General features: G+C 40.1%; 1 protein-coding gene across 3 annotated transcripts; it reads right to left on the minus strand.

Moving 5' to 3' along the window:
• Positions 1 to 90,297: 90,297 nt before the first annotated feature.
• Positions 90,298 to 211,577, minus strand: LOC136882012 (zinc finger protein 84-like). 3 transcript variants are annotated; one of them, XM_067154502.2, is made up of 6 exons: positions 211,123 to 211,577; positions 208,709 to 208,804; positions 197,164 to 197,246; positions 113,091 to 113,220; positions 109,550 to 109,645; positions 90,298 to 90,417 (listed from the first exon to the last, which is right to left on the minus strand). In XM_067154502.2, the coding sequence occupies exons 1-4, from the start codon at positions 211,186 to 211,188 to the stop codon at positions 113,178 to 113,180; spliced, it is 288 nt and encodes a 95-aa protein (XP_067010603.2). In that variant the 5' UTR covers positions 211,189 to 211,577; the 3' UTR covers positions 90,298 to 90,417; positions 109,550 to 109,645; positions 113,091 to 113,177. The 3 variants fall into 3 exon arrangements, 2 of the variants coding, with proteins under 2 accessions (XP_067010603.2, XP_067010602.2); XR_010861065.2 differs by lacking the exons at positions 90,298 to 90,417; positions 197,164 to 197,246; positions 208,709 to 208,804; positions 211,123 to 211,577 and adding exons at positions 123,008 to 123,206; positions 123,344 to 123,433; XM_067154501.2 differs by lacking the exons at positions 90,298 to 90,417; positions 109,550 to 109,645; positions 113,091 to 113,220 and adding an exon at positions 187,473 to 190,618.
• Positions 211,578 to 288,358: the final 76,781 nt, after the last annotated feature.

Genomic DNA, 288,358 nt, shown 5'->3' on the forward strand with positions numbered 1-288,358 from the left:
AGGGACATATCTGAAGTAAAATTATAGTAATACTAAATTAGATACATCATATACCTAACCAGCAGATTTAGAAGCATGAATTTAATAATAATTTTCCCTGCACATACATTTGGTTACGCTATGGTATTACGTTTGTATAATATTTCAGAAAGAGAGTACAACTCTATTCCTGTATATAAGTCTTGCTAGAAACAAAACCTCGGTTTATTATTAATATTAGTGGTTATTTCATTCAAGCATCATGTACAAATTGCTTTACTAACTAGCTGCAGTGCCAGATATATGAACATCAATATATATTACGTCAGGACATAATAAGTGGACGGTTAGGTTATAACCTTGTTCTACGCACCTCATGTGGTGGAGTTTTTGCAGCTATCTGAATTCTCCTTTTAGATATATTTTGCTTTCCAGCATCCCTGACCCTTTTACGTTTGACATCACGCCAGTTACTCATGTTTTGTTTCCCTTTTTTGGTCCTATCCATATGGTCTTGAGCACTACCAGTAAGAGATATCGGTGATACATCCGCCATCTTCTTTCCAGATACAACCTTGTTCTGCGCAGCGCTAACTTTGGGCCAGCTGATCACCACCACTAAAGCCATCTGTTGTCATTCCAATAAGTCTGCCATGTCCCCCGTGCCGTTTACAACCTATTTCCATATAAAAGTCAGTTTTGCAAAAAGTGAGGGTTACAACCTTGTTCTGGGTGGGTATTCAATAATATTTACAATAATTTTCTCAAACTAATAACAATAATAACAATAATAATCGATTCCATCACATTAGTCTGTTGAAGAAAGGGGAGAGTCGATTTTAATCTATCTCAGCAGTATAACTAAGATACCTAGCATTAGAGGTTGCTTCAAGACATTTTCTGCCAAGCTAGTTAATGATAAAATTCATATCAAATGTCTGACTTTCTAGTTATTCTATCCAACAATATGCAGAATGAATTCAGTCCATTGAAAAACTTCATGCAATTACATTTAAAACGAATACAAATCTCAAATAAGGAAATCCGATGCAGGCAAGTATCTACTCAATACTTACACAAACAAAATCTGGTAACTCAGTTGGGCAAAATTCCTCAGGTAAAGAATTTCAAATACTTGGGGAAATCATCCAAACATCTGCAATACATCATGAAGCAAAGGGAGATTTCTATTTTTCAACTAGATCATGGAAACACATGGAAAAGGTACAACAAAAATCAATATCCCGGAATGCTAAATTAAATCATTATAACACCATAATTAAGCCTGAAGCATTACGCATGTCAGAAAGCTTGATCCTCGGAGAAATATCACAATCTAAAATTGTTGAAAAACAAGAATGAGAAGTCCTCATGGAAAGTATGCATTGAAGGAGTGTGGATGAATAGGTCTCCGGAATTATACCAACATACTGAGAAAATATCAGATACAATAGGAAAAAAGCGATTGAAGTTTAATGGCTATATTCAAAGAATGGATGAAGAAAGACTCACTAAAATATATTTAAGTATGCCTCCTCTCTAAAAGTGAAGAATAATTGGAATCGAAATTGAAAAAGACCTCAAGAAATCAGCATACCAGATGAAATTATATGGGATACGCCTACCTTTCGAACGTTGGTGAACAAACATAATTTTGCTAAAAACCCAATATGAGAACACAACTGCATGGGCGGAAGAATGGATGAAAAACACAGCGAGGGAAGAAGAGAATCTGGGAGGAGAGGAAAGCACACTCATTTGCAAAATAAGTACAATTGTGCTCCTTAGTTGGGCAAAACATTTTGAAATAATAAGTAATGGAATGAGTAATAGTTACTATCCATGTCGTATGCCTTGTTCTGTGAAAGGTCAGTCTGCGATAAATTTGACAGGAGGTGATAGCACGGGGTTCGTTCTAATGAGGTTTGGGTTCGATGTTGAAGTCAGTGTCATATGATTCTGAAGTTTTGTATTTGAAGTGAAGTGGGAATCTTCGTAACTGTCCATAACTGTCGGTTGTAGATATGTTCTATTTGTCCATGTAGCTATGAAACCATTTGATTCAGTTATTCAGACATGCTCCTAGTAGATATTCCAGAGTTAATAGTGTAGATAATGCCGAAGTTTCTTTTTAAAAAGGCCCGAGGGGAAATCGTCAGGACAGAATACTTTTAAGTATGGTAAGGTCCATGGTTTGAACTTTGAACAGGATTCTATGTGCAGAGGGTTCCATTGTTGATCTAATACCTCCATTAATACCAGTGAAACGGATATCATATTCCACAGATCCGATTAAACTTCAGACCATTCGTGATGGCAATAATATTTACCAATAAATTGTTTGGTAATACAAGGATTGGGATGTAGATTTGTGCTGTAATAAAAGGCCGTACTTGGCAGGTATAAATCTGTTTGACGAGATAACAGGTGTTCACATTTATATGAGGTGGACCCTGTCCGGAAACTGAAGGGCGTGTCACAACATTATTGATGTTAAAATTAATGGGGAGTTATTTGAATTTCGATACTATTGCATAGGCAAATGATAGAATAGAATACAGTAACATTTCCAAACATTTGACTTTGTATTCCAGTTTCGATATTTCCATAACACAGTCAGAGTTCATATTCCCACTGGGAATTTAAATAATTATTTTGGTATAAGAAGGATGTCCTTAGATATTTAGGATTTCCATTTCTTGATATGTTTGTAGTGCAGGTAGATGTTAAGGATTATCGATGGCGCGTCCTCTATTGGAAATGTAGAATGCTGGTTGAAGTGCACGGAAGGGATTCTTGGGATTGCTCAGCCATGCTAGGACCATGAAATGATGTAGCCAGCCAACTGCTCCTAGATGAGACGTGATTATTCTAGTATGACACAAGGAGTTGGTACCACATGGTATTCCATAAGATGTAGTAGCACTCTGCCATTATTCCATGGCACACCCATGATTTATGGCTATGTCTTTCATAAAGGAGTTGTAATATTTTGCGTGTTTATGTTTTAAGAGGACTATTTTTTTGCTATGGGCTTTACGTCGCACCGACACAGATAGGTCTTATGGCGACGATGGGATAGGAAAGGCCTAGGAGTTGGAAGGAAGCGGCCGTGGCCTTAATTAAGGTACAGCCCCAGCATTTGCCCGGTGTGAAAATGGGTTAAGAGGACTATATAAGTGGATGTTGTAGAACTCCGTGACCAATAATATTAAAGGGTTACCCATGAGTTGAGTTTATTTCGGGATTTTATTGAACGTTATAATATGATTTACTTTCACAGGTTTTTATGGATTTATTCCAATCACCGACTTGAACGTTGTTTTGGTTCGTGAAATAACCTTATTCATTTAATACAAATAGTAGTGTTTTATGTTGTGTAATATTATGCCATTAATTCGCTGGCACTCGATCTCCTCTTGTCTTGGATGGTCACTTTGGTCATCAGGCACGTTTTCGTAACCATAAATATTAATTTTATTGGATGACCATGATAGCTTAGCAATGTGAATTCGAGGTTACACAGATTCAGGTGAGGGCCCTGGTAACTCGGCCTAGGCTGATGGTCAGTTAGTGGAAGGCCTAAATAAAAAAGGTCCTGAGATCACTTCCTGATATTTAGCCGATCGAGAAATCGGAAGCATAATGCACAGTTGTTTATGGAGCCGAGCAGATTGAATCTCGTGTTGTTTTCTAGTTAACCAAAAAGTGGTTTCCTGTAAATATCCTTTCAGGGTTTCTTTTGTGGTGGATATTAATTTCATCCGCAAATCGTCCAGCCGCAGGGTTATATTAATATCATTGACCGCAGGCCACTGTTTTTAACCCGCCCAACATCATATTCAATTGTTTTTGATTGAATGAACATAGATTTTGTAAGGTTTTACTTTAAGTATGTAGGCCTTCCCCGGTACCCGATAGTCATGTCTGGAAGTGACGAAGAGCCATTAACACCCCCTGAGACACAAGAGTTAACAATCATGCTGAACACCTGGAACAGGCAAACATGAGTTTGACACGAGGAAAAGGGTTCAGTACTCATGTATCTTCAACACTTGCAACGTTGCGATGTAAGAGATTTTAGTGACTTTCTCATGGTTTCGTTAACGAAAAGCGACCGGCCAATTATCTGCCACCAGGTAAGCAAAGATGGAGAAATATAACTGCGACTATACCGCAGCTGTCGACATACGAGTCCTTACTTAAAGACGCCCCTCGAGAACTATGTGATCTTCAGGAATAGCTACGGGCACCGAAGTTGAACTTTCAATTTGCATTCAGAACAGGTTGATAGACATAATATTATCGTACAAGAGCCGGGGTAGCGAGTACAGTTTTGATCTACTCGTCTACTCATAAAGGAACAAACGACATGTGAGAAGGGGGAGCACAGGTGTGCTTAGTCTTCAGCAACATTTCTTTAATTGCATACCCTACTATGACTTCCTGGGCTTCTAATCTTTTATCACTTGTCTTTGTCGTATGATTCTTCTGTGGATATCCGGATTACTTCCTATCCTCGCATCTAGACGGCTCCACGATGAGTGTTAGTGAACACACTTCTACTAATGTTCGAAAACAGAAAAGGAGTCGTCCATGGCTGAGAACAAGCGGGTGTCATATATCTGTGACTGATGAGGAGGGTAACTCATGAAATGTCCCTTGCTCCTTTCGAACACTGACCTGGCATTATATTACATGAAGATTCCATCACAGACAAAATGGCACCAAGGGATAGACCACACTCCGGTGCACATCATGAGGTGTGCCAAAAAAGGTGCCGTTCTGGCTGAAGAACTTATAACTTCTCTGCTGTGTGCGGTCGCATATACCTGGCTGCATCTCCAGAATTGGAGGTCTTGTGGAACTCCGAAATCTCGTGCAGTAGTTAGTGGGGCATGAAACAAAATACAATTCTTATCAACAGAAGAGTGACTTCAATCCAGCGTGACGTGACGCTCGTGGGCAGTCCCGCTGTTTGTGGTGCTGCGTGAGAACGGTTTGCTACAAAACACTGAGCAGTGCTGCACCTCTCCAGTGTGGTTCAAATGTGCAAGGTTAAGCTACATGATTCCCTAAACATTTTATCGCGTTTCTGAGCCCTCCTGTGCCTTCACACCATTTTGTCTTCGCATCTGACGTGTTAGATTGACTTCGGGGCTGAAAATATGAAACAGACATTTCAACAGTATGACGTCTCGCCTGTGTGGACCCACATATGATGTGTTAGACCGACATTCTGGCCGAACGATTTGCCACAGAAATTGCATTAGTCTTACTTGCGCTCGTGTGAGACTACATGACGGGCTAGGTTGGATTTCATGCCGAATGACTTGCTACAGACATTGCAGGTGAACGGCTTTACGCCAGTGTGAGCCCGCATATGACAAGCTATGTAGGACTTCGAGCTGAAGGATTTGCCACAGGCATTGCAGCAGTATGTCTTCTGACATATATGAGTCTGCATGTGTACTCGTAAATCGCCTTTCCAGATGAATGATTTACCACAGACACTGCATGAGTGTGGCTTGTCCCTCATGTGGGTCTTCACGTGAGATGATAGGTGTATTTTGTAGTTGAATGACTTGCCACACATATCGCAATAGTATAATTTCCCGCTCGTGTACTTCGGCGTATGTTTCCGCATGTGTTTCGAGAGCGCACTTCCATCGGTGAAAAGCTCCGTACAGATAGTGCAACAGTATGGTTTGTCACCCGTGTGCGTACGTATGTGACATACTAGATTGGAAGTCCTTCTGAAGTATTTGCCACAGATATTGCAACAGTGTGGCTTCTCTCCTGTATGAGTACGCCTGTGAATTGTTAAGTCACCTTTCTGGATGAATGATTTGCCACAGACATTGCACCAATGCGGCTTCTCGCCCGTGTGAGACCTTATGTGACGAGCCAGATTGGATTTCGTTCTGAAGGATTTGCTACAGACATTGCAGCAGAGTGGCTTCTCACCTGTGTGAATCCACATGTGGATCGTTAAGTGCCCCGATTTCCTGAAAGTTTTATGGCATACTGAGCAGGCATTTGCTTTACTACTTGTATGCAACCTCAGGTGCTCTGTCAGCATTTTCCTCGTTGTAAAGCATTTATAGCAAAATCTGCACACTAGGAGCGAGTGGATCCTAAGGTGTGCCCACAAGCTGCTTCCGCTACCGAAGAGCTTTCCGCAGTGATCACACTTGAAGGGACGGGATGGAGGTTCATGATCTGCATTGCTCACCTCAGGTCTCGATCTACAGTGACAAATTGAAACCATGTGACCAATTGAAAAACTGCCAACTCCACTACAAATCTCACACAAAGGAATTGCTACTGAATATTCCACTCACTGATATCCCATGCAGAGAGCTCGTTAGTCATGAACATCACATTCCTGATGGTAAATGTCATATGAGAGCAAATTCAGAGTGTAATCTTATATTTCAAAAGCTCTCACTTGTTACGACCATATGGTGCGTCTTTTCTCTTGAATCACGATATCACGCTCAAGAAACTTCTGACGATTTAGGAATATACAACTCATAGACAAACTCATTTAGAGGATGCATGAGAAGAAGTGCTTCAGCCTAAAAGGAGAAGTACAAGCTCTTTAATCCGGTACACATTTATGTATTGAAATCCGAATATGTCTGTTCTCTACAAAAAGGACGGCATATGCTTCGGAATTTTGATCTTGTTCAACCACTCTGCGCTTTGTGGCCGGCAAGTAATAATTTTTGTGAAAGCCCTTCTTGTTGAGGATGTTTGAAAGAATCTCAGTGTTGTAGATATTGATAAAGTTGTTTGCCGAATGTCAGCAAGATCTGCTGAACCATGGCTAATCTTTTTTGAATGATATTTAATGTCACGCAAACATTCATATTGTATTAGTACAACGTCATCATATCAGTGTAGCATTCTATTACGTCACAGTGGGGTTATTTCTAATTACATAGCATTGATGTGCAATGAAACAGAGCTGTCCTACATGTAGGATGGTAGATTTATCCAAGGAAATTCAAACTTACTACCATGTATTACTTCAGTCTGCGTCTTAATTGCTGTCTTCGATAGAGGCCTATGCAACATGGAAACCACTAATCCTGATGAAATCCTGGTAAAGCTGAAATAGTACAAGCAGATAACGGCTCTTTGCCTAACACAGATGCTTTCTTTTCTCCTACAGATACTGCTGTCATAGACATTATGAAGGCGACAAAGAATAAGACTTTGGTAGTAGTGTTTTATTACAATGTTCTAATATTCTGAATTTGAACCCAAATGCAAGCTAACATGTCCTTGTATATTCTTGCAAGTGTTCCTTTAACACTACAACTAGAAAGACCATGAAAATCAAGGCTTGATGAAAAATTCGGAATGACAGTACATTGATTTGCACCGTAGTGGATATTGCTGCTATGTGAAGGAAGGAATGGGATTCTTTTTATTTCAAATGAACATGGACAGAGTGATTATTATTAGTGAAATTATAACATTGTTGGATAGCGTCATAGTTTGTGCCTGTCTCCTCAATGCAGAGTCGTTCTACAGTTTCTAGGAAAGAAGAGTGAGAAATACAAATTTATTCGTTAAATGTGAGTTCAGCTTACAACATGCACATGGGAAAAGTCGATCACGCAGGCCAAAATACATCATAAAATGAAGCGGCACTTCGCAATTCATGCTTTATGCACTGATTTCACATGGCCCACTCGAATGCATGACTTCCTCACAAGCAAAGCAGCGGGAGGCTCGACCACGTGTTGTTCCTGTACTCTTAGGAGAAAATAATTGGAAAAATAAAAGGGGGATTGATTCCCGATACGACAGGCTAGACCACTTGATCATCACACAAGATATTGATGTTGACTCACTAGACAACAGGGGGCAGAAAATACAACACTGGATTGTATGTCATACATTTTGTGGCATATCACGCCAAGCAAAATATGCAAAAGTCTGTGGCTATTCTTCTTTAAGTGATTACGTGATTTTTGTGACAAGTGATTTATCAGGTTCACAATTAGTTTTTCAGTACAATGGTGTTTCATTTTGCATTGATAAATACTCTTCACGAACCACCTACATTGCAGTAACACGTGGCCCGTCCCAGGTGACGGATACGGGTTCCCCACTGGCCTGCCAACAGCGAAATATAATACCTCTCGCGGACCAAACACGCACAAAGTCTTTAACGAAAACTTTGGTTGAGATGGAGACGTTCGGTATGGAGCAGTTAGCAGAAGAGATACGATAACTTTCTGGAAGTTAATGCAGAAAGGAACGTAGCATTTCTTCTCTAGAGGAGCGGCTGCAAAAGGCGTCTGTTCCCCATGTTCGGAGCGGCGTAAGTACCTGCTGTCATGAGCTCTAAAATGCTTGCAGACAAGCAGGCCTTAAATAACACCGTCACATGATAACGGAAATATGTCTCATTGAATCGGTACCTATGTCCCTCTTGAAGGGACGAGCGTTCGCAGCGTCGAGTCAGCATGAATAGTATGCAAGAATTACCGACGCACGGGCTGTGACGGCTAAGCAAGCATCACTTAACTATGTCTGGATGAAGTAGCAAATTAGCCACAGCACCTGAGAGATGGCATATAGCATCTGTGAGGTGCAGGAAAAAAGACGGAGTGCAGAAAAGTCATGCGAAGTGGCGTGCGGTTACTGACGGACGTACAACGGAAGCCGAAGAAAAACTAATGGTGTTGGCATTGTTATATCAGGAAAATTTGACGCTTCAGTTTCCGAGGTGCAAAAGTATGACATCGCTTGATGTAACTCGTCGACATTGGGAACAGAAGGAAATTCTAATATTTCAGTGGAACGCTCAACAAACTGGCCTGGGCACGGAAAACAAACTGCCTGACAAAAGGTCCACAAACAATCTTATCATTGCCGGTGATCTGATTGGACGTGTAGGACGGAAGAGAGAACGCTCAGCCCATAGCGGACATGGATATGCACAGAAGAACGACGATGGCCAACAAATTTCCGATTATGCAGAAATTCATCATCGCGAACACACGGTTCTAAAAGCGTGATATTCATCTAGTCACGTAATCCAGTGGCACCCATCCAACTCACATTGACTACATCCTTGTGAGATGAAGGAATGTCAAAGATGTTCTGGAGACAACAGTTGTTCCTTACGAAACCCTTGCGATGCAACAACGACCAGGCACCTTTAAGATGCGGATAATGTCACTAAGAGCTCAATACTTCGCAGGAAATGGACCAAATGGGATCAAATGGTGGCGCCAGAAAAAGGAGTCCAACGTTGTTTCAAAAGGTACAGAGCCACAAATCACCATAGTTGAAGTGAGAAGGACAAAACTGAAAGACGCCACACGCGATGACAACGAAAGATTAACTATGAGACGTGGCTTCGGAATGACGATGTTAAGTGTGCAGTACGGTTGAAGAGACAGCTGTACCACGAGTTTCTTGCTCGTTGGAATGCATACAAAGCAGCCACTAGTAAAGTGAAGAAGGTCATTGCTGTCACAAATGCAAATCGGTAAGCAGATTTATATGTGAAAGTTGACACACGCGAAAACGAGCGGAATATTTCATGCCTGGTCAAATCAAGGCATCGCAAAACGGAAGAAGTCCACCGTTATTATGGCATCAATGTAGAAACAGATTATTTCGGCATCAATGTGGAAACAGATTATTTGATACTCCAATGGCGGGAAGCGCGAGTACACTGGTGGAACTACTTTGACAAAATTTCAATTTGGAATTTCCGTATCTACCAATCCCAATCGCCTCGGCTGTTGAAGGCCCAAGGTAGCAAAATGACGTTTCCGAAGTCCAGGCAATGGTGAAGGAAATTAAACCAGGGAATGCCATCTGTCCCGCTTATCTTCCGGCAGAGTTTTGTTTCTCTAAATGGGGGGATGCAGCAGTGGCTAAAGCAAACTTTTGAACCAGATCATCAAAGAAGTTCAAAAACCAACATATTGGCGATGGAGTATCCATTCAAATATAAGGGAAGCCCTGCCGATTTTTATAATTACCGCCCGATCATACTTCTGAGCCACGTAATGAAAGATTTCGAACAAATCGTCGACAAAAGGATTAGTGATTTAGCCAAACATACAACAAGCCAAGCTCGATTTGTGTAAAACTGAGGCGCAGCAGGAGCAATCCAAGCTGCAGGGCTGTTACTTGAGAGACACTGTGTAAAGAATAAGAGGTTTCATCACCACTTCCCGGAAGCTAAGGCCTTCAATCGGGTACCTCATAACCTAATCAGTCAGCGATAAAACAAAATGGCATTCGATAGCAACTTGTTGAATGGGTATATTTGATCTACAAAGAAATAAGGAGTTATGTTAAAGCTGCCGCAGGAGCGTCTGATAAATTCCGCATAACTGTAGGAGTCCACCAAGGCGCTGCCTAATCACCACCGCTGTTCATTCAATGATAGACACCATTATATCAGACCTGCATAGTCTAATACCCTGGGCACTTCTCTATACAAATGATGTCATTTTGGCTGCAGAGAATAAGCTTGATCCCCAGCATCAAACAGAAGACTGTAACAATCGATTAGAGCAATATGTCCTGCGCCCCAACAAAAAGAAGACAGAATACATGACATTACATTGTTGAGAAGTTGGAAACGTGCATGTTGGCGGTCAATACATAGCACGAGCAGAGAAATTTAAGTATCTTGGCTCCAGGATCTCTTATGACGGCCAACTTACTGATGATGTCAACTTAAGGATATACAAAGCCTGACTGACGTGGAGAATGACAACGGGCGCCCTTGCGACGGTCGGATGAAGAACCATCTGAAACCTAAGATCTATGGAACTGTTATCCGTCCTGCCATATTCTACGGCAACGAATGCTGGCAAGCTAAAGAGGTATAACGCCAACTAAGCATCATGGATACGAAATGCTTAGGTGGAAGGCTGGCATAACTAGATTGGATCACATTTTAAGTGATGTTAATAAAAAAACATTTTGGCACTGCACCAATCCAGAAGAAAATTGAGAAAAGGCATGTGCGCTGGTTTTGGCATGTATTGCGTGCAGAGTACGATATATTGGGAAATTCAGCGTCTACACAGAAAGTCGGTGAAAAAAGGCGCAAGCTACGAAGAAGACAGCAACGGACAGATAAAGTGCACAACGAACTGAAAGCTGTGAGACTACATACTGTACCCGTCTAAATGGTGCCTCAGTTAATTTGGGAAAGATGGAAAAAATTTATTACGGAATATTGGTTTTTTGCTAGGGGCTTTACGTCGCACCGACACAGATAAGTCTTATGGCGACGATGGGATAGGAAAGGCCTAGGAGCTGGAAGGAAGCGGCCGTGGCCTTAATTAAGGTACAGCCCCAGCATTTGCCTGGTGCGAAAATGGGAAACCACGGAAAACCATCTTCAGGGCTGCCGATAGTGGGATTCGAACCTACTACCTCCCGGATGCAAGCTCACTGCCACGCGCCTCTACGCGCACGGCCAACTCGCCCGGTGAATATTGGTTTACGAGAGCGCGTGTATCAGCTGTTACCGAGCCGTGCCGTGCCGTTGGGAGCCAGCCGAAATTAGGTCAACAGCTGTTGAAGGCCGCCAGCGCACGCAGTTACGTCACCTGACACACCGGCAGACGAGAGGGGAATATTATTCTCGAAGAATACACTCGCAGCTGTGAAAGACGAATCACGGCGCATGACGGCCAACAGCCAATGGAAATAGAGGAAGGTGCTAGAAAATCTTAGGATTTTTCTAGAACAAAGTCGAGGAAGAGTCTCTTGTGAAACACCGAACAGTACAGAAGAGTACCTTACGAAACGACGAACAGAACAATTTTGAAGAACGTCGTACAGTCGTATTCTTACGGAGAAGATGAACGGAAAAGAAGAGTATTTGCAGACGACGTTAATACCTGTATAATTCTCGTATGGCACAACCATTGCTTTATCTGAGTGCCCGTGCAACTTGTCGTTAGCTCCATGCAGTATTCAGCGGGTTTATTACAGCCGCATATTTTCCCGTGTGGAACTTGCTGAACCGCAGACAGTTCGTGTGTTTATTGAAGCCAAGTCTTATAATAGAAACTCATGGAATGTTCCACTGGACATTATAAAGGAAAGGCACGATCTTAAGGGAATATTCGAGAAGTAATCTGGCTTTCAAACATCGTAGTAACCAGTAATATTATTTGTCAGCTTTAAGACGTATCGTAACTAGGTGAACGTGTTTGGAAGTCGAAGCTGGTAGTAAACCTGGACCTGAAAATACATCGTTGCACCAGTTAAGTGTTGTGAATAATTTAGTGAGTTACAACTAGTGTGGATCCTATTGTTAATGCAGAATTTCAGTTTCAGCTATCTCCGTGAAACCTAGCAGTCAAGATGCAACGAACACGAGGAAAGGATTGGAATTTTCCGGAACTTTGCTGGAGTAATACGCCGATGCTGGACGTAGCCATAGTCATGATGGATTAGACTCCAGTGCGCACGCCAACACGATGACCTTGTACACCTGTAAACCATCATAGCTGAAGAAGAGGACGCCGACGCCCATAGCAGCATCCCGACGCCACGAATTCTCATCGGAACTATAAGTACCGCTGTAAAATTTCTTCTCTTTTAGTAGATGCCTAGTAGATTGTATTCTTGCTTAGAGGAATGTAGTTTCTTTAGTAATGTTGTACTTAATGGTGATGGTAGAGTATTCATTCCTTCGTTGATTTGTGATTTCAATATTGTCCTATCTTTGCATTTTCTTGGAATAATGGTTTCTTTTCTTTCGAATTCGGTGATGAGTAATCCCTGTTGCCAGTGAGTTGACAAGGTCATAGGTAATTACGATCTTCAAAAGGACATTATAAGGGATTAAGACCTAATAATAATGAGAATAATAATAAAAATAAAAAAGGTTATAATAATCATGACGAAGAGGATTGATTAAAAATAGGATTAAATTATGATTAAATCGTAATCTTAAAAAGCTGTTAGGCATGTATGATGATTGATACTAGAAGGGAAAGTAATCGACGAGTAATAGGAACAGTTCATCGAGAGAACGTTCTAGGAGCCATTGTAGGAAATAAAAATAATTTTAATTATAATAATTGTACCGGGCGGTACACCTCTACACCGTTTATTTAAAAGTTGCGCCTGTTGAAACTCCTCTTCTGGAGGAAGGTTGAACTTGGAAAATTTTGAGTTTTTGAACTGTGTCACTTTTGATGTGTTTTTGTTTCGCTTGAAGTAAGAAGTGTGAACTTTCTCTTCTAGAGGACACTACTGAAGATCAACAATAGCGCACCCTAGTGCGGAGTCAAAGAACTATTTTGTCGGAGAAATTTTTATTTCAAAAGTTTGTTTCTTGTTAAATTTCTTTCTGTTATTGTTTAAGTTGGCTGTATACCCCTCTTTTTCCCCTTGTTTTAGATTTATCCAATCCCGAATTTCTTTTAGTAATTTCTGACCAATCTGGTGTATCTTCCCCCAACTTGTATCTGTTGCGGGGTCCTATCCAATAAAAACATTGTGGGCGGGTGTTTTCATTCCCCTAACGCCTAGAAACTTCCGCGAGAGTATTTAAACTGCTGATTTTAGGGTCTCCGGGCCACTTCTGTTCCATCTTTCAGTGTATTAAGTACATAGCAGGAGGCGGGAAGCGCCTCTTTCTTCTTCAGCCGTTCAACACCAGGTAATGGCCTATTAATAACTTCTTTTCTTGCTAGGTCGGCAGTTTAACACTCGCGGCGGGTTCGAAGCATTTCCATCATGTAACCTTTTCCTAAAATGTAATTACTCTTTTCATCTTTTTCTTGTAAAGCTACATATTGGGATAGAGAGTGCTAACCCTCTCGAGCTCCCACTCACATTTGTTTTGAGGTGAACTTATTTTCTCAAACTATTCTTCGTTTATGTAATGTAAAGTGTTCTTCTCTAAGTCACCTCTGTAGTATGGGATTAGCCCTTGCGTTAGTGGCCCAGAGCCAGATTAGGTTTTAAAAACAAAGTGTATTAGGAGTGCAAGTTCGCCTCCTCTCAAATTGTTATTTTAGAGGTCATGTAATCAACCTTCTTTTCATGTAATAGACCTCCGTAGGTTGGGTATTTTACCCCTGTGAATACGTCCTTAGAGGACAGCTTGAAGGTAGAGTTTGGTGTGGCCTTGTGATAGGCTTACAATTTTGAGAGCGGATCGCTCTTTGAAATTTGTTTCTGTATGCCTCGTGCAGGCTTTATGTGTAATGTTTGGAGCCAGTGCTCCTGGGCATGAATGGGGTTTTCTGCCCCTTGGCTAAAATTTTTTTTGGAGTAAGGCGGGGCTGATTGCCCAAGAGTTATGAAGTAAGGGCACTGAGCCCGAATCCAGTAATATTGTACCTACATTTTTGCTACTCTGTACCTGTTATGATTGTTATCTCTTGTTTTTGAAAAGAAAATATAACCTAGTTAAATTTTAAATTAATTTTACATTGCACGTTAATTTCGTAGCTTGAAACCCATTCACACCCGCACCTTCTTTCACCTCTACCTACCACGGATATCTCCGTAACAAGTGGTAGCAGAGCGTGGTTGAATGGGTCTCAATTTAGCCCCTTTTGACGGCTAAACATTGCTTTAATTCGAACTCTAACAATTTTCTCAGTTGCTGGAATTTTTTGAGTTTTTTTAAAAAATTGTTCTGTCATCATGTCCGGCCCTCGCGATGTTCTCCTCCTTAACTATTTGCGCAAAAAGGAGTTGATATACGAGTTAACTATCAGAAACGTTCAATCTGGAGGCACGGTTGCAATAGACACTAACAAGCTTAGAGAGTCCCTTGATTTGCCCATTTCCATCCCCAATTTGGGAGAGAAAGAAATTGACGACTCTCTTTCCACGATCACGGAGAATATTACTGGGCTAGCTTCCGTAGTTAGTTTTTTTGATGAAAATGATCCGTCTCCTAACCAAATTAAGCGTGTGCAAGGCAGATTATATCACTTTTCAAATAGAGTTAATGATCTGTTGTCTCTGAAGGTGAATGACGTTCAGAGGAAGCAAGCTAATACGCTCCTTGAAACTATCTCTGAATTGTCTAGTAAAGTCACTCAATTGTTAACTGGGGAAGTTCCTCCCAAATCTGATCAGCCCACCATAGTGAATGTAAGTAGTGAGGAAGAACCTGCTAAGGGAGAAGGCAATAGGATAACCGTTGCTGCTCAAACTATCTCTGCCCCATTGGACAACGAGTCTGAACGCCGCACATCGTTGAACAATGTACGTGCTGAATTAACTTCCCTGCCATTGAAACCTTTACCTACTATGTCGCCCGGGTTTAGCAGCTTGCCTCATCCATTGGCAATGTTGCTCAGAGGTATATCCAAGTTTTCCGTTAATACCACCAGTGACGTAATTTCATTTTTAAGATTTCTAGTGGAATTTCAGGATCATGCCCTTGTGTTTTCTCTTTCCCCATGTCAAATTTTGCAAATTATCTATCCTTATGCTATTGGGGTTCTCTCAGATAAAATAGTAAGAGCCATAGCTGAACAGTCATCTATCGAAGATTTCCATGCACATCTGCTTGCAAATTTTATTCCTGCCCGCGCGAGGTCATCTCTTATTCAGAAATACTATTATCGGGTACAGCGCTTGGATGAAAACCTGGCAGACTTCATCCAAGATATTAAGTTTTATACTAGGGTGTTTGCTCTCCACTTCCCTGAGGATCAGATCGTGCAAGCTATTATCGAAGGGATTTCACCACCCTACTGGTCATATTTGTGTTTCGCGGCGTGCCCGCAAACCTTCTCTGAACTGGAAGCATTAGCCGTCTCTGCGGAAGGAGTTAGGTATGCCGATTCCTTGCGTGTGGCAAAAGAACCCCCGCCTTCTTTTAGTAATACTCGGCTTCCACCTCGCCGACCAGTCAATCCCCGTAAATGTTATGCTTGCGGGTCGCCTGACCATCTGCGCAATAAGTGTCCTCTGATCAAGTCTAGTAGGGCAAATAATGGAGCTGGTTCATCACAAGGCTGTTTTAAGTGTGGGGCCTTCTCACATATCGCCAAAAATTGCCCAAACTCAAATAGCACCCCCTCCTGCTCAACTTCTGGTGCAAATTCCACCTATGCCAATAATAAAAAGTGACTAGTGGCATCGGCTGAGTCGACTAATCCATCTTCCCGAGACTCAGCCCCTAGTAAACAGGTTGTAAATGCAGAGAACAATCAGCCTTCAAATTCATCTTTTGAATGCCCTAAAGAATGTCTTAGGATTGCGGCGGATACCCCCGCACCTGTTCCTTTTCTTAAGATTGAGTTAAATAACGAGCCTATAACAGCTCTCTTAGATTCAGGCAGTGTTTGTTCGATTATTTCGGCTGAATGGTATTCTAAATTGAAATCTGTTTGTAAACTACCTGACCATGTCTCAGCTCTTATTCAATATGTTTCGGCTAATTCATCGCCATTAGAAATTCTAGGTTCCGTACTGGTCAAAATTCGTATTTTTAAATTTACATGGAAAATCAAACTGTTTGTGGCTAAGCACTTGTCTTGCCCCATCATATTGGGAGCGGACTTCATTTCTCACACTGGTCTTGTGCTCGATCTCCAGAGTAGGTCGTGCACATTCAAATTTGCGTCCAATTGTAGAATTCCCTTGTTAAAGTGTAATTCTGTATCATGTTCATCTATTTCGCCTACCCAGGATGAGATGTTGTTAGACCTTAGACATCTACCTGAGGAGCAGGCTGATAGTATTCGGAAACTGTGTCAGTCGTTTCCCGAGGTGTTCTCTGATACTCTTGGTGTTACTGACCTTATTGAATACAAAATTGAGGTCACGGATTCGATTCCTGCCCGTTTTCCACCGTATAGGCTATCTCCACCTAAAATGAAGGCTCTGAAAGAAATCATCGATCAGATGTTGAAGGATGGTATTATTAGGCCCTCTAAGTCAGCGTATTCTTCGCCTATTTTTCTAGTCCCGAAACCCCAAGGAGGCTTCAGGCCTGTCATTGATTACAGGGCTCTCAATCGGAAGGTGGTGTTGCAATCTGTGCCCCTTCCCGACCTTCATTCTTGCTTTTCATGGTTTCGTAAGGCCAAGTTCTTCACCATCTTGGACTTGAATCAGGCCTATAATCAAATTCCCCTTGCCGAAGAGTCTAAACATCTTACAGCGTTTGCCACGGACTGAAACTTATACGAATACAACCGCGTGCCTTTCGGGCTCCCCACGGGGGCAGCTGTGCTCACTAGGCTACTAGATAGGGTCTTTTCCGACATCAAATTTGAGTACTTATATCACTACTTGGATGATGTCGTCGTATTTTCCGAGACTTTTGAAGAACATCTAGATCATCTGCGAGAAGTTCTGAATCGCCTTCGTAAGGCTGGGTTAACTGTCAAGTTGTCCAAGGTTGCCTTTGCTAAGCCCTCTATGTCATTCCTAGGGCATATTGTGTCACCCGATGGGGTAGCTGTCGATCATTCTAGAACACAGGCCATCCGTGATTTTAAACCTCCTAAGGACATCAAAGGTATCGCTAGATTCATTGGTATGGTGAATTTCTTCAGGAAGTTTATTCCTAACTTCGCTAATAGAGCGGCGCCCTTAAACCTTCTTCGTAGGAAAGGCATCAAATTCGAGTGGGGACCTTCTCAACAAGCCGCTTTCGAAGATCTTAAATTAGCTCTCTGTAATGCCCCTGTACTTGCTATGCCTGATTTCTCGAAGAAATTCATCGTCCAAACGGACGCGTCGTCGTCAGCTGTAGCTGCAGTCCTTCTTCAAGAGACTGAACTAGGGAGGCGTCCCATCGCCTATGCATCTAGGACTCTATCGGCTCAAGAAGCCAAGTATTCCATCTATGAGCTCGAAGGGTTGGCAGTCTTATTCGCCTTAGAAAAGTTCCGTCTCTATCTGGAACATGTCAAATTCGACCTGGAGACAGATAACCAAGCCTTAAGCTGGGTCTTAGGTAGACCGCGTCGTACTGGTCGTATAGCCCGTTGGGCCATCCGTATTTCCGCCTTCCAATTTGATGTCAGGCATATCAGAGGTACCGAAAATGTTGTGGCTGATGGACTCAGCCGTATGTTTTCAAACGAGGTCGAGACCCATGAACCGGTCGACAGTTCATCACCTTCCGAGTCCATACTATCCGAGGTTAATGCCATCCTAACCGATGCTCCCATGCTCTTTAGGGATATCGAGAAATACCAACGTGAAGATCCTACGCTGGCTCCGATAATGGAAACCCTTTCTTCTGGGGAACATGCTGTCCCTTATGTTCTGAGGAATGGTGTTCTATGTTGCCCTTCGAGGCATGATAAGTTGATGAAAGTTGTTGTTCCAGCGGTTCTTGTACCTATGATCTTCAAATACTATCATGAGACCCCATTGGGGGGGCATCTTGGAATCTTTAAAACTCGTGAAAAGATTCGTGAAATGTTCATATGGAAAGGTATGGACGGTGAAATTCGGGAACTCGTAAAAGCTTGTAAATCTTGTTTGATCAGTAAACCCACCATGTCCACTAAAGTAGGCCTTTTGTCTTCTCATCAAGCGTCGCGCCCCATGGAACGCCTGTATATTGATTATGTGGGACCCTTCCCCCAGTCAAAGGGCAATGCCAACAAGTTCATCTTTGTGTGTGTAGATGGTTTTACAAGATTTTCCTGGTTATTTCCGACTAAGCTGGCTACCGCTCAGTCAACCATTACTTGCTTAAATTCTATTTTTGCTTCTTTTGGTCCGTGTCAATATATTGTATCTGATAATGCTAAGGCGTTCACATCAAATTTATTTCGTAAATTCTGTTTTGACTTGTCCATCTCTCATGTAACTACTTCTGCTTATTACCCTCAACCATCTCTGGCTGAACGGGTTAACCGTAATCTCAGGTCCGCACTCATTGCCTATCATCATGAAGATCCTTCCAGGTGGGATACGTCCCTGCATTGGACAGCTTTTGCTTTGAATTCGGCGGTTCATGAATCTCACAAGTTTACTCCAGCTTCTTTGATGTTCAAGTTTGTTCCCAACTCGCCGCTCTCTAACCTCTGGTCTTTGAATGACATTCTACCCGAGACAATAGATCCGGATAACATTAAAGATCTTTGGAAGAAGGCTAAAGCCAATCTTAAAGTGTCTCATGAAAAGGTTAGGGAAAGGTATGATCGTGGACGGAGACCCACCACTTTGAAGGTAGGTGACCAGGTTATGGTCAAAAATTTTGTTCCCGCGGGCAAGCTTGCCCCCAGATTTCATGGGCCTTGTATCATTCTCGATTTTCTTACGCCGGTTACCTTATTGCTAAGTAATCCAGCCACCGAGAGGATATTTAGAGTTCACCTGTCCCAGGTGAAACCGGTGTAATTTCTGTGTTAACTTGCTTCATATTATTTTGAAAGGATATGAAGGTTATATTTTTTTTTGAGTTTCACTTTTAAGGCATTCTGCCCCTTCTGTAATATTTTGGTTTTAGATGTAAGCCTTGTGTAAAACCTGCCCCGACCCGTTAAACTGCCATCCTGTTCTTGCCTCGGCCATTACCACGCTCCCGTCTCCTGCTCCACCTTACACTGTGGCTTCATAATAGTAAATGCCATGGATATCTACACGCCGCTGGCCCCTCAACCTCTCCACAAGCCTGTACCCTCAAAGAAGATGATAGTCCAACACAATTCTGCCGCCTAGCTTTAATGTTTCAGCGCCCCCGCAGCCGCGCAGCGCCGTGCAGCGACTGGGGAGGGGGATGGGCCCCCTCCTCTCCAGCGAGGACGACATGTGCACGGCGAGCCGGAGCTCTCCTCCCGGCCAAGGCTGATGTGCGGCGCACGACCTGCTACATGCCCGCAGCCTGTATCTGTTCACCGCGGGCGCGGCGTACTTCAACACCTCTGCTCCCCTCATAGTGCGGGCGAGCGGTATCTCAGGGTACTTGAGGGGTCCGAGCGGCCTCCGTTGGACGCAAGCTGCAACGGCCGGTCTGGCCATCCGACTCAATCTACATCAACTACATGGACAGTCACCATAAGCAATAACTACACTTGGGAATTCAACAACAATATTTGGTGGACATTGCAAAATGTTTCTTCACCTTTAAGTATTAAAAGTTTATCTTCAGAAATTCAAATTCTACAAACATAAAGACTTTCATTCACCTTGCAACAACAACATTTTGAAACTGAATTAAGAAATCTTGTAAATGCTTCTGCTATCTATCTTCGTATCAACATCATTACTTGGACTTTGTTTCAAACTGATTTCATGTGTCACCCCTGGAGGAACTTTTGGGGGGGGAGGTCTGTACCGGGCGGTACACCTCTACACCGTTTATTTAAAAGTTGCGCCTGTTGAAACTCCTCTTCTGGAGGAAGGTTGAACTTGGAAAATTTTGAGTTTTTGAACTGTGTCACTTTTGATGTGTTTTTGTTTCGCTTGAAGTAAGAAGTGTGAACTTTCTCTTCTAGAGGACACTACTGAAGATCAACAATAGCGCACCCTAGTGCGGAGTCAAAGAACTATTTTGTCGGAGAAATTTTTATTTCAAAAGTTTGTTTCTTGTTAAATTTCTTTCTGTTATTGTTTAAGTTGGCTGTATACCCCTCTTTTTCCCCTTGTTTTAGATTTATCCAATCCCGAATTTCTTTTAGTAATTTCTGACCAATCTGGTGTATCTTCCCCCAACTTGTATCTGTTGCGGGGTCCTATCCAATAAAAACATTGTGGGCGGGTGTTTTCATTCCCCTAACGCCTAGAAACTTCCGCGAGAGTATTTAAACTGCTGATTTTAGGGTCTCCGGGCCACTTCTGTTCCATCTTTCAGTGTATTAAGTACATAGCAGGAGGCGGGAAGCGCCTCTTTCTTCTTCAGCCGTTCAACACCAGGTAATGGCCTATTAATAACTTCTTTTCTTGCTAGGTCGGCAGTTTAACACTCGCGGCGGGTTCGAAGCATTTCCATCATGTAACCTTTTCCTAAAATGTAATTACTCTTTTCATCTTTTTCTTGTAAAGCTACATATTGGGATAGAGAGTGCTAACCCTCTCGAGCTCCCACTCACATTTGTTTTGAGGTGAACTTATTTTCTCAAACTATTCTTCGTTTATGTAATGTAAAGTGTTCTTCTCTAAGTCACCTCTGTAGTATGGGATTAGCCCTTGCGTTAGTGGCCCAGAGCCAGATTAGGTTTTAAAAACAAAGTGTATTAGGAGTGCAAGTTCGCCTCCTCTCAAATTGTTATTTTAGAGGTCATGTAATCAACCTTCTTTTCATGTAATAGACCTCCGTAGGTTGGGTATTTTACCCCTGTGAATACGTCCTTAGAGGACAGCTTGAAGGTAGAGTTTGGTGTGGCCTTGTGATAGGCTTACAATTTTGAGAGCGGATCGCTCTTTGAAATTTGTTTCTGTATGCCTCGTGCAGGCTTTATGTGTAATGTTTGGAGCCAGTGCTCCTGGGCATGAATGGGGTTTTCTGCCCCTTGGCTAAAATTTTTTTTGGAGTAAGGCGGGGCTGATTGCCCAAGAGTTATGAAGTAAGGGCACTGAGCCCGAATCCAGTAATATTGTACCTACATTTTTGCTACTCTGTACCTGTTATGATTGTTATCTCTTGTTTTTGAAAAGAAAATATAACCTAGTTAAATTTTAAATTAATTTTACATTGCACGTTAATTTCGTAGCTTGAAACCCATTCACACCCGCACCTTCTTTCACCTCTACCTACCACGGATATCTCCGTAACAAGTGGTAGCAGAGCGTGGTTGAATGGGTCTCAATTTAGCCCCTTTTGACGGCTAAACATTGCTTTAATTCGAACTCTAACAATTTTCTCAGTTGCTGGAATTTTTTGAGTTTTTTTAAAAAATTGTTCTGTCATCATGTCCGGCCCTCGCGATGTTCTCCTCCTTAACTATTTGCGCAAAAAGGAGTTGATATACGAGTTAACTATCAGAAACGTTCAATCTGGAGGCACGGTTGCAATAGACACTAACAAGCTTAGAGAGTCCCTTGATTTGCCCATTTCCATCCCCAATTTGGGAGAGAAAGAAATTGACGACTCTCTTTCCACGATCACGGAGAATATTACTGGGCTAGCTTCCGTAGTTAGTTTTTTTGATGAAAATGATCCGTCTCCTAACCAAATTAAGCGTGTGCAAGGCAGATTATATCACTTTTCAAATAGAGTTAATGATCTGTTGTCTCTGAAGGTGAATGACGTTCAGAGGAAGCAAGCTAATACGCTCCTTGAAACTATCTCTGAATTGTCTAGTAAAGTCACTCAATTGTTAACTGGGGAAGTTCCTCCCAAATCTGATCAGCCCACCATAGTGAATGTAAGTAGTGAGGAAGAACCTGCTAAGGGAGAAGGCAATAGGATAACCGTTGCTGCTCAAACTATCTCTGCCCCATTGGACAACGAGTCTGAACGCCGCACATCGTTGAACAATGTACGTGCTGAATTAACTTCCCTGCCATTGAAACCTTTACCTACTATGTCGCCCGGGTTTAGCAGCTTGCCTCATCCATTGGCAATGTTGCTCAGAGGTATATCCAAGTTTTCCGTTAATACCACCAGTGACGTAATTTCATTTTTAAGATTTCTAGTGGAATTTCAGGATCATGCCCTTGTGTTTTCTCTTTCCCCATGTCAAATTTTGCAAATTATCTATCCTTATGCTATTGGGGTTCTCTCAGATAAAATAGTAAGAGCCATAGCTGAACAGTCATCTATCGAAGATTTCCATGCACATCTGCTTGCAAATTTTATTCCTGCCCGCGCGAGGTCATCTCTTATTCAGAAATACTATTATCGGGTACAGCGCTTGGATGAAAACCTGGCAGACTTCATCCAAGATATTAAGTTTTATACTAGGGTGTTTGCTCTCCACTTCCCTGAGGATCAGATCGTGCAAGCTATTATCGAAGGGATTTCACCACCCTACTGGTCATATTTGTGTTTCGCGGCGTGCCCGCAAACCTTCTCTGAACTGGAAGCATTAGCCGTCTCTGCGGAAGGAGTTAGGTATGCCGATTCCTTGCGTGTGGCAAAAGAACCCCCGCCTTCTTTTAGTAATACTCGGCTTCCACCTCGCCGACCAGTCAATCCCCGTAAATGTTATGCTTGCGGGTCGCCTGACCATCTGCGCAATAAGTGTCCTCTGATCAAGTCTAGTAGGGCAAATAATGGAGCTGGTTCATCACAAGGCTGTTTTAAGTGTGGGGCCTTCTCACATATCGCCAAAAATTGCCCAAACTCAAATAGCACCCCCTCCTGCTCAACTTCTGGTGCAAATTCCACCTATGCCAATAATAAAAAGTGACTAGTGGCATCGGCTGAGTCGACTAATCCATCTTCCCGAGACTCAGCCCCTAGTAAACAGGTTGTAAATGCAGAGAACAATCAGCCTTCAAATTCATCTTTTGAATGCCCTAAAGAATGTCTTAGGATTGCGGCGGATACCCCCGCACCTGTTCCTTTTCTTAAGATTGAGTTAAATAACGAGCCTATAACAGCTCTCTTAGATTCAGGCAGTGTTTGTTCGATTATTTCGGCTGAATGGTATTCTAAATTGAAATCTGTTTGTAAACTACCTGACCATGTCTCAGCTCTTATTCAATATGTTTCGGCTAATTCATCGCCATTAGAAATTCTAGGTTCCGTACTGGTCAAAATTCGTATTTTTAAATTTACATGGAAAATCAAACTGTTTGTGGCTAAGCACTTGTCTTGCCCCATCATATTGGGAGCGGACTTCATTTCTCACACTGGTCTTGTGCTCGATCTCCAGAGTAGGTCGTGCACATTCAAATTTGCGTCCAATTGTAGAATTCCCTTGTTAAAGTGTAATTCTGTATCATGTTCATCTATTTCGCCTACCCAGGATGAGATGTTGTTAGACCTTAGACATCTACCTGAGGAGCAGGCTGATAGTATTCGGAAACTGTGTCAGTCGTTTCCCGAGGTGTTCTCTGATACTCTTGGTGTTACTGACCTTATTGAATACAAAATTGAGGTCACGGATTCGATTCCTGCCCGTTTTCCACCGTATAGGCTATCTCCACCTAAAATGAAGGCTCTGAAAGAAATCATCGATCAGATGTTGAAGGACGGTATTATTAGGCCCTCTAAGTCAGCGTATTCTTCGCCTATTTTTCTAGTCCCGAAACCCCAAGGAGGCTTCAGGCCTGTCATTGATTACAGGGCTCTCAATCGGAAGGTGGTGTTGCAATCTGTGCCCCTTCCCGACCTTCATTCTTGCTTTTCATGGTTTCGTAAGGCCAAGTTCTTCACCATCTTGGACTTGAATCAGGCCTATAATCAAATTCCCCTTGCCGAAGAGTCTAAACATCTTACAGCGTTTGCCACGGACTGAAACTTATACGAATACAACCGCGTGCCTTTCGGGCTCCCCACGGGGGCAGCTGTGCTCACTAGGCTACTAGATAGGGTCTTTTCCGACATCAAATTTGAGTACTTATATCACTACTTGGATGATGTCGTCGTATTTTCCGAGACTTTTGAAGAACATCTAGATCATCTGCGAGAAGTTCTGAATCGCCTTCGTAAGGCTGGGTTAACTGTCAAGTTGTCCAAGGTTGCCTTTGCTAAGCCCTCTATGTCATTCCTAGGGCATATTGTGTCACCCGATGGGGTAGCTGTCGATCATTCTAGAACACAGGCCATCCGTGATTTTAAACCTCCTAAGGACATCAAAGGTATCGCTAGATTCATTGGTATGGTGAATTTCTTCAGGAAGTTTATTCCTAACTTCGCTAATAGAGCGGCGCCCTTAAACCTTCTTCGTAGGAAAGGCATCAAATTCGAGTGGGGACCTTCTCAACAAGCCGCTTTCGAAGATCTTAAATTAGCTCTCTGTAATGCCCCTGTACTTGCTATGCCTGATTTCTCGAAGAAATTCATCGTCCAAACGGACGCGTCGTCGTCAGCTGTAGCTGCAGTCCTTCTTCAAGAGACTGAACTAGGGAGGCGTCCCATCGCCTATGCATCTAGGACTCTATCGGCTCAAGAAGCCAAGTATTCCATCTATGAGCTCGAAGGGTTGGCAGTCTTATTCGCCTTAGAAAAGTTCCGTCTCTATCTGGAACATGTCAAATTCGACCTGGAGACAGATAACCAAGCCTTAAGCTGGGTCTTAGGTAGACCGCGTCGTACTGGTCGTATAGCCCGTTGGGCCATCCGTATTTCCGCCTTCCAATTTGATGTCAGGCATATCAGAGGTACCGAAAATGTTGTGGCTGATGGACTCAGCCGTATGTTTTCAAACGAGGTCGAGACCCATGAACCGGTCGACAGTTCATCACCTTCCGAGTCCATACTATCCGAGGTTAATGCCATCCTAACCGATGCTCCCATGCTCTTTAGGGATATCGAGAAATACCAACGTGAAGATCCTACGCTGGCTCCGATAATGGAAACCCTTTCTTCTGGGGAACATGCTGTCCCTTATGTTCTGAGGAATGGTGTTCTATGTTGCCCTTCGAGGCATGATAAGTTGATGAAAGTTGTTGTTCCAGCGGTTCTTGTACCTATGATCTTCAAATACTATCATGAGACCCCATTGGGGGGCATCTTGGAATCTTTAAAACTCGTGAAAAGATTCGTGAAATGTTCATATGGAAAGGTATGGACGGTGAAATTCGGGAACTCGTAAAAGCTTGTAAATCTTGTTTGATCAGTAAACCCACCATGTCCACTAAAGTAGGCCTTTTGTCTTCTCATCAAGCGTCGCGCCCCATGGAACGCCTGTATATTGATTATGTGGGACCCTTCCCCCAGTCAAAGGGCAATGCCAACAAGTTCATCTTTGTGTGTGTAGATGGTTTTACAAGATTTTCCTGGTTATTTCCGACTAAGCTGGCTACCGCTCAGTCAACCATTACTTGCTTAAATTCTATTTTTGCTTCTTTTGGTCCGTGTCAATATATTGTATCTGATAATGCTAAGGCGTTCACATCAAATTTATTTCGTAAATTCTGTTTTGACTTGTCCATCTCTCATGTAACTACTTCTGCTTATTACCCTCAACCATCTCTGGCTGAACGGGTTAACCGTAATCTCAGGTCCGCACTCATTGCCTATCATCATGAAGATCCTTCCAGGTGGGATACGTCCCTGCATTGGACAGCTTTTGCTTTGAATTCGGCGGTTCATGAATCTCACAAGTTTACTCCAGCTTCTTTGATGTTCAAGTTTGTTCCCAACTCGCCGCTCTCTAACCTCTGGTCTTTGAATGACATTCTACCCGAGACAATAGATCCGGATAACATTAAAGATCTTTGGAAGAAGGCTAAAGCCAATCTTAAAGTGTCTCATGAAAAGGTTAGGGAAAGGTATGATCGTGGACGGAGACCCACCACTTTGAAGGTAGGTGACCAGGTTATGGTCAAAAATTTTGTTCCCGCGGGCAAGCTTGCCCCCAGATTTCATGGGCCTTGTATCATTCTCGATTTTCTTACGCCGGTTACCTTATTGCTAAGTAATCCAGCCACCGAGAGGATATTTAGAGTTCACCTGTCCCAGGTGAAACCGGTGTAATTTCTGTGTTAACTTGCTTCATATTATTTTGAAAGGATATGAAGGTTATATTTTTTTTTGAGTTTCACTTTTAAGGCATTCTGCCCCTTCTGTAATATTTTGGTTTTAGATGTAAGCCTTGTGTAAAACCTGCCCCGACCCGTTAAACTGCCATCCTGTTCTTGCCTCGGCCATTACCACGCTCCCGTCTCCTGCTCCACCTTACACTGTGGCTTCATAATAGTAAATGCCATGGATATCTACACGCCGCTGGCCCCTCAACCTCTCCACAAGCCTGTACCCTCAAAGAAGATGATAGTCCAACACAATTCTGCCGCCTAGCTTTAATGTTTCAGCGCCCCCGCAGCCGCGCAGCGCCGTGCAGCGACTGGGGAGGGGGATGGGCCCCCTCCTCTCCAGCGAGGACGACATGTGCACGGCGAGCCGGAGCTCTCCTCCCGGCCAAGGCTGATGTGCGGCGCACGACCTGCTACATGCCCGCAGCCTGTATCTGTTCACCGCGGGCGCGGCGTACTTCAACACCTCTGCTCCCCTCATAGTGCGGGCGAGCGGTATCTCAGGGTACTTGAGGGGTCCGAGCGGCCTCCGTTGGACGCAAGCTGCAACGGCCGGTCTGGCCATCCGACTCAATCTACATCAACTACATGGACAGTCACCATAAGCAATAACTACACTTGGGAATTCAACAACAATATTTGGTGGACATTGCAAAATGTTTCTTCACCTTTAAGTATTAAAAGTTTATCTTCAGAAATTCAAATTCTACAAACATAAAGACTTTCATTCACCTTGCAACAACAACATTTTGAAACTGAATTAAGAAATCTTGTAAATGCTTCTGCTATCTATCTTCGTATCAACATCATTACTTGGACTTTGTTTCAAACTGATTTCATGTGTCACCCCTGGAGGAACTTTTGGGGGGGGGAGGTCTGTACCGGGCGGTACACCTCTACACCGTTTATTTAAAAGTTGCGCCTGTTGAAACTCCTCTTCTGGAGGAAGGTTGAACTTGGAAAATTTTGAGTTTTTGAACTGTGTCACTTTTGATGTGTTTTTGTTTCGCTTGAAGTAAGAAGTGTGAACTTTCTCTTCTAGAGGACACTACTGAAGATCAACAATAGCGCACCCTAGTGCGGAGTCAAAGAACTATTTTGTCGGAGAAATTTTTATTTCAAAAGTTTGTTTCTTGTTAAATTTCTTTCTGTTATTGTTTAAGTTGGCTGTATACCCCTCTTTTTCCCCTTGTTTTAGATTTATCCAATCCCGAATTTCTTTTAGTAATTTCTGACCAATCTGGTGTATCTTCCCCCAACTTGTATCTGTTGCGGGGTCCTATCCAATAAAAACATTGTGGGCGGGTGTTTTCATTCCCCTAACGCCTAGAAACTTCCGCGAGAGTATTTAAACTGCTGATTTTAGGGTCTCCGGGCCACTTCTGTTCCATCTTTCAGTGTATTAAGTACATAGCAGGAGGCGGGAAGCGCCTCTTTCTTCTTCAGCCGTTCAACACCAGGTAATGGCCTATTAATAACTTCTTTTCTTGCTAGGTCGGCAGTTTAACACTCGCGGCGGGTTCGAAGCATTTCCATCATGTAACCTTTTCCTAAAATGTAATTACTCTTTTCATCTTTTTCTTGTAAAGCTACATATTGGGATAGAGAGTGCTAACCCTCTCGAGCTCCCACTCACATTTGTTTTGAGGTGAACTTATTTTCTCAAACTATTCTTCGTTTATGTAATGTAAATTGTTCTTCTCTAAGTCACCTCTGTAGTATGGGATTAGCCCTTGCGTTAGTGGCCCAGAGCCAGATTAGGTTTTAAAAACAAAGTGTATTAGGAGTGCAAGTTCGCCTCCTCTCAAATTGTTATTTTAGAGGTCATGTAATCAACCTTCTTTTCATGTAATAGACCTCCGTAGGTTGGGTATTTTACCCCTGTGAATACGTCCTTAGAGGACAGCTTGAAGGTAGAGTTTGGTGTGGCCTTGTGATAGGCTTACAATTTTGAGAGCGGATCGCTCTTTGAAATTTGTTTCTGTATGCCTCGTGCAGGCTTTATGTGTAATGTTTGGAGCCAGTGCTCCTGGGCATGAATGGGGTTTTCTGCCCCTTGGCTAAAATTTTTTTGGAGTAAGGCGGGGCTGATTGCCCAAGAGTTATGAAGTAAGGGCACTGAGCCCGAATCCAGTAATATTGTACCTACATTTTTCCTACTCTGTACCTGTTATGATTGTTATCTCTTGTTTTTGAAAAGAAAATATAACCTAGTTAAATTTTAAATTAATTTTACATTGCACGTTAATTTCGTAGCTTGAAACCCATTCACACCCGCACCTTCTTTCACCTCTACCTACCACGGATATCTCCGTAACAATAATAATTGAAGGTAGGAAATTTTTACGAGTTGTTGAGAAAAATTGAGCGAGCATTGTGATAGTAAATTTTGATGAATTGACGATATGGGACCACTAGGGTGCATATCAGTCAGGATTTAGGGACTAATAACAGTTCTTGTTCTTCGCTCAACAACTGATATGAATAATGCACGACTTAATCATTATTTGATTTTCTCGAGGCTCTTAAACGCATATTTCTAATAGTGGTGATGATTATTCATCGAGATAAAAATTTTGTGATCCTATTTCATCTTATAACTACAGTCATGAGGAGTTCTCATTATGGTAAGGTAATGTTGTAAGGATCTTCAACTGAATTCAACAGGAAGAGAAGGTAAAAATAATAATAATAATAATAATAATAATAATAATAATAATAATAATAATAATAATAATATAGTTCTATTGAGTGATAAATCTACTCATAAACAGTTGTTTGAATTATGTTATTTCGTGACATTTACCCACATCATTCCAGGAATGCTTATCTTTTGTGTTTTTGATGTGAATGATGATGCAATTATATTGTTGTTGTTGTTTCCACATAGTGCTGCGTGATACTCTATCCATCCATACAATACTAGTTAGTTAGGAAATGTTATTAAGAATTCTAAAGGAATACAGTCGAGCGAAGTCTACGAGAGAGGGGGAGTTCGCCAAAGGATTTTTCAAAATTTTCAAACATTGTAAAGAAGTTTCTCGAAGTGGTAAAGAGTTTTTCAAATTTATAACGACGATCCCAAACATTGTAAGGAGTTTACCAAAAGTGATTTGTACAGAACTCATTAAGAATAAGCTAAAGAATTTCCTGCTTGTGATAAACGATTTAGAAAGGATTTTTCGCAAGTGTGGTAAAGTAAATCTTTAACAATTTTTTTAAATAAGTAAATGCAATTTCGATAGTGAAGTTTCTCAAAGAGGTATTAAAGTAATTTACCTGAGAATTTTCTAAACCTGTGTTGCAATTGAAAATGATAGCATTGCTAATCACATGATTAATTCAATGTTGCAGAGTAAAATGTTGGAGGAGTTTCATTGAAGAAGTATGGAATAAAATGAAACCGAGAAGCATGCAAGGACTCGCAGTCGTTTTATTTGTTCACAAGCAATAATGAATTGAATTATTTGGTGAAATATTGTATTAGATTTTTTTGCATTTGTCCAGACTGAGTTTTCATTATTTTAATAAACGTTGTTGTTATTTTGTCCTGATTTTCATTCAACAATATGTCTGCTATCCAGTCACCAATGGCCCTGTAAAAATAAATGTTCTGTCGGTCGGTCCCGTAAAAGCAAGTTGGCCCTGCGAACAGTCCACCCTTTGGGACTCTCGCTCCGCCGACTGAGCGACCCCGGAGAAGGGGACATTACGACCGCGGTGGCGCCCAACGTGGGGCCATACCAAAAACCTCACTGCTCAGACATTGATCTTTTTGGTAAGTTATTTTCAGGGCAATTTTTTTGGTTATATTTACGATCTTGTTGCTTAGGCGATCACTATCGTGGCGCAAAAGTAAGAAGATGGTAATTTGTACTTGGTTTACTGGTGACAATTGAATGGATAGAGATACCAAGGTTGGTAATGACATAATGCAGCTGGACATTGCTTTGCTATAGGTCTACTTGCTGTAGTATGAAGGGCATGCTTGTTGTTTTCATACTTTTTATTTTGACAAATTCTTTGGCAATTTCCGATGAACTTCAGGCAAATGGGGCAAAGATGTACAGGTTCATCGTTGTTGGCAAGCACAATGTATATGAATTAGAATGGATTTGAGTACTTTAGCTCGGATGATAACAGAGATGAGAGCGGAAAATAAAGCCAGTATTGAATCTATGAGAACCGAGTGTAAGGCCAGTGCCGAATCTATGAAAGCCGAGTGTAGGGCCAGTGCCGAATCTATGAAAGCCGAAACTAAAGCTAGTATTGAATCTATGGGAACCGAGTGTAAGGCCAGTGCTGATTCTATGAAAGCCGAAACTAAAGCTAGTATTGAAAGATTTGAACTTAGTCAATCGCAGATGAAGACGGAAATTAAGGCTCATATGGATTCAAATAAAGCGACTATTGATTCCATGAGAACCGAATTTAAAGACAACTAGACTAGGTTAGCTCAGGAAATTAAGGTGATGTCTCGTGATTTTAAGGAGAGTCAGGCAAAATTAAAACAAGAAATCGAAAGGACAGTTACTAATTCAGTAGCTAGTATAGCTCAAGAATTTAATGAGAGACTAGGCACACTCAAGAAAACGATGGTCGACAATATGAGCAAACATAAGACTGAGGTAGAAGCGAAAATTACTGAGCTTAGTGCCCAAATAAAAACCCACAACGAAAACACGACCGACGCTCAACTTAGATGGACTAAACGATTTAAGGAAATGTGCGATAGCATAATTCAGGTCGATAAAGGAGTTCGACAGGAAATTAAAATGAGCCAAGAAACCATTACAAGCGAAGTAGATGGGCTGAAAACAGTTGTAAATGACAACAAGAAAGCTATCGAAGAAATAGTGTCCAAAGTGGACCACGAACTTCTTACATCTCGTGGAAAAGTAGGACAAATAGAAGACAAGATAAAGGAAATGTCTGACGAAATGTCGAGCATGTCAACCGAAATACAAACGTTACGGATGCATAGTGAAGGCACACGAGTTGTGACTGCTTCTGTGATAGAGAAGCAATCAAAGATGGAACAACAATTTAAGACAGGATTTGTTTGTTCTACTCCTAACGTGGTACAGGAGGTGAAAGCACAAGGTCAAGCCGGAAGCAATACCGCATCTCCAATTCAAGCGGATAACCGGGGAAACAGGCCGCAGATAGTGAACCAACCTCGGAAGTTCAATAATCAGAATGGGCCAACACCGAAAACCTTTATTAAGGACTTGCGAGAATATTTCCGAGATAATGACATACCTCCGGAAAGACAATTACGAGTCACGGAGAAATACTTAGATTCTTCGGCTCATACTTGGTTTATGGCATTCCGGTACAGTTTTGATGACTTCGACGGGTTTAAAGCCGCATTTTTAGATAAATTTTGGAATTCAGACATTGAACACAATTTGAAGACGGAATGGTATGCCCGTAAATATGCTTTGTCACTTCCCACGAAGTTTTCTGAATTTTGCTCAAATCAGATTAGAAGAATTCGGGAACTAGATGATCCACTACCAGAGGAGGAACTATGACGCGTTATTATCCGACAACTACCTCCAGATATCCAGAAGGTATTAATAGCATCGAACATTCGAACGGCGATTGAACTCGAAAGAGTATTGAGACCGCTGGGTATGCCATCTAAGGATCATGCCCGAAATACTCGTGCCCTAATTCATGAAATCCATATGACTTATGCTGAGAAAGAAAGGACAGGCATTCCACAGAAAAACAAAGAGATACAGACCCAAGAAAGACCCGAGAGAAGTGAAACCAGAGAAGAACAAAGAGCACAGAGGAACTTCCGTGGATACCAGCCCTATTCGAGGAGAACAAGAGGAAGAGATCGTTATTTTGACCGAAGTTCTCGAGGAGCAAGATATTCCACCGAAAGGGGAAGGAATTATTACCGGTTTCATCAACCAAGGGGGACAAACGAAGAAAACAAAGAATATGTCGAGGAGCTGAAGAGAAAAGCGGAAGACGGCGAAAAATGGAGAAGAGCTATTTTAAGTCAAAACACTTATTTATTTATTCGTATCAGAAGCAGACATTTTACATAGCATAATGGTACTTAATAACATATATATCAAATAGTGTCTGCCCAGAATTTTGCCAAATCACGGGCATTAGGTGTTGCAGCCATCAAGTCCTCTACTGTGCAACTTAAAGGACACTTACTACAGTTCATGAAATGGGCTGTGGTTTGGTCTTCACCACATTCGCATTGCCTGGATGTGCCAGGAAAGCCTCACTTTACCATACTGGTTCTCGATCTACCAACCCCAGTGCGAAGCCTGTTCAACGATTTCCACGTAGACCAATGTTCCTCGTGTCCTGGGGGGAGATGTTCAATTGGTAGCATCCAATCAGCAAGTTGAGGATTTCTAGTTCTCCATAATCTCAACCTCGTGGATTGAGCAGATTCGTTTAAATCTTCGGTTGTATTCAGAAAACTCCTCCTAGACCTCAATCTTCGGTGGGCAGGTTCATATCCATTCAATGGGTGTGCACATGAGGCAAGTGCTTTAGTTCTCTCATTCATGGATGCAACTTCTCTTCTTATATCTGGTGGGGCGATTCCAGCCAAACAGTAGATTCCATCTCGTGGAGTTGGTCTCAAGCAGCCAGTAATGTGTCGACATGTTTCATTTAGAGAAATGTAAACTTGTTTAGCATGACTTGATCTGTACCAAACAGGGCAAGCCTACTCTGCAGCGGAGTAACACAGAGCCAGGGCTGTAGTTCTCAACATCTTTGGATGTGTACCCCAATTGGTTCAAGACAACTCGCGAAGGATGTTGTTTCTAGCCGACACTTTCTGCTTGATGTTCATGGAGTGTTGTTTGTAGGTGAGAGCACGATCCAATGTTACACCTAGATATTTAGGTGTTGGGCAGTGATCTAGTTGAGTATCTTCCCATACTACCTGCAATTTCCTTGACACCTGTCTGTTCTTTAAATGGAAGGCACATACCTGAGTTTTAGATTGGTTAGGCTTCAATTGATTTCCTCTGTAGTAGTAGGGTAGTTCAGAATGAGCCTCTGATAACTTTTCTTCTACAACCTCAAAGCAGTTTGCTTGAGTAGCAATAGCTCGATCATCCGCATATATGAAGCTTCTGGTGCCAACTGGAAGAGGTTGGTCATTCGTATAGATATTAAAGAGCATAGGGGCGAGAACACTGCCTTGTGGCAGACCATTCTTTTGTTTCCTCCATCGACTTTTCTGATCCTGAAATTCAACGAAGAACCTACGATTTTGGAGAAGATTGCAAATTACTTGAGTCATCTTGTAATCTTTTATCATGTTGTATAATTTGCGCAACAGTATACGATGATTAACTGTATCATATGCAACAGATAAGTCGATAAAAGCCACCCCTGTGATTTTATGATTTTCATATCCATCTTCGATATACTGTGTCAGATGGAGGACCTGTGAAGTACAACTTTTTCCTTTACGGAATCCTGCTTGCTCTGGAATAAGAAGTAAGTAAGTCTTTCCAGGATCATCCGTTCTAAGATCTTGTACAGATGACACAACAGGGAGATAGGTCTGTAATTTTTTGGATAATTTGGGTCTTTTCCTGGTTTGAGAATTGCGATTACTCTGGATTTCCTCCACACACGTGGTAATTTGCAGGTGTTTATACAATTGTTGTACAGTTCTAGTAACCATTGTTTAGCAACAGGTACAAATTGCTTAATTTGCTCAACACATATTTCATCTAGGCGGGCAGCCTTACCATTCTTACACTGATTTATTGCTCTGTTCAGCTCAGATAAAGTAAAAGGTTTAGTGAGTGTATCTGTCTCTTGCTCATAATCCCTCTCAATTCCTTTATTCTGAAGCCGACATGGATTTGATAGTTGTCCATTTCGTAGAAGTTGATGTGCTATTTTGTTTGCTGTGACAATGAAATGTGTTGAAGTTTTATTAGGATCACTACTGAGTCATCTAAGTAATTGCCAAGATTTTTGACTACTTCTACCCATGACAATCTCTTCCATCAACCATAACCACTGTGCCCGTTTTACTTCAGAAATAGAAGAGATTACTTGTTGTCCCATTGTGATGGTGTCATTGCTGAAAGGGTTTTCTTCGAAGAGTTTATGATACTCTGTTAAGAGGGCAGAGGTTTCTTGAGTTAGACCTTGTACGTAGTTTGTTCTACATCCTCTAGGGACTGTAGCTCTAGAACACTCCCTGATGATATTATTAAACTGTTCATATGCTTCTGGAATTGGATTGAGTGGTTTGATCTTCTCGTCCAGTAAGTTGGTGAATCTTTCCCAGTTAGCTTTCTTAAAATTATATCTCCTTTTAAAGTAGATGTGACATGCGCAGAATTTATTGTCAGAACAGGCATGACTTGTGGATCAACGTCTTGCCAATAATGATGGAAGTGATAAATAACACGGTGCATGAGGCTACGAAATTAATTCCATCAGTTGTCAACTTCAATAAATATCCAGACCGAACTTGGGGTGGTTTAATCCCGCACCTGGATCAAATACGTCCCACACATGCCGAGATCATTCTCTAGGCGAGAGAAAAACTTGTGGATCATGCCAGACGAAGACAGAGGAGAATCCGGAAGAAGAGATTTCATCGTCCCTTAAATGTTGGCGAATATGTATTACTCCGGAAACCAGCTATTTCAAGTCCAGTTGAAAAATTCTACGCGAAGATCGCGCCTTTATATATTGGGCCTTATAGAATAATTAAAAATTTGGGTAACAATGCATATAAAGTGGAGAGCCTTGACGGACAGTTTAGAGCTACTTATAATGCTCGGAATTTACGTGTCTATCACCAGTCCAGGAGAAATCCTAGGAATTGATCCTGAGAAGGAGCTGGAATGGCATGCACATTTTACGTGTACATGTGATAAAGTGAACTGAGCTGTTATGATTTAATCTGCTAATTAAATCCTAAATCAACCAAGGGGGTTTTATGTACCCGTCTAAATGGTGCCTCAGTTAATTTGGGAAAGATGGAAAAATTTTATTATAGAATATTGGTTTACGAGAGCGCGTGTATCAGCTGTTACCGTGCCGTGCCGTACCCTTGGGAGCCAGCCGAAATTAGGTCAACAGCTGTTGAAGGCCGCCAGCGCACGCAGTTACGTCACCTGACACACCGGCAGACGAGAGGGGAATATTATTCTCGAAGAATACACTCGCAGCTGTGAAAGACCAATCACGGCGCATGAGGGCCAACAGCCAATGGAAATAGAAGAAGGTGCTAGAAAATCTTAGGATTTTTCTAGAACAAAGTCGAGGAAGAGTCTCTTGTGAAACACCGAACAGTACAGAAGAGTACCTTACGAAACGACGAACAGAACAATTTTGAAGAACGTCGTACAGTCGTATTCTTACGGAGAAGATGAACAGTGCATTCTCTACGGAAAAGAAGAGTATTTGCAGACGACGTTAATACCTGTATAATTCTCGTATGGCACAACCATTGCTTTATCTGAGTGCCCGTGCAACTTGTCGTTAGCTCCATGCAGTATTCAGCGGGTTTATTACAGCCGCACATTTTCCCGTGTGGAACTTGCTGAACCGCAGACAGTTCGTGTGTTTATTGAAGCCAAGTCTTATAACAGAAACTCATGGAATGTTCCATTGGACATTATAAAGGAAAGGCACGATCTTAAGGGAATATTCGAGATGTAATCTGGCTTTCAAACATCGTAGTAACCAGTAATATTATTTGTCAGCTTTAAGGTGAATGTGTTTGGAAGTCGAAGCTGGTAGTAAACCTGGACCTGAAAATACATCGTTGTACCAGTTAAGTGTTGTGAATAATTTAGTGAGTTACAACTAGTGTGGATCCTATTGTTAATGCAGAATTTCAGTTTCAGCTATCTCCGTGAAACCTAGCAGTCAAGATGCAACGAACACGAGGAAAGGATTGGAATTTTCCGGAACTTTGCTGGAGTAATACGACGATGCTGGACGTAGCCATAGTCATGATGGATTAGACTCCAGTGCGCACGCCAACACGATGACCTTGTACACCTGTAAACCATCATAGCTGAAGAAGAGGACGCCGACGCCCATAGCAGCATCCCGACGCCACGAATTCTCATCGGAACTATAAGTACCGCTGTAAAATTTCTTCTCTTTTAGTAGATGCCTAGTAGATTGTATTCTTGCTTAGAGGAATGTAGTTTCTTTAGTAATGTTGTACTTAATGGTGATGGTAGAGTATTCATTCCTTCGTTGATTTGTGATTTCAATACTGTCCTATCTTTGCATTTTCTTGGAATAATGGTTTCTTTTCTTTCGAATTCGGTGATGAGTAATCCCTGTTGCCAGTGAGTTGACAAGGTCATAGGTAATTACGATCTTCAAAAGGACATTATAAGGGATTAAGACCTAATAATAATGAGAATAATAATAAAAATAAAAAAGGTTATAATAATCATGGCGAAGAGGATTGATTAAAAATAGGATTAAATTAGGATTAAATCGTAATCTTAAAAAGCTGTTAGGCATGTATGATGATTGATACTAGAAGGGAAAGTAATCGACGAGTAATAGGAACAGTTCATCGAGAGAACGTTCTAGGAGCCATTGTAGGAAATAAAAATAATTTTAATTATAATAATAATTGAAGGTAGGAAATTTTAACGAGTTGTTGAGAAAAATTGAGCGAGCATTGTGATAGTAAATTTTGATGAATTGACGATATGGGACCACTAGGGTGCATATCAGTCAGGATTTAGGGACTAATAACAGTTCTTGTTCTTCGCTCAACAACTGATATGAATAATGCACGACTTAATCATTATTTGATTTTCTCGAGGCTCTTAAACGCATATTTCTAATAGTGGTGATGATTATTCATCGAGATAAAAATTTTGTGATCCTATTTCATCTTATAACTACAGTCATGAGGAGTTCTCATTATGGTAAGGTAATGTTGTAAGGATCTTCAACTGAATTCAACAGGAAGAGAAGGTGAAAATAATAATAATAATAATAATAATAATAATAATAATAATAATAATAATAATAATAATAATAATATAGTTCTATTGAGTGATAAATCTACTTATAAACAGTTGTTAGAATGTTATTTCGTGACATTTACCCACATCATTCCAGGAATGCTTATCTTTTGTGTATTTGATGTGAATGAGGATGCAATGATATTGTTGTTGTTGATTCCACATAGTGTTGCGTGATACTCTATCCATCCATACAATACTAGTTAGTTAGGAAATGTTATTAAGAATTCTAAAGGAATACAGTCGAGCGAAGTCTACGAGAGAGGGGAAGTTCGCCAAAGGATTTTTCAAAATTTTCAAACATTGTAAAGAAGTTTCTCGAAGTGGTAAAGAGTTTTTCAAATTTATAACGACGATCCCAAACATTGTAAGGAGTTTTCCAAAAGTGATTTGTACAGAACTCAATAAGGATAAGCTAAAGAATTTCCTGATGGTGATAAACGATTTAGAAAGGATTTTTCACAAGTGCGGTAAAGTAAAACTTAACAAATTTTTTTAAATAAGTAAATGCAATTTCGATAGTGAAGTTTCTCAAAGAGGTATTAAAGTAATTTACCTGAGAATTTTCTAAACCTGTGTTGCAATTGAAAATGATAGCACTGCTAATCACATGATTAATTCAATGTTGCAGAGTAAAATGTTGGAGGGAGTTTCATTGAAGAAGTATGGAATAAAATGAAACCGAGAAGCATGCAAGGACTCACAGTCGTTTTATTTGTTCACAAGCAATAATGAATTGAATTATTTGGTGAAATATGGTATTAGATTTCTTTTTTGCATTTGTCCAGACTGAGTTTTCATTATTTTAATAAACATTGTTGTTATTTTGTCCTGATTTTCATTCAACATTATGTCTCCTATGCAGTCACCAATGGCCCTGTAAAAATAAATGTTCTGTCGGTCAGTCCCGTAAAAGCAATTTGGCCCTGCGAACAGTCCACCCTTTGGGACTCTCGCTCTGCCGACTGAGCGACCCCGGAGAAGGGGACATTACAGACATGGCCGAGACCGGACTAACTGGATGTTTACGTGACTCCTATAAATGCACTTTGAATATCCGGTGAAATTCTATGAGTACCATCTGGGGTATAAGGCCCGAAGAGTTGTTTTTTTATTTTAATGATTTGTTATTCTCCGACCTTGTGTGTATACTTCAAACCGCTTTACTACTGGGTTAACCTAGCCAACGAAATCTACGATTTCATGCTGTTAAGAGACATGGAGACTATTCGGCTTTACTATGCGTAAGAAATTCTGCATCCAATCTTTCGGAAATTTGAAATTAGAAAATATTTGAGAAACATGTCGTCATCGTAACTATGTAATGTTCAACCAGCTTGGGGATTCAATTTTAATTTATAATGATGTAATTAATTTAACCTTCTCGATATAGTAATTTAAAGTTTCATGAACGTAAAAGAATGAATTTATGTTGAGGAGCTCCTAACAAAAGTAATCATGTATGTAGAGCCTGTATAACCTATACGGTGGGCTAATTTCATTTTTGGTTTATCATAATAATCATATTTATTATTTGAAGACTTTCAAACCACCATTTGAGTAAGTAAAATATTTATAAGAAAGCTTTTCTAATGAACTACTCGGTACCTTCGAGTAGCCATTTTGATCATGGTGGTAGTCAAGTGTTCACAGCCGTGTAATAGGATGTAAACGGTTGGGGGGCTTTGCTCTGTTGTGTCTGACATGTGAGTATCAGTTTATTATTGATAACACTTGACATTCATTTGATGTGGGTATGATTTTTTCGTGCGTGCTGATGACTTTTCTGCAGTCTTGAGATACTCACTTAATTAAAGTAACGGTTGGATGTATGATATTTGTTTATTTGACTTTCTTGTGGGTTCATTCGCATGTTTATTTCGTTCATAACCGAGATAGTGTATTAGAAAGGTTTTCAGGTGGTATCCTGTGTTTTGCGTTGAATTCTATAATAGTTGGTGTTAAGACTTTTAATTTTGAATTAATTTTCAATTTATTAATATCTTAAAAATTTTAGCCTTTGTAGTTTTGGACAAGGTCGAGAGTCTATTTTAAATAATTTTGCTTTCATTAAAGTTTTCTTTCAAAAATTTAATGGAGGATTTATTATTTCAGCCAATTAGTAATTAAACATAGTTTCAATTGATTCACTTGGCCTCTTGTGCCCTTGCTTCTACAAATCGCGACGACCTTTTCATTGACATTTCGGGATATGTATTCTGGTTATTTATTATTTCTTATTTGCTTGTTATTATCCCAGGTCGTGCTAAACACTCTTACTTATTGAGTTCACTGTGTCATGAGAGTGTGTTTGGTAGCAGAGCGTGGTTGACTGAACAACTGCTTTCCGGTATCTTGTGGGGGCATATTTTCCTTTAATGTTTCTTGTGGCTCTATAGGCTATTTTTGCTATTTTTATCACATTGGCTGAATTAATAAGTGGTTTGAGACTAGAAATTTTAAAGTTGTGAAGAGAAAGGCAGGCTTCTGTTGGGTGGTGACTTCTGTGTTTTCTGTGGCATATTAATATGGATGCCCGGTCTGTGTTGTTGCCAAGAATGTTGCGGAAAGGTGAGCCGCTATACGAAGTCCAGGTCCGTGGACGGGTGTCCACCGGATCTACGGAGGGTGACGTTGCCTTACTGCTGGCTTCTCTTGATTCTCCAGTTAAACCAGGTGACATGAACATCGAATTGGGTGAGTCAGTGAATTCTGTATCAATTTCAGTTAAAGAATTATTAGTTTTCATTAAGGAGTTTAGGCCATCTGATTATCAGATGAGGAGATTAAAGGCTAGAACTAATCACTTTATGAACAGGATTCAGGATTTAAATTCTCTTGGTCCTGAAGGAGAGTTGATGTCTCAGTGCACTTCATTGTTAACTTCTGTCATTAATGTTTCTGTTGAACTTGATCTCATGATTAGTGCGAAAAAAAGTTGGTCAACTGTCATTGAGTGATGAGACTGAAATTAACGAACGTAATTGCCTAGGGGAAGCTAATGAACCTATCCTCAAACTGTTACCAACCCGTGATCTCATTGCTGAGGGTTTAGTCCTGTGTTAGAGAATTTATTAATCAGGTCATGTTTTACTCCCAATTCAATTACGGATCTCTTAAGAAATGTAAGAGTCTTCCCTGTGGATTCTATTGATGAAACGATCAGATTCATGCGCTTTCTGGTAGGGTTAACGTAGTCGTCTAATGTATATTGCGTGGATGCAATTGGGATTTTAAGGGTATTACTTCCCAACTGTGAAGGAGTTCTAAAAAGAGAAATTTCAAAGGCTATAAGTAATAATTTAAGTGTAACCGAATTTCATGAATTGATCCTGGCAAGGTTTATCCCGTCGCTTGCATTATAAAGTCTGGTTCCAAAACATTGTTTTAGGACACAGTTTTTTCATGAAAGTCTGTTGGCCTATGTCCTGGATTTAAGGTCTTACTGTGAAGTATTTAAAATCATGGTACAAGAAGGAGAGATGGTAGCTAGAATCCTTAAAGGTATTACACCTGAATATAGATCCTTTTCATCATTGACTAAGTGCCCTAGTAATTTCGCTGAACTTGAGGAAGCTTGTACCTTTTCCGAGGACGTAAAACATGGAGATGAGTCTAGGCACACTAGGTATCCACCTCCCTGTGTTTCTTATAAGCCTAATAATACCTCCACTCATCCTGTCATCCCTTCTTCATCCGAGAAATGCTACGCTTGAGGATCTAGGGATCACCTAAGGAATAATTGTCCTTCCGAGAGAAAAAGAGGTACATTGAGTCAAGGACAAAATGGTAGTTGCTATGTTTGCGGATCTAAATCGCATATGAAGAGACAGTTCCCTAAACTGAGGAATGGTAATTCTCAATGACCCATTGATGTACCCAGTGCAGTTAAAGAAAACTTGTTGGTGGAATGTCATGTGAATAATAAGGTTCCTTTTCCTCAAATGCTAGGTATTTCTAGTAATGTCGTTCCGAAAACTTCGACCATTTGCCTTGAACATTTATAGTTAAAAATTTCATTGTTCCGTATTGAAGAATATTACAGTTAAAATTGAAATAATTGATAAAGAGATTCAACCTGTTCAATACAAAAGATTAAGAAATGTAGTGAATTACATTCCCATTTAATAATAAGTAGAAATGGTACCGGTTTGAACCCTAGTCCAGGTGATCATCAGCCGATTAAAACATGAAAAACAATGCATAGGAAAAGGAAATAAAAGATCAAATACACTCCGGATCAGTAGAAGAGGCGATATAAAAATGAAAGCGGGTAGACACTGTAAACCTCAGAAGAAGTAAAATGCAAGTCACTCAAAAGAAAAGAGTTGCGCAATTCTCTGAGCGGCAGCATGGCACACGCAGCGCTAGGTAAAGTCCCACAATATTTACGAATAGCGGAGAATGGTTAAATGAGCCAGTTTTTAAACAATGTCAGGCACAAAGTCACATCACAGGCGAACACATACGAAGATCCCTAATCGTGTAGAAGTTGAAGACGAGTAGATCCATTGAAGCAACTTGTAATTAATTATCCCGATGACTTGGTCGTGTATTCAGCAAATTTTGAAGATCATCTCAAGCATGTAGAGGAGGTGGTTGAAAGATTGAAGAAAGCAGGTTTAACAGTCAAGCTTTCCAAAACCAACTTTGCCAAATCTCAGATCTCCTTCCTGGGACATATATTATCGTCACAGGGTGTTTCAATTGAACATGCCCGTACTCAAGCTATTCATGATTTCAAACCTCCTAAAGATGTAAAAGGGATTGCCAGATTTATTGGCATGACCAATTTCTTCAGAAAGTTCGTTCCTAATTATGCAGAAATTGCTGCTCCTTTGAATTCCTTACGTAGAAAAGATGTCAAATTTGTGTGGGAAAATCCTCAACAAAGAGCCTTTGAGGCTTTGAAGAAAACTCTAAGTAATGCTCCAATACTTGCTATTCCTGATTTCAATAAACGGTTCATTATCCAAACTGATGCCTCAGGGAAGGCTATTGCGGGAGTCATATTGCAAGAGTCCGAAATGGGTAGACGACCTATGCCTCTAGATCCCTCTCTTCTCTGGAAAGGAAGTATTCTATCTATTAAGTGGAGTGTTTAGTGGTACTATTTTCATTGGAGAAATTCCGTGTTTATGTGGAGCATGTTAATTTTGATTTAGAGACCGATAATGAAGCTCTTTCCTGGGTTCTGAAAAGACCCAAAAGAACTGGAAGACTAACGAGGTGGGCGCTGAGAATTTCTGCCTTCAATTTTAATGTTCGGCACATTTGTGGAACTGAAAATGTAATCGCTGACGGGCTTAGTCGCATGTTTGATGGAGAGGAGGTTGGTGAAAACTTGGAAGTGAAGTGTATATCTCAAGTTGGTTTGGTTTCTGTGAATCCTATCTTGACTAATTTTCCCATGTTGTATCAAGATATTGGTCTGCACCAAAATGATGATCCCCAGTTGAAAGAAATTCTGGAAAGAATTAAATCTGGTGAAATTATCAAACCCTATTCCTTAGTAAAAGGCGTACTCTGTTGTCAATCTCGTCATTATAAAAAGATAAAGATTGTTGTGCCCAAGGTTCTGATTCCTGCCATATTTCAATATTATCATGATAGTCCCATTGGTGGACACCTGGGTAACTTCATAACTAGGTCGAAAATAGGGAGTTCTTTACTTGTAAAAAGATGGATCGGGACATCACGTCCATGGTTAAGTCTTGGAAGAGTTGCGCCATTAGTAAACCTATCCTAAACAAACGTGTAGGGTTGTTGTCATCGACTCAAGCTTCCAGAGCTATGGAGCGATTGTTTGTAGATCATGTGGGACCTTTCCCACCTTCTAGTCGAGGAAATACTCATGCATTGGTATGCGTTGATGCTTTTATCAGTTTTTGTTGGATCTTCCCAACTAGGTCGACTAATTCGCAGTCCATTATTTCCTGTTTAAATTCTATTTTCGCCTCTTTTGGAACACCTAAGTTTTTAGTTTCTGACAATGCTGCTGGGTTTACTAGTCACTTGTTCAGGAAGTATTTGTTTGACTTGTGTATCTCCCATTTGACCACTACTCCGTATTATTCCAATCCGTCATATTCCGAGAGAATGAATAGGAATTTAAAGTCTGCTCTCATAGCCTACCACCACTCGAATCATACCAAGTGGGACAACTGTCTTCATTGGTTGTCCTATGCCTTCAATACTGCTACCCATGAGTCTCATGGTAAAACCCCCATGGAATTGATGTTTAGTTTTGTTCCAGTTTCTCCTCTATCAAATCTTCTTCGAATTGAGGAACTGCTACCTGAAGTATCTACTCCTCGTGATGTGCGGAAAGTGTGGGATGAGGCCAAAGCAAGGTTGGCTGTGTCATATGAAAAGGTACGAAAAAACTATGCCAAGGGCCGAAAATCCACTAAGTTAAGTGTTGGAGACCAAGTCTTCGTAAAATGTTATCCTGTCAGTAAGGCTTAAATAATTTTTCTTCAAAATAAGCTCCAATATTTCTGGGACCTTGTACGATATTACAGTTTTTGAGCCCTGTATCTATGCTTGTCAGCGATCCTATTGCTAAAAGAATTCGGAGGGTATATTTTTCCCAAGTGAAAGCGGCTTGATGTGTTGTGTGTCTTTGGGTTGAGTTCAAAAATCTTACCGGAAGTTTGGTGGTAATTAGTCTGTTAATTGTTTGCTCGAACTAGGTGACTGAAGTGCGGAACTTGTCCTGTCTGTGTGAATATTTTTAAAGAAACCTGTGTATTGGTGTAACTATATCTTGATAGTTTTCATCTCCGGTGAGGTTTGGATCTTATTGAAGTGGCGAAGCATAAGGAAGGCTGCGTTAAATGGTTTCATCCTGTTAAAATATTGTATATCAGTGGAATTAACATTTCGGTGATCAATTGCTGGAAGGTTAACTTATTATTATTATTGTTAATTATGGGTTGGTGTGAATTTAATTGGGGACCTGTTATGGTAGAAGATTGAATTTTGAGGACTGATATGGTTATCTGTTTGGTAATGTGATTTTGGTATTATGATTCAGCGGTGCGCATGTTGGATGTCTGTAAGAGAACCTTGATGTGATTTAAAAATATTTTGTGTTATTGGTATTGATATAGTAAGTGTCCAAGAAAACTTGGTGATATTATTTACCTATTTGCAATTATCGGTTATAAAGAAGTATGGTCATGGTGGAATATGTAGACGATACCTAATTTTCTGACTCTGGGTGCGTTCGGTAACGTAGTACTGTAAAATGTTGGATGTATCTTAGAAATCAGATGTGATTTTTCTTCTGTGTGGGTACTTATTTGCTGTGACAACCTTATTATATATCTTGCCTCATGTACTTCTCTGAAACTGTGGCCCTTGAATGGTATTGTCCATGGAAACTCTTGGTTGTAAGTGTTGATATTGGGGCATACTCTGCTTTAATCCGAGTGGAGTTAATTGTTAAGGAATACTGTCGCCCGGAGCTGGGGAAGAGAGTTACTGCTTGCTGTGTGCATGAACCTTGTGTTCTTACTGTATCCTAATTCTTGGTTGCTGGGGGATGGACTTTTCAATTTAGATGGACTTCATGTTTTCTCTTAGGGGTCATTTGATTCTCAGATTGCATTGTGTTCTCTTCATGGGTCACTTGTTGCCTTACACTATTTTATGTTTGGTGTGTTGATTAGAAAGCTAAGTTGTCTGTTAGATTTTGGTACATTATTTCTGTACTCCATACAAGTTTTGTAATGGTGTGGACTTCGTGTTTGAAAAGTTGTCAAGTATTCTGCCCGTACATCGCTGTTATCATTTTTCGCTGCAGTTTTTGGGTCAAAATTAAAATCTATTTTCCTGTGTATTGTTTGATGTAGAGTTGTAGAATCGTGTAATGTACATGGGATTTGTTGGTTTCGTGTGTTATTGTGAGGTTAAGATTGAGATATTGAAGGATTCATGACCTGAGGAGCGTAGGCGTCCTTTCACTTTATGGTATGGTTTCTGATCCTTGTCTAAGGGTGTGAATTTTGGTATTATGGGATTGATTTTTGGAATTATGTTGGGGTGGCATTATGGTTTCATTATGAGGTGACTGCGTTCTTCTGAAGCCATGATGGTGGTTATTTTGATGATGATATTGGAAAGGCACTCTGCGATTTGTTGGGATGTTGTCGAGGATTGTGTATGTCCTTTAACCCTTTGAGGCTGACGCATCTGCTCTTGTGGTCATTAGAGCGGTGTTGGATTGTTGTGGTGGAAATCTAGTTTGTGGGTAGTTGTGGTGTGGACATCAAGAGGAGGTTGTACATGGCCTTTAATATGTTTTCTTGTTGTCAAGTTGGATTTGGGGAAAACTCATCTAATGTATCTACAACTCCTTTTGGGAAAGATTCTTGGCTAATATGTTTATTTTCGTGTCTGTCGTCTTGGTCTTGGTTCAACTTCTTATGTTCTCTGCCATAACCTGTTCATCTCAGGTCATCTTGTTTAATTTCTAGTATCTTCATTTTCATTTCGATTAACCTGCCTGACTATGGCTTTTTAGCAAGGGAGCTTCTTCTGGGTTAGAGTTGTTGGTATAATAACTTACCGTTCTGTGATGTAGAATAAGTATGGGATTATTCAGCTCATTCGGTCGGTACTGGAGTCATGGATCCTCTATCTGGATATGGGGCCTTGCAAAGGCGTTCCCCTTTTTCATGGTTGTATTGAGCATTGATCATCCATCTGACTCGCTACCCGTTTCTATGTATTTCGTAGGGTACCTGTTGCCGGGGAGCTACGGTGTGGGTCTGCCGTCTTCACTTATGATTAGACCGTTTATTTTTTTGGCCGAGATCCCTTTGGAATAACCGGTAGTGAATCGTGTCAGGTGTCAGCTCCTTATTCTTCATATTGGTCACTTAATTGAGGTGTATTGCCTTAATTCTTCATGGAGTGATGTTTTTAAAAGGTGGCATTTGATGAATGATTCAGTGAAAACTATGGGGACTGTGATTTCAGAATGGTTTTGTCTCCCGTGTTTCTTCTTGCCATTTTCTGTTCCGGTACTCCTTGGGTGTTGATGTAGGTGTTGATACTGAGTGTTATTTGCCTGGTAATTGCTGATAGTTCGGTTGTTGATGACTCACCTTAACGCGTACCCTTCATCTGATTAAGTGCATATGTCTCCAACTGTAGCTAGCTTGTTGCCGTTGCTCTGAACATCGATAACTCCTACTCTAGGTTAATTCCCTGTACTAAGCATGTTTGTTCCGTGTCTTTTCGATTTATTACTGTTACTAGTCGTTACCTTTCTCCTTTCGAATGAAATTTTGCGTAGTGGGATATGGAAGTTGAAGCTGTAAGTGGAATAATTAATTTTGACCAGAAAATGATTGTAAATTTTCAAAGAATGTATTTTAACTGTTGATTGTTGGGTTGTGATTTCATGGATGAGTGTTTAAAATTTAACTAGAATTAATATATTGTTTCATTCCTTATACTTACTCTTGGCATAATATTTGATTGTGCGTTTTCTAGCCGTTCAGGTTATGTTGCCTACTGCGGTATTCTGATCTGTATGGTAAAGAAACTGATGATAAAGCGATTAGTGTGGTAACGTCACTTAACGATTAATGTGGAATTCGATGCACTGACTTATTTCTTGAAGATGCTTATATTTATTATTTTCTTATTTTTCTCTTTTCTTTTCTTTCTCTCTGTGTTTTCTAAGTAAAGAATGTGGTGTAAGACGGTTATCATTCAAGAAGTCATGCCTTCCTCTGTAATTGAAGCCACTGAATTAAGTTTAAGAGAGAATTAGTACTATGTTTTAAGTATTGTAAGACCTGTCTTCTTCGTGTAGGATGTATCTGTGAAATTGTATTATGTTTGAACGAGCTCCAATTACTTATGCGCTACTCGTGCTGCGTTAACTGTTTTGGTGTTATGAGAACATTTCAAGCAAGACAGGCGTCCTGGTTTTATGGTGTGTGGAACCATGGACTTAAATGAAGCTTAACGAACTGAGAGTGATCAGTATCACTTCATTATGCATGACCCTAAGTATACCTCAACTAACTTCGAGGCATGTTAATGTTGATTACGGGAAGAAGGAACAATTTCATATATATATTTTGAGACAAACTGATTATTTTCATCAGGCTTGCTTGTTATGCCCCACCCCATGTTGATCCTTTCGAGGGGGAGGTTGTAATGGATTTTGAATTACTCCTCGCCATGGTACGATATATTTTGGAACTCATTCGTGCCCTCATATAATTGTCAGCGTTACGGTGAGTACGAACATCTAGGTTGTATTGCCTTTTCCTCCGATTTGGTGATGGTACGCCTTGTAGCGGTCGGCTTGGTACTAGATTTACGAGGAGGCTAGTAGGTGCTGCAATAAGCCGCGAGAAGATTAGCTGGCTATGCGATGAACTGTAACACGACAATGTAGGAGGTGGCAGTTGTTTCTTCTTCTAATGATTACATCGAAGCAGAGACATTGCAAACTATGCTCTGGTTGTGCATTAAAGGATAAAATTAATCACTCAAGGACGTGAAGATGGTATTGGGACTTGATCCTGGATGATGGATTATCCATCTGGGACACAAGGCCCGAAGAGTTGGTTTTTTTTTAGTTTAATGATTTGTTATTCTCCGACCTTGTGAGTATACTTCAAACCGCTTTACTACTGGGTTAACCTAGCCAACGAAATCTACGATTTCATGCTGTTAAGAGACATGGAGACTATTCAGCGTTACTATATGTAAGAAATTCTGCATCCAATCTTTCGGAAATTAGAAATTAGAAAATATTTGAGAAACAGGTCGTCATCGTAACTATGTAATGTTCAACCAGCTTGGGGTTTCAGTTTTAATTTAAAATGATGTAATTAATTTAACCTTCTCGATATAGTAATTTAAAGTTTCATGAACGTAAAAGAATAAATTTATGTTGAGGAACTCCTAACAAAAGTAATCATGTATGTAGAGTCTGTATAACCTATACGGTGGTCTAATTTCATTTTTGGTTTATCCTAATAATCATATTTATTACTTGAAGACTTTCAAACCACCATTTGAGTAAGTAAAATATTTCTAAGAAAGCTTTTCTAATGAACTACTCGGTACATTCGAATAGCCATTTTGATCATGGTGGTAGTCATGTGTTCACAGCCGTGTAATAGAATGCAAACGGTTAGGGGGGGGGGGCGTTGCTCTGTTGTGTCTGGCATGTGAGTATCATTTAAAGTTAAAAACTTCATGATCGTTCCGTATTGAAGATCTTTATATCTTGCCCTACTTTACTATTTGGCTGATGATGACACTTATAATGTGTCGAAACCGGTCCCAATAAACAAGTTGTGACTTCCTTTTAGTTCAACTTACAACGAAGTATTGAAAGGTGGATCCTTCTAATATTGTACATCTTCTTATGTGAGTATCAGTTTATTATTGATGACACTTGACATTCATCTGATGTGGATATGATTTTTTCATGCATGCAGATGACTTTTCTGCAGTCTTGAGATACTCACTTAATTAAAGTAAAAGTTGGATGTATGATATTTGTTTATTTGACCTTCTTGTGGGTTCATTTGCATATTTATTGATTTACTTCTCCCAGTTAATTGAAGTTGGGGAAGTTGGTGGCTTATGGCAGTTTTTATGTATCATTCATAACCGAGATAGTGTATTAGAAAGGTTTTCAGGTGGTATCCTGTGTTTTGCGTTGAATTCTGTAATAGTTGGTGTTAAGACTTTTAATTTTGAATTCATATCTCAAAAATTTTAGTCTTGTAGTTTTGGACAAGGTCGGAAGTCTATTTTAAATAATTTTGCTTTTATTAAAGTTTTCTTTCAAAAATTTAATTGAGGATTTATTATTTCAGCCAATTAGTAATTAAACTTAGTTTTAATTGATTCACTTGGCCTCTTGTGCCCTTGCTTCTACAAATCGCTACGGCCTTTTCATTGGGATTTCGGAGTATGTATTCTGGTTATTTATTATTTCTTATTTGCTTGTTATTATCCTGGGTCGTGCTAAACACTCTTATTACTGATTTCACTGTGTCGTGAGAGCCTCATTACTAATTATTTAGCTCAGGTCGATGTGTCTCTCCACAAATGGAGGGCAATCTCATCACTAATAGGTAAGCTCAGAAATATGTGTCTTTCCACAAGCCAGCGATTAGGAAATTTTATTTATCTTAAAACCTGTTCTCCTAAAATTCAGTACCAAATTGACATGGAAAATCTTTTAGAGACTTTAAAAGAAGTCATTAAGTTGCTTAATTACACTTGTAGACTGCTGAAATGAGAGACAGGATAACATAGCAACTGAGGTGAGACATACAATAAAATGGGAAACAGTAGATTATATCCAGCCGACTGAATCCTTCAGAAGCATCTAGAATCTATGATACACCATGGACTAAGCTACATAGACAATGGACTCTCTGCTGCCATATATACCAAGGAAAAAGAAAGACACTCAAAAGGGTTGTCGCTTTGCTGGTACAAGAGCGCCCCTGCACAAGATATGTTTAGGAAGAAGGAAGGTAATTTAAACTCCATCCAAAAATAGAAATATCCTTTATGTGTGTGAAAAGTGCTCATAAGCAACATTTTTATTGGTAGTCATAATACGAGATTGTTCTCTAATATAGCCTATTGTGTCCTGTTACAAAAGAATTACAAAGAAACACCAGAATTTGAACCTCGAAGAGTTCACGTACTTGGGCGATCTTCAGTTGTGTGCATGGTTCTAATCTGACCAATGAGAGAGTGTAAGCTGGTACTGGGCAGTTCTGAGGAGTGAAATGAATATTTCGCGCCACTAATTATAAATATATACAGTAGAAGCAAGTCAGTGCGTCACATAACAGTCGAGAAGACTCTAACCACTGTCAAAATCGAATAAACCTTCCATAATTCGTAGTTTCCATCACTAATCTGGTTTGAAGTCAAACCTTAGCCTGACTAGCCAATGCAAGGGCTCCGTTAAGAGAACCAATCCGAGGTTATGCAATCATTTCCCAAGGATAATCAAAGATCATTTCACACAGTAACCAACAAATGTGTGAGAGCAAAAAATTAATTGGCAAATCCAAAAAACACGACTGCATTAAATGTTTGGAAAGTCAGTGACCAAAATTAGAAATTTGAAATAATATTATATCATTACATTATTATTTACCTACTTTTACGAGATAATACATTAACTTACTTGAATAATTCTGAACATTTGTAGGCAATCTGCACACATTTAAAACTTCACTTGTAGCTTTCCACTTTATTAGTTTATACTAATTGTGTAAATGTGTTTGCAATCAACATACTACAAGCAGTTGACTGACAGTGAGCACTAAAATGAAAAGTGGGAATTGGCGACAAACACCAAGTGTGACCACACCACTGGAATAAACATAAATTCAATACCACGGTATTGTTTTAACCTTACAACAATGTGGAAGTTTCATTTGAAAACTATGATATCTAAGATATAGCACTACTGATCTGAACATTTCATTTCTAAAACACATTCTCTGCTTTGGTGCCCACAAATGGAGGAATTTGACTTAACACACAAGGCAACAGAAAATATCGTAAAAAATTAATTTTACCAAATAAATGATTTAAAAATAACATTTTCTGAGTTATCGCACTATTGAAGTCACCCATCCTTATATTGATTAATGAATCTAATTATGTTACTTTGAATTAATATATATTGTTTACAATGTACACAAAACATAACAATTTTGAATTTGTAAATTTAATTTTTAATCTAAAAACATGGTTTTCTGTGTGTCACTGTTGATACAAATGTACAAAATGACTGAGAATATTTGGAGGTAATAGCTGCAGATGGCATTTCAGATGATAAGAATGTGATGAAGAAATGATGCATTGACAGTGAAAGAAAGAACATATTTTTCATGGTTGCTTAAAGGTATTGTAAACAAATACACTTCAAAAATATCCAGCTTTAGCAGAGATTCTTTTCGTAGATATACATTCAATAAAACTGAAAATTTTAGATAATTTTAACCAACAGAATTTTAAGATATTAGTATTTAAATGTAACCTTGTAAAGAAAGGATTAAACAGATGAAAATGGCCAGTATTTGGAGATAAGCCAACCACTACTGAACACAACTGTGAATAGGTACAACATATTCCATATTGTACTGTACGTACTTTGTTTCTTCTTTGACGTACGGCAACAGCTGACCATCAGTATGTTCTTCTATGAATATTTCGTCCTTAATATCTTTGGAAGGCTATAAGTACGAAATAAGAAAAGTAGAATAAAGTAGTAAGGGAATAAAAATATATAGGTCTAACAAGAAACAGCTGAGATAATAAATTTCACAGTGGCACAAGAAGAGTATAATTAAATTAAATCCCATTTTAAAAATATAGGAATAGAAAAAATACATTATCAAGAACTAAATATTAAATGAACATAGGAGAAGACAATTCCCTAATATACAGTATTATAACATTTACACTAACTTTTTCTATTAAACCCAGAACTCATCCTCAATAAATTTATATTATTTACAAAATTCTACTCATATCTTCTGTATTTACAAATCTGATCAACTCATATACAATATGTGGAATTACTTCAAATAATACTATACAACTGCTATTAGATTAAAATTTACATTGCATTTACTTATTTTATTTTTTACACTATTTGGAACCCAACTTGCATGATGAACTGCTGCATCTAAACCTGAGTCCCTCCTGCCACTGGTTTTCGGACAACTAATAAGAGAGATGAAAATATGAAAAAGAACACACTCTAGGATAGAGTAGACAAGGTAGCAACAGAAAACGAGGAGCATTCGTAAATATGAAAATTTAAAATTGCCTATATATTTGTGAATATTCAGCAGAGTACCTGTACAAATGAATGTGAGGAAGAAGGCACTTCCGTGTATGTGTTCATGTCCAATCTAAGGAAAATAAATAATAATAATAAAAATCATAATATTAATTTATTTATATTGTGTCAGAAACATACATAAGTTTAACATTAAAGATAAGGAAAAAACATAAAATATAATATAAATGCGTCAATGGCTAAGAGCCACATTAAACTATGTGAGCCCAAAACCTTGCAACATCAAGTGCATTTGGCTTCGCTTTAACCAGGTCTTCTGTTGTGCAGCTGAATGGGCATGAACTGCATTGCAGCAAATGGGCTGTGGTCTGCTCTTCTCCACATACACACAAGGTACTGTCCACTTTGAAACCCCATTTCTTCTGGTTTACCCTGCACCGCGTAACATCAGAGCGCAGTCTATTCAGTGCTCTCCAATTCACCCAATCTGTGATATGGCCAGGAGGGAGTTCCTCTTTTAGGGTTATCCATTGACTGATCCTCGTATGTTGACTCCTGACGCGTCCATTCTTGAATTCTTGCTTGCTGCGCTGTTCCTGCAAGTGTTTCGGTTACTCTCAAGAAGCTTTTCCTAGACTTAAGCCGCTGGCGTGGTGGCTCATATCCAAACAAAGGGTGGGCATCCGATGTCAACATCTTTCTCCTTTCTTTCCTGCCTGCCACTTCACGGCGAATATCGGGAGCTGCTATCCCTGCAAGACAATACACTTTTTCCGAAGGTGTAGGTCTCAAACATCCAGTAATAATGCGGCAGATTTCGTTGAGTGCTACATCAACTGCTTTGGCATGGCAAGATTTGTACCACACCGGGCATGCGTATTCAGCTGCGGAATAGCAGAGCGAAAGGGCAGATGTCCTCACTGTGTCTGGTTGTGCTCCCCAAGATGTTCCAGTTAGCTTCCGCACAATATTGTTTCTAGCAGCCACTTTCTGCTTGATGTTCAAACAATGTTTTCTGTAGGTTAAGGCACGATCCAGAGTGACTCCGAGGTACTTCGGGGTAGGATTGTGTTGTAATGTTATGCCTTGTCAAGTAACCTTCAGAGTTCGGAAGCTTCTCTGTTGTTTAGATGGAAAACACAGGTTTGCGTTTGGTGTTAGTTGATTATTCTTGTAATAGCCAGCAAGAGTGTCTAGAGCTTTGGACAATGTTTGTTCAATCGCCTCGAAGTTATCCCCCTGAGAAGTGATGACACAATCATAAGCATAGATGAAACTATTCGTCCCGGTAGGAAGAAGCTGATCATTTGTGTAAATATTGAAAAGCATTGGTGCCAACACGCTTCCCTGAGGTAGTCCGTTCTTCTGTATCCTCCACCTGCTTCTTTTTCCCTGGAACTCAACGAAGAAACTTCGATTTTGAAGTAGGTTTCTAATGTCACAAGTCAGATGGAAGTCCTTTGTTATGCCGTATACCTTTCCTAGGAGAATTCGGTGATTAACAGTATCATATGCTGCCGAGAGATCTATAAATGCAGCTCCTGTGATTTTCCGGCTTTCAAAACCATCTTCTATGTGCTGACTTAATTTCAACACCTGCGATGTGCAGCTTTTCCCTCTCCTGAAACCAGCTTGCTGTGGAATCAGAAGTGGCTCGATTTATCAGTCAACCTATTGAGGATTAGTCTCTCCAGAATCTTTAAAAGATGGCATAATAAGGAGATTGGTCTGTAGCTCCTAGGGTCATTTTTATCTTTGCCAGGTTTTAGAATGGCTATGACCCTAGCCTTTCTCCATATTTTAGGTATCATGGAAGACTGAAAATAAATAAAGTTGTAGGGGGTCCGCTGTCTGTAATTTCTTTTGTTTTGCCAATTTTTCGGATATGTATGCGTTTTAGGTCAACTCAAGACCGAATCGGTGGTTTTTTCTTTTCGTGTCTGTTTATCTGTTCCACCATCACGTCGAAACGGCTGGATAGATCTCAACCAAACTTCATATTCAGAGTATACTCATCCCGGGGAAGGTTTCGATATGCATATCATTTCAAAGTCTTTGATTAGAGGGGGTTTATAGGAAAACCAGAACGGTTCTCCTCCATTTTCTCTCCTACTATTGATTTTCTCTAAACTCCGTGGACGTACGTGAAACGTCTCTTCATTATAAACAACTTTCGTCATGTTCATAATTTACCTTACACTTCACATGACGGAGAAATTTACTATTTTCTGCGGGTATCATACCCTGCATTGAGTGACCGACAGACCGACAACGAACCTAAGGTTACCATGGCAACGTCTCTGACTGTTTGCCAGCAGCGAAGTAACATATTGCCATTTTCCTCATCATGCTTTTAAATTCGCGGCATATCGTTGGAGATTATAACCGCCCTCGAATAGATTATGTAATAACACCATTAGTCATCTTATCTGTTTTAGGGTTGGTAACTGTGTCCCTGTTTCTGCACACTGTGCCGGGGAACAGTTGTGTTCCGCTGTCCGGAACACCGAGTGTGAATTGTTCCGAAATATTCTCAAGCGAGACCGAGATAGTAACTCGCTATCCCGTCGGCAGCGCCACTATGCACTACCCTTCGCCTACTAGCTGACTGTCGATACCGGCTGTGTGCCCCCATGTGCTGAAGTGTTCCGTGTTCCGTCTTCTGTCATATCCTCTTTGTTCTGTGAGTTTCGCTGCACAGGGAACTGGCCTTCGGTACATGCGACTATCGTAATGTGTTCCGTTTTGTTTTCAACTGTTTTGTAAGAGCGTTTTCATTGAAGCATAGTAATATAACCGTACGAAAGACGGTAAACTTAGTATAATGTCGCACCGGAGTGCTGTTTAGGACTTTCTTACTAGAATAAAACCGGAGAGAGTGAAATGCAACTTATGTTCTTTTATTTTGTCTGCAAAGGGATCTCAACCGGCACAATGACAAGACATTTCAAACTTAAACATCCCACAATTTTTATTTCCGTCTTCTGTTGGCAAAGTTTTATTTTTAGTCTCCTGTTCCGCTTGTATAGGCTAGTGTTTAATTTTTATCTTCGTGTTTTGTTTGTACGGGTTAATTTTTATTTTCGTGTTACGCTTGTATATTCTGTACGTAAATAGAGTACTGACGAATGTTTCTTCAACTGTGCGAGTATATTTTTAATTAGTGAAAATAACATTGTGGCATTTGTAAACACATCCACTGCCAGTGTAATTGTGACAGTGTATTTCAGAATGAATGAAAATATTCCTAACCTACGAACAACATTTAGACACGACTTTTTGGGTGAGTTTTCCAGAGTTCGAAATACTTTTCCAGGTGCCGTGAAGTTTTACCCTGGCCCTAATTACTCACAATATAGGCCGATACATTCAACTGGTGAAAATATCCTTGGATGAGTTACTTTTAAACACCTGTACTGCCACTGTAACCTGTTACGTGTATTTCAGTAGTATATTTGGACAGTTCGGCGGCCACCACCTCCTCCGGCTCCCAGAGGCCACCTCCACCACCACCACAGCCAGAGGCCTCCCAGATGCCACCTCCAACACCACCACAGCCAGAGGCCTCCTAGAGGCCTCCTCCACCACCACCACAGCCAGAGGCCTCCCAGAGGTCTCCTCCACCACCCGCGGGAAATTTGAATTTGTAAACAAAGCCACGTGCTTTTTGACAGCTGTCATCGACAACAACGCATCGCTAACCTCACTGCTGCCATCTTGACGGGCCTAAACCTCAGTGGTACCAACTTAACCTAACTAGCGCGAGGTAAACAAAGCCACGTGTTTTTTGACAGCCACGTGCTTTTTGACAGACAACAACGCATCGCTAACCTCAGTATTGCCATCTTGACGGGCCTAAACCTCAGTAGTACCAACTTAACCTAACTAGCGCGTGGTAAACAAAGCCACGTGCATTTTGACAGCCACGTGCTTTTTTGACAGCTGTCATCCGCCATCTTTAAACCACAGAGCACTGTGCTGCCCTTTTTATCGTAGTAGATGTAAATTCGTCACCTGTCATCGGCAGTGCTGCCATATTGGCGGGCCTAAACCTTAGTGCTACCGACTTAACCTCACTAGCGTGAGATAAACAAAGCCACGTGAATTTTTTGACAGCTGTCACCCACCATCTTTAATCCATACAGCACCGTGCTGCCCTCTTTAGCTACTTACCTTTGAAATGTGGTACGTCACAGCTGTCATCCGCCATCTTGCATCGCAAACCTCAGTGCTGCACTCTTTAGCTAGATACCTTTGAAATGTAGTGGCGGTAATTTGAGAAATTCTTTATGCTCTTGTTTGTAAACAAATCTACGTGCAGCTGCCATCCGCCATCTTTAATCCATAGAGCACCGTGCTGCCCTCTTTAGCTACTTACCTTTGAAATGTGGTACGTCACAGCTGTCATCCGCCATCTTGCATCACAAACCTCAGTGCTGCACTCTTTAGCTAGATACCTTTGAAATGTAGTGGCGGCAATTTGAGAAATTCTTTATGCTCTTGTATGGAAACAAAGCCACGTGCTATTTTTGACTGCTGTCATCCGCCATCTTTAATCCAGAGAGCACCGTGCTGCCTTCTTTAGCTACTTACCTTTGAAATGTGGTACGTCACAGCTGTCATCCGCCATCTTGCATCGCAAACCTCAGTGCTGCACTCTTTAGCTAGATACCTTTGAAATGTAGTGGCGGCAATTTGAAAAATTCTTTATGCTCTTGTTTGGAAACAAACCTATGCGCTTTTTTTGACGGCTATCATCCGCCATCTTTAATCCAGAGAGCACCGTGCTGCCCTCTATGTGGTGGTGGTAAATTCTACACGCTCTTGTTTTGGAAACAAACCCATGTGCTTTTCTGACAGCTGTCAACCGCCAGAGAGCACCGTGCTGCCCTCTTTGTGCCGGTGACAAATTCCACGTGCTTTTTTGACAGCTGTCATCCGTCATCTTGCATCACAAACCTCAGTGCTGCACTCTTTAGCTAGATACCTTTGAAATGTGGTGGCGGCAAATTCCACGTGCTCTTGTTTGGTAAACAAAGCCAAGTGCTTTTTTGACAGCTATCATCCGCCATCTTTAATCAATAGAGCACTGTGCTGCTATCATGCGGGTAATTTCGTCAGCTGTCATCCACCATCTTTAATCTACAGAGCACCGTGCTGCTCTCTGTAGTAGCGGGCAATTTGAAAAGTTCTGTTAGCTGTCATCCGCCATCTTTAATCAAGAGAGCACCGTGCTGCCATCTTTAGCTAGATACCTTTGAACTGTGGTGGCGGCAAATTCCACGTGCTCTTGTTTAGTAAACAAACTCACACGCTTTTTGTCAGCTGTCATCCGCCATCTTACATCGCAAACCTCAGTGCTACACTCTTTAGTTGAAAAATGGTGGCGGATAATTTAAAAAGAAAAATTCTACAGCAGCCATCTCTCGACGCTAATTGCACAAGATGGTGGCTATACATGACTCCTTAAAGGTGCTTATGCAAGATGATCGCTATACATAGTTTCTTATGAGACGCCCTTGGGATGCTTGCGCAAGATGACGGTTATACAAGGCTCCTTATGAGACACCCTAGGGATGCTTGCGCAAGATGGTGGTTGCTCTCATGAAGCGGCTTAAGGATCCTTGCACAAGATGGCTAGAGACGCCCCCGTAAGGATGCTTGTGCAAGATGGCGACTATACATAGCTCCTTATGAGACTGCCTAGGGGGTTGCTCGCACAAGATGGCGGCCACTCTTATGAAGAAAGCTACCTTAGAGGCTACTGCGCAAGATAACGGTTGCTGTTATGCATGCGGTGGAGAGCAAATTGAAATTCTATGTGCTTAATCAACAGAGCACCCTGGTACCCTCTTTAGCTGAAATGTGGTGGTGGATAATTTGAAAAATTATTTTAACAGGTGTCATCTTTAAACAATGCCGACTATACATAGGCTGTTAAGACCTTATCATTCTCCTCCTCCTCCTTCTCTACCTCCGCCTCTTATGTCAAGGCATAGCTTTATATCGAACAAGTCTAAACCTGCATCGCGAAGGAAAGCGTGTGCAGCGATAACATTATTGTACATGTTTAGACTTGCGAAACATAAGAAGAGTAGAATCAAACGCTGTACTCGATACAACATGTCATCAGAACATTGATTGATGTGTTCAGAACATGAAATAAGTGATCAAGACTAGAATCGAACACTGTACTCGATGTCGTTAACTTCAACATGTGATTAAAACATTGCTTGGTGTGTTCAAAACACTACATAAGTAGAATCGAACGCTGTACTTAATACAACATGTTAGGGGATACCTTTGTTCTAAGAAGATCAGATTGAAACATAACAAGACTAGAACTGAACACTGCACTCGATGTCGTTAACCTTAACATGTGATCAGAACATTGATTGATGTGTTCAGATCACTAAACAAGTAGAACCGAACACTGTACTCGATACAACATGTTAGGGGATACCTTTGTTCTAAGGAAATTAGATTGAAACATAACAAGACTAGAATCGAACACTGCACTCGATGTCGTTAACCTTCACATGTGATCAGAACATTGATTGATGTGTTCAGATCACTAAACAAGTAGAACCGAACACTGTACAACATGTTAGGGGATACCTTTGTTCTAAGAAAATTAGATTGAAACATAACAAGCCTAGAATCGAACACTGCACTCGATGTCGTTAACCTTAACATGTGATCCGATACAACATGTCAGGGGATATCTTTGTTCTAAGAAAATTAGATTGAAACATAGCAAGACTAGAATCGAACACTCTAAGAACATTGTTTGATGTGTTCAGAGCAAAAGTACAACTTCAATGATTTACCTAGTGTAAAAATCAAAAACACGCACTGTGCAAAAATCGCATAGCTATTTCGCCTATCACTTGCCTAGTATGAAAATCAAAAACAAACTGTGCACATATCGCATAGCTAACTCGGCAACACTTCGTACGAAAATAAAAAATAAAAATCTATACCGCGTAGCTAACTCGTTCATCGCACTGCTAAGACACTTAGTAATTGCGAATACACTGATATATGTCATACGAAAATCAAGAAAGCACACTGCGTAGCCAACTCGCTCAGTCACTCGCTTAGTAATTGCAACACGACTAGAACACTGATACACGTTACTCTTTTTTTTCTCGAAACACACACACACGGATAAGAATGTTGCGAGATACTACATACTTACATGTTTTTTTAAAAAAAATAGGGGGATGAAAGATCATAAATAATTATATGTACACACGTTGTCTCCTCCAAGTTGTAAGACGAAATAGACGCAGTACTGCGAGTTTCCGGTATAGCTGGCGAACGGAAGTAGCATGATATCTCAGCAAAAAAATACGCGTGAGCTTGCATACACGCAAGTCAGACACAATGATGGATACCACGATTCAAATCCTGGCAAATTATGCCGTCAGGAAGGGCATCCGGCGAGCATCTAGCTGTAAATCCCCGCTTCTCATGTTAGAAAGGGCAACTTGTTGTAAAACATTCTTTACCCCAGTTCTTTGACGTCAGGAAGGGCAACCGGTCGAAAACAATAGTGTATGATGTAAGAGGCTAGATACTGCCAGTTTTGCGTCAGGAAGGGCAACTAGTCTTAAAACAAATTCTTGCGATTTAAAATCTTAGTTTTGCGTCAGGAAGGGCATACGGCTGTAAAACAATAGTTCACGATACAGCGATTTAAAATCTAAGAAGAGCATCTAGCTGTAAAACCCCGATTCTCGTGTTAGAAGTTGTAAAAGAGATTCTTAATCCCGGTTCTTTGACGTCAGGAAGGGCAACCGGTCGAAAACAATAGTGTATGATGTAAGAGGCTAGATACTGCCAGTTTTGCGTCAGGAAGGGCAACTAGTCTTAAAACAAATTCTTCTGATTTAAAATCTTAGTTTTGCGTCAGGAAGGGTATCCGGCTGTAAAACAATAGTTCATGATACAGCGATTTAAAATGTAAGAAGAGCATCTAGCTGTAAATCCCCGATTCTCGTGTTAGAAAGGGCAAGTAGTTGTAAAGCAGATTCTTAATCCGAGTTCTTTGACGTCAGGAAGGGCAACCGGTCGAAAACAATAGTGCATGATGTAAGGGGCTAGATACTGCCAGTTTTGCGTCAGGAAGGGCAACTAGTCTTAGAACAAATTCTTGCGATTTAAAATCTTAGTTTTGCGTCAGCAAGGGCATCCGGCTGTAAAACAATAGTTCGTGATACAGCGATTTAAAATCTAAGAAGTGCATCTAGCTGTAAAACCCCGATTCTCGTGTTAAAAAGAGCATCTAGTTGCAAAGCAGATTCTTAATCCCAGTTCATTGACGTCAGGATGGGCAACCAGTCGAAAACAATAGTGTACGATGTAAGAGGTTAGATACTGCCAGTTTTGCGTCTGGAAGGGCAACTAGTCTTAAAACAAATTCTTCTAATTTAAAATCTTAGTTTTGCGTCAGGAAGGGCATCCGGCTGTAAAACAATAGTTCATGATACATCGATTTAAAATCCAAGAAGAGCATCTAGCTGTAAATCCCCGATTATCGTGTTAGAAAGGGCAAGTAGTTGTAAAGCAGGTTCTTAATCCGAGTTCTTTGACGTCAGGGAGGGCAACAGGTCGAAAACAATAGTGTATGCTGTAAGGGGCTAGATACTGCCAGTTTTGCGTCAGGAAGGGCAACTAGTCTTAAAACAAATTCTTGCGATTTAAAATCTTAGTTTTGCGTCAGGAAGGGCATCCGGCTGTAAAACAATAGTTCGTGATACAGCGATTTAAAATCTAAGAAGTGCATCTAGCTGTAAAACCCCGATTCTCGTGTTAAAAAGAGCATCTAGTGGTAAAACAGATTGTTAATCCCAATTCTTTGACGTCAGGAAGGGCAACCGGTCGAAAACAATAGTGTACGATGTAAGAGGTTAGATACTGCCAGTTTTGCGTCTGGAAGGGCAACTAGTCTTAAAACAACTTCTTCTAATTTAAAATCTTAGTTTTGCGTCAGGAAGGGCATCCGGCTGTAAAACAATAGTTCATGATACAGCGATTTAAAAACTTAGTTACTGCACTAAGAAAAGCATCTAGCTTCAAATCCTCGATTCTCGTGTTAGAAAGGGCAAGTAGCTGTAAAACAGATCCTTAATCCGAGTTCTTTGACGTCAGGAAGGGCAACCGGTCGAAAACAATAGTGTATGATGTAAGAGGCTAGATACTGCCAGTTTTGCGTCAGGAAGGGCAACTAGTCTTAAAACAAATTCTTGCGATTTAAAATCTTAGTTTTGCGTCAGAAAGGGCATCCGGCTGTAAAACAATAGTTCGTGATACTGCGATTTAAAATCTAAGAAGTGCATCTAGCTGTAAAACCCCGATTTTCGTGTTAAAAAGAGCATCTAGTTGTAAAACAGATTCTTAATCCCAGTTCATTGACGTCAGGAAGGGCAACCGGTCGAAAACAATAGTGTATGATGTAAGAGGTTACATACTGCCAGTTTTGCGTCAGGAAGGGCAACTAGTCTTAAAACAAATTCTTGCGATTTAAAACCTTAGTTTTGCGTCAGGAAGGGCATCCGGCTTTAAAACAATAGTTCGTGATACAGCGATTTAAAATCTTAGTTCCTGCACTAAGAAGAGCATCTAGCTGTAAATCCCCGTTACTCGTGTTAGAAAGGGTAACTAGTTGTAAAACAGATTCCTAATCCTAGTTCTTTGACGTCAGGATGGGCAACCGGTCGAAAACAATAGTGTATGATGTAGGAGACTAGATACTGCCAGTTTTGCGTCAGGAAGGGCAACTAGTCTTAAAACAAATTCTTGGGATTTAAAATCTTAGTTTTGCGTCAGGAAGGGCATCCGGCTGTAAAACAATAGTTCGTGATACAGCGATTTAAAATCTAAGAAGTGCATCTAGCTGTAAAACCCCGATTCTCGTGTTAAAATGAGCATCTAGTTGCAAAACAGATTCTTAATCCCAGTTCTTTGACGTCAGGGAGGGCAACCGGTCGAAAACAATAGTGTATAATGTAAGTGGTTAGATACTGCTAGTTTTGCGTCAGGAAGGGCAACTAGTCTTAAAACAAATTCTTGCGATTTCAAATCTTAGTTTTGCGTCAGGAAGGGCATCCGGCTGTAAAACAATAGTTCGTGATACAGCTATTTAAAATCGTAGTTCCTGCACTAAGAAGAGCATCTAGCTGTAAATCCCCGATTCTCGTGTTAGAAAGGGCAACTAGTTGTAAAACAGATTCTTAATTCGAGTTCTTTGACGTCAGGAAGGGCAACCGGTCGAAAACAATAGTGTATGATGTAAGAGGCTAGATACTGCCAGTTTTGCGTCAGGAAGGGCAACTAGTCTTAAAACAAATTCTTGAGATTTAAAATCTTAGTTTTGCGTCAGGAAGGGCATCCGGCTGTAAAACAATAGTTCGTGATACAGCGATTTAAAATCTTAGTTCCTGCACTAAGAAGAGCGTCTAGCTGTAAAACCCCGATTCTCGTGTTAGAAAGGGCAGCTAGTTGTAAAACAGATTCTTAATCCCAGTTCTTTGACGTTAGGAAGGGCAACCGGTCGAAAACAATAGTGTAAGATGTAAGAGGCTAGATACTGCTAGTTTTGTGTCAGGAAGGGCAACCAGTCGTAAAACAGATTCTTGTGATTTAAAATCTCGCGCCAGGAAGGGCAACCGGCCGTACTGTAAAACAACAGTGTATGATGTAAGAGGCTAGATAAGGCTTTTTAAAATCCTAGAAGGACATCCAGTTGTAAGACAGATTCTTGTGATTTAAAATCTCGCGTCAGGAAGGGCAATCGGCTGTAAAACAGATTCTTGTGATTTAAAATCATGCGTCAGGAGGGGCCAATCGGCTGTAAAACATATTTTTAATTCCAAGAGAATTGAACCCGAGACTGCCGGGTGAGAGGCAAGCACACTAAACCAAACTGTAGGCTGTAAGTTACATTTTTTTTTGTTCCACAGTCTTTGAAGTTGTATCGGCGCAGTCATTCAGAGCGAGGTGCGGAATGCATGTGTTGGCTGAAATTGTACACGCATCTTCCGGCTGCACTAACCTTGAACGGGGACAATGCGTGCTGATAAGTCACTTGTAACTCACGGAACGTCTTCTTAGCTGTGTGTAGCATTCAGCTGGTGTAAGCTCCTAACATAAAATATTATGGTTGTACGGAGAGGTTAAAACACAGTACCAGCATATAGCCTGTACAAGGTTTAACACCCGCCATCAACAGCCCTTACTTAATGCTTGCTTTTTTGCACACCCTCGAAACTACCTAAGAATGTAATATACTACCGTAGGGAGAGGGTAAAACCCAGTGCCGGCACATAGCCTACTCCTACCGAAGAAGCCTGCACAAGGCTTAACGCCTCCATCCGACAGATGAGTCACCCTCAACATCTTGTACTCACAATCAGTTTCGGGGAAGCCTGCACAAGGTTTAACACCCCCATCAACAGCCCTTAATGCTGGCTTTTTGCACGCCCTCAGCCTGCACACAGCTTATCGCCTCCATCCGACAGGTGAATCACTATCAAGATCTTGTACTCACAATCATTTTCGAACGAGTCTGCACAAGGTTTAACTTCCCCATCAACAGCCCTTACTTAATGCTGGCTCTTTGCACGCCCTCGAAACTACCTGAGAATGTAATATGCAACAGTAGGATCACCCCCATCCGACAAATGAATCACCCTCAACACTCTTGTACCGCAATCATTCTCGCTACTTCGGGAGATAGCAGGTTCGAACTCCTACTGTCGGAAGCCGTAAAAAATAGCGAATGCTAGGCGAGGGAACTGCGCGAGCGACATAACATGATCTAGCCGCATGCCCTTCCTGACGGCATAAGTTGCCAGGATTTGAATCGCGGTATCCATCATTGTGTCTGACTTGCGTGTATGCAAGCTCACACGTATTTTTGCTGAGATATCATGCTACTTCCGTTCGCCAGCTATAGCGGAAACTCGCAGTACTGCGTCTATTTCGTCCTACAACTTGGAGGAGACATGCGTACATATAATATATGATCTTTCATCCCCCTATTTTTTTAAAAAAACATGTAAGTATGTAGTATCTCGCAACATTCTTATCCGTGTGTGTGTGTTTCGAGAAAAAAAGATTAACGTGTATCAGTGTTCTAGTCGTGTTGCAATTACTAAGCGAGTGACCGAGCGATTTGTCTACGCAGTGTGCTTTCTTGATTTTCGTATGACATATATCAGTGTATTCGCAATTACTAAGCGTCTTAGCAGTGCGATGAACGAGTTAGCTACGCGGTATAAATTTTTATTTTTTATTTTCGTACTAACCAAATCATTTGAAGTGTTGCCGAGTTAGCTATGCCATATGTGCACAGTGTGTTTTTGATTTTCATACTAGGCAAGTGATAGGCGAGATAGCTATGCGATTTGTGCACAGTGTGTGTTTTTGATTTTTACACTAGGTAAATCACTGAAGTTGTACTATTGCTCTGAACACATCAAACAATGTTCTTACAGTGTTCGATTCTAGTCTTGCTATGTTTCAATCTAATTTTCTTAGAACAAAGGTATCCCCTAACATGTTGTATCGGATCACATGTTAAGGTTAACGACATCGAGTGCAGTGTTCGATTCTAGTCTTGTTATGTTTCAATCTAATTTTCTTAGAACAAAGGTATCCCCTGACATGTTGTACAGTGTTCGGTTCTACTTGTTTAGTGATCTGAACACATCAATCAATGTTCTGATCACATGTTAAGGTTAACGCCATCGAGTGCAGTGTTCGATTCTAGTCTTGTTATGTTTCAATCTAATTTTCTTAGAACAAAGGTATCCCCTAACATGTTGTATCGAGTACAGTGTTCGGTTCTACTTGTTTAGTGATCTGAACACATCAATCAATGTTCTGATCACATGTTAAGGTTAACGACATCGAGTGCAGTGTTCAATTCTAGTCTTGTTATGTTTCAATCTGATCTTCTTAGAACAAAGGTATCCCCTAACATGTTGTATTAAGTACAGCGTTCGATTCTACTTATGTAGTGTTCTGAACACACCAAACAATGTTTTAATCATATGTTGAAGTTAACGACATCGAGTACAGTGTTCGATTCTAGTCTTGATCACTTATTTCATGTTCTGAACACATCAATCAATGTTCTGATCACATGTTGTATCGAGTACAGCGTTTGATTCTACTCTTCTTATGTTTCGCAAGTCTAAACATGTACAATAATGTTATCGCTGCACACACTTGCCTTCGCGATGCAGGTTTAAACTTGTTCGATATAAAGCTATGCCTTGACATAAGAGGCGGAGGTAGAGAAGGAGGAGGAGGAGAATGATAAGGTCTTAACAGCCTATGTATAGTCGTGATTGTTTAAAGATAACACCTGTCAAAAGAATTTTTCAAATTATCCACCACCACATTTCAGCTAAAGAGGGTAGCAGGGTGCTCTGTTGATTAAGCACATAGAATTTCAATTTGCTCTCCACCGCATGCATAACAGCAACCGTTATCTTGCGCAGTAGCCTCTAAGCTAGCTTTCTTCATAAGAGTAGCCGCCATCTTGTGCGAGCACCCCCCTAGGCAGTCTCATAAGGAGCTATGTATAGCCGCCATCTTGCACAAGCATCGTTAGGGGGGCGTCTCTAGCCATCTTGTGCAAGGATCCTTAAGCCGCCTCATAAGAGCAACCACCATCTTGCGCAAGCATCCCTAGGGTGTCTCATAAGGAGCCTTATATAACCGTCATCTTGCGCAAGCATCCCAAGGGCGTCTCATAAGAAACTATGTATAGCGATCATCTTGCATAAGCACCTTTAAGGAGTCATATATAGCCACCATCTTGTGCAATTAGCGTCGAGAGATGGCTGCTGTAGAATTTTTCTTTTTAAATTATCCGCCACCATTTTTCAACTAAAGAGTGTAGCACTGAGGTTTGCGATGTAAGATGGCGGATGACAGCTGACAAAAAGCGTGTGAGTTTGTTTACTAAACAAGAGCACGTGGAATTTGGCGCCACCACAGTTCAAAGATATCTAGCTAAAGATGGCAGCACGGTGCTCTCTTGATTAAAGATGGCGGATGACAGCTAACAGAACTTTTCAAATTGCCCGCTACTACAGAGAGCAGCACGGCGCTCTGTAGATTAAAGATGGTGGATGACAGCTGATGCAATTACCCGCATGATAGCAGCACAGTGCTCTATTGATTAAAAATGGCGGATGATAGCTGTCAAAAAAGCACTTGGCTTTGTTTACCAAACAAGAGCACGTGGAATTTGCCGCCACCACATTTCAAAGGTATCTAGCTAAAGGGTGCAGCACTGAGGTTTGTGATGCAAGATGACGGATGACAGCTGTCAGAAAAGCGCATGGGTTTGTTTCCAAAACAAGAGCGTGCAGAATTTACCACCACCACATAGAGGGCAGCACGGTGCTCTCTGGATTAAAGATGGCGGATGATAGCCGTCAAAAAAAAGCGCATAGGTTTGTTTCCAAACAAGAGCATAAAGAATTTTTCAAATTGCCGCCACTACATTTCAAAGGTATCTAGCTAAAGAGTGCAGCACTGAGGTTTGCGATGCAAGATGGCGGATGACAGCTGTGACGTACCACATTTCAAAGGTAAGTAGCTAAAGAAGGCAGCACGGTGCTCTCTGGATTAAAGATGGCGGATGACAGCTGTCGAAAATAGCACGTGGCTTTGTTTCCATACAAGAGCATAAAGAATTTCTCAAATTGCCGCCACTACATTTCAAAGGTATCTAGCTAAAGAGTGCAGCACTGAGGTTTGCGATGCAAGATGGCGGATGACAGCTGTGACGTACCACATTTCAAAGGTAAGTAGCTAAAGAGGTCAGCACGGTGCTCTATGGATTAAAGATGGCGGATGGCAGCTGCACGTAGATTTGTTTACAAACAAGAGCATAAAGAATTTCTCAAATTACCGCCACTACATTTCAAAGGTATCTAGCTAAAGAGTGCAGCACTGAGGTTTGCGATGCAAGATGGAGGATGGCAGCTGTGACGTACCACATTTCAAAGGTAAGTAGCTAGAGAGGGCAGCACGGTGCTCTATGGATTAAAGATGGCGGGTGACAGCTGTCAAAAAATTCACGTGGCTTTGTTTATCTCACGCTAGTAAGGTTAAGTCGGTAGCACTAAGGTTTACGCCCGCCAATATGGCAGCACTGCCGATGACAGGTGACGAATTTACATCTACTACGATAAAGAGGGCAGCACAGTGCTCTGTGGTGTAAAGATGGCGGATGACAGGTGTCAAAAAAGCACGTGGCTGTCAAAAACCACGTGGCTTTGTTTACCACGCGCTAGTTAGGTTAAGTTGGTACTACTGAAGTTTAGGCCCGTCAAGATGGCAGTACTGAGGTTAGCGATGCGTTGTTGTCTGTCAAAAAGCACGTGGCTGTCAAAAAACACGTGGCTTTGTTTACCTCACGCTAGTTAGGTTAAGTTGGTACCACTGAGGTTTAGGCCCGTCAAGATGGCAGCAGTGAGGTTAGCGATGCGTTGTTGTCGATGACAGCTGTCAAAAAGCACGTGGCTTTGTTTACAAATTCAAATTTCCCGCGGGTGGTGGAGGAGACCTCTGGGAGGCCTCTGGCTGTGGTGGTGGTGGAGGAGGCCTCTAGGAGGCCTCTGGCTGTGGTGGTGGTGGTGGAGGTGGCATCTGGGAGGCCTCTGGCTGTGGTGGTGGTGGAGGTGGCCTCTGGGAGCCTGAGGAGGTGGTGGCCGCCGAACTGTCCAATTATACTACTTATTTCATATTGACCGAAAAATCTTAACCTAAAAGCAGCCTTTAAACGTGATTATTGGGCGCGAATTTTAGTGTTCCGAACGTTCCCTCACGTTCCGTGCAGGTTTATGCCGGCCGTAACTGCAAAAACCATGTCCGGTACAGCAGCACTTTCCCTCTGACGCGGAGCATGTCATGTTGCCTCACGAAGTTCTCTCTACTGCGCAGTTACAGTCCCGTGTGCCGGGACACTGTACCGAAACACTCCAACTCAAGCTCCTAATTTTCCGAAACAAATACCAGTACAGTGCTGCCCAACCCTAATGTGTTTACCTAAGAACCACTGCGCCTAAATTTCTCCTCTGTTACCGCTTTATTATAACCATAACCCAAACCAGCATAATTTACTGAGGGGCATTTGATTCTCCAATACATTCACTTGGCATTTACATATTTGTCGTTATCCAGCTGTCCTCAGTTTCTATAATTTCAACTTTCTTAACTGTATTATTTTCTCCCTTAATTACTCCGTATGTACGCGAGTGCTAGAATCTACTGCATATATTTCCACCAAACTTCATATTTAGAATCCACCTGTCCTTGGGTAGGTTTTAGGGCAAATATTGTTTCTAAATCCCTCAAGTAACTGGGGGGTTTATACGAAACCAAAACCGTGATTTTGCACTCCCACAAAATATACACAATCAAACTTAATGGGAATCTACCTGCCTTAATGGAAATTAATATCTAAACCTTTTTTTTCTCATGTGCATCATTTCGATACGAGGATTAATAAGAGAGATATCGTTAACGGACCGTTTTTCGGTACAAATCCCATCGGACTTAACTCAAGAGCGTATTTCTTACAACTTGAAAACTACTGAAGATATTCGAACCAAACTTTATATTTAGCAGCCACCTGTCCAAAGGTAGGTTTTAAAAGTTACCCGGAATGGACTGGTGGTTTATAGGGAACCTAAACGGTGATTTTACTGTTCCACAATATATACAGTACAAGACCAACCTGACTGCAAATCGACCAAACATGATGGAATTCCATATCTAAAACTTGTTTACATGTGCATTTTTTCGTCAGGAGGATTAATAAGGGAGATATCATGAATGGTCAGTTTTGCAGCTGAAGTCCAGCGGACATAGCCCAAAAGGTGTTGTATGTGGAGCAGATTCCTTATCTATCAATATAAATAAAATCGTAACGACTGTGTGCCTCTACATTGACTAGTTTGGCGGAATTTTCGCACAGCTACCCGTTTAAGGGGTAATAATGACCATCTGCATATTGTTTTGGTTTAGTTTCCTGAAAGTCCTAATTTTTACCCTCCTCGCCCAAAATCCAGATTGCAGCATAATCTGCCAGACGAAAAAGAAAATTGAAATTTGACAGAATTAACGTTTCAGCCTGTAACGGACGGAAACCTTCCACGATCTTTAAATTTTTCACTTTTTATCCCCGAAGAATATCGAAATATGGAGGCAATTTTAATGATGGTGCAGACCTTCTGGAAGTCCTATCACATAACGGATTGCACAATCTCCGTTCAATTTGGAATGATCTACAACCTTAGTCTTATGACTTTTTGTCGTATCTGTATCGTTTTTACGTTAGATTTTTCTATATTCATCGATGTTAAGTAAATTTGGAATTTTCACATGCATAATTCATACTTTCAATCATAAATAGGAAATATAGAATCATCAAAATCTTCACGAATATTTGCCCACCCAGTAGCCAAATGTGAGCCAAATATTATGTATATAGCTGTCACATAATTATCCGAAAAGTAATGCAATATGAGATAATCTTACTCCCTGTTCAACATTTCTAACTCAATCTGACCCAAGAATAGATACCGCAGGACAAGCCACTTACGCCACTAAATCGGGCGTCTTATGGTACAATCCTTTATCGATATGACGTACGTTTAGCAGAAGTTAATCTGTAAATGAAGGTCTGCAATATTGTAAACACGATTGTACTTTCGTATGTCGATCTACATATATTCATTGATGTCGATTTGTAACGATCGAGAAAGGGTGTGTCTGCTATTGTAATCAGTACTTCCCACACCTACTTTGACTGGCAGTAGCAATGGGGTCCTTCTCCAACTCCTGTGTAACTGGCAGCAGTAAGGAGGGCCTACCATTGTAATGAATAGTTCACTTCTCGATTTGACTTGTAGAAGGCAAGGGAGCATGCAGTTTTGTTTAAAACTCCCCTACCCGACTGTGTTTGGCTGTAGGCCAGGGTGCCCGCCATTATAAACAGATGTACCCATCTAAAATGTGACTGGCATTAGGCGTAGTGGCCTGCTATTTTGATGGAAACTCACCAACTTGGTGTGACGGGCAGTAAGCTGGCTAGCAGTAGGAAAAGGGGCCTGACATTATAATGATAACTGCACAACTCAATTTCGACTGATAGTACGGTAGTTGCCTGCCATTATAATAGAAACTTCTCAACTGTTATCTGTCTGGAAGTAGGAAAGGGGGCTGCCACTGTAACGAAAACTCCCCAAATCGATTGTGACCGCGCAGTAGGCAATGGGGCAGCAATTATAAACTTCCCAACTCGATTGTGAATGGCAGTAGGCAACTGAGCCTGCCGTTGCCATCATAAATACGTAACAAACACTTTACATTGGAAACAACGTATGGGGACCTCCCCATGCTCTTTCTCAGATAACGCTAAGGGACATGCAATTTTAAAACAATCTTAATTACTGCATGCACAGTATTTACTTCGAATACAATGTAGAATACCGTAGCGAGCACGGGTACATTTGCTAGTCATAATAATAATAACAGTAAAACTTGCTTCTCCTTCTCTCCTGTTGAGCCCATTTAGACAATTACTAGCTATTTTCTTTATCCTCTTATATTCACATTCCCCTGTTCCCATCTTTCTATACACGACTTGACTTGTAACCTCTTTGTTCATATCCATGTTCCTATACACTTTCTTTCCAAAACATTTCACAGTAATATCAAATAATCCCACATTATTCCCACCAGTTTCCCAACAAGTGGACAATGCTTAAATCATTACAATAGAAATATCCATCATCCCACTCTGTACATCACATTAGGACCAAAAAAATCAATCAATCTAGAACAATAGCATTTAGAGCCGTTTGTTGTTAATGTAGAAAAAGATTGTGGAAATGTACGAAACAACTCCCTTGGTAAATTATTTCAATCACTAAATCACCTTCCTATATGAGGACATTTGCCAAAATATTTCCCCTTGAATTCGAATTTATCTTCAAGTTGTGACCTTTCAAACACTTAAAGAACACGACTTAAATTTATTCATCGAGTAATGTCATTCCAAGCCATCTCTCCAATCACATCTCAGAATATACTGCTTAAACAAACAGCTTGTCTCTTTTCTCCAAGTCTTCCCAGCTGAAAACTTTTGTCAGAAATCACACACAAGAAATAGAGCTGCTTCTGTGGATTATTTCCTGCTCTCTACTCAAGTAACACTGGTGACAGTCTCATACTCCCATTGTGGCCTTGTTGGAGATTAATATGCCCTCTCCTTTAAAACCCCTAAATAACATTAAGAGATCTATACATTTTATTTTCAATCCTAATTATGTGATTACCACAATGAAGATCTATACTTATTATGAATACCTAGGTACTAACAGAGTTCTCCATGAGGAACTTTCACCCCATCAACACAATAATTAAGCCAGAGAGGACTCTTCCTATTTTTGTATCAAACAACCTGACTTTTCACCTCATTTACCAACATAACATTGCCGGATGACAATCTTACAATATTGTCAAAGTCTTTTTGCAGTTACTGACAATCCTGAAACTTATTTATTACAAAGAGACTTACCCCTTACTTCAGTTTATTATTCATATAGTTTATATATCAGAAAATAAAGGTCTCATAATACTGCCCTGTGGGACCCAATCCCATAAATGTTACAGGGTCAATAAAGAGCTTCACCTAGTGTAATGCTCCGATCCCCATTTTCTAGAAATAAACCGCATGTGGCCAAATTATTAGGTTAAAATATATATTTTTATACTTATGTAAACTATCGTCTTTTATAGCCTAATCTTTGCACTAGTTTGGTGGAAAAGTTACCCCTTGGGATATCATTGTCCTCACTAATGTATTTTTCCATACAGTGGCTACAGTAAGAACCACAATGTAATTTCACTATTCACATGGTTTTGTATCACTTTTGTTAGTGCTCATGTTCTGTTCTTTATCGTCTATATCTGCAATATTATTACTGTATGGAAGTAAATAATGTGACCTATTGTTAATACTGTGCATTCTGTAAGTTACAAGCATTATTTACACTATTCACGAATTCAGTTGATATTTTTTAAAGAGTGGTTTAGAGAACTGTCAAACTTTGAGGTAATGCGGAGAAGAAAGGAAGAGATTTGTACCTGTTAAGAAGGGTAAAATGACCTCAGACCCTGTTTATTATACAAGGGAAATAAAAAAATTGAAAAGAAAATGTAGAATAGTAAACAGGAAAATGAAAGAAGGTATGGAGAGTAGAGAAACTAGAAAACAGCTAATGAGGGAACTGAATTGAGTGAAAACGGAAACAAAAGAGAATTATATGAATGGCATATTTCAAGAGGGTAATGTCCACAAAGGGAAATGGCAAAAGCTGTATTCATATATCAGGAATCAAAAAAGAAAAGGGATCCAAATTCCTACCATGGTGGGAGAAGGGGGTGAACACTATTTAACAGATACTGATAAAGTAAATCTGTTCAGTAGGGAATTCAGAGATTCAGTAGAAGATTGTCAGGAGTTGGAAATTGAAACAAAAATAGAGAGGGAGGGACACATAGGGAAACAAGAAGCTTCTCATTCACAAATGAAGGTGTTTTCAGAGAAATCCAGCTGCTTCAGCAAGGAAAAGCAGCAGGAAGTGATCAAATTAATGGGGAGGTATTAAAGACAATGGGGTGGTACATAGAGCCTTATTTAAAATTTCTCTTTGACTATGTCATAAATAATAGTGTAATACCAAAGGAATTGAAGGAATCTAAAATAATACCCATTTATAAAGGAAAGGGTGATAAAAGGAAACCAGGGAACTACAGACCAATCAGCCTGACCATTATAGTTTGTAAAATACTGGAGAGTTTAATATCAAAGTACATCAGAGGGATATGTGATGATAAAAACTGGTTCATGACGAGCCAGTATGGACTTAGAAAGAAATTCTCTTGTGAGGCACAACTGGTGGGATTTCAGCAGGACATATCAGATCAGTTGGATTCAGGAGGCCAGTTAGATTGCATAGCCATAGATCTTTCCAAAGCCTTTGATAGAGTGGAACATGTAATATTATTATTTAAATTGGAGGGAATAGAATAGACGTAAGGGCTACACATTGGATAAAAACATTTCTAAATTCAAGGGTTCAGAAAGTCAAAGTAGGAAATAATGTATCGCAGGAAGAGCAAGTTTGGAAAGGAATTGCACAGGATAGTATAATTGGTCCATTACTTTTCTTAATATATGCAAATGATTTAGCGAAAAATATAACATCAAAAAATTAGATTTTATGCAGATGACATAATTGTTTATAGGGAAATAAATAATATTGAGGATTGTTCAGAATTACAAAGGGACCTTGAGATTATCAAACAATGGGTTCAAGAAAATAATATGAAGGTTAATGGAGGCAAATCAACTGTTACAACATTCACAAACAAGAGTTTTAAAACTGAATTTGAATATACTTTGGATGAGGTAATTATCCCAAAAGATGGCAAGTGCAAATACTTAGGTGTGTGATTGGAAAGTAATTTGCACTGGAAGGGTCATGTGGATGACATTGTTGGGAAACCATACAGATTGTTACATGTCATAATGAGGCTACTTAAAGGATGCAACAAACAATTAAAAGAGAAAAGTTACTTAAGTATTGTTTGTCCATTATTGGAATATGCAAACAGTGTTTGGGATCCTCACCAAGATTACCTAATAAAAGAAATAGCGTGCAGAGGAAAGCAGCAAGATTTGTAACAGGGGATTTCAGGAGGAAGAGTAGCATATCAGAAATGTTAAAGGAACTTGTGTGGGAAACTTTAAGTAAGAGAAGGGAGAAAACTAGACTTATAGGACTATGTAGAGCCTATACAGGAGAAGAAGCATGGGGAGATATCCGTGAGAGGCTTCAGATGGAAAATAATTATATAGGCAGGACTCACCACAAGTATAAATTTAGAAGAAATTTTAGCAGAAGCGATTGGGGTAAATTTTCATTCATCGTGAAGGGCGTGAAGGAGTGGAATAGTTTACCAGAGGTACTGTTTGATCCTTTTCCAAAATCTGTACAGATATTCAAGAAGAGAATAAACAGCATCAGAGAAAATAAATGAAATGTTAGAGGGCATTCGACCAGTGCAGGTTACTGTAAATAAAAAGATGTGTGTGAATAAATTAATTCCATCCCCTGGTCTAAGGAGTTTGGACAGCCAAAGTAGGGGACTGCCTGTAGGGGTGAAGTACATTGGGGACTTCGAGGGCCCTGGGACCGCTACGGTAGCTGTGAAGGCCCTTCAGGAAATCTGAAAAGTGGTGGCAAAAGGGGCTCTGGTTAAGACGCAGCAGGTCGTTATGCTACTTAGGTTCCGAAATGGGTAGAAATTAAAAAAGTAAATAAAAGCAATGTAAATTTTAATCTTGTACCAGTTGTATAGTATTATTTGAAGTAATTCCACATACTGTATATGATCTGACTATATTTGTAAGTACAGGAGATATTGTAAGTAGAATTGTGTATACAATATACATTTATTAAGGATGAGCTGTGTGTTTAATAGAAAAAAATTGTTAGCATAAATTTTATAATATTGTATTCTAGGAAAATTTTCTTCTCTTGTTAACAGTAATCGAAAATGTAGTGCTTGACAATAATGTATTTTAGTACACCATTTGCCACCGAGGAAGATACCTCATTTGCAAATAAAGAGATTTTGATTTGAAGGACCTTTTGCCAAGAAAGGCATTGTCAGAGAGCTACTAGTTGAGAAACTTTATTCACAACAAGAGACAGCTTCTAGATTGCAAATATCACAGAAATCCGTAAGTAGAATTTTAAAATGTGAATACAAGGGTAAGACAAAATGTTAACAACGTGTTGGAAACTGTGAGCGAAAGAAGAAACTAACCTCAAGGAGTAAGACAAACTGATTAATTAGTCAGTAAACAATCGCAATGTTACTAGTTTGGATTTATGTAAGAAATTAGAAGAGTATAGGTCATTGGTACCAATAAGGACTGCGAGGCGGGAGCTGTTTAATGCTGGAATGAGAGCAAGACGACCCCAAAGAAGAGTGAAGATTACTCCTGCTATGCCTGCAGAAACGTTCCACTGGGCCAAGACTCTCTGGAACTGGTCATCTGATGACTGCAAGAAGGCAAGTCCATAATAATTACTCTAATTCCTAAATTATCATTCATCATTCCCTTTTAAAACCAATCTAACTGATGTAACCATACAGTACAACACAAGTACGAAATTTTTCTTTGAAACTGTACAGCTGTCTATTCTGTTTGTCTGTCGTGTCTGTTGTGTCTGTTTGTCTGTCCATTCTGTGTGTTTTTATGTTAATGTATAGTGCTTGTACATTATATCTGCTTTTATGTTTACACTTTATATCCCTAATATATTTGTTAAAATAAAAAATATATATAAAATTAAATTAACACAACTAAATTTAACAAAATAAAATATAAAAATATAAAAGAATTAACACAACTAAATTTAAACAAAAATAATACAAAAACAAATCTGCTTTAAATCCAGTCTTGTCTATAATTACTTCCAATTTTTTAAATATCTTCCTCTATATCTTCTTTTCCAATTCTTACAGGTTCCTCGTTTGTGTTTTCGTAATAATCTTCTGTATTATCTGTCTCGCTTTCCTCGCTAGTATCATCCGAATCATTTTCTTCCTTGTTACATTTTGTAAGCGCTTAAAGCATTCTATTTATGTACCTTGTTCTTGCTCGTTTATTAAGATCGTTTAGAAGTACAAACTGATCTTTTTCTTTGTTATAAACTAATTTTTGCACAACCATTTTTAAGTAGAATTATGTCTAAACATTCTACTTGGTACTCTCCATCCAGTAATCTATTTAATTTTTCTCGTGTTTCTTGGTAATGCATCTTATTTCCATAATATATGTCTATAATTTTAGAATTAAACTCTTTGGACTCCATTTAAAAAGGATAAAATTAATATAAACCTGTCCTTATTTATCTTTCTCCAGTTATTTTTATTAGAATTTCTTGTTTATTTTCATCTCCCCGAATTCGTGGAGATGAAAAAGTATAAAAATATACATTATAATATATTTACCTTTTAACTCTAGTTCTAACGGTAGAAACGAATATAAGTGTTACAAAACCGATTCGTGGATAAATATAGTTCTCTTTCCATTATATGTTAGACCGCTATTCGGTAAGGGTCAAAATTTCCTTGTTATATTTAATTTTTTACTATTTAAAATTTATTTTTACTATTTAAATGTATAAGTTAATTGTTCCTAAAGATATAGCTCCATGGCATTGCGATGTAGATGTTTATGTAACAAAAGGTAGAAAAGAAAGCGAAGATTATGATTTCCTGTATAATTTTTTAGATATTTATAATGTTTACCATAAATATGGAACAGAAGATAAATACCAGATGTAAAATGTGGAAGACTTTATTATTTTGGAAGTACTACCATAGAGAATGTTATTAGAAGTATATGTGGATTAACATATAAAGATTATCCTAAATATACGATGGATTACTTTAAAAGGAATAATATAATAATACCAGAAAATTTCGATTTTGTTACTGTAAATGCTTAAATTTATGTTTAATATATATTTAACTGTAACAATCCGTTATTCTAAATCTTTTAAAAAGTAAATAGTATAATTTTTATTTTATTTTAACTTCTAAATATGTAATTAATTCTTTTGATTTTTCATTTTTTTCTATTCTCTAAAAATCATTCCACCTTCTTCGGTAAAGCTTAGTTGCGTTAAAATATCCTAGTTAACTATTTAAGAGATCCAACCATCTGTCCTAATGTAGACGCATTTTTTCACCGTTTTAGGTATTTAAACATCTTTTTTCGTCTGGGCCCAGTTAGGACAAATAGGAAGAAATTTTGTGTTGTGAATCGGCATGCACGTGAATCAATAGGAAAAAATTATGTGTCAGGACAAATAGGAAAAAATTATGGGTATTTTATATTTTTTCCGAGGGCGAACTTAGGTTAAATTATAGGTATTTAAACAGTTTTTTCGTCAGGACCCAGTTAGGATAATAGGAAAAATAATAAAAATAGTGTTAAATAACTGTTATTTATATTTTTGTGGGGCCCATTGAGGACAATAGGAAAAAAATATGTGTTGTAAATCGGCATGCCGGTGAATGACGGAATGTCCTGGATGGGCCCATACACTACTTCTAATCCTGGCTGATTTTCCTGGCTGTGGCGGGGATGTTATTCTTTATTAGGTGACTCTGATAAGACGATAACTCCTGCTGGACTAACTTCCAGCACCAGATAACTTTTCCTTATTGGGTATGCATGTACAGTGTTCACTACGAAGGTGGGTTGGATCCTGCAAATTATTATCATTATTACTATCATTATTAGTGTATCAGCCTCTGCAGAGTAACGGTTAGTGTTATTACCTGCAGTTCTCGTACGCCCAGGTTCAATTCCCGGTACTGTCAGATATTTCAGAATGGAAGGAGGTCTGTTATGTGGTTAAAATGGTGCATGCAGCTCACCTCCATTGGAGGAGTTTACTTATCCTCAGGATAAGGACACGAGTTTACTTATTATTAGTGTGTGTTTTCAGCACTTGATAGTCGAACTGTCGGGCTGAGTAGCTTAGACGGTTAAGGCGTCTGCCTTCTAACACCAACTTGGCCGGCTCGATTCTGGTTCAGTCCGATGGTATTTGAAAGTTCTCAATTACGTCAGCCTAGTGTCGGTAGATTTACTGGCACGTAAAAGGAAACTTGCAGGACTAAATTCTGGCAAGTCAGCGTCTTCGAAAACTGTTTGAAGCGGGGATTGCAATTTCAGCACTTAGCAAATTAATTGCCAAGCTGAGTAGCTCAGACGGTTAAAGTGCTGCCCATTTCTTTCTTAGTGTGCATGTATGTTGATTACTCGGCATGAAAGCAGCCTGGATCTTCAAAATTACAATGATTATTATTATCTGCGAACTTTTCAAACGTTGAAGTGTAGTTATAAGGCGCAAAAGTGAATATTATTATTGTCCCCACCTCCAAAGGTGTCGAACGTGAACTCATTTAGTTAGCATACATGTTTGCTTCCCAAGTAAAGGTCCCACTGTTCGATTCCTAGTTGGGTCAGTGACGTACTTAATTTCTTGTATCTCGAAGGTTGGGTGTCTGAATTGAATGCACAATCGTTTATTTACTATGATAGTCAGCGGTCCAAGAGAAAGAGTGCCGAATTCGATTCCCATTTGGGGAGGGGTTATTTAAATTCTCACAGCTCAAATATCATGCGTTTTGAATTAAGTGGATGCTTTCAATGCGCAGTCATTTCCTTAGCACAATACTCAGCTGTGAAATAGGGAATAGCCCTGGGTTCCATTCCAAGTCATTTGCAGCGAACATTTTTTCGATTCCGAACACAAAGTTTTATTCCCTAAGTGATGTCAAAAATAGTGTAAGCTATAATAAGTCACTTAGTGTTCAAATTTATAAGCTCGAAATGTTACAATAAAAATTCAGAGTTCCAAACACTAAAAACCAAACAGCGTGTTACGCTTCTGCTTACATGCCTGCATATTTGACTTTGCAGCCGCTCGGCTTCAAGACCTTGTAGTAGCTTTACATACGTATGCCCCTATGAATAATGCATATATATTAAACCCTTCACCATCTCCCTAGTCCCATACACCATCTTGTTCCAAGTCAGTTCTGAGCCCTACACCATAGCCCTTCTGCCCTTCAGCCATTCAGCACTTTTCATTTTTGTCCTTTAGCCATTTAGCCCGTTTGTATTACAGCTATTTAACCCATTGGCCCTTTTTCAGTTTCTCAGCTCCATGACCTAAGGCCACCTTTCAATGTTATGGCCCTATGAATAAAGCATATATATTAAGCCTTATGCCATTTCCCTAGCCTAATAAAACAATGTGTGTAGCCGCCATCTTGTTCTGAGAACAGATACAAAAGCCACTGGACCTTGTCCTAACTTGTCTGGATAGGTTAAGCCTCGGATTGAAACTAAAAGTCGAGTCTGCAATGTCCTTGTAAGGTTAAGGTGGGCATCAAATTCCTGCCTGTTATCTTAAACTAGCACTCATAACCCTAATCACATTGGCAGTTGTGTTTAGCTAGCACTCTTGGACATCAAACATGAGTCTGTAAAGCTGACACCATTGTAAGGTTAAGTCTACGGTTGAATCCATGGCATGTGAAGTTAGGCATAAATTTGAATCTGTCCCTGTTAGGTTAAGTAGCACTCTTAAGACAGCACATTCTGTGTAGCGGAGGCGTATCGCAAGGGCGTATGGTGGCAGTGGCTGGCAAACCTGTGAATAGTATCTACTAATATCTTCTTCCTTCAGTGTTACTTAAACCATGTTCCATACCTTCCAAGGACAGTGAAAACTATCTTCAAAGTATTATATACTTCTACTAGCAAATGTACCCGTGTTTCGCTACGGTTTTCTACATTGTATACGGATATCGAAGTAAATTACTGTACATGAAGTGTATAATTTTTTTTAAACTGCATGTCTCTTGATGTTATCCGAGAAACAGCATAGGAAGGTACGCAGACGTTGTTTCCAATGTAAAGTGCGAGTTGAGGAGTTGTGACGATAATGACAGGTCCACTTGTCTACCGCAATTCACTATGCGTAACATCAGTCACATTTTGATGGGTAAATTTTATTATAATCGGTGGCACCCTTGCAAGGGGGCACCTATTCCTAACGATAAAGAGAATCAGCTAAAAGAGTTTTGTCTGCTAGTCAAATCGAGAAGGGAATTATACATTACAACTGTACACAGTCGTTGGAGGAGGTCCCCATTCCTCCTGTCAGTTAAAGTCGATGTGGGGAGTACTGATTACAACAGCAGACGCCCTCCAGCTGACATTCACTATTGATTTGTAAAGTATTAATTACAATGTCAGACACACCCTCTTCTACATCGCTACCAATCGACTTCAATGAATAAACGTAGATCGACATATGGAACCGTATGCATGTTCACCTACATTTACAGAATATCTGCTGCTAAACGGTGCATGATATCGAAGAGCGGATTGTACGGTAAGACACCTCTGGCCTCGTATTTCCTCGTATCTCATCTATTTAAAGGTATGATTGAGCAGAAACGTTGAATAGGGTGAAATTTGTGTAAGATTTTCACACAGTGAATTACTTTTCATACAGCTTCAAACATAGAATTTGGCTCACATATGGCTACTGGGTGGGCCAATATTCGTGTAGAAGTTGATGATCCCGTCTTTCCTATAAGTGAATCAAACCATCAATTATACGTGTACAAAGTGGAAAATTTAGGTAAATCCAGAAATACAGCCAAATTTAACATACAAAAAAGCTATAATTTTGCCAAATTTCAATTTTCTAACTTGTCTGGGAGATTGTGCCGCCATCTTCATATGGAGGTTAAAAATGTGGACTTTCAGGAAACTTTTAAGGCCATGAAACCTATAAGTTATCGTTCTGGATAAATATCACCGACTGTGTTCTTAAGCAGATTTGAAACTCCTAGCGTGTCCCCCTCAGAGAATTATGAGCATTTTAGATTTTTCTCTTTTTTTTTTGCTAGTTGCTTTACGTCGCATCGACACAGGTAGGTTTTATGGCGACGATGGGACAGGGAAGGGCTAGGAGTGGGAAGGAAGCGGCCGTGGCCTTAATTAAGGTACAGCCCCAGCATTTGCCTGGTGTGAAAGTGGGAAACCACGGAAAACCATTTTCAGGGCTGCCGACAGTGGGGTTCGAACCTACTATCTCCCGAATACTGGATACTGGCCGCTCTTAAGTGACTGCAGCTATCGAGCTCAGTTTAGATTTTTCTAGGGATCCCGAAGTCCTCAGCTTGTCTGGTACCAAGTTTTAAGTTTCTAAGATGCCTAGAATGGTCTCATTAAATCACGTCTGTTTTCATTTTAATGCCTTAATATATATATATGTAGTACAGTATATACAGATTGCTCCAAACTGACTTCCATTCATTAATACAGATTATATTTCACCCGCTTCCCTAGTGGTTCTAGGGGCGTCTTACTCCCAAAGTATGTTTTCCAGGTTTTAAGTCATACTTGAAAGTCACACTGGAACATACGCACGTCCACTATCTCGGTCATTTTTGACAATTTATTTTCTAACCTTCTCACCTCCTATGCCGAAGGTGGCCAAGTTGGACTTTAAGAATCCGGAATGTTACTATTCATCTCAACGATCCGGAAAACTATGGACTCGGCAGTATATTCGATTATTTTTATATCTCATCCCCCCTCTCCCCCACCCCAAATGGGGCTAAACATTGATTTTTAAAAATTGGGTCTGTTAGTATTCATCTCAGCGACACTATTTTCGATTATTTTTAAGTTCAATCCCCTCGCCCCCACCACAAAGGGGGATGAACTTGGACTTATAAAATATCCGGAGTCTTACTATTCATCTCAGCGACCCCGACAACTATGGAGTCGACACTATTTTTGATTATTTTTATATACCACTCTCCCATCGTCCCCCCATCACGAAGGGGACTGAACACGAAAAAAATTCCGGAGTATCATTATTCATCTTAGCGACCACGAAAAGTATGGATTCGACACTACTTTCGATTTTTATATCTCAGAACCTTCGTACCCCGCCTCTAAGAGTTCCTGGGGTGTTCTACACCCACGTGGTTTGTCTCCTGATACTAAAAATTCGAAGTGTACAATTCTCCCCGGCGACCCAGAATACTATGTCTTCGACACTATTTCCCCAAAGGGGGATGAACTTGGACTTATAAAATATCCGGAGTCTCACTATTCATCTCAGCGGCCCCGACAACTATGGATTCGACACTATTTTTGATTATTTGTATATATATATATCACTCTCCCATCGCCCCCACCACGAAGGGGGATGAACTCGGACTTTAAAAAATTCCGGAGTGCCGCTATTCGTCTAAGCGACCCCGGAAAGTATGCATTCGACACTACTTTCGAAGATTTTTACAGTATATCCCCTAGACTCCCGCCCTTAAGCGTTCCTGGAGTGTCCTACCCCCAAGTGGTTTGTCTCCTCATACTAAAAACCCGAAGTGTACAATTCACCTCGGCGATTCCTAAAACTATGTATTCGACACTATTTGTCGATTAATTTTTATATCACTCCCCCCTCGCCCTCCAGCCCAAAGGGGGATGAACTTGGACTTATAAAATATCCGGTTTTTCAATATTCATCTCAGCGACGCCGACAACTATGGATCACTCCCCCACCAAGAAGGGGCTGACCTGAAATTTCAAAAAATTCCGGAGTGTCACTATTCATCTCAGCGACCCCGAAAAGTATAGATTCGACACTACTTTCGATGAATTTTATATCTCAGCCTCCTCGCCCCGCCTGACCCTAAGAGTTCCTGGGGGTGTATTACACCCACGTGGTTTGTCTCCTGATACTAAAAATCTGTTGTGTCACTATTCATCGCAGCGACCCAGAAAACTACGGACTCGACACCATTTTCTATAATTTTTATATATTACCCCCATCGCCCCCACCCCGAAGAGGGCTGAACTTGGATGTTAAAAAATTTCGGAGTGTCACTATTCATTTCAGCGAGCCCGAAAAGCATGGATTCAACACTACTTTCGATGATTTTTATATATCAGCCTCCTCGCCCCCTGACTCTTACGGGTTCCTGGGGTGTATTACCCCAACGTTGTTTGTCTCCTGATACTAAAAATCCGGAGTGTACAATTCATCTCGGCGACCCCGAAAACTATGTATTCGGCACTATTTTCGTTTAATTTTATGTATCACTCCCCCCTCGCCCCACCCCAAAGGGGGGTAAACATGGCCTTTAACAATTCCGGAGTGTATCACTCCCCCCTCGCCCCACCCCAAAGGGGGCTAAACATGGCCTTTAACAATTCCGGAGTGTCACTATTCATCTTAGCGACCCCGAAAATTATGGATTTGACACTATTTTCGTTAATTTGTATATCTGACCCCCTCGCCCCCCATCCGTAAGGGTTCCTGGGCTGTCTTACCCCCACGTGGTTTGTCTCCTGATACTAACAATTCGGAGTGTACAATTCAACCTCGGCGACCCCGAAAACTATGTATTCGACACTATTTTCGTTTAATTTTATATATCACTCCCCCCTCACCCCCCACCCCAGAAGGGGATGAACATGGACTTTAAAAAAATCCGGAGTGTCACTATTCATCTCAGCGACCCCGAAAAGTATGGATTCGGCACTATATTCGTTAATTTGTATATTTGACCCCCTCGCCCCCCAACGTAACGGTTCCTGGGCTCTCTTACCCCCACGTGGTTTGTCTCCTGATACTAACAAGGTACAACTCCCGTAAAGGTTGACCAGCGCAGAATCGCTGTTTAATGTTCATTTGTCATTGCGGATGTAGGTCAGTTCAATTAGTTCGAGGTACCAACTTGAATTAGCTTCTAGTATGACGTACCAACAACTAAACTTAGTTCCTAATACTACGTAGCATGAAGTACCAATTTGGCCGGGCGATAAAGGGGAGGGCACTGATTCGATGTTTAATTACTCTTTTCCTTTCTTCTTCTTGGGCACTCATTGCGCGCGAGGTTTAATTATACTTTTTCGTTGCTATGGTAATCAACAACTTACTATTTAAATGGATGTCGCTGGTTGTGGACACTGCTGTGTGAGAATTTCTTCCTGGCAGCTGCTGATCTCTACCCTCCTCTCCATTAAGGTACGTTCAATGTCACCATAAATGTTTCTTTTTTTCTATATCCTTCTTTATGTGTGTGTATTTTTTCCCTGGACCACAGTGTACCGCTATCTCTGAAGCATTTCAATATGCCATTATTTGTGTTTCTTTTTGGTAATAAATCATGAGTTCCACTATTGTAATCAGTAAGAACAGTCCAATCTATGCTTTAAAGTGTGCAATTCCGTAATAACTGTCTCCCTACATTGCTCTTGACACGTTAGGTCCGGCTAGTGACTAAATCATTGCTCTAACCTCCATTTCTTCTTCTTATTATTATTACTAAATCATATGGCTATGTTAGCTCCCGGTAGTGACAAAATCATTGGTCTGTGAACAAGCAAACGTTAGAAGTCGCGAAGCGGCTTTAGGCCTCTATTTCTTATTAATATTAAATCGTAAGTGGCGCTGTCTATGTCTAGTGTTCGGAATCGTAATTACTGCTTACCTACAAAAATCATTGGTCTGTCAACAACTAAACATTAGAAGCCGCTTTCCATTTCTTCTTCTTCTTATTATTATTACTAAATCGTCTGGCTATGGGTCTGTGATTAGAAACGTTAGAAGCCGCGGAGCGCCTTTAAGCCTTTATTTCTTATTAATATTAAATCGTAAGTGGTGCTGTCTATGATTTCTAGTGTTCGGAATCGTAATTACTGCTTATCTACAAAAATCATTCGTCTGTCAACAACCAAACATTAGAAGCCGCTTTTCTTCTTAGTATTATTACGCGGCTTTAGGCCTCCATTTCTTATTAATGTTAAATCGTAAGTGGCGCTGTCTATGATTTCTAGTGTTCCGAATCGTAATTAAGTATTTCAACATAATGTTATAAAAATCTTCTGTGTTTCTATATAATCATGGCTGGCGGTGGCACGAATAGACTCTGCCATTTCCTGAAGATTTGCCCCATGAAACGTCACTCCCATAATTCAAGACAGCGACATATTGTTATGTTTATTTATTTCATTTCGTTACTCTTTGCCATTTCCTCAATATCTTAGGTCTTTTCATCGCGTGTAAGTTGGCTATAACTTCTCGCTGTCTTGAATTATGGGAACGACATTTCATTGCTCTAATCTTCAGCCAATGGCAGAGTCCATTCGCCCACCGTCAGCCACGATTACTATGTTACTTATCCTGGGGTGCCTTATCGGGAGTTATACCACTAACAATTCGGAGTGTACAATTCAACCTCGGTGACCCCGAAAACTATGTATTCGACACTATTTTCGTTTATTTTATATATCACTCCCCCCTCACTCCCCACCCCAGAGGGGGATGAACATGGACTTTAAAAAAATCCGGAGTGTCACTATTCATCTCAGCGACCCCGAAAAGTATGGATTCGACACTATTTTCGTTAATTTGTATATCTGACCCCCTCGCCACCCCCCACCGTAAGGGTTCCTGGGATGTCTTACCCCCACGTGCTTTGTCTCCTGATACAAAAAATTCGGAGTGTACAATTCAACCTCGGCGACCCCGAAAACTATGTATTCGATACTATTTTCGTTTAATTTTATATATCACTCCCCCTCGCCACCTACCCAAAAGGGAGCTGAACTTTGACTTTAAAAGAATCGAGAATGTCACTATTTATCTCAATGACCCCGAAAACTGTGGATTCGACACCTTTTCCAATTTTTTATACGTTGCCCCCCTGACCTCCCCCCCCCACTCCTAAGGGAGCTACGGATGGCTTACCCCCCCCCCCCCCCCCCAGTGCTCGTCTCCGGATAGTAAATCGTAAGTGTACCAAGTTTGATTGAAATTGCTCGAGTGGTTTAGAAGGAGATGTGTCATTTACACACATACATCCATTTTTATATATAGTAAGATAAGATTGTAAAAATTTGTGTGTGTGTTGGTTTTCAATTCAAAAAGACTTTAATATTGAACAACATCAAGAAGACTTAATTTTTGTAATTCTTATGATTTTTGAGCAGTTACATTTTTAAAATAAATGTAGTCTCCTGTTGTACTTTGCTTCATTAACCAGACGTGTTCCCATTTCCCCCAAACTACTCTGCACCCAATTGGTGAACACAGGGAATCCAGAGGTGGACCGTTTGTAATTAGCACATCATTGATATTCCAGGTTACAGTTAAAAGTCACTACTTTTAAGAACATGCAGGATTACTGTCTTCAGTGATAATCCTAACAGTTTCCATTGCATTCAGTCTGGTCCAACCGAAGCAGTTCCTTGTCAGAAGACCACATGGATAGGGACGTCCTCGTATGTACCGATTAGTACAAGAAATTTTTTATAGTGAAGATAACTCCCTCAATTCATAACGGATAAGCATGAAAGAACAACTCATACAAAATCCACACTACTGTCCTAGCAACAAACTACTGCTTGAAATGGGCAATTTCTAAAATATACCACAAGTAGGAATGATACCAGCTGCCATAAATTATGATATTGCAAAAAATCTTGGAACAGTATCAGCTGCTGCATGGCCTTGGAACAAAGCCAGATGTCACACAGCACCTAACAGTGCATTACAGTACTCTGTAGAAGACTTAGGAACTACATGAAAAAATGAGGATATTCATATAAAAACTACGTTTGTAAGGAACTTCAGACTAAATGGTTAAAAATAAGGAGTGTAGTAGTAGAGATGAATGATTTCTAAGGAGAAGTACAACTAATAACCATCCTCTAAAAGAAGGGGTGTCTCAATGACTTTGACTATATTAAAAATGCTTTGAAGAATTTTAAGACTTACTGGAGTCAAAAATGGTAACCTCCATATATACAGTACCTAATAATGATGGAACTGAAGCAAAGTATTATTTAAATCAACAGAATTGGACAATATGAGAAAGGTCTGGCTTCCAAAAATGAAATTACCAAGTTTCAATGGAGACATAATGTTGTGACTATACGAAGGATATGCTGAAAATTTTTAGCAGCGCGTAAACCGTAATTCTGAGGACAATGGGATTATTTTCTTTTGAAAGAGTGATATTTTTCGACCTTTGAACATGCACGCGCAACCCCTAGTAGCGGTAGTTCCTCCACAGCGAGGGAAGAAAGCACACGCAGTGCTGAGTCAGACACGGTGTAAGATGGATCTGTCGTGCCGCGATTTTCGAGCAATGACATTTTATGATTATAAAAAGAAATTAAGTGCCGAAGAATGCCATTCTTCTTTGATGTGCGTTTTTGGTGAGGCTGCCCCTTCTAGAGCCACAGTTGGAAATTGGATTCGCGAGTTTTCAAGGGGTCGGCAGTCAGTTGAAGATGAACCTCGTCCCGGTCGCCCAGCAACAGCTGTGACTCAAGAAAACATTGATGCTGTGAGGGAAATGATCAAAGCAGATCCACATCTTACATTTTGTGACACTGAAGGGACCTTAGGTATTGGGTCAAGAGCAGCGCAGACCATCGTTCACGTTTATTTAGGCCTTAACAAGAGATGTGCCCGTTGGGTGCAACATTCCCTGACAGAAAGCCAAAAGGAGGAGAGAGTGGACTGATGTCATTTCATGCTAGAAAAATTCAATGGACGGCAGTCCGAAGACACCTACAATATCGTCATAGGTGATGAAACATGGGTCTACCATTATGACCCTGAAACGAAGAGACAGTCTTCTATTTGGTGCTTTCCAGGGGAGGAACCACCCACAAAAGTTCGACGAAGTCAGAGCTCCGGAAAGAAGATGGTGGCAACGTTTTTTTACGAAAATGGGGCATCTCACCTCTGTGACCTTGGACACACGTCGTACAGTTAATGCTGAATGGTATGTGAATGACAGTCTTCCCAAAGTCCTCGCCACTTGGAAGTCACAGCACCCAAAGTCCAAGAGTGGGCACCTTCTGCTTCATGACGACAACGCATCTGCACACAGGGCTGCCAGATCAATGGACTTTTTGGAAAGGGAAAACGTGCGAGTGTTACCTCATCCCCCTTATTCACCTGACCTGGCCCCATGAGACTTCATTCTGTTCCCAAAGACCAAGGGAAAGATACGTGGGCAGCGGTTTTCGTCAGATGAAGAGGCCAATGCAGCGTACGAGAGTGCACTAAGTGACATCCCGAAAGAAGCTTGGACTGAAACGTTTTCTAAGTGGATTCAGAGAATGGAAAAATGTATACGTGCTAATGGAGAGTATTTTGAAAAGTTGTAACTGTTGTTTCGCAAATAACATTTTTTTCTCACATTCTGCTAAAAACTTTCAGCATAGCCCTCGTATTTCAAGGGCACTTTTGAAAATAGGATCACTAAAACTTAAGGCTTAATCTGAATCAAGAAGTTTCAATATATCACATTTTTCCTGAAAGTTTAGAGAAGTCAAACCATAAAAACACATTGCCATGATCGAGCCCAATGTCACCATACTACACAACTTCATTCTTAACCGCTACCAGTGCCCTAAGCTGATTGCATCAGAGTATGTTAAGCGCATACTCGAATCCATGAATGAGTTGTGCTCTACCTGTAGCATTATAATGAAGTCAGAAAATATTATCTTCATCTGGGCATGTTCATTAAGACTCTTCTCTACCCTGCTACCCCTTTTACTCTGAATGGGTCGAACTGAGCCAGATTTAATTTCCAATTGCTTGTAATTGATAAAATATGGACTGTATATGCCCGAAATGTTGTTTATTCATTCATCTCATTTAGCAGTCACTGACAAGATTTAAAAATATTTTTTGCTTGCTGACTATCTGTTCAATAAATTACATATATGATGAATGTGTCGAATCGACCCATCCATTAATTTAAATGCTGCCCTACCTACGGGTCACCACAGAAACAATGTTCGACTATCTGCATGACTAGGGAGTGCTGCAGTAAGGAATGTAATAATCTGTTCATTGTTTCCATGTTTCCATGTTCAATAAGCAGTTATGTGAGCAATCTATATGAAATATATTGTATGAAATTAGTGAGAGCGAACATATAGAGGAAACTGATGACACACTGGCTGATCCTGATTTTGTGTTTCTCAAAAAAACTGATGATGAGGATCACGTTTCTCTCGAGGGAGTAGAAAATGAGAAGCTCCAAGTATCTGATAATGAACTACAAGATGAGTTTGACACTGTACAACAAGAAGTGTACATATCTTGAAATGGGATGGAATGGAGTAAACAACCCTACTGACAATCACGTGTAAGGTACATTCAACATATACAGTATAACCCCTATTTAACATTAATACAGGAATCTTTTTTTAACCTTATATGAGGGTTTGCCTGAAATTGATGTCTAAGTAGGAAGCACAAATTTGTAGAGATCTTTGCCTGTATTAACATAAAATGTACCACCATACATTACTTATGCAACGACAGCCATAAAAAAGGAGATAACTACCCTACACACTGTACTGTAGTTACAGTTTGTTCTTCATTTTGACAAATTTTTGTCAGTGAATGCAAATTGCTTCATTTAAAGTTTTTCTTATATTGTTATACATGATTTTCCTTAAAAGTCAGGAAAGATAACGAACATGCACAAAAACATATTAAAAGTGACATGAAACGGCAATTCGTTTGTTTAAACATTTTCCGTATATTTTCCAAAAAAAAAGCAGCTTGCTCATTAACAGGTATTTTCTAATTCCAATAGTCTAAAGACACATATTCCATTTCATTCTGAAGAACTGTAATAGCATCAATGCAGAGGATTGTGGCAAATATTTCCATTTTCTTATTTAAAATAGCGTCTCCTAACCTAGCTTTACCGTGCACATATTACGAAAACATATTTCAAGTTCCCTAGAGGATAATGTTAATTTTACTATAAATTTACATGGGAAGAGCATTCCTGGAATTCAACAAGACACGAAAGTACATAACCTAAACTCTCTAATTAGTTATACGAGTACACACCGCTGTATCTTGGGAAGGAGAAGTATCACATTCTTATTTTATTTCTGTTCATAGTATTCACATTAAGCAATCATTTACTTCAGCTTTTACTTCTAAGGAGTCAACAACTGCTGTCAATGCACTAATTACAGAAACATGTATTCCGATGTTCAGTACACCAGTTGGAGTTTTGAGAAGACCTCAGGCTTGATTAACATCATTTCGCTCCTGCGTAGCAAGGAATCGATACCTAAGACGATCGATCCCATTCAATACAAACCTTGAAGCAGTGTATGAATGCTAATAATGGATTAAAAACTCTCATGCCCAAATTTGTCCGTGATAATGCATGAATCAGTAAGAGTCCTCACTGTAACCAAAGGATATTGCACAGATTAATATAGGAATTTTTGAAGGTTATAATAACATATTTATTAAAACGGGGGCTCTCAGAGTATATATGTACTGACGAGTTTTTAATTGTTAGTGAGGTATGAGTGAGTTATCTAAAAATGTGGAAATCAAATGTATTGTTAACACAGGTTACTGTGATGTCTAAAAAGTTAATGTGTCCATTGACCTTGTCCTCCTTGGTGAACTTTATATTCTGGTTGACGTTGTTCAAAAAATTTTAAAATTTCATTGCTATTATAAAGACTATTATCGATTACTGCAAAAGTATCTTCTGCGTACCTAAGCTACACGCTGAGTGCCTTTAATTTTGACGTTATTTTATGGTGTTATAATGAATCCATGTATATATCAGCCAAGATGCCTGACAATAGATTACCCATTGCTATGCCATCCTGGTGAAAATCTTTGCTGTTGAAAGTAAAATGAATATTCTTTAATACAAAGTTCAGAATTTTAGTGAACTCATCAGTAGTATAATAGGCGGATTCGGCCGCCACCACCACCACCGGGCTCTCAGAGGCCTCCTCCACCACAGCCAGAGGCCTCTTCCAGTGCTGCCAACTTAACCTAACTAGCGGGAAATTTGAATTTGTAAACAAAGCCACGTGCATTTTTGACAGCCACGTGCTCTTTGACAGACAACAACGCATCGCTAACCTCAGTACTGCCATCTTGACGGACCTAAACCTCAGTAGTACCAACTTAACCTAACTAGCGCGAGATTTGAATTTGTAAACAAATCCACGTGTTTTTGACAGCCACGTGCTTTTTGACAGACAACAACGCATCGCTAACCTCAGTACTGCCATCTTGATGCACCTAAACCTCAGTAGTACCAACTTAACCTAACTAGCGTGAGATAAACAAATCCACGTGCTTTTTTGACAGCTGTCATCCGCCATCTGAGAGCACCGTGCTGCCCTCTTTATCGCAGTAGCTGCAAATTCATCACCTGTCATCGGCAGTGCTGCCATCTTGGCGGGCCTAAACCTTAGTGCTACCAACTTAACCTCACTAGCGTGAGATAAACAAATCCACGTGCAGCTGTCATCCGCCATCTTTAATCTATAGAGCACAGTGCTGCCCTCTTTAGCTACTTACCTTTGAAATGTGGTGGCGGATAATTTGAAAAATGCTTTTTGATAGCAGCCATCTTTAATCGACAGAGCACCGTGCTGCACTCTGGTGACAGACAATTCCACGTGACAACAGCTATCTTTAATCAGGAGAGCACAGGGCTGCACTCTATGTGGTGGCGGCAAATTTCACATGCTCTTGTTTGGAAACAAAGCCACGTGCTTTTTTTGACAGCTACCATCCGCCATCTTTAATCAAGAGAGCATCGTGCTGCACTCTCTAGTTGAAATGTGGTGGAGGCAAATTCTACATTCTCTTGTTTGGAAACAAACCTATGCGCTTTTTTGACAGCTATCATCCGCCATCTTTAATCCAGAGAGCACCGTGCTGCAGCTACCATCCGCCATCTTTAATCCAGAGAGCACCGTGCTGCACTCTCTAGTTGAAATGTGGTGGCGGCAAATTCTACATTCTCTTGTTTGGAAGCAAACCTATGCGCTTTTTTGACAGCTATCATCCGCCATCTTTAATCCAGAGAGCACCGTGCTGCAGCTACCATCCGCCATCTTTAATCCAGAGAGCACCGTGCTGCACTCTCTAGTTGAAATGTGGTGGCGGCAAATTCTACATTCTCTTGTTTGGAAGCAAACCTATGCGCTTTTTTGACAGCTATCATCCGCCATCTTTAATCCAGAGAGAACAGTGCTGCACTCTTTAGTTGAAATGTGGTGGTGGCAAATTCTACGCTCTCTACAAACTCATGTGCTTTTCTGACAGCTGTCATCCGCCATCTTTAATCCAGAGAGAACAGTGCTGCACTCTATGTGGTGGCTGCAAATTCCACGTGCTCTTGTTTGGAAACAAATTCTACGTGCTCTACAGCTGTCATCCACCATCTTTAATCAAGAGAGCACCGTGCTGCCCTCTTTGTGGTGACGGATAATTTGAAAAATTCTTTTTTGACAAGCAGCCATCTTTAATCCAGAGAGAACAGTGCTGCCCTCTTTAGCTACTTACCTTTGAGGCGGTTAATTTGAAAAATTCTATTTGACAAGCTGCCATCTTTAATGAAAAGAGCATCGTGCTGCTATCTTGCGGGTAATTTTTACGTCACAGCTGTCATCCACCATCTTACATTGCTAACCTTAGTGCTGCCCTCTTTAGCTACTTACCTTTGAAAAAATCTATTTGACAAGCTGTCACCCGCCATCTTGCATCGCAAACCTCAGTGCTGCACTCTTTAGTTGAAATGTGGTGGCGGATAATTTGAAAAATCTTTATGACAAGCAGCCATCTTTAATCCAGAGAGAACAGTGCTGCCGTCTTTAGCTACTGCCATCTTACATCTCTTACCTCGGTGCTGCACTCTTTAGTTGAAATGTGGTGGCGGTAAATTCGAACAAGTTTAATCATACATCGGGAAAGCTAGAGTAAGCACGTGCTGCAGTGATGACGTCATCATGCACGTTTAGACTTGTCCGTTTTCTTAAGAGTAAGTCGGTGTAAAGGAATGTGGTGGCGGTAAATTCGAACAAGTTTAATCATACATCGGGAGAGCTAGAGTAAGCACGTGCTGCAGTGATGACGTCATCTAGCATATTTAGACTTGTCCGTTTTCTTAAGAGTAAGTCCGTGTAAAGGAATGCAATAAGTACAACTTTTTGAATGCGATCAAATATTTATTTACAAATGTACCACAACAGTGTTCGTTTTTGCTGCTGACAAGGTTGGTGTGCTTCTTAACAACGTATGCTTCTGAAATGCCTCCTGCAACATTCAAATTAAACAAAACATTTAGAAATATATTATACTAAGTATGTCATGCTTTACAGAGAAGATCATATACTTCTTACCTTGTTGTTATTCCTTTTCGGAATCATCATCATCATCATGAGGTACTAGAGAAAGTTCATTCATACACTGTACAGTGTTCAATCCTCGGATTTGGTCCATCCCAATCATCATCACCATTTTCTCCTCGATGCTTGTAATGTCGTTCACAAGTTCTGCATAAAGCTACTTCGATCGACATCTTACTGTGTAGAGGAAGGATGTCCCAAAAATTATGTACGTAAGAGGCAGCGTACGTATATAAAAATCCTGGTGGTAAGTATTGAATAAGATGTTTCGGCATCGACGATCTATGTTTATATAACATCTCAATAGCCTCACTCACTCGTGTAAGATAAATAAGATGTTGCGTATGAGCATGCAAACAGCATGCACATTTACAGTTTTGTTCCATAGCGTACGATGTCGAAGCACACACTATGAAAATGATAAAGATCTATTCTTATTTATAGTCTCGTAACAATATTCGTTAGCGGATGGTAAGTAACATCACTCATATGAATAATAAGACAATAGGCTGCTGTGTTAGCAGGAATGTTTTCAGACGTTTCAAATTCTAAACGAATATCAACCGGAGATTCTTTTATAGATTCTTCATGATAAGACCAGTCTATAACTACTATCGGTGCTTTATTTTTAAATTATTGAGGTGTAAATAGCGGACGATTTTCTTTCTGGTAATACGATGATTGAAATTTACAATACATGTCATAGAGCATCCCAAACTTATTTTTCTCAAAGTTAATGTCTATGTTTCCGTAGGGATACGTAATTCCGTTGAGATATAGTCTAACGTGTCTTAATTTACAGTGATCAAACAGTGAGCTATCTTTTTCGTGATTGAATTTACGATTAGTTTGAAATCCAAAAATAATGTACAAGGGCTTCTCAGTAAAACGTGATGTTTTAACAGCCCAGCTATGCTTGTTTGTAGGTGGTAACACAGGATATTCATGCAGCTCCCAACTTCTAAAACGTATAGGTAATGGTGTATCATTTTCTACAATCTTGAGCAATCGAAGTTTTTCACGATCAGATAAGGTTACATGTGGAATCCGCCACAGTATACGATGCAGTGTTATTTTCGATTCTACTGGTGTTTGTACTGCTTTAAGAGAATTGTAATCACTTCGATCACGGATTAGAATAAGCTCTTGTTTTGCGTTGATTATAATACGTGTAAAGTCTTCTGCGAATCCAAAAATATGTTTCAGTGATAACATACCCGTAAAAGTTCCATCCTCATTAATCATCCAGTTGTTAGTAGCTTTTGGACACCATCCAGCCATCCGCAAAAGATTACTTTCTTCATCACAGAAAGAAGGGTAGAGTTTCATTGCACTTGTAATACCAACATTCTTTGTTCGATCTATTTCAACATTATTTACTTCATATCGCGCTTCAGAAAAGAGAAAAGCTAGAGCATGGTTGTTTAGTTGTGAAGTGCTTGGTCCACTTCCATCAGACTTTTCTAGTCGTCCTTCAATATAGAGGTAGCTTTCGTGTGGTAAGGTGTATACATCTTGCTGATTAATAATAAAATGAATTTCATCATTGTTATTTAATCCAAACGTAAAAGGTTGATAGGAATGAAGCTCACTTCGTACTACACCTTCACGACTTTCTACTGTATTCGTAATGTCTAGCATTTCTTCCATTCTGTTGTAGTAGTGTATATCCTAAATCTTGGAGTATCTGCTTATGGGTATCTGTTAACTCGATGAGCCTCTGCACATATGTAGTATGTCTTCGGAATGTACACCGTGTTTTATAGATGGTTTGCATACTGGTTTAAGATGTAGTTTGTAAGCTACGTACGCGTGCTGATCTAAATGAATAAGCTGATTATGTTTATTTACAAGTCTAAGAGTAATGTTGCTAATGTGTTTTACATACACAGGATGATAAAGAACAACTGCTGGTTTCTCACAAATAGTATATCCACGTTCCTCTGTAACAATAAAGTCGTGCAGGACGTGCGAAGGTTGTAGATTACTATTCAAGTCTGTAATAATATTACAAGTAATGTTCACATTATAATCATCGAAGAGTTTTATAGGTTGATCAGACTCGTAACGTACGTACGGTAGGAGCTCCCTCGATGAAAATCCAAGCAGTGGTCCAATCGAATCAAGTTGTGATTTGAAGTCAATCTTAAATGATGATTCAATAACACATTTATGTGTAATGTTGCTTATAGTGATTGAGAACTTGTAATTATGATTACTAAAACTATCTTCCCCAAACTGATCAATTAACGTACTTTCAATATAGTCGTGAATATCGTCTACTGTATAACTACCTGAGGGTAGTGTTAGCACATACTCATCGTAATAGAACTTGTTTAAACCATCACGCACATTATAGATTTTATTGTAGCTTTCAAACGATACTAGTCCAAGACTATGCGGCTGATAACCAAGTTCGATTGGTGGATTAAAACAGACGGTTGTTTCAGGTCCTTCTCCACGTACAGCAAACGTTCTTTCACTGTCCGTCATCACGTAGACACTAATGCACTTTCTCTACTGTCTGGGTTTGATATAAGAACATAAGACATAATCGTCCGCACATGCGTGTATTAAAGTTTTGCACACGGTTTTTATTGTAAACAATGTCTGCACTGCTTCCGAAATAACGTATGAGCTCAAAAGGAGGAGGTAAGTCTCCATAGCTATCAAAATACCATACTTTAGATTTACGTTTTACATAAGCAACGTAATGAGTTCCAGGTCCACGACTGTCGTCCAAGTTAATTACGGCACTTTCACGTTCACGTGGGCACGCTGGTAGTTGATCGCGCATATACACTCCTCGAAAATAATGAATTCCTAGTTGTTTAGCAAACGTAAAAACTTCATCATGCGTTAGAGCTCGATATGGCAGTGCATTCAGTAGACGTTTTTTAGAGAAATGTAGATACCAAGCCCTTTATTGTATGGCGCTAGCTTCATGTTCATACCTTTGCCTCGTAACGCAATTGCCTCCATCGTCTTGTTATGACGTTCACTCTCCTTCAACTGTTGTTTCGCTTCTTCTACAGCTTTGACAGTTCTCGCTACAGCACTAGCACCACCTAGCAATGACCCTAAAGCTGCTAAGCCAGCAAACAGCGCGGGAAGAAATCCTCCTCGTTTTGGTACAGGAATAATTCGTGCACGTTTACTAAATATTGCTCTGCACTTTGGAGAAATTCTCACTCTTGCTGCGCGTAACGCCTTAGTAATAGCTACACGAGGATTGTATTCCCCTCGAATAGCTTTTTGCGCATACTTTATAACATCTTTCCATCCAACAGTTTTTACTTTCTTCTTCTTCTTCATGTCGTTTGGATATCGTTGTTTCACCATGCTGGACACGACTTTACTAGTCAAGAGCAAATCATAAACTAACCGTTACCTCTTGTTTCGTTTAATATATATATTACTATTACGTACTGTATGATTCAGTTATCATGAAGATTATAAAGCAGCAAGACACGCTACCTGTTACCGACATTGTACCACATCTCTTACCTAGTTCTAGTACAACTACAGGAAAACGTCATGGAACGTTGTTTCCTTTTACTGTTCGATGTATTATATCAGGCCCGTCGGGATGCGGGAAAACAAATCTTTTACTCACACTTATTACTTCTGTAAATGGTGTACGCTTCGAGAATATATACGTTTTCGCAAAGTCACTCTATCAGCCGCTATATACTATTCTACAAACTGTAATGCACGATCTAGTTATAGATGGAATCAGATATTTTAAATTTAATTCGCATGAGCAAGTACCATCACCAGACGATGTGCTTCCTAATTCTCTAATGATCTTTGATGATGTCGCAACAGAACAGCAAAACGTTATTCGTGCATTCTTTAGTATGGGTCGGCATAAATATGTTGATTGCATCTATTTGTGCCAAACCTATTCTTGTGTGCCTAAGCAGTTGATACGCGACAACGCAAATGTTATTGTGCTTTTTCGGCAAGATGAGCGCAACATGCGACATGTGTATAACGATCATGTTAACACTGATATGACATTCGATGACTTTAAACGTATGTGTGCTAAATGTTGGTCATTACACCGTTACAGCTTTTTAGTTATTGATAAAGAAAGTGATGTACAGCATGGACGATATCGCATGGGTTTCGATCATTTTATATGCAATAACACAGAATTACAGTAACTACTTGATTAAAAACCATCATCATGTTAACATCTAGCAAGGAGATCACAAAACATATCATCCAAGCTCGAAACAATATTCGACGGAAATTTAAGGAGCTTAAACGTATTCAAGCAGACACGGATTTATTTTTAAAAACACAACTAAGTACACCACTCAAAGAAATTTTCAATTCTACTTCATTACCGCAGTCTACTTCAAGTTTTGCTTCTATGCAAACATCATATCATAAAGAGAAGCATGAAGAAGAAAAAGAAAAGCATGAACAAGATAAGGAAGAGAAGAAGCAGGATGTAGATCAAGAAGAGGAAGAGGAAGCTAAGGAAGAAGAAAAAGAAGAACTTAATGATACATCACCATCTAAGCGTGTTGAGTTTTTAACTACAGATGTTATTGCTGAAACACCTACTACATCGACGCAAAATCTACCATCTTTGTCTGAGGTTATGATTACACCAGAGTATCGCAATCCGTTTAGAACTTTTATTCAAGATACCTATGGATCTCTCTTTGCACCTTATATAGAAAAACTTTTTACAGGACAAACTGACACTACCTACGGTATTCGCTACGAAGATGACTGTTTCCGGATAGGAAATTCAAATGTTAAAATTAATAACAACAAACTCATTGTAAAAGGTGTTACCTATAAACCTACGAAAGGACTCTTAGAACTTCTTTTTTCACGAATACCTGACAAGGATATAATTTTACAAGATGATCTTAAAAAATATAAAGCAATACTTTTTGCTACTGATGCAACACGACGTAATTACAAGAGAACAGAAGCTGTAAATGCGAATAAGAGTTACAAGTATCGTGAGTTTATTTCTAAGCTGTTTCCGACTGCACGTAGTCTTGAAGTTAACTACAAGCCTTTGTTGCCGTATGTGGATGTAAGATACTGGAATGACCCAAACTTACTCGTTGAACGATTACAACTTTTAAGAGCATCGCAAGAGGCTGGTCACGCTGGTCACGGATCAGAAATTCTAGAAATAGAAAGAGAACTACGTTATGCTGGTATTATTTTGTAATGGCTCGTCAAGAGAAGATCTCACCTGTAAAGGTAAACATCGCACATGAGTTACATAAACCAGCACGTCGCACCTACTGTCGCAGACGCGTTATTACACGAGGAAAAGATGATCTCTGGCAAGCAGACTTAGTAGAAATGATTCCATATGCCTCTAGTAATAAGGGGTATAAGTATCTACTTACTGTTATCGATGTGTACTCGAAGTTTGCTTTTGCACAACCCGTGCGTTCTAAAACAGCAGCTCAAGTTAAAGAAGCATTTAAACATATTGTTGAAGAATCGAAACGCTCCCCAAGGCTTCTTCAAACTGATCAAGGTAAAGAGTTTTACAACTAGGATTTTTCTTCTTACCTCAAGTTACTTGGCATTCAACACTACTCTGCGTTCAGCAATCTCAAGGCAAGTGTTGTAGAACGCTTTAATCGTACACTCAAAACAATGATGTGGCGAGAATTTACAGCGCAAGGTTCATATCGTTGGACTGATGTGCTACCTAGACTTTTATCTACCTACAACGATACACCTCATCGCACTATCGGAACAAAGCTACGTCTTGTTACGAAAAATACACCTCGTATAAATGCTATTCATCTTGTAATTAAAACAGCTGATCCACGTCGCCATCGCTTTAAAGAAGGTGATTTTGTTCGCATCAGCAAACACAAGTCTATCTTTGCAAAAGGATACACACCTAACTGGAGCACTGAAATTTTTCAAATCAGAAGTGTTAAGCTTACTAATCCAGTTACGTATTTACTTCGCGATCTCAGAGGACAGCCTATTGAAGGAGGATTCTACATCGAAGAACTGCAGAAAACAAAATATCCTGATCACTATTTAGTTGAACGTGTTATTCGACGTCGTGGCAATAAACTGTATGTTAAATGGCTTGGTTTTAATAACAGCTTTCATTCATGGATTAATAAAGAGGATGTACTTTAAATCGTATGTGTGTTTTCTTTTAATCCTCTACGTTTACTTCCTTCTAAGTCACTAGGACATGCTGTAGGATTAAACAACACCTGTAATATGTTTTGACAATTGATATTTATTTTAGAATATATATATATACATTTTTATCCTTTGTTTATTTTACGGTCTTTGTCACTCAGTTTTCGTTTTATTACGCCAACAACAAGTGCTGCTATATTCTTCTGAGCAGCTAAAGCACTAGATAATAACATACACACACACACGGCATAACTTTACGAAGCAGATTTTAACAGCTACACGACATACTCTATGCAGGCAGCATGTAACTACGTGTCAGGCGAACGTGTTCTAGGGGCGCAGGGGAGATGAAGCACGAAGAAAAGAAGATCAATCACTCTATTGATGAGTCCACGCCCAACATGCTTCCTCATCTTTCTCCCAGCACGTTTCTTCACCTTTTCCTTGTTTACTCTCTCCACAGCCATGATAAGTGTTTATAAGCGAAGACAACTCGTTAGTTTTAGGTCCGTGATACAGTTTAATTAGTTGACATGTACGGCACTGTCTCACAGAAGGTCTTCTACCTAAACTCACGTGTTCATGATGTAAACTACACGTTTGAAGCTCTGACAAAACAGGATCTTGAGTCCACTCACGAGGCACCTTATCCCAAATCTTATTTACAGCATTCGCAGCTACATTAACCAAAAATGCCTTTGGTAATGCATTTAACTCTTCTTCAGTAAAAGTGTTTAGTTTCTTTTTGCATGCATAAAACTTTACGACCGCCTTTTCAACTGCGTTACACTTAGTATCTGTTAGAAATGACATGATGTCTTTACTCTACAAATGTTTCTTTTACACTAAGGGTATTTCGACACTGCAGTTTACATATGTTGTTCACTTCCCGGCATGCACTGCAACACAACCAATCAAAGAGCATGCATACATGTTGTAAAGACTGTTTACTTGTTTCTCTACTATGCTCTTTCGGAAGAGTTTTAAATGATGGACACCCCAATTCATGCATGTCGATAATATCACACGATGATGGTAGAAAATCACGCAACCATTCTTTCTTTTCACAACCCTTTAAAAGAACAAGATCTGCTCTTGACAAATGTGCATTCATCATTAAAGGTAGAAAACGATAAGGTATTCCTTTTTCTTCCCACTTCAAACCTAAATTGTTTTCAATCCACTGAGTCTGCTTTTTATCTTCATCTGTTTGCAAACAGTAAGGGAACGGTGGACTAAATACTAAACTAACAAGTTTTGGTGCCCACAACACACTGCAATCTAACACAGCCACCTCTTTAAACACAAACTTGTTTCCGTTTACTTTAAAGCCTTGCATATCAACTATTAATGTTTTCGTCATGTTTGCACTCCACTCTCTATCACTGTTTCTCGAAGACTTAACCTTTTAGTCAACGAACGGGTTTAAACATGCACAATAACGTCATCACTGCAGCACATGCAAACTCTTGTTTTTATGATGCATACTTATTGCATTCTTTTACACCGACTTACTCTTAAGAAAACGGACAAGTCTAAATATGCATGCCGACGTCATCATTGCAGCACGAGCTTACTCTAGCTCCCCCGATGTATGATTCAACTTGTTCGAATTTACCGCCACCACATTCCTTTACACCGACTTACTCTTAAGAAAACGGACAAGTCTAAACATGCATGATGACGTCATCACTGCACCACGTGCTTACTCTAGCTTTCCCGATGCGTGATTAAACTTGTTCGAATTTACCGCCACCACATTTCAACTAAAGAGTGCAGCACCGAGGTAAGCGATGTAAGATGGCAGTAGCTAAAGATGGCAGCACTGTTCTCTCTAGATTAAAGAGGGCTGCTTGTCATAAAGATTTTTTCAAATTATCCGCCACCACATTTCAACTAAAGAGTGCAGCACTGAGGTTTGCGATGCAAGATGGCGGGTGACAGCTTGTCAAATAGATTTTTTTCAAAGGTAAGTAGCTAAAGAGGGCAGCACTAAGGTTAGCAATGCAAGATGGTGGATGACAGCTGTGACGTAAAAATTACCCGCAAGATAGCAGCACGATGCTCTTTTCATTAAAGATGGCAGCTTGTCAAATAGAATTTTTCAAATTAACCGCCTCAAAGGTAAGTAGCTAAAGAGGGCAGCACTGTTCTCTCTGGATTAAAGATGGCTGCTTGTCAAAAAAGAATTTTTCAAATTATCCGCCACCACAAAGAGGGCAGCACGGTGCTCCCTTGATTAAATATAGTGGATGACAGCTGAAGAACACGTAGAATTTGTTTCCAAACAAGAGCACGTGGAATATGCCGCCACCACATAGAGTGCAGCACTGTTCTCTCTGGATTAAAGATGGCGGATGACAGCTGTCAGAAAAGCACATGAGTTTGTAGAGCGCGTAGAATTTGCCACCACCACATTTCAACTAAAGAGTGCAGCACTGTTCTCTCTGGATTAAAGATGGCGGATGATAGCTGTCAAAAAAGCGCATAGGTTTGTTTCCAAACAAGAGAATGTAGAATTTGCCGCCACCACATTTCAACTAGAGAGTGCAGCACGGTGCTCTCTGGCTTAAAGATGGCGGATGATAGCTGTCAAAAAAAGCGCATAGGTTTGTTTCCAAACAAGAGAATGTAGAATTTGCCGCCACCACATTTCAACTAGAGAGTGCAGCACGATGCTCTCTTGATTAAAGATGGCGGATGGTAGCTGTCAAAAAAAGCACGTGGCTTTGTTTCCAAACAGGAGCATGTGAAATTTGCCGCCACCACATAGTGTGCTGCCCTGTGCTCTCTTGATTAAAGATGGCTTTTGTCACGTGGAATTGTCTGTCACCAGAGTGCAGCACGATGCTCTGTCGATTAAAGATGGCTGCTATCAAAAAGCATTTTTCAAATTATCCGCCACCACATTTCAAAGGTAAGTAGCTAAAGAGGGCAGCACTGTGCTCTATAGATTAAAGATGGCGGATGACAGCTGCACGTGGATTTGTTTATCTCACGCTAGTGAGGTTAAGTTGGTAGCACTAAGGTTTAGGCCCGCCAAGATGGCAGCACTGCCGATGACAGGTGACGAATTTGCAGCTACTGCGATAAAGAGGGCAGCACGGTGGTCTCAGATGGCGGATGACAGCTGTCAAAAAAGCACGTGGATTTGTTTATCTCACGCTAGTTAGGTTAAGTTAGTACTACTGAGGTTTAGGCGCGTCAAGATGGCAGTACTGAGGTTAGCGATGCGTTGTCGTCTGTCAAAAAGCACGTGGCTGTCAAAAAACACGTGGATTTGTTTACAAATTCAAACCTCGCGCTAGTTAGGTTAAGTTGGTACTACTGAGGTTTAGGCCCGTCAAGATGGCAGTACTGAAGTTAGCGATGCGTTGTTGTCTGTCATAAAGCACGTGGCTGTCAAATAAATGCACGTGGCTTTGTTTACAAATTCAAATTTCCCGCTAGTTAGGTTAAGTTGGCAGCACTGGAAGAGGCCTCTGGCTGTGGTGGAGGAGGCCTCTGGGAGCCCAGTGGTGGTGGTGGCGGCCGAATCCGCCTATTATACTACTCTCATCTATTTCAAACATGCTAAGATTAAATGTTTGGAAAGGTTGTCCTTGATATGTTTACAGTTCCTTTTGTCAGCAGATTAGAATACATGTTTGTAATGTCAAAGGTGAACATATTGTAGTTGGGTAGTAAGGTAAATTTATTTAAGATATCACTAAAGTCAATTGAGATTTTTAATGGGGATATGTTATTAAATATATAATGTCTTTTGAGAAAATAGTGAAGGTACTTGGAAGTCTTAAATTTCAGGTTATTTCTGCAGTTGATGATGGGACGCATGGGTGTGTCTTTCTTGTTTAAGTTAGGTAAGACTCTGGCCGTGGGGTAATAAGGTTCATGTGGGTGAGTTTTTGCTGCTCTTGCTCATTGAATAAGAAAGTTGAATTCTTGATTAGCGTTTTAAAATTTTGTTGAATTCTGGTTGTGTGTTCCTTCTTGACTCTTGAAAATGTTGCATCTGCAAAAAAGCTTTCCGTTTTTGTCACATATTCGTTGCTGTCTAATAAAACTGTGGTCCCTCCTTTGTCCGCTTTAGTTACTATGATATTATTGTCATTAAATTTGCATTTTAATTCTTGAATTAGATTTGTGTGGTTGGAATCAGAAGTTTTATTTAATTCCTCGGTGACTGTCAGAAATTCCTTTATTTCTTTTTTTTCTAGTTGCTTTACATCGCACCGACACAGATAGGTCAATGTCAATTTCTTTTTTGGAGAAGTTTGTGTTTGTCACATTAACTATGGCTGGTGAGTTGTTAAAAGGTGGGATGCGTTTTATTTTTTCTACGTTCTCTTTGGGTAACTGCAACTGAGATTCTTTTAAGTAAGCAAGTTTATAATCTAAAGTCATTTGTTTCCTGCTTAAGGTAATAATTAATTGTAATCTACATTCAGCTGAAATGAACTCCATTCTATTAGGGTTATGTGTTGTGTGTTGAGATACTGCTAAGTGTATCTTGTATAACTGTAAATTTAATTGCTACTTCTTTCCATAGATTGTTTTGATTTCGTACTTGCACAAGATTTCATTCCTTCAATTTTGGGTTTTAGTTAAATTGGAAGCAGGTAAGCCTTTCTTCGGAACATGCCTCAAAAATCTAGGTACCAATTTTAGTTGTAGACTATCTCTTAAATAAGCTATGTCTTTAGTTATTATACAGATCTTTATCGTTAGGTTGAGGTACTTGTTTTACTTATAGGGAACCTGGTTGGCTCTGACATTACATGTTACAACTCTCATGACTGGTCAGTACTGAAATGTACATTAATTCACAAATGTTACAAAAGTTTATAGATATCCACCTATTGAATACACATTGGGTTCTTAAAATTAGGATTTACATATTCTCATACCAATTTAATGGGAAATTTTTCGCACATTGCATGGGCATCATCACCTGTGACCTCATGCCTAAAGGGTAAAAATCAGGATCCTGTTTACTCTAGTGAAAGTGTTACACAGAGTAGCATGTGTGTTATAAAAATGAGGAAATTTGTTGTAAGTTCAAAAAGACAACTTACACAATCAAAACACATCTAAAAAATATGCATGAGAGTAATAATGGTTAAGGTTGGTACAGTCTTATATTGAAATCTTTAAAACATTTTTTAAAATAGAAAATCTGTCTATATTTACATGAAGGAAAAGAATGAGTATGGCTAAAATTATGGCCTCAAGTTACAAGTTTAGTGTATGAATGGGATGTGGTTTAAGGCAACTCAATTTGAAGTCACAGAAAGGTTACTCTGAACTTTAAGTAGTTTAATCATTGAAAGATGACACTTAATATTCTTGTAGGAAGCTTGTATTGTTATCACACAGTGTACAGCTGTGTGAGCAATGGAGTTGTTATTGTTATTAAATACACCTGGTGGGTGGGCCCTTGCAGTTTGTGATGTGAAGTGTTGATGGATGGCCATAACTGAGAGACATATTATGAAAGAGGAGCATCAGAGTACACGTGGTGAATGGGACCTTGCATGCTGAGTTGTGAAGCACTGATGGATGACCATAACTGAGAGACATATTATCAAAGAGGAGAATTAGAGTACACATGGTGGATGGGACACTGCAGGCTGTGATGTGAATTATTGATGGATGACCATGACTGAGAGATATATTGTCAAAGAAGAGCATGAAAGTACACATGTGGATAAGACTTTGCAGGCTGTGATAATAATAATAATAATAATAATCATATGGCCTCAGCTACCGTGTGCAGACATTTCAATTTGATGCCATCTGGCTGTCTGCTTGTCAATTTCGACGTTCCGTTTTACTCTAGGCCCCCACTAGATGGCAGACCGAGTAAACCGAAACTCTCTTGGGCGTCTATGGCTGAGATTTAATGAATTTTGTCGGGTAAACACCAAATGTGTCACCAGATATCTTTTACATGCCGACATCGTACGACATGGAGTGTCGAATGGACTTTTTTCCGCCCTTCAAAAATCCGACTACCTCTGCCGGGTTTGAATCCGCTATCTTGGGATCCGGAGGCCGACACTCTACCGCTGATCCACAGAGGCAGCTGCAGGCTGTGATGTGAAGTATTGATGGATGGCCATAACTGAGAGACATATTATCAAAGAGGAGAATTAGAGTTCACATGGTGGATGGGACATTGCAGGCTGTGATGTGATATATGGATGGATGGCAATGACTGGGAGAGATATTATCAAAGAGGAGAATTAGAGAGCACATGTTGGATGGGACATTGCAGAGTGTGATGTGAAGTATTGATTGATGGCCACAGCTAGGAGACATGTTATCAAAGAGGAGCATTAAGGTGCACATGTTGGATGGGACCTTGCAGGGTATGATGTGAAGTGCTCATGGATGGCCATGGCTCGCACATGTATTAACAAATAGGAGCATTAGAATACACAAGGTTGATGGGACCTTGCACACTGTGTTGTGAAGCATTGATGGATGGCCATAACTAAGAGACATATTATCAAAGGGGATCATTAATGGACACGTGGTGGATGTGATTGCAGGCTGTGATGTGAAGTATTGATGGATGGCCATGACTGGCAGTTATATTATCAAAGAAGAGCATTAGAGTACACATGTGGTTCGGACATTGCCGGCTGTGATGTGAGGTATTGATGGATGGCCATGACTGAGGGACATATTATCAAAGAGGAGCATTAGTGTACACATGGTGGATGGGACCATGCAGGCTGTGATGAGAAGTAATGATGTATGGCCATGACTGGGAGACATATTACCGACGAGGAGCATTAGGGTGCACATGGTGGATATTTACATTGCAGGTTGTGATGTGAAGTACTGATCAATGGCCATGGCTGGGAGACATGTTATAAAAGAGGAGTATTTGAGTACACATTGTGGATGAGACCTTGCAGGCTGTGATTTGTACGGTGCGTCCACAGTCTCCTTATTTTTGACGAAGAAGTGAAAAAAGGTTCACAACTGTGTGTTGCCGTGTCTTTACTAGCTGATGTGATAGCCTCCTCTTGTACTATCAGTCAAATTGGGATGCTCGTGCTTGAATTTGGCTAAAGCTTGAATGTTAAAATCGTGAGGGATGTGTGGTGAAGAATCTGTAATGAGAGGAGGGTAGAAAGATTTTTAAGATTAGAGGAAAAAAGGGATAAATTTGTCAAAAAACACTGTGTATTAATTTACTTACTCCCTCGACATTTCAGGTGTGAACTAGCTGCGTGCGCAGCATTAGAAAGAATGACAACTGCACTTCTTGTAATGTACATGTTGTGTAATTGAGGGAACAGGGTGTGGCGGAGGAGAGGAGATGGGCGGAGCATTGGTCTTACGCACTGTTGGTTGTAGGCTGAACATTTACAGCGATAACAGCACAAACTTTTTGGAGCAGCTAAAGAAATCAAGGACTTTCTGCAAAACAACCTTCAGAAAACAAACTCTTCACACAACTGCAGGCACGGGACAGACATAGCATTTCATCCCTCCTGCAGCACCACACTTTGGTGGAATTTGGGATGCAGCAGTCAGGAGTCTGATATATCACCTCTGAAATGATGGATTCTTATCTCTTCACCAACAAAGAATGGTCAACTCTTAAAACGCATACTCATATCCTATCACCAAATAATTTTTAGAGATGTTTTAATTGTGTAAATTGTTGTTTGTGAACTTACAACAAATTTCCTCATTTTTGTAACCCACATGTTACTCTATGTAACACTTTGGCTAGACAGGATCCAGATTTTTATCCTCTAGGAATGAGATCATGGCTGAAGATGCTCATGCAATGGGCGAAACATGCCCTGTTAAATTAGTATGACAAGATATAAATCTTAATTTTAAGAACCCAATGTGTATTGAATAGGTGGATCTCAATAAACTTTTGTAAAATTGTTCAATTAATGTACATTTCAATACAGACCAGTCATGAGATCTGTACCATGTAATTATCAGAGATTGTCATAAACACCCACGAAGTGAAATTAAAGATCACTGTTCATATTGGAGTTGAACCCTGTACACAAGTGATAGATCAATGTTGTGTAGGAAACTATCAACTCATATTAAGACTATAAATCCAATCATAGATCAAGAAGGCCATCTTCATGTCAGCAGAAGACTGCACAATGCTCCAATACTATTGAAGTGGAAACATTAGAAATTCTGTATCATATAATCTCATAAATATAATTATGATGGCAGAACACCTCGACTACATCATCCTGGCACTCAACTCTCTGAAAGACAAGTTCAGTATCTCATCAGCAAAGGGGACGGAAAGAAGCCACACTCATGCACATCTCAAGTGTTCTAAGTTGAACGCAGATACCTTAGAACAATTAATGCGAAATACACAAAAGGTGCATGTAACCTCAACGTACCCATTCCTAAAAAATAGCATAGATTATCCTGGCCAAATTCTCATAAAAAATGGTGTGAGATTGAACAAGACCAGACTACCTAGCTATCAAGGCTGTCTACATAGACATTATATCTGACCTCACCACAAAAACATATCTCTCCGCACTGTTTCTACTTAGTTCTTGTAGAGGTACAGCGACAAAGGCACAAACTTCTTTGGAGCAGCTAAAGAAATCACGGCCTTTCTGCAAAACAACCCTCAGAAAACCAACTCTTCACACAACTGCAGGCATGGGACAGACATGGCATTTCATCCCTCCTGCAGCAACACACTTCTGTGTAATCTGGGAGGCAGCTGTCAAGAGTCTGGTATATCACCTCAGATGAGTGATGGATTCTTATCACTTCAACAACAAAGGATTGACCACTCTTACAACACATACCCACAAACTCTCACCAAACCTAAATGATGACCCTTTTGAAAATTCTTACCCAACTACATCCTATTTCCTTATAGGAGAGCCAATTACTAGACTTCCTGATCTTGACTATACTTCTCTCCAATCACAACCTTGCCGGCATGACTATATATTCAGCAGCTAACCCAGAACTCCTGGAAGAGATGGTCAAATGAATATCTCAACAAATGGGTAATGAAATACCTCATAGCAACATAGTCATACTGAAAGAAGAGGACACACACGCTATGAAGTGGACGATAACAGTGATCAAATGTGTATCCTGATAGCGACAAATGTTCAGGTAAGTAACGGTGAACTTACAAGGCCTATTCACAAACACTATCCCTTATGAAGTATGAAGCAGAAATGCACGATAACATCTTAGGGCACAATTTTAATTTCTTTGTTGCTTTCTCCTAGAAAACTCTAATGCATTGTTTAATTTCTCTGTTGTATCCTGATGAAGAAAGGCTCCTTTGGAAATGCGTAGTGAGTTTATAATTAATTACAAGGCATAAGCCCAAAATATACTTCATGAATAACTCTTGAATGGCTTATTTATTCATTGCATGTTTCAGTAATATTCTAAGTCACAATGGACTAGTAACACCACAGAACACATTAGCAAGAATAAGAATGTTTCTCACTTGCCATGAGATGGCTACAATGTGTGTAGTATATAAGTGAATGCTCACAATAAACAGGCATATCACCTGCAACTTGTATCTACAAATAATTGTATTATCTAGAAATCAATAATTAATATAATCAATGAGCTTACAAAGGTGTTTCACTTGGAAGCAACTAGTAAAATACCCTGCAAAAGTAACAAAAGAATGTATCTTATTGCTACATTGCATTGGAAAATATTTACAAAGTCAGAAGTATTAATAGGAATGATAAGAGCTCCCAAATGAGGTGTGTGGAGCAATCCTAACTGCTGCACAATTCATATCGCAAGATCGTAGAAAAACTTGATGGAAAAATGAAAATTAGATAAATAAACAGTCAATATCTGAAAAAGTATATTTTTTGTAGGACTATCAATAGTGTGCACTGAAATGAAGGGTCAAACACTGATATCTGTTGAGCCCTTTTCTAGCCATTTTTATTACTTGACGATGGCTTATCAAATTATGTACATTACCTCAGGAGAGTTTTCCTGCGTTGACCTTGGCTCTGTTAACTCTGATTTAATTTCCTCTTTCAGAGTTATCACTTCTGACACATTTTCAATATTTTCCTGTAGAAAATAAGATATATTAGGTATGCTCATGACACATATCCACATATACTGTCAAGAAAAAACGAGCATGTTAATGCATTAATTGCCAGTATTACAGTTACTTTCAAAATTTCACTAATAGTAAAGGAAGATTACTACCATCAGAGGATTGTTATAACATAACAAAAGGCTGTACTGAGAATGTTACTATTCTTCCTCACTCCTTATGTGAGATAAAGAATGAAGACTGAGAACAAAATAAAAAAATGAGAAACAATTCCTAGCCATACCAGAATATATACTAACAGGGATGGAATTGGCACCATCTCGCACAGAATTTGGAAGGAAGCAGCCATAAACACTAAATTATATGAATTGTTTTCATATGTAAAATCATATCAATCAAATTTTAAAAGTTATTTGAACTAACTACAAGTGCTACAACTGCTCTAAATCTTTTTGTTCTCAGCTTAGAGTTTGTTTACAGACAGATTAAAATACCTTTAAATATTGGAATCACACTCTCTACTCTGGTTTTGCTGAGCTCACAGGTTCTACATAAAGCATTAAGACAGTTCTGTTTCAAACAGCATATTTCAGTGCTTCCAAGTGTAAAATAAAAAAATAAACATGAAAGAAGCAGGCTTATCACAGTCATATACCAGCAAAAGATGTGATGTTGCCCAAATTCAAAGTAACCACAAATGAAATATTTTACTACTACAGTCATGTTATGTAGTGTTCTGTGAACAACTGTGGGGATGAGGACACTGTCAGTGGAGAGTCTGCAGTGTTGGAGAGTACATCTGCAGTTTCAGAAGATCTTTTACGATCTACTACGAGACCTTTAAATTTCTCACTTGGATTCAAAAAACTTTGTCGGCTCTAAAGGAGGGAGGGACTGTGATCAAAAGCTTATGTTCTAGTATAAATTAACCTACTAATAAAAGTGAGTTAATGTATAAAGTTCTGGATTATACTGACTTAACCCATTCAATATAGAACCAACTTAACCATTCAAAATAGAAGAGAACAGTAGTTGAACTAAGGAATGGATGAAAAGGATGCACAAGTAGGAGAGGGAAATTATGACAAACAGGAGAGAAATTTTTTTGTTTAATGTGCCTTAGGTCCTCAAAGTGTTAGAGCCAACTAAGGAGAGGCTTAGTTAGAAAATTATCTCAGAAATCATGTATTCTAGAGCCCTTAGACATGATTCTCCATAAAACATAGAGTTTGACCTTTATTTGAGGAATAAAATGAGCTAATCAATATTCTCCTTTTCTAAATGGATTCAATATCTGAACAAATAAATTATTTTGAGAGAATGTACATTCAGATTTTGAGCTATTTCATCTCTCGTATGCCATAGGCAAATCTGCACTTTCCTTAACACACATACCTTCCAGCACATTGTGGATGTGAGGGTAACCCAGAGTAATCACACAGTGTTGATATTTTGTTTAGCAGACTGGTCTCATAACAACTGATGAAAGATTTCTAAAATAACTTCTTCTACACTAATTACGACAGGAGTAATAATTTTTAACATGTAGTTCTAAAGGTGGTGCAGTAGTGTTTGAAGATATTAGTTTAAAAAGAAGTACAATGGGCCAACCATCCCCTAGTATAATCAGAGGGGGAAAATAGAAGAGGTGCAACCCCTAAACCAAAGTAATTTTGATACTGACAGTAAAAAGTACAGACTAATCGAACCCCAACCTTAACATACACGCTAACAGTTTCCGACATTGGCACACGTTTCTTTAACATAATTCTCATATCTGTACAAGTTTGAAGCAGTAGCATTATAAGAAATATTAAACCTAGAATTTTTAATCAGGAGTGTGCTCATATGCCAGGTTCAAGTCTGACATAACAAGAAATACGAAAGGTAGAGATCTTGAACAGCAGTACACTCACATCTTGAATATGTTCAGACACCATTCTCTTCTGTAGAGCCTGTAACTCAGAACTCAAAAAGCACACATTTATTCTGAGAATGACATTCATCAACTGAAGAATTTTAGCTTTAAGCAACTATTGGGCAATATCTCATCTGTGTTTGCAAAAGGTTATTACTGTCAGGCCACAGTTATTCATTGAACATCTCTTTTCAAACTGTCAAGGTTATCAAAGACTCTGAGGTGCCACAATAATTTGCAGGAATACACTTTCATGCCAGTAAAACTACAGACATATGCTGGGATAATTCAACTTGTTCAAATACCTCTAGACTGAACCCAAATCACACTCGCTCACATGAAACTAGCATGTCATCAGTTTACCCCCTGAGTTATAAGATGAAAAGCCATTGAACTGAAAACTACACACACAGAAGATTGCAATGGACTGTGATCAGAGTAGTAAAAGACAAAGCAAGGAAAGATGTTGAAAATAACTTGCATCCTTTCCAAAATTTTCCACTGCATTTCCGCATCCATCAGGGTGTTTGCTTTAGATGAACTATAATCACAGTAAATTTCCAAGGAAGAATTTTACTATGTGCTCACCCAACATCCGTGTCATTGTAAAGTTTAAATGATGCAAATCTGACTTGAAATTTCTTTTGGAGGAAAAATGTTCTCCGTGAGAGCCAGGGACCTATTGGCCATAACCTAATTCAATCTAGCACCCACCATTTTCCAGCACCTCAGCAATAACTAGCACTGCAATTGACTGATATTATAGGAAGTGACATCAATACTACAAAGATTCCATTACCAAACCATGCAGGATAAATAAATGATCACACACCATCCAGAAATCCATTTCAATAACCAACAGAGGTAATCAATTAACAACAGGCAGTCAGTCAATGGGTATTTAACACATGAAATGCCCTGAAGCCTCAATCTTGAGACACCGCTAATCACAACTTTGTCACTAGCTGCACCTAACCAAGACTGCTACTACATCAAGCCTACACCTTTGATTCAACTTTATTACACTATAAAACATAAAATGCATTTGTAAATCTATGTGTTTAAAATCTTAACCATTCACCTAAGCCACTATAACAGCTGAGGATGTTCCTAAATAAGGAACGAAACATGTACCGTACTGTTGACATATAAATAAAAAAATAGTGAGGCTGATTACTTGCAAAACATAGAATGCATTGCCGTCTCCCCAGTAAATCCTAGTGGCCAACTATTCACACGGCGGCCCTTATCTGGTGGCTTATACCACCAGAACCCCTTTCCTTGTACCATGAATAATATATTTGTCACTAGTTTGACCCATAGATGTACATCAATAGTGTGGTTTTTAGTTCCTAAGGGTTGGCAGCTATGCACAGCGGGCTGTAGGGTACTCCCAGAAAAAGAAACAAAACAGAGTCATACTATGCTCATGCAGCAAATGGTGACTGCTGGTGTTAATATTGAGAAAGCACATAGATAATTATGACCCTGCAAAACTTATTCAGGTACTCTATAAAGTTATCTGGAATGAGACTTACAAGTGATGCACTCGTTGTTCCTTCAAGCCAGGCTGGTTCCTCTTTTATCTTTAATTCCAGGTCCATTTCACACTGCAACTGAGGTAGTTACAAGGTATTAGGATCGTTGATTACTTCCAATGACCTTACACTGAAACATAAGCCAGAAAAATATATTACCTTATTGGTGTCATTGCTACTTATGTTATTTGTGAACAGACTACGCAACAAGCTTGTAATTTTACATGACTGTCAATACTAAGTTCATACCGGTACCGAAAAACTCGAAATTTTACATGACTTCTAATACAGTGATCATTTCCATAGGAAATGTAATTTAACATATCTGTCGATATCAAGGTCCCCTAATTTTACATGGCACAGTAAGTCATATTAATAGCTATATAACATACAGTTTTATACGGAAATGAAAGCGCAAAAAGAAGACATTTCATATTAAGAATCCAACGTACATCGCTTGTGATCGAAAAGCACAAAACTTCTTGAAAGTTCAGTGACTATTCCATTTGCTGATTCACTATCTCTTTATTTGAGACATGTTCTATCCATCTGATCTTCAACAACTTCTGATAAGACGGCATTTCAAAGGCTTGAACTCTGTTTTTCTCGGCACTAGTTATTATCTATCTTTTATTTCCATATGATGTCGTATTCCATACTCAGTGTAGACATAACTTTTAAGTTTTTCAATCTGTTGAACCTAAAGAACATGATGGAGAACGGATGGGAGTTTAGGCAGGATTTAGTGATGATATATATCGATATCGATATTGAGAAGGCATATGCCAGTGTACCACACCAAGTAGTCTTGGATGTTTGATAAAAGAAAAGGCAGGGAGAGGAGAAGAGCCAGTTATAAAAGCCATAAACTAAAAGTGAGTAAGTAGTATGAATGCTACGATAGGACGAACAAACTCCTTCAAAGTAGAGACATGACTTCAACAATTATGTGTATTATCCCCTCCAATCTTCATTACATTCATGGATTAAATCCACAAGAGTATCCAACAAACAAAGGGAACCAAGGAGGCAAAGGCCTTACTCTTTGCAGATGACACAGTAATATGGGGAGAAGCTGAAATGGAAGTACAAGAACAAGATACTGTATGGAATCACGAGATAGAGGAATATGGAATGAAAATAAGTGTGGAAAAGTGTACGACAGTAGTGGTGATGAGAGGTATTAGAGAAGGAAGTGGGAATATTGAAGGAAATGGAAGACCATTAGAAGTTGTAGAAAGCTTCAAGTATTCGGGGAGAATAATTGCAGAAGATGAGGACATAAACTAAGAAAATAGAAAGAGAATTGAACAAGCCAAATGGGTTTTACCAATATGTGAGAAGTATAGTCTGTAACTGGGACGTCCCAAAAGAATGGAAGAAAATTTTGCATCCAATATATTACACACCAGTTTTGACATATGCTTCAGGCATATGGACAACAACAAAACATGATGAAAGCAGAATGCAAGAAGCCAAGATGAAATTCCTTAGAGAAGTAATAGGGAGGACATGAAGGGATAAAATCAGAAACATAGAAATCCGGGAGTGAATTGGATTCCCTGAACTGAAAGGCAATATAGAGACCAGTAAGCTGAAATGGTATGGACACATGATAAGGATGGAAGAGGATAGACTTACATAGTAAGTATTTACAGAGAGTCATAGGAGAAAGACATCGGGGAACGCCCACAAAGGGGTGAATGGATATGGTGAAAGAGAGTACAGAGAAGAGTGGAGTAAAAGTAGAAAAAATATTCGAGGAAGGGAGTGGTGGAGAGAGAAAAGCTGAGGAGCATTCCTGCCAACCTTCAAAAAGAAAAATCCGGAAGATTCTTAAGCGGAAAATCTTTAACACGCGCATGCATAACAGTCTTGAGACAATGAAAAAGGACGGCAGAGAGGGGGGATAGATTATAAACAATACTAATACAAGCCAAATACAATCGAACCTCGATGCATCGTTCCCGGAACTGTCGTTTTCCCGTATTCATCGCTGAATTTATTCGGTTCTAAAAATGTTCCATATAAACCAATATTAAATTTCCCCGCACCCATCGTTTCTCGAACTATCATTTTATTGCATTGTTCGTCGAAAAATATTTGTCCTCGGTCAAAATTTTCCCGCATTGATTGATCACACGTAAGAAAAATATACGCAAAAGTCTTTTTTGAATTTAAGGGGACTGCTCAATACTCTTAGCATATAATAGCAGCAACCTGTTACGCGAGAATGTACGTGCGATTCAGAGTTGGTAGTCTTGAACAAGGGTATTGTAGGCTGGATTGCGGTGCGCAGGTCATTCACGCGTAACCTCACTATGAGCCTCCTGGTGCCAACGCTTCTCCTCGGCCCACTGACCGACCCATATAAGTATTCTGGTTTACAAGAATTAAAACGTAGACAACGTAAAACTTAAATTTTTCACTATTTTCTCTGTTGGTATTGGCTGGCTAGGGCGGCCAACGTCGTCTAAGAAAAGAGAAAACCACGCAGTGCGACAGATACGTTTTAATTAGTCACAGAGTTATTAATCGCCTCGTACCTTGTGGAGTATGTGGAATTCTAGAGGCCTGTTGACCGCTATGTTGCCCTCTGCCCAACCAAGCCGGACCAATAATCTTTTCTCATAGCCTAGTCTTGTAACTAGTTCCTAAGTTGGCGCCTTCGCACAAGCCGCTGTGACATCATTCGAGACGCGCCACGTTGAATTTCTAACCTCTGTGCAATCGTCTGAGCTGAGCTGCGGGAGCTGCGCCGTGTTGGGTATCCAACCTATCGTTCGCAAAGGGTCTACGGAATCTATTCCTTAATGTAGGTTATCGCCGCAATAACCACGCATATCTTTAATTTGCAATAAGAGAACTGAATTTAAAGATTTTCCATTATTACGAAATGTGTAAAGAAATGTGAAACAAAACGGCGCTAAAGTCACGCTTTTTATTTTCATCTCGCAGGCTTATATCTTGGTTGCGGTATGAGCTAAATGGTTAGCACGTGTTGGTCTTTGGTTGAAGGGTCTGGATTGGGTCGAGGATTTTAACTTTCCTCGGTTAGTTCCAACGGTTCAGAGGCTGTCTGTTTGCCGAATTAAACATTAGAATTCATCTTAGGTAGGGCCGCATTTTCATATGCGCGTAGATCGCCTGCACCCGGCTCCGGAGGCCACGCGCCTTTATTGTTGTTGTTTTTATAATAATAATAATAATAATAATAATAATAATAATAATAATAATAATAATAATAATAATAATAATAATATATTTATGTAGCGAAAAATGTCCCAATAAAGTACCCGTATTTTATTACTTTGCTTTCCCCCTATTATTTATGTTGCCCGCATTTACAGTTTTCCCGCATCCGTCGTCATTTTCCTCCTGCCCCCTCAAAAACGTAGCATCGAAGTTTTACTGCTTATGTTATAATCACCCCTGAAATTAAATACTGGCACATAGTTACATCTTGATGAGAACTCATCTCTTTTCACAGGGAACAATTTCCGTGATCGAATAAAACAAGGATATTAAGCAGAATATGCCTCCCGAAAAGAGTGATAATATCGTTTCTTAGTTGAACTCATTACGAACATTACTACCTGGCTTAGAAATTCGTCACACAATTCCACGAGTTTCGGAACTTTTGCAAATGTACGCACACCAACAAAGCCTTTCAGCTGCTACGAAGCACGACGCAGTTACTAACATTGTTTTTTATAAATTCACTGCCTGCTACTTTTCACGGAATTCTTTTTTTCAAAATAGTAGCCTGCTACTTGATTGAGAACATCTCATTGAATGAAGTAGCAGTTGAGTTCGAACAGGTGACAAAAGCAAATACAGTAGAGACAACACGCGGCACTTCCGGATTTAGCCTTGTTAAAATGGGAGACAAGTCGCAAGTGGCGTGACCCGAAAAGTCGCGCTAAATTCAAATATCAATTGAAACGTATATACAGAAATGGATAAATAAATTACATCTAGAAAGAAATTGTTAATAAGATATTAACTTCAAAGTTGCTAAAGCAATTCTGGATAAATGAAGAATTATTTAACAGGTTATTATTTAAAGAATGAAATTAGACATATAATCAAGATGTGAAATGGATTGCAATACTTATGCAATACTTTTTTTAGCTTTAGCATTCCTGCCTGAACCTTTACTGCTAGATTTGTCTTCTTTCTCATTTAAAAGCATTGTATCATCAAATTAAAACACTTTTCAAGAAAAAAATCGGCACATTCCTTACACACATGATTTAATGAATTTACATTTCAGAGCTGGACAATTTTCCTTGTAACCTGAAGCCTATTAACAGAAAGAAACTCTATAAATTTAGCTTCCAAAACATTACTTGCCATAATGCCATTACATTAGGGTAAAGCACATTTGCATCATCATATTGTTTGAACAAAATATGCACATTTCTTAAATCACCCATATTTTCCTCAGAGCTTGACAACGCATTACGGCATTCCAAATGGTGTAACTTGGAACACAACCAGCCACACACATATGCATATGTATTTTCCTGAATTAAATCAAACCCACAGATCACACGTACAACAGCACGTCGGTATTGAAGGTTAACTGCCGCACTATACAATAAAATAAGCTTATTATATTATAAGCCAGTTAAAATGTGGGTCGCGCAGGTCAGAAGTTTGGGAAGTACTATAAAAATCTCTTTGTAACTGAAGGAATATATACATATACAAACACAATATTTACTTACATTTTCTTTTCACGAGGGAAGCGGAAGAAAGACCGCGAATCCTTCTGCACTACATAGTATTGCAGCCAAACACAGCACGTATCTTCCCACTCATATTGAGAGGAGAAATAAAGGAGTGACACACGCTACAATTTACTTATGCCAACTTAATGAAAACGCATAAATAACGCCAAAAACTTCACAAACAAATACACGAGCTCTTATGACATAATCAGCAACCCTCAGGTCACTCCGCTAGATAGAGCTCTAATGGTTGTCCCTCGATATCTCGCGGAATGTCGCGTATTGTCTCTACTGTATTTAGTTGCTGAACCTCTCTCTCGACCAACTGACACCGAGCTGCCTGTGACCCGGCCTTTTATAGGCAATCGGGTTCTCGCGTGTACGAGAAGGCAGCACGGGCGTTAGCCGCGAGAGAGGCAGCGAGGGAGTCCCAGAAGGGTGCCCTCCCTCCGTGCTACTTTATTATTGAATATGTTACAAACATGGTGACGTAGACAGGCGAGCCTGTTCAAATTAACAAAGAGAAACAGTACAATATGAAACAATACAACAGAGTACAATAAGAACTTGTAATAATAATACACTGTAACACATCACAAGTTGAATGTCTCCGGGAGGCCAGTCAGGGACCTCGTGAGAGTGGGAAGAGTTGTCTGTCGCAAGGGCCGCCGGGGCGAGGTCCGACGCCCTGCGGACAGCGGCGGCACTACGTCTTGGTTGCTGCTTTTCCCATCGCCCCGCGACGTCCGCGTCCTCGTCCTTGCCGAGTAGTGGTGGCTCCGCGGATGACCGCGGGCTGGCGATGAGTTGGTGTGTAGGTAAATCCTTCTGGTAGAACGGCGACCTGATCGCCGGTTGCCCGGTCTACCTGGACGGCCACGTCCCACCCCTGGGCCAGAGCCAGGTATAACAGATTGGCCCTGTTGAAGAAGTACTTCTTCTGTGCTGGATCTAGGCGTGGCCAAGCAGAGAGTGCCCAGAGGGTGGTTGCCGCGTCGTGGTGATCGCGTCCTGTAGGGATGATGGCGAGTTGTTCCTTTAGTGCTGTTGCGATCTGGTAGACTTTGGGGTCTGGTGGAGTTGGGAGGCCCTTGTCGTAGGTCGCCGGTTGTAGTTGCCGCCAGGGAATGGCGGCGGGTGGAGGTACTGGGTCCGGGTCTTCCGTGCCTCCGTCGACGTTGAGCTGCTCCTCTTCTAAAAAATTATCCATACGAGCCTCCATGTCCTTGAAGCGTTCGGCCATGGCTTGAATGGCTGCAGTGAGCGTCTGAATATTTTCCTGAGACATATCTTGATCTGGATCTACTTCCTGTAGGATGGCGGTGATAGTGTCGGTCGAGGTAGTGCTGGTGGCACGAGACTGGTGACTGATAGGAGTTACACTTGTAGACTTGTGATGTACGTTCCGACGTGGCGTACTCTTGGTCTGCCGGTATGCTGCGTCAAGGCGCGTTTGTGGCATACTCCGATGAGCCCGGTGTGGTAACAGGGGTACGTTCCCAAGAGCTGTTACCGAAGGTTAGTTGCTGAACCTCTCTCTCGACCAGCTGAACCTCTCTCTCGACCAACTGACCCCGAGCTGCCTGTGACCCGGCCTTTTATAGGCAATCGGGTTCTCGCGTGTACGAGAAGGCAGCACGGGCGTTAGCCGCGAGAGAGGCAGCGAGGGAGTCCCAGAAGGGTGCCCTCCCTCCGTGCTACTTTATTATTGAATATGTTACAAACATGGTGACGTAGACAGGCGAGCCTGTTCAAATTAACAAAGAGAAACAGTACAATATGAAACAATACAACAGAGTACAATAAGAACTTGTAATAATAATACACTGTAACACATCACAAGTTGAATGTCTCAGGGAGGCCAGTCAGGGACCTCGTGAGAGTGGGAAGAGTTGTCTGTCGCAAGGGCCGCCGGGGCGAGGTCCGACGCCCTGCGGACAGCGGCGGCACTACGTCTTGGTTGCTGCTTTTCCCATCGCCCCGCGACGTCCGCGTCCTCGTCCTTGCCGAGTAGTGGTGGCTCCGCGGATGACCGCGGGCTGGCGATGAGTTGGTGTGTAGGTAAATCCTTCTGGTAGAACGGCGACCTGATCGCCGGTTGCCCGGTCTACCTGGACGGCCACGTCCCACCCCTGGGCCAGAGCCAGGTATAACAGATTGGCCCTGTTGAAGAAGTACTTCTTCTGTGCTGGATCTAGGCGTGGCCAAGCAGAGAGTGCCCAGAGGGTGGTTGCCGCGTCGTGGTGATCGCGTCCTGTAGGGATGATGGCGAGTTGTTCCTTTAGTGCTGTTGCGATCTGGTAGACTTTGGGTTCTGGTAGAGTTGGGAGGCCCTTGTCGTAGGTCGCCGGTTGTAGTTGCCGCCAGGGAATGGCGGCGGGTGGAGGTACTGGGTCCGGGTCTTCCGTGCCTCCGTCGACGTTGAGCTGCTCCTCTTCTAAAAAATTATCCATACGAGCCTCCATGTCCTTGAAGCGTTCGGCCATGGCTTGAATGGCTGCAGTGAGCGTCTGAATATTTTCCTGAGACATATCTTCATCTGGATCTACTTCCTGTAGGATGGCGGTGATAGTGTCGGTCGAGGTAGTGCTGGTGGCACGAGACTGGTGACTGATAGGAGTTACACTTGTAGACTTGTGATGTACGTTCCGACGTGGCGTACTCTTGGTCTGCCGGTATGCTGCGTCAAGGCGCGTTTGTGGCATACTCCGATGAGCCCGGTGTGGTAACAGGGGTACGTTCCCAAGAGCTGTTACCGAAGGTTAGTTGCTGAACCTCTCTCTCGACCAGCTGAACCTCTCTCTCGACCAACTGACCCCGAGCTGCCTGTGACCAGGCCTTTTATAGGCAATCGGGTTCTCGCGTGTACGAGAAGGCAGCACGGGCGTTAGCCGCGAGAGAGGCAGCGAGGGAGTCCCAGAAGGGTGCCCTCCCTCCGTGCTACTTTATTATTGAATATGTTACAAACATGGTGACGTAGGCAGGCGAGCCTGTTCAAATTAACAAAGAGAAACAGTACAATATGAAACAATACAACAGAGTACAATAAGAACTTGTAATAATAATATACTGTAACACATCACAAGTTGAATGTCTCAGGGAGGCCAGTCAGGGACCTCGTGAGAGTGGGAAGAGTTGTCTGTCGCAAGGGCCGCCGGGGCGAGGTCCGACGCCCTGCGGACAGCGGCGGCACTACGTCTTGGTTGCTGCTTTTCCCATCGCACCGCGACGTCCGCGTCCTCGTCCTTGCCGAGTAGTGGTGGCTCCGCGGGTGACCGCGGGATTATCGATACATATACCAGTCGAATTTCAAACATGGCATCTCGTATTACAAACTACTATCGAAAGTCAAACAAATCCGATTTGACCGCAGAAAGCGAAACCAAGCGCGGATATTCAAAATCCGTACAATAACGTTGTTCATCGGTACAACCGTAAAACACACACATAACCCGTATTTTTTACGAAAAAGCCGGAATACATGGCAGGTATTGAGGGGGTTCTTGATTCACATTTCAACCCAGAAGACTGGAAATGGAAAATGAAGAATAATCTCTTGAACTGAAGACAAAAATTTATACAATGCTGCTATCAGCTCATTTTATCGAACAACGCCACCAACCTTTACTTCAGTGTCCTTTTTTTTTCTGTTCATGTCATGTCTACTGACACAACCGAGTGGTGTTTACCAGAGCGTCCCTTGGAGGGAGTTCTGTGTCAAACAACTGGTTTAAATGTTTAGCAGTTTTTATTGTTCCCCAGGTGGTACAAAAACTGTCTGTGTTGAATACCTCGAGTAGTATGTCATAGAAAGAAAGAGATCCACCTTATCAATACTAAATTTATTAATGTTTTTAAAACAGGACCGCTTTCGACTCTTCACAAGTCATCCTCAGCTGTTATATACATACACATTAGAATACATGTTTTAACAGTTGTATCTTACAAATAAGCATGTCATATTTGATAGACACTAGGTGGTATGTCTAGAAGTGAAATTCTGCTTCTTATGTCTAAGTTTAGAGGATCAAGAATATATTAAAAAGATATCTATCTTTAACACATTAAAAGAATTACAACACATGATAAAATTTGTTGTTTACACCTCACTTTGAATATAGCATTAACGTTCAAGTTTTACCAGTAAACGTTCTTTAAAAAGACTTTCATATTGCGTTGTTTTTAGTCGACTAAATATGCTTAAATGTAGCTGCATGTGCTTATACAGTATACTTTTGTTAGGCTTAAACTTTGTCGAAATGAGTAATGTGAATCTGAATTTGAAATTACGATAACAAGATAATGAAGATACCTCGAGTAGTGTCGCAGTAAATTCATTTCAGCCAATAGCAGTGTTCGTTAGTCACCTTGCGATATTTTATTGTAAATATAAACATAGGGCACTAACAATGAATACTACAATTTCTCCTACAGGTATAGCTTTATTCCTGTGGCTAATTGAGTCGAGTCGTATGCATTGCCAGGGAACAGATTTCTATGTAAACACATTTCTATTCAGGAAACTATGATCAATTGTATTTTGTATATTTCAACGTAGGGGATAATACCGAAGTGTGCCGTGTTTACTTGTTCTGGCCATCACAGGTTATTCTATTAATATATTATTGGTTTTGCTTTTAAGTAACTACCTTTTACAGTTTCCACAACCAGAATTTATTCCTGAAGATTGTTCATCCATTCCTGCTAACAGTTTAATTTTGCACTAGGCCTAACAAGTCCAAGGGAAAGGGAAGATTAGGTATGCAGCGACATTAATTAAGGTTAATTAATGATAAAATGCGGAAACCACGGAAATGTTTTTCAGGGCTGCCGATCCTCACTAACTCACCGCTACTCGCCCCTGAAGATCTTTTACACACAAATAAATCGGAGAGTTACCAAAATCATCACGAATAAATACCGGATATAGCTGCTGTAGGATTATGAAGTGATACAGAAGAATCTCCATAACAACACTGATATAGCAAGATACCGATATCCTAAATGGAAACCTCTCAAGATTTCAAACCCTACTACCATAAGTCGCAGCATACAGTATAAAGAACAAACTCAACATTTACAGTGTCACTAACAAATTGAACACAGAGGTAAATAACACAGCAAAACAATAATTACAATTATATACCGGTACTACATATTGTAATTTCTTTCTGAAATTACCATAAGCATTTTTTCATCTGCGAAGCTCTTCAGGAAAAATCCTCATTCCACTAAATTTAGATACGGTACCGGTGTACGATATATTGTTACTATCATACACACGACTTGCCAGCACTTGCAATGCAAAGGTGGGGAGTTTTCAAAAAGCAAGCTAGTTGTATGCGTATACATTTTTTATGCTTCATTAAAACGAAAATTTCTGAAATTTAACACATTAAATATTAAAAATAAGTAGAATGCTGAAACTGAGAAGGATTAGTAAGCTATTAACTTTTTACCGTTCTCAACTGAGATCTGTAAATTTCGCAACAGTAATTTATTGAACTGGAAAATTACCGACAATATGGTAGAGGTTGTGGACACACTGTAAAATGATAGAAATAACAAATCCTCAATGAAGAAAATCCTAACTCACTTAACGGAACAAGCTACACAACTGGCTATTACGCTCCTTGTATAACAACATACCAGCCACTTCGAAGCAAAACCGTATATTTGAAAGTTGTGTAATCACTTAAACGAACACTTGAGGAACAAATTTGATTTGTAACAGTCAGTAGAACAGGCTGAATTTAGAAAAGGATGTATTACTAGTGACAACTACAGAGTATACGACACTTACTGAAAAGAGCTCTGGGTGCAATGTCCCGCTATGTCTGGCTCAAAGGATTTATAAGCGACAAGGAACTTCTCCGGGAGAGGAAAAAAAAAAAAAAAAAAAAAAGATACGAAAGCAGGTCCATAAGTCTTAACGTACGTGGACAGCCATGGAAGGAGGGATCAACTCACTGAACTTTACGATCCAGTTCTTCGTATACTAACGGAAATAAAATCGTAGGTACGGTTTTTTATACATACAGTGCATAACAGTCTTGTTTGTACACCAGTTTATTGCAACGAAATAACGGGTAAACTTTTGTATACAATTATTGTGATGTATTTTATTACCCATATCGTAATAGATACATTAATAAACAATTTAAATAATAAAGAAACAGATACGTGACCTTACAATTTAACACAAATACAAGCAATGTACCATAACCGGGCGTTTCATCGTGCAACAATCTTGTTTGTACACTTGCAGAAGAAAATGAAAATTTCACTCAAAACACTTGTTTCCTTGGATTTAATACCCCGATGAGTGTCCTCTGGCCTTGAAAACTGCCTTGCACCTTCGCTGTATGGAATGAACCAGTTTGTTACATCTTTCTGGATCGGTTTTACCCCTTCTTCGTCAAATGCACTTCTTAACTGCTCAAATGATTGACGTTTCCTTTCATGAACCCGTATTTTTAGATCGACCAACAAAATTTCTGTGGGTTTCAAGTCAGAGGATTGGGCAGGAGTTCGCAGTTGCGTTGGTAAGTTCTATATCAGCCACTGTTTGCAAATATTAGCTGTGTGCTTGGGGTCATTGTCTTGCTGAAAGATGTAGCGAGACTCCAACCCCATTTTTACTGCACTCTGTTTGACATTGGTCTTTAAAATGTTTAAATAACCTCATCTGTCTATGATGCCATTGATGATTCCGATATTTTCCACTCCACAAGACGACATGCACCCCCAAATCAGAATTGATCCACCTCCATGTTTTGCGGTGGCTAGGGTATTTGCAGATTTATTGGCTGTATTTACTTGTCTTCATACAGAACTGTTTCCTTTCGAACCGTATAGAGATATTTTTGTCTTATCTGACCAAATAACTTTGTTCCAGAACGTACAATCCTTGTTTTCACACTCTCTGCAAAAAATACATTCTGGCTTTAAGATTGTTTTAGTAACAAACGGCCTTTTCCGTGGCCGTCTACTGTGATAATCATATTTCCATAATATGCTACGAATTGTCTGACTTGATATTTTCTTCTTCGTACTTCCTTCCAGCATTACGCGGATCTTATGTGCACTTAATTGTGGATTCTGTTTTACTTGTTTCACAATATAACGTTCGTCTCTCCTGTTCAGTATATTTTCTTTTGCTTTTCTTGGCAAATTATTTGTGCTTCCTCTATATCTGAATTTGTCCAACACATAGTGTATTGTGGAATGCGGTTTATTTACTTTGCGTCCAATTTCAGGCAAATAATACCCTTGCAATCCAAGAGATAAAATTACATGTTTTAGTTCGTCACTTAACTCTGTTATTTTACCTATTATGTAACTCACGGCCTGGTGCACAAACTGCGAAAATATACACACTAGCACAGCACAGATACACACCAGCTAACTAGGAGTGTTCCCGAGCAAATACGAGGTAGTGAACGTGTACAAACAAGACTGTTGCAAGCAAATAGGCCACTACACAACATATTTCACTCCCATTCTTTAAAAATGATGACTGAGACTTTTGATCGCTAACATCAAGTTCTCAACACCTTGTGCAATAACTTATCCAAGTCTCGTGCATTGGTTATGTACTATTTAGAAATTATAAAGACATTATATCTGTTAAATGGGGTGTACAAACAAGACTGTTATGCACTGTATACAGGCTACGGTACATGCATTATCATATAGTCCGTTATGCCTTTCAGCGTTCAGTCTACAAGCCTCTGTGAATTTCCTATACCAGCACGTTGCCAAGATCCCCTCTATTTGCAACAGGTTCTGTGGCCTCATTTTGTTCTATACCTCTTATCCTTAAATCGTTAGAAACTGAGTCTCGCCATCGTCGTCATGGTCTCCCTCAACTCCTCTTACCCTCCATAACAGAGTCCATTATTCTCTTAGGTAACCTGTCCTCCTCCATTCGTCTCATATGACCCCACCACCCAACGAGCTGCCACCACCGAAGCCGGTTTATACGTACAACTTCAATCAATGAGTTAATTCCATCGAAATTTAGCCTTTATTTCCTCATTCCAAGTACCCTCCTGCCATTGTTCCCACATGTTTGTACCAGCAATCATTCTCGCTACTTTCATGTCTGTCACTTCTAAGATATCCTGAGTGCACGCAGCTTTCGCTCCCGTAAAACAAAGTTGGTCTGAAAACAGACCGATGTAAAGATAGGTTCGTCTCGGAGCTTACTTCCTTCTTACTGAATACTGTTGATCGCAAATGCGAGCTCACTGCATTAGCTTTACGACACCTCGATTCAATCTCACTTACTATATTACCACCCTGGGAGAACACACAACCTAAATACTTAAAATTATCTACTTGTTCCATCTTTGTATAACCAATCTGACATTCAATTCTGTTGAATTTCTTACCTGCTAACATCAATTTAGTCTTCGAGAGGCTAATTTTCATAACATACAGATTGCACCTATTTTCAAGTTCCAAGATACTACAGTAGGCTGCAGGTTTTCGGCACAATCTGCCATTAAGACGAAGTCGTCAGCATGGGCCAGACTGCGTACTACATTTCCACCTAACTGAATCCCTCCCTGCCACTTTATACCATTCAGCACATGACCCATGTAAACTACGATCAGCAAAGGTGAAAGATTACAGCCCTTTCTAACCCCTGTAAGTACCCCGAACCAAGAACTCATTCGAGCATCAATTCTCTCCGCAGCACAATTGCCAACATAAATGCCTCTGATTGATTTTAATAACCTACACTTAATACACCATAGCTTCCCAGTATGGCGAACATCTTTTCCCTGGGTACCCCTGTCATATGCTTTCTCTAGATCTACGAATCATGAACACAATCTATTCATCTCGTAACATTTTTCCATTTACTGGTGCATATTGAAAATCGGATCCTGACAGCCCCTCTGTGGTCTGTAACCACACTGGTTTTTATCCAACTTCCTCTCAACGACTGATCGCACCCTCCCTTCCAAGATGCCAGTGAATACTTTGCGCGGTATACTAATGAATGAGATACCTCGATAGTTGTTGCAATCCTTCCGGTTCCCTTGCTTATGGATAGGTGCGATTACTGCTTTTGTCCGATCTGAAGGTACCTTACCAACACTCCATTCTAATACTACTCTATGAAGCCATTCCATCCCTACCTTCCCACTATACTTCACCGTTTCAGGTCTAATTTCGTCTGTGCCTGCTGCCTTATGTATGACAATGGAGTTTATTTACCGTCCTTTCCAATTCCTGGAGCGTAATTTCACCAACATCACTTTCTTCCTGCCCATGAGCTTGATGTTCGCGACACCACCAGGAAGATTTCCTTTTACATTGAGAAGATTTTCAAAATATTCCCTTCACCTGCCCAGTGATTCCCTAGGATCTATAACGAGTTCACCTGAATTACCGGTACCCAAAAAACTGTTCATTTCCATTTTCCTTTACTTCCTAAAATACTCTGTTACTGCCAGAAAGGTTTCGTTGCTGCGTGACTTAGCCTTTCCAGGTTATTAGCAGTGGCGGTTCGTGACATTTTACTCTGGCAGGGCTGTGCCGTCCTCTCCCCCCCCCCCCCCTCCAACGGCCCAGTTTTCACTGGCCAGCACCACGATAATTGTAGATGAAATATAATAATGATAGTATTAACAGTAATAATAATAATAATAATAATAATAATAATAATAATAATATTAATAATAATCCGATGACACTGGCTAAATACTGTAGGTATCTTCTTCTGAGGCAGAACGATCACGTAGCGAAAATCAGATAACATCGCAAATTCGAAAAAAGTAGAAACTTAAAGCATCGCAATTTCGGAAGCATTACAATCTACATACCCTTAAAACATCGACAATAAACATATACTTATGTTCACAAAACCACTACATTCATGACTCGATATACTTTTCAGGTTGAGGTTCAAAAAACATAGGCTAATATATTACAACACATGTAGGGAAGTGAAGTGAATTGTGAAGACAGCAGAGCGAACACCACTAGCAAGAAAACTCAACAACTGAACCCGAAGAACAATTCTAGTAGATTACGAAATGTCAGTCAATTGTTATTATAAGTATAAAGTTTGTACTTCGATGATGATGATGATGATGACGGGATGAAGATACACATGAAAACAATACAAGAAAGTAGGTAACGATACCTTAGCTGACTTGCTTGTATACAAAATCCATTCTCCTTTCCTTCTGCTCTGCGAAGTGGTTGATACCACGTTCGTTGAAGTTAGGAACTGCCAACAGCTGTTTCTCGATGGAGCACATAGCAAGCGCGTTAAGTCGGTCTTCCTCCATGGTATTCCTAGTGAACGACTTAATCCTTTTCAGCGTAGAGAAGCACCTTTCATTTTCTGACGTCATCGGAATTGTACAAACATTAGCTGGCTAACAGCTACTGCAATCACGGCTACTATGGCACTCAACTGTTTCACTGATCACAAACGACAATGACATTCACCAGAACAAACAAACAATGCACGCCCGAGTTCCTTTCGGCTTCTTCAGATCTCAAAGCAATGTGACCAACGTACAAATAGTGCCGTCACCTTATGATTAGATTTTAAATCTTTATTTTAGCTTATTTTTAGAACGGAATTGTTTAAATAGTCAGTCTTATGGAAACCATTGTTTTGTAAACAGTTTTGGATTTAACCTCTAACAACAGTTAACGTAAGACGTGTGGGAAAAGGCCTAGGTACATTGTAAAGTAGTTGGCGACGTTGCTTCGGGCTCTGCCGGACAGACCATATACCCTTCAAGTATTAAATGCTCTAAGCATACACCCCGCCTGCACTCTTCCTTCCCCTGACAAGCCAACATCGTCTTCCAAGGCTCCTCCCGCACCCCTCGCTCTTGTTAAAATCTAGGAACTTACTGGGGGCTCTCCTGTCAGCACCCGACCGCCTAATGTCTAAAGAGAAAACATTGTGCTGGACTAAGGAGAAAACATCGTGCTTGCTGAACGGATGCCACGGTCAGACAGCCTTTGCCATGTCTTTGAAAATAAGAAAGCGAAACGTTTAGAGCCAAAACAATAAACATAACTTTAAATGACTGAATAACACACTACCATAAGTTAGACTTTGCTACATTTGTCCATCTCTTTATATAATCAGCTACGGAGTGAAATTATGTTACGAGTTTTAGTAAAGGCGGCGGGGCGGCGCCCAAAAGCCCTTCATGCACGAACCGCCACTGGTTATTACCAAAATCTTCCCACGGCTTCTTTTTGGACTCAAAAACTATTTGTTTCGCTTTGTTTCATTCATTTACGTACAATTCCCTGTCTGCATCAGCCCTTGTTAGGAACTATTTCAGATAAGCCTTCTTTTTACGTTTCCAAGCTGCTGTCATCTCATCATTCCAACAAGATATTCGCTTTTCCCCCACCTTTACACACAGTCGTTCCTAGCCATTCCCTTACTGTTTCTATTACAGCATCCCTGTAGGCCACCTATTCTCTTTCTGTATCCTAAACCTGCTTACTCTCCACTGTTCGAAACTTCTCACTAATCATATCCATGTACTTCTGTCTAATTTCCTCTTCCTGGAGATTTTCTATTCTTATTCGTCAGCAGAAATATTTCACTTTCTCTATCCTAGTCCTAGAGATGCTTAGTTCACTATAGGTCAGATAGTTGTCTGCATCACCGAGAAATCTCTGAGAAACGAATATATTTCTAACAGACTTCGTGGCTTCTAGACTTCCTGTTAAGATATCACCTATTTTATGGATCTGGTACCCCTAGCCCCAAATGTGAATAGCCTTATGCTTGAAGAATGTATTCGTAACTGCTAAACACAAACTAGCACAGAAGTCTAGCAAACGCATCCCATTCCCTTTAGCTTCCATGTCTTCCCCACATTTACCAATCACCCTTTGGAATATTTCAGTTATATTTGAAACTCTCGCATTCCTGATTAAGAGTCTTACCTTATACTCTGCCCTTCCCTTTTTAACACCCGTCAAGTACCGTCTTTGCTGAACCAGCCAGTTTTACTTTATTTCTTCCAAAAGCCCAATTGATATTGATAGCTCCCCATCGAATTCCATTTCGTTCGTCAAGTTGTTTCCAGGAGTCCCTCGCCTATCAAATGAGAGTGGGACTCCATTACTGTCATAGGTCCGAGGCTTGTTTAAAACGTTCTGAACTCGGTAAATTCATGAAGCAGGATGCTACTCTACTTACACATATTCCAAGTGAGGATCTCTCCTCTAATGGGTGAGAGACTAATGGTGGATTGTGTAGTCCTGGCCGTCAGAGCACAAGAAGGGCATTAAACAGAACATGTCCGAGAACCCATTCCCGTTCCATAGCAACTGGTATCCCGACCATCAGGAGCACTTAATAGGCCACTCAGCCATTGCCCATTGTTCACGAACTAGAACGTGACTACAGTAACCCACACCATGAACCATCAGTTATTATTATTATTATTATTATTATTATTATTATTATTATTATTATTATTATTATTATTATTATTATTATTCCGGAAATATCGTGGACCACAGAGGTGTAAGGAGGTGCTGGGCTGAATGGATGGACAAGGATTTGACAACAGCATGAATGCTCTAAATTTTTAAAATGTTTCCTTTCTTCTTGTTTCTCTTCTTTAAAATTTGTTAAACAGAAGATCTGAATAAACAATAACAATATAATAATGAACTCGTTAGCTCCAACAACAACGACATAAAGTCCAAAATTAGGGACAATTGTAGAGAGAATTATCAGCATGATGTTATACGAGGGATGAGCATTTTTAGCTCTGAAACAGACACACAATTTTATAAGAGCAAGTTTGCTCCGTTACCTTCCATAGCCTAAGTGTCTGAGCTTCAAACTCTAATACAGTCCAGTTTCTCAGAGGCATACATTACTTATAGCGCACAATGTTATACAATGGCAATCTCCAAATGAGGTATTTACAGTCACTTCTGCTCAAATATTTTCATACTCTTTTCCGGAAACATAAAGAGGGGCAATGAGTGCCCATACTAAATGGCCATAATATATGAAGGGAAAGCTTAATAATGATCGGCCAAAAACAAAATGCAGGGAGGCGAAAAACCTGCACTCCTTCTAGAAAACTCTTAAAACCATACGTGGGCTCATACCACCAAGATACATAGGTTAAGGCTATTCTGCGCCAGGGCGACTAAATGATTAACATTAAATACCAAAACCTGTTAGTAATTTTGGAGGATATGAAACTATAGTCACCCTTACCGATTTGAATGGTAGTCCGTTCATGTCGACCCCGCCAATGACCAACAACATTGCCATCACTGATGCAGCCATCAAAATTGAAATCAGACTCACCTGCTGTCCGGCTCTGCAACACATGTTGCGCCTCGTGGGCCTGCCTCTACCGTGCCAACGACCTATCGGCGCCCGGTACAATTCTATTGAAATCCCCATGTCAGCACTCACGTAACAACCTCCCTCTTCGCTTGCACGATGACAACTGATGTAACTTAAATACATACAATATTTCACAACCCACAGGGGCAGAATGCCTCTTTATTCTAACTTGCTTATATAAAAGTTTATCTAATAAGTTGCTAAGGAAAGAAATTTAATTAAGCCACCTACATCATCACTTGGTGGCTTATGATGAAAAAGCAAAAGCCTTAACTCTGGTTTTGCTTGGCATAGATAGACCCCTAAAATCCTTCCTTTTCTCGGGTTACTCAATAAAAGGGTGACAGGAGAAAGGAAATTAAGTATAATACAAGGTCCATGAAATCTGGGGCAAGATTGCCCGCGGAACAAAATATTTTACTATAACCTGATATCCAATTATTTTTTAAATAAGTGGGTCTTTGTCCAATGTCATTCCCCATTTTTACTCTGATGAGAGTCCTTAAGGTTATTTCTAGCTTTATCCACAAATACCGGATATTCTCTGATCTATTGTCTCTCGCAAAAGCTTGTTGATCGACTGAAAATTTGACAAAAGCTTGTTTGTGGAAACTTAAAAGTAAGAAAAATTGGTGAAATTTTTTGGGACTCATGAACGGCCGAGTTAAAGGCTAACGATAAACAGTGTAAGAAAGTGTCCCAACGAGAATGATCTCCTTGATGTATATCAATAAGGGCAGTTCGAGGATTATGATTAACCCGCTCAGCTAGAGATGGTTGTGAGTGGTACGCAGATGTCGTGACATTTGAGACAGAGCGATCAAATCAGAACTTACGAAATAAATTAGAGTGGAACGCTTTAGCGTTAATAGAAACAATATATTGACGGGATCCAAGAGATGGAGGAATAGTCTTAATACAATAAATAGCGACCTGAGCAGTGGAAATCCTAGTCGGACACAGCCAGGGAACCGTGTAAAACCATCCACACGCACACAAAAATAAATTTATTCCCATTCCGTTTAGATGGAGAGAAGGGTCCTACATAATCGATGCACAATGTCTAATCAATCAAGACTTACATGCTTTAACAAGTTCCCTAATCTGACTGTCCATACCCTTCCAGATAAACATTTCCCATTTCTTCTCTCCAGTTTTGAAGATGCCTGGGTGTCCCCCTAATAGGGTCTCATGGTAATACTTGAAAATCATAGGCACTAGAACATCTGGAACCACAATTTCCATCTTCTGATCGTGCCACGAAGGGCAACACAGAATCCCATTCATGGAAATATAAGCGACAAAATGTTCCCCAGAAGAAAGGGTTTCCATAATAGGAACCAACGCCGGATCTTCACGTTGGTATTTCGCTATATCGTGAAATAACTAAGGGGCTTCAGTTAAAATAGCGCTTATGGTAGGAGGTGTGGAAATAGGCGGCAAAGGGCTTTCCTTCGAGTCAACAACATCAGAATCGCCGGAAAACATTCGGCTTAATCCATCTGCGAACACATTTTCAGATCAGCGGATGCCACACGTCAAACTGAAACGCTCAAATCCGAATCGCCCGATGGGCGATTCGCCCATTACGACGGGGACTAGCCAAAACACAGCTCAGATCCTGATTGTCAGTCTCTAATTGAAATTTAACACGCTCAAGGTAAAGATGGAATGATTCTAATTGGAACAGGACGGCCAGTCCTCTTAACTCAAACGTAGTGTACTTGGCCTCTTGAGGTGACAAGGTTCTAGACGCAAGAGCGATTGGCCGCCATCCTAGTTCAGATTCCTGAAGAAGAACCGCAGCGACCGCGTATGGAGAGGCATCTGTGTGTAGAATTAACTTCTTTGTGAAATCTGGCGTAGGCGAGTCCGGGGTGTTACACAGAACCAATTCCTAATCCTCTAACGCTGCTTGCTGCGACGGCCCCTATCCAAACTTCAAAGCTTTCCTGAGGAGAAGGTTTTGGGGTGCCGCCCTATTCACGAAGTTTGAGATGAATTTGCTAAAGAAATCTAGCAACCCCTATAACATCCCTAGAAGGCCTGAATTTACGGTCTGCATGCGTTCCGGAATGATCGACTGAAACTCCATCAGGTGGCACAATATGCCCCAACTAGGACATAGATGGCTTAACAAAAGCTTTTTACAACTTGGCTGTCAATCCAGCTTTACGAAGGCGTTTTGAGCATCCTCTGGATAAGCTAAGTGTTCCTGAAAGGTCTCAGAGAAAATAACTACATCATCCAGATAATGGTACGGATATTAAAATTTAATATCGCAGAAAACCCTATCTAGCAGCCTAGTAAGAACCGCCAGTGGGGAGCACGAAAGTCACGCGGTCGTATTCATACAGATTCCAGTCGGTAGCGAAGGCAGTCTGATATTTTGATTCTCCCACCAGTCGTATCTGATTATAAGCTTGGTTGAGATCTAAGATGGTGAAGGTCTTAGACGTCCGAAACCAAAAATCTTTAATGCAGGTCGGGAAGGGGTACTGATTGTAGAACAATCTTACTATTTAACGCCCCGTAATCAATCACTGGCCTGAAGCCACTTTAAGGTATCGACACCTGAAAATGGGTGAAGAATACGCCGACTTGGAGGGTCGAATTATACCATCCCTCAGCATTTGGTCGATGATTTGCTTGAGGGCCTTAATTTTCGGCGGAGATAACTTGTAACGGGGAAATCTTATGGGGATCGAATCCGTAACATCAATCTTGTATTCGGTTAAGTGAGTCACATCTAGATTTTCCGAAAACACGTCGGGAAATGACTGACATAATTTACGAATGCAACTAGCCTGAACCTCAGGTAGATGCCAAAAGTCAAACGACATCTCACTCTGCAGAGGCGAAATAATAGAAGATGCTACAGAATTACACTTCAAAAGAGGTACCGCATGTTAAAAATACTCCTAAAATTGAATGTGCAGGCTTTACTTTGAAGATCGAGCACGATAGAGTAATGTGAGAGGAAATCTGCTTTTAATATCACAGGGGATGGCAATTTTTTTGCAAAAAATAACTTAGATTTCCAAGTAAATTTTGAAATCCGAATTTTGGCATAGATAAATCCAAAACAAAATGGGGAGATGAATTAGCCGAAACACACTATATTGTACCGGCAACAGCGGTACGAAACTAAGTCCCCGCAATTAAAGTTAAAACTTCGCGTTACGCGCCGGCCCAGGAGCGGAGGACAGACTGGAACAGCAAGCAGCAGCTGTGTGTGACGTAGAGCGGAGTGACGTCACAGCCTGCCTCCCCGTAACACCGAGAGAGCCGAGATCAGTATGGAATGTTCCTTGAGATTCTTCCGTTAATAACTTACCCCACGATAATGACTAGACAAAATCAACCACTTCGTCGTATAGCCCGATATCTTATCTCCATTCCTGCAAGTTTTAATAAAAATCCGACATGGGACGATGAAACTGTGGAGCGCGATGTGAAGGCATGTTTTGGCGTGGATCGGGTATAAATGGAGAGCTGCTTACCTTAGCAGACCAGTGTGTGTATCGCAGTGGAGTTCGTGCGGTAGCAGCGAGCGATCGGCTCATGAGGTCTGCGATACGACGTGAAGTGATTGTCATATTTCGTTGAGTCCTGGATTTTAACTCCGCAGCGTCGAGTGTGTACTTACACAATTTCCTTGAACTCGTGAATGATAGAATTTTGCTACAACGGAGAGCGACATAAATTCTGCTTCATCAAACTCTTAATATTTTCTCAAGTGATTCTTTATTCTGAATGAATATCTAAGACTTGCAATTATTTTTCCAAGTGCTCATAATTCAAAGTTAATGCTGTGGACAATGATAGGAGTAGTATAATTGGACAGTTCGGCCGCCTCCTCCCGCGGGAAATTTGAATTCTGGCGGGAAATTTGAATTTTGGCGGGAAATTTGAATTTGTAAACAAAGCCACGTGCTTTTTGACAGCTGTCATCGACAACAACGCATCGCTAACCTCACTGCTGCCATCTTGACGGGCCTAAACCTCAGTAGTGCCAACTTAACCTAACTAGCGTGAGGTAAACAAAGCCACGTGTTTTTTGACAGCTGTCATCCGCCATCTTTAAACCACAGAGCACTGCGCTGCCCTCTTTATCGTAGTAGATGTAAAATTCGTCACCTCTCATCGGCAGTGCTGCCATCCTGGCGGGCCTAAACCTTAGTGCTACCAACTTAACCTCACTAGCGTGAGATAAACAAATCCACGTGCAGCTGTCATCCGCCATCTTTAATCCATAGAGCACAGTGCTGCCCTCTTTAGCTACTTACCTTTGAAATGTGCTACGTCAGAGCTGTCATCCGCCATCTTGCATCCGAAACCTCAGTGCTGCACTCTTTAGCCAGATACCTTTGAAATGTAGTGGTGGCAAATTCTATATGCTCTTGTTAAGAAACAAAGCCACGTGCAGCTGTCATACGCCATCTTTCATCTAGAGAGCACAGTGCTGCCCTCTTTAGCTACTTACCTTTGAAATGTGGTACGTCACAGCTGTCATCCTCCATCTTGCATCGCAAACCTCAGTGCTGCACTCTTTAGTTTGAAATGTGGTGGCGGCAAATTCCACGTGCTCTTGTTTGGAAACAAAGCCATGTGCAGCTGTCATCCGCCATCTTTAATCCATAGAGCACCGTGCTGCCCTCTTTAGCTACTTACCTTTGAAATGTGGTACGTCACAGCTGTCATCCGCCATCTTGCATCGCAAACCTAAGTGCTGCACCCTTTAGTTTGAAATGTAGTAACGGCAAATTCCACGTGCTCTTGTTTGGAAACAAAGCCACGTGCAGCTCTCAACCACCATCTTTAATCCAGGGAGCACCGTGCTGCCCTCTTTAGCTACTTACCTTTGAAATGTGGTACGTCACAGCTGTCATCCGCCATCTTACATCGCAAACCTCAGTGCTGCACTCTTTAGCTAGATACCTTTGAAATGTAGTGGCGGCAAATTCTTTATGCTCCTGTTAGGAAACAAACCTATGCGCTTTTTTGTCAGCTATCATCCGCCATCTTTAATCTAGAGAGCACCGTGCTGCCCTCTATGTGGTGGTGGTAAATTCTACGCGCTTTACAAACCCATGTGCTTTTCTGACAGCTGTCAACTGGTAGAGAGCACCGTGCTGCCCTCTTTATGCCGGTGGCAAATTCTACGTGCTTTTTGACAGCTGTCATCCGCAAGAGAGCACCGTGCTGCCATCTTTAGCTAGATACCTTTGAAATGTGGTGGCGGCAAATTCCACGTGCTCTTGTTTAGTAAACAAACTCACGCGCTTTTTGTCAGCTGTCATCCGCCTTCTTACATCGTAAACCTCAGTGCTACACTCTTTAGTTGAAAAATGGTGGCGGATAATTTAAAAAGAAAAATTCTACAGCAGCCATCTCTCGACGCTAATTGCACAAGATGGTGGCTATACATGACTCCTTAAAGGTGCTTATGCGAGATGATCGCTATTCATAGTTTCTTATGAGACGCGCTTGGGATGCTTGCGCAAGATGGCGGTTATACAAGGCTTCTTATGAGACACAATAGGGATGCTTGCGCAAGATGGTGGTTGCTCTTATGAGGCGGCTTAAGGATCCTTGCACAAGATGGCTAGAGACGCCCCCCCACCCCTAAGGATGCTTGCGCAAGATGGCGGACGCAAGATGGCGGTTATACATAGCTCCTTATGAGACAGCCAGTACTCGATAAAACATGTGATCAGAACATTGATTGATGTGTTCAGAACATGAAATAAGTGATAAAGACTAGAATCGAACACTGTAATCGATGTCGTTAACTTCAACATGTGATTAAAACATTGTTTGGTGTGTTCAGAACACTACATAAGTAGAATCGAACGCTGTACAACATGTTAGGGGATACCTTTGTTCTAAGAAGATCAGATTGAAACATAACAAGACTAGAATTGAACACTGCACTCGATGTCGTTAACCTTAACATGTGAACAGAACACTGATTGATGTGTTCAGATCACTAAACAAGTAGAACCGAACACTGTACAACATGTTAGGGGATACCTTTGTTCTAAGAAAATTAGATTGAAACATAACAAGACTAGAATCGAACACTGTACTCGATGTCGCTAACCTTAACATGTGATCAGAACATTGATTGATGTGTTCAGATCACTAAACAAGTAGAACCGAACACTGTACAACATGTTAGGGGATACCTTTGTTCTAAGAAGATCAGATTGAAACATAACAAGACTAGAATTGAACACTGCACTCGATACAACATGTGATCAGAACATTGACTGATGTGTTCAGATCACTAAACAAGTAGAACCGAACACTGTACAACAAGTTAGGGGATACCTTTGTTCTAAGAAAATTAGATTGAAACATAACAAGACTAGAATCGAACACTGCACTCGATGTCGTTAACCTTAACATGTGATCCGATACAACATGTTAGGGGATACCTTTGTTCTAAGAAAATAAGACTGAAGCATAGCAAGACTAGAACCGAACACTGTAAGAACATTGTTTGATGTGTTCAGAGCAAAAGTACAACTTCAATTATTTACTTAGTGTAAAACACACACTGTGCACATATCGCATAGCTATCTCGCCTATCACTTGCCTAGTATGAAAGTCAAAAACACACTGTGCACATATCGCATAGCTAACTCGGCAACACTTCAAATGATTTGCTTAGTACGAAAATCAAAAATCTATACCGCGTAGCTAACTCGTTCATCGCACTGCTAAGACGCTTAGTAATTGCAAATACAATGATATATGTCATACGAAAATCAAGAAAGCACACTGCGTAGCCAACTCGCTCGGGTCACTCGCTTAGTAATTGCAACACGACTAGAACACTGATACACACACGGATAAGAATGTTGCGAGATACTACATACTTACATGTTAAAAAAATATTGGGGGTGAAAGATCATAAATTATATGTACACATGTTGTCTCCTCCAAGTTGTAAGACGAAATAGACGCAGTACTGCGAGTTTCCGCTCTAGCTGGCGAACGGAAGTAGCATGATATCTCAGCAAAAAAAAATAAAGAATACGCATGAGCTTGCATACATGCAAGTCAGACACAATGATGGATACCGCGATTCAAATCCTGGCAACTTATGCCGTCAGGAAGGGCAACCGGCTGTAAAACAATAGTTCATGATACAGCGATTTAAAATCTAAGAAGAGCATCTAGCTGTAAATCCCCGATTCTCGTGTTAGAACTTGTAAAACAGATTCTTAATCAGAGTCCTCTGACGTCAGGAAGGGCAACCGGTCGAAAACAATAGTGTAAGATGTAAGAGGCTAGATACTGCTAGTTTTGCGTCAGGAAGGGCAAGTAGTCTTAAAACAAATTCTTGCGATTTAAAATCTTAGTTTTGCGTCAGGAAGGGCATCCGGCTGTAAAACAATAGTTCATGATACAGCGATTTAAAATCTAAGAAAAGCATCTAGCTGTAAATCCCCGACTCTCGTGTTAGAAGTTGTAAAACAAATTGTTAATCCGAGTTCTTTGACGTCAGGAAGGGCAACCGGTCGAAAACAATAGTGTATGATGTAAGAGGCTAGGTACTGCCAGTTTTGCGTCAGGAAGGGCAACTAGTCTTAAAACAAGTTCTTGCGATTTAAAATCTTAGTCTTGCGTCAGGAAGGGCATCCGGCTGTAAAACAATAGTTCGTGATACAGCGATTTAAAATCTACGAAGAGCATCTAGCTGTAAATCCCCGATTCTTGTGTTAGAAGTTGTAAAACAGATTCTTAATCCGAGTTCTTTGACGTCAGGAAGGGCAACCTGTCGAAAACAATAGTGTATGATGTAAGAGGCTAGGTACTTCTAGTTTTGCGTCAGGAAGGGCAACTAGTCTTAAAACAAATTCTTGCGATTTAAAATCTTAGTTTTGCGTCAGGAAGGGCATCCGGCTGTAAAACAATAGTTCGTGATACAGCGATTTAAAATCTAAGAAGAGCATCTAGCTGTAAATCCCCGATTCTCGTGTTAGAAGTTGTAAAACAGATTCTTAATCTGAGTTCTTTCACGTCAGGAAGGGCAACCGGTCGAAAACAATAGTGTATGATGTAAGAGACTGGATACTGCCAGTTTTGTGTCAGGAAGGGCAACTAGTCTTAAAACACATTCCTGCGATTTAAAATCTTAGTTTTGCGTCAGGAAGGGCATCCGGCTGTAAAACAATAGTTCGTGATACAGCGATTTAAAATCTAAGAAGTGCATCTAGCTGTAAAACCCCGATTCTCGTGTTAGAAGTTGTAAAACAGATTCTTAATCCAAGTTCTTTGACGTCAGGAAGGGCAACCGGTCGAAAACAATAGTGTATGATGTAAGAGGCTAGATACTGCCAGTTTTGCGTCAGGAAGGGCAACTAGTCTTAAAACAAATTCTTGCGATTTAAAATCTTAGTTTTGCGTCAGGAAGGGCATACGGCTGTAAAACAATAGTTCACGATACAGCGATTTAAAATCTAAGAAGAGCATCTAGCTGTAAAACCCCGATTCTCGTGTTAGAAGTTGTAAAAGAGATTCTTAATCCCGGTTCTAGTTTTTTTATTTTCGTACTAAGCAAATCATTTGAAGTGTTGCCGAGTTAGCTATGCGATATGTGCACAGTGTGTTTCTGATTTTCATACTAGGCAAGTGATAGGCGAGATAGCTATGCGATATGTGCACAGTGTGTGTTTTACACTAGGTAAATCATTGAAGTTGTACTTTTGCTCTGAACACATCAAACAATGTTCTTACAGTGTTCGATTCTAGTCTTGCTATGCTTCAATCTAATTTTCTTAGAACAAAGAAATCCCCTAACATGTTGTATCGGATCACATGTTAAGGTTAACGACATCGAGTGCAGTGTTCGATTCTAGTCTTGTTATGTTTCAATCTAATTTTCTTAGAACAAAAGTATCCCCTAACATGTTGTACAGTGTTCCGTTCTACTTGTTTAGTGATCTGAACACATCAATCAATGTTCTGATCACATGTTGTATCGAGTGCAGTGTTCAATTCTAGTCTTGTTATGTTTCAATCTGATCTTCTTAGAACAAAGGTATCCCCTAACATGTTGTACAGTGTTCGGTTCTACTTGTTAAGTGATCTGAACACATCAATCAATGTTCTGATCACATGTTAAGGTTAACGACATCGAGTGCAGTGTTCAATTCTAGTCTTGTTATGTTTCAATCTGATCTTCTTAGAACAAAGGTATCCCCTAAAATGTTGTACAACGTTCGATTATACTTATGTAGTGTTCTCAACACACCAAACAATGTTTTAATCACATGTTGAAGTTAACGACATCGAGTACAGTGTTCGATTCTAGTCTTTATCACTTATTTTGTGTTCTGAACACATCAATCAATGTTCTGATCACATGTTGTATCGAGTACTGGCTGTCTCATAAGGAGCTATGTATAACCGCCATCTTGCGTCCGCCATCTTGCGCGCGCATCCTTAGGGGTGGGGGGCGTCTCTAGCCATCTTGTGCAAGGATCCTTAAGCCGCCTCATAAGAGCAACCACCATCTTGCGCAAGCATCCCTAGGGTGTCTCATAAGGAGCCTTGTATAACCGCCATCTCGCGCAAGCATCCCAAGGGAGTCTCATAAGAAACTATGAATAGCGATCATCTCGCATAAGCACCTTTAAGGAGTCATGTATAGCCACCATCTTGTGCAATTAGCGTCGAGAGATGGCTGCTGTAGAATTTTTCTTTTTAAATTATCCGCCACCATTTTTCAACTAAAGAGTGTAGCACTGAGGTTTACGATGTAAGAAGGCGGATGACAGCTGACAAAAAGCGCGTGAGTTTGTTTACTAAACAAGAGCTCGTGGAATTTGCCGCCACCACATTTCAAAGGTATCTAGCTAAAGGTGGCAGCACGGTGCTCTCTTGCGGATGACAGCTGTCAAAAAGCACGTAGAATTTGCCACCGGCATAAAGAGGGCAGCACGGTGCTCTCTACCAGTTGACAGCTGTCAGAAAAGCACATGGGTTTGTAAGGCGCGTAGAATTTACCACCACCACATAGAGGGCAGCACGGTGCTCTCTAGATTAAAGATGGCGAATGATAGCTGACAAAAAAGCGCATAGGTTTGTTTCCAAACAGGAGCATAAAGAATTTGCCGCCACTACATTTCAAAGGTATCTAGCTAAAGAGTGCAGCACTGAGGTTTGCGATGTAAGATGGCGGATGACAGCTGTGACGTACCACATTTCAAAGGTAAGTAGCTAAAGAGGGCAGCACGGTGCTCCCTGGATTAAAGATGGTGGTTGACAGCTGCACGTGGCTTTGTTTCCAAACAAGAGCACGTGGAATTTGCCGTCACTACATTTCAAACTAAAGAGTGCAGCACTGAGGTTTGCGATGCAAGATGGCGGATGACAGCTGTTGCGTACCGCATTTCAAAGGTAAGTAGCTAAAGAGGGCAGCACGGTGCTCCCTGGATTAAAGATGGTGGTTGACAGCTGCACATGGCTTTGTTTCCAAACAAGAGCACGTGGAATTTGCCGCCACCACATTTCAAACTAAAGAGTGCAGCACTGAGGTTTGCGATGCAAGATGGAGGATGACAGCTGTGACGTACCACATTTCAAAGGTAAGTAGCTAAAGAGGGCAGCACGGTGCTCTATGGATTAAAGATGGCGGATGACAGCTGCACATGGTTTTGTTTCCAAACAAGAGCACGTGGAATTTACCGCCACCACATTTCAAACTAAAGAGTGCAGCACTGATGTTTGCGATGCAAGATGGAGGATGACAGCTGTGACGTACCACATTTCAAAGGTAAGTAGCTAAAGAGGGCAGCACTGTGCTCTCTAGATTAAAGATGGCGGATGACAGCTGCACGTGGCTTTGTTTCCAAACAAGAGCATAAAGAATTTGCCACCACTACATTTCAAAGGTATCTGGCTAAAGAGTGCAGCACTGAGGTTTCGGATGCAAGATGGCGGATGACAGCTGTGACGTACCACATTTCAAAGGTAAGTAGCTAAAGAGGGCAGCACTGTGCTCTATGGATTAAAGATGGCGGATGGCAGCTGCACGTGGATTTGTTTATCTCACGCTAGTGAGGTTAAGTTGGTAGCACTAAGGTTTAGGCCCGCCAAGATGGCAGCACTGCCGATGAGAGGTGACGAATTTTACATCTACTACGATAAAGAGGACAGCACAGTGCTCTGTGGTTTAAGGATGGCGGATTACAGCTGTCAAAAAGAACGTGGCCTTGTTTACCACGCGCTAGTTAGGTTAAGTTGGTACTACTGAGGTTTAGGCCCGTCGAGATGGCAGTACTGAGGTTGGCGATGCGTTGTTGTCTGTCAAAAAGCACGTGGCTTTGTTTACCACACGCTAGTTAGGTTAAGTTGGTACCACTAAGGTTTAGGCCCGTCAAGATGGCAGTACTGAGGTTAGCGATGCGTTGTTGTCTGTCAAAAAGCACGTGGCTGTCAAAAACACGTGGCTTTGTTTACCACACGCTAGTTAGGTTAAGTTGGCACTACTGAGGTTTAGGCCCGTCAAGATGGCAGCAGTGAGGTTAGCGTTGCGTTGTTGTCGATGACAGCTGTCAAAAAGCACGTGGCTTTGTTTACAAATTCAAATCTCCCGCCAAAATTCAAATCTCCCGCCAAAATTCAAATTTCCCGCCATTATTCGAATTTCCCGCCAGAATTCAAATTTCCCGCGGGAGGAGGCGGCCGAACTGTCCAATTATACTACTGATAGGATTTGAAACACTCTTTGCTCCTTACAAAGTGATTGAATATTTCTGGAAATCTCATTGACGTGACTGTGCTTTAGCTTAGAATTCCTCAAGTGGCAAACATTAACAAGTGATTGAGTACAGAATTAACTTGAACTTAGTAACTACGTCACTAACTTACAATTTCGTGTGAAGATAATTCTCTAAACTGTGTAAAAATTTTGTAGATGATGGACTGTAGACTGTGTATTTGAACTGTGCATTTTTAATTCTACGAACATTCGAACTATGAACTGTGTGTTTCCAATTCTACGAGTATTCGAACCAAGGACTGTTGGTGAATGACCATTTTCACTATATTTTTTTCATTAACATGCGTGAACAAGATTAACTTCACGAGTGAAAGATTCTTATTTCATTTCAATCTTATTGATTTCACTGAACAGTGTTCAGACTAAGAAATATGTCGTATGGAATAAGATCAGATTATGCTAAGTATCACAAATTTTAGGTACTTATTTATTAGGCTGATTTTATTGACATTCGACAACAAGTTTCAAGTGGCTATTCACTTTATGAGTTTAATTTCCGAGTGTTAAACTTATGTGTTTATTCGAGCTTAGTAACATTTTGCCGAATAGAATTCATTTCAAATGATTAGTGGCATAACACGGGATAGATTTCAGTGACGTTCTACCGTGTGATAATTCTTCAATTATACAGTTCCTATGTGTTATAAACCTTGTCCAAACCATTGCTATATATTTTTCATCTGTGCAGAAGCCGCTTGTCGTATTAACACGCCCAAGGCTTAAAGGTGTACGTTCAGGTTATCATTTACGTGGTCTATCTGGACGCCCTTACTTCTAAACCGCATGGATCTTCTAGACATCGCATGGATCTTCTAGAAATTCGAGATCTTCAAGAACTTCCATCGAGGGAGGAACGGCGGTTCAATGGTGCAGAGAGGAGCGGAGCAGCCGGAATTCTGGGACATCGCCAACCCTAGGACGGGGATAGAACACTTCCCACTGTTTCTTGTATACAGAGGTGATATGATTTTGAACTTATTAATAAACTCAAGAAGAAACTCGATTAAAAAAAAAGAAAAACCCTCTCCCTCTGTAAGCATTTCAAGCAGAACGGTACACGCCCTGCGTTTCTCATGCTCATCCAAGTACCTTATTTACAGTTACAATATAGAGGAATCATATTCAGGAAATTTACAACAGTACTTCAGCTTCAAGTGCCATTCTATCGAAATGATGAATACAATACTTCCTGAAACTAAAAGGGCCCTGAACAGTTCGTTATCTCAATTTTGAAAAAGAGCACGAAGCCTGGAGTATTGGGGTCAATTTTGAGGCATTCTTTAGGAGTTTCGATGATGGTCTTCATTCTTAATTATGTGACATAGTACCCTTAGATTATATTGGATTGAGCCTTCAGATGCAAATAAGGGTGAGGACTCAGCCAGGCACCCTAGTTATAGTAATCGCCACGTAAGGCCATACACTAAAAGGTAAATATCGCCGCTCGATCCTCTTTGTTAAGGCTGATCACTGCTACCAACATGACTAGTTATATATTAAAATCACCAGACATAACCACAACAAACTAACCTCAATGTAAGCATCGATGATGAACGTTCTATTGCCGCCGTAAAAGATAAAAGTTAGGATAAAATAAATCAAGATATTCATAATTAATCCGGTTCCCACGCTCAGTGAGGAATTATGGATATAAACAGACTTTCTCACTCTCACTCAAATTAACGTTACATATTTCTGCCCTTATTAAACGATGGAATTTGTTTAATAAATCTTTGAAGTGTGCTTTACGAAAGTTCCAGAAATTACGTAGTACCTTTCCTTTCTTTTGCGCGAACGTCAATCAATCAATCAATCAATCAATCAATCAATCAATCAATCAATGCTGATCTGCATTTAGGGCAGTCGCCCAGGTGGCAAATTCCTTATCTGTTTTTTGCTAGCCTTTTTTAAAATTATTACAAAGAAATTGGAGATATATTCAACATCTAACGAAAATTTGCCCCAATTTGTCCTCTTGAATTCCAACTTTATCTTCGAAATGCGATCTTTCCTACGTTTAAAGACACCACTGAAACTTATTCGTCTACTGATGTCATTCCACTCCATCTCTCCACTGACAGCTCCGAACATACCACTTATTCGAGCAGCTCGTCTCCTTTCTCCCGAGTATTCCCAGCCCTAACTTTGCAACATTTTTGTAACACTATTCTTTTGTCGGATATCACCCAGAACAAATCAAGCTGCTTCTCCTTCTACTATTCTCTTTTTCTTTCTGTCTTCAATAACCAGTAAAAGAGATTTTGGGCATATTTTTTATTTTGCAGGCTGGTTATGCATTGAATCTTATCCAGGAAACATATAGGAGAACTAATGTGCTAAGCTATGTGAACGGAAATTAGGTCAGCTTTCAAGCTCAATGCTGAATTCAGAATAATAATGTTATTAGTTCTACTTACCACACCTATGGTATCCGCAAACGCTAAGGTGCCAGAATTTCGTCATGCAGAAGTCCTTTTACGTACCGGTAAGTCCAATCACATGAGACTGGAGTATTTGAGCACCTACGAATACCGCCGGATTCGAAGCCACAAACCTGAGCATGTCATACATTCTCTCCTTCAACCGCTTAAATTAAACTAAATTTAAAAATTTCCTGCCTTTATTTTGATGTACGCATTACTATATCCGTGTTCCTAAAGGGGGGGGGGGGTAGGGAGAGAGAAAGAGAGAGATCTAGATTGTACATTTTACTGCAATTTTTAAAGGTTCAAGGACTTACCACGCCCTTCCCTTTGCTTGGATATTGTTTTATTCGTTTTCTTTCTTCAATAAGCAATAGGGGATGGGCCCATTTTACACATATTTTTAGCTTTAAAGTTGGTGTATCTCAAGCTTACCACATTAGGGCAACACAGGAAATCTACAGGGGCACTAACGAGTCAAGGAAAATTACCAGATTTGTATATACAGGATGAAGAAAAAATGCCGCACTTTTAGGTCGGCATGCGATTCCTCATCCCATTGCAAGACAAAAGTTTCTATTGCCAAATCGGATCTGATGCTGTTGGAAATGAAGTCGAAAACGAGAAGCTGGCAACACTGTCACATACTGCAGCGCATCGGAATGTAATAGAGAAACGTGCACCATCCCGCTCTACCGTACCCACCGTCGTAGCTCACTGAGTAGACTGCTGGGTTATCAAACCCACATGCACCATGGATCTACGGCCCGAATCTAAGTCAGGTTTTTTTTTCTTTTTTGTGTGTGATGTCAGGTCCCTAGTTCCCGTCGTGTAACTGCGTTTTTAAGCATGACATCCTGTTGTCACATGACAATATCGAACACATGACAGTGTGATCCATTCAACTGAATCCACGAGTCGACTAACCACTAACTATAAATGGTCCTGTCAAGTGCATGTAGGACGACATCCTGATGGAATACACAAACGGCGAATACGTCGATATGATTTTAGTGTTGGGTGCATCCGATAACCAAGCTTCTGCTGCTGTTCGTGAGTATGCACCATTGTACCCTCAAAGGCGCCCTCTCGATAAGAATATTTTCGTCGCCTTGATCAACGCCTGCGAGAAACCGGTAATCTTCGTCCACAAGTAGTGGACAGAGGTCGTCCAAGGACTAGACGTACTCCACAAACATAGGACGAAATTCTTGAAGCCGTTCACCAATAACCTCGGCAAAGTACCCTGATATTGCAAAGCCGTTCCAGGTATCTTAAATTCTGGTTGTTGACGTGTTCTGTGACGAAAAACTGCATCCATATCATTACACGTTAACCCAACACCAGCGGCCAGAAGACCGCATTCAACGAGTACAGTTCTGTGAATGGCTTTTGACAAGTTGAATATAACTAACATTTTATAAAGAATATAATATGGAGTGACGAATGTAGCTTCACTCGGGAAGGTATTTTCAACCATCACAACAGCCATTATTGGTCTGCTCACAACCCACATGTCACCCGTGAACGTAGCTTTCAGGCACGCTTTGGCATAAACCTGCGGGCTGGAATCGTAGGAGTGCTTTTAGGCCCTTGCCTAATGCCGGACAAGTTGAATACTCCCCGCTATCGTACGTTTCTGGTAACTGGTTAAATGAAGCGCTTCCAGTGAAATGGATTGGTCATGGAAGTCCAATGTTCTGGCCTCGAATTTCCTCAGACCTTAATCCACTAAATGTTTATTTGTGGGGCACTTAAAGGAATATGTTTATAGTACTCTACCCATAGATGTACAAAACCTTATAGCTCGCGTGCATTCTGCATCGCCAATGGTGGATGCAAGTGTGTTCCGTAGGGTCCGGCAAAGTACGCTCCAGCGAGTGGTGAAGTGTTTGCAAATGTAAGGTCGTCGCTTTGAACATCTGCTGTGAAGTGAGCGTTGCTCGTAAATGTACGTACCGGCTCTGTGAAGATACGACTACACGTCATACGAACACTATGAAATTATTGTGCGTAGCATAATGGTTAATCTAGTGTAGCCTACCTACTGCACTGCATTGTGTTTCCTTGTACCAAATTCGATAGAGACGATGTTACTGTATCCAATATTATGTTCTACGTATTCGCTTTATTTGTGCCATGGACGATACAAAGTGGTCTTTTACGTCTGTAAGAAGTTCATGTTTTGTTTGAATGTTTAAATAAAGGCAACTGTAAAATTAAGACAGAACATAGTGTATTGCGTAGTGGAGGCGTACATTGGATATAATTTGATACATTAACTGAAAACAATTGGCGCGAACGCGACTCGAACATCGGCGCGTCCGCACAATCGGCAGTATATGGCAATACCTCGTCTCAATGCGCTAATGAGACAGCTCCAGCAGAGCGCCGAGTTCATGCGACCTGTGCTTGGCCACACTGCACGTCCTTACAGCGTTGCCAGAGCCTCGTCATTGACTTGCATTACTATTAAACCTATTGGTGGGACTAGGTACAAGATAAACTTTTGTCGTGAATTTCGACGAGGAACCTCATGCCGACCTCCATGTGCGGCATTATTTGTTCACCCTGTATTTTGGCTTAAATCACACTGATTGAGGACAGGTTGTAAGGCAAGAATGGCATAGGAAAGAGGGCAAGAACTTAAATGAAAGAGAGCGATATTTCCGTTAATACACGTACAGCCGTGGAATTAGCCTGAAGTGAAAATGAGGGAACCACGCAAAAACAAAAACTTCAGATCTGCCAACTGTGGGTTTCGAATCAACCACCTCCCGAAAGCAAGCTCCCAGCAATGTGATCGAACTGCACAGTTCTTTGTGACGCGCAATAACACACGGGCTGACTCTCCCCAAAATTACACAGTTTGGATTTCTACCATATACTTAGCTGTATATGGATCTTCGGTTCTTCAGTTATACATATATGTAAGAACATTATGTACCGTTATAAAGACTTCCCTAGTCTGTAGCCTGATTGGTGAAGATATAACAAACCTGATGATGATAATGATGCTTGTTGTTTAAAGGGCCGTAACATCTAGGTCATCAGTCCCTAATGGTATGAAATGAGACAAAATGTAATGACAATTTAAAAGTTCAAAGTTATCCACTGACTCGAATAAAAAACGTGATGATGAAGAATAAATGGGTGGATATGAATTTTAAAACAATTGGAGGATCCGACACAGAAACTATCATAAACGAAAGTATTACTGACCAAGGGACTGCTTCTAAAGCACAATCCTGAATAGAGGATGCTTGTTGTCTAAAGGGTCCAAAATCCAAGTCACCGGCCCCTCATAATGATACTTATCGCTACCAAAGTAAAATAACGGTATCTGACATCTTGCGGTACTAATCAAAAATAGCGTAAACTCACCATGTTCCACCCATTATGGTACTACTCACAAGTATTGTACTTCGCACAGGTAACGTAGACCTATGGTGTTTCTAACATTATGGCGCTACTCATAGGAAGAGCAAACCTATGGTTTTCCTCACCTAGGTGTACTTATCAGCGACGCTGCTATTCCCATGGTGTTCTTCATATAGTGGGTACTAATCATAGGCAACGCCGAGACCCGTGCTATTTCTCGCAATCGTACTGATCAGTCCCTAACGGGACCCATATAGACTCACAGACTGACCTATGTTGCTACTAATCCTAAACATATTGTGAACCTAACATAGTGGTACTACTCGCAAGTAAAGGCGATCCATGGAGTTTCCCGCATGATGGTACTAATCACAAGTAGTTTCATGGTTCTAACACTAGCATCCCTTGGTCGCCCCTTTTAGTCACCTCTCACAACAGTCAGGGTATACCGTGTGTGTATTCTTCGCCTGCGTCCCTCACCCACAGGGGTTGTATAACAAATCTATTTGGGAGGAGATCCTTTTATACTGTATCTACTTCATTATGTAGTCATAACAATATGCAAATAAATAAATGAATCCAAATATACTATATTAAATATTAGTTTACTTACATTTTAACGGATATGTAGTAATAATATAGGGGTGTAAGGGGTAGGTTGTCCTACTCAAATGTCAACCTCACCTGCACGTGTTGCACCCTGCTTTCGACTGACGAGGCTCTGGCGACCGAGCGACTTACGGGATAAGGAGTCCCCCTCTGCCTTGCCAACGGCTCCCTGTGAAGGCGGATGAGCTGGCAGAGGCTGGGGCACTCTCTTTCCCTTGAGGTGGGAAACCACCTCTAAAGGCGGAAGAACCATATATGGTCAACGGCATAGAAAGCCCGCAACGGCGGACCAGGCGTAGGGACAACTAAAACTTCCCTGTCGGCTGGGAAGGCGGACGAAGGCTGCAGCAGTCTTGGAGCCTCCAGTCGACGTAACTCCTATGCCACTGGGGCAGCTTCCGAGTCTGTCAAGAAATGTGTAATTGATGATGTGCAGCAACGTTCCCACGCTAAAAAATGTCACGCACAGGCGTCTTCTGAAGAACTCAGCACATACACTACAAGCCCTGCGGCGATCGGGGAGTTGTGACGGGAGCAGGATTGTGTAGTCTGGGAGCTCCCACTGACGAACCGGCACGTAGGCGACGAATGTGTGATCGCCGTTTTGCTTGAGGAGAGGCTGTAAAGCAACTCGTGTGCTGCATTCATGACTGAGCAGGTCTATTCAGGAACCACTCTGCTCACCCTGAGTGGGGAGGGGGCTATAAAAAGTGCCCTAAACATAGTCAGCCTTAACACATCCCGACTGGGAAACCGCGCCCAGAGGGTACACCATAAGCGGTCAAAATAAAACGATGAATTTTGCAACCTGGAACATCCGTACTCTAATGGATAATGATACAGCTAATCGGCCAGAAAGGAGAACATGTATCGTGGCTCGTGAACTAAAAAGGTTTAAGATATTGCAGCACTGAGTGAAACTAGAAGGCCCGATTAAGGACAAATTAAAGAACAAGGAGGCGGATACAATTTCTTCTAGGAAGGTAAAAGCGTTCATGAGCCCCGCATTCATGGTGTTGGTTTTGCCATTGCAAATGAACTTGTCTCTCACCTTGATGAACTTCCTTCTGGATTAAATGAAAGACTCATGAGCTTACGCCTCAAACTCACCAACAATCAACGAGTTACAGTAATTAGTGCCTATGCTCCGACCCTCACTTGTGAAGAAGATCGGTAGGACACCTTAGGGTCAAAAACCAAGACTGGTTTGATGAAAATGACCAAGATATACAGACAAAATCATTCTCTTAGGAGATTTCAATGCGCGAGTTATGACCCAAAGTAATTGGAAAAGAGGGAATAGGGAATTGCTACTCTAATGGAACCCCTCCGCTCACGAAGTGCCCAGAACACAATCTAGTTATCTATAATACCCTCTTCAGACCAAAGGATAAATTTAAAACATCATGGCAACATCCACGGTCAAAACACTGGCATCTAATTGATTACATAATTGTACGTACCCGAGACTAACGCGATGTAATAATCACAGAGGCTCTAACAAGTGATGATGACTGCTGGACGGACCACCGACTTATATGGTCCACGATGACCCTTCACATCCACGAGCAGCGACGGAAACAGAGGAAACTTACGAGACCTAAAATGAACACAGGCCGTCTCAAACATCATAGCGCTAAAGTAAAATTTCAACAACTTCTAGGTGATAAACTGCCAGATGAATATCCTGAAAGCACTGAAGAACACTGGGCAACACTGAAGACTGGTATACTATCAGCTGGTGAAGAATCGGTAGAACACCTTAGGGTCAAAAACCAAGACTGGTTTGATGAAAATGACCAAGAAATACAGACTCTAATATACAAAAGAGAGCAGCACATCAAGCGTGGCAGATCAATCCTAGTTCACTCTCTAAGAAACGAGAATATCAAGAAGCGAAAGCGGATGTTCAGAGGAAAACCCGTGTTCTGAAAAACAGCTGGTGGACGATTAAGTCTCAAGAAATGCAACATCTAGCTGAAAATAACAACACTAGAGCTTTTCTCAGAATGATAAAAACCGTATATGGCCCAACAGCTCAAGGATTAAACCCTCTTAAATCTAGGGATGGTTCTACTCTTCTAAAAGACAGCAATTCCATTAATGCATGATGGAAAAAACATTTCCATGAACTGCTGAACAAGGATCCAGAGATCAACATAGTAGAAATCCTGAAAATCCCGCAAAACCTACAAAATCTCACCTTGGCGAAGTACCTTCCTTACAAAAAGTTGAAAATGCTATTAAACAGCTCAAAAATAATAAAGCTGCCGGATCAGATGGAATTTCTGCTGAATTTTTCAAGGAAGGTGAACGAGTTCTTGCTGAATATACACTAATGCTGATAGTAAAAATATGGAACACTGAAACAATACCTCGTGATCTCAGAGATGCTCTGATAGTTACGATCTTCAAAAAAGGAGACATAACTGACCCTGGTAACTACCGTGGAATTACCCTTCTGTCTATTGTTGGAAAAATACTCGCTCGAATTCTATCCAACCGCCTGATACCTCTCGCTGAAGTCTGCTTACCTGGAACTCAGTGTGGATTTCGACCCAATCGTAGCACAACAGGTATGATTTTCTGTGCTAGACAAATGCAGAAGAAATTCAAAGTACAACATCTACCTCTGTACATGGCATTCATAGATCTTGCCAAAGCCTTTGATTCGGTTAAAAGAGATCGTCTGTGGAAGATCCTAGCAAGAATAAGCTGTCCTCAGAAGTGCACAAAATAATCTTACATTGCTGCATGATAATATGAAGGGCATGGTTCTTGTCAACAATAACCCCGGAGAAAATGTTGAAATCACTGCAGGCCTGAGGCAAGGTTGTGTGATAGCTCCCATTCTGTTCTCAATATTTGCCGGGACTATACTTCATCTTGTTGATGGAAAACTGCCAAAAGGCATAGAAATCGAATACAGGACTAATTGAGGGGTTTATTCAATCTCAGTAGACTACGAGCCAGGACCAAACTTTCCACTACATCCATCACTGAACTTCAGGTATAATGATGACAATGTTGTTCTTGCAAAATCTGAACATGATTTACAAGCAATCTTAAATGCATTTGATGAAGCTTATACAAGTATTGGCCTAAGCCTTAACATCCAAAAGACTCAGATCCTTTACCAACCTGCACCCAACTCCACATCCGTATGTCCTACAATCACAGTCCAAGGCAAAGTTCTGAAGAACATAGAACATTTCTCATACCTTGGCAGCCATCTCTCAGCAAATGCAAATCTTAGTGTTGAGATTCAACACCGTCTCAAATATGCTAGTATGGATTTTGGTCGTCTTCGGTAAGGGTCTTTGATAATCATAATATAAGCACTCAGACCAAGCTTTATGTGTACAAAGCTACCGTTATATATGGATGTGAAACGTGGACTACCTGCAGGAGGCACATACGATGCCTGGAAAAATACCATCAACGTTGTCTGAGAAGGATCCTAAAGGTAAAATGGCAAGGTAGACGCACTAACATCAGTGTTCTGGAAGAAGCTAACCTGTTCCGGCCTAGCTATGGCTAGACCACCTAGTTACTCGCTACCACTTTAGGACAGATAGCAGCACCCTTCAGCACCCAGCCGGAAGTGGTGTGGATGGAAGGGGATGAGAGACTGTTATGCTTGGGTGCCTCGTGCGAGAGGAGACGGGAACATGTGACTGACGGTTATCGAGGGCATCTGCCCATCAATACTCAGTATTATGTATTTATAATGTGTTATATAAGTGTCTTAAATGTAATAAATGTTATTATTTAATCAAGTGAGTGAGTTACGTTCAAAACATGGTCCAATTACCGGGCCGGATTATCTACACCACGAGGACCTCGTGAAAGCAGCGTGGCGTGTAGTATGGACGACTAGTTTCTACAGTAACATGGAAATACTTGGAAGTTCACTTCAATGACATCATCTGGCAGTCCCAGGTTCGATGTTCCAGCACCAGAGGTAAACTAAACTGAAGGCAGGTCAGTACTATTCATTTAAGGCTCTCCTTTTCTCCTTGTTATTGTCTTACCCCCTCCATCATGGAATCTTCAACAAGGCAAAAGCTTCTTAAGCAGAGGTCGCGATTTAAAGCGCAACTTACCCGCTCGGAAACCTTCGTTGAGAATTTCATCGCTCAACAACATTCGAATTCGCATGAAATTAAACTGCGATACGAAGACATGAGTGCATTAATGTCGAAGTTTGATGACGTGCAGTCAGAATTAGAATTAGGAGACGTTGAAAACGAGCAAGCTCATGATCAGGCGCGTGCCGAATTCGAAACCAAATACTACAAGGTAAAGGGCGAAATGAGTAAAATAATAGCGACCCTTGAAGAGTCATCACGCGACACGGTAGATTCAGGAAGAACTCAGGTCAGCAGTGTCGCGAGTTACCGGCTATTAACATTCCACATTTCGATGGAAAATACGAAAACTGGCTCTCATTCGCAGACAGTTTTCAAGTTATGATTCATAACAACAATAATCTGCCAAGTGTCCAGAAATTTCACTACTTAGCATCTGTTCTCAAGGGCCCAGCCAGCCAATTAATTCAAAATTTACCCATCACAGAGGCAAATTATGAGGTAGCGTGGAAAATGTTGAAGGACAGATTTGAGAACAAGAAACTAATAGCAGCTACTCATGTTAAGGCACTCTTAACTTTAAAATCAGTCTCCAGTGAAACAGCCACAGAACTGTTAAGGTACTCTAACACTTTTAATAGTCATTTGAATGCACTCAAGGCCCTAGAACTTAACATTCCATTGCATGAAGTTTTTTTTTTTTGCTAGGGGCTTTACGTCGCACCGACACAGATAGGTCTTATGGCGACGATGGGATGGGAAAGGCCTAGGAGTTGGAAGGAAGCGGCCGTGGCCTTAATTAAGGTACAGCCCCAGCATTTGCCTGGTGTGAAAATGGGAAACCACGGAAAACCATTTTCAGGGCTGCCGATAGTGGGATTCGAACCTACTATCTCCCGGATGCGAGCTCACAGCCGCGCGCCTCTACGCGCACGGCCAACTCGCCCGGTACCATGAAGTTATTTTGACTCAACTGTATGCTCAAGGACTTGATGCTTGTACTAGACGAGACTGGGAATTATCACAAGCAGACACTCGGGTTCCATCACTTGATGACTTGCTGTCATTTGTTGAGCATAAACGGCAAGCTCTGGAGAACTTCCCTAGCTCACAGCACACTGCACCATCGCACAGACAACAAGCTGACAGAAATAAGCCTAAACCTGAAGGGGATACTCAACCACGTTACACTTACACCACTACCAGTCTCATAAAGTGTCCCTGCTGTCATGGTAATCACCCGATATTTAAATGTGAAGAGTTTGCAGCTCTCAGTGTGGAAGATAGACAAAGAAGGGTTAAGGAAATGGACTTATGTTTTAACTGTTTGCGTACACAGCATTCTGCCAAACAGTGCAAATCACGTGGCTGTAAATTATGTAGTAGGAAGCATCACACCTCATTACATAATCCATCAGGTAGAGAGGGAAGTACAGCCCATCAAACTGCATCCAACTCATCTCACACATACTGCTATACAAAAGACCCTGTAGGGGTTCTGCTGTCCACTTCCATGGTCAAGGTACTAGATTGTAGGGGGCAAATGCAGGTCTGCCGGGCACTTCTTGACAGTGGCAGCCAGGTTAATCTTTGCACTGAAAGTCTAGCACAGCGATTAGGCCTTAAGAAAATGAAGAATCCCATACCAATCAGCGGCATAAATGATTCAATTTCTCAATCAAGGTACAGTGTTCAGTTAGAATTGCAAACCACTGTAAGTAACTTCACTGTGAGTATGACTTGCTCTGTCTTTCCACGTATCACAGGTAACATGCCCAGTAGTTACATTCAGCATGAGCATTGGAACTTGCCCACTGATTTGAAGCTCGCTGACCCCAAGTTCTTCCAGCCAGGTGACATTGAATTGTTAATAGGCGCAGAACATTTCTTTTCATTACTGAAACCTCGGCGCAGAACTCGATCACCAGATTATCCTATCCTTCAAGACTTTGAACTAGGATGGATTATTGCTGGACACTACCATCGTAGGGAAGAGAAAAATCCTACTCTAACTACATGTTTCTTGAAGTCAGAGGACAGGTTAGACACCCAACTACAACGGTTCTGGGAAATAGAAGAGCTTACGTCACGAGTCATGACAAGAGAAGAGAGAGCCACAGAAAAACATTTTACAGAGAATACTACTAGGGATGCTACAGGTAGATTCATAGTTCGCTTACCCCTCAAGCAGAAACCTGAGGTTCTGGGAAACTCCTTCAATCATGCCATGTCAAGACTAACTCAATTAGAACGGCGTTTCAGCAGGCAGCCCTCACTTAAGCACGAGTACTCTAACTTTCTTCACAAGTATGAGGCGATGGGGCATATAGTTAAGGTGGATACATCTACTCAGTCAGGGAATGAAGATGGAAGCTATTATCTACCCCATCATCCAGTTTTTTAAGCTTAGTAGCTCGACTACCAAAACTAGGGTAGTATTTGATGCATCTTCTAAAACTAACAACATTTCATTGAATGACATATTAATGGTTGGAACGACAATACAACAGGATCTTTACTCTATCATTCTAAGATTCAGAATGCATACCTTTGCCTTCACCGCAGATATTGCTAAAATGTATCGGCAAGTCATGGTTCATGCAGATGATAGGAAACTTCAGCGGATTATCTGGAGGGAATCACCTAGGGACCCACCCTCTCACTATGAACTGACAACTGTAACATATGGTACAGCATCAGCACCCTTCCTAGCTACCAGATGCCTGCAGCAACTTGCTGAAGATGAAGAATCGAGGTTCCCCAGAGCAGCACAAGTTGTTCGCAGAGATTTTTATGTTGATGATTTATTAAGCGGCTGTGACGATATTCAGGATGCTCTTCAGTTGCAGTCTGAAATTATTAATTTACTAGAGTGGAGGATTTCACATCAGGAAATGGTGTTCAAACCACCCAGCGTGAAATCTTTAGGCCTATTATGGCATCCAGTTACTGATCATTTTCTCATTTTTGGCAATCTGTATTCAGACAGTCCCTATCATGCTGACTCTCATGTAACTAAACGAAAGGTCTTATCTGTTATTGCATCAATATTTGATCCACTTGGGTTGGTCAGCCCTTTGGTAATTTCTTACAAGGTTTTTATGCAGAAACTTTGGCTAGTCAATCTGAACTGGGATGACAGACTACCATCTAAACTAGTCAGAGAATGGGAAGAACTTCACTTTAAGCCACAGGCAGTAAGAGAATTTTATATTGAGCGGTTAGTCACATGTAAGGGACCCCCTGTTGATATACAAATTCATGGTTTTTCTGATGCTTCAGAACAAGCTTATGGAGCTTGTCTTTATGTACGGTCTGTCGACAAAGGGCGACAGACCTGTGTCAGATTATTATGTTCTAAATCCAGAGTAGCACCGGTGAAGAAACTGACACTACCAAGACTTGAACTGTGTGGAGCGCTACTACTTGCCTGACTACTCCACAAGACCCTTCCAGCTTTGTCTCTGCCAGTCAGCAAGCTGTATCTGTGGACAGACTCCACCATTGTATTAGCCTGGATCGCATCTCCTGCTACTCGCTGGAAAACATTTGTGGCCAACCGAGTCTCTTCAATTCAAGAATACACTCACAAGGCTGAATGGAGACATGTTCCTACCAGTTGTAATCCAGCAGATTTAATATCCAGAGGTGTTGCTCCAGAACAACTACGAGGTATGAACCTGTGGTGGCACGGACCATCCTGGTTAACTGAGCCCACTGAATCATGGCCAGACACAAGCTCAGCCCATGCAAAAGAGGAACTACCTGAGTCACGAAGCACACTTCCTGTAGTTATGTTGATAGGTACAAACTGGGATGAACTTATGCTGAAGTACTCGTCACTGTCCAGACTGACTCGAGTTACTGCATATTGTTGGCGATTTATTCACAATAGTGCCAATCCTCAAGACAAGAGGTTAGGGATATTAAGTACACAAGAGCTGCAGATGGCCTTGCAATCCTGTATCAAAATTGCACAGCAAGTGTGTTACGCTCAAGAGATAGCCAGTCTCAACTCTAAGTGTTGCATTTCAAGGAAAAGTAAAATTGCAGATTTACATCCTTTCTTAGATGATAAGGGAATGTTAAGGGTAGGAGGAAGACTAGTAAATTCAAAACTACCTTATGACAATAAGCACCAGCTTGTCCTTCCTCCCCAGCATGCTCTCACAAACCTTGTTGTGATGGCAGAACACATTAGGCTTTTACATGCAGGTGCTCAATTAGTAATTGCATCATTAAGAGAAAGATTCTGGATTCCCACGGCTAGGGCAGTTGTTCGAAGAGTCATTCACAAGTGCCTGACCTGTTTTAGATTCAAGGCGTCAACAGCTGAACAGCTGATGGGACAGCTCCCTGTTACCAGAGTGCAACAGAGTCGCCCATTTTTTAATGTAGGAACTGATTATGCTGGTCCTTTCTTCGTCAAGAGGGGAAATGTAAGAAGCAAACAGACAACGAAGAGCTACATTGCATTGTTCATCTGTCTGGCTACCAAGGCTCTTCACCTGGAGGTGGTGAGTGATCTCTCTACTGATGCCTTTATGGCAGCCCTGAGGAGATTCATAGCTCGACGTGGGAAATGCTCCATCATCTATAGTGATAATGGGACTAACTTCATTGGTGCCAATAGAAGAATGCAGGATCTCCAAAAACTATTCCTTTCAACCAGCTTTTGTGAAGAGATAAGGAATTCATTAGCGATGGAAGGCATCACGTGGCACTTTATACCTCCCAGCTCTCCACACTTTGGTGGACTGTGGGAAGCAGCTGTCAAGTCCATGAAGTACCACTTGAGAAGAGTTGCGGGTAATGCGCTATTGACATTTGAGGAGCTATGTACCCTTAATGCACAGATAGAAGCCTGTCTTAATTCTCGCCCCCTATCTGCCTTATCTAATGACCCCAGTGACCTTAATTATTTATCACCTGCTCATTTCCTAATTGGTGCCCCCCTTACAACCATCCCTGAGCCTGACATTACTGACCTGCCCATCAACAGATTGGCTTGATGGCAGCGTATCCAGTCAATGCAGCAGCAGTTGTGGAAGAGGTGGTCTGCCGATTACCTGAACTCACTGCAGCAGAGGAAAAATGGACCTGTCCCAAGGAGAACCTAGCTACTGGTACAGTTGTTCTTCTGAAGGAGGACAATCTTCCTCCTCTCTGTTGGAAGTTGGCTGTGGTGGAGACTGTTCACCCTGGGAAGGATGGACTTGCACGAGTGGCTACCATCAGAACAACCAGTGGTCTTTTTAAACGACCTGTTAACAAGTTAATTCCATTACCTATTGAGAACTAAACAGGATCGTTGTGGCTAAAATATAGTGTGTTTCATGTGAATATTTTTTCTTGTTCATTTCAGAGTGTAATTATGGTGTTGTGTGTGCGTGATTTGAACTGAGAACTTATAGTGTGCTTAATTCATATTGCATAATAATGGATGAGGACACAGTCAACCTACTTAGTACCTTCTGTTAACAGTGTGTAAATATTTTGTTGCTTGTGTTTCTGTTTTGCCTATGTTTATATGTATATTTTGTTGAATGATCAACTCATTTTGGTTACTGTACATGAACTCTGTATTTCAGTGCCTTTGTGATATTTGAACTGAACTCTCATGAGGGCATATCAGGCAATTTAATTCGGTTGAATCATGGTGATTCAACGGTGGGGAGCATGTTCCGGCCTAGCTATGGCTAGACCACCTAGTTACTCGCTACCACTTTAGGACAGATAGCAGCACCCTTCAGCACCCAGCCGGAAGTGGTGTGGATGGAAGGGGATGAGAGACTGTTATGCTTGGGTGCCTCGTGCGAGAGGAGACGGGAACATGTGACTGACTGTTATCGAGGGCATCTGCCCATCAATACTCAGTATTATGTATTTATAATGTGTTATATAAGTGTCTTAAATGTAATAAATGTTATTATTTAATCCAGTGAGTGAGTTACGTTCAAAACATAACGCAACAAGCATTGAGGCCATGATTATCAAGCACCAACTTTGCTGGAGAGGCCACATCGTTCGCATGCCTGAATTCCGCCTCCCAAAACAAATTATGTACTCCCAGCTAAAGGATGGTCATAGAAAACTTGGCAGACCACAAAAGCGTTGCAAAGATGCACTAAAAACCAACATGGAAAAGTGTCAACTGAAAACTAACAACTTGGAAGCTACGGCACATAACCGCACAGTCCGGCGTTGCAATGTCTGGGAAGGAACTCAGTGCTTCGAGCTGGAAAGGTGGAGAACAGAAATTGAAAGCGCATTGCAAGAAGACAAAACAAACTACACAGCCAGTATCTAACAGAACAAATGTGTCAAAAATGTGGAAAAATCTTCGGTTCTAGGATTGGCCTCTACAGTCACTTAAGATGTCACAAAAACTAAGTTCTTCAGGAAGAAAATCATACTCGTTTACGAGGGATAGCCCATCAAAGCTGTTAGCACAGCGTATACCAGACAAAGTGTTTCACATCACCTGTTTGGGCGGACTACAGTATTGCGCTATGCAATATAAGGTATTAAGGAAAAGATTTATTTCTGTCATTCTTATGAATCACTCTAGATAATTTCCTTACGAATGTAATACACACACAAGGTGTTATATTCAGCTCTACAGTAGACACATAGTCTTACTAATAAACGTCCTTATACACTTGTTTCACACTCGTGAATACACCTCGTATAAGCGTTGCCTATTTTTCTCACTAATAAAGGTGGAATACCCATCGTATCAATATACTGCACGTATACACTCGCTCGAAGCCGTGCTAATCTCTACTTGCAGTTCACTGACGTATTTCTTCACGTTCCTGGCCCCTTCTTCTGGTTAGGCCAACCTGTATATACACTGACTGACAGTGACAATGCAACACCAAGGAGGAGTGGTTCGAAAGGGATGAAAGTTGGGGAAAAACAGAGACGGCACGGACGAATAATTGATGTTTATTTCAAACCGATATGCAGGTTACACAATGCGCACGGCATCGACTCAGTAGGATGTAGGACCACCGCGAGCGGCGATGCACGCAGAAACACGTCGAGGTACAGAGTCAATAAGAGTGCGGATGGTGTCCTGAGGGATGGTTCTCCATTCTCTGTCAACCATTTGCCACAGTTGGTCGTCCGTACGAGGCTAGGGCAGAGTTTGCAAACGGCGTCCAATGAGATCCCACACGTGTTCGATTGGTGAGAGATCCGGAGAGTACGCTGGCCACGGAAGCATCTGTACACCTCGTAGAGCCTGTTGGGAGATGCGAGCAGTGTGTGGGCGGGCATTATCCTGCTGAAACAGAGCATTGGGCAGCCCCTGAAGGTACGGGAGTGCCACCGGCCGCAGCACATGCTGCACGTAGCGGTGGGCATTTAACGTGCCTTGAATACGCACTAGAGGTGACGTGGAATCATACGCAATAGCGCCCCAAACCATGATGCCGCGTTGTCTAGCGGTAGGGCGCTCCATAGTTACCGCCGGATTTGACCTTTCTCCACGCCGACGCCACACTCGTCTGCGGTGACTATCACTGACAGAACAGAAGCGTGACTCATCGGAGAACACGACGTTCCGCCATTCCCTCATCCAAGTCGCTCTAGCCCGGCACCATGCCAGGCGTGCACGTCTATGCTGTGGAGTCAATGGTAGTCTTCTGAGCGGACGCCGGGAGTGCAGGCCTCCTTCAACCAATCGACGGGAAATTGTTCTGGTCGATATTGGAACAGCCAGGGTGTCTTGCACATGGTGAAGAATGGCGGTTGACGTGGCGTGCGGGGCTGCCACCGCTTGGCGGCGGATGCGCCGATCCTCGCATGCTGACGTCACTCGGGCTGCGCCTGGACCCCTCGCACGTGCCACATGTCCCTGCGCCAACCATCTTCGCCACAGGCGCTGCACCGTGGACACATCCCTATTGGTATCGGCTACGATTTGACGAAGCGACCAACCTGCACTTCTCAGCCCGATCTCCATACCCCTCGTAAAGTCGTCTGTCTGCTGGAAATGCCTCCGTTGACGGCGGCCTGGCATTCTTAGCTATACACGTGTCCTGTGGCAAACGACAACACGTTCTACAATGACTGTCGGCTGAGAAATCACGGTACGAAGTGGGCCATTCGCCAACGCCGTGTCCCATTTATCGTTCGCTACGTGCGCAGCACAGCGGCGCATTTCCCATCATGAGCATACCTCAGTGACGTCAGTCTACCCTGCAATTCGCATAAAGTTCTGACCACTCCTTCTTGGTGTTGCATTTGCTCTGTCAGTCAGTGTAAATCTGAATGTTATCGGTTGACATGGGTAAATATCCAGTTGTGTACAAAATTTCAAGCCGCATCTAATGCCGTTAACATAAATAATGTTAAAAAGTAATCGAGTGTGAAAATATTAATATAATGTAAAGTTACGTCAAATAAAAAATGATCATAGCGTGGAACCTATTATATCATAACTTCCATTTTATCTTCATTAAGTTTTCAATTATTTCACAGGTAGTAAAGAAACATTTCGGCTCAACATAGATAACGTTGATTTTAAATTTGAATGATAAAATATCAGTACGTGTCATTCCTTACAGACTTGTTCAGAAATTAGTATGCGCTAGCACGGAAACGTCAGTCGCTGGCCAACGTCTTTACTATTAACTCTACATTGAGGGGAGGGGGAAAGCAAGGCAAATAGTCTCCGGATGCGGAAGTTACTTTTAAAACAAACTTCAAGTTTTTATCTCGCTTAGTTCTTAATTTGTGACAGGAAGAACGTCTTGTTTGTTTAGGTTTCACGCGTGACACTGCTGGCTGGTGATGTGCCAGTAGGGATCTCACATTCAGTGTGCATTTAAATCTCCAGACAGTCATATGCACTGCAGTGTTCATTTTATCAGCAGTACAATACTGATGAAATAAAAATCAGTGATAAATGAACTCTTGAGGACAAGTGGATTGTGGTTGTGAAGTTTTGTGTAATTTGAGAGTGCGTGCTTTTGCGTGGGGCTTTTTAGTTCATAGCAAAAAGGCAGAAGCCCGCACAATGGATCTTCAAAATAAGAAGAAACGTTCCATAGTAATAATTGTCACTGATAGTGATAGTAATTACTAACCTCTTTCCTCGCTCATGTCCATAGTGCTGTGAGAACTTGAATTTCGGAAGATATGAAGACACCTCTAGGATCTTTCATTAAGTCAGTTCTGGCTGTGGTAATGAGAATTCGAGCATGCGCCTTCGTAAATCTACACTTAATTTTAAAACTTCCGTCATCTTGTTTCATTCCACCTCCTATAGTGTTTTATTTTACCAACATTTCCAGCCTCCATAATCACAAAATGTTCTGTCTTCTACTATACCTTCACAATATCTTGGAGATCATCAACGTTATTTTCCGTTCTTTCAATGTTTGCTCAATGGATGAGTCGGATGTTTCACCACGATTATATTACTGCAGATAAACTGATCACTCGTTTCCTTTTCGTCACTCGGTCCTGGTCTGTATAAGTATTTCAGCGAATAACTATAACAGACGTATACACAGGAAGCTTATACACGGTTTATTAATAACAAATTGCACATCAACGGTGTATAAACCTTCCTTTTCGTCACTCGGTCCTGGTCTGTATAAGTATTTCAGCGAATAACTATAACAGACGTATACACAGGAAGCTTATACACGGTTTATTAATAACAAATTGCACATCAACGGTGTATAAACCTTGTATAAAAGTGTGTTAATTTATTAGTAAGACTGATAAATATTAAAACATTAAGACCACTGTCACTTCCTTTCGCTCCTAGTCATTTCCCATGTCATTATCCCGATGAAACCTGTTCATGGCAGTTCTGACATCAGCTGCTCTGTTAACGACAGTGAAGACTGGAGTTGGGATTATGGCTGAATCTTGTTGTACACCAATTTCAGCAGGGAAAAACGAACTATATTCCTCTTTCGTAGAGTGTCGGACATATCTTCCTTAGTTTCGAGGTAGCACATGTTCCATATTCTTAGTCATTAAAAGCAATACAGTACACATTTCGGCTGAAAAGTATTAAGTACTATTACATTAACAGTCCTCTCAATAGTCGAGAAACAAATTAAATAGGTAATATGTTAACTGTGAGCAGCTCAACAATAGGGGCAGGGTATGGTCGGATCATACGGAAGAACGTCGGTTCGATTCCTCGTCAGGAAGTCGACAAATTTCGGAAAATACATTTCCTTCTCCGGAAGTGCACATAGCCCTGAGGGTCGCTCAGTCTACACCCGGTTAATTCCTTGGGGTAAAGGCGGCCAGGCGTAGAGCTAACCACTCTGCCCCACCAAGTGCCGAGGTTACGGATAGTGGACTGTATGTCCGAGCTGATAAGTGGTGTGGAGGGAGAGAGCAGGAGAGGACAGCCGGTCAGTACATAACACTAGAGTAGTTCAGTCGACCAGTTGGATGACATGCATATTGCCTATCCCGGTCTTCGGCGAGGGGAAATTCTGCGCCTTCTATGTTGGGAGTCGTCCTCCGACCAGACTACTAAGCAGTATCGAACAGTAGAGAAGGGAGGCACAATGAAGTATTTATGAAGCAATTGTGATCAGTGGAAAAAGGTAAATGAACATGTAAACGGCCTATGAGATAGATTTGAAGCGATTCTCGAGATGTTTAAAAACAGGTATGTGCCTTTCATGGTGAAAAGCAAGAGTTGTTACGGCCCACTATAATATAACAGACAATAAAGTAGTTTAGGAAAGAGGTGCAGGTCAGAAAATCTATTTATCAATTAGAGTGAAGAAAGGACAGACTGCTGGATTTTTCTAGGAAAATCAAATTACGATAAAAGTCAAGGAAAGCATAATGGGTTGGCTACTTGCAAGTCAGAGAATGTTAGTGAAAGTGTTGAGGTATTTACTGACACATTAAGGGAGAAATAGGTTCCTGGAAGTATATTCCAGGGATCATGAATGATCAAGGGTAGTGTCCTGGTACAGGTGGTGACTAATACTAGCGAAGGACGGAAATTAGCGTACAATAATAAAGATCCTTACAAGAGAGATACTTAGAATACTAAGAACGAAAGCTGAAATTGATAAGGAACCAGGGAATACACAAAAAAGGTAAAGGGTCGGGATATAGTTGGGTATCTGAAGTACTGATCTGATTACAGTTTGCAAAAGGGAACAATACCAAATGCATTGAGACTTGTAATGTGCAAAGTATGGGTTGGTTAACATAATGTGGGTAATTAGATGTCAGTGACATGTAAGGTGTGGGAAATAATTATTCCCAATTATATTTAACACAGCAGTTGTCAGGATAAATGGCAAGATATCTGAAATATTCAAGGCACAAAGGGGCGTTCGCCACGGCTGTATATTTTCCTATTGGTGGCAAAAAGATACCGAATCTCCGATATGCAGATGACACTGTATTGATTGCCATGGATGAGGCAGAAATGGCAGAGCTTTTAGACCGGGTCAGAACTGAGAGCATCAGTTTGGGTTTGCATATCAACACGCAAAAGACAAAAATTTTGGTAGTTTGTAGGCCTGGCAAGCTGAACAAACTCAGTGCCTTCAACGAAATGGAAATGGCTTCAGAAATGTTTTACGTGGGTGCCATTATAACTAGCAATAACAGCTGTGAAATAGAGATCAGGAGAAGGATCGCCATGGCCAAGAATATCATGTCTCAGTTATCTCATATTTGGAACCATCGCTACATTTCTGTGGGCGAGCACCTATACGCTGGACAGATGGCATTAAACATGCAACAAAGACATCGTCCATACAATCTACCCATATAGCAGAAGACCGTGGAAGATGGAAACGGGTACAAAGAAATATCTTAAGAGATCACGATCCTCAGGATTGAGGGACCGATATAGGCAGACATATTTAAGATGACATGTGGATGAGGACTCCCTTGATGTTAGTTGGCAGTTCTGTTATTTTCTAAAACACCATTTAGCGGGGAACCATTAAAATCAGTTCCGTTACGATTACCTCTTGTTTTGCTATTAAGCCTGTTGATAGGCTACGTGATGTGCAGTGCGGGCTCGTGAGGGATCACACAGACGACAGCAGAACTAAACTAAACGAAAATAAATTAATTCGTAGGTCAAGACCCTTCACTGAACATTCACGGTCTTCGAAGACGCTGAACCGCCGGAATTTTGTCCCGAAGGTGTTCGTTTACGTGGCAGTAAATGTACCGAGACGAGGCTGACCGGACTGAACCGAGCTTGAACCCAGCAAATTGAGTTCTCTACAGTAAATAACAATCTCAGAATACGGTAGGTTGTATAGTATATAAAGCAAGAATATTGTATAGTAAATAATGAACAGAGATTACAGTACGTTGTATAGTAAATGCACAGTGTATTGTATAGTAAATAGTGAACTCAGAAAATAGTACGTTGTATAGTATATAAAACAAGTATATTGTATAGTAAATAATGAATACCGAATACAGTACGTTGTATAGAAAATGCACTAAGTGTATTGTATAATAAATAGTGATCTGAAAATACAGTATGTTGTATAGTATATAAAAAAAGTATATTGTGTACTAAATAATGAATACCGAATACAGTACGTTGTATAGTAAATGCACTAAGTGTATTGTATAGTAAATAGCGGTCTCAGAATACAGTACGTTATTTAAAGTTAAAAACTTCATTATTGTTCCGTATTGAATAGAGAAATAAGATGTACAATATTATAGGGAAGGATCCACCTTTCAATACTCCGTAGTAAGTTGCTAAAAAGTAGTTACAACCTGTTTATTGGGACCGGTTTCAACACATTTCAAGTGTCATCATCAGCCAAATAGCGAAGATCTTAAAACAACTAGTACATTGAATACAGGCAAAAAATTAACTTTGTATCATAACGTAGCAATTCAGTTAATGTTCAAAACACAATAATCACAGTCAAGAGAGTAAACAGAACATCACTATCTTGCGCCGAAAACAAATATAGCTGAAGTTCATAAGCAGGTCAAGTATGCACTTATGTAAAGTCGTTGCTAGACAGGTCTTGTAGGCATTTGTTTCTCCGGCCGAAGAGTAAAAGGTGACGTGAATGAAGTCTTAGGAAAACAGTGTAGGATTTAATTTCGTCAAATTCAAAGTGGATATATAGGTTTTTAAAATAATTTAAAACGTTAAAAAAGAATAAAGCCAAATAAAAATATATTTAAAAATAGGAAGAAATAATGAAAGAAATACGAGGTTCAACTCGAAACAACTTGCCGTAGTAATTGATAAAGAAATGATAAATAGAGAAAGGGGGGGGGGGGAACGTTTATTAGAGGGTGGTGATGGTGGTGGTGGTGGTTATTGTTATTAGAGGAAATACAATTGGGCAACAATCCTTAATATAACACTAATTCGAGGAAAAAAGAGGAAGAGAACCGACACTTCAAAAAATGAAGATATCAGCCAAAGGTAGACAAGGGCCACGAAGGGCGTGAAAATGAAAGACTCCCTAGCCCTCGCAAACCTAATAGCATTGGGGTCGGAAAAGAACAAGAGTTGACCAAGGGAGGTCGGACAGGATAGATGAAAGTGAGGAGCCTGGCACAAGTAAGTGGAAGCAAAGCCAGGACTCAGCTAAGGGCCCCGTGGTCGCCAACCCACGCTCCGAAGTTCAGAGCCCCTTGGGGGTGGAGGATGGGAAGGAAAGAAAAATGGAAGGGATCCGATACTTCGAAAAATGAAGATATCAGCCAAAGGAAGACAAGGGCCACGAAGGGCGTGAAAATGAAAGACTCCCTAGCCCTCGCAAACCTAATAGCATTGGGGTCGGAAAAGAACAAGAGTTGACCAAGGGAGGTCGGACAGGATAGATGAAAGTGAGGAGCCTGGCACAAGTAAGTGGAAGCAAAGCCAGGACTCAGCTAAGGGCCCCGTGGTCGCTAACCCACGCTCCGAAGTTCAGAGCCCCTGGGGGGTGGAGGATGGGAAGGAAAGAAAAATGGAAGGGATCCGATACTTCGAAAAATGAAGATATCAGCCAAAGGAAGACAAGGGCAACGAAGGGCGTGAAAATGAAAGACTCCCTAGCCCTCGGAAACCTAATAGCGTCGGGGTCGGAAAGGAACAAGAGTTGACCAAGGGAGGTCGGACAGGATAGATGAAAGTGAGGAGCCTGGCACAAGTAAGTGGAAGCAATGCCAGGTCTTAGCTAAGGGCCCCCGTGGTTGCCAACCCACGTTCGGAAGTTCAGAGCCCCTGGGGGATGGAGGGTGGGAAGGAAAGAAAAATGGAAGGGATCCGATACTTCGAAAAATGAAGATATCAGCCAAAAGAAGACAAGGGCCACGAAGGGCGTGAAAATGAAAGACTCCCTAGCCCTCGGAAACCTAAAAGCGTCGGGGTCGGAAAGGAACAAGAGTTGTCCAAGTGAGGTCGGACAGGATAGATGAAAGTGAGGAGCCTGGCACAAGTAAGTGGAAGCAATGCCAGGACTCGGCTAAGGGCCCCGTGGTCGCCAACCCACGCTCCGAAGTTCAGAGCCCCTTGGGGGGGAAGGGGGAGAACCTAGGAGGATCAAGGGGGGTGTTGCGGAAGGGGGAAGTGGCATGAGAGGGTATTGTGTAAATTGTGAAAGATTGATTCCTTATTTGTTGACTTCAGGTTATTTAAAAAGGAGATGAGAAAATCGAAAAGGGGATTGGGTTTCTCACAAATATCATTCAGATTAGGATTTGGATTGAAAAACTGGTCAAGGTGTATAAAACAGTTTTCGGTGATGTCTAGGAGAGGGCCTTTATTTAGAGTGCTGAGAATTTCAATATCCTGGTTTATTGTAGTGAAAGCATGTTTTGTGTCATGTATGTGTTGTCCCACTGCCGAAAATCTGTTGTGCTTTATTGCATTAACGTGTTCAAAGTACCTAATTTTGAAGTTGCGACCAGTTTGACCTATGTAAGAAGAATTACAGTTGTGGCACTTAAAACGGTATACGCCTGATTTAGAAAAGACACTTGTTCTATTTAAGGAGTGGGAGTTATGTAATAATTCAAGGTTTCTATTATTAGTTCGAAAAGAAATCATGGTATTATGTTTTTTGAAGACATTAGCTATACTATAGGTATTTGCATTGAATGTGAATGTGGTGTAAGCAGCTGGTTTGGGAATATCTTTTAAGAGTGTTGTGTTAGGGCGGTGTCTAAATTTGTTAATGATTTGTTCAATAAAATAAGAATTATAACCGTTAAATTTGGCAATAGAGCGGATGATGTTTAGTTCTTTATTTAAGTTATTCTTTGATAGCGGAATTTTGAAGGCGCGGTTAACCATACTGTTGTATGAAGCACGTTTATGTGACTGTGGGTGAAAAGAGTCTTGTTTTATGGTATTAGCTGTATGTGTGGGTTTTCTGTAAATCATATATGATAATGAGGAAGGTAATCTGTTTATTGTTATGTCTAGAAAATTAATTGATTTGTTTGATTATGTTTCAAGAGTGATTTTAATATGTGGATCAATTTTATTCATCTTCGACAATATAATTTATCAACAAGATGGTTTAGCTATGGGTTCTCCAGCCTCGGGGATCCTTGCAGAAATATACCTAGACTTTTTAGAACACAATTTCATTGATAACAATGACGACTTTAAACATGTATTATTTTGGGCTAGATATGTGGATGACACATTTGTTATACTGGATGATAGAGTTTTCAATGCAGCTTCTACTCTTAATAGCCTTCCTCAGTATCATATATGATTTACAGAAAACCCACACATACAGCTAATACCATAAAACAAGACTCTTTTCACCCACAGTCACATAAACGTGCTTCATACAACAGTATGGTTAACCGCGCCTTCAAAATTCCGCTATCAAAGAATAACTTAAATAAAGAACTAAACATCATCCGCTCTATTGCCAAATTTAACGGTTATAATTCTTATTTTATTGAACAAATCATTAACAAATTTAGACACCGCCCTAACACAACACTCTTAAAAGATATTCCCAAACCAGCTGCTTACACCACATTCACATTCAATGCAAATACCTATAGTATAGCTAATGTCTTCAAAAAACATAATACCATGATTTCTTTTCGAACTAATAATAGAAACCTTGAATTATTACATAACTCCCACTCCTTAAATAGAACAAGTGTCTTTTCTAAATCAGGCGTATACCGTTTTAAGTGCCACAACTGTAATTCTTCTTACATAGGTCAAACTGGTCGCAACTTCAAAATTAGGTACTTTGAACACGTTAATGCAATAAAGCACAACAGATTTTCGGCAGTGGGACAACACATACATGACACAAAACATGCTTTCACTACAATAAACCATGATATTGAAATTCTCAGCACTCTAAATAAAGGCCCTCTCCTAGACATCACCGAAAACTGTTTTATACACCTTGACCAGTTTTTCAATCCAAATCTTAATCTGAATGATATTTCTGAGAAACCCAATCCCCTTTTCGATTTTCTCATCTCCTTTTTAAATAACCTGAAGTCAACAAATAAGGAATCAATCTTTCACAATTTACACAATACCCTCCCATGCCACTTCCCCCTTCCGCAACACCCCCCTTGATCCTCCTCAGTTCTCCCCCTTTCCCCCCCAAGGGGCTCTGAACTTCGGAGCGTGGGTTGGCGACCACGGGGCCCTTAGCCGAGTCCTGGCATTGCTTCCACTTACTTGTGCCAGGCTCCTCACTTTCATCTATCCTGTCCGACCTCACTTGGACAACTCTTGTTCCTTTCCGACCCCGACGCTTTTAGGTTTCCGAGGGCTAGGGAGTCTTTCATTTTCACGCCCTTCGTGGCCCTTGTCTTCTTTTGGCTGATATCTTCATTTTTCGAAGTATCGGATCCCTTCCATCTTTCTTTCCTTCCCACCCTCCATTCCCCAGGGGCTCTGAACTTCGGAGCGTGGGTTGGCGACCACGGGGCCCTTAGCTGAGTCCTGGCTTTGCTTCCACTTACTTGTGCCAGGCTCCTCACTTTCATCTATCATGTCCGACCTCCCTTGGTCAACTCTTGTTCCTTTCCGACCCCGACGCTATTAGGTTTCCGAGGGCTAGGGAGTCTTTCATTTTCACGCCCTTCGTGGCCCTTGTCTTCCTTTGGCTGATATCTTCATTTTTCGAAGTATCGGATCCCTTCCATTTTTCTTTCCTTCCCATCCTCCACCCCCCAGGGGCTCTGAACTTCGGAGCGTGGGTTGGCGACCACGGGGCCCTTAGCTGAGTCCTGGCTTTGCTTCCACTTACTTGTGCCAGGCTCCTCACTTTCATCTATCCTGTCCGACCTCCCTTGGTCAACTCTTGTTCTTTTCCGACCCCAATGCTATTAGGTTTGCGAGGGCTAGGGAGTCTTTCATTTTCACGCCCTTCGTGGCCCTTGTCTTCCTTTAACCGATATCTTCATTTTTCGAAGTGTCGGTTCTCTTCCTCTTTTTTCCTCGAATTAGTGTTATATTAAGGATTGTTGCCCAATTGTATTTCCTCGAATAACAATAACCACCACCACCACCACCATCACCACCCTCTAATAAACGTTCCCCACCCCCTTTTCTCTATTTATCATTTCTTTATCAATTACTACGGCAAGTTGTTTCGAGTTGAACCTCGTATTTCTTTCATTATTTCTTCCTATTTTTAAATATATTTTTATTTGGCTTTATTCTTTTTTAACGTTTTAAATTATTTTAAAAACCTATATATCCACTTTGAATTTGACGAAATTAAATCCTACACTGTTTTCCTAAGACTTCATTCACGTCACCTTTTACTCTTCGGCCGGAGAAACAAATGCCTACAAGACCTGTCTAGCAACGACTTTACATAAGTGCATACTTGACCTGCTTATGAACTTCAGCTATATTTGTTTTCGGCGCAAGATAGTGATGTTCTGTTTACTCTCTTGACTGTGATTATTGTGTTTTGAAAATTAACTGAATTGCTACGTTATGATACAATGTTAATTTTTTGCCTGTATTCAATGTACTAGTTGTTTTAAGATCTTCGCTATGTGGCTGATGATGACACTTGAAATGTGTTGAAACCGGTCCCAATAAACAGGTTGTAACTACTTTTTAGCAACTTACTACGGAGTATTGAAAGGTGGATCCTTCCCTATAATATTGTACATCTTACAGTACGTTATACAGTAAATGCACTAAATGTATTGTATAGATAAAATGATCTCAGAATACAGTACGTTGGATAGTATATAAACCAAGTGTATTGTATAGTAAATAATGAACATAGACTACAGTAGGTTGTATAGGAAATGCACCAAGTGTATAGTAAATAGTGAGTTCAGAATACAGTACGCTGTATAGTTTTTTTATAGTTGCTTTACGTCGCACCGACACAGCGCTGTATAGTAAATACGCCAATATATTGTATAGTAAATAATGAATACCGAATAGAGTACGTTGTATAGTAAATGCACTAAGTGTATTGTATAGTACATAGTGATCTCAGAATTCAGTACGTTGTATAGTAAATGCACTAAATGTATTGTACAGATAACAGTGATCTCAGAATACAGTACGTTATATAGTATATAAACCAAATATATTGTATAGTAAATGATGAACATAGACTACAGTACGCTGTATAGTAAATACGCCAATGTATTGTATAGTACATAGTGATCTCAGAATTCAGTACGTTGTATAGTAAATGCACTAAATGTATTGTATAGATAAAATGATCTCAGAATACAGTACGTTGTATAGTATATAGAACAAGTATATTGTGTACTAAATAATGAATACCGAATACAGTACGTTGTATAGTAAATGCACTAAGTGTATTGTATAGTATATAGCGATCTCAGAATACAGTACGTTATATAGTAAATGCACTAAATGTATTGTATAGATAAAATGATCTCAGAATACAGTACGTTGTATATTATATAAACCAAGTATATTGTATAGTAAATAATGAACATAGACTACAGTAGGTTGTATAGGAAATGCACCAAGTGTATAGTAAATAGTGAGCTCAGAATACAGTACGCTGTATAGTAAATACGCCAATATATTGTATAGTAAATAATGAATACCGAATAGAGTACGTTGTATAGTAAATGCACTAAGTGTATTGTATAGTACATAGTGATCTCAGAATTCAGTACGTTGTATAGTAAATGCACTAAATGTATTGTACAGATAACAGTGATCTCAGAATACAGTACGTTGTATAGTATATAAACCAAGTATATTGTATAGTAAATGATGAACATAGACTACAGTACGTTGTATAGGAAATGCACCAAGTGTATAATAAATAGTGAGCTCACAATACAGTACGCTGTATAGTAAATACGCCAATGTATTGTATAGTAAATAATGAATACCGAATACAGTACGTTGTATAGTAAATGCACTAAGTGTATTGTATAGTAAATAGCGATCTCAGAATACAGTACGTTATATAGTAAATGCACTAAATGTATTGTATAGATAAAATGATCTCAGAATACAGTACGTTGTATAGTATATAAACCAAGTATATTGTATAGTAAATGATGAACACAGACTACAGTACGTTGTATAGGAAATGCACCAAGTGTATAATAAATAGTGAGCTCACAATACAGTACGCTTTATAGTAAATACGCCAATGTATTGTATAGTAAATAATGAATACCGAATACAGTACGTTGTATAGAAAATGCACTAAGTGTATTGTATATTAAATAGTGATCTCCGAATACAGTACGTTATATAGTAAATGCACTAAATGTATTGTATAGATAAAAATGATCTCAGAATACAGTACGTTGTGTAGTATATAAACCAAGTGTATTGCATAGTAAATAATGAACATAGACTACAGTACGTTGTATAGGAAATGCACCAAGTGTATAGTAAATAGTGAGCTCAGCATACAGTACGTTATATAGTAAATACACCAAGTGTATTGTATATTAAATAATGAATACCGAATACAGTACGTTGTATAGAAAATACACCAATTGTAAGTTATAGTAAACAGTATTCTCAGAATACATTACGTTGTATAGTATATAAACCAAGTATATACTATAGTATATAATGAATACCGAATAGAATACGTTGTATAGTAAATGCACTAAGTGTAATTTATAGTAAATAATGAAACGTTGCATATTAATACACCAAGTGTGTTGTATAGTAATTAATCAATTCAGAATACAGTGTGTTGTGTAGCAACGGTTACGGTAAGAATATCAGAGAGAGAGAGAGAGAGAGAGAGCAGAGTTCGTATGTATATCCATAATGCAGAATCTTCTGTTGTATGTGATAGAGATTTTCATTTTCTTTATCTGGCATTCAAGAGAGAGATCAGTGTAGGAATACATCCTGGTAATAGAGATTTTTTATAGTGGTTATATGTTTGTGTCATAAAATTAACGCTGTATTGATTCATATGTAGACAGCACATGAAATAAGAAGTGTGGTCGTTTTTTATTCTTGCGGTGATCAGAGAGATCAGGGTTCGAAATCCATGTGATGCATGTATTAGAGATTTTTATTCTAATCCTGAAGAGAGAGAGAGATCAGTGTTGGAATCCGTGATTATTCATTCTGTTACGGTGACTGTTGTGTTTGCGTCATGAAGTTGATGTTATATTCGCAAAATAAAGAGGCAAAGGGGGTAGATTTTTCCATGCAATCATCATCATCTGCCTGCATGACAATTTCTGTTGCTTTCGTAACCCCATTAAGAAGAAGACAGATATAACAATGAGAATACTTAAATAGCAAAATGAAAACAAATCACAATCACTCACCATGAGGGCAGTAACACAAAATATAACGCGTGAAGGGCCAAAACATGAAGGATAAAAGGACGGGATCTTAAAATTCACGCTTGAAAGGTAGCCAGGTCAATATTACTAACTACTAAATAAGAAGCGAGATTAAACTTAAATTTAAAAAAAATACTTAATAAATTAAGCTTTAAATTTCATTTTATATTTGCACAATTAAATATATTTTTGAAAAACAATAACGCAAAGAAAATTAAATTGTGAAATAATACTTCATAGAAAATTATAAGTACACATAAATGAAGCTGATATCAACATAGGCTTCTTTAAGGAATTAAATATTTGGAGGGCTTAAAAACTTATATCCTTAAATAATCTGGTGAACAATGTTTAATTAAAATGTTGAAGAACTAGAATATTAAAAAGAAAAATAGGTTGCAACCAATATAATTTATAAATACATGAACCTTTAATACTTGATAATTAGTATACGGGCCCGCAACTACTAACACTGTTTAAAATTGATATTTGCTACACTTCCTAGATTAATAATTACAATTAACACACAAGGACACACATACTACAATCGACTGTGGCTCCAACCGCGAATAAATATTACACAATTACATGAAAGAATATTAAATATAGCAGAAAGCTTTCCCAACCAAGTCAAGTATTACAAGAGAAAAATAATATATACGTTTCACACTTAATAACAGAACACGGAAGCAAACAAAAGAAGCTAGTAGTTACCGATGCCAAGCCATCGTCCCATAAGGGTCGTCAAAGCCACCAAAATTAAAGACGTGTCCATCAGATAAGATAAGATGACACATTACGTAATAATAAACAAAGGGAAAGACCCCAAACAATGGGTAGTATGTGACAAGAAAACGTCAACAGAACGGCATATATTAAATTAAACGTCGACCAGCAAATTTCAATTCTTTGCAGACTCGATGTTTTAAAAATCTTAATAAGAATAATTATAATTACAGTTTTGGATAATAGTACGAATTTACATTTACTTTTATTAAACAGTTCGCCGAAAGCTTAGATAATTTTGAATGGAGGGGGGCTTTGGATAATGCCAGATGCATACATGAGTTGTCATTTAATTAAAGTCCAGAACAGCACAAAAACTATCCCATACGAATCGTCAGGCAGCAAACGCAATAGCAACATAGTTAGAAGGCAAATTCAAACAAGCAAGAAAATTAGGAAGGAAAACGCACATCAAAATTAAGTAATAATAATCACGAAGAATGAATTGACAATCAAGCACGAACGATAAGACCATAAATTTAAACAACGCACACAAAACACAACCTCATAGACGCATAACTAGCGATTCAAAATTCCCACATAATTTAATTATATTTACATTTAGAAATTTAGTCCATAACCAATATAAGAAAATTTTGTTTACCAAAGTTCACACAGTTTAATTAAACAACCGACGTTGCCAAAAAGAACACAGTTCAATTAAATAAAGAAATGTTGTCGATAGGATCAATGGAATTATAGGCCAAATTCACGGGAAGATTTCTTACATGTAATCATCTGCGGTCTTAAAAGATTTGCCGTAATAATTATGATTTTCCACTATTTACATTTTGTAACGGTCGACAATCACAATACTTTCTATTTACACAAATAAATCAAACTTTAGTTTGGACCTCACGGATATATAAAAAAAGAACAAAAACGCACACCCTTAGTCGCCTCACAATTAACCAGGAGTATTCCACTCCATTTCTAACACGCTCCGGGTATCCCAAAATGTCTTCCCACGGACAAGGCAGAACACAGCCATCTTTGAAAGGTGGCACTTAAGCAACTGCTTTCCTTGCTCCTAGCGAGGACGGAGGTGAGACTGCTCCCAGCGATCAGAGCACAAGATCGCACTGCGCAAGTGCGCAGCTGATCGATCGACTTATTGAGCAAATCAGAAGGATCCAGCAATGACGAAATTGGAGATACAGTTTTTAAATTAAATATGCACGGGAAGCTTCACCAATAGACGACAGTTCCAAACAATGGGCGATAATGGTAGATAACATTTCAGTGCACAAGTTGACATGCCAAATAAATATTTATTGATATTTTCACGTTACAGTTTTTATCAACCTATCATATATTTATAATCAAGTTAAGATTTTTTTTGTTCAGAACACGATGGGAATATATGCTGACTATTCAAATCCTTACTGTAAGATAACAACAGACTCTATATATGCTCTAAGCAAAAAAATGGTCGCTCTTGGCAGAGGGGGCACAGCACAATGCACTTTTCCCATTCCTCTGTAAGGGGAATGATCCTGTACAGATTAAAACATGTGTTATCTTGCTCAGTAGGGGAGGTCACGCATCGGATGGATACGTGAAGCCTTAGCGACGGTGTAGTTGGGCTTCCTCCAAAAATAGTAGAAGGGGATGGCATCTAGCGTAATGGGGCATCTGTCCGTAAAACTGCGTCCCATTACAGTAAAACTGTGAGGAGGAGGGATTAAGCTGACCTCCGTGACGTCACGCTGTCAGACACAGAGCGTTACATGGTTTTCTATTTTCACATAAGAGAAATAAGATGACGCTTGGAAGGGGCACCTCGCAAGATGACGTCGGGAAGGGTAATCTCATTGTAAAAATATGCACTGTTAAGTTAGACCCCATCAAGATGTGTCAGGGAAGGGTAATATCGAGAAGGGCAGCTAGCCTTAAAACTAGGGTCCTCTGAGGTTAGGCCCCCTTTAACATGGTGACGGGAAGGGGCATGTCGAGAAGGGCAGCTTGCCATAAAACTACGGCCCTTAGACGGCTCCAATGTAGTGTCGGGGAAGGGGCAGCTCGACAAGTACAGCAAGACTAAAAGCTAGATCATTCTGAGGATACGCTCCTCCAAGGTAGTGTCGTAAAAGGGCATCCGGCAAGGTGGGCAGCTAGCCATTATAACTACGGTCCTTAGGCCCCTCTAAGATGGTGTCGAGAAGGGCATCTTACCTTAAAACTTGGCTCCTTAGGCTCCTCTAAGATGGTGTCATGAAGGGGCATGTCGAGATGCGCAGCTCTTGGCTTTACGTCGCACCGACACACCTAGGTCTTATGGCTACGATGGGATAGGAAAGACCTAGGAGTTAGAAGGAAGCGGCCGTGGCCTCAATTAAGGTGCACCCTCAGCATTTGTCTGGTGTGAAAATGGGAAACCACAGAAAACCATCTTCAGGGCTGCCGACAGTGGGATTCGAACCCACTGTTTCCCGGATGCAAGCTCACAGCCGCGCGCCTTTAACCGCACGGCCAACTAGAAGAGCAGCTAGGCTTAAAACTAGGGTCCTTAGGCCTCTCTGAGATGGTTTACTGGAAGGGTGGCTAAGTCCTGTCAAGATGACAGCAGTGAGGTTAGCCATGTTCCCTTCTTCAAAATTCCACAGCTGCACGTGGCTAAGTCCCGACATGATGGCAGCAGTGAAGATAGGGATCATTCAATTTTTCAAAATTCCGCGGCAGATACCTCTTAAAAGCATGTGATGTGTGGCTGGGTCCCGTCAAGATGCGCGCGCGTCGGTATTCGAAAAAAATACGAGATGAGCTTACATTCTCTTTTACCGGAGAGCGAAACTATCGTCAGTCGATGCACGCGGATCGACAATCCAAAAATTTGGAGATGAGTTTATATTTTCTTTTACCAGAGTGCGTAACTATCGCAAGTCGATGCGCTCGCATCGACAATCTAAAACAATCCGAGATGAATTTATAATTTCTTTCACCAGAGTGCCCAAGAAACGCCTGTCAAGGCGCGTGCATTACCCTTTCTACTGCACACGGATCTGCGCATACCCCCTAGCCGCTCAACGACGGTTTAAATACACATGCTAGCCGCAGTTACCGCGAGAGTGGCGGCCGTGACCTGGCGTCTTAGCCGGGGCAACATTTCTGGTAGAGGACTCGTCGACAAGGCGGTGGACCTCTAGGGAGAGAGAGAGAGTGAACATCTCTGACTCACCCATCACCTGTTCTTGGTAAGGAAGCTGGGAAAAGACGACTACCCGTCTACCTTCTCCCGAATTCAACAAAGCAAAAACATTCTCTGGGTTTGGCAATGCAAAATTGCGCGCCTCAGCACGCGGTTGTATCCCGTCTGTGAGGTTAGCCGTGCGCTCTTATTCAAAATCCGGCCAAACAGGTGCACGTGGTTAGGACCTGTCCAGATGACAGCAGTGAGGTTAGGATCGCTTACTTATTCAAATTCCGCACCAAAACAACTGCACGAGGTTAGGAGCTGTCAATATGGCAGCAGTAAGTTTAGCTACGTTCACTTGTTCACAAAAAGTAAGATTAGGACCTGTGAAAATTGCAGCAGTGAGGTTAGCCGCGCCCACGTACTCAGAAAATGAGGTTAGGATCTGTGAAGAACACGTTGCCATATTTGTAAAAAATAGCGCGTGATCGTTCCGTCACGTGGTCGTGGGGTCAATGACCTCGGGTTCTGACTCAGCGCAAAGAATGCCGACGAAGAGTTTCAGAAACACGCCCATCCCCTCTACTACTTTTAAAACCTAGACCATTGATGTCCCTCTAACGCAAATCCATGGTGTTCCTCACATAGTTGTACAAACCTCGGGGACCCGTACTATCGCGTGGTGTTCCTCGGAATGCAGACACATCATGTTCACAAGCACATGCTGAACATCCGAGCGAGGTTAGCCTCTTTTTCTCTCCCTAGGATTCTCCAACCGAATGCAGGCAAAGTGTTAGCTTCCGTCATAGTGGTCGATACTATACTCGCGTACTGTAAACCCATAGTGATCCTCCAACAGACGCTTTGTTTTCCTCAGTTTGTGGTACAAATCACAAAGATGACGGAACTAAGCACGGGTAATACGGTTCAAAATTCAGCATCCCTTGGACTTGTACCCCTCCCACAGAGGTTTTTGCCGGTTCGCGAGAGATTTTGGACTTCGCTCAATTCGGCCGGAAAACCAGGTAGGACCCCTACTCGCCAACTGGGGCGCAGCACGTGGAAGTAACATCTCTCCTCCAGGTATGACAGCGTTGTAGATTCGTGGTTAATCTCCTGGTATCTAGAGTCTTCTATCCCTTCTGGCTTACCGCTCTTACAACAGTCGATGGCTGCCATGCAGAAAAACCGCGTTGGAGGACTATAATCTATTTCTTCCGACCGTAATATTTTGAAGTCCAATTAGCTGTTACATTCGCATGACCACCTCTAGCTGTTGGGTCACAACCCAGACGCTTAAGAAACCTCCAGGATTTCTGGCAACACTTCCTTAGATCACTCTCCTACATTTCTCCTGTTATCAAATGTCGCTTTTAAGAAATCTTCCCCAGTTTGGACGGTATGGGAGTTCAAAGGATTGTTGTCCACCAGATCACGATGATTTCTCAATATTTCCCTAGTTTATGCATAAAAGTGTGCAGCCTCAGGGAAATGAGATACGAGAACAATGCTTCACAATATTTACAAAATCATCATATGATACTTAAAAAGACTACATTCAGAATGTTCTCGTCCAGTGAAATGGTACATTTCTCCCAATCAGTGTTCTTTAAAGGATATCTTCTTCGAGAAGGTACTCACATTCTAACGATTTAAAGATAAGACGTACAGAGCTAAGACGAGGCCAGTTAACTAGTTGCAAATACAGGATTGTTGTGTTGAATAGTAAATTCCCAGACGGTCACAGACTGAAAGTAGAAGACATAACACTCTGTAATAAAGATGTATGTATGAAAAGGAACTGTCTGCGGCCAGTTTGCAGCATATAACACGACGATGAGTGATTGCCTGCCCCAGTCATTTCACTGATAACTGAGATATGGCTCAGATACTGTAGCTTAATATTTGGATTATATCCGTGCCTCCATCTCGCACTGTTGAATGATGCTGGAAGTTTGTTGTTATGCAGTAGAATTAGATCACACGAATCTGCCCATTCTACCCCACCCTATCTCCTCTTGTCGGTACCTATGTTGTATTATGTTTGTTGAAATCACCAACCACAAGCTTCACATGTTGATGCTGACAGGCTCCACAAATCTAAATACGGTACCTGATGGCTTATTAATTGTGCTCTACTGTGAGAGTTTCAATGTTATCACGGGAGAGCATCTGGATGTTGGGTAGCACTGATTGTGTTCAACCACTAAACGCATACCCTTGATTTTTGGACGGCGAAAATTCTAGTTTCGGTGTGTTTCCTGAATGCATATTATTAGCGTGTGGAGAAAATTGCGAGGGTATATATGTTGTCTTTCATATTCATACAATTAAGTCAATAATAGAAATAAAATAATCAAAATGAAAAATATTAAGCATACTAGCGTAAAATAAACCAGTAAACCCATACATGCAGAGGACGACGATGAGCAGAAAATGGGAGCTGATATGAGTTAAATAAGGTCTGGGTATTCCAGTAACTTCGGCAACGTAGTCCGGTGTATTTTGCTATGTGTAAGGCTGATTTGATATTATGTTATTTTAGTGGAAGTCTATCACTGTTTCAACGATGAAATTTTGTGGTGAGAAGACACGAGGCGAAATTTATGATGATTGCGTGTGTTAGAAGGTGTCACTATGCTATAACAGAAATGTTATATTTTTCCTCAGGATGGGACATTAAATTTAGTGCATTTCTCATCGAATTTGTTCAGACGTAATGAGGAACATGTTTGCAGTATAGCAGTGAAATTTAGAAGAATTTTAATTTAATTTGCGAGATTTCATATCCACATACATAGAATCAGTTGTGTGTACCAATTGGGAAGTTTTGGTCAATTGTAATTTGTAAATATCAATAATTACAATGATTATTCTTTATTTATCATATGGCTGCATCACTAGAAACAATTAATATTTACAATAAGTATTTAATACTAATAATTGATCCCTTCACGCTAGGAAATTGAAGACAACGGGGTGTTCGACTTTAATCCATCTCAGCAGTATAACTACAGTATTTAGCATTAGAGGTTGCCTCAATAAATTTTCTTGCAAGCCAGTTAATGATAAAATTCATATCAAATATTTGGCCTTCATAGACGTTCTACTCATTCCATCCAACAATAATGAATAAAGTCCCTGGAATAACTTCATGGTATTGCATCTAAAACGAATCCAAATCTCATATAAGAAAACCGGAAATATGGAAGGATCTACTTGATACTTAAACAAACAAAATCTGGTAACACCGTTTGGCAAAATTTCTCACCTAAATAATTTCAAATACTTGGGGAAATCATCCGAATATCTGCATTAAATCATGAAGAAAACAGGGAGAGATTTCTATATTACAAGTAGCCCATAGAATCATATGGAAAAGGTAAAAACATAAATCTATGTCCCAGAACGCTAAATTAAAATATTATAACACCGTTATTAAGCCTCAAGCATTACACACCTCAGAAACCTTGATCACTGGAGAAAGATCACTATCTAAAATTATCGAAAAACAAGAAAGAGGAGTCTTCAGGGAATTTTTTGGCGCGGTATGCATAGAAGGAGTGTGGAAGAATAAGAGGTCTCCGGAATTATAGCAACATACTGAGAAAGTATCTGATACATTTGGAAAAAGGCGACTGAAATTTGATGCCCATATTCAAAGAATGGATGATGAAAGACTCAGTAAAATGATATTTAATTATGGCTCCTCACTAAAAGTCAAGAATTGGATAATCGAAATAAATATTCAAGGAATCAGCAAACAAGTTGAAATTGTATGAGACACGCCTAGCCTTAGAACGTTGGTGAACAAACATCATTTTGCTAAAAACACAAGATAAGAACACCACCGCATGAACGGAAGAAAAACACAGCGAGGGAAGAAGAGAATCTGGGAAGAGAAGAAAGCACACTCATCTGCAAAATAAGTACAATCGCGCTCCTTAGTTGGGCACATCATTTAGAAATGGTAATAGTAAGTAATGGTATGAGTAATAGTTACTATCCGTTTGGTATGCTTTGTTTTGTGAAAGGCCAGTCTGCGATAAATTTGTCAGAAGGTGATAGCGCGGGATTCGGTCTAATGAGGTTTGGGGTTAATGTTGAAGTCAGTGTCATATGCGCCTGGAGTATCGTATTTCCAAGGGAAATAAGAAACTTCGTAACTGTAGGTGGTAGATATGTTCTATTTGTCCATGTAGTTATGAAACCGTGTGACTCAGTGAGACATGTTCCGAGTGGACTTCCGAGAGGTAACAGTGTAGATAATGCCGAGGTTTCTTTGTAAATAGGCCCGAGTGAGAATCGTCAGGACAGAATCCTATGAAATATGGTTATGTCCAAATTTTAACATTGAATAGGATGCTACATCCAGAGAGATCCTTTGTTCATCTAATAGCTCCATTAATACCAGTGAAACGCATATCATATTCCACAGATCCAATTAGACATGAGTTCATTCGTGAAAGCAATATTGTTGATTGATAAACTGTATGATGGTGTAAGGATTTTGACGTACATTTGTGCTGCAGTAGATGGCCGTCCGTGGCGAGCGGAGCCAGTGGAGGTCGGAAAGTATAAACCTGTTTGACAAGATAGCAGGTGTTCACATTTACATGAGGCGGACGCTGTTCGGAAATAGAAAAGCGTGTTATAACATTATTGTTGTTAAAATAAATGGGAATTCATATGAATTTCAATTCCATTGCATAGACAAATGATAGATCGGACTTTCAGTAACAGTTTCGAACATTTACTGTACGCTGAATTCAAGTATCGATGTTTCCATAACAAAGTCATAGTTCGTCTACCCACTGAGCATTTAAATAATTATTTAGGAGTCAAAAGGATGTCATTGAATATTTAGGGTTTCCATTTCTTGATATGTTCGTAGTGCAGCTAGGTGTTAAGGACTGTCGATGGCGTGTACTCCAGTGGAAACCTAGGATGGTGGTTGAAGTGCATGGAAGGGATTCTTGAGACTTCTCGGTCATGCTATGATCATGAAATGATGTAGCGAGACAAATGTTCCTAGACGAGAGGTGAGAATCCTAGTTTGATACAAAGAGTTGGTACCACATTGTATTCCATAAGATGTAGTAGCACTCTGCCATTAGTCCATGGGTTACCCATGAATTATGGTCACGTTGTTCATAAAAGAGTTGTAATATTTTGCGTTTTTTATATTTAAGTAGGGCTATGTAAGTGGAAGTAGTTGAAATCTGTGACCAATAATATTTAAGGGTTCCCCATGAGTAGAGTTTATTTTGGGGTCTGATTGAACGTTGTAACAAAATGATAGCATGGATAAAATTGTAGTAGTATAGGATTTTCCGTCACAGGCTTTCATGGCTTTATTCCAATCACCGACTTCATGATGTTGTTTTTGTTCGTGAAATAACTTCATACATTGATGACGTCATCACTCGCCCTAAGCGCTTTTGGAATTTCATTAATAATAAAAGAAAACCTTCCCGTCTGCCTCCCACTATGCTAATAAGCGGAACTGAAATCCACGAGAAAGATAAATTTCTAAATACATTTGCGCAAATTTTCGCAAAGTACCATTCTCCTTCCGAGCCCTGCAATGCAACTTTTTCTCCCCCATTTTCAACCTGTGTCTATTCAAACTTCTGTGGTAGAAGTGATACGGATCCTGTCATGGGTGGATATCAACAAATCATGTGGGCCTGACGAGATACCTGGCATCGCCCTCCGTGAACGTGCTTCCCAACTGGCAGTTCCACTATGTGAAATTATAAATAAATCATTTAAGTGTGGGTGTTTTCCAGCTGAGTGGAAAAAGTGTTACGTAATCCCTATCCTTAAGAAAGGGGATAATGTGTTGTTCGATAATTATATACCAGTAGTACTGAACTCACTTTTATCGAAGGTGGTGGAGAAAGTCATATATAATCGTCTGTATGACTCTTTTAGTCAGTACATAGACCCATCACAGCATGAATTTGTTAAAAGCAGGTCAAATGTTACAAATCTGGCAGTTTATTTATCTTCAATTTCGGGTGCATTGGACAAAGGTAAACAGGTTGATGTGATACATACTGATTTCTCCAAAGCCTTCGACTCTTTACAACACGAAGCCTTGTTGAGAAAGTTTCAGCGTATGGAATATCCGGGAGTATTTTCGAGTGGCTAAAGAGCTACTTGACAAAACGAATATGTTTTTTCAAGTCCGAGGGTTTGATCTCTAACCCCTGATAACATTCATCTGGCGTCCCACAGGGATCACTATTAGGGCCTCTTCTATTTGTTTTTTTTAAATAATATTAGTACAGTCGTTCAGAGCAGTGAATATCTCTTGTACGCTGATGACTTGAAACTATACAAACTTATAGAAGAAGACAGTGATGGCGATTGTCTACAAGAGGACCTGAAGCAAATATGCGAGCGGTGTGATAAGTGGTCCCTTAAAGTGAATAAATCCAAGTGTGGTGTCATGTCATTTACTCGGCAATTAACACCTGTATTTTACAGATATAAAATTAGTGGAGAAACTTTAAATCGTGTGGAAGAGCTTAATGATCTAGGTGTAATTCTTAGTAACAGGAATGGCTTATCCTTTGAGAAACACATCGATGGTATTGTAAAGAAATCTTTCAGACTACTGAGGCTCGTCAAAAGGAATTGTAAAGATTTCAGTAATATTGCATGCGTCAAAACACTGTTTTGTTCCCTGGTGAGACCCTGTCTTGAGTATGGTTGTGAGGTGTGGCTCCCGTATCAGATAGGCCACATACACCATATCGAGAGAGTATAGATAAGGTTCATGAAGTTGATCAGTTTTGGATTCCTGGGCATGCCACTCTCTTCAAGCAGGTATGAAGAATTTGTAAACATTCTTGGAATGAATACGCTGGCAACGCTCCGAAAATGTGAGAACGCAATGTTAGTGATTAAATGCTTGAAGAGTGAAGTGAACTGTCCGGCTATACTGGGGTCGATCCCACTTCGTGTTCCAAGCAGAATAACAAGGCAGAAATGTACATTCCATCTGCCCAAATGTAGGACGGCTGCACATGAAAATTTTCGGCTCATGTAAGCCCTTAGGACAATAAATCAGCTGGAAGGGTTACTCGACACTTTTTACTACCCTTCCACTGCAATTCTGAAAGTTCTTCTCAAGGGTGGAACGTGATATTTTGTAAATTATGTAAATAATCTGTAGAGAACATGTGAAGGTTTATGTCTGTATATATTTGTATAATTTTTAATTTAATTTTCTATTAGATCATCTGTAATTGGGGCATCCTGTAGCTGATAAATATATTCTATTCTATACTGTTTTAAGTTGTGTAATATTGCACTTAATTCTATGGCACTTGAAATCCTCTTGCTTTGGAGGGCCACCTTGGTCATCAAGCACGTTCAGTTCACTTCAGTAAAGGGTGACTCTGGTCATGATCCATGTTCAACTAACTTAACTTCAATGAAGGGTCACTTTGGTCATCAGGCATATTTCCTTATCCATAAACATTCACATTAATGGATGACCATGCTACTTCAGTGATGTGAATTAGAGGTAACTCTGATTCAATTGAGACTCCAGGTAACTCGTCCTATGCTGATGGTCAGTTGGTGGACAGCCTAAATTGAAAAAAGGCTGGAGTTCACTTCCTGATGTTTAAACATTCGAGAAATCGGAAGAAAAGTGCACAGTTGTTTACGGAGCAAATTTAGACTCATGTTGTTGTTTTCTAGTTAACCACAAAGGGGTTTTCTGAAATATCCATCCAGGCTTTCTTTTGTGGTCAAGGGAACACACTAGTGACATATAGGAAGGGGAGCACATGTATGCTCAGGCTTCAGCAGCAATTTCTTCAATTGCACACCCTATTATGACTTGATCCTGAAATCGTCCAGCTGGAGCGTTATATTAAGGCCACTGACCACAGACCTCTGTTTATGGCCATGTTTGTAAAAACATCCGCCATCGTATTTCATTGTTTTCGATTGAATAATCATAGATTATGTAAGCATTTAATGTGTGTAAGCAGGCCTTCCTTGTTACCCGGTCGTCATATCTGGAAGCGACGAGGAGCCATTAACACCCCCTGAGACGCAAGAGTTAACAATTCATGCTGAAGACCTGGAACTGGCAAATTTATGTTTGACAAGACGAAGACCGTTCAGTGCTCAGTATGTCTCCTTAACACTTGCAATGTAGAGAATAAGAGATTTTTTATGACTTACTTCAGGTTTCATTTGAGAAAAGCAAGTGGCAAATTCACTGCACCCAGTAAACAAAAATGGAGAAACTTAAGCGCAAGTATACTGCAGCTGTTAACATACTAGTTCTTACTTACAGACAACTCCTCGGGAACTACGTGATCTTCATGAATAGTTGCGGGCACTGAATTTGAACTTTCAGAACACGTTGATAGACACAATATTATCGCACAAGAGCCGAGGGAGCAGGTAGGGCGCAGGTATGCTCAGTCTTCAGCAGCAATTTCTTCAGTTGCATACCCTATTATGACTTGAATCGGCACTTATTTAATCCCTTGAATTATTTACTCAATCGTTTGAATATTTTATCCTGCGCTTCTAGTCTTTTACCACTCGTCTTTGGCATATGATTCATCTGTGTTCATCCGGATCACTTCCCATTCTCGCATCTGAACGGCTCCTCAATGAGTGTTATTGACCACACTTCTAGTGAAGTCCGAAAACAGAAAAAAGGGTCGTCCATGGCTGAGAACAAGCAGGTGTCATATACCTGTGATCTTTGAGGAGATAACTCATGAAATGACTTTTGCTCCTTTCGCAAGCGGACCTGGCATTAAGTTACCTGAAAATTGTATCTCAGAGAAAATGGCATAAAGGATGGACTGCTGTCTGGTGTACAAGATGTGTGCCGAGGAAGTGCCATTCTGAATGAAGCACTTATTACGTCTCTGCTGTGTGCGATCGCATGTGCCTGGCAACATCTCCAGAATTGGAGGTCTTGTGGAATTCCACAATCGCGCAGTAGTCAGTGGGACGCAAAGAAAAAGTAACATTAATACGAGGTTTGGGGCAAAAATCATGGCAACTATTTTTTCTTGAGGATACCAGTCCGGTTGGGAAATGTGACATAGACAGACGAAAGGACAAGGAGTTAACCACATGTGTGGACAATGAATAGCACTCAAATATCGTAACGCACTAATTTTTATTACAGTAGTATACAGGGCAATATGGACTTTCCGGTGCAATAGAATGAAAACAGTACACATAAAGTTGACATGACAAACCTCGGCCTAAAGACCCTCAAAGTAGGCCCCTGCTACAGACACCACACGCTGCCAACGATATGAGAGGCGCTGAATACCATCCGCCGCACCACGTGTGAAACGGTCCACCTGTTTGCGCACAGCATTAGCAATGTCCTCTCATGTTGCAAACCGCCTACCACATAGTGGTTCCTTAACCTTTCGAATGAGATCGAAGTAACAGGGCGAAATGTCGGGAGAGTATTTTATTTTTTATTTTATTTATTGTCTTGTTTTATATGGCGGGACTCAGGCTATGAAGCCTGCTATTCTGTCCGACCATACATACACTTACATGAAGAGTTAAATACACACTAAATTATCTACTGTTTAATATCTTAAGGTAGCAATTAAATGATTTAATTAATGTAATACTTAGCTATGATCTAATCCTACTATGTTATAAGAAATTATTATTATCCATTAACCAGGTTTGACAGAGTTTCTTAAAGCGGAGGTGGTTTGACACGCTCCTAATTTCAGCAGGTAGGGAATTCCAAATTCGGCTGGCGGCGACTATAAATGATCTACTGTAGCCAGTTGAGCGGTGAATGGGAATGCTTAGTACTGCGGTGGATGATGATCTGGTAGGAAAACTAGAAGGTGATGCTAGGTAATGGAATTGTGTGGCAAGGTATTCAGGTGTGTTAAGGTTCAGTATACGATGTAACAGGGAAAGAGTGTGTAAATTTCGTCGCTCGTACGGTGGGTGCTCCTATTCCTCCCACTCCCAACGTCGCAATAACTGCCATACACACTCCGCTTTATGTGGTTTTGCAGGATTACTGCACTGTTCATAAGATCCGGCCGTTCCTCCCGAACGCAACGTCGTACCTGTCGCACCAGGAGTCCCTGTAGTACTGTGCGGTCACTGTTCTGCCAGGTGGAACAAAGTGGCAAACAATGACACACCTGACGTCATACGGAACGATCACCATAAATTTGACTGGGGAAAGATTCTGACGGATCTTCTGCCCACTTGGTGATCCAACATGTCGCCACTCCGCGGACTGGCGTTTCAGTTCTGGTTCGTATGCCCCGGCCCAAAATTCGTCGATGGCGATTATACGTGACAAGAATTCGGCCTGCTGCCAGCGTGCAAGGTGGTCGGAGCATATTGCATAGCACACCCACCTATGAACTACTGTCTGCGCATGCGGTACCCACCGCGATGCGATTTTGCGCGGTTGCAGCTCATTACGCAATATCCTGTGGACGGTGCGTTTCTGCATGCCACTCGCCCTGTCTAACTCGAGTAGCATCTATCGTCTGTCTTCATCCAGGAGTTGCTCGATGACGGTGCGTGCCATGATAGGATGTCCCGAACGTTGCTCATCACTAATTGACTAACGTCCTTGCTCAAACTTTCCTACCCACCGTGCTACTGTACGGTATGTTAGGGCGTTATTCCCAAGGGCTTCCACTAATTCACTCTGACATTCTATAGCATTTCTCCCTCGGAGAACGGCTATTTTGATGTAAGCGCGCAGCTTAACACGGTTTAATTCCATCTAGTAAGATATAAACCGACTGACTTCAGAGCCGTCGCTGCGCTTCTACCAGCTATGACAGAGCCAGGTGTTGTTCTGCATACACACTATGAATGCCGAACTGCCGCAAGACACAGGTACGTTTGTGATCCGTTCAAATATCTGCAAGAAGAAAAGTTGCCATGACTTTTGCCCCATACCTCGTATTTAATCCCGTGGGACTTCATCCCGGCGTGACGTGACGCTCCTGTCTCTAATCGCCCGTTTGCACCGACAGCGTGCGAACGAATTGACACAAAACACGGAGCAGTGCTATATCTCTCCAGTGTTGTTCACATGTGCATGGTTAAGTTACATCATTCTCTGAACATCTTGTCGCACTACTAGTGTTTCCCGATCTGAACAGTTAGAGTGAGTTCCTGGCTGAACATTTGCCACAGATATTACAGCACTAAGGCTATACACCCGTGTGAGTCGCCTTTCTGAATGAATATTTCGCAGACATGGTCCAGAGCGCCACTAGCCCGTGTGAGTACGCATATGACGTGCTAGGTGGAATCTCCTACTAAATAACTTAACACAGACTTTGCAAGAGAACGGCTTCTCACCTGTGTGAGTCCTCATGTGATCTGCTAGGCTGGATTTGATGCTGAAGAATTTGCCACAGGTATTGCAGCAGTACGGCTTCTCGCCTGTGTGAGATCGCATATGAACTTTCAGGTCGCGTTTGTGCATGAATGTTTTACCACAGACATTGCAGTTTTGCGGCTTATCTCCTGTGTGAGTACGCATGTGATCTGGTAGATGGTCTTTCTGGCTGAAGGATTTGCCACAGAGGTTGCACCAGTACGGCTTCTCATGTGTATGAGTACGTGCGTGACGTACTTGGTGGGATTTACAGCTGAATGACTTTTCACAGATATTGCAGGAAAAAGGCTTGTCGCCCGTGTGTGTCCTCATGTGGACTGTTACGTACTCTTTGCGGCCAAAGGATTTGCCACAGACATCGCAACAGTAGGGCTTAAGGCCTATGTGAATCGGCATGTGTTTCGTGAGTGTATTCTTATCTGTATAGTGCTTACCACAAGTATTGCAACAGTACGGTTTCTCGTCAGTGTGTGAGCGCTTATGACAAACAAGGTTCGATAACGTTCTAAAATATTTGCCACAGACAGAGCAAGAGAATATTTTCTCGCCTGTATGAATCAGCTCGTGACGTGTTAGGTGGGATCTATTGCCGAATGACTTGGCACACACGTTGCAGCAGCGTGACTTGCCACTTGTATGAGACCGCATGTGGTTGGCTAATTGCAACGAATCCTTGAACCTTGTTTGGCATACTGAGCCATCATTTGATATCTGACTTTTATGCATCGGCATATGCTCCTTCAGCATGTAGCTCTTTTTAAAGCATTTATGACAGAATTCGCACACTAAGTGCGGGTGGTTCCTAAGGTGTTCTGACAAGTTGCTTCTGCTACCGAACAGCTTTCCGCAGAGAACGCACTTGAAGGGGCGATCATTTTTGTGTGTCTTCAGTTGTCGCAAGAGGCCCAACTTCGTAGCCAGGAGTTTACTGCACACATTGCACCTAAAACAAGGTGCTACGCCATCCGGTGGTTGATGATCTGCGTTGCTAACCTCAGGCTTCGATCTACAGTGACAAATTAACACCTTGTGATCAATAGTTCAACAGCCACTCATTTACACCTCAAACCCAAAAGAACTGCTACTGAATATTCCACTCACTGATTTCCCATTGGGAGAGCGCATTACTCATGAATATCACATTATTGAGGGTGAACATCATCTAGGATCAAATTCAGAGTGTAGTCTTACATTGTAAAAGGTCTCGCTTGTTAGGAGGATTGGTGCGTTTTTTCTCTCGAATGACGATAAAGACGCGCAGGAAACTTCTGAAGATTTAGGAATGTATGCGTTAATAGACGATCTCATTTAAAGAAAGCATGAGAAAGAATCCAAACTAAGAGGAGCAATGCGAGATCTTTAATCCGGCACATATTTATCTATAGAAATCCGTATATATCTGTTCTACATATACGACGGCATACTCTTTGAAGTTTTGATGTAGTTAAACCGCTCTGCGCTTAGTGGGAGTCAAGTGATAATTGTTGTAAAACCCTTGTTGTTGAGGTTGTTTCAGGGAATCTCAGTGCTCTCGATATTACATGGCTTTCATGTGCAATCAAACAGAGCTGACCTACATATAGGACATTAGGTTTATATAATGAAGCTCATACTTGCTAGCATGTATTTAAATTTATGAATTTCATCGTATATATATACGTATTGAGCTCGGAATAAATGAGAACAACTTAAGAGTCCACCAATTCAATAACAAGCCAATATTACAGTAGTTAAATTACAATATTTTTATTAGTAATTGGGACTAGTTTCAATGCCAATTTCTGCGTCATCTTCAGCCAAAAATTGAAAAACAGATATAGAAACATACACATACATATATATATATACTGTACCGGGAACGCCGCTGCGGGAAAAAAGTTCGAAGTATGTGTGCTGAACTTCACGCAAGGGGGAAGATAGGCATCCCGCCGAACTCGCTAACGTACTCAGCCATGACGTAGGCTCCTTGTGTGAGCACTACACGCCAAGCATGACCATATATGGCAATGTCCCGGCCCCTGTGCAAAAGTCTATTGAGCGGTAAAATGTTATCCTGACACTGCCATCGTGGAGGCCGTCGTAATAGACGCAACCTGTCAAATTCTTAAGAAAAACCACTGTGTACTTCAGGAGTTATAGGGGTGGATAATACCAACGTTCTAGATGCTTTGCCACAATCTGGAATACAAGGAAGGCGATCCGCACTACAGAGCCAGTGTATTTTACTCCACGGCCTCTGCGACACGGATGACGGGTGGAGCGCTACGAGTGCAGACCGAACCTATGGTCGGACGAGTCTTTGCATTGCGAGTGTTCGGTTCCAGCGGAGTTGGAACTTCGATTTTCTTCAAGTGCCATGTTAGGACTAGTGTTTCAGTGACTCACTGAAGGAACTTCAACAAAAAGAAGACAATCCATGATTTACATCATCGAGAAGTTGGAACCATGAATGTTGACGGTGAAGATATATTATGAGCAGAGAAGGTTATGTATCTTGGCTCCACAATCTCTGACGCTGGCCGACTTACTGATGAAGTAAACTTAAGGATATATAAAGCCTGACTTAAGTGGAGAATAAAAACAGGTGCCCTTTCGACCGTTCGATGAAGGATATTGTGAAATGTAAGATCTGCCGAACTGTTATCCATCCTGTCGTTTTCTACGGCAACGAATGCTTGCCAGCTAAAGAGGTAGAACGCCAACTAAGCATCATGGATACGAAGATGCTTTGGTGAAAGGTTGGCATAACTAGGCTGGATCACATTTCAAAGGATGCTACTCTATTAGAAAACGATTTGGCATTGCATCAATCCAGAAGAAAAATGAGGAAAGGCGTGTGCGCTGGATTGGGCATGTGTTACATGCAGAGAACGAAATATTGGGAAAGTCAGCGTATATGCAGAAAGGCGGTAGAAAGAGGCGCAAGCGACGAAAAAGAGAGCATAGGACAGATAAAGTGCACAATGACCTGAAAGCTGTGAGACTACATACAGACATGGTCCGAGACCAAACTAACAGGAGAAAATGAAACACAACTGTGGACTCTGCCAACAGGCAGGACTAACACTAAAGAAGCAGAATGACAAGAAGCAGATTGATGAATATTCTGTTATAAAATGGGATAAAATGGATATTTTACACATCCCATCATTCAACTGAACACGTTCAAATTCCTTCCCCTCCTATACCTAAAGACTTATTTTTACAAAATACTGTAGTGTTTGAATGACTGAATGCTTCTGGATCCCGTGTTGAAGTGACTCCTATAAATGCACCATAAAAATATATAACACAACAAAATGAAAATTTCAGGATTATCTGTGTTAATTCGGAGTGAAAGTTTGAATATCCAGTGAATTTGAACGAGTACCAACAAGAGTGTTTTCTAGCCTGAATGGATTTTGCAATTCATATTTCTGCTTTCATGTGTCATACAGATAGCAGATGATAACAATAATCAATTTTTTGTTATTTTAACCACAATCAAGTCTTTAAATATGAAGACCATGGAGGTGTGGCACAAAGTGGTCAGCTCAAGGACATGTGACACTCGACACACTACAAGTGAAAGAAAACCGCATCTCTATGTGGTTAGTTCAGGTCCTGTTGTGTATGGCGCGCAAGTGCCCTCCCTATATACTGCTGCATTCTTGTGCCGTCGGTGTAAACTATCTCACCGCTAGACCCCATCCACCTGTGCGAGTATGCGACTGTGGCCTCACTTAGTTGACATCTGGGCAGTCGCCATTAATGATTTGTTAGCCAACAAGGATGGACGGACACCGTGTTTAACAGCTTGGCGTGATGGTATGTGAACTCATAACGGATCCGGGATGAAGTTGGTTTGAGCGGCCTTGCGCCCTCATGAACTGTTACAGTTTTTTAATTTTTATTATTCCTTTAATTCTCCTCATCTGGAACTTTTAATTTGAGTGCATTCTGATGACTGTTCCTACCATACATGAGTAAGGATATGATAATCAAGCAAACTTACAACTACAGCAAGATGCTACACTGTAATTGTTATCCAAACCATTTAATTATTCTGTGAACTGAAAATTTCTAAATGTGAAAGTGCGTGCCGTGTTCTTAGGTGTAAATATGCATCAACTAAATTCTACGTTTTAACCTAGCGGTGTTTAAACATTTTTTGGGTCAAAAACCTTTTACGAAAACTACTTTTATTTACTAACACTGTGAAGTAATATCAATCATTTTTATTTTTGTGAATTTTAGTTTTAAATACCTAATGTTTGGTAGTGCTCCCAGCCCTAATGAGTAGTGGTTAGTGCAATGAATCATGACGAATACTAACCAAGTGAGTCACTACAAGCATGTGGAATTTACATCCTCACTCCATCTTAATTTTACTTCATTTCCTTCTTCTTGATTAAAGTTTTAAAATAATTTGTTCGGTATTCTCGTGATCTTTCGGCGCCCTGATTTTATTTTGTCTCTTAATATGTAGATATCTATTGTTGTTTGGTGGCCTATGATTGGCCCTTTTCCCAAATTAGCCTGGCATGTGTTAGTTGCCATGGGAATGCTGATGTTGATACATGGAGATGCTGATTGTTGATGGATGTTGGTGGAAATGAATTAATGTAATTGTAAAGGATTTAGAATTGTGGATGGTTTAACCTGTTTGATTAGCTTAATTATTTTTTGGGATTTTTCTCTCCCCTCTTGGCAAATTTCCCTGCCCTGTGTTGCAGACCTTATTATTATTTTTTTAAACTTACTCTTGGACCTTGATCCTATCATTCTGCCCTCCTTTATGGTAACTCCTTGGATCTTACCCCAAATGGTGTTTCAGTATCAAAGAAAATCACAATTATGTTAAAATTGGTTTCAAGGTTTTAAAAGGTATATGATGAAAGTCTGAACATTTTAAGCATGTCTAATGAAATTTAATGAGTATCTCAGAACTGATGAGGCATTCTAGAATTGTAGGCAGTCCTAATTAATTAATTAATTATTTTTAATAAACGGTCAACCATGCATTTTTCTGGTTAATGGAGTACTAATATTTTCATTTTTAAATTTGCCAGCCAGGATAATCTTTTCATTAATTAATAATAAACTTAATTTCCTTTTTTGAATATCTCTCTGATTACAAAATGAAAGTTGTTGGTTTTTGTATGAGGGTAAACATTTCAAAATGATGAGCAGGATTCATTTCATTCCCCACTCCTCTGGTGTCACCGCTTTCATGTATGATGAGTATTTGTTTATTTTCCTTATCCGATGTTTGATTGGTCCCAGATGCTTCCATATCTATGATCTGCACTATTAATTTCAGGTATGGTCAGAGAAATTCGCACTGCCACTTGGCGTGATTGTGGGGTTAATTGCGTTAAGTGGTATAGCAGTAGATAAGATCTGGTTGACTGATTCCTTAAGAAACATGTAGAATCTATGATATACAAAGGACTAAGCTACATAGACAATGGAATGTCCTCTGCCTTATATACCAAGGAGAAAACACACAAAAGGCTTCTTGCTTTGCTGGCACCAAGTGAGTTGGCTGTGCGGTTAGGAGCGCGCAGCTGTGAGCTTGTATCCGGGGTATAGTGGTTCGAACCCCACCTTCGGCAGCACCAAATATGGTTTTCCGTGTTCCCCCATTTTTACACCAGGCAAATGCTGGGTCTGTACCTTAATTAAGGCCACGGCCGCATCCTTCAAATTCCTAGGCCTTTCCCATCCCATAGTCGCCATAAGACCTATCTGTGCTGCTGCGACGTGAAGCAAATAGCAAAAAATGAGAGCGCCCCTGTACAAAATGTTTTTAGGAAGAAGAAAGCTAATTTAAATTCCATCCAAAAATTGGAATGTGAATTTTGTGTGTGAAAAGTATTCATAAGCAACATTTTTATTGGTGGTCATAATACGAGGTTGTTCTCTAACATAGCCCATTGTGTCCTGTTACTCAAGAATTACAAACAGTAGAATTTGAACCTAGAAGAATGATGTATTTGGGCTATCTTCAGTTGTGTGCATGGTTCTACTCTGACTAATGAGAGTGTAAGCTGGTACTGGGCAGTTCTGAGGACTGAAATGTATATTTCTTGCCACCTGTTGTGAATGTACAGTACGAACAAGTCAATGGGTTGCATAACAGTCGAGAAGGCTCTAACCACCAACAAAATCAAATAAGCATTTCAGAATTCGTAGTATTGATCACTAATCTGCTTTGAAGTCAAACCTTAGGCTATGACTAGCCATTGCAGGGCCTGCTGATACAAGGGCTTGGTTAAGAGCACCATTCTGTGATTATACAATCAATTCCCAGGTATTATCAAAGATCGTTTCACACAGTAGCCAACAAAGGTGTGAGAGCAAAAAATTAACTACCAAGTAGTTCAATGGCACACACCTAGAGTTCAAAATACACTACTGCATTAAATGTTTGACAACAGCATATACACTTGTGCTACTTGGTAATGTCAGTGATAAATATTACAATTTTTAAATAATATTATATCATTACATAATTATTTAGCTAATTTTACGATTTAACAAATTCACTTACTTGAAGAATTCCAAACTTTTTTAGGCATCTGCACGAATTTAGAACTTTACTTGTAGTTGTCAATTACATTAGTTGATACTGAGTAAATGTGTTTGCATTCAACACACTACAAGCACGTAACTGACAATGAGCACTAAAACGAATAGTGGGAATTGGCGACAATCAGCCAATGTGACTACAACACTGGAACAAACATAAATTCAATACCAGGATATATCCTTCTTTATACTTACAACAATGTGGAACTTTTATTTGAAAACAATGATATCTAAGATGTAGCACTACTGAACTGAACATTTCATTTCTACAACACATTATCTGCTTTGGCATCCACAAATGAACGAATCCGACTTAACACATAAGAGAACAGGAAAGATCATAAATAAAAAGGATCTAACCAAATAAATGACTTTAAAACATCATTTTTGAGTTATTGCACTACTCAACTCAGCCATAATTATACTGATAAATGAACCTACTTACATTAGTTTGAAATAATTATATTGTTTACAATGCACATAAAACCTAACAATTTTGAATTTGTAGATTTAGTTTATAATCTGCAAACACGGCTTTTTCAGCATGTCACTGTTCGTACGAACATACAAAATTACTGAGAATATCTCGAGGTACTAATTGCAAACAGCATTTCAGATGACAAGAATGTGAAGAACAAATGATGCAATGACAGCGAAAGAAAGAACACATTTTTCATGGCTGCTTAAGGGCACTGTGAACAAATACACTTCAAAAATATCTGGTTTATCAGATATTATTTTGTAGATATATATTCAATAGAACTACATGACAGAACACAAAATATGATCTCGAAGTTTCTGAATATTTTAGATAATTTTAACCAATAGAATTTTAAGATATTAGTGTATAAGTGTAACCTTGTAAAGAAAGGATTAAACCGATGAAATTGGCCACTTTTTGTAGAAAAACAACTACTACTGAACACAACCGTGAATAGGAACTTATTTCATACAGTATAGTATTTATAATATACGTACTTTGTTTCTTCTTTGATGTATGGCATTAGCTGATCATCAGTATGTTCTTCTACGAATATTTCCTCCTTAATATCTTCGGACGGCTATAAGTAAATAATAAGATAAGTAGAATAAAGAAGTAAGGGAATAAAAATATGTAGGCCTAAACAAGAAACAGCTGAGAAAATAAATTTCATAGTGGCAAAGAAGAGTATAATTAATTTATCTCACATTTAAAAAATATAAGAGTGGAAAAAAGGAAGAATCAAATCAAATTCATTTTAAATGCAAAAGACATGCCTACCTTCTTAGCAAATGGTACACAAAAATAGATTATTATCAAGTGCTGAACGTTAAATGAACAGAGTAGAAGACAATTACCTAAAATACAGTGTTATACAATTTACACTATTTTTTTCTATTACACACACAGCTCATCCTTAATAAACTTACATTACTTACAAAATTCTACTCGTAATATCTTCTGTATTTACAAACATAATCAACTCATACACTACATGTGGAATTACTTCAAATAACACTATACAACTGCTATTAGATTACAATTTGTATTTATTTACTTTTTAGCCTTTTTCTAACCTAAATTGCATAATGACCTGCTGCGTCTTAACCTGAGTTCCTTTTTCCACTGCTTTTCAGACAAGTGATAAGAGAGATAAAAATGAAAAAAGGAACACACTGTAGGATATAAGTAGACAAGGTAGCAATAGATAAGGAGTAAAATTTATAATATGAAAATTTAAAATTTCCCACATATTTGTGAATTTTCATCAGAATCAATCAATCAATCAATCAACAGCATTTACGGCTCTTGGATGTTTATGTAGGAAAAGATTGTGGACATGTATGAAACAACTCCCTTGGTAAATTATTTCATTCAGTAAATTATCTTCCTATAAGTGAACATTTGCCAAAATTTGTTCCTGTGAATTCCAACTCGTCTTCGTGTTGTGACCTTTCCTACATTTAAAGAACATGACTCAAATTTATTCATCAACTAGTGTCATTCCAAGCCATCTCTCCAATGACATCTCAAATATACTGCTTAATCAAACAGATTGTCTTTTTCCTCCACGTCTTCCCAGCTGAAACATTGCAACATCTCTTTAACACAACTCTTTTGTCAAATATCACCCAGAAGAAATGGAGATGTTCCTGTGGATTATTTCCATTTCTCCAATAAAGCAATGTTGGTGACGATCTCATACTCTCATTACGGCCTTGCTGGAGATTTATATGCCCTCTCTTCTACAACCCCTAAAATAACCTCAAAATCATAATAAGGGATCTGTAAATTTTATTTTCGATATTGTTTACGAGACTTCCACAATGACGACCTATCCTAATTACGAATACCTGGGTACTTATAGAGATCCCCATGAGGAATTTTCACCCTATCAGCACAATAATTAGGCCAGAGACGACTCCTTCTATTTCTCAAAAACACAACCTGGTTTTTTACCACGTTTCTGTCATAACATTGCCCGATGTTCATCTTACAATATTATCAAGGTCTTTTTTGCAGTTACTCACAATTCGGAAATGATTTATAACAGAGAGACTTCAGTTTATTATTGATATTGTATATATATATATATATATTAGAAAATAAAGGTCCCATAATACCTGCCTGTGGGACCCAATCACGTAATTATTACAGGATCAAATAAGGCTTTATGTACTCTAATTCTCTGAGTTCTATTTTCTAGAAATACACCAAATGTGGCATAATTATTAGAGTAAAAGGGATATTTCTACCCTTATGTAAATTACCAACAATTTATAGCCTAATCCTTGAACATGTTTGGTGGTAAAATTATCCCTTGGGATATCCCTGTCCTCCGTAATGTATTTTTATCATTTAGTTGCTACACTGAGAATCAGAATGTAATTTCATTATTCAGATGGTTCTGAGCCAATTTTGTTCGTGTTCATGTTATTTTGTCCATCGTCTATATCTGCATGTTGTTGCTGTATGGAAGTAAATAATGTGACCTATTGTTAATACTATGCAGTCTGTTACATGCATTATTGATACATTTCACGAGTTCAGTTGAAAATTTTTACGAGTACTTCTAGAGAACTGTCAAATTTTGAGATCATGTGGAGATGAAAGGAACTTTCACCAAGAAAGATGGGCACTGTCAGAGAGCTACTTGTTGAGAAATGTTATTCACAGCAAGAGATTGTAAATATCACAGCAACCTGTCAGTAGAATTAAACAAGGTGGAGACAAGAGGAAGACAAAATGTCAACGTGTTGGAAACTGTGGGCAAAAGAAGAAACTAACCCAATGAGTAAGCAAGAACTGATTAATTTGTCAGTAAACAATCGCAAGGCTGGTAGTTCGGATTTACGTCAGAAATTAGAAGAATATAGGTCATTCATATCAGCCAGGACTGTGAGACGAGAGCGGTTTAATGCTGGAAAGAAAGCCAGAAGTCCTTGAAGAATAGCAAGGATTACTCCTGCAATGGCTGCAAAGAGGTTCCAGTAGACCATGAATCTCCAGAATTGGTCATCTCATGACTGGAAAAAAGGCAAGTCCATGACAGCAACTTTAATTCCTCAACTATCATTCATTATTCTAACATTAAGTCTAACATCTGCACCTACTGATTTGCACATGTTGAGCACTAGTTCATTAAAGTTTTCGTGAGAACATTAAGGGATTAAAAGTAATAAACTTCATTGTTAGGTTCCGTATTGAGTTGAGACTATGCTTAAAGTAAATGCAAAATTTTAATATTCCACCTTCTCAATACTAAAAAATCATTTGATGTTTTTACAAAAACATTACAATGATATTAAAAGGTACTAGTTTCGGTCCACTGTGGACCATCATCAGCCTAGCCAAATTACAACAGTGAAAGACATAGTGATAAAAATAGTGTGGAAAAATGAGCGAGGATCTAGAAGGATGGGATGGTGGTGGAATGACAGATAAAAGTGAAAAAACCGTATTTGCGAATAATGATAAAAGTAACAGAAGTGTTCACAATGACAAGTAAAATCTTGTGAAGTCACGTAAAAACTCTTGATGAGATAGTCTTTGGTTAGCAGTTACTCCTGTGTTGCACGATTGACATATATAACTACGTATATGCTTTTAGAAAGTTGTAGATGTAAATTCCACTTTTGCGTAGAGGGAAGAATTGTCCGATGAGACCAGCACAAGATTAAAAATTGACAAAGTTGAACCTGTTCTATGGTGGAATGAAAGGCTTTCTGTGTTAAACAGAATTAGTCTCAGTTCAATCGGAACCCCAATGAACCTGGGGAAAGAAGATAGTATTAACGCGGGTAATCGGATAGAGAACAAGCGAGGCACCGGAAAATATAAACGATGACTCACCTTGCGCTGCGTGGAACAAACTTGCTGTATTGAATGCAACTTACGGAGTGAGCGTAGCGCGGAGTAGATCAGCAGGAAAGGGGTAGGTGAATACGGAGGGGAGGAATGACGTAAGTGGTGGAGGGTGGGAGGGATGGGAAAGGTTCAAGGCGGGGTGGACGGGAGAGGAAGCGACGGTGTTTGTATTGTCGGGGGACCCTTAATTGACTTAAAGAAAGAATTTTGAACGACCGATTTGTTTTTTCTGTAATAAGTACTGAAAAGGTCAAATAAAATATTGGGTTTCTCAGTTATTTCGTTAAGGTTATAGTTGGCATTAAAGTATTGATCTAAATGAATGTAAAAGTTCTCTATTATATTGAGTAGAAGTCCTTTCTTAGCTATTTTGAGAATGTCCATGTCTGTTTCAATATTCGTGAATTTTGAACAAGCAGGTTTCCGCCGAGGTTTTGGAACAATCGACTATATACTCACCCTTCGTGAAGTTATCAGCAGAAGTAATGAATATCAAATGCCGCTCTGTCTAGCCTTTGTGGACTTTGAAAAGGCTTTTGACTCGGTGAGCCACGCTGCTGTTATGCAAGCCTTAGCTGAACACGGCGTCGATGCTACCTACATAAGAGTTCTCCAGCATATCTACGAAACCCCTTCAGCCTTCGTGAACATCAATGTGCCAACCACGGATTTTCCCATTCAAAGAGGTGTTAAGCAAGGGGACCCCATATCTCCCAAGCTGTTCTCAGCCGTATTAGAAATGGCCATGTCAAAAATCAACTGGCAAAGCACAGGAATCAAAATCAATGGGAAAAGGCTGAACAATTTAAGGTTTGCAGACGACATTACACTTTTGGCCAACGACATCGATTAACTACAAACTCTAATACAAGATCTTGTCTCAGCCTGTCTAAAAGTGGGACTATCCATGAACCTTTCTAATATCAAAGTGATGCTTAACAAATGGGCCCCAGCAGGAAAGCTGCATGTGGGAAACACCAGATTACAACAGGTCAATGAATTTGTCTATCTTGGGCAACTTATAAACATGAAAGGGGACTTAAGACCGGAAATCTTCCGACGTATCAAACTAGGATGGCAAGCCTACGGAAGAAATTCTTCAATCTTCAAATCCAACATGCCACCCCACCTAAAGAAGATAGTCTTTGACCAGAGTGTTCTCCCCGTACTGACTTACGGTTGAAACCTGGACATTGAGCGAGTTTGTTAAGCAAAAACTCAGAACAACCCAAAGAGCTATGGAACGGTTCATGCTAGGCTTGACGAAGAAAGACAGGAAGAGAGCAGATCACATCAGGTCAGTCACAAAGGTCAGTGACATTTTAGAAAGGGTATTTACCCTAAAATGGCAGTGGGCAGGCCATGTTGCTCGGAGAACTATAGTAGGTGGACAAAGCTTGTGCTTGAGTGGTGTCCGAAAGATCATCTCAGACCAAGGGGAAGACCACCGGACAGATGGGATAAAGACATCCGGAAGATTACTGGGATCAATTGGCAGAACATCGCTCAAGACCATCCCAGATGGAGAGACCTCATGAAAACCTACCTTGCTTCGGACTTAAAGAGGCCACATCGTAAAAACGACTGAATATGGCTGATAGTGATAGTCGACCATATGTTGGGCGATAGCTGAAAATTTGTTGTATCTGACTGCATTGAAATGTTCTAAAAATCTAATGTTGAAGCTCCGGCCGGTTTGCCCCACACAAGAAATATTAGAGGATGTATTACATTTAATCCTGTAGACGCCTGATTTTGTGCACCTATTTATTTTATTAATATGTGATGTGTTATGTAAGATTTGTGTGTTGTTGTTGTTGTTGGTTTTAAAGGCTATTTTCATACCTTTTTTCTTTAAAACAAAACCTATTTTGTCTCTTTTTACATTTAACGAGGTAGTGACTATCACACACGTCATTACATACTGTGCCCCTCAAATCTGGTTAATATTTTATTCAAAAGGAATATCTTAATGTCTCAATATGCTAGTGCTTTATTTCATCAGCCAGGGCGGAAGTTTTACCATCTCCGTGTCACCGAGAGACGTGCTGCTTGGAACCGGATTTTCCGGACCGAGCAAACAAGGGAGCAGAGCTGGGAACTTTTTTTTGTGTCTTACAGTCAGCTGTGTACCACGTGACCAAGGGGGAGAAATTCCAATGCTGGCCGATCGATAATGTCAAGGCCGCTGCACGTCTAACTGTTCTCCAATAAAATTGTAACATCCGCTGGAGCGCAAGCTATCAACCAATCAGAAACGATTACGACGACACACCTTCGTCCCAAGATTATTAAATAGTGGTGTTTTCCGTGGGATTTCTCATTCTTCATTCTTTCTTTACTCTGGTCCTGACTGCTACATTTTGACGTCTTATTCTGCTTCTGGGGAAATTTACTCTGCAAACCTCCCTGGACTTTGAATATTCGGTAGTTCAGATTTATTACCAATTTGGTCTACAAATCTAGAAGATTACTGGAAAAGATACGTTTTTAACTTCAACCCAACTCATCGCGTGTGTATCCTGGACATATTTTAAGACTTATTTGTTAGTTTCAGCTTCTTTTACTGGAAAAACGGAAGAGGAAGACTACCAGGAGTTCGAGAAATTTTCAAGATACCAATACACCAGCAAGATGAAGGCCACTGCGATTTCGTGTTCGTCCTCGCAGCTGCTATGAATTTCTAAGCATGTAAGGCAACTTCAGGCATGGAAGGGGACGGAGTTCGATGGTGGGTGACTTAACCCATATCCTTGCTCATCCGCCAAAATCCAGCTTCATCATTCGCATGAGTACCATGTTATAATTTTATTTTCTGTCAATCTCTGTACATTTATTGTAGACACAGTCCGTCCTCGTTCATTTGTAGTAATTTCATACAATATTTCAGTAGTTAGAAATTTCATTTCTTCTTTCCTTGGTGCAAGGTAGTTTGTGATTGTGAATGAATGTGTAGTGGACTCTATTAGATAGTCAGATTTGTGAGAATGTCTTCGAGATGTATTCTGACTGTCCCAATTCAGCATAGGAGTGTATAAAAATTTAACTGACCTCTCCGATAATAATGATTTGAATTATTAATTAATTTGAAATTTATTTCAAGTCATATGGGACAGAATATCGACACATTTCACTACGTTAGGATTTTCCTTGATGATTTTGCGATCTTTTGTTGGACTTAAAATATGTTAGAGTCATCTGTAATTTTATCGTATTTTAGCCTATGTGGATGTGACCACGCACGGTTGATAATAATAATAATAATAATAATAATAATAATAATAATAATAATATAAATAATAATAATAATAATTTGAATTCATTACGGTTTAAAATATGGAATAAGGCCATGAGTATATATATTTTTTGGGCTTGTATGACGTTAATGTTTGCTCATATTAGGTAAATGTGAGCCTGGAACACGGCTGTATCTTGACGGATCATTTATTACATTTACTGTACTATTGTTGTAATTTTGGACTTGGAAATGGATCGATTATTAGATGTTATATTTTATAAATCCATTAATTGAGTCTAATGGGAAGAGAATATGTCGCTGAACATAATTTCTTCAAGTGGAGCACGTATTAATCGAGAGCCATAATGTTAGGAAAATAATAATAGTGGCGTAACTCATGGACCGTAGACGCGATAAGCTATTGTTGACCTGCATTATGGGCATTTTTGTAAGATAACTTTTCCGATGATTTCTATCTCTAACATTCTCTTGAACATCGTTGTGAACTCAGTTTCATTATTGAAGTGATAATCCTGATACTATCACATCCAATCTATCGCAATGGTATTTCTTAGCCGATACCGTCATCAGAAAATTTTCCTTGCCTTAGACTAAAAATAAAAAATAAAAATCAAGGACTAGGATTCGTTATAAATATTTGTTAATATTACCGTGTACCCTAGTGTGAGTGTGGAATGTATGATTCGTCAATATTTTGTGATTGTGATATTTTTCATGACGATTATTTGATGTGATCTCTTGTCCACTGTGCGCGTGTTTTGACTGATTTTGTGTCAATTTGTGATGATCATATTTTATTCGATTGTGAACCTTTGGTGAATTTTATTGCAAAATAAGGTAGATTGGGGTCTTATGCTTTAAGCAAAAATGATTAAGCAAGGGCCATGTGCATGGATTGAAGTCACAGACTGATTATTGTGTACCTTAATAAGCTATAAGTTTTGGTAAATGAAGGTTACGTTGTAAATGATGCTGCGCGAGTTTATGCAAATTATTGAAAAAATTTTGAAGCAATAATTATAGAAATATTTCAGTCTATTATGTTATAGTTTGAAAAGGGGAATTTGAAGAGAATTTCACCAGGAGAATATTTTTATTTAAAAATTTTCCATTAGAGAGAGAGGAAATGATAATTCAGTTATGATTAATAAATGAGTCACAGAAGTAATTATTTAATTTAAAATTAATTTAATTTGAAGTTGAGAAAGGTATTCTCAGAAATTACGCTGATTATTTTACCAAATCAAATGCAGGCTAATTTTGGTCTGTATACTTACAGAATCATATTTTGGGGCAGAATTCCCTACTTAATTGAGAAACCGGCTGAGAAGAAATATTTTAAAATCCGAAGATTTAGTCAAAAATTAATTTGTTTGTGGAGAGTGCTTAGTTTAATAAATGTTAAAACCCATTTTTAGTGTTCTTTTCATTTGTCGCTAGTCCTTAAGCTATCCCTGCCCTTAAAAATGTTTGCACTGCCAGAAAACGAACAGTCTGCGTCTGAGTCTGAGTCTCTTGCTCTCCGGCTGAGTAGCCCGGTAAGAAGGGGGCAATACTAAACAAACACAGTCATCCATTGGGTTGTGGAATTTTGTCTATATGCATATTTTGCTGTAGAAGCCATATATTCAAGCAATTAGAAAACTGAGAACACAATATAGGCCTCGCCATTCCCCAACAACACAGAATATACAACAGTAAGCACATAAAAACATTGAAAATTCAATCGATCAATTGATCGATAATAGACGCTTCTGTTTGCTATAGGCTACCCATACAGCTATTGATACCATTGGTTACTTCACATTTGAGATCGCACTTGGTTTTGTTAATGTTTATTCAGTTTTCTTCACAATTTCTTTCTGGCATAAAAGATATGCCCAAGATTAATCTTATAAAAATTGAAAAATGTGCTTCTGTTAACGGATAAATATGGTATGTCCATTTTATCTGGCAGAAGAACGAATTTCCAGATTTTTACTGAATTCCCTGATGTTTCCTGGTTTTCCTGCCATTTATCACATTTCCTGATAATTCCCAGTTTCAAGTTTTCCACAAGGGTGGACATCCTGTTAAACCTATATTTGCATGGTGAGTCCACAGTCTTGTTATTTTGGTTGAGGAAGTGAAAAAAGGTTCACACCTGTGTGTTGCCATGTACGTCTTTATAGCTGATGTGATAGCCTCCGCTTGTCCTATTAGTCAAATGGGGACGCTCGTGCTTGAATTTGGCTACAGCTTCACTGTTGAAATTGACTATTGAGGGATGTGTGGTGAAGAATCTATAATGAAAGGACGGTAGAAGGATTTTTAAGATGATAGAAAAAAGGGTTAAATTTGATGAAAAACACTGTGTATACATTTACTTACCTCCTCAAACTTTGGGGTGTGAACTAGTTTCCTTTGCAGCATCAGAACGAATGCTTCTTGTGTTGTATTTCTGTGGTATTGAGGGAAGGGAGTGTGGCGGAGGAGAGGAGATGGGCGGAGCATTGAGCTTATGCACTGTTGGCTGTAGGCTGAACATATACAATGATAATGGCACAAACTTCTTCGGAGCAGCTAAAGAAATCAAAGACTTTCTGCTAAAAAAACCCTCAGAAAACCAACTATTCACAGAACTGCAGGCATGGGACTGACTTGGCATTTCATCCCTCCTGCAGCACCACATTTTGGTGGAATCTTGGATGCAGCTGTCAAGAGTCTGATATATCACCTCAGAAGAGTGACTGATTCTTATCACATCACCAACTAAGAATGGAACACTCTTATAACACATCCTCTCACCAATATTTTTAGATGTGTCCTAATTGTGTAAATTTTCCTTCGTGAACTTACAAGTTTTCTCATTTTTATAACACATGTTCCTCTATATAACACTATGACTAGAGTAATCAGGAAACTGATTTTTCTCTTAGGCAGGAGATCACGGCTGATGATAACCATGCAATGGGCCAAACATGTCCCCTTAAATTAGTACGACAAGATGTAAATCTGAACTTTAAGAACCCAATGTGTATTGAATACGTGGATTTCAATAAACTTTTGTAAAGTTGTTGAATTAATGTAGATTTATAACATATAATTAACTGAGGTTGTCGTAAACAACCCACGGAGTGAAATTAAAGTCCACTGTTCATATCGGAGATGAACCCTGTACACAAATGTTAGAATAATATTGTGTAGGAAAGTATCAAATCATATAAAGACCATAAATCCCATCATGGATAAAGAAGGCCACCTTCTTGTCGGAGGAAGACTGCACAATACCGCAATACTAGTGGAGTGGAAACATTAGAAATTCTGTATCATCTCACAAATATAATTATGATGGCAGAACACCTTCAACTACATCATCCTGGCACTCAACTTCCTGAGAGACAAGTTTAGGACACATCAGCAAGGGGGATGGGAAGCCACACTCATACACGTTTCAAGTGTTCTAAGTTGAATGCAGATAACTCAGAACAATTAATGCGAAATACACAAATGGTGCTTGTGACCCCGATATACCCATTCATTTAAAACTAGCATAGACTATGCTGGCCCAAATCTAGTAACAAATCATGTGAAATTGTACAAGACCAGACTGCCTAGCTACCAAGGCTGTCTAAAAATAGACATGTTAGACTTTATCGACTTAGTTCTCATAGTGGTCAACCCCTGAACACTCACAGCAATAACGGGACAAACTTCTTCAGAGCAGCCACAGAAATCATGGCCTTTCTGCAAAACTACCCTCAGAAAACCAACTTTTCATACAACTGCAGGTATGGGACTGACATGGCATTTCATCCATTCTGCCGCATCACACTTTGGTGGAATCTGGGAAGCAGCTGTCAAGAGTCTGATATATCAGCTGAGATGATTGATGGATTCTTATCACTTCACCAACAAAGAATGGAACATTATTACAACACAAACATCCTCTCACTAAAGCTAAATGATGACCCTTTTGACACTTCTTACCTAACTACATCCCATTTCCTTATAGGAGAGCCAATTACTACACTCTCTGATCATGATTGTACTTCCTCTCTCATCACAACCCTGCCCACATGGCTATATTTTCAGCTGCTAACCCAGAACTCCTGGAAGAGATGCTGAAATGAATATCTCAATAAATGGGCAATGAAATACCCCCTAGCAACACAGTCATACTGAAAAAGTGGACAATGACTGATCAAATGTGTACCCTGGTAATGACGAATTCATTCATGTAACGAATGTCCATGTGAGTAACGGTGAACTTACAAGGCCTATTCACAATCACTATCCCTCATGAAGAATGAAACAGAAAGGCAAGACAACTCTTGAATGGCTTATTTATTCATTGCATGTTTAAGTAACATTATAAGTCACATTGGACTAGTAACACCACAGACCACATTAGGATATTGCCACGATATTGCTAAAATGTGTGTAGTATATAAGCAAACGTTCACAGTAAACAAGCATATCACCTGTATCAGCAAATTACTGTATTATCTAGAAATCAATAATTAACATTATCAGTATTTAATATAACCAATAAGATAACAAAGGTGTTTCATTTGGAAGCAACTAGTAAAATATCTTGTAACAGTAACAAAACAATGTATCTTATAACTAGTGTTCAAAACTATTTATGAATTCAAAAATAATATTAGGAATGATACCAGCTCCCAAGGGATATAAAGTATAGGTCTTTGGAATAATCCTAACTGCCGCACAATTCATAACGCAAAATCGTGGAACAACTTGAAGGAAAAGTAAAAATTAGGTAAGTCACCAGTCAATCTCATAAAAAATTATATTCTCTGTAGGACTATCAATCATGTGCACTGAAATGAAGGATCAAACCCTGGTATTTTTGAGCCACTTTCTAACCATTTCCACCATTACGCGACGATAGCTTATCAAATTATGTACATTACCTCAAGAGAGTTTTCCTGCGATGACCCTGGCTCTGTTAACTCCGATTTAACTTCTTCTTTCACAACTATCACTTCTGATACATGTTCAAAATTTTCCTGTGGAAAATAGATATATTAGGTATGCTCACAACACACATCTACAAATATAGTCACAAACAAATGAGCATGTTAATACATTCATTTCCAGTATTACAGTTACTTTCAGAATTTCACTAAAGTTTAAGGAAGATTTCTACCATCAGAAGAAGGTTATAACCAAAGACTGTACTGAGAATGGTGTTACTATTCTTGCTCACTCCTTATGTCAGAGAAAGGACGAGACTGAGAACAAAATATAAAATCCGAAACATTTTCTAGCCATATCAGAAGATATACTACCAGGGATGAAATTGAGGCTATCTCACACAGAATTTGGAAGGAAGCAGCCATATGCTTAAACACTAAATTGTATGACCTGTTTTCATATGTACAATCATATCAATTCAATCTTAAAAGTTCTTTGAAGCAATTAGAAGTGTTACAACTGTTCTGAATAATTTTTTGTTCTCAGCATAGAGTTTGTTTACAGACAGATTAAAATAACTTGAAATAATGGAATCACATTCTCTACTCTGGTTTTGCTCAGATCACATGGGCTACATAAGGCATTAAGAGTTCTGTTTCAAACAGCATATTTCAATGCTTCCAAGTGTAAAATAAACATAATCATGAAAGAAGCAGGTTTATCACAGTCATATACCAGCAAAAGATGTGACGTGGCCCAAAGTCAAAGCAACTAGAAATGAAATATTTTACTACTGCAAGCATGTTATCTAATGTTCTGTAAAGAACTGTGGGGATGATCACTGTCCGTGGAGAGTCAGCAGTGTTGGAGTGTACATCTGCAGTTTCAGAATATATTTTAAGATCTACTAAGAGACATTTAAATTTCTCACTTGGATTCATAAAACTTTGTCAGGACTAAACGGGGGAGAGACTGAGATCAAAGGCTTATGTTCTAATATAAGTTAACTTAGTAATAAAAGTGAATTAAAGTATCAAGTTCTAGAATATACCAACTTGAACCATTCAACATAGAAGAGAACAGTAGCTGAACTACGGAATGGATGAAAAGAATACACAAAAAGGACAGGGAAATAATGACAAAGAGGAAAGAAAAAATTCTGTTTAATGTGCCTTAAGTCCTTATAGTGTCAGAGCCCACTATGAAGGGGCATATTACAGAAATTATTTGCAGAAATCGTGCATATTAGAGCCCTTAGATATGGTTCTATATATAACATAGAATCTGATCTGTATTTGAGGAATAAAATAAGCTAATCACTATTCTACCTCTCTAAATGAATTCAATGTCTGAGCAAAATAATTATTTTGAGAGAACGTACATTCAGAATTTGAGCTTTTTTATCCCTCGTATGCCATAGGCAAATCTGCTCTTTTCTTAACACACATAATATCTTTCAGTACACTGTGGATGTGAGAGTAACACAGAATAATCACACCTGTGCTGACATTTTGTTTAGCAGACTGGTGTATCCAGTCTCAAAAACACTAACGAAAGTTTTGTGACTTAAATTCCTCTATGCTAATTATGGTAGGAGTAATAATTTTTAACATTTGGTGCTAATGGTGGTGCAGTAGTGTTGGAGGATGTTGTTGTTTGAGTCATCAGTCCATAGACTGGTTTGATGCAGCCCTCTACGCCACCCTATCCTGTGCTAACCTTTTCATTTCTATGTATCTATTGCATCCTACATCTGCTCTAATCTGCTTGTCATACCCATACCTTGCTGTACAACTTCCATTCTTACCACCTACAATTTGAACATGTCCTGGGTGTCTTAAGATATGTCCTATCATTCTGTCTCTTCTTCTTGTCAAATTTAGCTAAATCAATCTCCTCTCACCCATACGATTTATTATCTCTTCATTTGTAATTCAATCTATCCATCTCACCTTCAGCATTCTTCTGTAACACCACATTTCAAAAGCTTCTATCCTCTTTCTCTCTGAGCTAGTTATCGTCCATGTTCCACTTCCAACAATGCCACGCTCGACATGAAAGACATCAGTTTTTTAAAAAAACACAATGGGCCAACAGTCATCTATTGTAATCAGAGGGGGAAAATAGAAGATGTGCAACCCGTAAACCAAAGTCATTTTGATACTGACAGTAAAAATCCAACCCCAACCTTAATTCCCTAAGAGATGGCAGCTTTGTGTAGCACTTTGTGGTGTATTTGCAGACAAAGAAACAAAACAGAGTCGTACTACGCATAGATGCTCATTCAGCAATTGGTGACTCCTGGTGTTAATACTGAAGAAGCACATAGAAAATTATGCCCCTGCCAAACTTATTCAGCTATTAAGGGTTAATTTCTGATCTGTATGAAGTTATCTGGAATGAGACTTACAAGTGATGCAGTTGTTGTTCCTTCAAGCCAGGCTGGTTCCTCTTTGATCTTTACTTCCAGCTCCATTTTGCACTGCAACTGAAGTAGTTAGAAGGCATTGGGATCGTTGAATTCTTCCAATGACCTTACACTGAAACACAAGCCAGAAAAATATATTACATTATTGCTATCATTGCTAATTAAATTATTTGTCAACAGACTAAGCAACAAGCTTGTAATTATACATGACTGCCAATTTTATGATCATACCAAAAAGAATCAGAATTCAACATGACTATTGATATTGTGAACATACCTATATGTCATCAGGTTCTCTACGACTGATACTACGATCATAGGTAAGGACCTCCAGTTTTACACGACTTCTAAAACAGTGATCACTTCCATAGGAAATATACGTTAACATGGGAGTTGATATCAAGATCACTGTCAAGGGACTCCTGGTTTTACATGACACCTTATATCATATTAATAGCTATATAACACAGTTTTATATGGAACTGAAACCGCAACAAGATCACCTTTCTTGTTAAATATCCAACGTCCATCGCTTGTGAATGAAATGCACAAAACTTCTTGAAAATTCAAAGACTATTCCATTAGCATATCACACCAATCACCTGGGTCCATATCTTGGCATCTTCCTACCATTTTCATCCTTTACAATTATCTTCAAAACCAACTGAACAAGTTCACAGTTTTTTGAGATTTTTTCTATCATAATTTTCCTTCCAAGGATCAAATTCTCTCAAACCATTCTCCTCTTATCAAGCTGATTCACTATCATTTTATTTGAGACATATTCTATCAATCTGATATTCAAGAACTTTTGATAACATGGCCTTTAAAAGGCTTCAGCTCTGTTTTTCGAGGCTCTATTTATTATCTATGTTTCACTTCCATATGGTGTCATACTCCATACTCAGTGTAAACATAATTTTTTAATTTTCAATCCGTTGAACCTAAAGACCATGATGGAGAACAGATGGGAATTTAAGCTGGGCTCAGTGATGATATTTATCAATATTGAGATGGCATATGTTAGTGTTTCATGGCAAGTGGTCTCGGGAGAGGTGAAGAACCAATTAAAAAAGGCCGTGAACTAAAAGTGAGTATGTAGTATGAATACTACAATAGGAAAAACAAACCGGTTCAAATTAGAAACAGGACTTCAAAAAGGATGTGTTTTATCTCCTCCAATCTTCATTAAAGTCATGGATGAAATCCACAAAAGTATACAACAAAAAATGGGAACCTAGAAGGTAAAGGCCTTTCTCTTTGCATATGACACAATAATATGTGGAGAAGATGAAATGGAAGCACAAGAAGAAGATACTGTATGGGATCAGGATAAGAAGGATGGAATGAAAATAAGAGTGGAAAAGTGTATGATAGTAGTTGTGATGAGAAGTAATAGAGAAGAAAGTGGGAATATTGAAGTAAATGGAAGACCATTAGAAGTTGTGGAAAGCTTCAAGTATTTAAGGAGAATAATTGCAGAAGATGAGAAACTAAAGAACTTGGAAAGAGAATTGGACAAGCCAATGAGTTTTACTAATGTTTGAGATGTATAGTTGGTAAATGGAATGTCCCAATGGAATGCAAGGAAATTTTGCACCCAATGTACTACACACCCATTTTAACTTGTGCATCAGGCACATGAACAACAAGAAAACATGACGAAAGCAGAATGCAAGAGGCCAAGATGAAATTCCCTACAGAAATAATAGGGTGGGCATGAAGGGATAAAGTCAGAAGCATAGAAATCAGGGAGAGAATTGGATTTCCTGAACTGAAAGGCAAGGTACAGATCTGTAAGCTGATATGGTATGGACACATGATGAGAATGGAAGAGAACAGAGTTCCAAAGGAAGTATTTACAGTGAAAGTCATAGGAGAAAGACATTGGGGAATGCCCAGAAAGGGGTGAATGGATATGATAAAGAGAGTACAGAGAAGAGCGCTGTAAAAGTAGAAAAATATCCAAGGAACGAAGGTAGTGGTGGAGAGAGAAAAACTGGCGAGGTTCTTGATTTACATTTCAACCCAGAAGACTGCAAATGGAAAATGAAGAAAGTTATGTTGAAATGAAGACAAAAATTTATACAATACTGCTATCAGCTCATTTCATTGAACAATGCCACCAACCTTTACTTCAGTGTCCTTTCTTTACTTTTGTGTGCATGTCATGTCTAATGACACAACTGAGTGGTATTTACCAGATCACCACTTGAAGGGAGTTCCATGTCGAACAATTGGTTTAAATGTTAAGCAGTTTTTATTGTTTCGCAGGTGGTACAAAAATTGTCTATCTTGAATACCTTGAGTAGTGCCCCAGAGAATTCATTTCACCCAATAGCAGTGTTCATTAGTCACTTTGTGATAATTTACTGTAAATGTAAACATACTGCACTAACAATGAATATTACAACTTCTCCTACAGGTAATACAAGCTTCGTTCCTGTGGCTAATTTTGTTGATTCTTACACATTGCCAGGAAACAAATTTCTATGCAAACACATATCTATTCAGGAAACTATGCTCAATTGTATTTTGTATATTTCAATGTAGGGGTCAATACTGAAGTGTGCCATGTTTAATTGTTCTGGTCATCACAGGTTATTCTGTTAATATGTTACTGGTTTTACTTTCAAGCATGCAACTTTTACAGTTACCACAGCCAGAATTTATTCCTGAAGATTGCTCTTCCATTCCTGCTAGCAGTTTAATGTTTCACTTACAACTCCAAGGGAAAGGGATAAGGTTAGGTACACAGTGGCATTAATTAAGGTTAATAAATGATAAAATGGGGAAACCACAGAAATGTTTTTCAGGGCTGCAGATCCTAGGATTTGACCCCCTGTAAACTCACCGCCACTCACTTCTGAAAATCTTTTACACACCAATAAATCAGAGAGACAGCCTACTGTTACCTAAATTATCACAAGTAAATACCGGAAATAGCTGCTGTGGGGCATTGATGTGATACAGAAGAATCTCCATAACAACACTGATATAACAAGATACAGATAACCTAAATGGAAACCTCTCATGAATTTGAACCCTACTACCATATGTTGCATCATACAGTGTAAAGAACAACTCAACATTCACAGCATCACTGTAAAATTGCACACAGAGGTAAATAATCTTCATCTGCATTGCTCTTCAGAAAAAATCCTCATTCCACTAAATTTAGATATATGATATATTGCTACTACACACAACTTGCAGACACTTGCAACGCAAAGGCTGGGAGTTTTCTAAAAAGCAAGCTAGTTATATGAGTATTCATTTTTAATGCTTATTTAAAAATAAAATTTAAGAAAATTAATAACATTAAATATTAAAAATATGTAGAATGCTGAATCTGGGAGAGATTAGTTTTAACTTCTAATATTCTCTGTTGAGATCTATACATTTAGCAAAAGTAAATTATTGAAATTGAACATTACCGACAATATGTTAGAGTTTGTGGACGCTGTGTAAAAAGATCACAATTCCAACAATGATGGAAATCCGTAACTCACTTAACGGAATAAGCTATAGAATTGGCTAATACGTGCCTTATATAACGACATATCAGCCAGTTCGACACAAAACCGGATATTTGTTGTTGTTGGTGATGCTTTTGGGCTTTTATCGAAAATATTTCGCCCAGTCTATAATCCCTTTGGCCCGCCCCACCCCTTCAGGGTGGGGAATGAAAGCATTGAAAAAAAAATAAAAAATCCCTTACTTGCTAAATAACACTGATACAACTGAACACTTCAATCCATGAAAAGCTATTTTTGTGTTTTGAAAGGGACACACACCACTGTAATCCACTATATCACTCTGTAATTCCTTACTTGCTGAATAACACAGGTACAACTGAACACTTCAATCCATAAAAAACCGCTTCTTTGAAATAGACACACTCGACTGTATTCCACTATATCACTCTCACTGAATACTCCACAAATATGATGAATCACCCCAATGGAACCAGAAGTATATGAATACGTTCTGCCATGCACTACATAGAATTTATAACACAATATTTGCTTCATCCAAAAACGTATTTATAACTCTGATGATCTCTACAGAAGGATTACATAGCAAACAAGAAACACTGGTTGGAAAAACCTGCTTGAGTCGCATGAGACTACTAATAAATTTCCTACGCGGACTGACATATAGAGGATTCTGAAAAAGTAGATGATTCGCATCTCCATTACTTGTACCGCACGAGCAGTTTGAATCCTGCGTTAAATGGAACCGAAATTTATATTGGGGTGTAAGGGCATGATTAAAACGCAACCTAATGATGTTAGTAATATGTCTTCTGGAATATAATCCTCCCATAAACCATGGTTTTACCGGTATAGATGTTTGTAGATGATAATAAAAGGTTCCTTTGACTTGTGCAGTCTGTCTCCATTCAACTTGCCGTTCATTACGCGCTGATTGTCTACTGTAATTACAACTGCATAATCGGACGAAGGAACGATATTATTAATATTTGGAACAGGGAGGCGAGAAGCTTATTTTGCAAGGAAATCCGCTTGTTCATTACCCAAAATACCCACATGTCCGGGTAACCAGACTAATGTTATATAAATACCGGAATTATCAAGCATATACCGAGAAGACTTTTAACATTATATACATACCAGTTATAAGATAGCGCATAGCAGATCAGGGATTGCAACGCGCTCAGCGCATCCGTATATATCGTAACTCGCTTACAGTCATGCCGCTGAACAAAGAGTAAAGCTTGTTGAATAGCGAATAATTCCGCAGTAAAAATCGAACAACCACTAGGTAAACCATATTGTTTCTTGACATTTATTGAAGGTATACAGAAAGCGGCTCCAACTCCAGTGGTATTCTTGGCCCCATCTGTATATATGTCCATGCTTGGAGAGATACAGGAAAGTTTCAACCTTTTAGCGGGCAAATGATCAGGCTCCTGTGCACGAATGACGTCAGTATAGCTACTGCGGGTAGGCCAGATTATCTGGGGCCTGTAATGGGGAACAGAATACGGTAAAGTATAGGGCATTTGAAGTTACACTTTGCAGGCATGATATAGAGCAGGCAGTCTTCGCAAACCTTGACGCCGTATGGAATTATACTCATAGAGTAGCTGCAATTTCGGAATTAAAGGATGCCTCGTCAGAGAAAATTGTTTAAGTAAATATTGCATAGCAAGCATTTTTCTACGCACATGTAAGGGAGGTTCGCAAGATTCCATCAAAAGTGCATTTGTAGCCGTTAATTTCAGAGCTCCTATACATGTGTGTAGTGCTTGATATTGACATGTATTAAGAGTATTCAAATTCGTACTCGCTGCTAAGTCAAAGATATGTGCTCCATAGTCCACGATCGATCTTATAGTGGACTTGTACAATAATATTGCCACACACGGGTCCGCTCCCCAGTGTCTACGGGTGACAGCTTTTATTATCTGTATATACTGTTCACTTTTCGAACGTAAGTAGAGAAAATGCTGCTTCCATGTAAGCATATGATCTATAAATAATCCTAGAGCATTCCACAAAGTTGTGCTAGAAACTTGACGAGTAAGGGAAGATATAAACTCTCGCCAAGCTAAACGACGTTTTGTGTGCAAAACCTTTCTAGTGTGTGCTATATGATGCTTGAGCCGGAAATTATTTTCAGGTGGGGAGTGTTGCCTATATTGGTGGAATAAACGCTTACGAGTTTATATCAGTAAATCGCATTCCTCGTCCCACCATTTAACTTTCGGAGGGCGCCTATATTTGGAGTGGGGGTTGCTATTATGGGGTGATGGAGATTAATATAATCTTTTAGAATCTGAAGTAACGATTCATAAGAGAAAAAGTTGTCAGGTATTCGTCGCAAATTATCCTCAAGATATGTGGTATATAATTGCGGTTTAAATCTCCGTAACGAACGAACAGCGTTATTGTCAAATAGATGCGCAGGTGCGGAAATAGGTCGACCTACACCATATGAAATAACAATGGGAAAATGATCACTTGAGTGTCACCTAAAGTGTGCCATGTGGTGATAGACAACATACTTCGCTTACATAAAGTTAGATCCACTGCGCTGAGGGGAGCGGAAGGCACAGTAAGACGGGTAGGGGAACCGTCATTCAAAATTGCAAGGGAATGCTTGTTTACTGCATTCAGGAAATATTTACCTTGAGGTGTGTCCATACTTCCTCCCCACACCGTATGGTGAATATTATAGTCCCCAAAAATAAAAAATAAATATGGCTCTATGGCAAATTGCTGAAAAAAAATGATCCCATTGCCTTTCAGTAATGAAAACGTCAGGTGGACAATAAATATTCACAAGCAGGATATGCTTATAATATTTTCCTATAACATACGTAGAGGATATTGCCTGAAGATTCGAATTAAGTCTATATGTCAGGGAAGAGTGAACCAAAAAGGCTACTCCTCCATATCCTGGTCCGTCGTTACGAATAACATTATAATTAGGATACGCAATGCGATACAGAGGGTCAAACTAAGTTTCTTGTATTGCTAAAAAATGCGGTACGGTTTCCTGAATCAATTTAAAGTGCCCATGACGTTTATTCATGAGACTCCTAGAGTTCCATTGCGTGATTCTGATCATCGAACTGTATAAAATTGTAAACCTTGTCCCTTAACTGATATATATTATGAGCAATTGCTGGGTTATCATCCAATAATTGCACCAATTGTTTGATAGATTGGTAAATGCCACTTTGTAGGTGGCCTGTTTGTCTTTGAAACTAAGAAATCGGTTGCGTCATAGAGGCGCTGCTAGTGGAGGCAGACACGTCTGTGGAAGTCGGGATCCTCTGGCTAGGACTATTAGAAAAAGATGCCACTCGTGAAGTATCCATCTCCATACAAGGGGCAGCTCTAATCAAATTATAATAACCATCCCGATCATATCCCGGGGCGGGCACAGGTCGAGGTGACTGCAAAATTACTTGCGTAAACTTTCCCTTTCGTGGATTCTCCGGTGTAGGAGTCGGCGCCTCCCTGGTTAATGGGGGAAAATTTTGTGAATTTTCATCAGTATTGTATTCAACAGGCTGGACTTCCTTCACAGCGTCCTTGAACGATACATTATTAGTGCTCATGATCTTTTTAATACGTACTTGCTGCTGGTGTGCTGGGCATTCAGGTGCCCCGGTTAAATGGGTTCACTGACAATGAACGCATTGAAGGAATGTTTCTGTACAATTCGCCGTGCTGTGGTGCAAGGCGCAACGCCCACACCTTGGACTTGTCGCCCTACAATGTTTATCCACGTGTCCATATCTTTGGCATTTTTTACAAATGATAGGGGCTAAAACATATTGTTCAACTTCTAAATGTACCTGATACAGTGACACATACTGAGGAAGTTTCTGTACCCTAAAGACAAATTTAATAGATCCCGTTGGGACATACTGGTTTCCCTCTTGGCTAACAATCCTACGATTCAAACGTTGAACTGATTTTATAGTTGCCGTAGACTTTAAATGCTGTAATATAGTGGCATCAGTTAGGGTTTTTCTACTCCCCTTATAACACCTACGCGTAATACATTGGAGCTGGGTATGTACGCCCTGAGTTTAAGCTCAGCTAATAAGGGATGCTTCAGGAATGAATTCGCTTGGACGGCATATACAAATTCAAGCTGTACTCTGTTTCTACCCTTTCGCGCCTCAGATTTGATTCCCGGTATATTATGCTAATAAAAAGTTCTACCCAAGGTCATGGGATGCATATAACCAACATTTTTTGATGCGGTTGACTCCACGAAAATAATAAATGGGCCATAATGTGTACTAGGGTAAAATTCCAGTAGCTCAGACTTCGGATCCTGCTCACCAAGTTCTTTATCCGCACACATATCTTGCCTATTAGCATTATTCACTTCTGTAAATTGCTCCATTTGAAATGTTTCTTCACGCTCGACTATTAACTTTGAGGGGTCAGGAGCCTCCTCACCCCCACTGCTCGCCGCCATAGCCAACGACTTACACTCACTATCACACTTCAAGGACGTCCACAGTACCTCGTCACAGCGATTATCCACTCGACCACACTCTATCACTGCTAAGAGGGAACTGACTGGACATTTGAATGTTTTTTAATCGCTTAAAATTAACTCTTGAAGAACAAATATGATTTGTAACAGTCAGTAGAACAGGCTGAATTTAGGAAAGGATGTATTACTAGTGACAACTACACAGTATGCGACACTTCTTCTTCTACTTGAAATGTGAATGGGCTTGTTATATTACCCAGTTCCAATACTTGTAATAAATCACACTGTAACACTCATGTACACCAAAATACACAATTGCGGGGAGAGTTGTAGTTGAACTTATCCGTATATCTACAATTGTAGTACGCGACACTTACTGATAAGAGCACTGGCGGCACTGGCGGCACTGGGTGCAATGTCCCGCTATGTCTGGCTCAAAGAGGAAGTATAAGAGAGTAGGAACCTCTCCGGGTGAAAGAAAGAATACGAAAGCAGGTCCGTAACTCTTAACGTATGTGGACAGCCATGGAAGGCGGGATCAACTGACTGAACTTTACGATCCAATTCTTCGTACACTAACGGAAATAAAATCGTACGTTTTCTAATACATATATACATGCATTATCATTACAGTCCGTCATGCCTTTCAGCGTTCACTCTGCAAGCCTCTGTGAATTTACCAAAACGCCACGTTGCGACAATCCTCTATTTGCAACTAGTGCCGTGGCCTCATTTAGTTCTATACCTCTTATCTTTAAATCGCTAGAAACTGAATCAAACCATTGCATTCTTGGTCTCCCTCTACTCCTCTTACCCTCCAAAATAGAAACTATTATTCTCATAGGTAACCTATCCTCCTCCATTCGTCGCACATGTCCCCACCACCGAAGACGGTTTGCGCGTACAGCTTCATCCATCGAGTTCATTCATAACTTAGCCATCATCTGCTTGTTCCGAGTACTCTTCTGCCATTGTTCCCACCTGTTTTTAAAAGAAATAATTCTCGCTACTTTCATGTCTGTTACTTCTAACTTAGGAATAATATATCCTGAGTCCACCCAGCTTTCGTTCTCGTAAAGCAAAGATGGTCTGGAAACACACCGATGTAAATACAGTTTCGTCCTGGAGCTGACTTCCTCCATACAGAACATTGTTGATCGCAACTGCCAGCTCACTGCATTGGCTTTACTACACCTTGATTCAATATAATTTACTATATTACCATCCTGGGGGGGAACACACAACAAAAATACTTAAAATTATCTACCTGTTCCATGTTTGTATCAGCAATCTGACATTCAATTCTGTTGACTTTCTTACCTACAGACATCAATTTAGTCTTGGAGAGGCTAATTGTCATTCCATACTCATTAAACCTATTTTCAAGTTCCAAGATATTAGACTGCAGGCTTTCGGCACAATCTGCCATTAAGACGAAGTCGTCAGCAGAGGCAAGACTGCTAACTAAATTTCCACCCGCCTGAATCACTCCTTGCCAATTTATACCTCTCAGCAGATGATCCACTTAAACTGCGAAGAGCAAAGGTGAAAGATTACAGCCTTGTCTAACCCCTGTAAGTATCCTGAACAAAGAATTGGTTCTACCATCAATTCTCAATGGAGTGCAATTTTCATCATGAATACGTTTGATTGATTTTAATAGTCTACCCTTAATTTCATCCCCCTCCCCCTTTTCTAGTATGGTGAACATCATTTCCCTCGGTACCCTGTCATATGCTTTCTCTAGATCTATGAAACATAAACACAACTGCCTATTCATATCGTAACATTTTACATTAACCTGGTGCGTACTGAAAATCGGATCATGACATCTCCTACGTGCTCTGTAATCACACCGGTTCTCATGCAACTTCCTCTCAACTACTGATCGCACCCTCCCTTCCGAGATGCCGGTGAATACTTTGCTTGGTATAGTAAACATACAGGGAACGGATGTATATATACTAATAATTATTGACATATATATTGAACCCATGACCTTTGTGCCCTAAGAACATTATGCATAATGTAACAATTAAACAAAAAGTTGGATTCTTGATAGCATGGATTTGACACGTGACGAGGGGGTGATTACCTTCGGTCCAACGCTCTGGGGTACGTGACGTCAACCACACGTGTCGACGGCGGAAGAATCTCAAGTCATTTTATGAACTATTTCAAAGCGCGTATACATGGCGTTACCACGCCAAGTCAAAAAATATAGTGCCTATCAAAGAGGGTCAATCATCTCACAAATCGGACCCGTAAAAATTTTAAATGTCCGTGAACACTGCCGCCAGAAATGTAGCAAGCATGTAGTCACTTTCAAAACTCTTGAAATTGCAGTTTAGGTAAGTCAGAAAATTTATAGAAATTTTCTTGGCGGCAAAGGGAGAGATCCGAGGAGAGGGGGTAACTGCTATAAATATGAAGGGACGCCATGACGAAGTCTCCTTCTCCGGCATTTGTGATACAAAGCGGACGAAAAATTGTTGAGCTGCTCTGCGAAATCAAACCAACGAAAGTAGATTGAGTTCAACTGCAGATTTTAGCCATTGCGGCTAAGTCTTGACTCCATGAGGAGATAGTTTTCTTGAGTGAAATAATTGTACCAGATAGGACGGTCAAAGTACTGAATAAATTCTAATGTGATTAAGTAATTCGTGTGCGTAAATAACTATAGTCCATCGTGTGCACTCAACAAACAAGTGAAGGGTATTTTCTTCTTTTTATGCTTTATTCCCGGAAACCTGAAGAAAATTAATAATGAACTGTGAAGCCATGAATGTAAAAATGGCTAAATAAAATGCCAGGGTCACAGGTGAGCCCTAAGACGAATACTGGCGTGACGACATGAGGTAGGTGACTTTCCATCTTACTACCTCTTATATCTTGTCTCACGATTTCTAAAAGTGTATTTGAATGGGGATATACGACGCAGTGGTCACCCTACTAAGTTTTGTAAATGTGAGAGTACGACTAAAAGAGTCAATTGTTTTATTTTCCACTTGGATAAAATTTTGAAGTTTGCGAGTGCCGTATAACGTTGTAAAAGTTGTTGAGTAGGGTTTCGTAGTGATATCACGTCCAATGTAGATCGTCATCCGTGTGAGTGTACTGCCTATATTTTGTGATGTCAAATTAAGATGTTCATTCGACGTAAAATTTTTCTGTCTGCAATTTGACGTTAATAATAATAATCCATGGTCACTCATTTTCAATCGAGTGGAAGCGCGCTGTCGGGTGAGAACCTAGGGTGATGAATTTGGTCACGGAGAGAAACGTTTTTTTAATGCCCATTTTAAACTGTGTCTGACTGACAATAGAAGATCTAGTAGAATGTTTCAGTCATTTCTCGTAAAAATCAAGTTATTAAATACGATATCATTTATGCGAAGTTATTCATGATTAATGCATTGTGCGATATTAGACGTCGGGATTTCTAGTGAGGATTTTATTCCAGTTCTTTGTCGATGATAATTGTGGAGCTGGGAAACAGAGGTTAGTTTGTTGATATGAGATTTGTGAATCAGGTTGGACCTGTCATTGAAGCCGGGACACGGAAGCCCGAGGAATGTTTTATATAAGTTGAGATGAGATGTGCGAATCAGGTTAGAGTCCTGTCATTTGAAGCCGGGACATGATAGCCCGAGGAATATTTTATGATGTTGGGAATGGAAAGAAATTCATAGAAATCCATAGCGGTATCAATTGGCGACGCGTGTAATTAGTGTGGGCATCTTGAAGCATCATCTGTGCATTTTGTTGGTTAGAATATCGTATTTGTTTAATTATGTCGGCAGAGTTTAAAGGGAGCATTTTGAGAAGTCAGTCAACTGTGAATAAACCAGGTGTTTCCTGTAACTGCCAAGCGAGCTTGGGGGCCGAGAGGCCTCAGGTGTGATAACGGACAGGCTTGGTATTGAGATTGTAATTCTCGGCCAGGGAAAACGTTAAAATGCTGGATTTAGTTGAAATTCATAGCCGGTAATGATCTAAGTATTGTGAAATACTGTAATTGGGGACGTAATGAACATTTGAAATCACGAACTTTGAGTATAAGGAACAGAGTAATCCAATTTCAGGGTTGTCCAAAATATAGAGCGATGGTCGTGATGATCGGTTTGTCTGTGAGGGGTGTGCAAAATTCATAATGGTAATGACGAGATATGACATCGTAATTATATGGCGAGTTGTTTGGTTTGTACGTAGATTATTAGGATATCCAAGTGTTAATAACGGTTAGGACTAGATTAGATTTTTAAGCGTGATATCACGAGACAGGATATATATATAGCTGGACATGAATTATGTAAAATTCTTTTCCAGCCAGATAAACATCGCAATATTGAACTCACATGACAGCTGCGTAGAAATTTGTAAAGAAACCAGAGTCCGCGGAGATAAAATTTGTTGTTCGTTAATATTTCGTTAAATCATTTAAATTTATTTAATTATTAAATTCAGTGAAACCGCATTTGAAATAACTTTAATCAAGCGAATAACTTGGAGATGCATTCTGGAAATTTTAGTTTGTTTCTGGGGAATGTTAACATGTAAAGTAACGATTAAGGGGACATATCCGAAGGAAATGGATTTTACTGCCACAAAGTTTGTGAGCATTGCTATTGTTGTAATTATTGAACTTTGATTGATTGAGCAGTGAATGTGCTGGGGATAGTAAAGTGGAACTTTGGTCATCAACCGATGTAACTTAATTGTGTTTAGCCTTCAGCCTAGAAACTTGGATGGTCAGGGGGTCATCAACCTCAGTGACTTAGATTAGGGCCATATGCCATTGTAGCATCATTTCCTTGCGGTCATCATCCACAATGACTTTAAAGTAACTTAGAAGAGTAGATGTCGGTCCATGACATAGACGCAGGTCACATCGATTCAATTAAGGGTCCATGCCGTAGAACCACTGTGTGGCACACACCGATTGGACGGCCTTAATTATTCCCAGAGTCCAGAGTTCGTGTTACGAGGGCTGGACCATAACGAATCACTATGATGGTACATGTGGTCTCACATGGAAGCCGAATTTAAGGATTTCCAGACTTTCCTTTCTTAAATGATTAATAATTGAGACAATGGTTTCTAGTAAGAATGCCCGTCAGGCAGGTACGTTAAAGTCTCACACCAGTGTTCTGACGTTTATGTAAAAGTGATTGTGGTGTCCAGTGGACACAATTGACTTCTCTGATACTGTTGGCATACCATGATGCTTCAAAAAATTCCTGAATAAATAGGAATCTTTTAAATAGACCTTTCATTCCAGTAGATAGATTAGAATTACTGAACCCCGCCTTATACCGCAGCAAGTGACGACAGTAAAATGGCTTCCAACGTGGTGGCATCAGTCACTTAACAGTGGGGCTTAAGTCACGATAGCAAGGAGGATAATTATACACGTTTGCATCAGTAAAATGTTGCCCAACGTGGTGGCTTCAGTCACTTAAGAGAGGGCCTAAGTACATCGAGAGAAGAACTACAAGTTATTTTGGTTGACATCAGTGAAACGATGACCAATTCTAGGATTGTTATACGTTGGTCGACCATTAAAATGTCGCACCAACGATGGGGCATAAGTCACGATAACGATGAGGGATCCTAAGTCACGATAACGATAAGGATATTTTGGAAAAATCGTGTACTAGGGGAAAAGAGAAATAATGTTGAGGCTATGCCACATTATGGATGATAAAATCGTGCCCCAGAGTTGATAGTGAACTCGAAGAAATAGATAAACGCCCGATGAGTAAGGCTAGGAGATACCACTATGAGAATAATTTATCTACTGAATGAAAGGTATAATTTAAGTATGTGTTAGAATAATGTCCCAAAAATTTTGAATACTGGTTTGAGTGTTTTTGCTGATCACTTTGATCGAGTGAACATTGAATTTCACATTTTATTAAATAAAATTTTAGAGAATGTTGCATTAACAGTGTGATGTGTTAGATAGGAGGATGTTGTGATGTTTATCGTTGTAGTCCTATTATACGCCGTTGAAGTCTCGGGCTCACCGATGACCTATCGTTTTCTGTTAAATACAGTATGTTTATGCAGGAGGGAGAATTGGCCCAAGGGCAGGTGGTCCAAATGATGAAGGACTTTATGGAGAGAATGGAGGCCGATAGGAAAGACTTAAGTGAGAATGTTAAATGTATGAGTATGAAGTTGGATAGTACAGAGGCAGAATTGAAAGGTATGAAGGAAGTCGTAGGAACCATGGACAATAAATTAGATAGTGCAGATGTAGAATTAAAAGGTATGAAGGAAGTTGTTGAAAATGTTGACATTAAAGTGCAGGACACTCAGGATAGTTGTAAAGAAGCTAGCGTTGATATTAGGAAGGACATTGGTGACTTAAATGTGAAGGTGGAGCAGAACACTAAAGCACAGGTTGACTTTAAACATGAAATAAATCAGCAGTTCACGGAAACTCGCGAGCTACATCGTGTTCTCAGTGAAAATCAGGACATAATGAGAGGGGACCTCCATAGGCACGTCAACGAAAGTAGGGAACTACATCAGCAGTTGATGTCAGATCAAGCTGAGCCTAAGGCCGATCTGAAGACAGAGGTAGAGAAGTTCAACATCATGCGTGAAGACGATAAGTCAAAGGTCTTTACAGCAATGAATGAACATAAGGAAATGTTGTGTAAAGAGATAGCCGTCGTAAATGACAAAGTAGACCAGGTAGCCGAAGACGTCAAGGCAACTGTAGACCAGCGTATTGAGGCCATCGACTTGAAATTAATCCAGACGAATAAAGAGGATATAAGAAATTTGGGTATGACTCGGGAAGAAACGCCTAGGAGTATTGAGGAGGTACAGGCAGACTTGAAGGAACCAAGTGAAAATATAAAGGTGGATGCGAAAGACTCGAACAAGTTAGAAACAGTGGAGGTTATAATGGCTCGTATACTTGAATATCTAACTAACATGAAGTCTCCTAAATCAGCGTCACAAGTAACTAAGCAGGTGGAAAACCAAGTGAATGTTGTAAACCACATCCAAGAGAGTAGACCGGATAGGGAGAACTCGCAGGCAGCCATACAAGAGAATAATGAACAAGGGATTGAAACCATACAAACCAGGATAGTAAGAACCTGGAACAGCCTAGCTACCTGTACGGAAAGTGGAATAGACGCCGTGATCCATGTAGGAGGAACCAGGGTCGATGTCGAGAAAATTCTTAGCAAAGTCGCAGACGCCGTTGTGGAAATGAAGCCGATAGAAGGTGGAATAATTACAAATCCAGACATTCTGATCTATGGCTTGGGTCTGAAGGGGAAAAAGCAAAACCTAAATGATTTGGTGCCAGTGAGAAGAAGAGACCTAAGAAAAGTAGAAGTGATGAACGTTCAGACGAGGATGCCAGTGTTGACGATTATAGTCCGTCAAGAAAGGCTCAAGCAAATACGAAGAAGTGTAAGCCAGCTGCTAAAATGAAGAAGATGAGGATGGTGATGAAGAAGAAGGGTAAACCAGCTGCTAAAATGAAGATGAGGATGATGATGAAGAGGAAGGGTCAGCAACCTGCTAAAATGAAGAAGATTAGGAGAATGATGAGGAAGAATAACGGTAAACTACCTGCAAAAATGAAGAAAGTCAGTGACAACGACAGTAATGAGGAGAGGGATTTGAACCCAGAAACTTCGCATTTTGATGTGAATGCAAGTTCGTCGAGAAGTTGGAAGGACAAAACACCCAACCTCCAATAAGTCAACTACCATTCACTGGAGATCTACCCCGCAACCTCGAACTCCCCAAGCAACCAAGAAATACCAGGAAGCTGAAGGCATCAACTAACATCCGTACACCAGAAGATGAACAACTGCATAAGAGAGAAGAAAGGAATTTAGTTCAAAGGTCATGTTTCATCAGACGTCAAAATTAGAAATTTCGCCATCTGGAGTATTTAAAGGAAATTCCTCGTCACTGTGCGAAAGGAATTCGTGTCTTGGGGGAAATATGAACACATGTCCTTTGTGCACTAAGAACATTATGCATAATGTAACAATTAAACTAAAAGTTGGATTCTTGATAGCATGGATTTGACACGTGACGAGGAGGTGATTACCTTCGGTCCCACGCGCTGGGGTACGTGACGTCAACCACACGTGTCGACGGCGGAAGAATCTCAAGTCATTTTTATGAACTATTTCAAAGCGCGTGTACATGGCGTTACCACGCCAAGTCAAAAAATATAGTGCCTATCAAAGGGGGTCAATCATCTCACAAATCGAACACGTAAAAATTTTAAATGTCCGTGAACACTACCGCCAGAAATGTGGCAAGCATGTAGTCACATTCAAAACTCTTAAAATTGCAGTTTAGGTAAGTCAGAAAATTTACAGAAATTTTCTTGGCGGCAAAAGGGAGAGATCCGAGGAGAGGGGGTAACTGCTATAAATATGAAGGGACGCCATGACGAAGTCTCCTTCTCCGGCATTTGTGATACAAAGCGGACGAAAAATTGTTGAGCTGCTCTGCGAAATCAAACCAACGAAAGTAGACTGAGTTCGACTGCAGATTTTAGCCAGTGTGGCTAGGTCTTGACTCCATGAGGAGATAGTTTTCTTGAGTAAAATAATTGTACCAGATAGGACGGTCAAAGTACTGGATAAATTCTAATGTGATTAAGTAATTCGTGTGCGTAAATAACTATAGTCCATCGTGTGCACTCAACAAACAAGTGAAGGGTATTTTCTTTTTTTTATGCTTTATTCCCGGAAACCTGAAGAAAATTAATAATGAACTGTGAAGCCATGAATGTAAAAATGGCTAAATAAAATGCCAGGGTCACGGGTGAGCCCTATGACGAATACTGGCGTGACGACATGAGTCAGGTTACTTTCCATCTTACTACCTCTTATATCTTGTCTCGTGGTTTCTAAAGGTGTATTTGAATGGGGATATACGACGCAGTGGTCACCCCTACTAAGGTTTGTAAATGTGAGAGTACGACTAAAAGAGTCATTTGTTTTATTTTCCACTTGGATAAAATTTTGAAGTCTTGCGAGTGCTGTATAATGTTGAAAAAAGTTATTGAATAGGGTTCCGAAGTGATATCACGTTCAATGTAGATCGTCATCCAGGTGAGTGTACTGCCTGTATTTTGTGATGTCAAAGTAAGATGTTCATTCGACGTAAAATTCTTCTGTCTGCAATTTGAAGTTAATAATAATAATCCATGGTCACTCACTTTCAATTGAGTGGAAGCGCGCTGTCGGGTGAGAACCTAGGGTGATGAATTTGGTCATGGAGAGAAACGTTTTTTTTAATGCCCATTTTAAACTGTGTCTGACTGACAATAAAAGATCTAGTAGAATGTTTCAGTCATTTCTCGTAAAAATCAAGTTATGAAATACGATATCATTTATGCGAAGTTATTCATGATTAATGCATTGTGCGATATTAGACGTCGGGATTTCTAGTGAGGATTTTATTCCAGTTCTTTGTCGATGGTAATTGAGGAGCTGGGAAACAGAGGTTAGTTTGTTGAGGTGAGATTTGTGAATCCGTTTAGAGTCCTGTCATCGAAGCCGGGACACGGAAGCCCGAGGAATGTTTTATATGAGTTGAGATGAGATGTGCGAATCAGGTTAGAGTCCTGTCAGTTGAAGCCGGGACATGATAGTCCGAGGAATATTTCATAATGTTGAGAATGAAAGAAATTCATAGAAATCCATAGCGGTAATAATTGGCGACGCGTGTAATTAGTGTGGGCATCTTGAAGCATAATCTGTGCATTTTGTTGGTTAGAATATCGTATTTGTTCAATTATGTCGGCAGAGTTTAAAGGGAGCATTTTGAGAAGTCAGTCAACTGTGAATAAACCAGGTGTTTCGTGTAACTGCCAAGCGAACGTTGGGGGGACGAGAGGCCTCAGCTATGATAGGGGGAAAGGAGTGGAGTTGGGATTGTACTGTAATTCTCGGCCAGGGGAAACGTTAAAATTCTGGATTTAGTTGAAATTCATAGCCGGTAATGATCTGAGTATTGTGAAATACTGTAATTGGGGACGTAATGAACATTTGAAATCACGAACTTTGAGTATAAGGAACAGAGTAATCCAATTTCAGGGTTGTCCAAAATATAGAGCGATGGTCGTGATGATCGGTTTGTCTGTGAGGGGTGTGCAAAATTCATAATGGTATGACGAGATATGACAATGTAATTATATGGCGAGTTGTTTGGTTTGTACGTAGATTATTAGGATATCCAAGTGTTAATAACGGTTAGGACTAGATTAGATTTTTAAGCGTGACATCACGAGACAGGATATATATAGCTGGACATGAATTATGTAAAATTCTTTTCCAGCCAGATAAACATCGCAATATTGAACTCACATGACAGCTGCGTAGAAATTTGTGAAGAAACCAGAGTCCGCGGAGATAAAATTTGTTGTTCGTTAATATTTCGTTAAATCATTTAAATTTATTTAATTATTAAATTCAGTGAAACCGCATTTGAAATAACTTTAATCAAGCGAATAACTTGGAGATGCATTCTGGAAATTTTAGTTTGTTTCTGGGGAATATTAACATGTAAAGTAACGATTAAGGGGACATATCCGAAGGAAATGGATTTTACTGCCACAAAGTTTGTGAGCAGTTCTATTGTTGTAATTACTGAACTTTGACTGATTGAGCAGTGAATGTGCTGGGTATAGTGAAGTGGAACTTTGGTCATCAACCGATGTAACTTAATTGTGTTTAGCCTTCAGCCTAGAAACTTGGATTGTCAGGGGGTCATCAACCTCAGTGACTTAGATTAGGGCCATATGCCATTGTAGCATCATTTCCTTGCGGTCATCATCCACAATGACTTTAAAGTAACTTAGAAGAGTAGATGTCGGTCCATGACATAGACGCAGGTCACATCGATTCAATTAAGGGTCCATGCCGTAGAACCACTGTGTGGCACACACCGATTGGACGGCCTTAATTATTCCCAGAGTCCAGAGTTCGTGTTACGAGGGCTGGACCATAACGAATCACTATGATGGTACATGTGGTCTCACATGGAAGCCGAATTTAAGGATTTCCAGACTTTCCTTTCTTAAATGATTAATAATTGACACAATGGTTTCTAGTAAGAATGCCCGTCAGGCAGGTACGTTAAAGTCTCACACCAGTGTTCTGACGTTTATGTAAAAGTGATTGTGGTGCCCAGTGGACACAATTGACTTCTCTGATACTGTTGGCATACCATGATGCTTCAGAAATTTCCTGAATAAATAGGAATCTTTTAAATAGACCTTTCATTCATCCTATCTAACACATCACACTGTTAATGCAACATTCTCTAAAATTTTATTTAATAAAATGTGAAATTCAATGTTCACTCGATCAAAGTGATCAGCCAAAACACTTAAACCAGTAATCAACAATTTGGGGAAATTACTCTAACACACTTAAATTATACCTTTCATTCAGTAGCTAAATTATTCTTATAGTGGTATCTCCTAGCCTTACTAATCGGGCGTTTATCTATTTCTTCGAGTTCACTTTCAACTCTGGCGCACGATTTTATCATCCATAATGTGGCATAGCCTCAACATTATTTCTCTTTTCCTCTAGTACAGGATTTTTCCAAAATATCCTTATCGTTATCGTGACTTAGGATCCCTCGCCGTTATCGTGACTTATGCCCCATCGTTGGTGCGACATTTTAATGTCGACCAACGTATAACAATCCTACAAATGGTCATCGTTTCACTGATGTCAACCAACATAACTTGTAGTTCTTCTCTCGATATACTTAGGCCCTCTCTTAAGTGATGAAGCCCCACGTTGGGCGCCATTTCAATGAACCCTTTGGTCCATATTGAGGGATACCTACCTTCCTTACCTATCAGCAAAGTTCATGAGATCTGTCTCTTGGGTCGTTTCGGGTCCTTCGTCTGCTGAGGTAAAGGTAGGGTTCAGTAATTCTAATCTATCTACTGGAATGAAAGGTCTGTTTAAAAGAATCCTATTTATTCAGGAAATTCTGAATTTACTATGTCAACTGTGTCATAGTCAATTGTGTCCACTGGACACCACAATCATTTTTACATAAATGTCAGAACACTGGTGTGAGACTTTAACGTAACTGCCTGATGGGCATTCTTACTAGAAACCATTATCTCAATTATTAATCATTTAAGAAAGGAAAGTCTGGAAATCCTTAAATTCGGCTTCCATGTGAGACCACATGTACCATCATAGTGATTCGTTATGGTCCAGCCCTCGTAACACGAACTCTGGACTCTGGGAATAATTAAGGCCGTCCAATCGGTGTGTGCCACACAGTGGTTCTACGGCATGGACCCTTAATTGAATCGATGTGACCTGCGTCTATGTCATGGACCGACATCTACTCTTCTAAGTTACTTTAAAGTCATTGTGGATGATGACCGCAAGGAAATGATGCTACAATGGCATATGGCCCTAATCTAAGTCACTGAGGTTGATGACCCCCTGACCATCCAAGTTTCTAGGCTGAAGGCTAAACACAATTAAGTTACATCGGTTGATGACCAAAGTTCCACTTTACTATCCCCAGCACATTCACTGCTCAATCAATCAAAGTTCAATAATTACAACAATAGCAATGCTCACAAACTTTGTGGCAGTAAAATCCATTTCCTTCGGATATGTCCCCTTAATCGTTACTCTACATGTTATAATTCCCCAGAAAACAAACTAAAATTTCCAGAATGCATCTCCAAGTTATTCGCTTGATTAAAGTTATTTCAAATGCGGTTTCACTGAATTTAATAATTAAATAAATTTAAATGATTTAACGAAATATTAACGAACAACAAATCTTATCTCCGCGGACTCTGGTTTCTTCATAAATTTCTACGCAGCTGTGATGTGAGTTCAATATTGCAATGTTTATCTGGCTGGAAAAGAATTTTACATAATTCATGTCCAGCTATATATATCCTGTCTCGTGATATCACGCTTAAAAATCTAATCTAGTCCTAACCGTTATTAACACTTGGATATCCTAATAATCTACGCACAAACCAAACAACTCGCCATATAATTACGAAGTCATCTCTCGTCATTACCATTATGAATTTTGCACACCCCTCACAGACAAACCGATCATCACGACCATCGCTCTATATTTTGGACAACCCTGAAATTGGGTTACTCTGTTCCTTATACTCAAAGTTCGTGATTTCAAATGTTCATTACGTCCCCAATTACAGTATTTCACAATACTTAGATCATTACCGGCTATGAATTTCAACTAAATCCAGCATTTTAACGTTTTCCCTGGCCGAGAATTACAATCTCAATACCAAGCCTGTCCGTTATCACACCTGAGGCCTCCCGCCCCCCAAGCTCGCTTGGCAGTTACAGGAAACACCTGGTTTATTCACAGTTGACTGACTTCTCAAAATGCTCCCTTTAAACTCTGCCGACATAATTAAACAAATACGATATTCTAACCAACAAAATGCACAGATGATGCTTCAAGATGCCCACACTAATTACACGCGTCGCCAATTGATACCGCTATGGATTTCTATGAATTTCTTTCCATTCCCAACATTATAAAATATTCCTCGGGCTATCGTGTCCCGGCTTCAATGACAGGACTCTAACCTGATTCGCACATCTCATCTCAACTCATATAAAACATTCCTCGGGCTTCCGTGTCCCGGCTTCAATGACAGATCCAACCTGATTCACAAAACTAACCTCTGTTTCCCAGCTCCACAATTACCATCGGCAAGGAACTGGAATAAAATCCTCACTAGAAATCCCGACGTCTAATATCGCACAATGCATTAATCATGAATAACTTCGCATAAATGATATCGTATTTAATAACTTGATTTTTACGAGAAATGACTGAAACATTCTACTAGATGTTTTATTGTCAGTCAGACACCGTTTAAAATGGGCATTATAAAAAACGTTTCTCTCCGTGACCAAATTCATCACCCTAGGTTCTCACCCGACAGCGCGCTTCCACTCAATTGAAAATGAGTAAACTTGGATTATTATTATTAACGTCAAATTGCAGTCAGGAAAAATTTACGTCGAATGAACATCTTAATTTGACATCACAAAATATAGGCAGTACACTCACATGGATGACGATCTACCTTGGACGTGATATCACTTCGGAACCCTATTCAATAACATTTTACAACATTATACGGCACTCGCAAGACTTCGAACTTGTATCCAAGTGGAAAATAAAACAAATGATTCTTTTAGTCGCACTCTCACATTTACAAAACTTAGTAGGGGTGACCACTGCGTCGTATATCCCCATTCAAGTACAACTTTAGAATCACGAGACAAGATATAAGAGGTAGTAAGATGGATAGTCACCTACCTCATGTCGTCACGCCAGTATTCGTCATAGGGCTCACCTGTGACCCTGGCATTTTATTTAGCCATTTTTACATTCATGGCTTCACAGTTCATTATTAATTTTCTTCAGGTTTCCTGGAATAAAGCATAAAAGAAAAGAAAATACCCTTCACTTGTTTGTTGAGTGCACACGATGGACTATAGTTATTTACGCACACGAATTACTTAATCACATTAGAATTTATTCAGTACTTTGACCATCCTATCTGGTACAATTATTTCACTCAAGAAAACTATCTCCTCATGGAGTCAAGACTTAGCCGCAATGGCTAAAATCTGCAGTTGAACTCAGTCTACTTTCGTTGGTTTGATTTCGCAGAGCAGCTCAACAATTTTTCGTCCGCTTTGTATCACAAATGCCGGAGAAGGAGACTTCGTCATGGCGTCCCTTCATATTTATAGCAGTTACCCCCTCTCCTCTGATCTCTCCCTTTGCCGCCAAGAAAATTTCTATAAATTTTCTGACTTACCTAAACTGCAATTTCAAGAGTTTTGAAAGTGACTACATGCTTGCTACATTTCTGGCGGTAGTGTTCACGGACATTTAAAAATTTTACGGGTTCGATTTGTGAGATGATTGACTCCGTTTGATAGGCACTATATTTTTTTGACATGGCGTGGTCACGCCATGTACACGCGCTTTGAAATAGTTCATAAAAATGACTTGAGATTCTTCCGCCGTCGACACGTGTGGTTGACGTCACGTACCCCAGAGCGTGGGACCGAAGGTAATCACCCCCTCGTCACGTGTCAAATCCATGCTATCAAGGATCCAACTTTTAGTTTAATTGTTACATTATGCATAATGTTCTTAGGGCACAAAGGTCATGGGTTCATATTTGCCCCAAGACACGAATTCCTTTCGCACAGTGACAAGGAAATTTCCTTTAAAATACTCCAGATGGCGAAATTTCTAATTTTGACGTCTGATGAAACATGACCTTTGAACGTAAATTCCTTTCCTCTCTCTTATGCAGTTGTTCATCTTCTGGTGTACGGATACTGGTTGATGCCTTCAGCTTCCTGGTATTTCATGGTTGCTCGGAGCGTTCGGGGTTGCGGTGTAGATCTCCAGTGAATTGTAGTTGACTTATTGGAAGTTACGTGGTTTGTCCTTCCAACTTCTCGACGAACTTGCATTCACATCAAAATGCGAAGTTTCTGGGTTCAAATCCCTGTCCTCATTACTGTCGTTGTCACTGACTTTCTTCATTTTTTCAGGTGGTTTACCGTTCTTCTTCTTCATCATTCTCCTCATCTTCTTCATTTCAGCAGCTGGCTGACCCTTCTTCTTCATCATCATCCTCATCTTCATTTTAGCAGCTGGCTTACCCTTCTTCTTCATCATCCTTCTCATCTTCTCATTTTAGCAGCTGGCTGACCCTTCTTCTTCATCATCATCCTCATCTTCATTTTAGCAGCAGGCTTACACTTCTTCGCATTTGCTTTAGCCTTTCTTGACGGACTATAATCGTCATCACTGGCATCCTCGTCAGAATCTTCGTCCCTCTCATCACTGCTGATTTTCTTAGGCCTCTTCTTCTTATTGGCACCAGCTCGTTTAGTCTTTGCTTTTTCCTCTTCAGACCCACGCGTTAGATCATAACGTCTGGATTTGTAATTATTCCATCGTCATTTCATTTCATTTCATTTCCACGATGGTGTCTGCGTCTTTGGTAAGAATTTTCCAGACATCGACTCTGGTTCCTCCTACATGGATCACGGCGTCTATTCCACTTTCCGTACAGGTAGCTAGGCTGTTCCACGTTCTTACTATCCTGGTTTAGTATGGTTTCAAACCCTTGCCCATTATTCTCTTGTATGACTGCCTGCGAAACATCCCTTTCCAGTCTACTCTCTTGGATGTGGTTTACAACATTCACTTGGTTTTCCACATGCGTAGTTGCTTCTGACGCTGATTTGAGAGACTGCATGTCATCTAGCTGTTCCAGTGTAGTGTCCGGTTTAACATTCACTATTTCTAACTTCTCCTTCAGTTCTTTCGCGTCCACCCTTATATTTTCACTTAGTTCCTTCAAGTCTGCTTGTTCCTCCTCAATACTCCTAGGCGTTTCTTCCTGAGTTGTACCTAATTTTCTCATATCCTCTTTATTCATCTGGATTAATTTAAAGTTAATGGCCTCAATACGCTGGTCTACAGTTGCCTTGAACTCTTCGGCTACTTGGTCTACTTTGTCATTTACGACGGCTATCTCTTTACACAACATTTCCTTATGTTCATTCATTGCTGTGAAGACCTTTGACTTATCGTCTTCACGCATGATGTTGAACTTCCCTACCTCTGTCTTCAGATCGGCCCTAAGCTCAGCTTGATCTGACATCAACTGCTTATGTAGTTCCCTACTTTCGTTGACGTGCCTATCGAGGTCCCCTCTAATTATGTCCTGATTTTCACTGAGAACACGATGTAGCTCGCGAGTTTCTATAAACTGCTGATTTATTTCATGTTTAAAGTCACCAATGTCCTTCCTAATATCCCCACTAGCTTCTTTACAGCTATCCTGCGTGTCCTGTACGACCTCCTTCACTCCTTTTAACTCATCGTTAATAGATTTTACACTCTCACTTAAGTCCTTGATCATTTGGTACAACGGCCCTTGGGCCAATTCTCCCTCCTGCATAAACATACTGTATTTAACAGAAACGATAGGTCATCGGTGAGCCTGAGACTTCAACGGCGTATAATAGGACTACAAAGATAAACATCACAACATCCTCCACGCAGTGGTGAAGTGTCCGAGCGACCCACGGCCGACTCAAGCGATGCGCATTGAAGAGACAGCTAGGCATCTTCGTCAGCAAGCTGACCGACGTTTGAGACGCGTCAAAAATATGAGATTTCATCGGCCCTTGAAAGAAGGCGAATATGTGCTTGTTCGTAAACCCGCTCTTTCAAAACCTGAGGACAAGTATTACGCGAAGTTTGCACCGTTGTATATGGGTCCATTTAAAGTCATCCAGAGTTTCCGAAATAATTCCTATAAAATCCGGTCGTTAGAAGGACGCTCTGAGGCTATTTTCAATGCAGCCAACTTGAAGGTTTATCGGAAACCTGAGGATATGGTGGTCCAGGAAGTTAACCTCATTGAATCAGTGGAGGATCAAGATGTAGAACCGCTCGAAGAAAAGCAGAATGACCCACTGAAACGATGTAGGGAATGCAGGCAAGTCCCAGACTCTGTGATATTGAGAGCATTTGAGGAGTATTGGAATCTTACAGAGAAATTCTCGATAGAACAGGGAGAGTTTGAGGAAGGTTCTGAGGAGGAAGACTTTGACAGCGAGGAAGGCTTTGACGGCGAGGAAGGGATAAATAGCTCAGTCGAAAATTCAGTGGAGAACTACCAGGAAGCTGAAGGCATCAACCAGTATCCGTGCACCAGAAGATGAACAACTGCATAAGAGAGAAGAAAGGAATTTATGTTCAAAGGACATGTTTCATCAGACGTCAAAATTAGAAATTTCGCCATCTGGAGTATTTTAAAGGAAATTCCTTGTCACTGTGCGAAAGGAATTCGTGTCTTGGGGGAAATATGAACCCATGACCTTTGTACCCTAAGAACATTATGCATAATGTAACAATTAAACTAAAAGTTGGATCCTTGATAGCATGGATTTGACACGTGACGAGGGGGTGATTACCTTCGGTCCCACGCTCTGGGGTACGTGACGTCAACCACACGTGTCGACGGCGGAAGAATCTCAAGTCATTTTATGAACTATTTCAAAGCGCGTATACATGGCGTTACCACGCCAAGTCAAAAAATATAGTGCCTATCAAAGGGAGTCAATCATCTCACAAATCGGACCAGTAAAAATTTTAAATGTCCGTGAACACTACCGCCAGAAATGTAGCAAGCATGTAGTCACTTTCAAAACTCTTGAAATTGCAGTTTAGGTAAGTCAGAAAATTTATAGAAATTTTCTTGGCGGCAAAGGGAGAGATCCGAGGAGAGGGGGTAACTGCTATAAATATGAAGGGACGCCATGACGAAGTCTCCTTCTCCGGCATTTGTGATACAAAGCGGACGAAAAATTGTTGAGCTGCTCTGCGAAATCAAACCAACGAAAGTAGATTGAGTTCAACTGCAGATTTTAGCCATTGCGGCTAAGTCTTGACTCCATGAGGAGATAGTTTTCTTGAGTGAAATAATTGTACCAGATAGGACGGTCAAAGTACTGAATAAATTCTAATGTGGTTAAGTAATTCGTGTGCGTAAATAACTATAGTCCATCGTGTGCACTCAACAAACAAGTGAAGGGTATTTTCCTTTTTTAATGCTTTATTCCCGGAAACCTGAAGAAAATTAATAATGAACTGTGAAGCCATGAATGTAAAAATGGCTAAATAAAATGCCAGGGTCACAGGTGAGCCTTAAGACGGATACTGGCGTGACGACATGAGGTAGGTGACTTTCCATCTTACTACCTCTTATATCTTGTCTCGCGATTTCTAAAACTGTATTTGAATGGGGATATACGACGCAGTGGTCACCCTACTAAGTTTTGTAAATGTGAGAGTACGACTAAAAGAGTCATTTGTTTTATTTTCCACTTGGATAAAATTTTGAAGTCTTGCGAGTGCAGTATAATGTTGTAAAAAGTTATTGAATAGGGTTTCGTAGTGATATCACGTAAAATGTAGATCGTCATCCGTGTGAATGTACTGCCTATATTTTGTGATGTCAAATTAAGATGTTCATTCGACGTAAAATTTTTCTGTCTGCAATTTGACGTTAATAATAATAATCCATGGTCACTCATTTTCAATCGAGTGGAAGCGCGCTGTCGGGTGAGAACCTAGGGTGATGAATTTGGTCACGGAGAGAAACGTTTTTTAATGCCCATTTTAAACTGTGTCTGACTGACAATAGAAGATCTAGTAGAATGTTTCAGTCATTTCTCGTAAAAATCAAGTTATTAAATACGATATCATTTATGCGAAGTTATTCATGATTAATGCATTGTGCGATATTAGACGTCGGGATTTCTAGTGAGGATTTTATTCCAGTTCTTTGTCGACGATAATTGTGGAGCTGGGAAACAGAGGTTAGTTTGTTGATATGAGATTTGTGAATCAGGTTGGACCTGTCATTGAAGCCGGGACACGGAAGCCCGAGGAATGTTTCATATAAGTTGAGATGAGATGTGCGAATCAGGTTAGAGTCCTGTCATTTGAAGCCGGGACATGATAGCCCGAGGAATATTTTATGATGTTGGGAATGGAAAGAAATTCATAGAAATCCATAGCGGTATCAATTGGCGACGCGTGTAATTAGTGTGGGCATCTTGAAGCATCATCTGTGCATTTTGTTGGTTAGAATATCGTATTTGTTTAATTATGTCGGCAGAGTTTAAAGGGAGCATTTTGAGAAGTCAGTCAACTGTGAATAAACCAGGTGTTTCCTGTAACTGCCAAGCGAGCTTGGGGGGCGGGAGGCCTCAGGTGTGATAACGGACAGGCTTGGTATTGAGATTGTAATTCTCGGCCAGGGAAAACGTTAAAATGCTGGATTTAGTTGAAATTCATAGCCGGTAATGATCTAAGTATTGTGAAATACTGTAATTGGGGACGTAATGAACATTTGAAATCACGAACTTTGAGTATAAGGAACAGAGTAACCCAATTTCAGGGTTGTCCAAAATATAGAGCGATGGTCGTGATGATCGGTTTGTCTGTGAGGGGTGTGCAAAATTCATAATGGTAATGACGAGATATGACTTCGTAATTATATGGCGAGTTGTTTGGTTTGTGCGTAGATTATTAGGATATCCAAGTGTTAATAACGGTTAGGACTAGATTAGATTTTTAAGCGTGATATCACGAGACAGGATATATATAGCTGGACATGAATTTTGTAAAATTCTTTTCCAGCCAGATAAACATCGCAATATTGTACTCACATCACAGCTGCGTAGAAATTTGGAAGAAACCAGAGTCCGCGGAGATAAGATTTGTTGTTCGTTAATATTTCGTTAAATCATTTAAATTTATTTAATTATTAAATTCAGTGAAACCGCATTTGAAATAACTTTAATCAAGCGAATAACTTGGAGATGCATTCTGGAAATTTTAGTTTGTTTCTGGGGAATGTTAACATGTAAAGTAACGATTAAGGGGATATATCCGAAGGAAATGGATTTTACTGCCACAAAGTTTGTGAGCATTGCTATTGTTGTAAATATTGAACTTTGATTGATTGAGCAGTGAATGTGCTGGGGATAGTAAAGTGGAACTTTGGTCATAAACCGATGTAACTTAATTGTGTTTAGCCTTCAGCCTAGAAACTTGGATGGTCAGGGGGTCATCAACCTCAGTGACTTAGATTAGGGCCATATGCCATCGTAGCATCATTTCCTTGCGGTCATCATCCACAATGACTTTAAAGTAACTTAGAAGATAAGATGTCGGTCCATGACATAGACGCAGGTCACATCGATTCAATTAAGGGTCCATGCCGTAGAACCACTGTGTGGCACACACCGATTGGACGGCCTTAATTATACTCAGAGTCCAGAGTTCGTGTTACGAGGGCTGGACCATAACGAATCACTATGATGGTACACGTGGTCTCACATGGAAGCCGAATTTAAGGATTTCCAGACTCTCCTTTCTTAAATGATTAATAATTGAGACAATGGTTTCTAGTAAGAATGCCCATCAGGCAGTTACGTTAAAGTCTCACACCAGTGTTCTGACATTTATGTAAAAATGATTGTGGTGTCCAGTGGACACAATTGACTATGACACCGTTGACATAGTAAATTACTTCAGAATTTCCTGAATAAATAGGAATCTTTTAAACAGACCTTTCATTCCAGTAGATAGATTAGAATTACTGAACCCTACCTTTACCTCAGCAAGTGACGAAGAACCCGATACGACCCGAGAGACAGATCTCATGAACTTTGTTGATAGGGAAGGAAGGTAGGTATCCCTCAATATGGACCTAAAGGGTTCAATATATATATATATATATATATATGGTAGTTATTTTTATTGAAATATGGAATTATATACAGTATGGACTTAAAATTACACGTATAAAATTAATTCCTATTTAATATCAAAGTTCAAAGAAGCTAAACAAAGTAGATCTACATGCAACATAATGTTGCACTTCTCATTTTAATATATTTGAAGAAGACACAATATTTTATTCTCCGTTACCAAAACAATGGATTACAGAATGTACCTTTAAGTGCTGGAAAGTGAATCTTCACCTATTATCTCTAAGGACATATGTATATTGACAAAACTGCGTTCAACATCGGAAGAGGTAACGGGGGCATAATTCAAGTTCACGATATATGTTGGGGTTAAATCCAATATTAATCTTACACATAAATCTCCACACAGCATTGCAGCACTCTTTGACATTTCTTCATATCCAGGATTCTTTGAAAGTACAGTGGTCACCTTCATGTTTGCTATATCTGTAACTTTACCTGCACCACAGTTTAGTTGTTCCACAGTTTTATTCACAATTTCACAACTCTCAGAAATTGAGAGATGCGAGTTTTGGTGCCTTTTCAGTGTTTTTGTGATGCATGAGAAATTATGCTGAATGTAACGTAAGTCATTATTCACAAATGTGTCGCAGACAACTATTTTCTTGGCTTCAATTATTGAGGCTGCATCTTCAGAATCCATGGCATGCAGAACGTTTTAATACAGTCTATATATTTAACATAATATTCAACCGCTTGCAGCCACGTAACCCACCTAGTTAGAATCGGCTTTGGCGGCAATGGAATCTCTGGATACATTTCTTTCAAACGGTGAACTCTTCTGTGGGCTTTGAGAAAAACTTTTTTCACTGAGGAAATCAATAAATCCACTTTGGGGTGCCTTTTACCACTTCTGCCACACGATGCAAGGCATGTGCTACACAGGTTAATTGAGTCATCTTAGGATATACGGTACAACACATAATGCTTTCCTGGCTTTTATCATATAAGGTGCGGCATCGCTAACAGAAAGTAACACTTTATTGTACTTAACGCCCTGTGGCCAGAGGATACCCATAGCCTCATTGAACACTTTTGCTATGGTTTTGTTATCGCACTTTTCTAGAACATCACAGTGTAAGAGAATCCGTTTACAATAATATTCGCTTAACAAACCAATGTTACGTTGCCTTCTTTGTCTGTTGTCTCATCACTGGAAACCCATATTGGACCGTCTTTAATCTCTTGCCTTGTTTTCCAAACATTTTCATTGTATATGGCTGAACAGTACATTTTTCTGAACGTTCACTCATCCGGGATGGATCGTTTAGTATATTTCTCGAGGAATTTCCTGAAGCACTGATTATAAGAGAGGTATGTGAGCGGATATGACAGCACAGCAGAGATCGGTGTTGAACTCGAACGTTACACTGGAAGTTGCTGGTTGTGTCAGAAACAACTGTCTCTGCTTGGAATCTCCTTGTTTTTTAGCCTGGTCTTTAGTGGTTGAAGCGTGCTGTTGCACAAGGAACCTTTGAGTAGATGTCAGTGAACAAAGACACAAATTACAAAATAATATCTTACTGTCATTTGATAAACCATCTTCTTTATAATCTGATACGTAACTTTTCAATTTTAAACTGGTTGACTGAGCTACTTTAAGCATATTGTAACAATGTTAATTTCTTCAATGAATATCAGTATACAAATGCACACACTGAACGTACAAGAACACTATGATCTGTCTCACTGCTAATTTAAACTGTGAATGACTGGTAGTGAACTAGATGGAGTTATGAAGCAATCAAAGGGAATGTCCGAATTACGAACTAATCCGGAAACCACTAACATATCGTCTATGAATGAGACTTCCCTAGTTACGAAATTATGGCACAGAAACAGTCGATGTTATATAATGCAGCTTATCAGTGCTGTAAGTGTGATTCAGATAGTCACGGTACTGACCGGCTGATCTCCACCACTTCCGGGCTCAACTTCTCTCTTTCCTCGCACCATTTATCAGCTTATTTTATTAGCCAAGACGTGGACAGGCGTGATAATGACCTGCACACCTGTTAAAATATTAATATTCGAGTATAGATGTTTAAATTATTTCTCCATTACTGATAGGACTGATAATTTAATATTGTGTATAATGAAGTTTATCCGGAGCAAAAATTGCGGCTACGTCGTACGAACGCCAGACATAGAACGTCAACTTGTGCTTGAATGATAAGGAAATGATGCTCCCGTCAGGTAAAAGAAGGGAAGAAATTACTGAAGGCAGTGAGAAAATACGACATCGATATTGTACCGGTTACGACCTGTACATGAGTATGTTTTGAGTATAAATGACATTTAATTATCACGCGTGATGTTCCGAGCACGCCTGGTTTGTTTACCGTCAGCAGGGCAAGCAAGCGAGTGAAGGCCATCTGTGAGCTGTGACGTAGCCACAGGGGCCAGCTAGACCGCCCGCCCGTCACACCACGTGTTCCCAGCCTGGACTCGTATATTCTAGATTCCACGTCACATCTTCCAGATTGTTCGACGGGGAAATTTTTGTAACTCCCGTAATAATTATGTTAGCGGCTTGAGAGATATGTCATCTTGTTTCGGATCACCTGAACGTCGCAATGCTCGAGTTTCAAGTAAATCCATCGACGGATTTAGGAGATATTCAGTCAAGCCGTATTGTGACGTAGACGCCCCGGATCGAATAAAAGGAGGGCCCACTGTAGCCTGTTCACTCAGTTACAGCTGAGTAGTCAGCGTGGACACTCTCGCTGCTACTTTCGTCGTGTAGTGACAGTCCCGACGAGGAACTCTGTAATTTCTAAGTATTCATAAAGTGAACTATTTTTTTTTCTTTTCGAGTGTGGGAGAATGAATTCTTCCAAGTATTCTCAAGTGGACTTGAAATATTTCGAGTGTTAAGGAACATTTTCTAAGTCTTCATAATTGAACTTACAATATTTACGGGTGTTCGAGATTGGAATTTGTCCAATTATTCATGAAATGGACTTGTATTATTTACGTGTGTTAAACTCATAATTGGACTTGTATTATTTACGTGTGTTAAAGAACGAATTCTTCGTAAATTGAACCTGCAATACTTGCGAGTGTTAAGAGACTCATTCCTCTAATAAACAGTGATTTATAAACTTTGCTAGTGATGATCTCTGAATGTGCTCAAAGTTCCCGTAAGCATAAATTTGTGATTTTGCCGGTACTGGTTCAAAGACTTATAAACTTTGCCGGTGATGAACTCTAACTTCATTCAACGTCTTTAAAACATAAATTTAAGATTTCACCTGTGTTTATTCAAAGACTTGGATACCTTGCCAGTTATAGACTATAAATTTATTCATGTGGATGGGCTTGTTTTTTTCGTCCATGTTCATTCAAAGACTTGTATATTCGCCAGTGTTGATTCAAAGACTTATAAATTTTGCCAGTGATAGACTGTAAATGTATTCATATGGATGGACTTGTGGTTTTCGTCCATGTTCACTCAAAGACTTGTACATTCGCCAGTGTGGATTCAAAGACTTATAAATTTCGCCAGTGATAGACTGTAAATTTATTCATGTGGATGGGCTTGTGTTTTCGTACATGTTCACTCAAAGACTTGTGCATTCGCCAGTGTTGATTCAAAACTTTATAAATTTCACCAGTGATGAACTTTAAATCTATTCAGATTTTCATGTGGATGGACTTATATTTTTCGTCCGTGTTCATTCAAAGACTTGTACCGTCGCCACTGGTGAACTTTAAATTCGGTCATAGTTTCATGAGAAGGGACTTGCGTTTTTTTGCCAGTATTTATTCAGAGACGAAGACTTTTTCTAGTGGTGAACTCCGAAATTATCTATAATCCTCGTATACAGAGACATATAATTTTACGAGTGTTAAATTTTGAAAGTCTTGACGAATAATAACCAGTGACTTCACTAATAGGTTAATCACCCAAGGTTTTCATGAACTCAGATTTATCAGTACTGCGAGTGACCTTGGAGACATCAACCCTCTCAGTCACATTGGACTGAGGTAGCAAGTTATTATCTGCAACATCACCAGGATCATCGGGGTTCAACCTGGGCCTCGAAAGTTGGAGGCATCTCTACCTTCTACCAACCCAGACAGTCCAGCCGCTTCTGTACGGAGTCCCTGGAATCTTCTGGAACGTGTTCCAACCTGCTCGGCTTGGTGAACTGGAGAATCCGAGCCATATTATAGGACTATGTGGAAGATATCTTATATCTACCTGGAGGTGATGTACAATTTCATGTCTTATATGAATAAACTCATGTTCAATCAAAGTCAAAGTTTTCTTGTAGATAGGACCCTACCTCCTCTACCGAGCCCTAGCTACTAGTCACCCAGTTTTTGCCCTGAGAACTATATACTTGCTTACTTTAAAAAATAATCTGAGAGTCGGGCTCTTTTACCGGTACAATATGTTGTTAAAATTGTATTATTGAAAAAATTCGGTTTTCACTGGACATACTAGCCGAGCAATACACAGAGCTTTTGGAGGAGGAGCGATTGATAAGAGAAAAATAGATAGAGTTGTAGGTAAATATTAACAAACATCTTCACAAGCAATAGAAATCATAGGTGAAATAGATTTTATAACGTTTCTTAATATAAAGCTGCACAATTTAATTGGCAGTGCACCTTACTACGACGTCGCGGGAAATCAGCAATAACTTGTATACAACGAAAGAAATTCAATATTAAGAAGTCGCAGAATAATAATAACTGTTGCACATAGACGTAGGGAAAGACTCTAAAATATCATAAGCCACATAATAAGAAGCAGTAATCACAGACTACCAAGTAGCTCATAGTAGGCCGCAGTTGACAAAAATGACCACGTTGATCTGTTTTTCCATGTTCACCACGCCAGAAACCGGCCACATCATGTGCTAGACGTATAGAGGCAGAGGCTACCTAGATGATGGTATCACGATCGACAAGTCCAGCCCATGAGAACCGGAGACGAGCGAAGACCATCCCAAACGTTCCCGACAGGCTAATGTGATGCCGTGAACTCAGACACCGCATGTTTCAATCAGCTGGACATGTGACAGCAGAAACGAGAGCGGGAGAAAAAGATAAGTCTTGTAAAAACATTCTTCTAGTAAGTAGTTTCAGATATTTGTTATTTAGAAAGTGCCATTTATATTTGCATTCATTACTCGAAAGGTGCTATTTTAATGTGTCTTATAATAGTGATGTTAAGTGAATGGTTAGCTGAACTCACAGTATCAGAGGTTATTAGGTAATCTTCTAAAACGCGAAATAAATCCATTGATATAGGAAGTGATTATCCAGTGATAACTTATTTTATAGCGTTCGTAATGTTGCCCTTGGTGAAGGACATGAGGTTAGTTCATTTCAATGCGATGGGTATTAAGCCATATTATGTTCGACATTAGGTCTATGATAATGCATGTACATTCAAACTGAGGTAAGATATGATCATGGAAAGGTTGTTATAATGTCGTTGAAAGACAAACGAGATAATTTATGGAATTCGAAGAAAATTTGAGAATAAAATAGGATATTTGATGGATGAATAACGGCGAGGATGTAAATGCGTCAAGTTAAGGTGAATTATGATGTTATAGTATTCTGATGAGACAAGAGGCGTATTATATGAAATAAATGAATTGTATATGAAGCATGGTAATTGTAGGAGGAATGCTGATGATGATTATTATTACTATTATTATTATTATTATTACGTCGCAAATGCAGAGATAGATAGCCTCTAGGAATGAAATGAGGTCAATTGATGCTATTTGAGATAAATAATAATAATAATAATAATAATAATAATAATAATAATAATAATAATAATAATAATAATAATAACAATTTCTTCTCAGACATATGTTCATCTTCCAGGAAGCTTTATACAATATCAATTACAATCCAAATATCATATCTAAGTTAGCAATTATATGGTCATCCAAAATGATTCCACACATAGATGACATTATGAATGCAACTTATGTCTGTAGAATTTCCTAACCATAGATATTTTTACTCTGGTAAATTAAGCTCAGAAGTTTATTTAATTACATTATATGATATCACTGGTGACATTATTCATAATTAAAGTTCGATGGTAACAGTTAGAGTATTCTCACAAACCAGATTGGCTAATATTTAATTGAATTACATTAGATGCTTGTTAGATGTGAGTGATAATTTGAATATTAGGACACATATAACTTCTGAACTGGCACTTAATAATATATATATTTGTGAAATTAGTATTTCTTTAACGAACAGCTTAATTAATAGTTATAATAATATTTTGGTTATTTATGTTAAATAGAAGAATGACTTAGAGGGTTATCTTTTCCTCAATACCAACGAAATACTGTATCGAAAACTCAGAAAAGATATTGAAGACAGGTGAAATGCTTGTGACACTTAAAAAAGAATGGTTTCTCTGATAATTAATATCCCTGATAACAGAATGTGATAGTTACTAGCAAATGAGTTTATCATACCGCGAATTAAATTGGGAAATAACTAATTAAATCAAAATTAATGTTTGTAAGAACATATTATATTATGTTAAAAGAAGGTTGTAAGCGTGATCCTGATTATGTCTTTAAAAATGTAAATATCTTGCGTCAGACATAGTCAAACTACTCCCAATCAAAGTTTGTAATATATGATTTTTCTTTTCTTGTTAATTACTTGGAGGCCTCCAATTTTAAAATACTTTGAAAGCATTTGATGTGATGCGACATCGACGAATTATTATTCACTTTTATTAATGATATTCAACGCACTTAAAGTTCTTTTTCAAGATTTCATTCATTCTTTTTTAATAAATAGTATTGTTTATAACTGCCAATTATTTCATTGATTTACTAGATTATGGAATTAGTTTGTAAGTAAACATAGATTAAGAACTGTGCTACTTTATTTGGATACGAACCGGTTTCGCAATTTGGAGACGTCCGTTTGCGTAGGTTTGTTCATCCGATGGTTTACCACGACGGTGTTTTCTCTAGTTTTGGAATTCATAGCCCAGAATTTTTCGTTATATTTTGGAAATTGACATTGTCTTCCAGCTAGCCTGGATTTTACGCAACCCTACCTGGACGCGGGATGGCGCATGAGAAATTGGCGCCCAGCGTGGTCGCAAAGAAGAGAAAGACACCACGGGACCTAAAATGAATGTTCGGTGCGTAAGAAATTGGCCTATGTGTGAGGCAAGAAGGAGAGAAAGACGCCGTGGGACACATGAATAAGTGTTGGGAGGAATGAGAATTTTGGCCCAATAGTGCGAACGCCCAATGTGATTGCTAAACAAGACCGCACCAGAGGACTTCAAATATCCAGTGCAAAGGAAAGGATAAGTGGATGCCTGACAATGGCAGGAGAAGGGACAAGTGAACAGAGTGAAGTAAGAGTTAGCGAGGGACGAGAATTAACAAGCATCAAACAGAGCTAGATGTTAATTTTTTAAGGTAGCAATTTAGAAACTTAGGTAGGATATTAGTCTAAGATTTGATATTGATAATGAGAAGTCATGGTATTCAAGTTTCTTTTTAAAAATATAAAACATTTAAATATGAGATAGGGAGCTAGATAAAATTAGAATCACGTCTCTTGATTTAAACATTTCTGAATTTTCGAACAAAAATGGGACAAGGTCGTTCGTGAAACCTAGTCTAGGTAGCTAAGCCAACTTCCAGAAAACATTCATATATTTACGAAGTATAGTCATAAAAATATTGCAGAGTGAGCTATTGCACATAGAGCAATTTTACAAAAATTAGAGTACTGATAAGCCCATAGAGAATATTTAACAAATATCACATGACGACATTGAACCACATGAAAACGCAATTTGAAGAATACCATAGAGGACAAGAAGAGAATTGGACGAGAACGGAAGAAGCGATAAAGAGCAACAGAGAAAAGATGCGAAAGACGAGGGAGGAGCAAGGTGGATTATTTGAGAGGTTCAAACAGATGATAGAAGAAATGAATAGAAAGCGAGATGTTAAACAACAGGAGATGATGGAAGAGATCAGAAAGCGTGATGAAGAAGCAAGAAAGGAAAGGCAGGAAGAGATAAGGAAACAGGAAGAGAAGCAGAAGGAACTGATAGAAGAAATTAATAGGAAGCATGAAAAGATGAAGGAGGAGATGAAGGGAGCTCAACGAGAACAGAGAGAAGAAATGAATAAGAGGCATGAAGAGACGAAGGAAAAGATTGGAAAAATAGGATCTGAAGTGGTCAAAATCAAGAGCGACATGGACGAATGGAAAGAAGAAATGAGTGGGATAATGGAGAAGAAGAAGAAAGAGATTCAGGAGGAAGTAAATGAGATCAGAGGAGAGTCATCAGAGAGTAAGAACTACCTCCAACATTTGAAAGAGGACGATATAAAAACGTTAACCGAGAGCATGGTAAGGCTAAATGTCGATTCACAAGAAAAATGGAAAAAATGTGAGAAGATCGATAAGGTAAATGATGGAATTCAGATGGTGTATAGAGATATAGAAGTGAAGTTCATAGTAGCTAGGGATCAAATCAGTTACAAGCTAAGCATAATGGAGGAAGAGATAAAGCGAAAGAAGGAAGTGGCTAGCCAGAGAATGGATAAAACCGAGGAAGGGATCCAGCGGATTCAAAAACAAATGCAAGATATCCGTGAGGAAACCCAGGCGACAAAAACAGCTAGGTAGTGCTGCAGTGAGAGACAGAAAGCTATAGAGCTACAAATAAACGATTGATAGGACGACTTTCATAAATTGAACAAGCTAAGGTTACCTACGTTGGAATAATGTAAATAATTATTAATTTAGATTTCCGTCAAAGATTTACCACGTGTACAAGTGGGATTTTTGAGATAATTTTGTCTATTGTGATAATAAAAGAAGGTTAAATGCCAGTTGACTTGCAAATGTTACTGTCAATTAGGAGTGGCTCAGTCACATTTTTATTTCAATTTTGGAAGCCGATGAAGGCCTAATTTGTGTTTGTTACTTTTCAGAGCCTAACCTTTGTCTACACCGATGGAGATTAATTTAATTTCGTACATTCATTACTATCAGGCGAAGAAAATCACTGGGCTACCACTTCAGGTCATACTAACGAAATGTGAAAACCGCTCTGGATGGAGACATCTTGTCAAGGTTGCAACAAGGAAATGATGGAGTTATGAGGTCACGACGCTCAGTAATGAGCACAACGACTAATGATGATGACATTCATTACTGGAGGAAATTCTACAACATGAAATAAGAATTTAAAATTTTGTCACAGCAAGAACACTTTGTGTTCTTCTGCAAATGCTTATATTGCATAAATATCAGAAATGTTGTTCGAAACTTACCCTTTTTGCTTGGTCGTCAATCCTATTCCCTTAAATACCTCTAGAAATTTAAATTTCTCTTCCTTTTAAAGTTGATTCAGACCACAGATCATGTAGTTAAAAAGCGGCAAACGCAAGTATATCAAATACTGAACAGATAAAAATTAATTTGTACTAGATCGCACATCTAACAAGTAAATCAAGGAGGGATCTCTCGCTCAGTGGCTGGGTTAGCCAGGTAAAAAGGGGGCAATACAGTTTAGGCCCCTACTTTCCGATACGACCCCTTAAATGTAGTGAGTCTTATTTCAATGCCAAAATTAATTAACACTGCTCTTGATTGTCGTCGAATTATTTCATTACATTTTCCCATGCAATAATTACACGATCGTGTTCCATAAGCTAATGTAGTCCAACTATTGAATTCTTAATTCAGTCATGACTCATCTGATAATCGAATTAATTAATTAGTTAGTATTCATTATTACCTCCTTGATTTACTTGTTAGATGTGCAATCTAGTACAAATTAATTTTTATCCGCTCAGTATTTGATATTTTTACCTTTGCCGTTTTTTACTACATGATCTCTCGTCTGAATCAACTTTAAAAGGAAAAGAAATTTAAATCTATTCTTTACGTTGTTATTATCTCAATAATATTTCTTTATGCACTTCCATTAAACCAACACTTGACAAAAAACACAGGAATAACCTGAGTCACCGCGGTAAACGCATGACTAGATTAAAACACAATGTGGAAAATGAACATCTGAAAATATTGCTAGCTACTCCATTCATTTATATCATTCACACAAGGGTAACATGAATTATTTATATACATTATTTCACACTGGAATCCTGACTTAATTTTATCAATTCATATTTTACACATGGTCGGGTCAGTAGAGTCCAGTAGATGAACCTAGGTCTGTTAACACACTTGACTTAGCCTATGATCTGTGATCGAATTAGAGTTATCACTTTTATTGAGTAAATTATTTAAGTACGACGATGATCTATCCTAGTTGCAGAATATTATTCGAAGATTTGATAGAAATAATAAATAATCATCACCATCAGCTGGGTCATCAGGTTGCTAACACAGGGTTCGTAAGCCTCAATTAATTATTATTAATGCCTACGTATAAGATATGCATCCAATACCTGTTCCAAATTTATACTAACTCAGTGTGTTCCGAAGACACAAGCTACGAAATCATTATAATTTTATCCCTTGGGATCACCAATATTCCAGGCGCATTCACTAATAGAGCACATTAAATATTTTCTTCGAGAATAATCTAACATTATGGCTCACGACCGTTAAGTTACTGTTTAACACGATCTCATACTTAAATTTTATATATTTATTATTATTATCATTAATAATGATTATTAATGATTATTAAATCTATCAGCCATCTCGAAATTATCTTGAAAATGGAAGACACGAGTCTAAATAATTATACGATGATGCATGGATGACATTCAATTCAACTCTAATCATTGAAATCACAAACGGTTCCATTTCACAGTATCTCATATGTCACACGTAATTTAAGTCAAATTTTTACGTGAGGTCAATTATTTTTACATGTAGACGTGCAATTGAGAATCCATTCAAAAGAACAACTACAGAAAACCACTCTAATAGATTTCACAAACCTCGATCACACAGGTAACTCGTCTACCTCGCCAACTTTAAGAATAGAATTTTGAAATATATCTAAATGCAGCAAATACTTATAGAACTACTAACTAGAGAAAAAGATCATCTAGTCATTACACTGCTGAAAGATAATGTACAATAAATGGGTACTTAAATGTTAGATGCTGTTCGATTCCTGGTTGATGTCTTCACCATTCCGACGCCTCCATCCCTTTAACCTTCTCCATGCCAGAATTGCCTTACGTATTTAGCAATTCATGGTGACAAAACAGTTGACGTCCAACGGTGAGAATGATGTATTTGTTGATAACACAGGATCCATCTTGCAGTTGTCGACGATATCGGTCTTCGCCACGTGCAAGTTGAGTTTAGCTGTAACTAACACGACAGGCATTAAAATGTGCACGATCCAGTTGAAATTCCATTAACGCGTTGAGTATTACACTTTACTTGTGTCTTTAAATTCGAATTACCGCACGGTAATGTTCAATTCTCAAACACTAATGTCTCAAGTAGCAGAGTAGGCTGCAGTCCGTAAAATTAAGACAAGTACGATGTAGATCACGATTCATTCAGCTGTCCAGGCGACTAGAAAGTAAGTGAGTAAGAGAGTGATTTAATGTGCGCACGAAGTCTTATAATTTCTGGCTCGAGGGTGCGTCGTTTTGAATGACCCTTATTGGTTCACCAGTATCTCGTTTTCTTGGCTACGACTATTCTAGAATTCTGTATAATGTACTTGCTCGCTGTGCACGCGCACTGCTGGCCTCGGGAAACCTGTTAGTCACGTGGTCTCCCCCCTTTCTCTCGATCGCACATCGGATCAATACTTGCTATGCTCAGAACTGGTAAAATCCAGCTTATGTACACGGAAAACAGCTCGCTGATGATAAAATCTAGCCCTTGACAAATAATAAAATTTCTTAATGCTGGCTCGTAACTTTAAGCTTATTATTGACCAAACTTGACGGGGAAATTATGATTAGCGACACTGAATAGAAACCCAACAGTTAGAAAAGGAACTATAAATCACTACCTTTACATTACAGGGGAGAAAGAGTAAGGTTGCACCCTTAGTGTACGGGCTTACGTGCTCAGGAGTACAACAATGGTCATGTTGCAGCCAATGGCCAAAGATGAAAGTGAAGAAGTAAATGACAACAGGGAAATGATCCGCATGTTCTGCCTGTGTAAGTGGAAAGCTCAAGTGGAAAAGATGTTAATGTTTTTCATCACGTTTCTCTCCAGAAGAATGCTGCTCGCATGTTGAAAACTGCCGAAAGGGAAAATCCTATACCACTTTAGAGCCGGATTAAGTGAACCACTTAGAGACTGTCGAGCAAAGTGTAAAGAGACACTTCGTGAGAACGTACGAGAGAATTTATTGAGGGAATATTGGTCTCTTGGCAGCAGCGGTAAGAGAACATCACATGTTGATACTGAAGAGGTGATCTGATAAGGGGACTTTTAGAATTGTGGCATATGTTTCATGTCTTAAGACAGATGTGGTATGAGTAAAAGTATGCAGGGGGTGTTTTATGAACACATTGGCAGTAGTGAGGACATGTGCTTCTACATCTGGTATAATGAAAGAAGAAAACAGAAGAATATCCACAGCTGTAGGCCTTGAGGCAAAGCAACTCGATGCTGAAAACATCCTAGAGATAACGAATTTTAAGTAAATAAAATACAATAAACTCTGAGAAAATATTCTATGTTTATTCCTAAAAACTGCAACCCTTTGTTTAGTCATCTTTATCCGGCCAATTAGATTAGCAATTTGCCTTTTTCTACCACTACGAGCGCTAATGTGAGTCTATACAGAGTTTCACTTAAGCCTTCGGTGCGGAAATTTTTTGAAAAATGAAAGATCCCTGAGGGTATTGAAGCAAGGAAAGCAATACAGAAAGAATATTTCGGATAGGATTTCAATAAGAAGGAAAAGGCAGTTTATCCGGGACTGCATTTAGGCTCGAAGTGACTTTCGAAATTTACCTTTTTAGTTTGATAGAGCTCTCCAGTACTCACAATATAACACCGTTCCTGGCACGTTAGCCCCTCAGCTCTCGGCACATTTGAAGATATTGCCTACTTTTATGGTTTTCGCAGTAAGGGGACTCCTACATCGTCAGCTAAGAAATGTTTTCAACATGCGATGTGTGGCTGAGGTTCGTGCTGAGACAGTATTAATACACTGTCTCCTTGTTTGACATTTTCGAATTGGAGTCTATCTCCGTGGAAATTATTTCACTTTATCTTCCTGCGAGATATGGACTTAATCCTCATAGTAACTTAAATTAATGAACTGCTTCCTTCTCCTACGACTGTGGGTGAGTTACTATTTATTTGAAACTTGATTATACGCAACTACTCGAAGTTGCATCGGGTCTGTAAACTCTGTTGGTTAATATGCTCTACCGGGAGTCGTTTAATTTCCGTGGACTGTAACCTACTGCGCAACCTCTGGCGCATCCCGATCCTGGAGTAACGAAAGCCAACTTCCGCTTACCGTTGTAAGAGGAAGAGAGAGGGGGTCTGCCGAGAACATGGAAGCCGAACAGACGTGCATGTATAGCTCCGCTATGATGTTCAACTTCAAGATGGTGCCTGGTTGATCCAGTGCATTTTCGGGGTCACATTCCCCGATTTATGAGTTCCTGTACTCTGGACGAACTTTTGGAGCATCGCAGATGTTGTATTTTCTACTAGTTTTATTTGTTTGAACTTCGGCCTAATGTAAGTAACAGCGTTCTTCTTCAACGCCACCCGGAAGACTGTAAGTTTGAAACCTTTCTTCTAATGACATTTTGCTACTATTTCATCGAAGTGTTGGTGCTATTCAGTTGGTGACACATACTATGCCTCTCCTAGAAATACGACGTCGAACATTTACCAGAACTTGAATTTAATAATAATAATAACTTTTTCGGCGGCATGTTGTGATTAGATACCGGTTCCCGTGTTTGGTATGGTATTTCAAAATTAGAATTGTTCAAAATTGGAAACTCTTAAAAATGTGGTACAAAGATTGTAATATTTGTTCTGGAAACTCTTGGCATTTTCCTTTTAACAGGAAAGAGGTGATGTCTTGAGCTCGAGTTAGAGGAGACGTTTTTGCTTTGTGAAAGATACTAAGGGAGGCAGTTTTCATAAGGTTTTCCGGTGGGAATTTTTCTTTTGCCTGTTATTTCCCCTTTTCTTTCGGCTTTTAATTTTTCCTCTGAAATTCGTTTTTTTTTTAACTTTTCGTGCGGTTTGTTGATTGCATTGTTGTGATCTTAATTATTATTGGTCCTCTCCCTCGGGTCTGTACTGGTATTGTTGTTGTTGCCATGGGGATGGATATTACGTTGGTTGTGATGAAAATGTACTGGACGTTTGTGGGCTATTGCTTTAATTGATGATTTAAAAGAAAATGGTATTTTTCATGCTCCGGTGATGTCTGAAAAGTTATATGCTAAGCCCGTTGTCTTTATTTTGGGGCCGATTTGCTATATGTGATTTGACCCATTGGTTGGTATTACTGTTCGCCCGCGTGTTGTGATTTTCTTGATTTTTCCTTTTCCCTAGTTTTTGGGGTTTTTCTTGGTTTTCTTCGTTTCGCTCGAGGTTTAGAAACCTTATACAAACTCCTCGCCTAGTATCTCCTTTGGTTGGTGTATTTTACAAGTAAGGAATGATTAACTTAATTAATTAATTTCATGCAAGTAACTAAATTTATGACGCTGAAGGTTTTAAACTCAATCTAAGGTAATTAAGCAGAAGCATAATTTATTTGTATTTTATAACTAAGAAGATAGGCTGGTTATGAAATTCATATTGGGTCCCAATGAACTAGGCCGGTTCGAACCGTAGGTTAGTTATGTTTTGATATTATTTCTCTGTTTAATTTTTTTTTATTTCCTGTTGATGTTCTGAGTCCAGAGTTATCTTAATATTATTTCCTTCTCTGATTAAATATGTTTATTTACTTCAAAAGAACCTGGACGTGTTTTTTGTAGTATTTGAAACCATACAGTGATCGTTATTTTCATTCTTTCCATGGCCTCTGGTCGCTTGTCTTATTTGTGGTAAGTACCTTTTGTGTTGGTTTACCTTTGGATAATTTTGCTTCCACTTGTTTGTTCTTTTTAAACCTATTTTTCTTGTCTTGTTGCTACCTGTGCGGACACTGTGGGGATGGGTGTTTGTGCGGGTCAGTCAGTGGTAGCTCCAGAGCGTGGTTGTCATTTGTTTTCCCTTCGCTCTGGGCGGTATGCGAGCTGTTCCTTCAGAATTGCTCGCCTGTTAGTAGACCCTTGTGTTATTGTGTTTCGTGGGGTTGTAGCTGACCCTCTTGGCATCCCCTTAACGTTGTCACTGTATGGTTTTAAAAGGTGTGTCTGGGTAATGAAAGGCATGTTAAGATATCTATTAAAAAATGTAAAGGAAATGCATTCATCTTGTTTAACTGTACAAAAATTTGTTTCATGTTAATATCTTCGGGGTGTTTTGTCCGGTTCCCTGTCGAGCTGTGTGCTACCTTCTTGGATTGTGTACGTGATGTTGGTATTGCCCTACCAGCTGCTGTTCGTGTGTTTCCCGCCTGCCTGCCTTTCTGCTTTCAGGTGCCTTGTATCATTCCCTTCTTTGTTTCTTCGTAAATTGGTGAGTTTGAAGTTTATCAATTACTCTAAATTCTGAATTTATCATCATTTATCTTAAAAAATTGTGAAATGACCGACACTTGAGCACGAATCGATTGGCTTTGGGCTACGAGTGTACCACAGTTTGCCGTGTACTCTGTGATTTTCTTGGTGGTTATTTGTTCAGTATTTTCATGGTCTACCTGCGAAAATGATTTAATCTGTGGTTATGGAATTAATTGTGTTTAATCGAGTTATTGGTTTTGCTCGGATATGTTGCGTGTGACGTTATTTGTTTTACTGTATTATCATCGTTGACCTGTACTCTGGGAACTTATTACATTATCTGTCCTGACGTTTTATATTGTTTCCCAGGTTTGTTGTTATTCTTATTATTTTACCTGACATGATGCTTCGACTGTGCTAAAATCATTCTGCGAGAAACTATCGTTGTTGATTTTACCTACTGCGTTGCTAACATCGTGTGAACCTTGCATGTACTTAATCTTCTGGCATGACTACCTTGCGCCTGGTCAGTATGGGTGTGATTTACTGCTGAACTGTTTGGCATTTCATTGTATCCTCCCATCGTTAGTGCTTATGAACCCGTTTTAAACTTTTCCTGGTTTATGTGATTGGCATGTGTTACTGTTATTTGCTCTGTGCTATTGAAATTATGCCTTGCTACCTTCTTTGGCCTAAATGGGATTGTGTGCATTCCGGTACCTGTTTCTTTCGAGTACTTAATTCTTGATGATTGTTGAACTTTGAAATTAATCCTGCCTGTGATATTTCTTTACATTGGGCCGGTTGTTAACTCGAAAATCTTTGCCTTTGCTTTGTCTGGTAAATGTTTCCTAACCTTGTTTTGTTACCATTAGTCCCGAGAGGAACTTGAGTTTAAAGTGTAGAGCCTTATATTTACTTGGAAGTCATCATTTATGTTTTATTTAACCAGTCGGTGGTGATGTGTTTACATTGTTTCCTGTGCAATTGCTGATCAGAGCTAGCCGCGAGACTTGGCTGTGCTTTTTGCATGAGTGGTTTCCATTTTTACCTTGTCTTGTTGTTGGTGTCCGTTTGGTGTGTCGTTAGGTGGTGGATGGAGGCATGTTACTTTATGTCATCTGTTATTCGGTAGTTATGGGCTATAGTTGAACTCTGTTAATCGGTGATTGGGTTGGTGACTTGTTGGCCACGTGCCTGGACATTTTAGTGTCTTTGCTTGTTTACCCTTTTCCAAACTATTGATTGCATGTGGTTCTCTGTTTCATTGTGTTCTGTACCCTATTATCGGTTGTATTTGTTACCTGGTTGGAAGTATTTGTACAGTGCGGCCTGCCTCAAGTGTTCCTGCTGGTGAATTGTCTATGGTGGAATTATTAAACTAGCTCGTTCTGTCTGAAATTTGTGACCTTGTTGTCATCCTGATGTAAATTTTTGATCATATATGGAGGTTCTTGTATTTGGTAGTTCTCGGCATACCTGACTTGGTACCCTGTTGAAGTCATCATGTGTCTAGGTATACTTCTTCTGCAAAATTCATTTAACCTATCTTTATTTGCTTAGTTCCATTTCGAGTTGTGGGTTCTGTGAAACCCTTTACCTTATCTACTTATTGTTTTGGAGTTGAGTGATGCAGTAGGGTCATAACACCTGAGGACTGAGTTCCTTTTAGCCTGTAATGGTTTGGTCGTGATCCTGTGTTTGGAGGAAAGAGTACGGTACCGTAAGTTTGATTTTGGGATTTGCATATTGATTACTGAGCATGTTGTTGAGGATGGTATATTCCTTTGATCCCTTTAAGGGCTAACACGTGGCTTGGGGTAGTCATTATGGTTTTACTATTATTATTGTAGTGTGTGTAATTGTGGTTATGGCATGTCAGGTATGGGCGATGTGTTGCCTTGATGTTTTACCTTGTGCCTCTGTAGATTTGGGAATAACCCCTCGCATGAATTTATTTCTCGTTTGGAACTATCTTACCTTGTTGTAACTTGCTGGTTTCGTGTTTCATGGTTTCTTCATTTCCTGTCGCCCTGCATTTCTGGTTGATCTGATGTCATGGTATCTGTTTTTGGTTCTTCTGTAATGCTCATTTAAAATTTTATCTGCCACTCTATGGTGTTCTTCTCTCAGTGGTTCTTTGGTGTCTGTTGACATTGGTGTTGATCATCTTGCCGTGCTTTGAGTTTGCTACTCTGGTATGGGACGGATTAGGATTCTCTTAGTCGGTACTGGAATCTTCCTGCTAATAGATTATGGGGTCTATTGGTTGTGAACTGCCTTCTTCATGCTTCTGTGAGCATTTTCCATGGACTTGCCTCGTATTCTGCCACTTATGTTTTATTTGCCTGCTCCCCTGGGAGATAGGGGGAGGCACCTGTTGGCTGTAGAGCGACAGTGTGATCGGAAAGTCACATATTTATAGACCAGGTAATGCTGAGACCCTATTGGGTAACCGGTAGTGTACGCTGTGTTGGTCAGTGCTCGTTATTTTCCATTTTGGGGTCCTCTGATCTGAGGTTTTAAATTTCCTTTTAATTTGATTGGGTGTCCCTTTGTGGAATGAATTGTGATTATGTTTCCATGCAGTAGGTTAGTTACCTGATTCCAGATTTTGTTCCCTCCTGAGTTTCTCCTGTCCCTATTTCTGTCCCGTTGCTTCCATGGAGCTAATTATGGTCCTGTGTTGTACTTAATTTTGATCTGTAAGTTTTGGTAGCTTGGTGTTTGTTGGTTGGTCTGTTGTTGATGACAAACTGAAACGCGTACCCTCCATCTAAATGATCTTTAGTGGTCTCCAACCGATCCTGCCTACTCTTCCCTTGCTATGAATTTCTTTACCTTTTTAGCCTTGGATTTTTCCATATTTTATGTTCTATTTTCGCTTACCCGAAACTTTGCTAATTGACTGTGTATTGGTTGCCTCTCATTGTTCTTGTTCATCTTGGTTATGCATGGTGTATATGGAAAGTTGAACCTCATTTGTTGGATATTCATTTGCATCTTTTCTGGTGCATTTGTGAAATTTGGAATTTTGCGAGCTCGCTGTGTTGAAGGTCAGCCTCTGTTCTGTTCTACTTGTTGGAGTTAGTTCTGGTTACCTTGGTTCTGCTTGTGTTATGCATTATTTGGGGTATTTTGTGGTATACTCGGGTCCTAGTTCAATCGAGCGCAAGTTAAAAATTTAAATTAAAGCTAATACTTGGATCTTGGGTATCATGTAGTACTGCATACACCAATTTATGATCCTTTCTTGTTCCCTGTTCCTTGCTCCCTTGCGTTCCTTCCTTTTCGGGTGGTAATCTTCGTTTATCTTGATATTGAAACAAGAAGATTGCATTTCTTAGTAGGTAAATGGGAACTCGATATATAAAACTGATATTAAGATTGAGAATATCTCTATTACTATCTCAAGGTTTAAAATTGATGTTTGGGAATTTTCCATTCGTTAACTGGAACATATTCTGGTATAGAGGTGATATAATTATGGTAACAGAAAATACCCAAGAACTTGCAAATTAATTTTCTTTTGAAGAAGATAATTCCGGGTATTCATCGTAATACATATCTACTGTATGTGAACTATGAATCAACATTTTGGTTATGTGGCTGGTGTAGTACAACAGTCTTATTATTCTTGTGATATCTGAACTAAACAAGCATTGGGTTTAAAGGTACTAACTACAATTGGAAGGCATATACATTGGTATGTTGGCGTTCCTGAGGCATAATGCAATCATGTTAAGGGAGTGCATGGAAGTGAACTTATCTCGGTGTGTCGTTTACTCATATGGACTCCTTCACCAAAATTTAGTATACTTCTGGACCACCGCAGTATGTGTAACATAAAGTACGAGTGTACGTGTGGTTTCTGGGCGGGAGGCTGAGACAGTATTAATACACTGTCTCCTTGTTTGACATTTTCGAATTGGAGTCTATCTCCGTGGAAATTATTTCACTTTATCTTCCTGCGAGATATGGACTTAATCCTCATAGTAACTTAAATTAATGAACTGCTTCCTTCTCCTACGACTGTGGGTGAGTTACTATTTATTTGAAACTTGATTATACGCAACTACTCGAAGTTGCATCGGGTCTGTAAACTCTGTTGGTTAATATGCTCTACCGGGAGTCGTTTAATTTCCGTGGACTGTAACCTACTGCGCAACCTCTGGCGCATCCCGATCCTGGAGTAACGAAAGCCAACTTCCGCTTACCGTTGTAAGAGGAAGAGAGAGGGGGTCTGCCGAGAACATGGAAGCCGAACAGACGTGCATGTATAGCTCCGCTATGATGTTCAACTTCAAGATGGTGCCTGGTTGATCCAGTGCATTTTCGGGGTCACATTCCCCGATTTATGAGTTCCTGTACTCTGGACGAACTTTTGGAGCATCGCAGATGTTGTATTTTCTACTAGTTTTATTTGTTTGAACTTCGGCCTAATGTAAGTAACAGCGTTCTTCTTCAACGCCACCCGGAAGACTGTAAGTTTGAAACCTTTCTTCTAATGACATTTTGCTACTATTTCATCGAAGTGTTGGTGCTATTCAGTTGGTGACACATACTATGCCTCTCCTAGAAATACGACGTCGAACATTTACCAGAACTTGAATTTAATAATAATAATAACTTTTTCGGCGGCATGTTGTGATTAGATACCGGTTCCCGTGTTTGGTATGGTATTTCAAAATTAGAATTGTTCAAAATTGGAAACTCTTAAAAATGTGGTACAAAGATTGTAATATTTGTTCTGGAAACTCTTGGCATTTTCCTTTTAACAGGAAAGAGGTGATGTCTTGAGCTCGAGTTAGAGGAGACGTTTTTGCTTTGTGAAAGATACTAAGGGAGGCAGTTTTCATAAGGTTTTCCGGTGGGAATTTTTCTTTTGCCTGTTATTTCCCCTTTTCTTTCGGCTTTTAATTTTTCCTCTGAAATTCGTTTTTTTTTTAACTTTTCGTGCGGTTTGTTGATTGCATTGTTGTGATCTTAATTATTATTGGTCCTCTCCCTCGGGTCTGTACTGGTATTGTTGTTGTTGCCATGGGGATGGATATTACGTTGGTTGTGATGAAAATGTACTGGACGTTTGTGGGCTATTGCTTTAATTGATGATTTAAAAGAAAATGGTATTTTTCATGCTCCGGTGATGTCTGAAAAGTTATATGCTAAGCCCGTTGTCTTTATTTTGGGGCCGATTTGCTATATGTGATTTGACCCATTGGTTGGTATTACTGTTCGCCCGCGTGTTGTGATTTTCTTGATTTTTCCTTTTCCCTAGTTTTTGGGGTTTTTCTTGGTTTTCTTCGTTTCGCTCGAGGTTTAGAAACCTTATACAAACTCCTCGCCTAGTATCTCCTTTGGTTGGTGTATTTTACAAGTAAGGAATGATTAACTTAATTAATTAATTTCATGCAAGTAACTAAATTTATGACGCTGAAGGTTTTAAACTCAATCTAAGGTAATTAAGCAGAAGCATAATTTATTTGTATTTTATAACTAAGAAGATAGGCTGGTTATGAAATTCATATTGGGTCCCAATGAACTAGGCCGGTTCGAACCGTAGGTTAGTTATGTTTTGATATTATTTCTCTGTTTAATTTTTTTTTATTTCCTGTTGATGTTCTGAGTCCAGAGTTATCTTAATATTATTTCCTTCTCTGATTAAATATGTTTATTTACTTCAAAAGAACCTGGACGTGTTTTTTGTAGTATTTGAAACCATACAGTGATCGTTATTTTCATTCTTTCCATGGCCTCTGGTCGCTTGTCTTATTTGTGGTAAGTACCTTTTGTGTTGGTTTACCTTTGGATAATTTTGCTTCCACTTGTTTGTTCTTTTTAAACCTATTTTTCTTGTCTTGTTGCTACCTGTGCGGACACTGTGGGGATGGGTGTTTGTGCGGGTCAGTTCTCATTACACAAGAAGAACACTGTACTCCCTGTGGGTCGCTCTCTATGTTCTAGGGAATCTCTTTCAAACATGTCGTAAGTGTGGAACTCTACAAATGAAATTGAAGCTAGTCAAGGATGAAGAACAAGAGATCAAGAATGAAATTTCTGTTTATGAAGTGAATCCTTCAGTTCGAGTGAAATCAGAATGCACACTGAATGACGACACAAACCTGTTTGTATCGAAGAAACTACACCCGAATATTTTCTGAACACTGCACTTCCGATTTCCAAGGTAAGGTACAAGGATCTCTTAGACTTTTACCGCTGATTGACACAGTTTTCGGAATTGAAGACAACTGCGGAAACTGAAAATACATTTCCTGATATGGACGAATTCACTGATTGTAAGTGCTCTGTCAGAAGGTGTAATTGTGTAATCTACACTTGCATTCTTGTAAAAGGCCTGGCATACTTGGTGTTGTCAAAACAGTTGTCGAGAGTGGAGTTTAATTTTCTTATCATATTTCCATTATTTTAAGTCATTCTCCATTCGTTCTCTTACTATGTACTATGTCCCATTAATATTAAGAAGGTCAACGACATAAGCAATCTTCTACTGTGTATTGGTGATCCCTGATAAGATGTCAGTTTCTACCATGACACTGTCAACAACTGTCCAATTACTGAGCAGGAAGCTCTGCATGAAGAAGAATTCTGATCCTCTTACAGAGAAGCTACTTGCAGTTCTTGTTTTCTATTCTTAACCTACGGTCAGAGACTACAATATGTTCATTACAATGGTTACAAGGTCAGTTCTCGATGAGAGAACATGAACAGTATTGAACAATATAATATCCTATAATACGAAATGAACATGATTACTGACTTTCTTTGTCGAAACTACAATATGTGCCTTCTTTTGGATCACTTCAAAATTTGCTGATTTCAAATATCATAGGTTGATTGAAAAGAGACATTTCAATAGTAAACTCAAATTAAAAACAAAATTAAAGGACAGGGATGAAAATTTCGATTATATTTTTAAAGAAAATTCAGTTCTCATGGAAAACTGGACGCATCCAGAAAACAAAATTTAACTTTCCTTTCCTGAAATCCGTATTATAGGAATAAATTATATTTTACTAGTTATATGCAACTTCGATAATTTCGTTCATTCCATTTGGTGTCTCTCCTGTTTAATGCAATACTTTGAACGTGTCCCCTTCTCCAGATGACCGACTCAGTTAGTGCCAATTGCTCAGCTTGACTCACGTCAGGAGAACTTTGCTGTACACCACAGGAACTGACTCCAGAAATGAGAGAAATCAGATCGTTCTGATAACTACTAGCAGCAGAACTTTGCTGGGCACTACAGGAACTGACTCCAGAGATGAGAGAACTCAACTCGCTCGGATAACTACTAGCAGTAGAAATTTGGTATGCACCACAGGAACTGACTCCAGAGATGAGAAAACTCAGCTCGCTCTGATAACTACTAGCAGTAGAAATTTGTTGTGCACCACGGAAACTGACTCAAGAGATAAGAGATCTGAGCTCATTCTGATGACTACGAGCAGCAGAACTTTGCTGGGAACTACAGGAACTGACACCAGAGATAAGAGGACTGAGCTCATTCTGATAACTACTAGCAGTAGAACTTTGCTGTGCACCACAGGAACTGACTCCAGAGATGAGAGAACTGAGCTCATTCTGATGAATACTAGCAGTAGAACCTTGCTGTGTACCACAGGAACTGACTCTAGAGATGAGAACTCAGCTCGTTCTGATAACTACTGGCAGTAGAACTTTGCTGTGCATCACAGGAACTGACACCAGAGATGAGAGAACTCAATTCGTTCTGATGACTACTAGCAGTAGAACTTTGCTGTGCACCACAGGAACTGACACCAGAGATGAGAGAACTCAGTTCGTTCTGATGACCACTAGCAGTAGAACTTTGCTGTACACCACAGGAACTGACTCTATAGATGAGAGAACTCACTTCGTTCTGATAACTACTAGCAGGAGAACTTTGCTGTGCACCACAGGAACTGACACCAGGGATGAAAGAACTCAGTTCGTTCTGATGACCACTGGCAGTGGAACTTCGCTGTAGACCAGAGGAACTTAATCTAGAGATGAGGGAACTCAGTTCATTCTGATGACTACTAGCAGGAGAACTTTGCTGTGCACCACAGGAACTGACGGAAGAGATGAGAGAACTCACCTCGTTCTGATAACTACTAGCAGTAGAACTTTGCTGTGCGCTACAGGAACTGTCACCAGAGATGAGAGAACTCAGTTCTGATGACTACTAGCAGGAGAACTTTGCTGTGCACCACAGGAACTGACAAAAGAGATGAGAGAACTCAGCTCGTTCTGGTTACCACTAGCAGTAGAACTTTGTTGTGGACCACATGAACTGACTCTAGAATGAGGGAACTCAGTTTGTTCTGATAACTACTAGCAGATGAACTTTGCTGTACACCACAGGAACTGACTACAGAGATGAGAGAACTCAGTTCGTTCTGATAACTACTAACAGTTGAACTTTGCTTTGCACCACAGGAACTGACTCTAGGGATGTAAACTCAGCTCATTCTGATAACTACTAGCAGTAGAGCTTTGCTGTGCACCACAGGAACTGACTCTAGAGATGAGAACTCAGCTCATTCTGATAAGTACTAGCAGTAGAACTTTGCTGTGCACCACAGGAACTGACACCAGAGATGAGAGAACTCAGTTCGTTCTGATAACTGCTAGCAGTAGAACTTTGCTGTGCACCACAGGAACTGACACCAGGAATGAGAGAACTCAGTTCGTTCTGATAACTACTAGCAGTAGAACTTTGCTCGGCACTACAGGAACTGACACTAGAGACGAGAGAACTCAGCTCGTCCTGATAACCACTAGCAGTAGAACTTTGTTGTGCACCACAGGAACTGACACCAGAGATGAGAGAACTCAGCTCGTTCTGATAACCACTAGCAGTGGAACATTGTTGTCCACCACGGGAACTGACTCCAGACTTGAGAGAACTCTGCTCGTTCTGACAACTACTAGCAGTAGAACTTTGCTGTGTAGCACAGAAACTGACACCAGAGATGATAACTCAGCTCATTCTGATAACTACTAGCAGTAGAACTTTGTTTTGCACCACAAAAACTTACTCCAGAGACGATAGCTCAGTTCGTTCTTTTAACTACTAGCAGTAGAACTTTGCTGTGCACCACAGAAGCTGACACCAGAGATGAGAGAACTCAGCTCGTTCTGGTAACCACTAGCAGTAGTACTTTGCTGCGCACCACAGAAACTGACACCCGAGATGAGAGAACTCAGCTCGTTCTGGTTACCACTAGCAGTAGGACTTTGCTGTACACCACAGGAACTGACTCTATAGATGAGAGAACTCACTTCGTTCTGATAACTACTAGCAGTAGAACTTTGCTGGGCACTACAGGAACTGACACCAGAGTTGAGAGAACTCAGTTCGTCCTGATAACTACTAGCAGTAGAACTTTGCTGGGCACTACAGGAACTGACACCAGAGTTGAGAGAACTCAGTTCGTCCTGATAACTACTAGCAGTAGAACTTTGCTGGGCACTACAGGAACTGATACCAAACATGAGAGATCTCAGCTCGTTCTGATAACCACTAGAAGTAGAACTTTGTTGTGCACCACAGGAACTGACACCAGAGATGAGAGAACTCAGCTCGTTCTGACAAGTACTAGCAGTAGAACTTTGCTGTGAACCACAGGAACTGACACCAGAGATGAGAGAACTCACTTCGTCCTGATAACTACTAGCAGTAGAACTTTGTTGTGCACTACAGGAACTGACACCAGAGTTGAGAGAACTCAGTTCGTCCTGATAACTACTAGCAGTAGAACTTTGCTGTGAACCACAGGAACTGACACCAGAGATGAGAGATCTCAGCTCGTTCTGATAACCACTAGAAGTAGAACTTTGTTGTGCACTACAGGAACTGACACCAGAGTTGAGAGAACTCAGTTCGTCCTGATAACTACTAGCAGTAGAACTTTGCTGGGCACTACAGGAACTGATACCAAACATGAGAGATCTCAGCTCGTTCTGATAACCACTAGCAGTAGAACTTTGTTGTGCACCACAGGAACTGACTCCGGACTTGAGAGAACTCAGCTCGTTCTGACAAGTACTAGCAGTAGAACTTTGCTGTGAACCACGGACACTGACTCCAGAGATGATAACTCAGCTCATTCTGATAACTACTTGCAGTAGAACTTTGTTGTGCACCACAGAAGCTGACTCCAAAGATGATAACTCAGTTCGTTCTGATAACTAGTAGCAGGAGGACGTTGCTGTGGACCACAAAAACTGACTCCAGGAATGAGAGAATTCAGATCAAATTATTACAGTACTGATGACAACTTTCCTCTCTTAACACCAATCAGAGAAGTGTTAAGCTATCGATAACAGGATGACACACACCTAACACCACCAGAGCCGGAAAGGATTAAGATTTGACCAAGGAAGTTTGGACAGGGAAGATAGAGGTCAGGGATTGGCAGAAATAACTGGGAGAGTGTCAGACTCTGTTACGAGTTCCGTGCTCACTGTATTGAGAGTCAAGCAGGGTTTATCTCTTCTTCCTTTCTACTTAAGATAATGTGATTAGGAGATGGTCGATTTGTTCTACAGCTGTCCTGTGTATGAAACCTGAAGGGGTTCAACACGTCGCATCGTTAATCGGGTAACTAGGTGGATACTTAAAGCTGGGTACCCGTTTTAGTCACACAACTCTTAGGTGGTATCAACCACACATACTGCGCTACAAGTGATTCATTCCGCCCTGACTGGTTTTTATTTTACTGCATTAAAAGGATTAGCTACGTGTAAAAGTTATGTCGCGGTCATTTAGAGCAGGACGGAAACCACGGGACCCCGAGCTGTTCCAGGCAATGTTTCCAGTCTCCAAGCGTTAACATCCCTCTCTATTGGTCAAGTCCTGTTCTATTCTTACTTGGAAGGCGTGACGCACCGTGAATCCCTTATTTTCCCTTGCTCCAAGACGCAGCCCGTTGTTTCTTAACAATCAGTATCGTTGGTTTAGTTATGACTGTGATCTTCTGCACACTGCAATAGACAGTGCTGGTGTCTTGTAAGATACCACACATCTTCCTACACCGTGCAGGCGTTAAAAGGGATCATTTCATCTGTGAGGATTATTGCATCCTACTACTTCTTTTTTTTTTGTTTAACCTGCACACTGTACCATGCTAGTTAGCGGTCAAAGCCTTCTTGTTCAAATAAGGCCAGCGCTCGCAACTTGAGGAGGCTTGGCAGAGGAATTGGGCTAAGTCTTATCCTACGATGCCGGCACGTAACAATTCTCAGGTAAGACATTCCATTAACCCCGTAGGTTAAATGAACGTTCGAAATTGAGACGATGGAAGGTTAACTGACATGAAAGAAAAGTATCTGTACATAGTAGTTGAAGATGGTGTGTTCGTACCCAGCTCTAGGCAGTCCTGATCATGTGTCTTCATAGTTACCATTTTCACATCAGGCAAACACCGGGGTTCTACTTCATTAAAGGCCACGGTCGCTTCTTTCTTATTCCTGCTCCAACGTAACCATGAGAGCTGTCTGAGTCGCTGTAAACACCTGTCATCATCACCATCATCATCTTATGATTTTGAAGACATGCGTCTAATGTGTGCCATTAAGTTGAAGTGAAATGTAACCAGTATCTGGGACAGAATAGGAGCAGACGCCTTTGAAATACGGTGTCACAAAAACATACTGGAGGCGAGAAGGGTAGATCAAACCAGAAATGGAGAGATACTGGATTAAATTTGTGAGGGAATAATGTCTACTGTTGGAAATTTGACCTTGATGGTGCACACATTGTGAAGGAAAAACCGATTGCTTCAGTTGGATTTGAAGGGAAATTAAGGGACTAAGGATGGTGGAGGGAGACCAATTGATCAGATGTTAATACTTTTGTAGCCAAAAAGAAGCCAATGCATTGAATAACCGGCAAGCAGGTTTAAAAATTTAATGAGGTAAAACACACAGAAATATAAAACACTTCAAAAGTCAATAAACCTTTTCTTTTTACAATTTAGCTTCACGGCGGACCTAACCTTAATTAAGGTACAGCCAAACCATTTGCCTGGTGTGAAAATGGGAAACCATTTTCAGGGCTGCCGACATTTGGGTTCAAACATACTATTTCCCGGATGCAGATGGTCAGTCATAATGCTGGAGAGGTTTCCTTCGCACTTTTCTGTGGGCAAAGATGTCTATGAACTATACGCGATCACTATCGGTGCACAGAAAAGTAAAGTCCTGCAAGAGCGAATATATTATGTTTTGTTACGTCGCTATGACGTCAACGAACATTCGACTGAACTGCTGGACTCGGGAGTGCACAGATAAAAACTTGTGACCATATAGGGGTATATATTACTGGAATCCTTTTTGTCGAATGAAATCCGTAGAACTCAATACCAAGAAAACTGAGAACATGGAGTGCGGTCCGCAGACAAATGGAACCATTCAGAGAGATGACCGTGATCTCAATAATGTAGAACAGTTTAAGTACCTTGGTGCTTTGGTCAACTCTGAGTGTGACACTATTGCAGACGCCCGTGCACGAGTATGAAGTGGCGGCAACTACTGGTGTTCTCTGCGATCGTCAGATACCAATCCACCTGAAGTCGAAGGTTTACATGACTCTTGTTCGCCCAGTAGCACTGAATGCTGGTCAGCAATGGTGAAGCACGAGCAAGCACTTCATGTCATGCTTCGCTGGTCACTTGGACTGACCCGGACAGATCATGTCACCAACCTAGAAATCCGGAAAATCATGGGAATTGTCCTGATTGTTGACAAGAAGCGTGAGACGCGACTTCGGTGTTATAACCACGCAACAGAGAACGTTCACCAACTGTTCAGACAGCACTTCGAATCACACCATCTGGAAATAGGCCATGTAGTCATCCAAGGAAACGTTGGTTAATCCCCATCAAGAAGACATGAGAGATGTTCAACTTGTTTAAGATAATGCCCTTAGAGAACCAAGTGAAGATTGGCTTGCAAAATCAGCAGACCCTGCTCCATTGCTGGACAAACCCTAAGAATATGATGAACTCCGTAGAACAGGTATCACCTGCCTATGAAATGCTCTGTAACAATCAGGATGTAACAATACAGTAAACTGTACTCTGGTCCGACATCAGTACCGTTGACACGTAGTAATACGAGCTTGGGTCATGATCACCAATACCTTACTTATAGAGTTGGCAAGTAATTGAATTGATACTTGTAATTTTAGTAATTTTTACTCGTAACTTACTTCTGAAAATAAAATTGTAATCGCTAAATTGTAGTAATCGATATACATCGCAACGAGACCTTGGTGCCTTTGGCGCCGCAGCACTCGTTCATTTACTCGCAGCTGGTTGAGATTTAGATAATCGTGTACTACGTTGTTGAGACGGTGATTATTGTTGTGAGATGAAGTACAACTGGTCAACCATCCTCTAATAACACTAATCAGAAGGAAAATGGATATTCGACACTTGGAAAAGTGAAGATATCGGCAAAACAAAGGAAGGACTCCCTGGGACTTGAGCACCTCAAACCGTGGAGGAGCCTAACACAAGACTCAGCTAGCGGAATCGTGGTCACTAACCCACGCTCCCTGGTTAGTCGCCACACATTACAGGAAGGGATACCGCACCCACCTCGTCAAGAATGGAGCCAGAATAAACAAATTACTGAACGAATTAAGGTATTTCCATTCCCGTATTTGAATACGTTATCCTGAAAACTCGAAAGTGGCATTCTAATTTCGCTCGGGATCTATCATTTTGAATGTGTGTTTGGTCTCACGTAGCGATGACAGCCACTTACCGTCTTTATGATAAAATGCACAAAATGGAGTAATGTATTTTCCTTGAGACTTTGGTATTATTCCTCCCCATGTTAAAAAAATATCAGTGAGCCCTGAAAACTGGCGTTGTGTGAAGCAAATGTAATGTTACTGATTATATTTTAAAAGAGTAATTAGACAGTCATTTTTCTCAGGTAATGAGCCCACATAGTTTTATTTTGTACTTTTCCCATCACTGCTTACTTACAGCATAAGTAAAGTATTTCCACTGAGCGAGTATCCACATAGCTGCCGGAAGAAAATGGGATCAAACTCCACGTCAGCAAACCTGAATATTTTTCCGTGGTTTCCACTCTCCACCGAATGTAACCTAAATGTCCTAGCCACTTCCTTTCCTATTTCATGGTCGCCGCAAGACCTGTCCGTATCGGTGCGACGTAAGACAGATGGTGAACACACATTGGCCCACATGTAAATACGGCCTTGGTTCCGTTTGCACATAGAACTTGAGGTTCCATGGCCACGATCAAGATATTAACGTTCAAGTGTTATATGAACGTGCTCAAGTGACATGTAAATAGACGCCTGTATGGAAAACAATAAGCAAGTTATGATTTGATCTGATCTTGCACATAATACACTCAAGAAATTAGAAATTGCAACACCCATAAGTAGTGGTGCTACATTGCTGCAGTTGAACAAGCAGGACGAGTGTTCGGTTGTGCTTCGATTATTACACTTTCAGGTCCCTCTGACCGCAAGTTTGGACAACAATCAATACAGGATGTGCCCACCACGAGCTGCAATACATTGATGAATTCGTCGAGGCATAGAGTCAATAAGGCCCTGGATCGCTTCCTCAGGAATTGTGGCCCATGCTTGCTGCACTGCACGGGTCAGTTGTTCAAGAGTTGTGGGTGGCTGAGGACGGTTGGCCAGTTGTCGACGCATCATGTCCCACACATGCACAATAGGACTGAGGTCCGGGAATCTGGCGGGCCATTCTAAGGTTATGATGTCGTGGAGAGCTTCTCTGGAGATGCGTGCAGTGTGAGCCCGGACATTGTCCTGCTTAAACATCCCATTAGCAATGTTCGCCATCACAGGGACAACCACTGGATTGAGTACCCTATCAACGTACTGTCGAGTAGTCATAGTGCCCTCCAAAGCACTAATTGTGATTTCACATTGAAGCTAATAGCTCCCCAGACCATAATGCTTGGTGTTGGCCCTGTGTGCCTCTCGACAATAAGATCTGGGCGGCCCCTCTCCCCGGTACATCGGCGCACACGATTCCGGCGATCACTGCTGGCAAGACAGAAGCGTGATTCGTCACTAAAGACGACCCTATGCCATTCGTCGACCCACGTCGATCTTTCTCGACACGTCGCTGTTGTGGGGTCAATGGAACACCTTCTGCAAGGACACGGGCTCGTAAGCCAGCTGCACGCAGGCTATTACCAACTGTTTGTTGTGTAACTTGGGGTGCCACAGCTGCTGAAATTTGCGCTGTTGTTGCATGATGCAGCGATCCTCTCTCACAGTTGTCTGTCGCGCTGGGCCTGTGCCAGGTCTACGAGTGTGGGTAGCTTCATTTGACCACTGCTGCCATACACGATGTACCGTAGATGGCTGTCGGCCAACACGTGCAGCGACAGTCCTTAGCGATAATCCAGCCTCACACAGCCCAATTGTCCGAGCCCTCTCAAACGGCGACAGTTATTGATAGCGTGCTATTCTCTGTCGTCGAGGCATGTTTGACGGGGAACACTTCATTGCAGAGACTGCAAGTCAACCACGCTACACCAGAGTCCGTATACTGGAGTTGATTCCTCCGCGACCAATCACGTGGGGAGACCTGTAGCAACAATCCAATGGCTCTGAAACTTCGATCGTTTACATACCTACATGGCATCGTTCCATACCTTGAAAATCAACACAAACGACCAATGCCTACATGGTGTTGCAATTTTCATTTTCTTCAGTGTATTAAGATAAAGTTGGAATTCAAGGGGACAAATTGGAGCAAATATTCGTTTGGAGGAAGAGGAGTTAGGAATTGAAATAATTTACCAAGGGATGTGTCCGACTTGTTTAAGAAAATACTGGGTGAACATCTAATAGTGAACCTGCCACCTAGTGAATGCCGTAAGTGCAGGTCAGTGGCGACTGACGGAAGGTGGCAACCTCCTTTTCCAATACCACGGTTATTCCTAAATGCATCAAGAAATCAAATGAGGCATTTCTTGTGGGAAGACTCGCAAATGATTTGTTGGAAGTAGAGTTAAAATATTTTTATTGAATAATGCAACTAGTGACCCACTCGAGTTTCGTACAGGAACAATAGTTAATTTGTGTCGAAATGCCATTGGTCGTTTTCCTCCGGTACGTAGCTCAGTGCGACAGCTCCCTCCTTTCAGCCTGTGTGATGTTTAAACCACTTCTGCCATTCCAATGAAACTTAGGTAGCGTATCGGTTAGTTCGGGTTTTATTCCATATAAGTGGTTAAGAAGATACATGCAGCTCCATTGTAAGTTTGCCTCAAATGAACTGCACCACTTCAGGGCTACGACGTGACTTTACTGAAACAATAGCTCTTCAAACCAGATACTCGCTACAAAAGGTATTTTTCTAATTCCAAGCCTGATTTTATACTCTGGTAAGATCGCATTTCATGCACTGGGACAAGTGGACCTTAGTCTGTCTCATTCTTTGTTAACACAGTCAGTTGCTTTCACCTTCATTTTCACCCCTGTTTAAAAAAATTCAAATACTTCTGGAGGGATCAATGCAGGTACTTCTTAAAGTGAGAATGTAGTGGTGAGGAGGCAAAACATGAAAATTAAACGGAGGAGACAGAATTGTTCGATTGTCTTCTATGTGATAAGGCAACTTACGTAAAGTATTTCAAGTTTCTCGTTTTAATACCACTTATCTGTTTGAGATCATGCTACATAGTACTTCATTACCAGTGTCTTCAACGGCAGCTTTTCTCAAGACCACTTACGTGGATAATCTACGGTACTGACTGCTGCGCGCTTCCCGCGTCCAGGATAGGCGACGTAAAGGAATCCCGACCAGATCTCAGGGCTCATTATTTCTATCTTCATAAATATTTTAACGTGGGATTTAGACAGCACTGATACACTATATAATGATCTATCTGTCATCAGGATTGATGCACGGCTCCATCTGACGTCTCATGGAATCGCACAAAAACCGATAATACAACAGCTTAAATCTATGTTGATCTTCATTATAACTGAAAACTTCAAATAACACATCATATAAACTTAATTACTATCATTTATTCAAGGAAATAATAACGTAGGTGAAATTGTGAGAATAAGTTTGGAAATTAGTTAATCTTGTACTTTTGGTAAGTAATAATCATCTATGCTCACATTATTTGCATTGATCATGCTATTAGGTTCATATATATATATATATATATATATATATATATATATATATAATCACAGTTGAAATGGGTTATTGATTATATTAAATAAAAAATCCATAAACAAAATGATAAATCGCTTTTTGGAATGGGAAGTTATTGGTTACATTGATATGAAGGATCATTGTACACATCCGTTTTCGTTAATCTTGCTTAGGACAATATTCGTTAGTAAAATTAAATTATTTAGATTTTCTTTCAAGGTAAGCTTCTGGAAAAGATAAGTTCCTCACTAGACAGCACAAATCTGCTTCTGTCATATTAAAATTATGATATTAACGTTCAAAATATTTTATATTAATTAGTCCTAAACGCAAATATTCATTGGACATATATAACAAGGTAATAAGATTCTCAAAAATGCCTAAATATATCAATAAATGACCTAATGTGAGAGTTATTCTAAGTCCCTTGCTAGGGAAAATCATTTTTGAAAACGCTATGCAATATCTACTCTTAGTTATACTTGTTATATAATATCCATGTTAACGTACATATAACATCATTATTTGGGAAAAATATGATTTCAATGTAGAAATATCAAATTAAAAACCCATGTGCTTAACCAATCAATATTATAAGGATTCCCTTCGATCATCTTAATCTATAATAACATCTCATGTAGGTGTAACGACGTCACCTTTAAGATATGATATGGATTCATGGACAATACAATGTCACTGCATAATGAACGTATATGATCCTACTGTGCGTCAATATTTCTTTCCTAACTCTTTAAATAAATCATTTACATCTCATATTTTATCGTAACGTTATATATTCCTTCAATACATTCTTAATTCTCATCAAATGACATCATTATATCTTCATCATAACTTATATTATCCCTTCATGTTATTCTTCCATACATTTCGCCTATATATCTTATCTGATGCTCAAATAGCATTATTTTCAAATATTCGTATTATCGGATCAATATCTTCTTAAATAATATTGACATATCTTCAGTCTACCATCAAATCCATATCTAACACTTATACTAATGTATTATGGCAAGAAACAACCTCTGCATATCATATCGCTTGGCACTACATATCGAAGATCCTAAAATTATTCCACTTATAAATACTTCACATATGCTACGGTATAACATGACTAAATGGGATTCTTTGCTCTTATTGAGATATTATTTCGCTTCATTACATTCCCTAACTGGGGTTTGTCTTATTTCTGATGAATACTACCTATTCCCTTATATCATCGGCATAAATAAATCACTCGCGAGAGTCTAATGTTATTTAAGTCATTTTGAAGACACTAAATACATATCATGTAGGCCTTAACTACAAATGTACTAACCTTGTTACTATTTATCGATACATATACATTTTATTAAAGAAACTTATTTTTTCCGTCGCTTTCCGGAATGATATCTATCATTTGGTCATCCTTCGCAGCTCTGGATTCTGGTCATTCTACTCGGCCGGGCATCGTGATGTCACTAGCAACCAGAGTTCATCTCTGCCATGTCGGTCCAGCTAGGAATCATCCAGATAGTCGACCTCAAATCTTATTAGCAAGCCATGGTTTCCTTCAGAAATTCGATTGAAAAGACAAGACACATTGATGAATTCAGCTGTGACATATGAACGTTTTCAAAACCTCCTAACATAATTTAATTACACGATTCTTCTTAATATTGCTTCGTATAATCTCAATTGCTAATAGATCTCCAATATGTCTGCAAATATTTCGATTTTATCTTGTACAGAATGGCCTTACTAGTTGTTAATCTTTTATGCTGCGTTATACTGAATATCTTCTCTTATATTCACGGCCTAGTTGCATTTTTCCTATACCACCGCTAATCAATCTACAAGGTGCGTATTTGACTTTTTCACGAGCATATTAATCTTTTTATATATATTCATCTCTTGCAGGCTTATTAATACGCTGTAAATAGCTCTCCTTTCTTAACTCTTCTCACATTTTTAGTAATTTTATACCATTGATATAGCTTCTCGCTCGTAACGCGTCCACTCCCTTGGGTTAGCTTTCCATTTGTGATTTCTAAACAGTGTTGGTCTTAACAATTCGAATATCTATTTTGTCTTGGTCGCTACCACCGCGATTTTATTCATTCCGACTTTGAGTTGCTCTCATCTTCCTTGAAATTTTTCATGATTTATTCATTGCGTCTAATTTCATTTCTAGTAATCACGTTAATCTTAAATCGATTGAGCTTAATTGCTGGAATAGTGGAATGGCACACTATTCACACTGCCTTTAGCTTGTAGAGCAGCTTGAACCACTTAATTAAATGATACTATGTTATACTAACTTACTACGGACACCACTTAATCTACTCAACTCCCAGTTACAGAGCGTCACATGGTCTATAACCGGAACAAAGAAGGCAGCGAGCTGCTAATTTAATCACAAGGAAGATAGGACTGGGGCCAACACAAACTCACATTTAACAGTTTTATTACCTTCAACAATTTATTTACATCGGTACAGACATTATCACACACAACAATCCACTTCCTGGCCACGATACAACACAGAGTTCTTTGTTACCGGCAGGATCCCTCACTTTTGTAGCACTGATCCTCCAGAGAAGAGGAAGGGCTCTTCCCCGCCTCAAAGGCGCAGGTAGCGACCGTTCTTCAGATAGAGACACACTAGAGTAATAATATCGTGTGTTCCAAGCAACTTACTTGTTCAGTGAGCACTGCTGTAGGAAGTGTACCACCTCGTGGTGACCATACCGTTTAGCAAGCGTCAGAGGAGTGAGACCATCACCAGTCTTGACATTAAGACTAGTGGGGTATAGTTTGGTGAGGTACTTTATTACTTCAAGGTGACCTGCACGTACAGCCTCGTGTAGTGGAGTGTAACCACCATTAGTCTTAACATTGGGGCTATTGCGGTCTAGTGTGGTGAGGTAATTTATTACTTCAAGGTGACCTTCATATGCAGCGAGGTGTAGTGGAGTGTAATCACCATTAGTCTTAACATTGGGACTATTGCGGTCTAGTGTGGTGAGGTACCTGACTATATCGAGGAGACCTCACCGAGCAGCTTGTACAAGAGCAGTACCCAGCAACTTTCCAGTAATACCTCCCTCCTCCACAAGGTACTTCACCACCTCCATGTGGCCCTCTCTGGCTGACAAGACCAGCGCAGGCACTCGTTAGCTCTGGGAGCCAATATTCACATCTATGGCACTCCTTCCAAAGGAGAGACATACTCTCGACCATGATTTTTCTCTTCCTCTACCAGAGCACTCGCGACTTGTAGGTGCCCCCTCTCTGCAGCATGGTTCAATGCGGTGCACATCCAGTCCACACAGGGATTTCTTGCAAGAAGGAAATTCACCACACTGATGTACCCCTGATCAGCTGCCCAATTTAGAGTTAACTGAAGCATTTCGTGACCTTGTTCATACCACACGAGCAGTTTCCGCCTCGTGGACCTTCCTCTCTGTCCCGCCACTCCCTCTCTCTCTGATGAGAAAGATTCCCTCTCATCTCACACGCCAACTCACTCTGCACAACAGCCTCCTCTTTGTCCTTACATGCTCTCTCCACTTCCTCTTCTCTGTTCTTACATACTCTGTCCACGTCCTTCTCCCTCTCCATGCATGCTCTAACGACCTCCTATTCTCTGTCCTTACATGATTTCTCAACAGCCTTTACTTTCTTTACAAATGGCTCCTCCCTTTGCTTTATCATGTCTTCCCTCTTTTTGAGTACTTTCTCCCACAACCTCAGGCTTTTCTCTGTCTCCTTAAGTCTCCTCTCCAATTCTTCCACCACTCTGGTGTCTTCTCTCAGCTGCAATTCCTTCATCTCCACATGTTCTGCCAGTGATCCATAGAGTGCCGCACACAGTTCGCACCGAATCTGGAACACACAACAACACCACCACAAATTAACAGATAGTCCTCCTAAGAGCCGTGTTACATGGGGTCAAATTTAGTGACACTGGCCACCACAAGAATTACCTGAAGATATACTGATTCACTTACGAAGTGCCACAGACATGGCAACCTTATTATAATTTCTACAAACTTACTACGTCAGTTGAGTGGCACCGTAGCCAGGTTGTGAACAAAGAAAGAAACAAGAAAAGCATTACACGCTAAGTTGATGATTTAAACATTGAATTTATTTGTAGTGTAGAGCCCTCAGCTGTCACGTTTAATATTAACCCTAGAATACGAACGTTAGCTAGGAGTTACGTCAATACTAATCACTCGTAAAATTTACGATTCTTTTCATTTAAAATTTTATGATGCTACAAAATTTTAAAAAACTTGTGTAATTGATGAACCGGCAATGTAAGCAGTCTCAAGAAGTATAAAGTTAAAATTTAACAACAGTAAGCCTGATTTGATTGTTCAATTGTCACACAAAACACAGCACATTGCACTATGTTGGGCACAAACAGCGCCGTGACAGTGTCCACAGAAATTGGTCGTCATTCTTCTGAAACGCGGTGGGCACACTAGGGAATCACATGGAGTTGATTTAGCACTGTTTTCAAGAAAACTATATTCTATTCACGACACTACACAGAAAAGCGAAGTAAATGTCATTTAAATCGCTAACAACATAAACTTGCAATAATACTAATATGTCGTAATTTTATTTATAAATTCATTTATTTTATGCCTTTGTTTGTGGCGAAGTTAGAGCTCACGGCCCTCTCTTACACTTACGCACTACGTACAGTACATAATCGCATACTTTGGTAAAATAACATTAACAGTCCCTAGGAGTAACCTAAATTTATGGAGTAATATTATAACAGATTATAATTGTTATTTTTCATGATTAATATTATCTAGCCTATCTACATCTACATCACCTAACAATAGTTCTAAATCACGCTTGCACTCATACACGCTAACATTCATACAAGCTGGTCACGTATTTAAGGGGAAATCTCGACAAGACCGTTTAAATGAGACTGTTGAAGTGCTATTACGTATACTGAGAGGGAGTGCGTTCCATAGCCTTGCCCCAGAGTGGCTGTATACAGATGAATGATTAACCGGTATCATAAGGGTAGAAGTCGATCTGGTGTTATGTCCATGGATAGATGAGGGGAAGTTGAAATGTGACGATAGGTATTCAGGTGTAGATTCGTTCAGAAGTCGAAAAATTAGTGTCGCAGTATGTAAATTCCTTAGTTGACCAATTTTCAGCCAGAATAACTTCTCATAATAAGGGAAAATATGTGTCCTAAAGTTCAAAAAAAGTATAAATCATATGCAAGAGTTCATTGCCCTTTGAAGTTTCGTAGTTTGTTCTGCAGATGCATCGGTTAATACGACATCACAGTAATAAATTATTGGAAAAAATGAGAGTTTGAATAAGTTTTATTTTCATGCTGCGTGGAAGAATGGATTGTTTCATTTTTAGGGGGTGAAGAGAAGCATATACTTTCCTGCAGACATTTGTTATATGGTCATTCCAGTTTAATGTGTCATTCATGACAAAGCCTAGGTTTTTTACTGACTTCTGAAAAGGTATAGTTTCTTTTTTTGCTAGTTGCTTTACGTCGCACCGACACAGATAGGTCTTATGGCGACGATGGGACAGGAAAGGGCTAAGAGTGGGAAGGAAGCGGCCGTGGCCTTAATTAAGGTACAGCCCCAGCATTTGCCTGGTGTGAACATGAGAAACAACGGAAAACCATTTTAAGGGCTGCCGACAGTGGGGTTCGAACATACTATCTCCCGAATACTGGATACTGACCGCACTTAAGCGACTGCAGCTATCCAGCTCGGTAGGTGTAGTTTCACCACAGAGCATGAGATTAGGCTGTTGTATGATGTTTGGCGTATTTAAAAGTCTAGATTGTCCTATTATGATTGCTTGCGCTTTCTTCCGGTTAATTAATAGGCAGTTCTCTTTAGCATACGAGCTAATTGAATTTAAAGTAGAGTTCATATGGTGGATTGCTTTGTCAATGTCGGGGACCTTAAAGTGTGAGTATATCTGAAGGTAGTCAGCATAAAGATGGTCTCACTCCTCTGTCATTAATATAGATTAAGAATAAAAGAGGTCCAAGAATAGACCCTTGGGAAACGCCACATAGCTTAGTCTTCCATTCTGTAGTCTTCATGTTTGATACAACTCGCTGTCGTCTGTGTTTGAGGTATGAGCCCAAGAGCTGAATAGCAGAATGAGCCATGTGAAGTTTTTGTAACTTGGCTAACAACATGTCTATATTTACAGTGTCAAACGCACTGCTAAAGTCTAGGAGGATAAGTATAGTCGGTTTTCGTTCGTCCATAGCCCGTCTAATGTCATGCGTGATTTTGATTAGTGTAGTTGCAGTACTGTGTCCTTTCTAAAAACCAGACTGTAAGGGATCAAGTACAGAATGTTTTTCCAAGTATTTAACAATTTGTTTATGCATTATCTTCTCCAGAACCTTAGAAAGTGCTGTGAGGATGCAGACAGGTCAGTAGTCAGATGTATTGCTTGCAGGAGAGATTTTTGGGACAGGCACAATGAGTGCATCTTTCCATTTAATTGGGATTTTGCCTGAAATGAGATAGGTATTAAGTAAATGTGTAAAAATGGGCAATATTATGTCGATTATATAAGTCACGAATGAAATGGGAATTTCAACAGCTACTGTTGCGTGAGATTTTATTGAATTAACTTCCCTTCTTACTTCATGCTCTGTAACGGTATCAAATTCAAATACAGGACGGACCGGGGATTGTTGCCTTAATATATCGTTAATGGTGTTTTGTACTGTCGTTGTGTCAGGAGTGGAGACGTTCCGTGGAGAAATAATTATTCAACTCATCAAGGGACACCGCGGGATCATTATGCTTCGCAAGTGGTTTGCCAATACACAGTGACCGAATTTGTCGCCATGTGGAACCAGTGTTAATGTTTTTCTTAATGCTGGAAGTAATTAAATATCTTATTACGAATTACAAGCTTAATTCGGTTTCGAAGAACACGGTACTGCTCATGTACGTCAGCTAGTTGAGTCTGCTTATAGCGTCGGTGTAGTGCGTCTCGTTCTTTCATCATAGTCTTAACATTAGCAGTCAGCCAAGGGTAGGGTGGACGTGTTACTCTCACAGAACGCTTTGGTGCATGTTTGTTGTACAATTCATGTAAATGGGAATTAAATATTTCCACATTCTCGTCAATGTCACTCTTCATCATTATGTCATACCAGGGGCAGAGTTGTGCATCTTGTCTCAGTTGTATTAAATTCATCCTTTTAAAGTTTCTAAACGTTACATATTTTGGTCGGTACTTCGGCACGCGAAGAGAGTGTGCTAAGTATATGAGGTCATGTTTAGATATCTCAGGAACAGATACTTGACCGTGGTGAATGATTTTTTGAGGGTTATTTGTTATTACTAGGTCTATGAATATATCAGTGAAAATAGTGGAAGTGTGGACATGGTGGGTGGGTCTAAGGGGTAATATAGTCATGCCACAGTATTTAAAAATATTTTGTAGTCGTACGGCGTCGTTGTTCAGAGTTAATAAATTGGTGTTAAAGTCTCCAAAAAGTATCACGTGCTTGTATGATGGTAGCAGTCTCAGTAAGCTGTCTTGTAAGTCATGGAAGTCTCGCACTGCGTCAGGAGGCCTATATACTACACCTAAAAGTACTTTTACAGAATTGACAAGCACCTCTACAAACATATACTCAAGAGCCGTTTTTACAGCAGGAGTAGACGTGTGAACAATTTTACTCTTGAGCATTGATTTACAATATAGGGCAACCACACCACCTCGTCTATTCGTCCGATCATGCCTGTGAATATCATAGCCCGATATGTCAACCATGCTTCAGGGAATCGAACTACGGAACCAACTCTCGCTTACAGCAGCGATATGAATTGGAGTGTCTTCAAATATCATCTTCAGTTCGTCGAGGTGAGCAATGATGGATTGGCTGTTGACATACGCACACAACAGGGCGCGATTAAATTACATCAGTTCCTTTTCTGTAATGGTATGGGTAGAACAGGAAGGAGAAAGTGTTGAGGAACGGTCAGAGGCAGGCCGTGTCCTTCCAGACGTATGTTACGGTGAAAGGGCTGTGAAGGGAGAGTGAGGGGGGTCTGTCCTACAGATGAGTGCTGAGGGGTGAGGGAGGGAGCAAGGAGGGGGACTTTCAATAGCACTTCTCAACTCAAGCATGCTAAAGGAATATAAAACATGCGGCTTACCTTAATTTCCTCGTACATACAGTGGCCAGCTGATACACACAAACAAACACACAAACACACACACGCATTCACAACTATATGCACTAAATTAAAAATAAATAAACTACACAGAATGCACATTGTTCATATGTTGCTTTCACCATATTGCCTGATTAATCATTGTAATTCCGCGAGTGAGTTCACTTGGAATTTCTTGCCGGATACGTGAACGATTATCCTTCCAGCTGGCTGTATGTGTTGCGCAGTCCAAAAGTGTCTCGTGCCTTATTCAAGATGTCCTTTCTCAGCCTAGTGAGGGATTCAGTTATAAGTAGTTTGGAGCCTTTCAGCTGTCGTTTAGCGCGCCAAACTTGATCCCGCTGGTGGTAGCGGAGGAATTTTATTATGATAGGCCGATTACCCTCGGTCACTATGTCCGCAGTCGATCTACGCTGTCGTCCCAGTCGATGACAGCGATCGATGGAGTCCTTGGACAGTTCGATTTTCAGGTTATCACGGAAAGTTTCAATGACCTTTCCATAGATGTCCTCATTAGGCGTCTCACTCACTCCATGCAGAAGAAGACAATTACGCCTACTGTATTGTTCTGTTTCGTCACTCCGAGCCTCCTGAATTTCCAGTCGTTTATCGACATCTGCGACATTGTCTTTCAGAATAGATAGTTCAGCACAGATGGAATTTTGAAAAGTTCGGAAGTCCCCTTGGAGCTGGGGTTGGTAGCACGGCCTGTGGGAGCAGACATGGCTTCCTCCAGGCGGGCTTGGAATTGAGCCATTTGCTTTTCGAAGCCTGTAATTTTTTCCTTCACTTCTTTGAGGGTCATAGTTGTACACACGATGAGTTTGTATCCTAAACTTTCGAATTACACTCACTCGCGATTACGACTAGCTAGTTGTCTTGCGATTTAGGCAGGTGAGTTGCGGAGCACACTTACACGCGTCTAGCTCTCACTTGTAAAATACTACATTCAAAACAACCTGGACCACGGATAAACACGTCCAGCAAATTCAGTTCACTGCCAACTGAATGTAGCAAGGTATTCAGCGCACAGAAACTTCCGGTTTTCGAGCAGCAGGCTAGGTTGCCAAACTGCCTCATAAAATTTACGACGTGTTGGTATACGAGCGTTAAACTACCTCTATTTCTCGATGTTTCCCGGGTATATCATTTAATTATATAATGTTACTTGCTTTATATCCCACTAACTACTTTTACTGTTTTCGAAGACGCCGAGGTGCCAGCATTTTGAACCGCAGAAAATCATTTGCGTGTCAGTAAATCTACCGACACGAGGCTGACGTGATCACCGACCTGATCCGAGATCGAACCTGCCACGTCGTGGTCAGAATGCCAGCGTCTAAACCGCCTGAGCCACGCAGCCCGGCCATTTAATGCTTACTTTTAGGATTGTTACGACCTGTTAATTATGTATGATGGGAATTAGTTTAGATTTCCGTATAGTGACAGTGATTGATATTCTTCAATGTTTTAACTTAAGTTTTAATAACAATATATTTTTAATTTCAAAGATTAAATTATTCTGTTTCAGATTTCCTAAACTTTGCTTTTGTGGCAGCTCGTTTCGTCTAGGAAATAGTTCATCCTTTCAAATAATTAACAATTAAATTAATTGATAATGTTATATATTGACATGTCGCACAATATGTATGTACACAATTCCAACTGTTACTGGTACTGTCAATAATAAAGATAGGGACCACAGAAACTGGAGTTAACACTAATCTCGGGTCAGTTTGGACATTTTTCCCTTCACCCCAAGTTGTTGGGGGCTGGGACTGGACTTCGCTATTGTATTCTACAGTATTTTCAATTATTTTTACAAGCTACTGCACCCCTACTGACCCTAGGTTTGTTACAGGTGACTTAGCCCTCACAGTATTCTTTCCTAGATGGTAATATGTGTAACAAACTTTGCTGAAATAGATCCTGTGGTTTAGGTAGAGACGTGAAGCAACTCCTTTCCTCACACACACACACACACACACACACACGTAGTAGACGTTTGTTAATTATATCAAGACGCCAGTTTCTAACAACAGAAGACACACTATGTGCTGTCGTGTACAAGAGAGCACAAGATATTAGGACTTTCTGAGCATCAAGATCTGACAGTAGCCTTGAATTTCACCTTTTATTTTCTCTCTGCCAATAATACCGCAATAACTCAAATAGATTCCCAGCGACAAAGGGGTGAAAAGCGAAAAGGCACAACAGATAAGGTAGCCGCTTTGGTCTTAAATTGAGCTCAGCCCTGGTAATTGGCTGGTGTGAGAATGAGAAACCAAACTGAATCATCTTCAGGGCTGACAATAACTATCTCCCGAATGCTACAATCAAACATGTATTCCTTCATTGTATTATTGGATCCATTCTTTCATTGGTGCAGAGAGCAAAGCTGGAACCTACCATCTATTGAATACAACAGAGATAAACTAAAGAAAGAATTACTCATGGGAATAATAATGAGTAATTTTAAAGCAGAGGTTGACCATGGAAAACACAAAGATCTAGATGATCCTTCCGAAATGGGTCGAGATGACCACTTCATAAGAGTTTTGTGATGCTTATCAGCTTGTAGCAACAAATACATATTTCATGTTGCATTTTCTTGAACTCTATGTGCAGAATAAAGTAGATCTTACCTTGGTTAATAGAAGTTTTCAGAACAGATTCCTCTCTGTTAGAACACATCACACGCGAGTTGTTGGTACAAGTTATACAGTGTTAAAAAGACTGATAAAATCCAGTGGCATCGACAAGAATATAGAGACGCATTTAGTGAAGGATGATGAAATCAAAATCAAGCTTGAAAATGAATATCTTGTAATCAGTTACTTCAAGTAAAAAAAATCACATCCTCCCCGAAATTGAAAAAATACGAAGGCAGATGTAAAATATACCAAAAATTGCTGCACAAGGACATCTCGCACCTGACTCCATTAATAGGACAAAGGAACAGATGACTGGAAATTCTCAAAACAATGGAAAATAGGGGAGAGCTTAAGAATATTAAATAAACTTATTACAAAACCAAAGATAGGAAAATATACGGGAAAATTAAGAAGTCAAAAATGGGCACGGTTAAATCGAAATGTGAAGATAGAACTTGTAGGGAAGAAACGTACACTTTTCTAGGTACCCAAGGAGTACTGGTGTAAACGTGGGGAAAGTAGAAATGGTGGCAAATAACTTCTATACTGTATTTAAAAAGCTCTGGAAATGGACGTAAACGTTACTCAAAGGCATAGTATTAAATACGGTGTTTTAATCTTAAGCCTGTTAGAGTACTTACCTCAAATAAATGTCCAGTGTAAATTAACTGTTGACACTACACTGCCTTTCTAATTCCACTCAACCACTGACCACCAGAATGTAGTGTAGTAGAGTATATCATTTTAATCTGGGGTTCTTTCCTAGAATTTCAACATAATTATCTATATCTATATCTATATCTATATTCTCTCTTGATGAAATATTTTATTTACTACTACTGTACCTATTAACAATATTAACTCATATTTATCCCAGATGGAAAACTACGCAAAAACTGCTTGCTACCGAAATAAACCAGAAATTATTTCAGCTTACACTTCTTAGCTCTAACGTCCTCTATTTGTTTTTCAAATTCATAAATCATATGAAAATTATTTTTACGCGCCTGGATAGATGGCAGATATCTACGTAAAGTGTCCACTGCAACATTTGCCTCAGTACTGGTACGCATAACTTCACTGTGCTCTTCTTCTTGTTAAGCAACCGACTCCCTAACACTTCTTTCCTCTGCAGTTATCACAGAATCATCCACCCGAAAGAAAGTCCTCAACAGTGCAGTTTGATGCAACATTCTCCATGCATAAGGAAGAAGGCCTCCTTCTTCTTCTTCTTCTTCTTCTTCTTTCAATGGCAGGCAAGAGTTGAAATTGTAGTCTGCTTCACAACTTTCCAAGTCTTTGCAATAAAGTAAAGCGCATCCAAGACTGAAACTCAAAATAAGGAATAAAATACGCTGCACCAGGTTCTTCCTCTAGAATGACTTAAAGAGGCCGCAGCTTACGTGTGCAGTTAACAGGCAGAAATTCTAACTGCATGTTCCTGAAATTAACATCCACATGATGTGCAAGACCACTGTCGATGAAAAGAAGGGCCTTCCCATTTTGAATTAAAAGCCACTAAGTGCTGTCGTAAAAGATCTGATGTCCTCCATACTGGGTGACTGGCATCATAGGCAGTCGTTAATGATCGTACACTCATGAAGTAACGAGGCTTTTTCGATTTCCTTATCAAAACGTGATGGCGTCTCTCACATCAATGTGAAACTTCTCTTTGAATGCAAAGGTCTTGATGGACAACACATTGAAAAACAGCCCAATTCCATTTAAATTGCAATTGTTCTCTTGTCATTTTTCTCTTCTGTAGTTTCATCACTAACTGTGTTTTATTCCCCAGCCATTCGATGCGCTTAAATGTTCAAAGCTAAGAATATTCGCCGCTTTACACGCATTTTCCGAAACAATCCTTTCTGGCGTCGACCTTCCATCCATATGACGTACGGTGTGGTGGCCTGGTTATGGTGTCTGTTTTTCGTCCACACTAATTTCACATAGACCGCCCACCCAAAAACACATCCATGTTAATACTATATGTAATTATTAAGTAATAATTTGTTCGGTAGGCCACCGCCCGTCAGAGTTGTCATGCGGTTTGCGAAGCTTCCCCTGATATTAATAACCTGCTAGTTTTGCCAGTGCATTGTCGTAACATGTTTGCTGTCTGGCTTGGTCATCATGCCGTGGTCATTCGAAGCGTTACAGGTTAGTTGCAACGCCATTTTACTTGATTTACCCCGTCTCGAACAGCCTGACGTGGTGTAAATAGCGGGAAGCATAACATGTCGCAAACGTAAAATTGACGAATTTAGTTCATTATGGGCATTGGAGCACAGAGAAAACGAACACAAATATGTTGTAAGCGGCGGAGAAAATTTAAAATGTGGGAGAGTAAAATCCGGGCAATATTCTAATTACTTTAACTTTCATGAAATTGTTAAGTAGGCTGCCGGAATATACGAACCTAACCCCAACCCAGAAGGAGCTGGATAAGGGGAAAGGAGAAGGATGATGAGACTTCTAGGTCAGAACGGATGTTAGAGGATCGACATCCCACATAGAGAATCTTCTTGCTTAATATAAGCCATGAAGCGGTATATGATTTCAATTCTGATTCTGGCGTCGGTATACTCAAGGGAAAGGTTATAAGAGCAATTAAACTTGGCAAGAAAGGAAAAGGCACCAGGACAAGATGGAGTCGTCGTGGGGATTTTGAAGCAGCTGAATAACAACTGTGTAATGTTATTTACAACAATCTAGAACAATAAGCCTAATGAGCAATGCTCGAATATTTTGAGAAATAAAGGATCATATATCAATATGAGTTGCAGAATTTCACCATCAGGCTACATTGATACATTGATACAGGGAATATTTTATGTACCTCAAACTTAGGACCAGGATTGTGTTCTATTCCTCCTATGAACATGACGTGGAAATTACTTAGCAGAGGCGCCAAGGTGACTCCTTGCCAGGGAGTAAATTCACAGCAGAGTGGCTCATTCTCCAACACAAACAGGGTAACGTACAGGATGACAGTAGTAAACCGACTCCAAAAGTACCATAACAAAATGTTAGCATGTGGTTGTTGTGCAACGAATATCCACAATGCCAAAGTTAAAAGTAATAATAATAATACAAACATCAACAGTAATAACCCACTTCCGACACGGTGAAGGAGGAGCCGGTTCAAACTGGAGGCCATGTCGGAGAAGCAAATTAAACTCCTTTACATCGATATTTATATCACAGCCATTACATAAGATGCACTTTATTTAAAGAAACTAACGTTTTAATATTTTGCTTTCCAAGTGGTGGTGGGGTCATGTGAGGTGAGTGGCGGAGAATAATGTACACTGCCATAGAGGGTAAGAGAAGTAGAGGGAGGACCAATACGTCGATGGTTAGACTCAGTTCCTAATGAGTTTAGGATTAAAGGTATGAAACTAAATGAACGCAGAAGACGTGATGGTTGTAAATTAATAAGTACTTATAACGATAACAATAAGACACACACCCCGAGGCACTGACAGTAATTTGTCTTTGTTTCACGCCTGTCCACATTCCAAATACTCTTACTTTGTCCCTCCTTCTAAGATGCGCAGAGATGAAATGACGCCAAACGCCGCTAGCTGCAGGACACACAGCTTGGTCACGTGTCACAGCTTATCGCTTCTCTCACAATACAAGTGGACCAGTCTCAGTCCTTTGGAGAAAACAACTTCAGCAGAAAGGAACTAACAAATACATTTTGGCATAAAACAAACAACAATGAAATTGCAAACAAACCATGAACATCAAAACTTGTCATTGTAATATGAAAGGTGACCACGGTGTATCATTCCCCCAAAATACTCTCATGATTTTAGAAATTACCTTTACATCGCCGCCTGCACTGCTGCTACTTCCTCGCCGTACAGCAGCTACCTTTGCTGATTCTCTTCACTTCTCCAACCTGGTGATGTCTACGTACCGGGCGAGTTGGCCGAACGGTTAGAGGCGGCTGTGAGCTTACATCCGGGAGATAGTGGGTTCGAATCCCACTGTCGGCAGCCCTGAAGATGGTTTTCCGTGGTTTCCCATTGTCACACCAGGCAAATGTTGGGGCTGTACACTAATTAAGGCCACGGCCGCTTC

Source organism: Anabrus simplex, chromosome 10, assembly GCF_040414725.1.
Source record: "Anabrus simplex isolate iqAnaSimp1 chromosome 10, ASM4041472v1, whole genome shotgun sequence".
Taxonomy (NCBI): Eukaryota; Metazoa; Arthropoda; class Insecta; order Orthoptera; family Tettigoniidae; genus Anabrus; species Anabrus simplex.

What these genes read in the sequence shown, in the direction of transcription:
- LOC136882012 (XM_067154501.2), bottom strand. Translation starts at nt 211,188, where the DNA reads ATGGAGCTGGAAGTAAAGATCAAAGAGGAACCAGCCTGGCTTGAAGGA. An exon ending in GAACAACAACTGCATCACTT is followed by an intron (nt 208,805 to 211,122) that starts GTAAGTCTCATT and finishes TATTTTCCACAG; the next exon opens with GAAAATTTTGAACATGTATC. An exon ending in CGCAGGAAAACTCTCTTGAG is followed by an intron (nt 197,247 to 208,708) that starts GTAATGTACATA and finishes ATTTACTTATAG; the next exon opens with CCGTCCGAAGATATTAAGGA.